The following is a 244,315-nucleotide window of genomic DNA, read 5'->3' on the forward strand; positions in this document are numbered from 1 at the left end:
TTTGGGTCATATGGGCGGAGTTTTCAGGTGTTTGATTCACCCTTTCCTTACCTGCTGGCTGCATGCTGGCCGGAATATTGGATTGAAGTTCATTCTCTGTCCTCCGTAGTACACGCCTGCGCAAAGCAAGATTACCTTGCACAGGCGTGTACTACGGAGGACAGAGAATGAACTTCAATCCAATATTGCGGCCAGCATGCAGCCAGCGGGTAAGGAAAGGGTGAATCAAACACCTGAAAACTCCGCCCATATGACCCAAAACTGGTCCCGCCAAATTCAGGTGACAGGTTCCCTTTAACGAGGACCTTCCTCCAATCTGTTCACTGATTCTGGAACAGCTTTTCTTTTTGTTCCCTATGTCCCTCTGTTCCACAGTTATACCCCCTTGGACTAAAGATGCAAATTCTTCTTTCAACAAACTGGGCATATACTAGAGAATGTTTGTCATAGAAGAGGAAAAGTAAACAATTGCACAGAAGTTCTGTGGTACATGCCCGGTTGGTTAATGGGAAAGTTTGTGTCTTTATTACTGGGAGCCATAACTTTGGATCACGGGAACAGAAGAAATAGAAAAACTGTTCCAGAATCAATGGGACAGCAACATTTGCTGGAGGTGCTAAGTCTAACTTTAAAAATCCAGTGAAAAGTAATCTTTAATACTGCACTGATAATGTATCTGCCTCCAATGCTAGAGGTTCTTACTCAACCTTGTTAGGACCCCATTCCCCAAGGAACCCTATACAGCTGAATCAGCTGGAAATGTGATAGGTCTGCCCATGTATACTAGATTGTCATATATTTATGCTTCATCTGATGAATGTGTTACCTTTAAAGTATGTCACTCTTACATAGCACCTATCATTATATACTATTGCTACAATGGTTATCAATTGCAATAATTTCCATCTAAAATTTCCAAGCTTACAACGTTTTTTCATTGTTGTCCATAATTTATGGGACTCAGTCTCATACCTATACTAAGAGATTGGAATAATAGTGCATATTACATTAAAACCCAACTGCTGCGTTTCCCTAAGTTGACTCCCAGCTCCATCCCAAATTGATGGGGTTAAGTGAAGGTCTGTCGATCGCATGTTTTTAGCTGTGATTCTCCCTTAATATTTTATATCTCTCCCCATAGGCCACGCAACACAGAGACCTCTACAAATGTGACCTTTTCCCACTTTGCTTCTCTATTTCCCTTTTAAATGAAAGGATTTAAATAGGAACTAGTGTTCGTCACACAATGCCTTCCCGACCCCGGTGTGACCTCACCATGAAATCTGGAGTTCATAGCCCCAGCCTTGAACCCTGCTCTGTGTTTTCATTTGGCCCCTGTATTTCCTGGGGTCAGGATGCCACCGTTCCATTAGCAAGAGGCATGCACGGGGATAATTTGCCAGAAATGACATCCTGGGAAAATTGTGATGAATTTATGGATTGGAGAAGTCAAGGGAAGGCACAGTGGTGAGAGTCCTGCCTGAAGTCTTGCGTCCTGCTGATCACGCTCTGCTATAAGCAATGCTATGTAAAATAAAGAAGTTACGCGCGGCCACCATGCACTCACTGTACTGGCCGACATCCAGGAGACCTCGTAAAACATCCAGCAGATGTTGCTTTAAAAACTATTAAAATATCTGGAATTTGTAAACTTACAATTATATTTTGGATTTATAGCTGCAAATTACATATTTTACAACTGTATGTAACACAGGGGACCAAGGACTGAGAATTTTATATGTGCAAGGGCCCAACGTATATCTGGTACTGGACACTGTAAAATCCACCAGGTAATTACCATCAGTAAACTCCAATTATAAATGAAACAGAATTTGGAAATGAAAAATGATACGTAGAACCACTGGACCACCAGGGAAAAATCACTCTCTTGGGCAGTAGGACCTTGGACAGTGTACATACGACAAATACCATTTGGGACCAGGAATTGTGCAATTTATATGTTTCTAGATTCAATGTATTTCTGGAACTAGACACTGTAAAACCCACCAGGACATTAGTGATCAATCTATATCAGCGGGCAAAAGAGATTGTATGCACTGTATATGGCACTGAAATTAGGAACATATGATAATGGATATAACCACTGGATCACCATTCTCCGTATTAATGGCCCTACATGACCCAGGTATTATAGTGTAGATCAGGGGTCCCCAACTCCAGGCCTCGAGGGCCGCCAACAGTGCAGGTTTTCAGGATTTCTTTAGTATTGCATCAGTGGTTATGTGATCATCTGCACAGGTGATGATTCCAACCCCTGTGCAATACTAAGGAAATCCTGAAAACCTGCACTGTTGGCGGCCCTCGAGGCCTGGAGTTGGGGACCACTGGTGTAGATATTATTAAAGCTTATACACTATTGGACTATGCTAAGGGAATGTTTGACTAATGTACCTCTGGATCACCATGGATCAAAAACCCTACAACCATCTACAGGTGCGTCTCACAAAATTAGAATATCATCAAAAAGTTAATTTATTTCAGTTCTTTAATACAAAAAGTGAAACTCCTATTTGGAGTCATTACAAACAGAGTGATCTATTTCCCATGTTTATTTTTGTTAATGTTGATGATTATGGCTTACAGCCAATGAAAACCCAAAACTCATTATCTCAGTAAATTAGAATAGTTAACAAAAACACCTGCAAAGGCTTACTACGTTTTTATGAAGGTCCCTTCGTCTGTTTCAGTAGCTCCACAAACATGGGGAAGACTGCTGATTTGACAGATGTCCAGAAGGCAGTCATTGACACACTCCACAAGGAGGGTAAGCCACAAATGGTCATTGCTAAAGAAGCTGGCTGTTCAGAGAGTGCTGTATCCAATCATATTAACCCCTTTACCCCCAAGGGTGGTTTGCACGGTAATGACCGGGCCAATTTTTACAATTCTGACCACTGTCCCTTTATGAGGTTATAACTCTGGAACGCTTCAAGGGATCCCGGTGATTCTGACACTGTTTTCTCGTGACATATTGTACTTCATGAAAGTGGTAAAATTTCTATGATATTACCTTAGTTTATTTGTGAAAAAACGGAAATTTGGCGAAAGTTTTGAAAATTTCGCAATTTTCCAACTTTGAATTTTTATGCAATTAAATCGCAGAGATATGTCACACAATATACTTAATAAATAACATTTCCCACATGTCTACTTTACATCAGCACAATTTTGGAACCAAAAATTTTTTTTTGTTAGGGAGTTATAAGGGTTAAAATTTGACCAGCAATTTCTCATTTTTACAACACCATTTGAAGTCATTTTGAGGGGTCTATATGATAGAAAATAACCAAGTGTGACACCATTCTAAAAACTGCACCCCTCAAGGTGCTCAAAACCACATTCAAGAAGCTTATTAACCCTTCAGGTGTTTCACAGGAATTTTTGGAATGTTTAAATAAAAATGAACATTTAACTTTTTTTCACACAAAATTTATTTCAGCTCCAATTTGTTTTATTTTATCAAGGTAACAGGAGAAAATGGACCACAAAAGTTGTTGTACAATTTGTCCTGAGTACGCTGATACCCCATATGTGGGGGTAAACCACTGTTTGGGCGCATGGCTGAGCTCGGAAGTGAAGGAGCGCCATTTGACTTTTCAATGCAAAATTGACAGGAATTGAGATGGGACGCCATGTTGCGTTTGGAGAGCCACTGATGTGCCTAAACATTGAAACCCCCCATAAGTGACACCTATTTGGAAAGTAGACCCCCTAAGGAACATTTCTAGATGTGTGGTGAGCATTTTGACCCACCAAGTGCTTCACAGAAGTTTTTAATGCAGAGCCGTAAAAATAAAAAATCATATTTTTTCACAAAAATGAACTTTTCGCCCCCAATTTTTTATTTTCACAAGGGTAAGAGAACAAATTGGACCCCAAAAGTTGCTGTACAATTTGTCCTGAGTACGCTGATACCCCATATGTGGGGGTAAACCTTTGGGCGCATGGCAGAGCTCGGAAGGGAAGGAGCGCCATTTGACTTTCAATGTAAAATTGACTGGAATTAAGATGGGACGCCATGTTTCGTTTGGAGAGCCACTGATGTGCCTAAACATTGAAACAAGAGAAGAAATGATCCAGCTGAAGGCAGAGGCGATTGAAGCTTTGTGAAACTTTATTGGACAACTAAAACAATATACAGGTCCTTCTCAAAAAATTAGCATATAGTGTTAAATTTCATTATTTACCATAATGTAATGATTACAATTAAACTTTCATATATTATAGATTCATTATCCACCAACTGAAATTTGTCAGGTCTTTTATTCTTTTAATACTGATGATTTTGGCATACAACTCCTGATAACCCAAAAAACCTGTCTCAATAAATTAGCATATCAAGAAAAGGTTCTCTAAACGACCTATTACCCTAATCTTCTGAATCAACTAATTAACTCTAAACACATGCAAAAGATACCTGAGGCTTTTATAAACTCCCTGCCTGGTTCATTACTCAAAACCCCCATCATGGGTAAGACTAGCGACCTGACAGATGTCAAGAAGGCCATCATTGACACCCTCAAGCAAGAGGGTAAGACCCAGAAAGAAATTTCTCAACAAATAGGCTGTTCCCAGAGTGCTGTATCAAGGCACCTCAATGGTAAGTCTGTTGGAAGGAAACAATGTGGCAGAAAACGCTGTACAACGAGAAGAGGAGACCGGACCCTGAGGAAGATTGTGGAGAAGGACCGATTCCAGACCTTGGGGAACCTGAGGAAGCAGTGGACTGAGTCTGGTGTGGAAACATCCAGAGCCACCGTGCACAGGCGTGTGCAGGAAATGGGCTACAGGTGCCGCATTCCCCAGGTAAAGCCACTTTTGAACCATAAACAGCGGCAGAGGCGCCTGACCTGGGCTACAGAGAAGCAGCACTGGACTGTTGCTAAGTGGTCCCAAGTACTTTTTTCTGATGAAAGCAAATTTTGCATGTCATTCGGAAATCAAGGTGCCAGAGTCTGGAGGAAGACTGGGGAGAAGGAAATGCCAAAATGCCTGAAGTCCAGTGTCAAGTACCCACAGTCAGTGATGGTGTGGGGTGCCATGTCAGCTGCTGGTGTTGGTCCACTGTGTTTCATCAAGGGCAGGGTCAATGCAGCTAGCTATCAGGAGATTTTGGAGCACTTCATGCTTCCATCGGCTGAAATGCTTTATGGAGATGAAGATTTCATTTTACAGCACGACCTGGCACCTGCTCACAGTGCCAAAACCACTGGTAAATGGTTTACTGACCATGGTATTACTGTGCTCAATTTGCCTGCCAACTCTCCTGACCTGAACCCCATAGAGAATCTGTGGGATATTGTGAAGAGAAAGTTGAGAGACGCAAGACCCAGCACTCTGGATGAGCTTAAGGCCGCTATTGAAGCATCCTGGGCCTCCATAACATCTCAGCAGTGTCACAGGCTGATTGCCTCCATGCCACGCCGCATTGAAGCAGTCATTTCTGCCAAAGGATTCCCGACCAAGTATTGAGTGCATAACTGAACATTATTATTTGATGGTTTTTTTGTTTGTTATTAAAAAACACTTTTATTTGATTGGATGGGTGAAATATGCTAATTTATTGAGACAGGTTTTTTGGGTTATCAGGAGTTGTATGCCAAAATCATCAGTATTAAAAGAATAAAAGACCTGACAAATTTCAGTTGGTGGATAATGAATCTATAATATATGAAAGTTTAATTGTAATCATTACATTATGGTAAATAATGAAATTTAACACTATATGCTAATTTTTTTAGAAGGACCTGTAGCATACTTCAAAAAAATATATACATAACAAACACCTAGGCACACCAGTGTAAACATTGAACCCCCCCACAAGTGACACCATTTTGAAAAGTAGACCCCCTAAGGAACTCATCTAGATGTGTTGTGAGAGCTTTGAACCCCCAAGTGTTTCACTACAGTTTATAACGCAGAGCCGTGAAAATAAAAATTCTTTTTTTTTCCCACAAAATAATTTTTTAGCCCCCAGTTTTGTATTTTTCCAAGGGTAACAGTTGAAATTGGACCCAAAAAGTTGTTGTCCAATTTGCCCGGAGTACGCTGATACCCCATATGTGGGAGGAACCACCATTTTGGCGCATGGGAGAGCTCGGAAGGGAAGGAGCACTGTTTTACTTTCTCAACGCAGAATTGGCTGGAATTGAGATCGGACGCCATGTCGCGTTTGGAGAGCCCCTGATGTGCCTTAACAGTGGAACCCCCCCAATTACAACTGAAATCCTAATCCAAACACACCCCTAACCCTAATCCCAACGGTAACCCTAACCACACCCCTTACCCTGACACACCCCTAACCCTAATCCCAACCCTATTCTCAACCGTAAATGTAATCCAAACCCTAACCCTAACTTTAGCCCCAACCCTAACTGTAGCCCTAACCCTAGCCCCAACCCTAGCCCTAACCCTAATCCTAGCCCTAACCCTAGCCCTAACCCTAGCCCTAACCCTGATGGGAAAATGGAAATAAATACATTTTTTAAATTTTTTTATTTTTCCCTAACTAAGGGGGTGATGAAAGGGGGTTTGATTTACTTTTATAGCGGGTTTTCTAGCGGATTTTTATGATTGGCAGCCGTCACACACTAAAAGACGCTTTTTATTGCAAAGAATATTTTTTGCGTTACCACATTTTGAGAGCTATAATTTTTGCATATTTTGGTCCACAGAGTCATGTGAGGTCTTGTTTTTTGTGGGACGAGTTGACGTTTTTATTGGTAACATTTTCGGGCACGTGACTTTTTTGATCGCTTTTTATTTCCGATTTTTGTGAGGCAGAATGACCAAAAACCAGCTATTCATGAATTTCTTTTGGGGGGGGGGGCAATTATACCGTTCCGCCTTTGGTAAAATGGATATAGCAGTTTTATTCTTTGGGTCAGTACGATTACAGCGATACCTCATTTATATTTTTTTATGTTTTGGCGCTTTTATACGATAAAAACTATTTTATAGAAAAAATAATTATTTTTGCATCCTTTATTCTGAGGACTATAACTTTTTTATTTTTTCGCTGATGATGCTGTATGGTGGCTCATTTTTTGCAGGACAAGATGACGTTTTCAGCGGTACCATGCTTATTTATATCAGTCTTTTTGATCGCGTGTTATTCCGCTTTTTGTTCGCCGGAATGATAATAAAGCCTTGTTTTTTGCCTTTTTTTGTCTTACGGTGTTCACTGAAGGGGTTAACTGGTGGGACAAGGTCTGATTGGTTCGTTCAGTCTGGCCATTTGTCTGAGGATGGAAATCCGAGGAAAAAGACAAATCAATGCCCATCCTAGCACAAAAAGCTCGCCAAAACCTCGAAACAAACTGGGAACCTCTGTCAGAAACGATGTTCTCTGGAATGCCATGTCAACGAACCACATGCTGGAAAAACAACGGCACCAAATCAGAGGAGGAAGGCAATTTAGACAAGGGCACCAAATGGACCATCTTAGAGAAGCGATCACAAACCACCCAAATGACCGACATTCTTTGAGAGACGGGGAGATCCGAAATAAAATCCATAGAGATATGTGTCCAAGGCCTCTTCGGGACCGGCAAGGGCAAAAGCAACCCACTGGCACGAGAATAGCAGGGCTTAGCCCGAGCACAAATCCCACAGGACTGCACAAAAGAACACACATCCCGCGGCAGAGACGGCCACCAAAAGGATCTAGCCACCAAATCTCTGGTACCAAAGATTCCAGGATGACCAGCCAACACCGAACAATGAACCTCAGAGATAACTTTATTCGTCCACCTATCAGGGACAAACAGTTTCTCCGCTGGGCAACGGTCAGGTCTATTAGCCTGACATTTTTGCAGCACCCGCGACAAATCAGGGGAGATGGCAGACAAAATTACCCCCTCTTTGAGAATATCCGCCGGCTCAGACAAACCCGGAGAATCGGGCACAAAACTCCTAGACAGGGCATCCGCTTTCACATTTTTAGAGCCCGGAAGGTACGAAACCACAAAGTCAAAACGGGAGAAAAACAGCGACCAACGAGCCTGTCTAGGATTCAACCGTTTGGCAGACTCGAGATAAGTCAAGTTTTTGTGATCAGTCAAGACCACCACGTGATGCTTAGCTCCTTCAAGCCAATGACGCCACTCCTCGAATGCCCACTTCACGGCTAGCAACTCTCGATTGCCAACATCATAATTTCGCTCAGCAGGCGAAAATTTCCTGGAAAAGAAGGTGCATGGTTTCATCACCGAGCAATCAGAACTTCTCTGCGACAAAACAGCCCCTGCTCCAATTTTCGGAAGCATCAACCTCGACCTGGAACGGAAGCGAAACATCTGGTTGGCACAACACAGGGGCAGAAAAAAAACGACGCTTCAACTCCTGAAAAGCTTCCACAGCAGCAGAAGACCAATTGACCACATCAGCACCCTTCTTGGTTAAATCAGTCAACGGTTTAGCAATGCTAGAAAAATTAGCGATGAAGCGACGATAAAAATTAGCAAAGCCCAGGAACTTCTGCAGACTCTTCAGAGATGTAGGCTGAGTCCAATCATAAATGGCCTGAACTTTAACAGGGTCCATCTCGATAGTAGAAGGAGAAAAAATGAACCCCAAAAATGAAATCTTCTGAACACCAAAGAGACACTTTGACCTCTTCACAAACAAAGAATTAGCACTCAGGACCTGGAACACCATTCTGACCTGCTTCACATGAGACTCCCAATCATCCGAGAAGACCAAAATATAATCCAAGTATACAATCAGGAATTTATCCAGGTACTCTTGGAAGATGTCATGCATAAAGGACTGAAACACTGATGGAGCATTAGAAAGTCCGAATGGCATAACCAGGTACTCAAAATGGCCTTCGGGCGTATTAAATGCTGTTTTCCATTCATCGCCCCGTTTAATACGCACAAGATTATACGCACCACGAAGATCTATCTTGGTGAACCAACTAGCCCCCTTAATCCGAGCAAACAAATCAGACAGCAGCGGCAAGGGGTACTGAAATTTGACCGTAATTTTATTTAGAAGGCGGTAATCAATACAAGGTCTCAGCGAACCATCCTTCTTGGCCACAAAAAAGAACCCCGCTCCCAATGGTGACGATGACGGGCGAATATGACCCTTCTCCAAAGACTCCTTCACGTAACTCCGCATAGCGGCGTGCTCAGGTACAGATAAATTAAACAGTCGACCCTTAGGAAACTTACTACCAGGAATCAAATCGATAGCACAATCACAATCCCTATGCGGAGGTAGGGCATTGGACTTGGGCTCATCGAATACATCCCGGTAATCAGACAAGAACTCTGGGACCTCAGAAGGGGTGGATGATGAGATAGACAGAAATGGAACATCACCATGTACCCCCTGACAACCCCAGCTGGACACAGACATTGATTTCCAATCTAATACTGGGTTATGGACTTGTAGCCATGGCAACCCCAACACGACCACATCATGCAGATTATGCAACACCAGAAAGCGAATATCCTCCTGGTGCGCAGGAGCCATGCACATGGTCAGCTGGGTCCAATACTGAGGCTTATTCTTGGCCAAAGGCGTAGCATCAATTACTCTCAATGGAATAGGACACTGCAAGGGCTCCAAGACAAACCCACAGCGCCTTGCAAACTCCAAGTCCATCAAATTCAGGGCAGCGCCTGAATCCACAAATGCCATGACAGAATAGGAAGACAAAGAGCAGATCAAAGTAACGGACAAAAGAAATTTCGACTGTACCGTACCAATGGTGGCAGACCTAGCGAACCGCTTAGTGCGCTTAGGACGATCGGAGATAGCATGAGTGGAATCACCACAGTAGAAACACAGCCCATTCTGACGTCTGTGTTCTTTCAGCTCTGGTTAAAGTCCTATCACACTGCATAGGCTCAGGTTTATGCTCAGATAATACCGCCAAATGGTGCACAGATTTACGCTCGCGCAAGCGTCGACCGATCTGAATGGCCAAAGACATAGACTCATTCAGACCAGCAGGCATAGGAAATCCCACCATGACATCCTTAAGGGCTTCAGAGAGACCCTTTCTGAAAATAGCTGCCAGCGCACATTCATTCCATTGAGTGAGCACGGACCACTTTCTAAACTTCTGACAATACAGGTCCTTCTCAAAAAATTAGCATATAGTGTTAAATTTCATTATTTACCATAATGTAATGATTACAATTAAACTTTCATATATTATAGATTCATTATCCACCAACTGAAATTTTTCAGGTCTTTTATTGTTTTAATACTGATGATTTTGGCATACAACTCCTGATAACCCAAAAAACCTGTCTCAATAAATTAGCATATTTCACCCATCCAATCAAATAAAAGTGTTTTTTAATAACAAACAAAAAAACCATCAAATAATAATGTTCAGTTATGCACTCAATACTTGGTCGGGAATCCTTTGGCAGAAATGACTGCTTCAATGCGGCGTGGCATGGAGGCAATCAGCCTGTGACACTGCTGAGATGTTATGGAGGCCCAGGATGCTTCAATAGCGGCCTTAAGCTCATCCAGAGTGTTGGGTCTTGCGTCTCTCAACTTTCTCTTCACAATATCCCACAGATTCTCTATGGGGTTCAGGTCAGGAGAGTTGGCAGGCCAATTGAGCACAGTAATACCATGGTCAGTAAACCATTTACCAGTGGTTTTGGCACTGTGAGCAGGTGCCAGGTCGTGCTGAAAAAATGAAATCTTCATCACCATAAAGCATTGACCCTGCCCTTGATGAAACACAGTGGACCAACACCAGCAGCTGACATGGCACCCCACACCATCACTGACTGTGGGTACTTGACACTGGACTTCAGGCATTTTGGCATTTCCTTCTCCCCAGTCTTCCTCCAGACTCTGGCACCTTGATTTCCGAATGACATGCAAAATTTGCTTTCATCAGAAAAAAGTACTTGGGACCACTTAGCAACAGTCCAGTGCTGCTTCTCTGTAGCCCAGGTCAGGCGCTTCTGCCGCTGTTTATGGTTCAAAAGTGGCTTTACCTGGGGAATGCGGCACCTGTAGCCCATTTCCTGCACACGCCTGTGCACGGTGGCTCTGGATGTTTCCACACCAGACTCAGTCCACTGCTTCCTCAGGTTCCCCAAGGTCTGGAATCGGTCCTTCTCCACAATCTTCCTCAGGGTCCGGTCTCCTCTTCTCGTTGTACAGTGTTTTCTGCCACATTGTTTCCTTCCAACAGACTTACCATTGAGGTGCCTTGATACAGCACTCTGGGAACAGCCTATTTGTTGAGAAATTTCTTTCTGGGTCTTACCCTCTTGCTTGAGGGTGTCAATGATGGCCTTCTTGACATCTGTCAGGTCGCTAGTCTTACCCATGATGGGGGTTTTGAGTAATGAACCAGGCAGGGAGTTTATAAAAGCCTCAGGTATCTTTTGCATGTGTTTAGAGTTAATTAGTTGATTCAGAAGATTAGGGTAATAGGTCGTTTAGAGAATCTTTTCTTGATATGCTAATTTATTGAGACAGGATTTTTGGGTTATCAGGAGTTGTATGCCAAAATCATCAGTATTAAAACAATAAAAGACCTGACAAATTTCAGTTGGTGGATAATGAATCTATAATATATGAAAGTTTAATTGTAATCATTACATTATGGTAAATAATGAACTTTAACACTATATGCTAATTTTTTGAGAAGGACCTGTAAATCTCTATCTCATCCTGACCCTGACACAGAGCCAGCAAATTTTTCTCTGCCTGATCCACTGAATTAGGTTCGTCGTACAGCAATCCGTGCGCCAGAAAAAACGCATCAATATTACATAATGCAGGATCTCCTGGCGCAAGGGAAAATGCCCAGTCTTGAGGGTCGCCACGTAATAAAGAAATAATAATTTTAACTTGTTGAACTGGGTCACCAGAGGAGCGGGGTTTCAAAGGCAGAAATAGTTTACAATTATTTTTAAAATTCAAAAACTTAGCTCTATCTCCAAAAAATAACTCAGGAATAGGAATTTTAGGTTCTAACATAGGATTCTGAACCACTAAATCTTGACTGTTCTGTACTCTTATAGTGAGATTATCCATCAAAGAGGACAGACCCTGAATGTCCATGTCCACACCTGTGTTCTGAACCACCCTGATGTATAGGGGAAAAGAAAGACAGAACACAGTGCAAAGAAAAAGAAATGGTCTCAGAACTTCTCTTTTCCCTCTATTGAGAAGCATTAGTACTTTAGGCCTCCAGTACTGTTATGAACAGGTAATTCAGAACCACAATGGACCTTGAAGTTCAGAGCATACAAAGTGACCTGACATTTACCAAAAACACATGACGAGCTCTGAGACGTGGAAACTCTGCTGACCGCAATCCCTAATCCTATCATACCACACTAGAGGTAGCCGTGGATTGCGCCTAACGCTCCCTATGCAACTCGGCACAGCCTGAGAAACTAACTAGCCCTGAAGATAGAAAAATAAGCCTACCTTGCCTCAGAGAAATTCCCCAAAGGAAAAGGCAGCCCCCCACATATAATGACTGTGAGTAAAGATGAAATACAAACACAGAGATGAAATAGATTTAGCAAAGTGAGGCCCGATTTACTGAATAGACCGAGGATAGGAAAGATAGCTTTGCGGTCAACACAAAAACCTACAAACAACCACGCAGAGGGGCAAAAAGACCCTCCGCACCGACTAACGGTACGGAGGTGCTCTCTCTGCGTCCCAGAGCTTCCAGCAAGCAAGAAAAACCAATAAAGCAAGCTGGACAGAAAAAATAGTAAACAAAAATAACATAAGCAGAACTTAGCTTATGCAGGATAGACAGGCCACAGGAACGATCCAGGAGGAAGCAAGACCAATACTAGAACATTGACTGGAGGCCAGGATCAAAGCACCAGGTGGAGTTAAATAGAGCAGCACCTAACGACTTAACCTCATCACCTGAGGAAGGAAACTCAGAAGCCGCAGTACCACTCTCATCCTCCAAAGGAAGCTTATAGACAGAACCAGCCGCAGTACCACTCACGACCACAGGAGGGAGCTTGGCCACAGAATTCACAACACCACACTGCCAAAAGTACCAATACCTAGTTTACAAACAACAGTATCATTGGGCTTGATTGGCAGCAAACTCGCCTGACCTTAACCCCATAGAGAATCTATGGAGTATTGTCAAGAGGAAGATGAAACACCAGACCCAACAATGCAGACGAGCTGAAGGCTGCTATCAAAGCAACTTGGGCTTCCATAACACCTCAGCAGTGCCACAGGCTGATCGCCTCCATGCCACGCCGTATTGATGCAGTAATTGATGCAAAAGGAGCCCCGACTAAGTATTGAGTGCACATACATTTGAACATACATTTCAGTAGGCCAACATTTCGGATTTTACATTTTTCAAGCTGATGTTCTAAAGCAGTGTTTCTCAACTCCAGTCCTCAAGACCCCGCAACAGGTCATGTTTTCAGGATTTCCTTAGTATTGCATAGGCGATGGAATTAATGCTTCAGCAGGTGATGAAATTATCACCTGTGCAATACTAAAGGCCCCTTCACATTAAGCGACGCTGCAGCGATACCGACAACGATCCGGATCGCTGCAGTGTCGCTGTTTGGTCGCTGGAGAGTTGTCACACAGACAGCTCTCCAGCGACCAACGATCCCGAGGTCCCCGGTAACCAGCGTAAACATCGGGTTACTAAGCGCAGGACCGTGCTTAGTAACCCGATGTTTACCCTGGTTACCAGCGTAAAAGTAAAAAAAAACAAACACTACATACTTACCTACCGCTGTCTGTCCCCGGCGCTCAGCTTCTCTGCACTCCTCCTGTACTGGCTGTGAGTACAGCGGCCGGAAAGCAGAGCGGTGACGTCACCACTCTGCTTTCCGGCTGACCGACGCTCACAGCCAGTACAGGAGGAGTGCAGAGCACAGCGCCGGGGACAGACAGCGGTAGGTAAGTATGTAGTGTTTTTTTTTTTTTACTTTTACGCTGGTAACCAGGGTAAACATCGGGTTACTAAGCGCGGCCCTGCGCTTAGTTACCCGATGTTTACCCTGGTTACCAGTGAAGACATCGCTGGATCGGTGTCACACACGCCGATCCAGCGATGTCCACGGGAGATCCAGCGACGAAATAAAGTTCTGGACTTTGTTCAGCGACCAACGATCTCCCAGCAGGGGCCTGATCGGTGGTCGCTGTCACACAGAACGATTTCCTTAACGATATCGTTGCTACTTTACAAAAAACAACGATATCGTTAACGATATCGTTATGTGTGAAGGTACCTTTAGGAAATCCTGAAAACATGACCTGTTGTGGCGTCTTGAGGACTGGAGTTGAGAAACACTGTTCTAAAGTATTCTAATTTACTGAGATAAAGACTTTTTTGTGTTTTCACTGGCTGTAAGTCATAATCATCAACATTAACAGAAATAAACACTTGAAATAGATCACTCTATTTCTGGCAGATGAGGTTTAACAATGATAAATGTAAGGTTATACACATGGGAAGAGGGAATCAATATCACCATTACACACTGAACGGGAAACCACTGGGTAAATCTGACAGGGAGAAGGACTTGGGGATCCTAGTTAATGATAAACTTACCTGGAGCAGCCAGTGCCAGGCAGCAGCTGCCAAGGCAAACAGGATCATGGGGTGCATTAAAAGAGGTCTGGATACACATGATGAGAGCATTATACTGCCTCTGTACAAATCCCTAGTTAGACCGCACATGGAGTACTGTGTCCAGTTTTGGGCACCGGTGCTCAGGAAGGATATAATGGAACTAGAGAGAGTACAAAGGAGGGCAACAAAATTAATAAAGGGGATGGGAGAACTACAATACCCAGATAGATTAGCGAAATTAGGATTATTTAGTCTAGAAAAAAGACGACTGAGGGGCGATCTAATAACCATGTATAAGTATATAAGGGGACAATACAAATATCTCGCTGAGGATCTGTTTATACCAAGGAAGGTGACGGGCACAAGGGGGCATTCTTTGCGTCTGGAGAAGAGAAGGTTTTTCCACCAACATAGAAGAGGATTCTTTACTGTTAGGGCAGTGAGAATTTGGAATTGCTTGCCTGAGGAGGTGGTGATGGCGAACTCAGTCGAGGGGTTCAAGAGAGGCCTGGATGTCTTCCTGGAGCAGAACAATATTGTATCATACAATTATTAGGTTCTGTAGAAGGACGTAGATCTGGGTATTTATTATGATGGAATATAGGCTGAACTGGATGGACAAATGTCTTTTTTCGGCCTTACTAACTATGTTACTATGTTACTCTGTGTGTAATAACTCTGTATAATATATGAGTTCCACTTTTTGTATTGAAGAACTGAAATAAATTAACTTTTTGAAGATATTCTAATTTTGTGAGAAGCACCTGTATATGCCACATCAACAGGACCATTATGCTATACATGCCATTGGTCATTATAGACTAGGCCAGGGGTGTCAAACTGCATTCCTCGATGGCTGCAAACAGGTCATGTTTTCAGGATTTCCTTATACTGCACAGGTGATAATTTAATCACCTACACAGATAATGAGTTGGTGATTAACTTATCACCTGTGCAGTACAAGGAAATCCTGAAAACATGACCTGTTTGGAGCCCTCGAGGAATGCAGTTTGACACCCCTGGACTTGGCACATTATTACCATCATGTCATCAGATATTACATGCTGTTTAGCGAATAATGACTATCCCCTCAGCCCACCAGGGAACAGTTATCATATAGGCCATGACCCTGATCCTGTTTGTACGGTGCATGCAAGAGGGCACAGCATATACAACTAGAACACATCCTTGCTTTGGAAGTGAATAGGGTTATACCCCTTGCATACGATTATAAGATCGCCCCTGGGCCCCACAATGTTCAAAGCCCAGGGGCCCATTCATTACACTGGGCTCACACCTTATAAAACCGGTAAAGTATCCTGCGCTGAAGGCTCCCGCTAATAAGTCACAGACGTTGTTAGTCATGTTAGGAGCATGGCAATCTCTTAATTAAGTGCTCCTGCCATTCTGGACTAATGGGAGTTAATTACTATGGTAATCAGCTAATGTCCTGTTCAACGCCAGGCGCTCTTCGCTCTTTTTCCACTAATTTGCAGAAGAGTTAATAATGCGCCATTAGAGGCTTAAAGAGTTTATTTTGGGCTAATAAAGCCGTGGAAACGTCTGCCGAATGGAAACTTTGAAAGAATTAAATCTTTATGTTCGTCTTAAGTAAAAAAAAAAAAATAAATCTCCCCGACTTTACATGAAATAATGATGAATAAAATTAGGTCATACTCCTCGCAGATGCCAAGAGTCTGATTAAATGAACTGCAGGAAAATCTGTTTACCATACTAAGAAAAAAAAAATTCGGCCCTCCCAAACATTTTCCATGGTTGCTAAGGAACCTCACGGAGAACGCATCGCTCCTAGGAATCTGCTCTGCCAGAACGGCCAGTCCTATACATATTCATACCACATCAGTAAGAGGAACATGGGGATGATTAAAGCTATAGGAACAGGGGAGAGGCCTTAAAGCCCCCAAAACACACAACTTCCCATTATCCCCCGACTATCAGAAGTGACGTTGTAAAGTGATCATTCATATACATTCCCCAAACCCAAAATGTGCCAGACCTGTTCACCCATAAATATCATCTGCAGATGGATCAAATAAACTGAAGAGAAGGTTGACTGTAGTCTATTATGTTCTGTTATCAGCATTTCAGGCCGGAGAGCGGCTGACTGTGGGACAGGTGAATACAATCTATTGTTCCCTGTTATCAGTTAACTAATAACCAATATGGCCACTATTATAGGAGTCACAGGGATTGTCACCCAGCTATCCCAGACTCCTGAATGTTTTGTGACGACACTACAGGAGTTATATTGGCAGCCATAATACTGGAGAATGTGACTGACCACAATCGGTCCTGCAGATCCTGGTGTAATCAGTGGGGTGACAACTACCTGCCCTCATACTGTTCAGGCTTATGACTAAAGGTACCATCACACTCAGCAACTTTGCAACGAGAACGACAACGATCCGTGACGTTGCAGCGTCCTGGATAGCGATCTCGTTGTGTTTGACACGCAGCAGCGATCTGGATCCTGCTGTGCCATCGCTGGTCGGAGCTAGAAGTCTAGAACTTTATTTGGTCGTCAGGTCGGCGTGATTCGTCATGTTTGACATCAAAAGCAACGATGCCAGCAACGTTTTACATGGAGCTAACAACCAGCGAGAACGATAAGTGAGTCGCCGTTACGTCACTGGATCGCTCCTGCATCGTTCTGGAGCTGCTGTGTTTGACGTCTCTACAGCGACCTAAACAGCGACGCTCCAGCGATCGGCTCATTGTCTATATCGCTGCAGCGTCGCTGAGTGTGACGGTACCTTAAGGCTACTTTCCCACAATGAGCTTTTGGTGCGTTTTGACTCTGCATATTTTTGCTGCATCATAAACACAGGATCTTACAGATCCAGCAAAATGGATGGGATTTATAGAGCTCTCCTTCCCACTGTGCTTCTTTTTAGCGCAGCGTAAACTCACTAGCAGTGCATGTTTTAAATCCGCAGCATGTCAATTTCTCTTACAGGTACCCTGAGTTTTCTGTGTGGATTTTCCTTATAGACTTCCATTAGGTTCAGAAATTCTGCAGCTCACAATGCGCATGCATTTTAAGTGCATTTCTGCGGCGGAAATGCATAAAAAAAAGCATGTAATCCATGCTTAAAGTTTTGTCAAAGCTAAATACCAGTAAGTTTAAACATTAAAGCAGCTTTATTTAACGCATGACAAACTAACAAGAGACAAAAACCGCAGTATCAAAAACGCAATAAAAACTCAGGTTCAAAAGCTGCACTCAAAAACACAATAAAAAATCAAGTAACCTAACTTAAATAATAGGTGCCTAAATGGTGCAGAAATTCAGTAACATGATAAACTCACCAAAAGCTCATTGTGGGAACCTACCCTTAGGTCTTGGGTGGAAATGCAATGGGGCGTGTCAATGCACTTGTACTACTTCTAATATTTCCTCAGTGCACTTTCAGCTTGGTTTGAATATGGTCTCTATGTTAGATTTTTTCAGGACTGGCATATCAGATCAAAAAAAGGTTCCCTATTTTGGGGGGATAAGCTCATACACCGCGATGCCATTAATTCCATACTTAAAAAATGTTTTGAATGGTTCCCTTTAACATTACATGGGTTTGGATTTTAGAATGTGTCTCCCTTTAAGAGACTTTGTCATCATCTTCTCAATTAAATGCACAAGATTCGACATGAGAGTTAATCCATCTCCGCTCGACTCTCAGTGATCGATACTGATTCTTCCCAGAGGGGCGAACGCCTTGCGAGCTAGTGAAGAATTCTTGCATTTAAATGAAGGGACTTCAAAGGAAGCTACGTCATATAAGATCCAGCCGTATTTATGTAGGACGGGAGCGAAAAGCCATTGTTATCCAACTGCTGAAGTCTTATGGAAAATAGGCCGGAGAATTCTGCATAGAATATATCTGCTGTTAACCACTTCATTGCGTCCGATATGGGGCTGTTAGGACATAAAACGCCTTCAGCTTCTTATTATTCCTCATGTTAATAGGATTATATTTGGGCTACATTTTGTAAATCCAAAAATCTTCTTTCTTAATGTTCCATAAAATCCCACCGTCTAATTGTTAAGTCGTATTCAAGAAAAAGCTCAAAGTTTTGAGTTTGAAGTGCTTATATATGTACAAGTTGATATAACGTTTTAGTATTTTATAGTTACAGCAACACAGTATTTAAGGAGAGGAGTATGCAAAGCTTGTGAGCGGTGTAAAAAAATTAGTTCCATGTTAAAGGTCACAGACGTAGATTTGTATATTGAAAGGAGCAGGATCCACAGCAGCACATGATATTTAAGGAGAGAAGTGTGCTGAGCGTTTCAGAAGTTACAGACCTATAGTAACATCATGGTGGAAGGAGCTTGGTCATCAGCAGTAGAGTACATCAGGAGAAAAGTGTTATGATCTGGTGAGAGAGGTTAAAGTCTGAGAGTTAAAAAGTTGAAAAAGCAGGGACCCAATTCGCAGAGAGTTCTAGTAGAGTAAGGCTGGCCATACACATTACATGGCTGTTGGGCAAACAGGTCCTCAGCCTCTCGGTCATTCAGCGGCCATCTCAGCCATCTCTCCCATATACAGGTGTGCTCATTCGGTTGAACTTTAATGTGTTCTCTATGAGTAATCTGCCAACAGACATTTTTGCTGGTGGCTTATCTGCTGGAGAGCAAAAGAATTGTCAATATAGGACATGCCCCACTGACGTCTTCTGCGACCATCAGTCATCCTGTGCCCGTTTACACATTACAGTGTCAGCTGAACACTGGTCTAATGTGTATGGGGGCTTTCGTGTTACGCAAAAATATTGCTACATTTGAAGGTGTTTTACACCATAATTCTGACAAAAATACCGTCATGAATCAGGCCCTAAGTGTTACATAGTGGAAGAAATAGGGACACCAGTAGCACAGAGTATTTCAGGAAAAGAGTGTGCAATACATGTTAAACAGCTTATATTAAGGCCATGTTTGAAAGCCAAAACCAGGAGTGGAACAATTAGAGGAAAAGTATAATAGAAACATATGCACCACTTCTGCATTTATCACCCACTCCTGGTTTTGGCTTACAAATACTGATGTAAAATACCGACCAAATACTAAACGTGTGAACATGGCCTAAAGAGTTTCAGAAGAGTCAACAAGTGCAATTTTTTTATTTTATAAAATCTAATTTTATTGGCCCCATTGGGGAGTTTGGGGTGCGAGGAAGATAACATCAAAATATTCTAGGGTAGCTTCAGATTTCCTATTGTGGGTTCAGCATGTATCATCAGCCGGTTTTATAATATAGATTTTGTAATGGCAAGAACCAGAGGTGAGAATTGAAGTCCTTCATTAATCTTATCCTTCCTGATGTCTCACCTAACAATCTTTCTACTGAAAGACAAGATAAGTTATACAACTTCACAAGGAAAAAGAGAAAACCATTAGGCTATGTTCACACAGAGTTTTTTTGAGGTGTTCAAAAGACACCTATTTTTTTGCAAGCGGAAAATTCTCCAGGAAGCGTTCCATTTTGGATTTTTTTCCTTTTCATGAAGTTTTTCCTGAAACTGTTTTTGAGGAGTTTTGGAACAGTTTTTTTCTGCGATTCTTTCTCTTTGCAGCTTTTTGACTGCACAATGGTTAGTTTGGAGAGGTTTACTTCAGGTGCTGCTTCTTATGGTTCACTCCAATGAGCGTATAAATCGGACCAGTGCAATGCAAGAAAAAATCTGATTGCAACTCTAACAAATGTTATTTAATGAGGCAGTGCTGATCTGTTTTTCCTCAGCTGATAGTGGGAAGGAAAAAAACGCAGCATGTTGCATATATTGGTTGAGACTCACCAATGCAAGTCAATGGATGCGAGAGAAAAAAATGGATGGCACAAGGACAATCCATATGTTGTCCAATTTTGTACTCACATATCTCAAAGGAATCTACAAATTGCATAAGCCAAGCACACAAAGTTTACAGCCAGAACCCTCAGAATAAGGCCGGCCTCACACTAGCGTGTTTTACGGACGTAAGAGAGGTGCTGAAAATATGGATTGCATACGGTACAATGCTTCTCTATGCCCCGGCTCCTATCAGCCGTATTTTACTGATCCGTATTATACGGTCTTCTACGGCCGTAGAAAATCGCAGCATGCTGCGTTTGTCACCGTATTGCGCAAAAAATACGCCAATGAAAGTCTATGGGGGCCAGAAAAATATGGATTACACACGGACCACAGTGTGACTTGCGAGAAATACGCAGCGGTGTTCTATAGAAAAGCCAGCAATTTAATGCGGTGTATATATATGTCAGTGAGACACATATATGTATATATATTAATATTTCATACAGCGCTAGATAGCTTAAAAGCCGGTAATTCAATTGCCGGCTTTTGCTATCTCCTTCTCAAACCGGACATGATATGAGACATGGTTTACATACAGTAAACCATCTCATATCCCTTTTTTTTGCATATTCCACACTACTAATGTTAGTAGTGTGTATGTGCAAAATTTGGGCGCTCTAGCTATTAATTTAAAGGGTTAAATCGCGGAAAAAATTGGTGTGGGCTCCCGCGCAATTTTCTCAGCCAGAATGGTAAAGCCAGTGACTGAGGGCAGATATTAATAGCCTGGAGAGGGTCCATGGTTATTGCCCTCCCCCCCCCCCCGGCTAAAAACATCTGCCCCCAGCCACCCCAGAAAAGGCACATCTGGAAGATGCGCTTATTCTGGCACTTGGCCACTCTCTTCCCATTCCTGTGTAGCAGTGGGATATGGGGTAATGATGGGTTAATGTCACCTTGCTATTGTAAGGTGACATTAAACCAGATTAATAATGGAGAGGCGTCAATTATGACACCTATCCATTATTAATCCAATAGTATGAAATGGTTAAAAAACAAACACACAATATTACAAAGTATTTTAATGAAATAAAGGCACAGGTTTTTGTAATATTTTATTATCCTGGTAATCCACCTGAAGACCCTCGTTCTGTAAAAGAGGTAAAATTAAAAAAAAACAATATCCCATACCTTCCGTCGTTCTGTCACATCCAATGATGTAAATCCATCTGAAGGGGTTAACTAATTTTACAAGCAGAAGCTCTGATAATGCAGCTGTGCTCCTGCCAGTAAAACCCCAGCGAATGAATGGAATGTAGGTCAATGACCTGTAGTTACCTTCAGTTGCGGTGATGCGCCCTCTGCTGGATGTCCTCATATGAACTTGAGCGTGGGAAAATATTCTGAAAAGTTCCCAGGCTTGAGTTCATATGAGGACATCCAGCAGAGGGCGCATCACCGCAACTGAAGGTAACTACAGGTCATTGACCTACATTCCATTCATTCGCTGGGGTTTTACTGGCAGGAGCACAGCTGCATTAGCAGGCTCCTGCTTGTAAAATTAATTAACCCCTTCAAATGGATTTACATCGTTGGACATGACAGAACGACAGAAGGTATGGGATATTGTTGTTTTTTTATTTTACCTTTTTTACAGAACGAGGGTCTTCAGGTGGATTACCAGTCTAATAAAATATTACAAAAACCTGTGTATTTATTTCATTAAAATACTTTGTAATAATGTGTGTGTGTTTCATTAACCATTTCATACTATTGGATTAATAATGGATAGGTGTCATAATTGACGCCTCTCCATTATTAATCTGGCTTAATGTCACCTTACAATAGCAAGGTGACATTAACCCTTCATTACCCCATATCCCACTGCTACACGGGAATGGGAAGAGAGTGGCCAAGTGCCAGAATAGGCGCATCTTCCAGATGTGCCTTTTCTGGGGTGGCTGGGGGCAGATGTTTTTAGCCGGGGGGGGGGCAATAACCATGGACCCTCTCCAGGCTATTAATATCTGCCCATAGTCACTGGCTTTTCCATTCTGGCTGAGAAAATTGTGCGGGATCCCACGCCAATTTTTTCCGCGATTTAACCCTTTAAATTAATAGCTAGAGCGTCCAAATTTTGCACATACACACTACTAACATCAGTAGTGTGGAATATGCAAAAAAAAAAAGGGATATGAGATGGTTTACTGTATGTAAACCATGTCTCATATCATATCGGGTTTGAGAAGGAGATAGGAAAAGCCGGCATTTGAATTACCGGTTTTTAAGCTATCTAGCGCTGTATGATATATTAATATATATATATATATATATATATATATATATATATATATATATATATATAGACAGTATATATGTTTTTACGATTTGTTGAGAACATGGATCCATTGCATGTCCGTATGTAGGTTTTGCAAGCCTGCGAGAAAATCGCGCAGTACGGATGCCATACGGATTACATACGGAGGATGCCATGCGCAAAATACGCTGACACACCCTGCCTACGGATGAGATACGGACCACTATTTTGGGGACTTTTCTACGTATTACGGCCGTAAATTACGGACTGTATTTTTATATGCTGAGTGTGAGGCCGGCCTAAGGGTATGTTTCTATGGTCAGGATTGGCTCAGTATTTGCTCAGGATTTGACGCAGGTTAAATCTGCATCTGAGGTCACTGTTAGGTCACCTGCATTTTTGATGCGTTTTTTATATGTGTTTTTGATGCGATTTTTATATGCGTTTTTGATGCATTTTTTCATTACATGTGTTTTTTTTTCTCACTTGAAATAAAGCTTATTGAAAGTTGGCTTCTGGGAATGAAAAAAATGATTTCCTGTTTGCAGATAGGTTATGTGCACACGGTCAGTAAACGCTGGAGGTTGGATGCTGTGTACATCCACAGCGTCCAACTCACAGCGTCCAGATATTACAGCATAGTGGATGAAATTTCAAGAAATCCCATCTCCACTATGTGTTCAGAGATGCAGGCGGCATGAGGAGTGTCTTCCCAGACCACAGCATGTCTATTTATGATGCGGAAACACTCGGTCCCCCCAGCGTAAATTTCCCACAGACTATCATTAGATGTGGTAAAACGCATCTAATTATTAGTCACATAGTCACATGTGTAATAACTGCGGGAACGCAGCTTACTACGCATGTGTACTAATTTACATATGTTGAATGTTGTGTCACATCCGCAAATACGTGACAGGCCGGTGTCACACTTGCAAGTGTGATGTGAGAAACTCATGCGAGTCTCTAGCAACAACACCTGGCAGTGCCTCCGGCACTCGGACCGGCGTGTGCGGCTGCATAGAAATACATGCAGCCGCACACTCTGGTCCCAAGTGCCGGCGGCAGTGCCGGGTGTTGATGTGAGAGACTCGCACGAGTTTCTCACATCACACTCGCAAGTGTGACACTGGCCACACAGGAAGTTCCTGAAAGCAGAGAGAGGAATATGTAATAGTCCTTTCCTTTTTTTTACTAAATAAATAATTTAAAAAAAATGGCGTGGGCTCCCACGCAATTTTCCAAACCAGCAGAGAGAAAGCCAGTGACTGGGGGGCAGATGTTTATAGCCTGGGAAGGGGGTAATTCCCATGGAGCTTCCCAGGTGTCAGATCTTTTGGATCTCCTAAAAGTGAACCCACAGAATCACAACAACGAACCTCCCAAGGGTGACCTGGCCTGGTGGACCACCCCCAATACAGGGAGTGTTAGGGGCAGGCCCAAGGGAGACTATTGCCGTAGAAGCTGATACCGGGAAACAGGAAGTAGGAGAGGAAAGACGCAGAAGTGGCTAAGGCAGAGACACAGGACAGAGTGACAGTGACTGAAACACAGAGTGGACTGGCTATGGTGGACGCCCAGGACAGACAGGGTATGGCGGATACACAGGACGGGCAGGATATGGCGGACAGACTGGATATGGCGGAAACACAGGACAAGCAGGATATGGCGGAGACACTGGACAAGCAGGATATGGCGAATGCCCAGGACATACAAGATATGGTGAAGACACAGGACGGACAGGGTATGGCGGACATAAAGTAAAGACCTTGCACTCGAGACGAGCGGGGGATACCGCGTCTGATCTCGGCACATACCGCTGCGGCAACACTTACCAGTGGTTCTGGTTTGTATCCAAAATAATCACAGACGCTGTCTATTGTGTGCCCAGAGACATAAAAGTCTCTCTTTTTTCCGCAAGTTCATTTACAGTACGTAACTGATGAAGGTCCTGTTTGTTGGACCGAAACGTTTTGAGTACTACATTAAAAATCTCATATGAGCATTAAGTTGAGTGCAAGGTCTTTACTTTACGTACTATATGGTGTGGGAACCTACCTTTGCACCACTACCAGTTGTGCACACGTTCTTATCATTTACAGGGTATGGCGGACAGACTTGATATGGCGGAGACACTGAACAAGCAGGATATGGCGATGCCCAGGACTGACAGGATAAGGCGTAGACACAAGACGGACAGAGTATCGCACTGGAGAGAACAAAGCACAGAGGGACCTGGGTCAAGTGAGGACAAAGGACAATCAGGCAAGGAGCAGAGGAAGGAGATACCGTAAATAGACCGAGTGCTGCAGAACTTCCTGGTCGAGATCCTCCAGAATCATAGAGAGGAGGAATGGAGCGACCTCAGAGCAGAGGAAGGAAGTGTGCGTGCGCAGAAGGAGTTGGAGAGAGGAGTGCGCACGCACATCCGATGGAAGCCAGGGACCGGCGGCGAGACTGGAGGAGTGTTGTGAGTTCTGTTTTTGGGCTCCCTCTGGTGGTTACTGATGGTACTGGGTGATTTGTGTTCTGCTGTCTCTGGTGTCCACCTGTTCTATTAGCATTTGGGAGTTTCCTATTTAACCGGGCTTTCTTGTCATTTCCCCGCCGGCTATCAAGGTTATCAGAGTGTTTTGTTACCTCAGCTTCTGGCTTCAGTAATCTTCAGGACAAGCTAAGTTTTTGATTTTCTTGTTCCACGTTTTGCTTTATTTTTGTCTTGTCCAGCTTGCATATAATTGTTTCTTTGCTGCTGGTTGCTCTAGTGGGCTGTAATTGCTCCTCATGTTCCATGAGTTGGAACATGAGTTCAAGTAATTACAGGATGGTTTTTTGAAGGGTTTTTTGCTGACCGCGCAGTTTACTTTTGTATCCTCTGCTATCTAGTTTTAGCGGGCCTCATTTTGCTGAATCTGTTTTCATACTGTGTATGTGCCTTCCTCTCATTTCACCGTCATTATTATGTGGGGGGCTGCTATTTCTGTGGGGGATTTCTCTGGAGGCAAGAGAGGTCTGTGTTTCTTCTAATAGGGGAAGTTAGATCTTCGGCTGGTGCGAGACGTCTAGGACCAACGTAGGCACGTTCCCCGGCTATTGTTATTTGTGTGTTCAGGTTTAGGGTCGCGGTCAGCTCAGGTTCCATCACCGTAGAGCTCGTTGGTGCTTGTCCTTTTGTGATTCCCTGCCATTGGAATCATGACAGTATAGCTGGCCCAAATGTTTGGGCTGAAGTAGGAGGAAAAGTAGTCTGAGGAAGTTTTTTTTTTCTCTCCTCTGAGGTTGCTGCCTAGCCTTAATTGCAGCCTGGCTGATTTTTTTTTTTTTCCTCCTCTTAATCCTTGAATGGCTCTGACCTTAGCTGTTTATCATGGACGTCCAGAGTTTAGCTTCCAGCTTGAATAATCTTGCTGCTAAGGTTCAAAATATACAAGATTTTGTTGTACATGCTCCTATGTCTGAACCTAGAATTCCTATTCCAGAGTTCTTTGCTGGAGATAGATCTGGTTTTCTGAATTTTAGGAACAATTGCAAGCTGTTCCTTTCTTTGAAATCTCGCTCTTCTGGAGACCCTGCTCAGCAGGTTAAGATTATTATATCTTTCCTGCGGGGTGACCCTCAAAATTGGGCATTTGCATTGGCACCAGGGGATCCTGCGTTGCTTAATGTGGATGCGTTTTTTCTGGCATTGGGTTTGCTCTATGAGGAACCTAACCAGGAGATTCAGGCTGAAAAAGCTTTATTAGCTCTCTCTCAGGGGCAAGATGAAGCAGAAATATATTGTCAAAAATTTCGGAAATGGTCAGTGCTTACTCAGTGGAATGAGTGCGCCCTGGCTGCAAAGTTCAGAGATGGCCTTTCTGAGGCCATTAAAGATGTTATGGTGGGGTTCCCTGCGCCTACGGGTCTGAATGAGTCTATGACTATGGCTATTCAGATTGATCGGCGTTTACGGGAGCGCAAACCTGTGCACCATTTGGCGGTGTCTTCTGAACAGGCACTTGAGACAATGCAATGTGATAGAGTTCAGTCTAGAAGTGAACGGCAAAACTATAGGCGGAAAAATGGGTTGTGCTTTTATTGTGGTGATTCAGCTCATGTTATATCAGCATGCTCTAAACGCACAAAAAAGGTTGATAAGTCTGTTGCCATTAGTACGTTACAGTCTAAGTTCATTCTGTCTGTGACTCTGATTTGCTCATTATCATCCATTTCCGTCGATGCCTATGTAGATTCAGGCGCTGCCCTGAGTCTTATGGATTGGTCATTTGCCAAGCGATGTGGGTTTAGTCTTGAGCCTCTGGAAGTCCCTATTCCTTTGAAGGGAATTGACTCTACACCTTTGGCTATGAATAAACCTCAGTACTGGACACAAGTGACCATGCGTATGACTCCCGTTCATCAGGAGGTGATTCGCTTCCTGGTATTGTATAATTTACATGATGTTCTAGTACTTGGTCTGCCATGGTTACAAACTCATAATCCAGTCCTTGACTGGAAAACAATGTCTGTGTTAAGCTGGGGATGTCAGGGGGTTCATGATGATGCACCTCCGATTTCTATCGCTTCATCTACTCCTTCTGAGGTTCCTGTATTTTTGTCTGATTATCGGGATGTTTTTGAGGAGCCTAAGCTCAGTTCGCTTCCTCCTCACAGGAATTGCGATTGTGCTATAGATTTAATTCCTGGTAGTAAATTTCCTAAAGGTCGTTTGTTCAATCTGTCAGTGCCAGAGCATACTGCTATGCGGGATTATGTTAAGGAGTCCTTGGAAAAGGGACATATCCGTCCATCTTCGTCACCTTTGGGAGCAGGTTTTTTTTTTCGTGGCCAAAAAAGATGGGTCCTTGAGGCCTTGTATAGATTATCGTCTTTTGAATAAGATTACCGTAAAATATCAGTATCCTTTGCCTTTGTTGACTGATTTGTTTGCTCGCATTAAGGGGGCTAAATGGTTCACTAAGATTGATCTTCGGGGTGCGTATAATCTTATACGAATAAAGCAAGGTGATGAGTGAAAAACCGCATTTAATACGCCTGAGGGCCATTTTGAGTATTTGGTAATGCCTTTCGGACTTTCTAATGCTCCTTCAGTCTTTCAGTCCTTTATGCACGATATTTTCCGTGAATATCTGGATAAATTTATGATTGTGTATTTGGATGATATTTTGTTTTTTTCTGATGACTGGGAGTCTCATGTTCAGCAGGTCAGGAAGGTGTTTCAGGTCCTGCGGGCTAATTCCTTGTTTGTAAAGGGCTCAAAGTGTCTCTTTGGAGTCCAGAAGATTTCTTTCTTGGGGTATATTTTTTCCCCTTCTACTATTGAGATGGATCCCGTCAAGGTTCGGGCTATTTGTGACTGGACGCAGCCTGCATCTCTTAAGAGTCTGCAGAAGTTCTTGGGCTTTGCTAATTTCTATCGTCGTTTTATAACTAATTTTTCTAGTGTTGTTAAGCCTTTGATGGATTTGACTAAGAAGGGCGCTGATGTTGCTGATTGGTCTCCTGCGGCTGTGGAGGCCTTTCAGGAACTTAAACGCCGGTTTTCTTCTGCTCCTGTGTTGCGTCAGCCTGATGTTTCGCTTCCTTTCCAGGTTGAGGTTGATGCTTCCGAGATTGGAGCGGGGGCGGTTTTGTCGCAGAGAGGCTCCGATTGCTCGGTGATGAAGCCATGTGCGTTCTTTTCTAGGAAGTTTTCGCCCGCTGAGCGGAATTATGATGTGGGTAATCGGGAACTTTTGGCCATGAAGTGGGCATTTGAGGAGTGGCGTCATTGGCTGGAGGGTGCTAGACATCGTGTGGTGGTCTTGACTGATCACAAAAATCTGATTTACCTTGAGGCTACCAGGCGTCTGAATCCTAGACAGGCTCGTTGGTCACTGTTTTTCTCTCGTATCAATTTTGTGGTTTCATACCTGCCAGGTTCAAAGAATGTGAAGGCGGATGCTCTTTCTAGGAGTTTTGTGCCTGACTCCCCTGGAAATTCTGAGCCCACTGGTATCCTTAGGGATGGGGTGATTTTGTCGGCCGTCTTCCCAGACTTGCGACGTGCTTTGCAGGAGTTTCAGGCGGGTAAACCTGATCGTTGTCCGCCTGAGAGACTGTTTGTTCCGGATAGTTGGACCAGTAGAGTCATCTCCGAGGTCCATTCTTCTGCGTTGGCAGGTCATCCTGGAATATTTGGTACTAGAGACTTGGTGGCCAGGTCTTTTTGGTGGCCTTCCTTGTCGAGGGATGTGCGTTCTTTTGTGCAGTCTTGTGAGGTTTGTGCTCGGGCTAAGCCTTGCTGTTCTCGAGCCAGTGGATTGTTGTCACCTTTGCCTATCCCGAAGAGGCGTTGGATGCACATTTCCATGGACTTTATTTCGGATCTCCCTGTCTCTCAAAAAATGTCCGTCATCTGGGTTGTGTGTGACCGCTTTTCTAAAATGGTTCATCTTGTACCCTTGCCTAAGTTGCCTTCCTCCTCTGAGTTGGTCCCTCTGTTTTTCCAGAACGTGGTTCGTTTGCATGGGATTCCGGAGAACATCGTTTCTGACAGGGGATCCCAGTTTGTGTCTAGATTTTGGCGGACGTTCTGTGCTAAGATGGGCATTGATTTGTCCTTTTCGTCTGCATTCCACCCTCAGACGAATGGCCAGACGGAGTGAACTAATCAGACCTTGGAAACTTATTTGAGGTGTTTTGTTTCTGCTGATCAGGATGACTGGGTTACCTTTTTGCCGCTGGCCGAGTTTGCCCTTAATAATCGGGCTAGTTCTTCTACCTTGGTTTCTCCTTTCTTTTGTAATTCGGGGTTTCATCCTCGTTTTTCCTCTGGTCAGGTGGAGCCTTCTGATTGTCCTGGAGTGGACATGGTGGTGGATGGGTTGCATCGGATTTGGAGTCATGTGGTGGACAATTTGAAGTTGTCCCAGGAGAAGGCTCAGCAGTTTGCTAATCGCCGTCGCCGCGTGGGTCCTCGACTTCGTGTTGGGGACTTGGTGTGGTTGTCTTCTCGTTTTGTTCCTATGAAGGTCTCTTCTCCTAAGTTCAAGCCTCGGTTCATCGGTCCTTATAGGATCTTGGAAATTCTTAACCCTGTGTCGTTTCGTTTGGATCTCCCGGCATCGTTTGCTATTCATAATGTGTTCCATCGGTCGTTGTTGCGGAGGTATGAGGTACCTGTTGTTCCTTCGCTCAGTATTTGCTCAGGATTTGACGCAGGTTAAATCTGCATCTGAGGTCACTGTTAGGTCACCTGCATTTTTGATGCGTTTTTTATATGTGTTTTTGATGCGATTTTTATATGCGTTTTTGATGCATTTTTTCATTACATGTGTTTTTTTTTCTCACTTGAAATAAAGCTTATTGAAAGTTGGCTTCTGGGAATGAAAAAAATGATTTCCTGTTTGCAGATAGGTTATGTGCACACGGTCAGTAAACGCTGGAGGTTGGATGCTGTGTACATCCACAGCGTCCAACTCACAGCGTCCAGATATTACAGCATAGTGGATGAAATTTCAAGAAATCCCATCTCCACTATGTGTTCAGAGATGCAGGCGGCATGAGGAGTGTCTTCCCAGACCACAGCATGTCTATTTATGATGCGGAAACACTCGGTCCCCCCAGCGTAAATTTCCCACAGACTATCATTAGATGTGGTAAAACGCATCTAATTATTAGTCACATAGTCACATGTGTAATAACTGCGGGAACGCAGCTTACTACGCATGTGTACTAATTTACATATGTTGAATGTTGTGTCACATCCGCAAATACGTGACAGGCCGGTGTCACACTTGCAAGTGTGATGTGAGAAACTCATGCGAGTCTCTAGCAACAACACCTGGCAGTGCCTCCGGCACTCGGACCGGCGTGTGCGGCTGCATAGAAATACATGCAGCCGCACACTCTGGTCCCAAGTGCCGGCGGCAGTGCCGGGTGTTGATGTGAGAGACTCGCACGAGTTTCTCACATCACACTCGCAAGTGTGACACTGGCCACACAGGAAGTTCCTGAAAGCAGAGAGAGGAATATGTAATAGTCCTTTCCTTTTTTTTACTAAATAAATAATTTAAAAAAAATGGCGTGGGCTCCCACGCAATTTTCCAAACCAGCAGAGAGAAAGCCAGTGACTGGGGGGCAGATGTTTATAGCCTGGGAAGGGGGTAATTCCCATGGAGCTTCCCAGGTGTCAGATCTTTTGGATCTCCTAAAAGTGAACCCACAGAATCACAACAACGAACCTCCCAAGGGTGACCTGGCCTGGTGGACCACCCCCAATACAGGGAGTGTTAGGGGCAGGCCCAAGGGAGACTATTGCCGTAGAAGCTGATACCGGGAAACAGGAAGTAGGAGAGGAAAGACGCAGAAGTGGCTAAGGCAGAGACACAGGACAGAGTGACAGTGACTGAAACACAGAGTGGACTGGCTATGGTGGACGCCCAGGACAGACAGGGTATGGCGGATACACAGGACGGGCAGGATATGGCGGACAGACTGGATATGGCGGAAACACAGGACAAGCAGGATATGGCGGAGACACTGGACAAGCAGGATATGGCGAATGCCCAGGACATATAAGATATGGTGAAGACACAGGACGGACAGGGTATGGCGGACATAAAGTAAAGACCTTGCACTCGAGACGAGCGGGGGATACCGCGTCTGATCTCGGCACATACCGCTGCGGCAACACTTACCAGTGGTTCTGGTTTGTATCCAAAATAATCACAGACGCTGTCTATTGTGTGCCCAGAGACATAAAAGTCTCTCTTTTTTCCGCAAGTTCATTTACAGTACGTAACTGATGAAGGTCCTGTTTGTTGGACCGAAACGTTTTGAGTACTACATTAAAAATCTCATATGAGCATTAAGTTGAGTGCAAGGTCTTTACTTTACGTACTATATGGTGTGGGAACCTACCTTTGCACCACTACCAGTTGTGCACACGTTCTTATCATTTACAGGGTATGGCGGACAGACTTGATATGGCGGAGACACTGAACAAGCAGGATATGGCGATGCCCAGGACTGACAGGATAAGGCGTAGACACAAGACGGACAGAGTATCGCACTGGAGAGAACAAAGCACAGAGGGACCTGGGTCAAGTGAGGACAAAGGACAATCAGGCAAGGAGCAGAGGAAGGAGATACCGTAAATAGACCGAGTGCTGCAGAACTTCCTGGTCGAGATCCTCCAGAATCATAGAGAGGAGGAATGGAGCGACCTCAGAGCAGAGGAAGGAAGTGTGCGTGCGCAGAAGGAGTTGGAGAGAGGAGTGCGCACGCACATCCGATGGAAGCCAGGGACCGGCGGCGAGACTGGAGGAGTGTTGTGAGTTCTGTTTTTGGGCTCCCTCTGGTGGTTACTGATGGTACTGGGTGATTTGTGTTCTGCTGTCTCTGGTGTCCACCTGTTCTATTAGCATTTGGGAGTTTCCTATTTAACCGGGCTTTCTTGTCATTTCCCCGCCGGCTATCAAGGTTATCAGAGTGTTTTGTTACCTCAGCTTCTGGCTTCAGTAATCTTCAGGACAAGCTAAGTTTTTGATTTTCTTGTTCCACGTTTTGCTTTATTTTTGTCTTGTCCAGCTTGCATATAATTGTTTCTTTGCTGCTGGTTGCTCTAGTGGGCTGTAATTGCTCCTCATGTTCCATGAGTTGGAACATGAGTTCAAGTAATTACAGGATGGTTTTTTGAAGGGTTTTTTGCTGACCGCGCAGTTTACTTTTGTATCCTCTGCTATCTAGTTTTAGCGGGCCTCATTTTGCTGAATCTGTTTTCATACTGTGTATGTGCCTTCCTCTCATTTCACCGTCATTATTATGTGGGGGGCTGCTATTTCTGTGGGGGATTTCTCTGGAGGCAAGAGAGGTCTGTGTTTCTTCTAATAGGGGAAGTTAGATCTTCGGCTGGTGCGAGACGTCTAGGACCAACGTAGGCACGTTCCCCGGCTATTGTTATTTGTGTGTTCAGGTTTAGGGTCGCGGTCAGCTCAGGTTCCATCACCGTAGAGCTCGTTGGTGCTTGTCCTTTTGTGATTCCCTGCCATTGGAATCATGACAGAGGAGGATTTGAGACGGGAAGGCGCACGCACACCGCAGGAGTGCGCCGGGTCGGGTAAGTATTTCGGCAAACAGAAAGGTGAGTGGCAGGCGCGGCAGCAGGAGCGGGGCAGATGCGGCGGCGCGTAGAGGCGCCGTGACACCAGGCTATTAGTATCACAGCTGTATACTTAGCCTTTACTGGCTATTAAAATAGGGGGACCCCCCAAAAAATGACGTGGGGTCCCCCTATAATTAATAACCAGCAAAGGCTATGCAGACAGCTGCGGGTTGACATTAACAGCCTAGGAAGGGACCATGAATAATGCCCCCCTGGCTACAAACACCAGCTCTCAGCCTCCCCAGAAATGGCACATCTCTAAGATGCGCCAATTCCGGCACTTAGCCTTGCTCTTTCCACTTGCCCTGCAGCGGTGGCAAGTGGGGTAATAGTTGTGGGGTTGATGTCTGTTGTGAATTCTGCTCTTGGGCTCCCTCCGGTGGTTATGAGTGGTAGTGCTGCGGTAGTTGGATCACATCATTTATCAGGTGTATCTATTTTTTGCAATTTGCTCTGGGCTATATAGCCTTGCTTGTTCCTTTAGTCAGTGCCAGTTGTCCATTGTTTTTGGAGGATGCACATCCCTTCTGGTCTCTCCTGTTCGCTGTGCTTTTCTTCAAAGATAAGTCCTGGCTTTGTTTTTGCTGTCCACCTGCTGTGGACCTTATAGTTCTGTGCATTTTTCATGTTTTGTCTTGTCCAGCTTTGTTGTGAAGGATTTTTTGCAGCCTAGCTGTGTCTCTGGAGAGGCAGATATACCCTCCATGTCTTTAGTCAGATGTGGTGTTTTGTATTTTCTGTGGTGGATATTTTCTAGTGTTTTATACTGACCGCATAGTTCTCTGTTCTATCCTTTCTTTTTAGCTAGTATGGCCTCCTATGCTAAATCCTGATTTCATGTCTGCGTATGTTATTTCCCTCTCCTCTTACAGTCAATATTTGTGGGGGGCTATGTATCCTTTGGGGATTTTCTCTGAGGCAAGATAGGTTTCCTGTTTCTTTCTTTAGGGGTAGTTAATTCTTAGTCTGTGTCGAGGGGTCTAGGGAGCGTTAGGTACCCCCCACGGCTACTTCTAGTTGCGCTGCTAAGTTCAGGGTTTGCGGTCAGTACAGGTGCCACCTTCTCCAGAGTACGTCTCATGCTGCTCCAAGGCCACCAGATCATAACAGATGTCACCTGTGTAGTGTCCGGTGACATCAATCCCGGCTTAGTAATGGAGTAGCGTCTATAAGACAACTGTTCATTACTAATCCTATAGTTGTTATAGGTTAAATAAAGACACAGCTAGAATAAAGTATTTTAATTAAACGCAACACAGTTTCCCATCTTTATTAGGCCGGGATCACACATGCGAGAAACACATCCGTGTCTCGCATGTGAAATCCAAGCTCTGGTGCCGGCACTCCAGAGCGGAGGGTGTGGCTCCATGTGTTGCTATGCGGCCGCACGCTCCGCTCCACAGTGCCAGTGCCACGGCCTTATACTCCTAATCCATATGACGCCCTCAATCTCCTGTAATAAAAATAAAATAATAAGCCAACACAAATACTCCCTGTTCTGACGTAGTCCTAAATAACGAGTGTCCCATGACAAGTTCAGCTCTGCTACATCTGGATGCCTGACTTAGCCTGACATCCAGATGTAGCAGAGCTTGTAGATGACCACCAGGGATAACTCTCCGGCAGTCACCAGTACTGCAGTTTTCACATCAGCTAATCAGCTGACCGTGTGAACTTACTTGCCTAGTGATTGGAGATAACCCCAGATACTAGTTGAGAAAAACACGCACACTCGCTTAGCACTCGCAGGACAAAGGGTAAACCATACGGATTCCACATGTCCAACTTTCGGGATGAACATCAGAGTGATTTTTAATGCGCTGATACGAGCTAACCTATTAAGTGGCATGCACTTTCAAAACCTCTACAAGAAAAACACCCCAAAAGAACCTCCTTATATGTACAGCAAAGCGGATTTTTTATAGAAATACATAGGAAGAGATTTCCAAGAGTTTTTTTTAAATGGTTTTTGAGGAAGATTTGGGAGGGGAACCACTCCAAAAAATCTGTAAATATAGCCCCATATGATGGTCTCACTGAGCTTTCTTCACATCACCCTCTCTGATAGCGTTTTGTCAGCCCCTAAAATAACATCAGCACAACCTACGCTGCCAACTGGTTGTACTGCACCCATGATCTAGGACAGGGGTGTCAAACTGCATTCCTCGAGGGCTGCAAACAGGTCATGTTTTCAGGATTTCCTTGTACTGCACAGGTGATAATTTAATCACCTACACAAATAATGAGTTGGTGATTAAATTATCACCTGTGCAGTACAAGGAAATCCTGAAAATATGACCTGTTAGCAGCCCTCAAGGAATGCAGTTTGACACCCCTGATTTAGGACATATCTATAGTTATATTTACCCTGATCCTCCTGATTCACAAACAGAATGCCAGATCTACATTGAAGACTGACACTGAACAAGGCTGAGCACAAGGTGCCTAATGTAGCAGATTTATATGTTAACAGGAGTCTATGGAAATTCCAGGTAGAACTTTCATGGGGGCTATTAGTGTCATTTAGAACCTGTGAAAAGCTGGGTAGCAGATATGTGGGCAATGTAATGTCAGCACTTTACATTTTGCAGATACAGTGTATCATGAATGTGTGTCCATTGGATACAGTTTGATACACTTCATTCTCTGTGAATCAGGGCCCAGAAATCTACAAACTTTCCTTTGGCTCAGGGAAGATTCCAGAAAAAGACAATAAAGCTTGAATAAAAAAGGAGGCGGAGGAGCTGGACCTGGGATGGGATCACTTCTGATGAGGCCAAGAGATTAGAAGAGTCTGGGAAAGTAGTCGGGAAGTGGTTGCGGGATTCCTGGGCTATGGGATGGAGACTGGGATTTCCTCCCAATTTGCACAGTAGCCAGTAACATAGGGCAGCTGTACGCAGTATCATCCATGAGGTCTGGGGGCTACAGGGGGTGACATATGAGATGTGGCCCTCTGATAAATTGAATAGTGAGATTAAAGAGCTGTAGCTCTTAAGTGATAAATCTCCTCTAAGGCCAAAGTTTGAGGGCCCTCTACTAATAGCCATGAAGGGAAGCAGCAAAAACGTTTAGTAAAAGACCCCGTAGCAGTAGTGTGGTCTGTTTCTGTGGAAGCCAGGCATTGGGGCAAGTTATTTAGTATAAGAAGAAGGTTGGCATTCTTCAGTGGGCAATATGACTCCTGCAATCACACTACATGAAAGAATTGCTAAATGTGCAATTCCCTAATATAATTATGGCAGAGTGGACACATTACGGCTTACAAACAAAAATAATGCATTTCTGTAGAAACGCCAACATTTTTTGCCCTGGAATTAAATCCTAAACTAGAGAAGGGTGTAACCACATATCATCAAAGATCAGCTCAACACTTCACCCCAAATCTCTGGTCCTCTCATCTCCATATCATTATCAGCAGGACAAAGACTGCGAAGGGTCCATTTACATGGCCGGACCAAAGGCATTAAACGTCCACCAATCAGAAACATTTACTAATCGGCGGTCATTTAATGGCTTGTGAACATGCTGAGCGATCTGTAATAGACCTGTAGTAGATCGCTCGGTGCACACGGGCCGCCATAGTTCTCAGCAGTGTGAGTCCTGATTACACAGGGTGATGCTCTGAGAAGAATAATGATCTTCTGCGCTGTGCAAAAGATCATTTCAGCAGGTGAGCGAGCATTTTTCTTGTTTATCAGGTGATTGGCAGCCTGTTTACACTCAAGATAATCATGAAACAACAATTTTTTTAGTGTAAATGCAGCTTAAATCTTCAGACTGTTAATCAGGGCTGGACTTGGAATGAAATTCAGCCCTAGCATTGGAAAGCACATCGGCCCATGCTGGCCCTCCCCTTACTCAGTCGGGGGGTCTCTATTATTAGTACTATACTGCCTAGAGGAAATCAAAATTTACTACAATACCAATAATAAAGCTATATAAAATGTACTACTAAGAATAATATTGCAATATAACAAATACCACCATGCCATAACCAAATCTTAGCAGAACATACAGTAGTAATAACACGACCATACTGACCATTAATCAAAACCAGTGTACTAGGACTGATATCACCACCATACAGTGACCAAATAATGGTAAGATCAGTTCTACACCAGTGTTATGCAGTCCAACTCTGTATATTATAATGTACATGATCTCACTACTGGTATGCTTGTTGAGCATAGCCTCTCATTTTTATTTATCTATTTCATTTGGTCCAGACCACTATGTCCACTTCTTCCACAGAGACATCTTTGGCTTACTGCTTTTTGAGCCCCCTTCTTACATTTTACCAACTCTACACAAAACCATGTTGTGCTATAACCAGTGTCCCAGACAGTAATATTCCCTCTGTTCTTCCTTGTTGTAATAATGCTCCCATAGGCCCTAGGCCTCCTTTTAGCTATATAGCACCCATAATAATATCCCCCGTGTCTCATTTAATAATAATCCACTTGAGACCCCTTATAATAATAAAGACCCTGTCCCTTATTATAGTAACTCCCTCCCATGCTTTCTTTTAATAATAATGTCTCCTATACTTTGACTATAATGATAATGATCTCCTAGTGTGCCTCCTTATCATAATGACCCATAGTGCCTCTTTATTGTGATAATGCTGCTGAAAAAGGGCATACATTTAAATCTTGGGGCCATAGCCAACGTCCTATCACAGCACATAAGCACACTCACAGAAAGGCATACTGCAGCGCCCCAGGGTCCTGGTCATTGCAGTAATGTCGTTCTTCCACCAGGGGGAGTGATGTTACATCTGAAGGCAATAAAGGAGATCACTTTACCAGGTATCACAAACCACACAACACACTTCACACTACAGTCCACCAGGGGGAGCTATGCTCCTATTTAGTAGGGCACTCTTCCCAATTAGGTAAAACTGGTGGTCTGGATAGGAAGTTAGGCAGAAGCTGACTGGGCTTCACCCAGGCAGCACCTGTCAGACAGACAGGGGAAAGGAGGAACATCTAGCAGCTGCAGACAGGAGGGTCCCTGACAGGGGTGGGATCCTGTCAGAGGCCTAGACAGAAGGCCACGGAGCTGCGCCTGCTTACCAATGCGGCAGCATCCTAAGAAAGAGACATTGAAAGGAATTGCATTGCTGAGAGTGAGAAACAAAGTCATAGCAAAAAGGAGAGGAAACCAGAAGGAGTTCTGCCCTGTAAAAGGCTGCCTACTTTCTGAGGCGCAGAAGCCGGTAGCCGGAACATCGAGGGAGTCACCGTCTTCAAGCCTGGCTCCAGAGACCGGCAAGACAGCTAGTTCCATATTAGTTGCCCGACCATATACCCAGGAGGCACGGTGGCAACTGTGGGGGCCGGGGCGTGATAGTGTCCCTGTAAAATGCCTCAGGCCATCAGTCATACGGGTTTGTCCTATCCTTACCATCAAGGGGACAGAGAGACAAAGAGACATAACATCTAGAAAATCTGCAACAGTTGTGAGGACCTTACCAAGAAGCTCAGCAGGGAGGTACTACAACACTCAGGCGCTAGAGGAAGGCTACTGATTTCCACCTGGATAAGGGGACTCTGGATTTGCCTTCGGACCGGCAGGACTCTGCCTGCCCTGTGATCTGGTGCTCTGGACTGTGGATGCTGAACCTTCAGTAAAAAGGTAAAGAGACTGCTGTTGTGAATTCTGTGGCTGAATTCACTCCTGTGGTCACAAGTGGTACTGCAGCTTCTGAGCTTCCTCCCTCAGGTGTTCTGGTGAGCTCGTTAACTGCTTCATTACTTAACTCCGCCTGATGCTGCTATCCTTGCTCCTTGTCAATGTTTCAGTGTTGGATCTGAGCTTCTCCTGATTGTTCCTGTGACCTGCTGCTCTGTATAGCTAAGTGCTTTTTGCTTTTTTGTTGCTTTTTTTCTGTCCAGCTTGTCTTTTGTTTTGCTGGAAGCTCTGAGACGCAAAGGGTGTACCGCCGTGCCGTTAGTTTGGCACGGTGGTTTTTTTTTTGCCCCCTTTGCGTGGTTTTGCTTTAGGGTTTTTTGTAGACTGCAAAGTTCGCTTTACTGTCCTCGCTCTGTCCTAGAATATCGGGCCCCACTTTGCTGAATCTATTTCATCCCTACGTTTTGTCTTTTCATCTTACTCACAGTCATTATATGTGGGGGGCTGCCTTTTCCTTTGGGGAATTTCTCTGGGGCAAGTCAGGCCTATTTTTCTATCTTCAGGCTAGCTAGTTTCTTAGGCTGTGCCGAGTTGCCTAGGTAGTTGTTAGGCGCAATCCACAGCCGCTTTTAGTTGTGTTTAGGATAGGATCAGGTGTGCAGTCTACAGAGTTTCCACGTCTCAGAGCTCGTTCTTGTATTTTTGGGTATTTGTCAGATCACTGTGTGCGCTCTGATCGCTAAGCACACTGTGTTTCTGGATTGCCTTCATAACACCTGTCATTAGCAAACATAACAGTACAAGGAGCCAAACTAATGATTCTCAATAGAGGGAAAGAAAAAGTTCTGACATCATTTTTTTTTTTTTTTCTGCTCTGTGTTCACTTTTTTTTTTCCCCCTAGACATTTGGGTGATTCTGGACACAGGTGTGGACATGGATATTCAGGGTCTGTGCTCTTCAATGGATAATCTCGTTATAAATGTACAAAAAATTCAAGATACTATTGATCAGAAATCTATGTTAGAACCAAGAATTCCTATTCCTGATTTGTTTTTTGGAGATAGAACTAAGTTTCTAAGTTTCAAAAATAATTGTAAGCTATTTCTGGCCTTGAAACCTCATTCTTCTGGTAATCCTATTCAACAGGTTTTGATTATTATTTCTTTTTTGCGCGGCGACCCTCAAGACTGGGCATTTTCTCTTGCGCCAGGAGACCCTGCATTGAGTAGTGTCGATGCGTTTTTCCTGGCGCTCGGATTGCTGTACGATGAGCCTAATTCAGTGGATCAGGCTGAGAAAAATTTGCTGGCTTTGTGCCAGGGTCAGGATGATATAGAAGTATATTGTCAGAAATTTAGGAAATGGTCAGTACTCACTCAGTGGAATGAATCTGCGCTGGCAGCTTTGTTCAGAAAGGGTCTCTCTGAGGCTCTTAAGGATGTCATGGTGGGATTTCCTATGCCTGCTGGTTTGAATGAGTCTTTGTCTTTGGCCATTCAGATCGGTCGACGCTTGCGCGAGCGTAAATCTGTGCACCATTTGGCGGTACTGCCTGAGGTTAAACCTGAGCCTATGCAGTGCGATAGGACTATGACTAGAGTTGAACGGCAGGAATACAGACGTCTGAATGGTCTGTGTTTCTACTGTGGTGATTCCACTCATGCTATTTCTGATTGTCCTAAGCGCACTAGGCGGTCCGCTAGGTCTGCCGTCATTGGTACTGTACAGTCCAAATTCCTTCTGTCCATTACCTTGATATGCTCTTTGTCGTCGTTTTCTGTCATGGCGTTTGTGGATTCGGGCGCTGCCCTGAATCTGATGGATTTGGATTATGCTAAACGTTGTGGGTTTTTCTTGGAGCCTTTGCGGTGTCCTATTCCATTGAGAGGAATTGATGCTACACCTTTGGCCAAGAATAAACCTCAATACTGGGCCCAGCTGACCATGTGCATGGCTCCTGCACATCAGGAAGTTATTCGCTTTCTGGTGTTGCATAATCTGCATGATGTGGTCGTGTTGGGGTTGCCATGGCTACAAACCCATAATCCAGTATTGGATTGGAATTCCATGTCGGTATCCAGCTGGGGTTGTCAGGGGGTACATGGTGATGTTCCATTTTTGTCGATTTCGTCATCCACCCCTTCTGAGGTCCCAGAGTTCTTGTCTGATTATCAGGATGTATTTGACGAGCCCAAGTCCGATGCTCTACCTCCGCATAGGGATTGTGATTGTGCTATCAATTTGATTCCTGGTAGTAAATTCCCTAAAGGTCGATTATTTAATTTATCCGTGCCCGAACACGCTGCTATGCGCAGTTATGTGAAGGAATCCCTGGAGAAGGGACATATTCGCCCATCGTCATCACCACTGGGAGCAGGGTTCTTCTTTGTAGCCAAGAAGGATGGTTCGCTGAGACCGTGTATTGATTACCGCCTTCTTAATAAGATCACTGTTAAATTTCAGTATCCCTTGCCATTGTTATCTGACTTGTTTGCTCGGATTAAGGGGGCTAGTTGGTTCACTAAGATAGATCTTCGTGGTGCGTATAATCTGGTGAGAATCAGGCAAGGAGATGAATGGAAAACTGCATTCAATACGCCCGAGGGTCATTTTGAGTATCTAGTGATGCCGTTCGGACTTGCCAATGCTCCATCTGTGTTTCAGTCTTTTATGCATGACATCTTCCGTGAGTATCTGGATAAATTCCTGATTGTTTACTTGGATGACATTTTGATCTTCTCAGATGATTGGGAGTCTCATGTGAAGCAGGTCAGAATGGTTTTTCAGGTCCTGCGTGCTAGCTCTTTGTTTGTGAAGGGATCAAAGTGTCTCTTCGGTGTGCAGAAAGTTTCATTTTTGGGGTTCATCTTTACCCCTTCTACTATCGAGATGGATCCAGTTAAGGTCCAAGCCATCCAGGATTGGATTCAGCCGACATCTCTGAAAAGTCTGCAAAAGTTCCTGGGCTTTGCTAATTTTTATCGTCGCTTCATCTGTAATTTTTCTAGCATTGCCAAACCATTGACCGATTTGACCAAGAAGGGTGCTGATTTGGTTAATTGGTCTTCTGCTGCTGTGGAAGCTTTTCAGGAGTTGAAGCGTCGTTTTTGTTCTGCCCCTGTGTTGTGTCAGCCAGATGTTTCTCTTCCGTTCCAGGTCGAGGTTGATGCTTCTGAGATTGGAGCAGGGGCGGTTTTGTCACAGAGAGGTTCTGATTGCTCAGTGATGAAACCATGTGCTTTCTTTTCCAGGAAGTTTTCGCCCGCTGAGCGTAATTATGATGTGGGCAATCGAGAGTTGCTGGCCATGAAGTGGGCATTCGAGGAGTGGCGTCATTGGCTTGAAGGAGCTAAGCATCGCGTGGTGGTATTGACTGATCATAAGAACTTGACTTATCTCGAGTCTGCCAAGCGCTTGAATCCTAGACAGGCCCGTTGGTCGTTATTTTTTGCCCGCTTCGACTTTGTGATTTCGTACCTTCCGGGCTCTAAAAATGTGAAGGCGGATGCTCTGTCTAGGAGTTTTGTGCCCGACTCTCCGGGTTTATCTGAGCCAGCGGGTATCCTCAAGGAAGGAGTCATTGTGTCTGCCATCTCCCCTGATTTGCGGCGGGTGCTGCAAAAATTTCAGGCGAATAAACCTGATCGTTGTCCAGCAGAGAAACTGTTCGTCCCTGATAGGTGGACTAATAAACTTATCTCTGAACTTCATTGTTCGGTGTTGGCTGGTCATCCTGGAATCTTTGGTACCAGAGAGTTAGTGGCTAGATCCTTCTGGTGGCCATCTCTGTCACGGGATGTACGTACTTTTGTGCAGTCCTGTGGGATTTGTGCTAGGGCTAAGCCCTGCTGTTCTCGTGCCAGTGGGTTGCTTTTGCCCTTGCCGGTCCCAAAGAGGCCTTGGACACATATTTCGATGGATTTCATTTCTGACCTTCCCGTTTCTCAAAAGATGTCAGTCATTTGGGTGGTCTGTGATCGCTTTTCTAAAATGGTCCATCTGGTGCCCTTGGCTAAATTGCCTTCCTCCTCTGATTTGGTACCTTTGTTCTTTCAGCATGTGGTTCGGTTGCATGGCATTCCTGAGAATATTGTTTCTGACAGAGGTTCCCAGTTTGTTTCAAGGTTTTGGCGAGCCTTTTGTGGTAGGATGGGCATTGACCTATCCTTTTCCTCGGCTTTCCACCCTCAGACTAATGGCCAGACCGAACGAACCAATCAGACCTTGGAAACATATCTGAGATGTTTTGTTTCTGCAGACCAGGATGATTGGGTGTCCTTTTTGCCGTTGGCTGAGTTCGCCCTTAATAATCGGGCCAGCTCGGCTACCTTGGTTTCTCCATTTTTTTGCAATTCTGGGTTCCATCCTCGTTTCTCTTCAGGACAGGTTGAGTCTTCGGACTGTCCTGGTGTGGATTCTGTGGTGGATAGGTTGCAGCAGATCTGGACTCAGGTAGTGGACAATTTGATCTTGTCCCAGGAGAAAGCTCAACTTTTCGCTAATCGCAGACGCCGTGTGGGTCCCCGACTTCGTGTTGGGGATCTGGTTTGGTTATCTTCTCGTCATATTCCTATTAAGGTTTCCTCTCCTAAATTTAAACCTCGTTTTATTGGTCCGTATAGGATTTCTGAGGTTCTCAATCCTGTGTCTTTTCGTTTGACCCTCCCAGACTCCTTTTCCATACATAATGTATTCCATAGGTCGTTGTTGCGGAGATACGTGGCACCTATGGTTCCATCTGTTGAGCCTCCTGCCCCGGTTTTGGTGGAGGGGGAATTGGAGTATATTGTGGAGAAGATTTTGGATTCTCGTGTTTCTAGACGGAAACTCCAGTATCTGGTTAAATGGAAGGGTTATGCTCAGGAAGATAATTCCTGGGTTTTTGCCTCTGATGTTCATGCTTCCGATCTTGTTCGTGCCTTTCATGCGGCTCATCCTGGTCGGCCTGGGGGCTCTGGTGAGGGTTCGGTGACCCCTCCTCAAGGGGGGGGTACTGTTGTGAATTCTGTGGCTGAATTCACTCCTGTGGTCACAAGTGGTACTGCAGCTTCTGAGCTTCCTCCCTCAGGTGTTCTGGTGAGCTCGTTAACTGCTTCATTACTTAACTCCGCCTGATGCTGCTATCCTTGCTCCTTGTCAATGTTTCAGTGTTGGATCTGAGCTTCTCCTGATTGTTCCTGTGACCTGCTGCTCTGTATAGCTAAGTGCTTTTTGCTTTTTTGTTGCTTTTTTTCTGTCCAGCTTGTCTTTTGTTTTGCTGGAAGCTCTGAGACGCAAAGGGTGTACCGCCGTGCCGTTAGTTCGGCACGGTGGGTTTTTTTTGCCCCCTTTGCGTGGTTTTGCTTTAGGGTTTTTTGTAGACTGCAAAGTTCGCTTTACTGTCCTCGCTCTGTCCTAGAATATCGGGCCCCACTTTGCTGAATCTATTTCATCCCTACGTTTTGTCTTTTCATCTTACTCACAGTCATTATATGTGGGGGGCTGCCTTTTCCTTTGGGGAATTTCTCTGGGGCAAGTCAGGCCTATTTTTCTATCTTCAGGCTAGCTAGTTTCTTAGGCTGTGCCGAGTTGCCTAGGTAGTTGTTAGGCGCAATCCACAGCCGCTTTTAGTTGTGTTTAGGATAGGATCAGGTGTGCAGTCTACAGAGTTTCCACGTCTCAGAGCTCGTTCTTGTATTTTTGGGTATTTGTCAGATCACTGTGTGCGCTCTGATCGCTAAGCACACTGTGTTTCTGGATTGCCTTCATAACACCTGTCATTAGCAAACATAACAGACTGCACCCTTGTGTCCGCGTTCTTCACTGCGTCTCACACCATCCACCCTCTACACTCTAGGAAGCCCTGGGGACATACTTCACCTGTGGGAAGGTATACCATCTAGCTGCCATAACATCACCCCAGCGGACCCCTAAGCAGGTGGCATCACGAACATTATCCCTTTAAAGACTTTTCCCCCATTTACAACGGACACCCCTATATAACAGTGGCCACGCAATATATAACAGTGGCCACGCAGTATATAACACAGCCCACGCAGTATATAGCAGCCACGCAGTATATAACACAGTCGACGTAGTATATAACACAGACCATGCAGTATATAGCAGCCACGTAGTATATAACAGCCCACGCAGTATATAGCAGCCACGTAGTATGTAACACTGCCCACGCAGTATATAGCAGCCACGTAGTATATAACACTACCAACGCAGTATATAACAGTGACCACGTAATATATAGCACAGCCCACGCAGTACATAACACAGCCCACGCAGTATATAACACTGCCTATGTAGTATATAGCAGCTATGCGGTATCTAACACAGCCCACATAGTATACAGCAGTGTGGGCACCATATCCCTGTTAAAAAAATAATTACAATAAAAAAATAGTTATATACTCACCCCTGGGATCCAGCGAAGCTCCGGCGATACGCGCGCGGCTGCCGCCATCTTCCGTTCCCAGGATGCATTGCGAAATTACCCAGATGACTTAGCGGTCTCACGAGACCGCTAAGTCTTCAGGGTAATTTCGCAATGCATCGCCGGGAACGGAAGATGGCGGCAGGCGTGAGCGCATCGTTGGACGACGGAGGGTGAGAACAGCAGGTTTTTTGTTTTTTATTATTTTTAACATTACATATTTTTACTATTGATGCCGCATAGGCAGCGTCAATAGTAAAAAGTTGGGGACACACAGGGTTAATAGCAGCGGTTACTGAGTGCGTTACCCGCGGCATAACGCAGTCCGTTACCGCCGGCATTAACCCTGTGTGAGCGGTGACCAGAGGGGAGTATGCGGGCGCCAGGCACTGACTGCGGGGAGTAAGGAGCGGCCATTTTCTTCCGGACTGTGCCCGTCGCTGATTGGTCATGGCTGTTTGCCGCGACCAATCAGCGACTTGCATTTCCATGACAGACAGAGGCAGCGACCAATGAATATCCGTGACAGACAGACAGAAAGACGGAAGAGACCCTTAGACAATTATATAGTAGGTAATACTGTCCCCTATGTGCAAGATTATAACTACTATAATTCTGCTCCTATGCACAAGAATACAACTACTATAATACTGCCCCCTACGTACAAGAATATAACTACTATAATACTGCCCCCTATTTGCTTTAATACAATAATTATCTTTAATATTGTTACTTATGACTTGTATATGAACTGTTGAATTGTAAAGAGCTGCAGAATATGTTGGCACTATATAAACAAAGATTTATTATTATTATAGCGTATCACATCCTATTGTAGAGCATTCGGTGTTATACATAATTAAAAAGGAAACTATGTAAGTATGGATGTATATATAATTGAGTACACTATATACTAAGGGATATAACCAAAATTATAGACCAATCAATATATAAGGCGTACCTCCGAAAGAACGTATACCCAAGCAAAAGGGGAAGTAACATACCAAGAATAAAATATGTAAATTTTTTATTAACATATGCACAGCGCTAATGTTCTACCTATGACCTCTTTAATATGGCCTTTATATAGACATATCTGAGCGTTTACTCTATCAGTATTATGCACTGACACTTTATTTGTCGGCATAGCCCTATAGCCCTATACCAATTGGCTACTTAGCACCCCTCATAGGTATTAGTACATGGCTTTATATTAAATACACATCAGTAGTCTTTAGTAGGCACACTTACTATTCCCTGACTCTCATATATCTCTTTGAGACTTCTCCACACATATCATTTGCTGAGATATATATAGAAAGAGACTCTTTTTCACTGTCTACAGCTACGCCTTGTTCCTGGTCATCTCTTCTCTGTAATCCAGAGCCTGCTGTTGCATGTGCATCAGGATACCAGTTTATTATTATTATTTTTTTCTATATGCAAATATAGTGTCATACAATATGGATTGCCTTGGGTCCACTCTGCCGTGTTTTCATCCCCCTTGTTTTTTTGTACACTTGAGTATTATTCGTATTTTTGTCTTTTAAAAATTGTTAATACAAATTTTTCATATTTTATTCTTGGTATGTTACTTCCCCTTTTGCTTGGGTATATATACTAAGGGACTGTGCTATACATAATAAGGCTACATTCCTGTATCCATGTGCAGTGTCGGTGTGCTGTGCGCTTTTAAAGACGCATGTAGCATGCCCTATTCTGATCCTCAAAATTGGATCGAAACAAAACATTTTCTGACCCTCATGGATCTCGTACTCAGATCCGTGATTTTCATGTATGTGTCAGTAGACCTATAAGGGCTCATACTCATATATGAGAAAAAAATTTCCGGACCGAAAAAAATGGATGAGTGCTATGCGAGTGTCATGCGAGTACATCAGATTTACATCCGAGTGCTTTGTGATTGCTATCCGCTTGCAATGCGATTTTAACATGAGCTTTTACATACAGCAGTTCTCTGCCATTTACACATCGTTTTAAAACTAAATATTCTTAAAAACACAAAACACACACACAATTATATATATACTAGATGGTGGCTTGATTGTAATGTATCGGGTATTCTAGAATATGTAGGTAGTATACAGCACAGGCTACGTACTATATTGCACAGTGATGTAGTATATAACACAACCGATGTATTATTAAACATAGCTACGTAGTATATAACAGAGCTACGTAGTATGTAACACAGCATACGTAGTATATAGCAGAGCTACGTAGTATATAACACAGCCACATAGTATATAACATAGCCACGTAGTGTTTTCCACAGCTATGTAGTATATTGGTCAGCCTCGTAGTATATAACATAGCCCCGTAGTATATTGTAGAGCCACGTAGTATATTGCACAGGCACATAGTATATTGCACAGCCACGTAGTATATAACACAGTCACATAGTGTATTGCACAGCTATGTAGTATATTGGTCAGTGACGTAGTATATAGCAGAGCCACATAGTATATAACATAGCCACGTAGTATATTGTAGAGGCACGCAGTATATTGCATAGCTACGTAGAATATTGCACAGCCACATAGTATATAACAGAGCCACGTAGTATATTGCACAGTCGACGTAGTAAATAACAGAACCGACACAGCCACATAGTATATTGCACAGCTACGTAGTATATAACATAGCGCACGTAGTATATTGCACAGTTACGTTGTATATTGCCCAGCTACATAGTATATAGCAGAGATGTAGTATATAACAGAGCCCACGCAGTATGTAACACAGCCCACGTAGTATATAGCAATGTGGGCACTACATGCATGGTTAAAAAAGACTTAAGATAAAAAATAAACATATACTCACCCTCCGAAGGCCCCTTGAAGTCCTGGCGCCTGTGCACGTGGCAGCTTCCGGTCCCAGGGTTGGTATGAGCGCAGGACCTGTGATGACGTCACGGTCACATGACTGTGACGCCATGGCAGGTCCTTCTCGCATAGCATCCTTGGCACCGGAACCTGCCACTTGCACTGCCGAGGACAGCACGCATGTCGGAGGGTGAGAATAACCTTATTATTATTATTTGTAACATTAGATCGTTTTACTATTGATGCTGCATACGCAGGATCAATAGTAAAAAGTTGGTCACACAGGGTTTATAGCTGTGTTAACGGAGTGCATTACACCGTGGTCCGTTAACGCTGGCATTAACCCTGTGTGAGAGCTCAGCGCTGACTGCAGGGCAGTAAAGCAGCGGCCATTTCGCTGCCAGACTATGGCCGTCGCTGATTGGTCGTGGCAATGGTCGTGGGCGTTTTGCCACGACCAATCAGCGACTTGGATTTCCATGACAGACAGAGTCCGCGACCAATGAATATCCGTGACAGAAAGACAGAAAGATAGACAGACAGACGGAAGTGACTCTTAGACAATTATATAGTAGATATATATATATATATATATATATATATATATATATATATATATATATATATATAATAGATAGATAGATAGATAGATAGATAGATAGATAGATAGATAGATAGATAGAAAAGCCGGCAATTCCTGTGCGCATACAGTAAAATCACACTGACAGGTTATAATATAAAATATTGAATAGATATATACACATAGAATACATATATATTGTAAGATTGCTCTTACTGAGTGTATTGGGGGACACTTGCTTAGCACGGGATTCAAGCACACAGGCACGGTTTTTCACACAAAACAGTCCACATGGTTTATTATGGCACCATAAACCACAGAAATATGAACAATAAGCAAACAGTCTTTGCATCAATCTTCACATTAACAGTATATGGCTTTGAAAACGCAGTAACTAATCACGCTGAACCTCTGTGTCCAGTTATCGTGGGTGACCGCACGCCCATACAGTTGATTAGTGTCCATGGAGCACAACAGGCACCAACATATCATAATAATAATCTTTATTTTTATATAGTGCTAACATATTCCGCAGCGCTTTTACAGTTTTGCACACATTATCATCGCTGTCCCCGACGGGCTCACAACCTAAATTCCCTATCTGTATGTCTTTGGAATGTGGGAGGAAGCCGGAGTGCCCGGAGGAAACCCACGCAAACACGGAGAGAACATACAAACTCTTTGCAGATGTTGTCCTTGGTGGGGTTTGAACCCAGGACTCCAGTGCTGCAAGGCTGTAGTGCTAACCACTGCGCCACCGTGCTGCCCGCATTACGGTTGCAGCAACTAAACATGCTGGTCCTCTCCTGACCAGTTGCTGTGGGTTACCACACAGTTTATAAATCAACACAAGCACCAGCAGTCTATGGTACCTAACGGGAGCTCCTGCTCCACCTGCTGACTCCTTGTCAGTCCTCTGGGAAAGCAGCCTCACGGGAATCACCAACTTGCCTGTGCGGCATATCTTAGTCAGTCCAGACCCACCGAAGGACAGTAGCTTCCCCCACAGTTTCACTGTGCGCTTTTCAGGGATATGGTCCTACTCCCAGGACCTCCCAAGACACAAGCGTGTGGCCTGTCCAGGTGCTATTCAGGATTCCATCCAACACCCCAGGCATGTGACCTGTCCGGGTGCTATTCAGGACGGTAGTCCAACACCCCAGGCCACCAGGTCTGAAGCCCCACCATGTGCTCTTCAGTAAGTCTCCTCCCAGGTCTTCCAACACAGGCTTCAAACAGGAAACTCACAGCCACCCATGTGACCCACACCCTGGTCACATTATATACCCTTAACCACTCCCCTGGGTGGGAGTGTGGGTGTGTGGGTAGTTTGTCCCGCCCATCTCACATAACTAGCCCTGCCCAACCTCCCATGACTATTATATAACACTATACTTGTAGGACTACAGGTCCCAGAACACTATATCGCTTCAGGCTGGCAGCGAGGGGCTCCTCCTCTACGACACACATATCGGCCATTCACCACCATGCCGGACTTTGTCACATCATCACATCCATGCATGCAACTGCCATGCACTCTCACAGCCTCAATACGCCACGGAGACCATACAGCGCCTCCTACCTGTTACAGGGGTCACTGCATCACAATATATATATACATGTCAGTAACACACACACATATATATATAATGTATGTGTGTATTTATATTACATAGATAGATAGATAGATAGATAGATAGATAGATAGATAGATAGATAGATAGATAGATAGAAGAATAGCCAGTAATTCATTTGCCGGGTTCTGTAAGTTCACTGCAGGAGCCAACAGGATAGAAGAGATGGATTACATGCAGTAAATACATATAGAATAGGTAGATATATAGATGTTAGTGACAAATACAATTAATACAGTGTGTGCAAATTAGGGGACATGTATATAATAAATGATTATTTTAAGGAAAAAATGGCGTGGGCTCCCGTGCAATTTTCAAAACCAGCAGAGGGAAAGCCAGCAACTGGGGGCAGATGTTTATAGCCTGGGAAGGGGGTAATGCCCTTGGAGCTTCCCAGGCTATTAATATCAGCTCACAGCTGAATACTTAGCCTTTACTGGCTATTAAAATAGGGGACCCCCCAAAAAAAAAATTATGTGTGGTTCCCCCACAATTAATAACCAGCAAAGGCTATGCAGACAGCTGTGGGCTGATATTAATAGCCTAGGAAGGGACCATGGATATTGCCCCCTGGCTAAAAACATCAGCACTCAGCCGCCCCATAAAAGGCGCATCTGTAAGATGCTCCAATTCTGGCACTTAGCCTCGCTCTTCCCACTTGCCCTGTAGTGGTGGCAAATGGGGTAATAGTGGTGGGGTTAATGTCACCTTTGTATTGTAAGGTTACATCAAGCCGGCTTAGTAATGGAGAGGTGTCAATAAGACACCTATCCATTACGAATCCTATTGTCATGCTGCTGCAGTGCAGTATAACGCAACCTCCACCAGAGGGAGCTTGAGAGGGAAGTGAGGCTGCGTACACAGAGAAGCACCAGAGCAGCAGCACAGGCGCCACCAAGTGGCGAGAGAGTGATCAGACAAGCCGAGTCAAAATACAATAAGAGGCAGAAGTACCAAAAGGGATAAGCAGTAAACGTGGTCAGGAACAAGCCAGGAGGTTCAGCAGCGGTCAGAAGCAGATAAGACAAAGTCAGAAGGCAGAAGCGAGTCCGAATACCAGCCAAGAAAGGAACCAGAGAATCAAACAGACAAACAGGGAAACGCTGGGAAAAGGGCAGACAGAGGGAGTCAACAGACACGGGAGAAGTCAGGGATCACAGCAGGACAAATCAAGAGATACCAGAGTCAGGTTCACACACCAAAGGCAGAACTATAGCTGACATCGCCATGATTTTTAATCAAAGCTTTCATGCGTCTTGGCATGCTTTCCACCAGTCTTTCACACTGCTTCTGGGGGAGCTTATGCCACTCCTGGTACAAAACTGTAAGCAGTTTTTCTTTGTTTGATGGCTTGTGACTATCCAGCTTCCTCTTGATTACATTCCAGATTTTTTCAATGGGGTTCAGGTCTGGAGACTGGGCTGGCCATGACAGGGATTTGATGTGGTGGTCCTTCATCCAGAACTTGATTGACCTAGTTGTGTGGCATGGCGCATTGTCCTGCTGGGAAAAGAGTCCTGAGACTTGGGGAACATTGCCTGAGCAGAAGAAATCAACTATTTTTCTAGGATAACCTTGTATTCTGCTTGATTCATACGTCTTTCTCAAGGAACCCTGCCCAATTCCAGCCTTGCTCATTTCTCATTTTCAGAAAATAAACGCAAAATGTATTGCACGGAAATTCGGAGACATGTTGTCAGTAGTTTATAGAATAAAAGAACAATTTACATTTTACTCAATAATATACCTATAAAAACCAGACAAACTGAAAATTTTGCAGCGGTCCCTTAATTTTTGCCAGAGCTGTATTTATATATATATATATATATATATATATATATATAGAAAAAAATTGGAACAGCATCCAGTATTACCTCAAAATGTGCAACGCTTTCCTGACCACCGAACCAGTGATCTCCAAACATAAGAACAAAAAAAGGAAAACAGCACAAAAAGTAACTAAAGAAAAAAGTGAACTTTAATGCCTGAACGGCGTGGCGACGTTTCGGATATACTATCCTTTTTCAAGCCAAGGTTTGAAAAAGGATAGTATATCCGAAACGTCGCCACGCCATTCAGGCATTAAAGTTCACTTTTTTCTTTAGTTACTTTTTGTGCTGTTTTCCTTTTTTGTTCATATATATATGAGATGTCACCCATTGAATAACATTGGTCCGTGTGCAGTCCGTTTTATCGGACTGCCTTGTCCGTTTTTCTCGCAAGTGAATATGAGCCCTAATATTTACATCCAGGCACTTACCACTGACTTTTCTTCTGGTTAGAGCCGTTTTCTCCTGTTTCTTCTCCATCTGGTCAGACCTTCATATCGACATCTCCCAGCCACGATTCGTCTTGTCATGATCCCTGAAAATAACAAAGTCAGATACATTGTATACATGCAGCGCCCCAGAGTCCTGGTCATTGCAGTAATGTTGCTCTGCAACTAAGGGGAGTGATGTTATGTCTGATTGCTCTAAAAGAGTTCACCTGACCAGGTATCACAGTCACACATTACACTTCACACTCCAGCCACCAGGGGGAGCAAAAGGCACTATGTATTAGGCCACTCCTCACACTGGTAAAACTGGGGGTTGGATAGGAAGTTAGAACAGAACGCAGTCTGGGAGAGCTCCAGGGAGGACCTGTCAGGGTTGGGTTCCTGGCAGGTACCTAGCAGAAAGGACAAAACGTGATGGAGCCGCGCCTGCACTACCTTGCGGCGGCATCCTAAGGAAGGACACGAAGCGAAGGATATTGTGGAGAAGTGAGAAACGAGATCACAGCACACAGGAGAGCCAGTAGGAGTCGTGCTCCGAGAACGGCAACATCCTACTGAGGCGCGTAGCCGGTGGCCGGAACGCCGAGGAAGTAACTGACTCCAAGCATTACTTCAAACAGCAGCAGCAGGACAGTTGATTATAGGTTGGCTGTCTACCATATATCACCTAAGAAGACATAGGGGGCAAACGTGGACAGGGGCGTCTCTAGGGTCCCAGAATAGCTCCAGGCCTTCCCGTCAAACGGGTGCGTCCTATCCAGATAAACTTGGGGGATGGAGAGAGAGAGAAAGAACGAATACGAAAGTTGTGAGGACTATCCCGAATGCTCAGCAGGGAAGAACTACAACACACAGGCGCTAGTTGGTAGGCAACGATTTCCACCTGCAAAGGGAACTCTGGATGTGCCTTCGGACCGGCCGGTCTCAGACAGCCCTGTTAGCAGTGCTCTGGATTGCAGATCCCAAAGTCTTCAGTAAAAGGTAAAGAGACTGCAACCCTGTGTCTTCGTTATTATCCGCGCCTCACATCATTACCACCTACACTATTGGGAAGCCCTGGGGATATACTTCACCTGTGGGAAGGTATACCATCTAGCTGCCATCACATCACCCCAGTGGACCCCAAGCAGCGTCGGTCACCCTGACCGAATACCACAGGTGGCGTCACGAAACCTTGGCCGACTTTCATCACCCCTTTCATTGGACGCCCCTTAGCAGGGTCACGGACCGGGTCCAGCCACCGTGACTACCCTAGAACCGAGATAGAGAGGACTGGTACCGAGTAACCTGCGGCCCTGCGTCTGGGGGCGCTCCATACATACATGTCTACCCCTGAATACAGATATGTACCCCACCACTAAAAATATAAAGTGATAAGCAGCACTGTTTTCTCCATTAACTATAAACTCTGCATAACATAAATTATTCGGTTCATGACTCTCCCCAATTACCTGTAGGGCTATGTGCCCATGAAATATACGCAAGGTTTTATAGTACAAGCAATCCCTGAAATCTCATGCACACATTGCTTTTTTTTTTTTTTTTTTTTTGTAGATTTGCAGCAGATTAAAATCTGCATGACGTGAATTCTTGCAGCGTATTTCACCCATACTAACGAGTGGGAAAAATAAGCAACAAAAGCATGTAAAAAATATTGCAAAAGAATAAATGTATTTTACGCAGCGCTCTTCCTGCCGACACATTAGGACATGCAGCTGAATTTTCTCCTGGAAATCCTGAACCTGTGCACATAGCCTTAGTCCCTGTCCTGTGTCTTCCCAATTCATTATAAGTCCTTGGTAGCATCACAATGAATTTGGGGGTGGGAGAAGAAGTTATCAGGTACTCCACCACCACCATCATTGCCCTTATCACCACCATTATTGCCATTTCCACCACCACCATCATTGCCCTCTCCACCACCACCACCATTGCCCTCTCCACCATCTCCATCATTACTCTCTCCGTCACCACCTCCATCATTGCCCTTTCCCTACCACCTTCATCATTGCCCTCTCCACCACTTCTATCATTGCCCTCTCCACCACCTCCATCATTGCCCTCTCCACCACCTCCATCATTGTTCTCTCCATCACCTCTATTATTGCCCTCTCCACCACCTCCATCATTGCCCTCTCCCCCTCCACCTTCATCATTGCCTTCTCCATAACTTCTATCATTGCCCTCTTCACCACCACCATTGCCTTCTCCACCACCACCATCATTGCGCCTTTCCACCATCTCCATCATTGCCCTCTCCCCCACACCTCCAACATTGCCCTCTCCCCTACCACCTTCATCATTTCCCTCTCCACCACCACAATCATTGCCCTCTTCACCACCCCCCAATCTATTGTTAAAAATAAACAAAACACACTACTCACCTCTCTGCACATAGCATCATCGTCGCCGGCAGCTCTCTCTGACACAGGCACACTGAATGCTGACGTCATACAGCCGTGAGACAGAAAGCGCGGGCCACGAAGACGGATTCCTACAGCTCCGCTCTGCTGACATCTTCTCCTGTAGGCAGTGGAGCTGTAGGGATCGCTCCCTGCCTGCTGCACATGAGAACAGTCTGGCCACAGGTCTCCCAGACCCTCAGGGCCAGAGAAACAAGCCAGATTGCCCTCATTATTAGCCGCCCTGCAGGGGCCCCCCTGCCCCTCTGGGCCCTGGTGCGGCTGCATCGGCTGCACCAGTGGTATATCCGCCCCTGAGCTACCCCATAGGATAACATTTGGCTGGATTCAGATTGCACTCGTCCAATTACATTGCAAGTGTGAGCGCGCCCTAACACTGCCCTTAGGTGTAAGAATCATCTCTGCCCCATTACACCCACATATGTGAGCAGCAGGGATGAGTAAAGAAACTTGTGATGTTCAGTATATCAGGATGAGCACACAGCAATCATCTCTCTCCAGTATTACAGAATCTTCAAAGCCTTCTCGCTGACATCTATAGCTCAGATTCTCTGGCGTTTGTTTTTTGTCTTGGTAAGTGTTGGGGATTAGGAAGCTTTGAGGAGCTGCAGTCTGTCTGTCTTATCTCATTTCTCTCTATGGAGTGAGGTAATTACAGGCTTGTCACACTAAATCTTCATTCTGGCTGCTGACAGTTCAGCTGTCACACAGTCATCACCAGCTCCAAAACACATCCAGATGTTCTTTAGATCGGGAACCCCAAATCTGGGCCAAAGTACTTCACTTCAGACAAAGAGCAACTTCTCTTTAATTTCAGTGCAGGTGAATGCAACATATTGTCCAATGTTATAAGACTATGGCGTGTCTTAATGGCGATGTCTAATCAGATAATTACAAATGTTTAAATCAGGATTTTGTGTTTAAATGTAATTTTTTTGTCAATTATTCACACCGCCATCACACTCTTTATTATAGGGAATTTGTCACCTTGTACTTTCAGTTCAATGTGTGGACAGCATGGTATAGAGAAGAAGCTGAGCAGAAGGATACTGTATATAGGTTTCTGCAAACATTTCCAGATAACTTGTATGTATTCCTCAGGTGTTTTCTGTATAATGGGTGGCCCAGTTAGGGCAGTCCTGCTAGTGATTGACAGCTATTTATGCAGGCAGTCATACCAAGAAGACTGTCAACTGTCAGCCATCGAATTGGACCGCTCACTGGACTCATATACATACAAACACCAGGGATTTCATTGAATAAAATACAAGTTTTACTGAAACAGATACCATTTGTGCAAAACAGGTGCCCTTTAAAAATACAAATGATAAATCTTGCAATGTTCACACTAGTCACTGCGGCTTTGTTTTAGACTCATGTTCCCTGTTTCAGGAAATCAACATGTACATTAGCCGGAATAAACAGACTCAGAACTCTATATTTTTGTATTAAAGCATCTACTGATTGTGTGCAAAGGTAATAGTGGAGGCAGGGGGAGCCCTGACATTACTTATTGTTAATAGTGGATCTTGTGTTACCAGCTTTATAAAGAGGTGTTATCATTATACAGGAGAAGGGGGAGGTGCGCTGTGATATCACCAACTGTGAATGGTGGATCCTGTGTTATCTACTGAATAAAGAGGCGTAATTATACAGGAGGAGGTGAGCTGTGTCATCACCTACTGTGATTGGTGGATCCAGTTATCTGCTGTATAAAGACGGGTTAGTAGTCATTATACAGGAGGAGGAGGTGAGCTGTGATATCACCAACTATGAATGGTGGATCCTGTGCTATATATAGAGGCATTACCTGTGATTGTAATCCTGTCTCTGATGATAATCAGTCTATAAAAAACTGTTCCTAAAGGACAGGAAAAATTAGTCTAAATTAGCCCTTAATTGATATGAAAACAACAAAAAGATCACACAAAACCTGATTTATCCAATCAGTCATGTAATGATGACACATTATTATTATTATTATTATTATTTATCATAGCGCCATTTATTCCAGGTCGCTTTACATGTGAGGAGGGGTATACATAATAAAAACAGGTACAATAATTTTGAACAATAAAAGTCACAACTGGTACAGGAGGAGAGAGGACCCTGCCCGCGAGGGCTCACAATCTACAAAGGATGGGTGAGGATACAGTAGGTGAGGGTAGAGCTGGCCGTGCAGCAGTTTGGTCGATCGGTGGCTACTGCAGGTTGTAGGCTTGCCGGAAGAGGTGGGTCTTCAGGTTCTTTTTGAAGGTTTCGATGGTAGGCGAGAGTCTGATGTGTTGTGATAGAGGGTTCCAGAGTAGGGGGGATGCGCAAGAGAAATCTTGTATGCGATTGTGGGAAGAGGAGATAAGAGGGGAGTAGAGAAGGAGATCTTGTGAGGATCGGAGGTTGCGTGCAGGAAAGTACCGGGAGACAAGGTCACAGATGTATAGAGGAGACAGGTTGTGGATGGCTTTGTATGTCATGGTTAGGGGTTTGTACTGGAGTCTCTGGGCAATGGGGAGCCAGTGAAGGGATTGACAGAGGGGAGAAGCTGGGGAATAGCGGGGGGACAGGTGGATTAGTCGGGCAGCAGAGTTTAGAATAGATTGGAGGGGTGTGAGAGTGTTAGAGGGGAGGCCACAGAGCAGGAGGTTACAGTAGTCGAGGCGGGAGATTATGAGGGCATCGACTAGGGTTTTTGCAGATTCTTGGTTAAGGAATGTACGGATCCGTGAAATATTTTTGAGTTGAAGGTGGCAGGAAGTGGAAAGGGCTTGGATATGTGGTTTAAAGGAGAGATCAGTGTCAAGGATTACCCCGAGACAGTGAGCTTGTGGGACTGGGGAGAGTGGGCCGCCGTTTACTGTAATGGATAGGTTCATTGGGGTGGTCGTGTGAGATGGGGGAAAGACAATGAATTCTGTTTTCTCCATGTTAAGTTTTAGAAATCTAGCGGAGAAGGATGAAATAGCGGATAGACATTGTGGGATTCTGGTTAGTAGGGTGGTGATATCTGGTCCAGAGATGTAGATCTGTGTGTCGTCAGCATAGAGATGATACTGAAAACCGTGAGATTCTATGAACTGTCCCAGGCCAAAAGTGTAAATGGAGAAGAACAGGGGCCCTAGCACTGAACCTTGCGGGACGCCGACAGATAAGGGGCGAGGTGAGGAGGTGGTGTGTGAATGGGAGACGCTGAATGTTTGGTCAGTTAGGTATGACGAGATCCAGGATAGGGCCAAGTCTGTGATGCCAAGGGATAAGAGGGTCTGTAGTAATAAGGAGAGGTCCACTGTTTCAAAGGCAGAGGACAGGTCCAGGAGGAGGAGGATAGAGTGATGTCGCTTGCTCTTGGCGGTTAATATGTCATTGGTGACCTTAGTTAGGGCAGTTTCAGTGGAGTGGTGTGACCAGAAGCCTGATTGTAAGCGGTCAAAGAGGGAGCAGGAAGATAGATGGGAGGACAGTTCAAGATGGACGTGTTGTTCCAGTAGTTTTGAGGCATAGGGGAGAAGTGATATAGGGCGATAGCTAGATACAGAGGATGGGTCAAGAGAGGGATTTTTGAGGATAGGTGTGATTGAGGCATGTTTAAATCTTGAGGGGAAAACACCAGTTGTTAGTGATAGGTTAAAGAGATGGGTTAGCGTAGGGATGAAGACTGTGGCGAGGTTTGGGATGAGGTGGGATGGGAGCGGGTCAAGTGCACAGGTGGTGAGATGCGATCTTGAAAGTAGAGTGGAGAGTCGATCTTCTGTAATGGTGGAGAAGTTGGTTTTGGAGGTGGAGGGCTGGGTAGTTGGGAGGAAGGGCTCTGGGGGTTGTCCACTAAAACTGTCTCTGATGTTCTCAATCTTCTGCTTGAAAAATGAGGCAAAGTCTTCAGCTGAGATGAGTGGGGAGGGAGGAGGTGCTGGGGGACGGAGGAGAGAGTTGAAGGTGTTGAATAACTGTTTTGGGTTGTGAGACATGGAGGATATGAGAGATGAGAGGTAGGTTTGTTTTGCTGTGGCGTGTGTGGTCTTGAAAGTAGTGAGGGACTGTTTGAACGCGATGAAGTACTCGTTGGAGTGGGATTTTTTCCATCTCCGCTCTGCAGCCCTGGAAGCTCGCCTCAGTTCTTTGGTCAGGCTGGTGTGCCAGAGTTGTCTGTTGATTTTGCTAGCTTTGGTATGTGTGAGAGGGGCAAGAGATTCCAAAGCTGCAGCTATTGTGGTTTTATATAAAGCGGCAGCGTCATCCGCATTGTGTAGGGGACTTATGTCTGTGAGAGGGAGGAGGGATTCAGAGAGTGAATGTAGATCAAGGTGTTTAAGATTTCTGCGAGGGTGTGCAAGTTTGTGGATTGTAGACAAGGAGTGGAGAGGGTAGAGAATGTGAGTAGATTGTGGTCAGAAAGAGGAAGAGGTGAGTTAGAGAGGTTTGATAGGGAGCAGAGGCGGGTGAAGATTAGGTCCAATGTGTGACCATCTTTGTGAGTGGCTGCAGAAGTTCATTAAGTGAGGCCAAAGGAGGAAGTAAGAGATAGAAGTTTAGTGGCAGCTGAGAGGGAAGTGTCAATGGGGATGTTGAAGTCGCCCATGATGATAGTGGGGATGTCCACAGAAAGGAATTGAAGTAGCCAGTTGGTGACGTGGTCAAAGAAGGTGGTGGCTGGCCCTGGGGGGCAGTAAATGACAGCCAGTTGGAGGTTGGTGGGGACATAGATGCGCACAGAGTGCACCTCAAAGGAAGGGAGGGTAACAGAGGGTGGCAGTGGGATCTGGGTGAAGGAGCAGTTATCTGACAGGAGAAAACCAACTCCTCCGCCATGCTTGCTGCTGGGGCAGGGTGTGTGAGAAAGGTGGAAGCCACCATAGGAAAGTGCAGCAGGGGAGGCTGTGTCAGAAGGGGTGAGCCAGGTTTCAGTGATGGCGAGGAAGGAAAGTTTGGTAGCAACAAAAAGATCATGGATGTAGGAAAGCTTGTTGCAGACAGAGCGAGCATTCACATTCCCTTTAAAGCCCCCCATGCACATTACATGTTTGATACAACAGTCGGCCAACAATCCCTTGTGTGGGGGGCTCTTGACTCTTCCTTACAGATAATTTTGGGGGAGAGACACGGCAGGCACATTTAAATACAGAAAACTATCATTTGTTCCAGCAAAAGATGAGCCACATCCTGAGGCATCTGGGGGGACATCTGTGTCTGGATCCCCTCTTCCCATTGATAACACACATTCTCAGCCGGCAAATACTGAAGGTGTATGGGCACAGGGCACTTTGTGACAGGAGGGGTGGATGGTTTTGTCACTTTGAAATGACTTATGTCACATATCTCCAGTGCAGAGTGCCCCAGAGACATACTTCTCCCATCTGTGAATGTGCAGCAATTTGGGGCAATGCAGGAATCTCCCGGCCACATTCCAGCATTGGTGGCATTCCTTCCATCACTGAGGAGCAGCATCTTCTTCCTCTGCTCTCAGTAGAGTTCACCACTGGGAGGATATCTTTAGTAAAGCAGAATATTCCGAAAGTGCAACCAAGCCAGGATCCCAGCCCTCCCAATCCTGCAGTTAAAAGAGCAGCTACAGGGCAAAGGTGAAAAAGTTCAGGGGGCTCCTGAGTCTAGGGATCAGCCTCATAGAGGTGGATGGGGAATGAACGGGAGCTAACACAACACTGACATCTTGTGGTAAAGTACTGGTAAGACAGCAGAACATCACATTCATTGCTTTATGATATTTGTTCTGTGATTAGTATTGCAGTTGCTTACTTACCGTTAATAGCAGATCACTATTCTCTTTCTGATATTGTCATCTTTCAATCTCTACATCAGAGGCTCTTAAGAACTGCACCTGAATTTATTGCATGCTGGGACTTTGGCTTTAAAGGGAATCTGTTATCAAAATCATCCACATTAAACCGTTTATATGGACACATAGGTTATTTATATTACTTATGGAGTGCCCCCAGACACAGGGCCACGAGTTCTCGGTACCGGGCCTCTCTGGTTCGGTTCTGAGGCTGTCACGGTGGCTAGACCCGGTCCGCGACCCTGCTAAGGGGCGTCCAATAAAGGTGGTAAGAGTCTGTAAGGCATTCGTGACGCCACCTGTGGTGTTCGGTCAGGGTGACCGACGCTGCTGTGGGGTTCGCTGGGGTGATGGAATGGCAGCTGGATGGTATACCTTCCCACAGGTGAAGTATGTCCCCAGGGCTTCCCAGTAAGGTGGATGGTGATGGTGTGAGGTGCAGTCAATAACGAGGACACAAGGTTGCAGTCTCTTTACCTCTTTACTGAAGACTTCAGGATCCTCAATCCAGAGCACGCTTAACAGGGCTATCTGAGACCAGCCGGTCCGATGGGCACATCCAGAGTTTCCCTCGCAGATGGAAATCGTTGCCTACCAATAGCGCCTGTGTGTTGTAGTGCTACCCTGCTGAGCATTCGGAATAGTCCTCACAACTTCTGTTCTCGTTCGTTCGTTCTTTATAATTCTCTCTCTCTTGTTCCAGATGTTACTAGTTTCTCGTCCCCCAGGTATTTTATGGCTAGGACGCACCCGTATGACGGGAAGGCTCGGAGCTCTTCCGGGACCCTAGGGACGCCCCTCTCCACGCGTTGCCCCCTATGTCTTCATAGGAAATTTAAGGTAGACAGCCAACCTATAATTAACTGTCCTGCGGAGTTCGAAGTAAGGCCTAGAGTTAGTTACTCCCGCGGTGTTCTGGCCACCGGCTACGCGCCTCAGTAGGATGTTGCCTCGGTCTCACGGCACGACTCCTACTGGCTCTCCTTTGTGCTTGATCTCGTTTCTCACTGTTCCACAATATCCTTCCCTTCGTGTCACTTTCCTAGGATACCGCCGCGGGGTGTGCAGGCGCTGTTCCGTAACGTTCTGCTCTGTCGCTAGGCACCTGCCAGGTTCCCACGCCTCACAGGGACCCCCCTGTGTCTTCTCCCTTCAACACCCCCTGCCACGGGATGTTGCCTGAATCCAACCCAGTCAGCTTCTGACTAACTCCCTATCCAACCCCTAGTTTTACCAGTGTGAGGAGTGGCCCAATAAATAAAGCCTTTTTCTCCCCCTAGTGGCCGGAGTGTGAAGTGTAATGTGTGCTGGTGATACCTGGTCAGTAGAATTCCTTCAGTGCCATCAGACGTACCATCACTCCCCTTAGCGACAGAGTGTCATTCTGCAACGACCAGATCTCTGGGGCGCTGCACTTATATAGCACCATTTATTACACAGCACTTCACAGACATTATCATCACTGTCCTCGAAACTCACAATCTACTGGAGATTGTGGAAACTCATGCAAACGCAGGGAGAACATGCAAACTCCTTCCAGATGTTGCCCTTTGTGGGATTTGAACCCAGGACCCCAGTGGTACAAAGCAACAAAGTCACTATGGAAAGTGTGAGCCTCTATGAAAGTGAAAGACAAATGCATCGGTACCTATATAGTTACCGGAATCCAGAAAAAAAACCCACAAAAAACACAATGTTAGCTTTGTGTAAACGAGGCTTTGAGGCCACTTTTTATTATTATTATTATTATTATTATTTATTTATTTATATAGCACCAATAATTCCATGGTGCTGTACATGAGAAAGGGTTACATACAGGGTTATAGATATCGTGTACAGTAAACAAGTTTACAGTGACAAACTGGTACAGAAGGTATTTCCAGCCATAGCACTTCTTTCTTTATTCTGAGTGACAGCTCAACGTATCTGTGATGTGATCCCCTGGCCATGAAATCTTGTGCCTGCGCAGACCACCGCTCTCCACCCTTCGGCGAAGTAAGGTGCCCTGCTGTGAGGATTTGATAAAGGATGTGAGCCCTACCTCCAGGGCAACAGTGTCACTGATCTGGGGAGTCACTTTTGACAGTATCTCAGCACCCCTTACTAGTTGTGGTATAATTCTGTATGTAGTGAGCTCCTCCTCATTGTGGCGGTATAGATCTGTATGTTGTGAGCTTCCTCTACTGGTCGCTGTATAAATCTTTATGTTGTCAGCTCCCTCTAGTGGTGACTGTATAAATCTATATGTTGTAATTTCCTCCTGTGAGGGGTTATAAGTATCTCTAGGATCATCGAAGGTTAATCAGGGTGAGATTACGGTGGGCCGTGGCGCCACAACTTGTGTGCTTCATTTAGGGTGCCAACCTCCACTGCAAAGAAGGGAAATAAATAAGGGAGATTATTAGGGAAAGGTTTAGGTTCCCTACCTCCCTATCATCCCTGATATGAGACATTTGAATTAAAGGGAACCTGTCACCTGAATTTGGCGGGACCGGTTTTTGGTCATATGGGCGGAGTTTTCAGGTGTGTGATTCACCCTTTCCTTACCCGCTGGCTGCATGCTGGCCGCAATATTGGATTGAAGTTCATTCTCTATCTTCCGTAGTACACGCCTGCGCAAGGCATTTGTTTTTTTCAGTCAAGATGGGGTGCAGACTGAACATTAATGAGAAAAAAATGAACTTTTTTGAATTTACCAAATGGCTGCAATAAAACAGAGAGTGAAAAATTTAAAGGGGTCTAAATACTTTCCGTACCCACTGTATATTTAGTCAGTTCCTTTTTTTATGTGACCTTTATGTCACCATATTTACTGCTCAGGATAACTTTTTCAATGACCATAGGACCCCTTTTACTGTTGCCCCTGTTCTCACCCACCACAGCAGTCTGGGTCTGCCTCTCCGGTATACCAATGGTTGTAGCAGACAATGATTTTTTTTATTTCTGTATTAGGAGGTAGGAAGCAGACCCCCGGACAATGGCCCAGTACTCTCCCCTTCAGAAAGAGCACCGAAACACGCTGCCTCCGCGCCCAGAACACTCCTCGTGCCGATTTCCCCTCTAGTCTCTGTGTGCCGTCCAAGTCTTCTTCTCATGCCCACAACAGCAGCTATTCTACAAGGCAATCATAGTAAGAGGCATCATTATGCTCTGCCATTATAGTAAAAGCAGCAATTACCTGTGCAGGTCACAGACTGCGTGTTCCAGACACGATACAAAAATGCAGCCGCTTTATCAACGAGAATAAGAGATTAAAGAATGTTCTTAGCCCAACCGCAGGAGAAAAGAGCAGCCGCTGCCATGTGCTCAGGGACAAAAATGAACTTTAACTAAGCTCCACAGCGCTTTACATCAGACTTCAGTGCAAACTTTACCAATCGTGTGCTGGATCCGGCATTTTCTACTCCACTCACATTCACAACTAATCAGCTGGTCACCAGTGTTTGTTCCATTATGATAGATGCTTTGGATGTGATTGGACACATAGCCATAAAAGTGACAACTGATACAAGAATGGAAATATAATGGTGGCCAATACTAAAGATGGAACATTAACTTGCAGAAGTGGAAAAGAAAAAAATGCATTTTTCTAGTAATAAGTTAAGAAAATGATTGTAAAATAAAATGAAAATAGATTCACGTAACATATCGTATAAAATACTTTATTGGGACATCAAAAATAAATAAACCATCAGATAATAATTATAAGTATTATACCCAAGCCTCATACCACACATCCTTGAAATCATTATTTAAAAAAAAATTCCCCTCCTGCACCTTGTGCCCTGATTTGAAGTAGTGCCCGGGCCTCGTTCTCATATTCTATAAGAATATATGGGTCCCTTTCTGCACTGGGTCCTGGGGGCACGAAAACAATAGATGCAGCCCATGAGAAGTAGGGGGCAAGAACTGTTTCCTATAAGCCTGCATAGAGACCACCTACATAAAGCTGAGAGCTCCATAAGCAAACACAGGGGTTATGAGATAACGTACAGGGCCAAAATTCTCAGGTCCCCCTTTCCTTTCAGAGCATCTTATTGTGATTTTTTTGGTTCCTGTGTGTACACCCCTGTGGATTACAAGACATAGAAGCCAGTAAAGATCAGACCTCATAAGACTCCCTGAGAGAGGCACAGATGTCAGCACTTTGCAGCATACAGCGCTCCGTGTGTAAACTCCATCGTCACGAAGCTAAACTCACCTATGTACAACCATCCTCCGTCACTGTGTAGTAAGGCTCCGAATGCAGGATTTACTATAGCACCAAATGTCCACCATCACTGGAGGGCAACTTCGTCTGCTGCAGCGAGGTGCATGGCCCCCAGACCTATGACTGGCACATAGTTTCAATGACTGGTAGGAGAGGGCCAGCACCATATAGGTTCCCTTATTACTACTGGCACGGTGTATAACATTAAAAAACAATAGTCCATCTCTAGTCTTTACATGTAGGGAGGTTGCTGTATATGGACAGTGGACTCCACAGTTCAGTAGGTCCTTGATCATGCAAGGTGGTGACCTTGGGATCAGTAAGGGTATGGAGAGACAGAGATGAAGATGATGAAAACACTCTGATACCGTAACCCCTGCTGTTCGCTGTGAGACGCCGCCTGTACTTTTATTCGGTATATCCCTGAAGTGTCCAGAGAGCGTAAGGTGTAGATGACACCATGACCTCTATCATCACGAAGTGCAAAGGGGCTGCCGGAATCTTGCTCCACCGAAGTGAAGGTTGTTTGGTTTTGGTGAACGCCTCTTTCAGAAAAGGCGCTGAGACGAACGACATCTTGATTTGGAGGTATCCCAAAAGGCAGAGTCAGCAGTTTGTACTGCAAAGTATACGGGCCACCCGAACTGCAGTCTGTTAGACACCGGCGATAACACGTCCTAAAGAAGGAGGGAACAATGCATTAATTTGTGCAGTCACTGGGTACATACATTACATTATTTATCCTGTTTTATACTCCAGAGCTGCGCTGACTATTCTGCTGGTGCAGTCACTGTGTACAGTTGTGGCCAAAAGTATTGACACCCCTGCAATTCTGTCAGATAATACTCAGTTTCTTCCTGAAAATGATTGCAATCACAAATTCTTTGGTATTATCATCTTCATTTAATTTGTCTTAAATGAAAAAAACACAAAAAGAATTATCCTAAAGCCAAATTGGATATAATTCCACACCAAACATAAAAAAGGGGGTGGACAAAAGTATTGGCACTGTTCGAAAAATCATGTGATGCTTCTCTAATTTGTGTAATTAACAGCACCTGTAACTTACCTGTGGCACCTAACAGGTGTTGGCAATAACTAAATCACACTTGCAGCCAGTTGGCATGGATTAAAGTTGGCTCAACCTCTGTCCTGTGTCCTTGTGTGTACCACATTGAGCATGGAGAAAAGAAAGAAGACCAAAGAACTGTCTGAGGACTTGAGAAACCAAATTGTGAGGAAGCATGAGCAATCTCAAGGCTACAAGTCCATCTCCAAAGACCTGAATGTTCCTGTGTCTACCGTGCGCAGTGTCATCAAGAAGTTTACAGCCCATGGCACTGTGGCTAACCTCCCTAGATGTGGACGGAAAAGAAAAATTGACAAGAGATTTCAACTCAAGATTGTGCGGATGTTGGATAAAGAACCTGGACTAACATCCAAACAAGTTCAAGCAGCCCTGCAGTCCGAGGGTTCAACAGTGTCAACCCGTACTATCCGTCGGCATCTGAATGAAAAGGGATTGTATGGTAGGAGACCCAGGAAGACCCCACTTCTTACCCCGAGACATAAAAAAGTCAGGCTGGAGTTTGCCAAAACTTACCTGAAAAAGCCTAAAGCGTTTTGGAAGAATGTTCTCTGGTCAGATGAGACAAAAGTAGAGCTTTTTGGGCAAAGGTATCAACATAGAGTTTACAGGAGAAAAAAAAGAGGCATTCAAAGAAAGGAACACGGTCCCTACAGTCAAACATGGCGGAGGTTCCCTGATGTTTTGGGGTTGCTTTGCTGCCTCTGGCACTGGACTGCTTGACCGTGTGCATGGCATTATGAAGTCTGAAGACTACTAACAAATTTTGCAGCATAATGTAGGGCCCAGTGTGAGAAAGCTGGGTCTCCCTCAGAGGTCATGGGTCTTCCAGCAGGACAATGACCCAAAACACACTTCAAAAAGCACTAGAAAATGGTTTGACAGAAAGCACTGGAGACTTCTAAGGTGGCCAGCAATGAGTCCAGACCTGAATCCCATAGAACACCTGTGGAGAGATCTAAAAATGGCAGTTTGGAGAAGGCACCCTTCAAATATCAGGGACCTGGAGCAGTTTGCCAAAGAAGAATGGTCTAAAATTCCAGCAGAGCATTGTAAGAAACTCATTGATGGTTACCGGAAGCGGTTGGGCGCAGTTATTTTGGCTAAAGGTTGTGCAACCAAGTATTAGGCTGAGGGTGCCAATACTATTGTCTGGCCCATTTTTGGAGTTTTGTGTGAAATGGTCAATGTTTTGCTTTTTGCTTCATTCTCTTTTATGTTTTTTCATTTAAGACAAATTAAATGAAGATAATAATACCAAAGAGTATTATGTGACAGAATTGCAGGGGTGTCAATACTTTTGGCCACAATTGTATATATCTAGGTAGCAGAATAGCCGATAATTCATTTGTCGGCTTCTGCATAATCATTACAGTAAACCATTGCATAGATTTTTATATGCCCCTGACTAATAATGTTAGTAGTGTGTGTGTGTAATATTTGGGAGCTGGTGTTAAATTAAAGGATTAATTCACGGAAAAATCTGTCTTGGGCTCCCGCTCAATTTTCTCCGCCAGAGAGGGAATGCCAGTGACTGAGGACAGATATTAATAGCCTAGAGAGGGACCATTGTTATTGCCCCCCCACCCCCGGCTAAAAACATCTGCCCCCAGCCACCCCAGAAAAGGCACATCTGTAAGATGTGCGTATTCTGGCACTTAGCCTCTCTCTTCCCACTGACCTGTAGCATTGACACATGGGGTAATAAGGGGTTAATGTCACCTTGCTACTACATATAACTTCTTTCATCAAGGATACTCCAGATTTTCTGGATGGGTTGATGACAATGGGTCCCCTGCCTAAGGGGTGTTTTCTTGACACCATAGATGTGAACAGCTTATATACCAGTATAGATCATAGTAGAGGCCTTGAGGCTGTTCGTTGGTTTCTGGATACATATACTAACTTCTCATCCATTCAGAAAGATTTTTGTCTGACATTGTTACAACTTATTCTGACCAAGAATTTTTTTCTTTTTGCTGATCAATTTTTTATACAGAGGGTTGGGACCGCTATGGGATCAAATGTAGTGCCGCCATACGCTAATATATTTATGGCTTTTTTTGAGGAAAAATTTGTTTATACCCACGACCTTCTTCTAAAATACTCTTTATACTGGAAAAGATTTATTGATGACGTATTTCTAAAATGGAGGGGTGATGAAGATTCTTTAATCCATTGTTTTCATGATTTGAATGTTCAGGTACCCAACCTGACATTTACCATTTCCAAAAACCAGAATAGTGTGAATTTTTTGGACACGCTAGTAACAATTAAAGAGGATGGCTCTCTCGATCGATTTGTACACTAAGCCAACGGACAGGAATAATTTATTACTTTTCTCTAGTTGTTACCCCACCCACATCAAACAATCATTACCCAAATCTCAGATTCAACGAGTTCAGCGTATTGTTACAGATCTTAATTTAAAACAACAACGTACTACAGAACTTAATAAAAAAAACTTTGATCGCGGTTACCCACCAATGGTTTTGCAGAAAGCTTTACAATATACTTCTCGTCCGAGGGATAACTCTAAGAGGATAGCCTTCGTTACTAGTTATCACCCATACACCAATTTCTTTAAGAATTGTATACTAGAACATTGGCGTTTACTAGGAAAGGCTTATCCCTCTATTCCTGAGTTTTCTATCCCTCCTTTGTTATGTTATAAGAGACCCCAGAACATTAACAATATCTTGGTTAGAGCCGACATAAGTTCAGTTAAAGTGGCACAACGTCAGTCCCTCTTGGCCACGCAAAGACATGGTACATTTTCCTGTTTACATTGTCCATAATGTTCCAACGTTACCAAGGGGGATACTTTTTCTCACCCTAGGTCTGGGAAACTTTTCCAGATCAAAGGTTTTTTCACAAGCGATTCAAGCTTTGTCATTTATTTAATTAAATGTCCCTGCGGTCTCGGGTATGTTGGGGAGACCACCCAGGATATCCGTGACCGCATATGTCAACATAAGTCGACTATTCGGTGCAAACGCATGATGCTACCTGTCCCCTTCCATTTTATTTCAGCGGGCCATTCGGTAGCCCAGCTGAGGTTTCAGGTTCTTGAATGTATTCCCCCCCCCCCCCCCACGACGTGGTGGGAACAGAATTCAAAAGTTGAAAGAAAGAGAGGCATTTTGGATATATATGCTTCAGACACTCCACCCACGAGGGATGAATAGGGAATATGATGCTCTCCAGAGATAAAATTGTTTTAGTATCATATTATGGACTTGTATTATTACAGGATATAAAATTTGTGACTTACACTAATTGTTGTTCTCTGATTCTTTTTCAAGATTCCACTATGATCTCAACACTTCTTTCAGAGTGCGTTCTTCTACTGGGTGACACCCCTTCCCTCTCTATTTCTATTATCCTACCTGTAGATTTATAGGTCATTTGCCATGTAATGGTTGCATTGTTCTTAGTTCTATTTAAGATGTTCTCTTTTTTTGTTCTTTTTTCGTTTTCTCATATTTCACAAGGCCCTCCGCATAGTATTTTTTTTGTTTTTGCCTCTTGTTTTCTTTTCAGTGGCGTTTAAGATATAAGTGTTAAATAGTCCTTTATCCCCCTTTTTTCTTTCGTCATGGGTAAAGCGCATGCGCCCGCTTTTTCTTACCAAGCTGCTGCTATGTAGATACGATCATTCCTGATATTCTTTATTTCGCGCCTTGACGATATACTGCGCATGCGCATGCTTTCGGTTTTACCTCGGGTTTCTTCGGACTATTTACGATCCCTGTACCGGAAGTGACATCGTCGTTTTTGCGGCATTTAATCTCGGTTTACAGCCACAGTGTACACTTTACTTCCTGGGATCACTGGATGCACGCCGGTCTTGCATACCGCTGCAGGTATAGTAGATTACTTACCTTTGTCAGCGATTTGTCTATTTAGGCATTTGATCTTTTATTGTATATATTTACGGTTGTTTACGTTTTGGTTTTGGTTTTCTTGCTTTAGCGCGGTCTCTTCTATCTGCCTGAAGGCATTTGATACATATTTTTTATATACTTGCGATTTCAAACAGGTACTTGTTGTTTATTATATTTTTTTCTTGAGTGGCTCCAACTTATTTTTCCGTTCCCTTCTTTCTGGTTTGTACACGTTAGGGTGGAGATATATATATTCATTGGCACATTCTATAAGGGATCTCTTTTTGGCTTTCTTTTCATTTTCTATCCACTTCCCTATGGTCTATTTGGCTTTTTGGACACTGTTGTCCCTCTTTTCCTTCAGTTGTTTGCCCCTATATGTTACACTGGTTCTCTGGTCTTTTTCACACTAGTCTTAATATTATTTCACTGGTTGTATATTCTTCGCTATTGATTTTCATTCAGCCGTAGGTCCTGGCATGGGCTTTCTGCTTTGTTCACTCATTTCATCTTTTTGATGTTGAGTATTGTTTAATATGATATTGTTCATTTGTCTTTTCTAATGTTGTAGATTTCCTTGAAAAAGGCAGAATTTGCCGAAACGTCGGAATGTATGATGTCTGTTATTCTAATTATACTGGCTGAGTGTTAATAAAATTACCGCTTCAAAGTGAACTTATCGTGAATTAATTGAGTGCTCAAGGTTATCCTCCTCTTTTTGTGACTGCACAGCAGACAGGTATGGGATATTGTTGCTTTTTTATTTTGGAATTTCTCTACAGGAGAATGAGGGCTTTGCTTGGATTGAGAGTGCAATAAAGATGTTAAAACCTGTGTGTTTCGTTATTTCATTAAAATACTTTATTCTTAATGTGTGTGTGTGTATTTAACCCTTTCATACTATTGGATTAATAATGGAGAGGTGTCTTATTGACACCTCTCCATTATTAACCAGGCTTAATGTCACCTTACAATAGCAAGGTGACATTAATCCCTTATTACCCCATATACCAATGCTACAGGGAAGTGGGAAGAAGAGAGGCTAAGTGCCTTTTCCGGGGTGGCTGGGGGCAGATTTTTTTAGCAGGGAGGGCAATAACCATGGTCCCTCTCTAGGTTATTAATATCTGCCCTCAGTCACTGGCTTTCCCTCTCTGGCGGAGAAAATTGTGCGGGAGCCCACGCCAGTTTTTTCCGTGAATTCTTTAATTTAACACCTACAGCTCCCAAAGTTTACACACACACTACTAACATTATTAGTCAGGGACATATAAAAATCTAACGGATGTGAAATGGTTTACTGTATGTAAACCATGTCTCATTGCCTGTCGGCTTCTGCAATGATTATGCAGAAGCCGACAATTGAATTACCGGCTTTTCTGCTACCTAACTCTCGATGAAATATTAAGACATACAACCCCTGGCAAAAATTATTTAATCACCGGCCTTGGAGGATGTTCATTCAATTGTTTAATTTTATAGCAATAAAGCAGATCACAGACATGGCACAAAACTAAAGTCATTTCAAATGGCAACTTTCTGGCTTTAAGAAACAGTAAAAGAAATCAAGAACAAAAAATGTGGGAGTCAGTAATGGTTACTTTTTTAACCAAGCATAGGAGAAAAATTATGGAATCACTCAATTATGAAGGAAAAAATTATGGAATCATGAATAACAAACAAGCAAAAAAACACTCCAAAACATCACTAGTATTTTGTTGCACCACCACTGGCTTTTATAACAGCTTGCAGTCTCTGAGGCATGGACTTAATGAGTGTCAAACAGGACTCTTCATTAATCTGGCTCCAACTTTCTCTGATTGCTGTTGCCAGATCAGCTTTGCAGGTTGGAGCCTTGTCATGGACCATTTTCTTCTACTTCCACCAAAGATTTTCAATTGATTTTCAATTGGATTGAGATTCGGACTATTTGCAGGCCATGACATTGACCTTATGTGTCTTTTTTCAAGGAATGTTTTCACAGTTTTTGCTCTATGGCAGGATGCATTATCATCTGGAAAAATGATTTTATCATCCCCAAACATCCTTTCAATTGATGGGATAAGAAAAGTGTCCAAAATATCAACATAAACTTGTGCATTTATTGAAGATGTAACGACAGCCATCTTCCCAGTGCCTTTACCTGACATGCAGCCCCATATCATCAATGACTGTGGAAATTTGCATGTTCTCTTCAGGCAATCATCTTTATAAATCTCATTGGAACGGCACCAAACAAAAGTTCCAGCATCATCACCTTGCCCAATGCAGATACACGATTCATCACTGAATATGACTTTCATCCAGTCATCCACAGTCCACGATTGCTTTTCCTTAGCCCATTGTAACCTTGTTTTTTTCTGTTTAGGTGTAAATGATGGCTTTCATTTAGCTTTTCTGTATGTAAATCCCATTTCCTTTAGGCAGTTTCTTACAGTTCGGTCACAGACGTTGACTCCAGTTTCCACCCATTCGTTCCTCATTTGTTTTGTTGTGCATTTCCTGTTTTGGAGACATATTGCTTGAAGTTTCCGGTCTTGGCATTTTGATGTCTTCCTTGGTCTACCAGTATGTTTGCCTTTAACAACTTTCCCATGTAGTTTGTATTTCGTCCAGATTTTAGACACAGCTGACTGTGAACAACCAACATCTTTTGCAACATTGGTGATGATTTACCCTCTTTTAAAAGTTTGATAATCCTCTCCTTTGTTTCAATTGACATCTCTCGTGTTGGAGCCATGATTCATGTCAGTCCACTTGGTGTAACAGCTCTCCAAGATGTGATCACTCCTTTTTAGATGCAGACTAACGAGCAGATCTAATTTGATGCAGGTGTTATTTTTGGGTATGAAAATTTACAGGGTGATTCCATAATTCTTTCGCTCATAATTGAGTGACTCCATGATTTTTACCCTATGCTTGGTTAAAAAAGGAACCATTACTGACTCCCACATTTTTTGTTCTTGATTTCTTTTAGTGTTTCTTAAAGCCAGAAAGTTGCCATTTGAAATGACTTTAGTTTTGTGCCATGTCTGTGATCTGCTTTTTTTCTACAAAATTAAACAACTGAATGAACATCCTCCAAGGCCGGTGATTACATAATTTTTGCATGCGGTTGTATATACATGTGTGTCACTAACATATATACTGCTCAAAAAAATAAAGGGAACACTAAAATACCACATCCTAGATATCACCGAATGAAATAATGAAATATTTCAGTTGCAAATCTTTATTCATTACATAGTGGAATGTGTTGAGAACAATAAAAAATAAAAATGATCAATGTAAATCAAGATGAATATCCCATGGAGGCCTGGATTTGGAACAATACTCGAAATCAAAGTGGAAAATCAAATCACAGGCTGATCCAACTTCAGTGGAAATGCCTCAAGACAAGGAAATGATGTTCAGTTGTGTATGTGTTGCCTCCATGTGCCTGTATGGCCTCCCTACAATGCTTGGGCATGCTCCTGATGAGGTGGTGGGTGGTCTCCTGATGGATCTCCTTCCAGGCCTCGACTAAAGCATCCGCCAACTCATGGACAGTCTGTGGTGCAACGTGATGTTGATGGATGGTGTGAGACATGATGTCCCAGATGTGTTAAATTGGATTCAGGTCTGGGGAATGGGCAGGCCAGTCTATAGCTTCAATGCCTTCATCTTGCAGGAACTGCTGACATACTCCAGCCACATGAGGTCTGGCGTTGTCCTGCATTAGGAGGAACCCAGGGCCAACCTCACCAGCATATGGTCTCACAAGGGGTCTGAGGATCTCATTTTGGTACCTAATGGCAGTTAGGCTACCTATGGCGAGCATATGGTGGGCTGTGCGGCCCTCCAAAGAAATGCCATCCCACACCATTACTGACCCACTGCCAAACCGGTCATGCTGAAGGATGTTGCAGGCAGCAGATCGCTCTCCACGGCATCTTCAAACTCTGTCACATCTGCCGCATGTGCTCAGTGTGAACCTGCTTTCATCTGTGAAGAGCACAGGGCGCCAGTGGCGAATTTCCCAATCCTGGTGTTCTGTGGCAAATGCCAAGCGTCCTGCATGGTGTTGGGCTGTGAGCACAACCCACATCTGTGGACGTCGGGCACTCAGACCATCCTCACGGAGTCGGTTTCTAACTGTTTGTGTAGACACATGCACATTTGTGGCCTGCTGCAGGTAATTTTGCAGGGCTCTGGCAGTGCTCCTGCTGTTCCTCTTTGCACAAAGCCTGAGGTAGCGGTCCTGCTGCTGGGTTGTTGCCCTCCTGCAGCCCCCTTCATGTCTCCTGGCGTACTAGCCTGTCTCCTGGTAGCACTTACAGCCTCTGGACACTATGCTGACAGACACAGCAAACCTTCTTGCCACAACTTGCATTGATGTGCCATCCTGGATGAGCTGCACTACCTGAGCCACTTGTGTGGGTTGTAGAGTCCGTCTCATGGTAACACGAGTGTGAAAGCACAACCAACATTCAAAAGTGACCAAAACATCAGCCAGAAAGCATTGGTACAGAGATGTGGTCTGTGGTCCCCACCTGCAGAACCACTCCTTTATTGAGTGTGTCTTGATAATTGCCAATAATTTCCATCTGTTGTCTATTCCATTTGCACAACAGCATGTGATATTGATTGTCAAACAGTGTTGCCTCCTAAGTGGACAGTTTGATTTCACAAAAGTTTGATTTACTTGGAGTGATATTCTGTTGTTTAAGTGTGCCCTTTATTTTTTTGAGCAGTGTGTGTGTATATATATATGTGTGTGTATCTCACTGACATATATATATATATATATATATATATATATACATATATATATATATATATATATATATATATATATATATATATATATATATATGTATATATATATATATATATATATACCTATTCTATGGGTATATATCTATTCTATTCTAACCTGTCTGTGTGATTTTACTGTACACCGCACATGAATTACCGGCTTTTCAAAGGACACCGGTGCATAAAAATTGGACAGCCCTCGCATGGTGCGAGTACTGTGCGATTTTTTTCTCGCACCCATTGACTTATATTGGTGGGTCTCGAACGATTTTGGCTGAGAAAAAAACTCATAAATGAGATGTTACCTATTGAATAACATTGGTCCGAGTGCAATCCGATTTTTTAATTTGTCCGTTTCTCGCACAAATGAGTATGAGCCCTTACCATGATTATTTGACTAGTCATCCCTTGTTAGGACTGTATGTCCAATATTTACTAACAGCTGCATCTTCAATGTTGACACGAGGCATCTTTTAAATTATTTAATCTTTTGATTTTTTGTGGTGTAAAATTAGTTAATAAATTTTGTCCAGTCTACGTTTATATATAGACACTCCTTTTTTTGCAGACTAGATCTGGGCTTGTATTTAGGTATCTATGGTACAGACTGTGACCTGGTCAAGGTCTTATGGACATTATAATATGTATACTTTGGGCTTGGGCTTTGTCTATTATTTCATATAAAAGACAATACATTCCAGGCTCTAAATCATAGATAGGAACAGACGTTGTATCTGCAGGGTTTCGGGGGCAAGAGTCCTTCATGATGTGACTGCAGGATTGCATATGGAGCTTACCCTGGGCTGGGGCCCTTGGAGTAGGATGCAGGGCAGGGGGTATCCAGACACTGGTAGCCTCCTCTGGTGTTGAAGCACATCTGGTTAGCTCCGCAGCTGATTCTCTGCTCCGAACATTCATCTATATCTGGAGGGAGACACAAAGATTATTATTATTTATTATTATAGCGTCATTTATTCCATGGCGCTTTACATGTGAGGAGGGGTATACATAATAAAAAACAGGTACAATAATCTTGAACAATACAAGTCACTGACTGGTACAGGAGGAGAGAGGACCCTGCCCATGAGGGCTCACAATCTACAAGGGATGGGTGAGGATACAGTAGGTGAGGGTAGAGCTGGTTGTGCAGCGGTTTGGTGGATCGGTGGTTAATGCAGGTTGTAGGCTTGTTGGAAAAGGTAGGTCTTCAGGGTCCTTTTGAAGGTTCCCATGGAAGGTGAGAGTCTGATATGTTGTGGTAGAGAGTTCCAGAGTAGGGGTGATACGTGAGAGAAATCTTGTATGCGATTGTGGGAAGAGGACATAAGAGGGGAGTAGAGAAGGAGATCTTGTGAGGATCGGAGGTTGCGTGCAGGTAAGTACTGGGAGACGAGGTCACAGATGTATGGAGGAGACAGGTTGTGGATGGCTTTGTATGCCATGGTTAGGGTTTTGAACTGGAGTCTCTGGGCAATGGGGAGCCAGTGAAGGGATTGACAGAGAGGAGAAGCCGGGGAATAGCGGGGGGACAGGTAGAGTAGTTAGTCAGCGGAGGTTAGAATAGATTGGAGGGGTGTGAGAGTGTTAGAGGGGAGGCCACAGAGAAGGAGGTTGCAGTAGTCAAGGCAGGAGATGAGGAGGGCATGCATCGAGTTGTTGCAGATTCTTGGTTAATGAATTTGTTGATCCGGGTGATATTTTTGACTTGTATATATAAAATGAGATTGTCAGCTCACCTCCTCCTCTGGTTAATATGTCCTCCAGGGTGCACGGACCCACTGGGTGAAGGTTGATATGCATCAAATAGTTGAACTCCGTGATTAAGACCTGTCTGGGTCGAAACATGTTGGTTTCTATGCCATTTTTTAAAATAATGAGTGTATCCAAACTGCCTGACTTTTTTGTTACCTGTTTTTAATATAAAGAAATAAATGGATGTTTTAAGAAACCTTAGATTTCCTGGGATCATTCGTCCAAAGAAGCGCTGGATGTCAACTCTTTGATGCATATTTTTGACTTGGAGTCGGCAGGAAGTGGAAAGGGCTTGGATATGTGGTTTGAAGGAGAGATCAGAGTCAAGGACTACCCCGAGGCAGCGAGCTTGTGGGACTGGGGAGAGTGGGCAGCCATTGACTTTGAAGGATAGGTCTGTTAGGGGGGCTGAGTGAGACGTGGAAAGATGATGAATTCTGTTTTAGTCATGTTAAGTTTTAGAAATCAAACAGAAAAGAAAGATGAAATCGAGGATTGACATTTTGGGATTCTTGTTAGTAAGGTCACAAAATAGGTATATACACGCTGCCTTCAGGAGCTCTTTGTTCTCCTGAAATACTCCAACCATTATGGAATTTGCATTGTATGACCTTTCACGATTACCTCTCCTCTCCTGAAATGCCATGTGTTGCTGGGTATCCTGCTCCCTCATCTCTTAATCTTATGACCCGATATACCGCATATCCTGCAATACTCAGTGCTGCTGTGGACCACTTTCCCTGTCATATGCAGCAATGTTTCTGGGCAAAAACAGGATTTTGGCCTGCAGCAACGGGGGGCATTTACCTTGGCAGTTCCTGTTGTTTGGCAGCAGCCGGTACCCTGACGGACACAGACACAGATAGCTGCCCTCTGTGTTTCTGCATTCATGCTGGCAGGGACTGCGCTGGCGGCATTCATCTACATCTGTAAGAAGGGAACAGAGCATGACCCCTGACCTGTACCCCACGTCAATCATTATTTGCTCACAGCTAGTATATGGCGGTACATTTCCCTGTTTACCTGTACAAGCCCCATTCCTGCGGACATATCCTGGTGGGCACCGGCCTGGGCTGTTTTGGCCGATCAGGTTGCCGTTTTGGCTGTAGGACAGCCAAGTGTACACATTGTTTCCATGAATACGTCCATTGGTGACCGGCCGCTCATATTGGGCTCTCGTGAGACCAATGGCAGAACTATTGCTGAGTCTCTCCAGTCCTGCGCATGAGCGCCCATCCGCCAGAAGCTGTTTGCCAGGTGGGCACAGGCATTTGTAGCTGCCAGCGAGGTTTTGGCACTGGTATGCACAGGGTCTGGGCACCTGTTGGCACTCATTAATATCTGTGTGCAAAGAACAGTGAATATTTCACATTCTCTAAAGCCACAGACCCCCCAAATCCTAAATCCCTCTCAAGTACTAGTCATAACTACACCTACCTAGACAAGGCCTCCCAATACCCTGGGTCCTGTAACCCCGAGGACATGTGCAGCGGTATCCACCCACGGTGTTTTCACACAGCTGGTTGTAACGACACATGTGGGACCCATCGCGACATTCATCTACATCTGAGGAAGTAAAAGAGAAATTAAGATTATTGGTGATGGTAATTGTATCATTGGGTATGTCAAAAGCAAAAGAAAAGTCAAAGATGTTAGAAGATGAAAAGGGTGAAGTGGTCAAAAATGGTATTGTGAAGGCCAAACTTTTAAATTCCTATTTTGCATCTGTGTTCTCTAAGAAAGCAAATGCAACATCAACTGATCTTCACGGTGCCATCGAAGGAATTAAAGAATCCACACTATCTACAGACAGATGGTGAGGGAACACTTAGCTAATTTAAATGAATATAAATCTCCTGGTCCAATTGAATTACATCCTAGGGAACTGAAAAACATAGCAGAGGAAACTGCAGAACCACTAGCAAGAATCTTTGAAAAATCCTGGAGAATGGGAGAAGTCCCAGATGATTGTTGAAGGGCAAATGTTGTCCCTATGTTCAAAAAAGAACGAAGATGGATTCAGGAAATTACAGGCCAGTGAGCCTCACTTCTATACCAGGAAAGATCTTTTAACAAATTACTAAACAGCATGAATGTAGGTACTTGGATAAGAATACAGTAATTAACCAGAGCCAGCATGGGTTTGTCATGCCAGACTAATCTAATTTCTTTCTATGATGTAATCGCTGACTGGGTGGATCAGGGAAATGCGGTAGATATAGTATATCTCGACTTCAGCAAAGCATTTGATAAAGTGTCTCTTGTATCTTGAAAAAAATGACCAAGTATGGGATTGACAAAGCTATGGGTATGTGGATTCATAACTGGCTCAGTGGTCATACTCAGAGAGCGGTAATAAATGGTTGCACATCCAATAGGAAAAGTGTTTCAAGTGGGGTACCACAAGGCTCTGTCCCCAGTGTTGGTCAACAATTTTATAAATACTCTAGATAAGGGAACTGAAGATGATGCAAAGCAAGGAGGGTTAGCTAACACTAGAGAAGACAGAGAAATTATTCAGAAATATCTTGATAAGCTTGAACAATGGGCAGTCACTAATAGAATGGTATCTAACAGGGAAAAATGCAAGATTCTACATCTGGGCAATAAAAACAAAAATTACATCTACAGAATGGGAGGAACACAACTATGCAAAGGCAAACACAGTTCTAGAATGTATAAAGTGAAGCATAGAGTCACGAGAAGAAATCATTCCCCTCTACTCCTCCTTGGTCGAGCCGCATCTGGAATACTGTGTCCAGTTCTGGGCACCACATTTTAAAAAAGACATCGAAAAACTGGAGCAAGTTCAGAGAAGAGCTTTCAGGATGGTGAGCAAACTGCAAAGTATGTCCTACGAGGAACGGTTAAAGGATCTGGGAATGTTTAAATTGCAAAAAAGAAAGCTAAGAGGAGACTTAATAGCTGTCTACAAATATCTCAAGGGATATCACAGTGTAAAGGGACCATCATTAACCTCATTTCCACATGTAAACACGAGAAGCAATGGAATAAAACTGAAAGGGAGAAGACATAGATTAGATATTAGAAAAACCTTTTTTGACAGTGAGGATGAGTGTAACAGGCTGCCATGAGAGGTGGTGAGTTCTTATCCAATTGAAGTCTTCAAACAGAGGCTGGACAGACATCTGTCTGAGATGGTTTAGTGAATCCTGCATTGAGCAGAGGGTTGGACACGATGACCCTGGAGGTCCCTTCCAACTCTAACTTTCTATGATTGTATTGCCAATAGAATAGGTTAGAATAGGATAGAATAGATATATACACAAAGTATGTGCATATTATATATATATATATATATATATATATATATATATATATATATATATATATATATACACACACACACACACACACACTGCTCAAAAAAATAAAGGGAACACTTAATCTCAGTACCAGTGCTTTCTGGCTGATGTTTTGGTCACTTTTGAATGTTGTTGTGCTTTCACACTCGTGGTAGCATGATACGGACTCTACAACACACACAAGTGGCTCAGGTAGTGCAGCTCATCCAGGATGGAACATCAATGCGAGCTGTGGCAAGAAGATTTGCTGTGTCTGTCAGCGTAGTGTCCAGACGCTGGAGGCGCTACCAGGTGACAGGCTAGGACACCAGAATACGTGGAGGGGGCCGTAGGAGGGCAACAACCCGGCAGCAGGACCGCTACCTCAGCCATTGTGCAAGGAGGACCAGGAGGAGCACTGCCAGAGCCCTGCAAAATGACCTCAGCAGGCCACAAATGTGCATGTGTCTGCACAAACGGTTAGAAACCGACTCCATGAGGATGGTCTCAGTGCCCGACGTCTACAGATGGGGGTTGTGCTCACAGCCCAACACCTTGTAGGACACTTGGCATTTGCCACAGAACACCAGGATTGGCAAATTCGCCACTGGCGCCCTGTGCTCTTCACAGATTAAAGCAGGTTCACACTGAGCACATGTGACAGACGAGACAGAGTCTGAAGATGTCGGGGAGAGGTGGAGAGCGATCTGCTGCCTGCAATATCCTTCAGCATGACTGGTTTGGCAGTGGGTCAGTAATGGTGTGGGGTGGCATTTCTTTAGAGGGCTGCACAGCCCTCCATGTGATCACCAGAGGTAGCCTGACTGCCATTAGGTACCGAGATGAGATCCTCAGACCCTTTGTGAGACCATATGCTGGTGCAGTTGGCCTTGGGTTCCTCCTAATGCAGGACAATGCAAGACCTCATGTGGCTGGAGTGTGTCAGCAGTTCCTGCAAGATGAAGGCATTGAAGCTATGGACTGGCCCGCCAGTTCCCCAGACCTGAATCCGATTGACTCATCTGGGACATCATGTCTCGCACCATCCACCAACGTCATGTTGCACTACAGACTGTCCAGGAGTTGGCGGATGCTTTAGTCCAGGTGTGGGAGGAGATCCCTCAGGAGACTATCCACCGCCTCATCAGAAGCATGCCCAGGCGTTGTAGGGAGGTCATACAAGCACATGGAGACCACACACACTACTGAGCATCATTTCCTTGTCTTGAGACATTTCTGGATCGCCCCCAGACACAGGGCCACGAGTTCTCGGTACCGGGCCTCTCTGGTTCAGTTTTGAGGCTGTCACGGTGGCTAGACCCTGCTAAGGGGCGTCCAATGAAGGTGGTGGTACAGTCTGTCAGGGGTTCGTGACGCCACCTGTGGTGTTCGGTCAGGGTGACCGACGCTGCTGTGGGGTCCGCTGGGGTGATGGAATGGCAGCTGGATGGTATAACTTCCCACAGGTGAAGTATGTCCCCAGGGCTTCCCAGTAAGGTGGATGGTGATGGTGTGAGGTGCAGGCAATAACGAGGACACAGGGTTGCAGTCTCTTTACCTCTTTACTGAAGACTTCAGGATCCTCAATCCAGAGCACGTTTAACAGGGCTATCAGAGACCGGCCGGTCCGATGGGCACATCCAGAGTTTCCTTCGCAGATGGAAATTGTTGCCTACCACTAGCGCCTGTGTGTTGTAGTCCTACCCTGCTGAGCACTCGGAATAGTCCTCACAACTGCTGTTCTCGTTCGTTCGTTCTCTACAGCTCTCTCGTTCTTTGGTTCCAGATGTTACTAGTTTCTAACGTCCCCCAGGTATGTTATGGCTAGGACGCCACCCAATTGACGGGAAGGCTCAGAGCTCTTCCGGGACCCTAGAGACGTCCCTCTCCACACGTTGCCCCCTATGTCTTTGTAGGTGTAGTAAGGTATACAGCCAACCTATAATTGACTGTCCGGCGGAGTTTGAAGTAAGGCCTGAAGTCAGTTACTCCTACGGTGTTCCGGCCACCGACTATGCGCGTCAGTAAGATGTTGCCTCTCTCTCTCAGCACGACTCTTACTGGCTCTCCTTTGTGCTTGATCTCATTTACACTGTTCCACAATATCCTTCCATTCGTGTCTGTCTCCTGGATACCGCCACAGGGTGTGCAGGCGCAGTTCCGTTACGTTCTGTTCTGTTCGCTAGGCACCTGCCAGGTTCCCACGCCTGACAGAGACCCCCCTGTGCCTTCTCCCTGCAACACCCCCTGCCACGGGATGTTGCCTGGTTCCAACCCAGTCAGCTTCTGACTAACTTCCTCCCCAGCCCCTAGTTTTACCAATGTGAGGAGTGGCCCAATAAATAAAGCCTTTTTCTCCCCCTAGTGGCCGGAGTGTGAAGTGTAATGTGTTCTGGTGATACCTGGTCAGGAGAACTCCTTAGTGCCATCAGACGTACCATCACTCCCCTTAGCGGCAGAGTGCCATACTGCAACGACCAGGTCTCTGGGGCGCTGCATTTCCACTGAAGTTGGATCAGCCTGTAACTTCATTTTCCACTTTGATTTTGAGCATCATTCTAACTCCAGACCTCCGTGGGATATTAGTTGTGCTTTACGTTGATCATTTTTAGGTTTTATTGTTCTCAATACATTCCACTATGTAATGAATAAAGATTTACAACTGGAATATTTCATTCTGTGATATCTAGGATGCGGGATTTTAGTGTTCCCTTTATTTTTCTGAGCAGTGTATATTCAGCGATGGGGCCCGCTAACAAAACATACTGAGACTAATATATGATAAACCTGTGCTGCCTGTAGCCACCATCAGGGGGAGTTCTCCTAGCACTGGCTGTATATACATATACTCGATGGTGGCCCGATTCTAACGCATCGGGTATTCTAGAATATGCATGTCCACGTAGTATATTGCCCAGCCACGTAGTATATTGCCCAACCACGGAGTATATTGCCCAGCCACGGAGTATATTTCCCAGCCACGGAGTATATTTCCCAGCCACGGAGTATATTGCCCAGCCACGTAGTATATTGCTCAGCCACATAGTATATTGCCCAGCGACGTAGTATATTGCCCAGCCACGTAGTATATTGCTCAGCCACATAGTATATTTCCCAGCTACGTAGTATATTGCCCAGCCACGTAGTATATTGCCCAGCCACGTAGTATATTGCCCAGTGACATAGTATATTGCCCAGCCACGTAGTATATTGCACAGTGATGTAGTATATTGCCCAGCGACGTAGTATACAGCACAGAGCCACGTAGTATATTGCCCAGTGACGTAGTATATTGGCCAGTCACGTAGTATGTAGTATATTGCACAGCGACGTAGTATACAGCACAGAGCCACGTAGTATATTGCCCAGTCACGTAGTATATCGGCCAGTCACGTAGTATATTGCCCAGCTACGTAGTATATTGCCCAGCCACGTATGTAACAGGTTAAAAAATAAAAAATAAACATATACCGCACTCACCTTCCGAGGGGCCCCTTGTAGTCCTGGCGCTAGTGTGTGGTGCACGCTGCAGCTTACGGTCCCAGGGTTGGTATGAGCACAGGACCTGTGATGACGTCGCGATCACATGACCGTGACGTCATGGAAGGTCCTTCTCGCATAGCATCTTTGGAACCGGAACCTGCCGCTTGCACTGCCGAGGACAGCACGCCAAGTCAGAGGGTGAGAATAACCTTTTTTTTTTTTATTATTATTATTTTTAACATTAGATCGTTTTACTATTGATGCTGCATACGCAGCATCAATAGTAAAAAGTTGGTCACACAGGGTTAATAGGTGCGTAACCGGAGTGCGTTACACCGCGCTCCGGTAACGCTGCCATTAACCCTGTGTGCGGACTGACTGGATGACTGGAGGGGAGCATGGAGCCGGTACTGACTGCGGGGAGGAAGGAGCGGCCATGTTGCCGCCAGACTGTGGCCGTCGCTGATTGGTCGTGGCAATGGTCGTGGGCGTTTTGTCACGACCAATCAACGACTTGGATTCCATGACAGACAGAGGCCGCGACCAATGAATATCCGTGACAGACAGACAGACAGAAAGACAGACGGAAGTGACCCTTAGACAATTATATAGTAGATTTGAATGTAGTAAGCTCCCTCTAGTGGTAGCTGCAGGTAGTCTCTATGATTATGTCATGCTATATACTGCGTGGGCTGAGATATATAGTACGTGGGCTGTGTTATATACTGTTTGGGCTGTGTTATATACTACGTGGCCACTGTTATATATTGCGTGGCCTGTATTAACGCATCGGGTATTCTACAATATGTATTTACAGTATGTATATAGCAGTCTCATAGTATATAGCCCAGGCCACGTAGTATTTGTCTGCTATATACTACATGGCTCCTATATACTACATGGCCTGTGCTATATACTGTGTGGCTGCTATATACATACATACTGTACATATTCTAGAATACCCGATGCGTTAGAATCAGGCCACCATCTAGTATATATATAAATGCGGAGTTACTGTTGTACTATAACTGAATATAAAGGAGCGGGATACAATGTCTCTAATAGGAGCTGAATATACAGTGCTTACTGGTATACCACAATGAACACCTGAGAACAGGCAAGAACATGCGGCGGTCCTGGTAGTAATTAGGTTAAGATACTGGGATCCGTGCAGTGAACTGTTGGTGCACTGCGCGAGTCTTATTGGAGGATGAATAAATATAGTTGGATCCGTATGGTGCAATAGAACAATACATGCACTGCCCCAATGATATAGTCAGCCAGTGTCACTGATGTGAAATGGTGAAACCGATGCTGGCCATGGTGGTAGGCAGCATCACCGATCCCCAGATAATAATCGGTCTGTATATCCCAGACTGTATAACCCAGATCATCGGTCTGTATATCAGGATCATAACGGGGGATCGGTGACGCTGTCTACCACCATGGCCAGTGCCGGTTTCACCATTTCACATCAGGGACACTGGCTCACTGGATCCCAGTATTTTAACCTATTTACTAACGGGACCGCAGTTCCCGGGTAACAAGTGGCAGTTGCTAATCACACTAGGCAGCTGGGCGGATACGGAGTGCTAAGCGCCAATCTCCTTTTAGATAATATTACAAGCGGTTTCTCCAAATTCACCAAAAAAAGAAAATCACAATTTTACTGACTACCGCGGTCTCAGGATTATTCTCCCATTCATGACCAACATCTTTAGTTCTTACTGCCCTTTTGGATATATAACCTGATGTCCTCTGGCTGTTATGACCTGCTGCCTCTCTGGCTGTTAGACCCTGCTGCCCCCTCTGGATGTTAGACCCTGCTGCCCCCTCTGGCTGTTATCACATGCTGCCCCCTCTGGCTGTTAGACCCTGCTGCTCCCTCTGGCTGTTAGACCCCGCTGCAGACAGGATACATTTCCAGACAACAGCTTCCAGCAGCTTTCCTGAGGAATCTCAGCCCATTCCTCATGGGTAATGGTAACCAAGTCATTAATATTTCCGGGTCTGCAGCCGCTGCATTCTTCACATCCCACCAAATAATTTCCATGGGGTTCAGGTCGGGTGACTGACAGCCGCTCCAGAATCTGCCAGGACTTCTTCTGACCCCGAGCCTTGGTGGACTGTGAGGTGCTGGGGTCATTATCTTGATGGAAGGTCCTCAAAAAAAGGCAGGAAGCTTTTATTCTATGATTTCTTGATACTTATTTGAATCCATCTTGTCCTGCACACACTGCAAGTTCCCCAGAACATTGCCGAGCCCCATACCCTGCAGGCAAGGTGTTCTTTTAACCTTTATTCTTCCTCCTCCAGACACCACTGATCAATAGGCCTTTAAATTTCCAGTTTTGTTTCCTTGCTGCACAGAACAGAATCCAAAAACCTCTGTGGTTATATATATATACACCACAGGAGTATATATATATATATATATATATATATATATATATATATATATATATATATATATATATATATATATATATATATATATATATATATATATATTGAACACATTTTGTTTTTGGGCATGGAAAACATCAGCATTTAATGATGGCCTCCTCGGGAATCCAGTGGCAGCTGGCAAGAACCTCCTTTTCCTGCCCATCCAAAAGGACAGCTGGTTATAGCAGCCAGAGGGACAGCAGGTCACAGCAGCCAGAGGAGCAGCAAGTTATAACAGCTAGGGGGGCTTTACTACACTGGTCAGGCACGTGTCAGTATAAGTGGCATTTTGTGGTGTATTTGGAGAAATCACTTACTCTGTTAGTTACTCAGATATTTATATTGTTCTTGTCAAACAGCAGCAAGATTGTACATTTTACCAATAAACCAAAATTTACATGGGGGAGAGGGAGATCATTCTTTTTTTTCAGCTGTAGCTGATTTCTGCCCCAGTTGATCTGGTGTCCATGGTCCGCAGAGAGTACATGTATTATTTTCTCCTCTCACCATTGCAGGCTCCAGATTCGGCTCGTGTGGTCCCCGTTGGACAGCTGTCGATACACTGGTAACTGCCCAGGGTGTTCTGACATTGTTGCTGAGATTGGCAGACTCCTCGTAGACACTCATTGATATCTGACAGCAAAGACAACATCACATAAGATCACAGAGGCCATGCCGTCCCATAATAATCATCTTCCATCCATTAGCACCACCCTGCATCAGGTGATTCACAATAAAAATTAAAATGGTGTTATCATTTAATATACAAATAATTAAGCAATGTAAAATGGAACCAGAATCATGGGGCTGGAAACCATTCTGACTTGACTGTACTCACAGCTGAGGGATTGCTACAGTTGCACCCAGTCCAGTCAATCCTCTGTGATCTGACACATTGAAACAAACCCTCAGGACAGGAGAGATTTCTGCTGCTGATGTGTTTGCATCACAGAGGTTTGTAGCAAACCCTCAGCTTTGAGCAGTAAGGGGCCAGGCATCAGTGTGGATAGAAATAAGTGTTAACAGCAAGACATTTTGTTTGCATGAAACCAGAATCCTGGTGTGGGAACCCGTGATCCCCCTCACCTATACAGCGGGAGCCCTTCAGCTCATAGCCGGGGTCACATGAACAGTGGTACGAGCCAATCGTATTCAAGCACCTCTGCTGGCATGGAGATGATTGGCTGCACTCGTCCACATCTAGAAGAGATAATAAAGTACAGACCAATCAGACATGGCGGCCACTCAGCGCCAGGCGCAGCGCCATTGCCATCTTTGCCCCCTCTAACTTAGAAAGTTGCAAAACTTCAATCCATCTCTCATTGAATCTAAGGCATTTTGCATTTAAATCCCTTTGCATGATCAACATTTCTCCTTGCTGTCAGTGAATAGAACCATTCTTCTTTACATCTAAGAAATAAATCTAATCGTCACAAAGCGCAGAGGTCATTACAAGACAGAGCGCTGATACTGCAATGTCCTCCGCGTCTGTGTGAGTAGGATGGGATTTTTCCTAGGCATGTAATCAATGAATAATTCCATTCACTGACAGCAAGTTCCTAACCATTGGAATTTTGACACTTGAAGGTGACGCCTCTGAACTATATGATTTCTTCACTCTCCATACTATTCTCAATTCTCCGACCTCGCCCCGTCCATGGCTGGTTCATACCCTCACAGGACGACCCTTCAGCAGTAGGTTGAAAGCCGGGTCCGCAGCGCAGAATACAGCGGTATGATCCGGGTGTGTTGATACATTCCTGGCCGGAGGGGCATTGGTGACTTCCTAGTCTACACTCATCCAGATCTGTAAGGAGAAAACATCAGATACAAAAAGATCATTGCATAATACCTCCCGCCCAACAGATTTTGCCTCAATTGCTTTCCATACACTAGATCTCTGCTTGCCGTCAGTGAATAACACTCTTGTTTCCATCCTGAAGCCCCATCCTAATGGCGTCCAGCTGAAGTTCAGTGCATATTACAATGTATACAGTGCCTTGTGAAAGTATTCACCCCCCTGGAACTTTTCATCTTTTTCCCACATATCGTGCTTCAAACATAAAGATACCAAATGTAAATTTTTGGTGAAGAATCAACAAGTGGAACACAATTGTGAAGTTGAACAAAATTTATTGGTTATTTTAAATTTTTGTGGAAATTCAAAAACTGAAAAGTGGGGCATGCAATATTATTCGGCCCCCTTTAACTTAATACTTTGTTGCGCCACCTTTTGCTGCGATTACAGCTACAAGTCGCTTGGGGTATGTCTCTATCAGTTTTGTACATTGAGACTGAAATTCTTGCGCATTCTTCCTCGGCAAACAGCTCGAGATCAGTGAGGTTTGATGGAGATCGTTTGTGAACAGCAGTTTGCAGCTCTTTCCACAGATTCTTGATTGGATTGAGGTCTGGACTTTGACTTGGCCATTCTAACACCTGGATACGTTTATTTCTGATCCATTCCATTGTAGATTTTGCTTTATGTTTGGAATCATTGTCTTGTTGGAAGACAAATCTCCGTCCCAGTCTCAGGTCTTTTGCAGACTTCAACAGGTTTTCTTCAAGAATGCTCCTGTATTTGGCTCCATCCATCTTCCCATCAATTTTAACCATCTTCCCTGTCCCTGCTGAAGAAAGGCAGGCATAAACCATGATGCTGCCACCACCATGTTTGACAGTGGGGATGGTGTGTTCAGGGTGATATGAGCTGTGTTGCCTTTACGCCAAACACATTGTTTGGCATTGTTGCCAAAAAGTTTGATTTTGGTTTCATCTGACCAGAGCACCTTCTTCCACATGTTTGGTGTGTCTCCCAGGTGGCTTGTTGCAAACTTTAAACAACACTTTTTATGGATCTCTTTGAGAAATGGCTTTCTTTTTGCCACTCTTCCATAAAGGCCAGATTTGTGCAGTGTACGACTGATTGTTGTCCTATGGACAGACTGTCCCACCTCAGCTGTAGATCTCTGCAGTTCATCCAGAGTGATCATGGGCCTCTTGGCCACATTTCTGATCAGTCTTCTCCTTGTTTGAGATGAAAGTTTAGAGGGATGGCTGAGTCTTGGTAGATTTGCAGTGATATGATACTCCTTCCATTTCAATATGATCGCTTGCACAGTGCTCCTTGGGATGTTTAAAGTTTTGGAAATCATTTTGTATCCAAATCCGGCTTTAAACTTCTCCACAACAGTATCACGGAGCTGCCTGTTGTGTTCCTTGGTCTTCATGATGCTCTCTGTGCTTCAAACAGAACCCAGAGACTATCACAGAGCAGGTGCATTTATACGGAGACTTGATTACACACAGGTGGATTATATTTATCATCATTAGGCATTTAGGACAACATTGGATCATTCAGAGATCCACAATGAACTTCTGGAGTGAGTTTGCTGCACTGAAAGTAAAGGGGCCGAATAATATTGCACGCCCCACTTTTCAGTTTTTAATTTCCACAAAAATGTAAAATAACCAATAACTTTCATTCAACTTCACAATTGTGTTCCACATGTTGTTGATTCTTCACCAAAAATTTACATTTTGTATCTTTATGTTTGAAGCATGATATGTGGGAAAAGGTTGAAAAGTTCCAGGGGCCCGAATACTTTCGCAAGGCACTGTACATGTGCGGACAGGAAGCTTCTATTCGCTGTCAACAAGCAGAGCTTTCTAGGCTCCTAACATGGGCCAGCCATACGTGGTGTCCAGCAGATGTATATCTCCCCACCTCGGCAGTTGCGGGTGTCCGGTGCCAGATTGTAACCCACGGGGCAGGAGCAGGAGAAGCTTCCCAGAGTATTGTGGCAGGTGTGAGAGCATGGCCGGCGGAGGTCGCACTCATCTATGTCTGGGAGAGAGGTCACCGCATTAATATGGCCTGAGATTCGCCCAGATGATGGATGCAGACTGTAGGACAACACCCATCATCTCTGTATATAAAGCTCTTACCAGTACAGTAGGAGTCTCCGGAGAGGACAAAGCCCGCAGGACAAGCTCCCCCATTCAATCCTGGAAGATGAGAACACAAGGTGTGAGCTGCGAATATTAAGTCATAATGACCCCATTTTACTCACATGGATACACATGGCGATGACCAGAATGAAAGCCGCCATTCTTTACACTGCAGGATGCATTTAAATGAAAAATGATGTAGAAGAGAAAAAAAGGTTTGTGACACAAAGTAAAGTCTGTGTCTCATTAACCTCCTTGAAGTGAAGCTGTGAGCTGAAATTGCAGTTCTTCCAGTTCAGGGATATATGAGGATTGGAGGGAGGTAATGTGCAGCCTCTGGACGTTCTTTATCTGGCGGCCCAGGGGTGTGCTGTACTCCACCGTGTGGTTACAGCGCAGGGAGAGGACACTGCCGTCCTTGGTGAAGGTTGGTGAAGCCCAGGCATTGATCTGTCCCGCGCCTGTCTGCACATAGGTCTCCGTGAAGTCCTAAGGGACAGACCGAGATACGGAGGTCAGGAGACCACAATAAATATACAGTACAGGCCCAGATCACGCTGTCTCCCTCCAGCCCACGGTCTTGAGTTTATGGCATCGTCGTTACCTGAAGGACGGTATCAGTGGAGGCGAGAGACTCCGGTATAAATCCATTAATCACTATATCAAACCACAGGGTCCCGTCAGAGTCCAGCCCTCGAGCGATGTGAGTGATCCGGAGCTGTTCGCCTGAAGCACAAGATGAGATTATCAATGATCTTCTTAACTCATGATTGATGCCAGGGGAAGCCTTAAAGAGGTCTTCTGTATGTTAAAGCTCTGCGTAGGGAAAGGACGCCCCTGCACAGACGGGTTCCAATGGAGGCTAAGGACTTACCTGTCCCAAACTCCACCTGAGACTCTTTCCTGAAAACTCCTTTGGTGAGGCTGAAGCCATTAATGGTGCCATCATAGGGGAATGCAGCAGACCAATATAGGGGGGCAATCATGGAAACCAGCACTTTCATCAGGGGTCCTGGACGGTAACATATTGAATATTACTGTCTTTGTGGATATAAGGTAAATGTCTGGAGGAGCAGCATTACATCTGCAGCTCGGTGGGATTGTACATAATGATGGTGGCACTCACCTATGGAAGCAGGGATGTTCTCAATGCTGCTGCTTATTGTGGTGGCTCGGGCATGTGGGTTCTCCGTCATGTTGGCGCTGAGTGACGAGAATCCAAAATCCTGATCGTTAACGATGCCAATTAGACTGGCGCGAACTCGAGAGGCAACAGCTGAGAAAGGGAAGACCAGTCATTGAGTCAAGAAGAGTTCGACAACTTTCTAATTTACTTTGTGTTTCTTTCAATTGTTCATTGCTACAAGAGATTTGCTTGCTGCCAGCGAATGGAAACGCTCTTGCCCACATCCGTAGACATGGTCCACCCCTGCAGGTAAACATGAATGTACACTCAATAGTAAGAGACAGGAGTGTCCATCTCCCCCTCTGCAGCGACACTGACATATTCAGGCGGCTTCTTGGCTTCTAAGAAACTATTTATTGGGAGAGCGATAACAATGGAAAATATGCCTTTTTCATGGTGGTTGGATCAGGTTCTCTCTTACCCATCTCTCCCTAATAATGACTGGGATACCTCGGCATTGTGGCAGCTGACACGTCTCTGTTTCTGTGTCCTTTCCAAAACAGGATTTTCCCCCATTTTGTGGCGGCGGGGAGAAGCAGGATCGGGTGCGCTGTCTGGATCCTTCCCCACAGGACGCCGAACACTGAGACCAACTGCTCCAACCAGTCCACCCTCCGTCCACTGAGAGGCAAGGACAGAAACCCCCACGTTACAGATCAATCAGGTGCAGGTCGGCAATGCGCCTCCCCACTGCAGCATGCGGTACCTGGGCAGAGAGGCAGGCTGCAGGCTCTCACATCCACGTCTCTCCCCATGCAGGGTCTTCCTCCATTGGCTGGAGGGGGGTTATTACACATGCGGACTCTCTCTTGTACGCCCTGGCCACAGCTTCTAGTACAAGGACCCCATTCCTGCCATTCGGAGAAGCCGCCATTAACTGGAAGACGACAAAAAGAGTAAATGCAAATTCTTTTACTGCCAAAACAACGCAAACCATGATGTAACCCCACAAGTCAATCGGGGTCCGCTGGTCACTGGTAGCATCAGTCATGCAATAGGGGATGCATTATGGTTTCCAGTATAACCAGAGACCACAAATGTGGAAAGGGAACAATACTCTAGAGCTGCACTCTCAATTCTGCTGTTTATTGAAAACAGTCAGCAAGTTTGTAAACTACCACCCCAAAATAACGAGTTCCTGTAATGTATAGGGTAGTTTGATTTTCCTACATTACATGACTATTCAGTCCCCATCGATATAGACACTGAACAAACTGGGAGATTTCAGCTCTGAAGCTGCAAAATTCTGAATATGTTGGAGGCAGTAACTCAGGATGAGTAAAAGTAATGGAAGGTAATGATAAAATGATTCTTCTTGTATCTTACAGTTCAGTTCGGCTTCACTATATATTATATTTGTTCTGTTATTACCGTAAACTCGTAGTTCAACGCCGCGGCGAGCTATTCCTGCAGAGTTAGAGACTGTGCAAAGATAATATCCAGAATCCTGCAGAAGAGTCTGTGGGATGCGCAGGGAGCCATCTTTAAGAAACTCGAGTCTGGAACAAGAGGTGAGGTCTTCTTAGTCTGATATGCGATGGTTAATGGAGAACGCTCAGGGATTGCACTATGTTACCTGGACGTCTCCTCGGAGAGCAGGCTGCCGTCCTTTTTCCAGGTTATGGCTGGCGGGGGGAGCCCCTCAGCCCAGCACGGTAATACGGCTGTTTGGTTGACAGACGCACTGACCACGGAAGGTCCCGGTAAGATGGACGGTGCAACTACAATGTAACGTGTCACGTGAACATCTTTACCGTGACCATATAAGACACCATGCCCACGCCCGGCGATATTCACTCACTGTGTATTTCCACGATGAACTTCAGGCTGGTGCTGCCTATTGGGTTGGAGGCGATGCAGGTGTATTCCCCACTGTCAGAAGCCTGCAGGCTGTGAATCTGAATGTAACGGCCCTTAGACAAAATCTGGACACGTCTGTCCATCTGGAACAACAGGAAAAATATGCATCAATGTCATTCTATTATTACATCTAGAAATCTATGGCCCACCGACACCGCAGTCCATAGGATCCCTGTGTAAAACACTCCCCATTTAACTACTGTTATAGGGGAAGCTTCACTGCTGCCCTGCCAAGACTTTACACACACAGTGACAGGTATGTCACATTGCTGAAATCATGGAGACATCAAGGATCCTCATCATACCTGGAGAGGCGCTTCTCCTCTAAACCACTGAATAGACGGGAGCGGGTCTCCTTCTACCCTACACTCCAGAACCAGCTGTCCTCCAATGGACACCGAGAGTGAGCGAGGTTCATCAGGACCAATGACACTGGGAGGTACTGGAAAAAGGTTCAGATTAGAAAAAACAGCACCACGGCTCCACTTTGTCTGACACTGCAGACCCATTGACACGAGCTGTGATACTATGCACACCCCGTGAACGGGGGGGACGGTGCTGTTTTTGGAAAAAAACTTTAAGAAAACAGTTCCAATTTTTGCATTTCACTTGAACAAGATATAAACAAGATATTTCATTAATCTACAAAAAATATTCACCTTTCAGTCGTACCCAGGTTGCCCTGGTGTCTCTTCCGGCCGTGCTGCTTGCCACACAGACATAGATTCCCGCATCTTCAACCTAGAGCAAAAGTTATATACCATTGTAAATCGTACATCCTTATAATCAGGACGTGTAGCCATGAACCATGCAATACGCAACATGGTGCATTATAAAACTACTAACCGCACGCATACGAGTGAGTGCAGATACGGTCATAGAAGAAGCTTCACTACAGCCCCTCCAGGACCTTTCACACTGTGTCATGATAATGCATTGGTTCTAGGGTGTGTCAATACAAAGCAGCTCACACTGTGATTGACAGGGGGGAGAGGGGCCCAGGGACTAAGGAAACAAGCAGCCCATGCATCAAGATATTCAACATGACAAACATTTCTTGTTGCACAGCATGAAGCTGCGTCTTGTAGCCGGCGTACACATAGCTGATATGTCTATGTCTCCCGACTATGGATCCTAAACACAGGGATGATCAGCTTCAGCTGAGCATTCCTCTGTTCTCTGGGAGAGCAGCTGCCAGACTCCTCTGTCCTCCTCCAGCAGGACCATATTTCAAGGAAGAACAAAAGGATCATACTGTGGAATTCAGCAGGCCAGATCCTTCTCTCCCCTGAAATTATCTGGTGGTGGAGATTCGGGAAACCCCATACAGCTTATATGATTTTTATCTAAAGTGTGCGGGAGCCACAGCAGGATTTCCCTCAGTTACTGCACATAAGAACCAAACTGTGCTGCATCAATTGAAAACAATTCCAACATGGGACTCATGGCTTTAATGGCTCTTTTATGAACCCAGGACTACTCACCTTCACTCTCTCGATTCTTAGCACCGTCCCATTTCTTGCAAGCAAATCTGGCCGTGATAAAGGTCGCCCATCTTTTTCCCAAGTCACATCTGGAGATGGAAAGCCGACTGCATGGCACATTAGTTGCAGAGGTTCATTCACGGCAACTGCTACTTCTGTTGGGTGGGGAGGACCCTCGATCCTCGGCGGTTCTGGGACGCAGAACATGAACACCCTGGTTATAGCACTGTAGGATTCTCAGACATAATACAGACAGCGTGCACATCAAAATGATCTCTCCAAGGAGCTGGAGGGTGAAAACGACGTAGTCAGGGGCCGAACAGATCAGATATTGGGAAAGTTTATCCAATATACTTACCAAGCACTACGAGACGGAAGTGTTTGCTGACCTTCCTGGCCGCATTGAGGGCTGTGCAAGAGTACAGCCCCGAATCCCCAGCATAGACGGACTCCAGGTAGAGTCGGGTTCCTAGCCCGTTGGGCAGGAGGTTACTCTGAAGATTCAGCGGCTCGCCATTTTTCTCCCACGACAGTGAAGGTAGTGGAGAACCATGAGCCTCACAAGTGAATGTGACAGAAGATCCCTGGATAGCGGTGACCTCCTCTGTACTCTCCGATTGCTCCACCACTGGCAGGGCTGACCATGACACATACAGTATAGTATTAGGAGACATGCACCATGAATGGGGCTGCACCAGTAAAACATAAAACGGATGGATAAAGTCTGTTCTTCTAGTATCATGGCTGCTTTAGCTCATGCCATAAAGAAAAATTGTGGCCGGTCTCCAAAACCTGAAGACTGACAGTATTGTACTCTGCTCACCTGGCTCCACAGCTCATGAGCACCACTGATTAGTCATTGGAAGATATTCTCGTGATGTTGTTTCCAACAACACTGAGCAGAATTATGACTGCAGCTCTGAAGCATAACCCATAGAACACATCTATTCTACAACACCAGCCTCAGGATTATCACTGTAGGAAGAACGTACAGCTAAATAAACCCTTTCTAGTGCATACACAGCTCAGTACTTACTCTCTACCAGAAGGGTGAAGCTCTTCTCTGCGGTTCCAGCGGGGCTTGATGCTAGACATGTGTACACGCCTGCATCTGACACTTGCACATGAGATATCCTGCCAGAGGAAAGGAACAATATCTATAAGGACTACGCAGCGAGTGATGCCTCCTGGAGAGATTGCATGTTACAATGGGTATGCTGATGCTTTTTCACATTAGTTCTAGTACCCAGAGGGGCTCACGATAGGATGTAAGCATGTCTCCCCTGCTCTGCGCAAACATTGTGCTGAAAACGCAGCTGAATCCGATTCCTTACCGGAGAATTCGCCCTCCTGAAGAGATTCTGAGGAAGCGAGAAGCAGACAGCTGATTTCCATCCTTCACCCAGGTCAGCTGCATGGGCAGGGAGCCGCTGGCATGGCATTCGAGGGTCACCTGCGATCCAGGAGCACTGCTGAGGGTCTCCGAGACGTTGTCACCAGATTCAAACACCGGAGGGGCTTAAAGACCCAAGAAAATATAAAAACACATTTCACACATAAAATAGTTGTTCTGCCCCTGCCGAATGATGGTGGCGACATCTCACAGAATTGTCATCTCACTCACCGAGAATATTCAGGACAAAAACCTTTGTGTCTTCTCCTGCGATGTTACGCGCCAGACACGTATAGCGTCCAGAGTCAGAGGCTTGGACTGAGGTGAGGACCAAGGATCGTCCATCTGGAGAAAGCCTGGGAAAAAAGCACATGGAAAGAAACTTACAGGCAAGGGTGCGCTCAGCTCACTCCTATCGATCACCAATCTATGTGCCTCCATACTCAGCAGTGAAAGTGTTAAGGGGTCGGCCCAGTAAATGAAGTTTAATTATTGTATAATGAAAAGTTGAGCAAGCTTTTATTATTTTATGTTTTAAATGCTTGCGGTCATTGAAAAGATTCTTTGTAACATCCTGTTCACACAGCTCAGGGTTTGTTACAATGTATCAATATAGACGGTCTCTACGTAAAGGATTACAAGCTGATTTATTGATATTCTGAAGGAACTAGATCTGATGGAAACAAAATAGCTCCTGACCACTGACAGCAAGCGGAGATCTGTGAACTAGAAGAAATTTAAAGAAAAAGCAAAGTGACCTAGAACTGAACAACCGTCCACAATGACACCATACAATATACTCACCGGATGTTTGGGAAAGAGAATAAATCTAGGGGTCCCCCATCCTTCAGCCATAATATTTGGGGTGGCGGTGTGCCCTCCGCTGGACACTCCAGTGTTACTTCTCGTGTCACCTGGATAATCCGCTCACTAGGAAGGTCGGACCCGAAGATTCTTGGGGCCACTGCAAAATAGAAATACTTAGTGATGACAGAATATAATGACACACGTTATAGGTTTAGGTGTAAGCACCAGTGTTCATGCCCGACCTTGTATCAGCAGCTGGAAGTCCTTGTGAGCCTCGGACAGGGCGTTCTGTGCCAGGCAGGTGTACTGTCCCGCGTGGGCAGGTTGTGCACGACTGATCTGCAGGCGGCTTCCAGTTACGATCACCCCCGTCTGACCGGCGTGTTCTGCAAACAGCAAGAAAAACACATAATTACAATAATAAAATGCCAATGCCAGGTGTTATACAGCGGCAGACGGGAAACCATACATTACAGCACAGTGCAATTATAACCTGCGGGGTAATTACAGGGCATAAGTATCTGCCACACTCAGAGCTGTTCAGTGGGTGTATCTAATCCTAGCATATGTGATACTGTCTGCTGAGCTGTGCATCTAATCCTATCCTGTGTGATACTGTCTGGTGAGCCGTGTATCTAATCCTATCCTGTGTGATACTGTCTGCTGAGCCGTGTATCTAATCCTCTTCTGTGTGATACTGTCTGCTGAGCCGTGTATCTAATCCTATCCTGTGTGATACTGTCTGCTGAGCCGTGTATCTAACCCCATGTGTGATACTGACTGCTGAGCTGTGTATCTAATCCCACGTGTGATACTGACTGCGGAGCTGCTGTACCTGCACCTTATACAACATCCACTTGGACTATTCTTGTGTCCTTACCTATACGTTCCCCATCCTTGAGCCATGTGATCCTGGGAGGGGGGGAGCCTTCGGCCTCACAGGACAGGACGATGGAGTTCCCAATCATCAGTTGGACGGTTTCGTTCTGTGGATGATTGATGGATGTCGGCACTGCATACGGAGAAGAATCGCAGGTATCAGAGGTGGCGCCATCTCCACAAACCTCCCATGTACGGAGGGACGTCCCGACCAGGACACATGGCACTCACCTTGTATGATCACTGTGTAGCTCAGCTCGGCGTCTCCGGCCACGTTGCTCATCTTACAGGTGTAAACTCCTTTATCTGATGCCTGAGAAGTAACAGGCACTCACACTCAGTAAGGGTACCGTCACACAGTGCAATTTTCATCGCTACAACGGTACGATCCGTGACGCTCCAGCATCGTAACAATATCGCTCCAGCGTCGTAGACTGCTGTCACACTTTGCAATCTACGACGCTGGAGCGATAATTTCATGACGTATGTGCGATGTAGAAGCCGTTGGTTACTATGCGCACATCGTATACGATATATGTTACACCATTCGATCATGTCGCCACAGCGGGACACTAGACGACGAAAGAAAGTTTCAAACGATCTGCTACGACGTACGATTCTCAGCGGGGTCCCTGATCGCAGGAGCGTGTCAGACACTGCGATATCGTAACTATATCGCTCGAACGTCACGAATCGTGCCGTCGTAGCGATCAAAATTGCACTGTGTGACGGTACCCTAAGGTCTATACAAATGTTAAGATCTCTGCTTGCTTTCAATGGATTCTTATTTGTTTATATTCGGAGGCTAAAGACCGGCTCTGGAAATGTGCCGCGCAAAGAGGCGCATGACACGAACTGTCCGCTGTGTGAACAGGACTAGATCACAGCAGGTTTCATGCTGCTAAAGGTAAGAAGACTCTTCCCATTCACTGACAGCAATCAGTGCAAAGTATAATAGGCTCCAGAATGTGCGATTCATTACCTGGCAGCCATTATTCAGAGAAATCTCTCACCGTCACGTCCCGGATCTGCAGCCGCTGACCGCTGCTCTGGATGGAGGCGCCGCTGCCCTCGATGAATGGTTGCCCGTTCTTATACCACACAATGGTGGACTCCAGCATGGTGTCAGGCTCACACACTAATGTTAGGGTGCCTCCAAGATGGAGAGTGGTCTCCTTTGTCCCTGGTGGGGGCTCTTTGATACTTGGTGGAGCTGGATATAATAAGACATGGTAGCAAGAATTAGTCCAACCTCGTTTTTTTTTAATCAGATCCGATTTTTTATTAAGAAAAACAATGATAATATATATGACATCAAGCTATCATTCACATATAATCATATATATTTTTTATAAATGAAACTCTTCCCCTTTCCCCCATCCCCCCCCCTTTGAGAACCCTTCAGTACCTTCCTCTTCCGATAAACTTTCCCCTATCCATATCCAAATGTACAGTTTGAACATCATCTATAGCATTATGCAGCCTCCTCACAATTCTAATTCCATTCCATCCATGGCTGCCATATCTTTTGGAATTCTTCGAGTTTATTTCTCTTAGTGTATATACTTTTTTCCAATAGAATTATATGATCCGCTTGCGTAAGAAAGTCTCGTCTAGTCGGAGGCTCCTCTGATCCAGAACCGAGCTATCAATTTCCTTGCTATGAATAACAATCTAGCAATCGCCAGTTTGACCATAGATACCGCTGCTATTTCGTTCACGTAGCCTAATATACAGACCAAAGGGTCTCTGGGGATTACACACCTATACATCAATTCAATCCGATTCAATCCGATGGCCAGAAGGCAGACAATCTAGGGCAGTGCCACAGCATATGTAACATGTCTGCCCGTTCCTGCGAACATCGTGGGCACTCGGAATCAGACCTCAAACCCATCTTGAACAGTCTATCGGGAGTTCTGTAAGCTCTATGAATTACATATAATTGAGACATCGTCCCAGGTTCGCTCACAGAGATCTTAGTCACATATTCTAAAATAGATTCCCAGCTATCATCATTTATCTCTCCCAATTCAGCTTCCCATTTCACTCTAGACTTGATGGGATGTTTGACTAGAAAGGTGAATCATAAATCTCTATACACTTCTAATATTGCCCCCCCTTGTTCCGCTGTTCTCCAAAATGGAGCCAGCGTGATATCAATCTGGATCTCAATAAGTTTTCTCCGACATTGCGACTGATACGCATGATGAATTCTTTTATAATTATACAAATTTAGATGTGATAACTGGAATTCTGTTTGTAACTCCACAAATCACTTAAGTCTCCCTTGACCCATTAGCTGACCCATCCTTGTAATTCCTGCCTCTCTCCAGGGCCCAAAGCCTTTCATTTGCTTAATTTCTTGGAAATTTATATTATCCCATATAGGAGAACATTTGGTAAGGCCTGTGACACCCCTAATCTGTTTAACTTTTTCCCATACCTTATGAATTAGGAGAAAAGTATGAAATTGAGAACCCAGTTTTAAAAAGCACCCCCTTCCAAACTCTCACCCAGAGGCCATTTTCCAATCAAATATCTCAAACTACTGGGCGATCGCCCCTTTCCCGTCTCCTCCCCCCATCCTCTAATATGTTGGCATTGTGCTGATAAAAAATATACCCAAGGGTTAGGGAGCGCTAAGCCTCCTTCCGCCTTTGGCCTCTACAAAAGTCCAACTTCGTTAATAAATTAGAAGGTATACGGCTCGTTCCGATGAGCGTATCATACGTACATGGTCTGAACAAGTTAATATCAGGCATCACATTCATCAAGGGTATTGATTAGGGCTGTCCATGTGGGAATCTCTTCCCACGGACTGATTGCCACGGTGAAAACTAAAATTGGAGCATGAACTGTGCTCTTCCGGATGAGACTCACACATTCAAGTCTATGGGTGCGCAAAAAAAATGGCTCCCATGTGGATCATCTGTGTTGCATCCATATACATTGCCGTTATTAACACAGGGAACGGTTTTGGCTCTTCTACATTTTTGTAACTGTTGATGTATAAAGTAAGATGTCATACTGATATAAAAATGGACACGTGGATGACACACTAATGGCACATGGATGTAATAGGGATGACGATACCGATGGAAATCTGACAAATTTTCAGACGTTTTTCTGAATCCAACCTTATGGAAGCGAAGGGTGCAATCGCTTGCCTCTAGGCAGCCAGATCTTTAGGGGATTAAAGGGCCCTCTGTCCCATAAAAGATAAGCAGGTCTACCACCTTGTGGGTGGGTATCTGGCTTGCGGTCTATCACTTACCATGGACTGTGAAATATATACTTTTTTCTGCAGATCCTGCTGGATTTTGTGCTTTGCATGTATAGGTTCCCTGGTTTGAGAGCTGGACGCGAGCGATCTGTAAGACCTGTCCCCCTGAAGAATGAACAAAAGGATCAACATAGGACTAGAAAGTCACTCAGATAACCCATGTGTCCCCATAAGGTACTAAGAGCGAGCTGCATTTGTCAGTATGGAGTTGTCTATCGACAGCTGATTTATGCAGGGTGCTACACCAGCTGATCACCCCAATGCTGTGACCCCAAGCAATGAGCCGTTACTGCCCCCTCTGCAGTCCTGCAGAATGAGAGACATTGCATGCGCTCAGTGCCCTGGGTGACATTGAAGGGTTATCCTATATTACCTCTATAGAGCAGAATTTTTTTTAGCAATAATATAAATTGTAAAATTGTATCACATTCGACCAAATTCTTTACAAGCTGCAGCAGTTGGAGGACAACATGACACCTGTGTATGGACGGTTCAGGGGCGCAGAGTGTAATGTGTACCTGGCATAATGAGGAATCCTTTTCCAGGCTGAAGGCTCTGCTCGTCTTTGTACCAGGTCACCTCCGGAGAGGGATGAGACTGCACGTCACACACCAGCGAGATGGAGCTGTGCAGGACGGCGCTGACATTTTCAGTTCTTGCTCCAAGTATTCTGGGAGGAACTAAAAAGAAAAAGGACATAAATAATACAAGACAGCCCGATCCAGCAAGTAGGGTGAGACCAACGACCAAGTAGGGTCAAGACCAACGACCGAGTAGGGTCGAGACCAAAGACCGAGTAGGGCGAGACCAACGACCAAGTAGGGTCGAGACGACCAATGACCGAGTAGGGCGAGACCAAAGACCGAATAGGGAGAAACCAATGACCGAGTGGGGAGAGACCAACGACCGAGTGGGGAGAGACCAACGACCAGGTGGGGAGTGACCAACGACTGAGTGGGTGAGACCAACGAGCGAGTGGGGCGAGACCTACGAGCGAGTGGGGCGAGACCAACGAGCGAGTGGGGCGAGACCAACGGGCGAGTGGGGCGAGACCAACGAGCGAGTGGGGCGAGACCAACGACCGAGTAGGGTGAGACCAACGACCGAGTAGGGTGAGACCAACGACCCAAATGTTCCAGGACAGCAGGAACCATTATTTCTGCAGCCATGTTCTCACCGTGAACCATCAGGGTGAAGAGTCTCTCCGCGAATCCAGCTGGATTCTCCACCACACACACATAGCTGTCTATATCCGTCACCTGCACAGAGTGGATCTGTTAGGAAAGGAAATAAGAAGGCAGTGAGTTCACAGGAACGGCCTGGACATATCGTTCTAATGAGGCTATGGATTACCGAGACTCAACAATCCTTAGATCTGCTAAAATACACACATGCATCAGATGGGGAAGACAGGGCAATTCATCTCTTAGTGCTGACAACCAGCCTGTATATCTTGTGTGAGGTTGTTAACCCCACCTGCGGTTACCGACATCGTGAAGATCCCAATCACCAAGATCCTGTATTATGGTCCCACCTGTAGCCTTCGTCCTTCCTCCAGGACTTCATACTGGTCCGCAGTTGTCAGGGTCAGTCCGTTCCTCAGCCATGTAATGGTCGGTGGGGGGATGCCTGTAGCGTCGCAGTGTAACTCAGCCGTTTGGTTGTATATAACAGAGACCTCCTGTATCAGTCCGTCCACCTCTCCGAGGATTACTGGAGGAGCTAGAAAAGTCATCATGGGACATGGAAAATGAGGATCCATGGACAGGAGAAGAATCACCCATTCATGACACTCAGTAATCAAGCAGAATGGTGACAATGTGATGATACAGTCAGAGAACTGGATATGTCACTCACTCAGAACCGCAAGTTCATAATGCAGTCTGTCATCTCCGGCTTCATTAGTCGCCTCACAGGTGTATTTCCCAGCATGCTCTGCATGAGCGACGGGGATCTGCAGGATGCGCCCATCTGAAAATGACAGAACATTGGAAGCTAGGTCATCCATTCGGGGATTACATACACATCAGGCTCAGGGTCGGGCTGAATAGTTCTTGGAGGCAGACTATTTACTAGGGATGTGCAGTCTTTTCAATGGGACCTACAGCGATCAGTATTAAAGGGCGGAAACCTCCCAGTAAGTGTTCAGTTTCTCTGCAGCACCCCCACAGGGACAGTGAAGCATTGCACAGCGCTTAATAAAATCATTGAGTTATCTGTGTCATGACGGACAGCATGGGTCCCCCATAGAGAGATGATGCAGGTAGGATCATTTTCTCAAGCCTTCCTTCCATTATAGATGTTACTATACTGTTATCCTCTCACCCAGCAGCACCAGGGTCCCATCGGACTCAGACACCGGCTTTCCGTCCTTGTACCAGGTCAGTGTCGGGGGTGGGATGGCGTTAGTATCACAATATAAGGAGATGGGATTGGAGGCGACCACCTCTCTATGTTCTGTGAGTTCTTCATCCTCATCCTCACGGAATGCCAGCTCAAAGGCAGCGCTGGAGCCCCCCGGCCTGTGAAATATTGGGGGAACTAGAGCAGAGACAACATATTATTATGGAGAGTAGTATAAAATAATTAAAACACATACTGTATTGAAGTCAGAGGTAGTTTAATATCCACCTCCTGCCTCATCTGAGACTTATCTGTCCTTTCTCCATACTTTACACTGCAGCCTTGCTTGTTTAGCTAGCTGTTGTGTAGGAGTAGGTCAGCAGGAAGCCAGTGAGGGATAGATTTCATTATGAAGAACGCCCCGGGGCATAGACCGAGGGCGGTGTCCTTAATAAAGAGGAGACTGAAACTCATCAATGCTAATAAAAATTATTGACACCCCTTGTATGTATAAATATGGCCGACACTAACCCTGGACATTCACTTGAAACTCTCTCTCGTCTTCTCCAGCGACATTTGTGGCCACACACGTATAGCGCCCGGAGTCGGTGAGGCGTATAGGTTGGATCTGGAGCACACGTCCGTCACCTAAGATCTGCCTCGCACCGTAGGTTTCCAGCAGCTGAAACGTAAAACCTCATCATGTTCAATATTCAATGTGATGGACAGCAGAGATGGTGGCATATCTAAGACATGTCTGACCTGCCCGTCCTTGTACCAGTGCACGATGGGTTTAGGCACTGCCCGCGACTCACACTGAAGGGTTAAAGTGCTGTTCACCTTGGTCTTCACTTCCTTGGCGCCGTGATTCTCCCCGGCAGCCCTTGTGATTTGTGGGGGAACTAGGGAAAAATATTAGTTGGACATTTTTGTTCAGAATCCCATTTTCAGGGCCCTTAATAATCAGTGTGTTACTGTACATCATCCCGGGATGTTAGCCTCTCTCTGCCTACTGTCAGGGAATGGAAATATTCATTCTTTTTACTTCCAGTAGCCGAAAAGTTGCACAGACCTCATTTTATAAAAGGTGGGAAATATTAAAGGCAATTTTTCTTGTGGCTGCGGTGGCAAGTGCACCCATTCACCGGTCTTTACCTAACACGCAGAGCATACGGCCCCGGAACTATGCACATCTTTGGACTGTAACATGAATGGTCCTCTCGGACCCATAGAGATTAATAGGACTGCACACATGATTATGCACGTTCGGTATATTCTTGTCTGATGAAGGTCAATGTTATGACCGAAACGTTACAACGAATTTCTGGAACATGTATCTTCAATAAAAATTTCTTTTGATCAAGCATATACATTTCGAGTGCCGGAACATTTTTTCTGATCCTATGTTAACATGTAACTTGGCCTGTTAGGATGTTTTGGAGTTAAATAGCTTTTTTTGTTCAGTGACTGTGACCTCCTAATGCTGCAAATTCCACAAATGAGCATTTTCAGTTCTTTAAAACATATCAAATGTTTAGAAATTCTACTGTGCCTAATAATTTGGAACAGTGCATTTTGAGTTTTTATTAATTTTGTAAATTATACTGTTATCATTGGGAGGTTTCTTCAATAAAATTTGATGTATACTCTAATGGGTGATGACTTTTATTAGACTGACTGTCATTTGCACCGACTTTTAGAAAAATCCGAGAAAAAAGTAATTTGCATAATAATGTAGAACATGGTGTAGAAACTGTAAAGCGCTTTAATACACTCAAAACAACTTACTGAAAACTTTAACTTCATAATTCCGGATGGCTTCTCCGATCTCGTTAGTTACCAGGCATCTGTACTGACCGGCATCTTCTTCCTGAGCATTCACAATTTGCAGACCATGACCTCCTGGGAGAACACAAAAAATCTAATTAGAAAAAAAAAACATTTTATTTTATAGATATTGTCTGACTGCTGTTTTTTTGTTGTTGTTTTTTTCTTAACATGGATACAGAACTGAAGCATTGTTACCAGGCATCATCTTTACGTTGTCCGACTCTCGGAATGGTTGGCCATTTTTCAGCCATGTAACAGTCGGTACTGGAAATCCCAGAGCTTCACAGATGAGTGACAGTGGGTTGTTGACAATGACGATTACATCCTCGTCGGCCCCATCGTCCAGGTTTCCAGAAATGGTGGGACTCACTGGTCATGTGAGGGAACGACAAAGTTATGTAAAAGACGCTTGTACCAGACTTCAGTCACAGTCATTAACATTATGGCACCCGCATAATATGTAAACTTACCCAAAACTGTTAACACAAAATACTTGCTGGTCTCAGCAACGGGATTGATGGCCAGACAGGTGTAATGTCCCGCAGTGAAGACACTGGCCGCTTCGATGAGCAGCTCGGACCCATCTGCCGAGATATGGATGCCGTCTCCACTTAGAACTGGCTGGGAATCTCTGAACCAGGATATACTGGGCGCTGGATGTCCTGATGGGGCAGAAAACACTCCAGTGACTACCCCTAGTGTCCGCACTGCCCTTCTACTATCAGACAAAGTAATGAGCATAAAAACTGGTGCAAGAGATGAGTGCCAACATTTCTAAACCCATGGTGCACTATACGGTTGTGCCGAAAAAGTTGAGCCAATTTTTTTGTGCAAAATGTTGGTGCCATAAGGCTAAAATGTGCCAAGTTACAGAAAATCTTAAATGCCGTGTGGATGAATTTTGTATCAATTGCACCATTCTTTACTTACTGGAAAATCTTGCCTCTCAGTTTAAAAAAAAAAATCTTATTACCTGAAGCTCGGCAGCGGAGATGAATGGGCTGACCTTCCGCTACTCGGAAATGTTTGTCGTCTTCCTCATCTTCAATGGTAGGTGGGACTGCAACAGAGAAGGTACATCACTGGAAAGCAATTCTTGTAAGGAGCATTTCTTCATAACTTGTCTTGCACCATCACTGTGTGCCGATTTCTTGCTCTCTCCGCCAGTTCTGCTCTGCAGCCATTTTTAGCCGTCACCACCAGTCAGTCACCCAGGATGCACAGCAATGCACAGTCTCTGCACTCGGCAGCACAATCTAATCATCTATTCTCTCCAAAAAATGGTTACACAAGTCAGAATAACCTCGCTAGATATGGTGGTGGGAGAATATGAGGTGTGTCTCCTGGGGGTCATCCTCTTTAGGAGATAGAAGATATTACATGAGATCTACACACACCGGACACATAGATGTCACACCTAAGATATCGACCATGAATTTCTTCCTGGCTTCTCCGGCTGCGTTAGACACCACACAAGTGTAGACTCCGCCATCTTCTCTTTGTGCATGTAACACCTTGAGGACCCGACCTCCTGGTTAAACAAGGGAAATCAATCATCATCACTCTAATCAGGGGTTATCACAAGTGTGAATACGGGTATCCGTGCAATCACAGAGAAGAGAAAGCTCCTTACATGACGGGGCTTCTGCTAACATAGCCATAGATTTGGCATCACGTACCATTGCTGGATTGGACAGTGGGACCCTTGTCCTATGAAAGAAGGGTCATAGCCAAGCTTTCCATCACTTGTGCCAATATTTAGTCTACTACATTAGCCCTTTATCTAAGCATCCTGACCATAGCAGAATGGGTTGCTGGCACCCGCCCATGCCACCCAGCAAATGCGCCCCAGGAGGAGCCCCATGGACGTTCCTGCACAAGAAGCCTTATAAGCCATCTCTATGAACCGTACTGTGGGTACAATAAATCAATGACATCTTCTGAATTCACACTGCAGACCCCAGATCATAGACAAGGACTTACCTGACTGCACGTGAGTATTCGCCTGTGGGGTTAGCGGGACCTTATTTCTGTACCACATGATGGATGGCGGAGGGACCCCATTGGCTTCACAGATGAGCGTGAAGGGGCCGTGCAGAACGACAGACATGTTTTGGGACTCTGATGGGACATTTGCAATTTCAGGTGGAACTGGAAGTAGATGGAATATAAAAATGGACGTCAGCAGGAGGAAATGGATGGAGGATACCAAATGTTAATCCATTTCGTCAGTTCACCTTGCACTGTGAGGTCGTACTTAATATCCGTCTGTCCAGCCGCATTCACAGCCACACAGACATAGCGTCCCGATTGTGATGGATCAGCGCGGGTTATGGTCAGCTGTTGACCCTTGTTCTTCAAGATCAAGTCTGGTCCACTGCCTACTGGGAAGCCATCTTTGAGCCATGTCACCGAAGGTGGTGGCTTCCCACTGACGACACATTCGAGGGTGATCGGGCTGCCCCTTGTGGCTGATATCTGTCTGGGGACCTGGCTGCTCCCGGTTATTATTGGCAAAGCTGGGGACCAAAGTGAGAGATTTCAATAAATCGCATAATTTATAAAGCGGTTCTTTATCCATAGGCAGCACGGTGGTGCAATGGTTAGCACAGCAGCCTTGCAGCGCTGGCGTCCTGGGTTCAAGACCCACTAAGGACAACATCTGCAAAGAGTTTGTATGTTCTCTCCGTGTTTGCGTGGGTTTCCTCCGGGTTCTCCGGTTTCCTCCCACATTCCAAAGACATACTGATAGGGAATTAAGATTGTGAGCCCCAACGGGGACAGCGACGATAATGTGTGCAAGCTGTAAAGCGCTGCGGAATATGTTAGCGCTATATAAAAAAAATAAAAAAATAAAGATAGGCAACAGGGAGGCAGCGGTGAATGATACCATGGTGATCTATGGTATCAGTGCACTGAGCTGAAGGGGGTAGATTATGAGAACACAAGAAGAGAAAATGTCAAATGTCCCCTGATGCTTACCGTAGACCTCCAGAACGTAATCCCGCTGACTGCTCCCGGCCTCATTGCTGCACACACAGCTGTAGACTCCTTCATTGGATACTTGGATCCTGCTGATCTGAAGCATTCGACCTCCTGCGGCAACCTGGGCACGTTCCTCATCAATTAAGGGTGACCCTGGATAATGAGATTTGCAGCATTTTGGCCAGTGCATGGATCATTTTAGTACCAGGGACATAATATAAGAATCATGGCTTGTGCGATTACCGTTCTTCATCCAGGTGAGCACAGGAGGTGGAGACCCCTGACATTCACAGGTAAAGCTGATCGGCTGACCCTCAATGACTGACATAGGAGACTCCGGTGCCAGAGGGAAATTAGGAGGAACTAGAAAAGAGTAAGATATCACTGCGAGTGATAAATGTTCCAGATGACATGTATTAATATTTCACCTATTCGGTATTTACCCCAGATGACAACATTATAATGCTTCTCAGAGCGGCCGGCTTCATTGGAGGCCTCACACGTGTATCTCCCCGCATCCCGCAGCTGGGACTGGTCGATCTACAAGGAGAAGACTCACATTGTAACCCAAGTCATATAGTGACCGGAATAATGTATGTACCAAACATAGCACTAGGCGGACACTGCATAGACATACACTTGACAGTGAGATGCTGAGGTGTGTATCTACGCCTGAGGCCATGTTCACACGTTCAGTATTTGGTCAGTTTTTACATCAGTATTTGTAAACCAAAACCAGAAGTGGAAGAATCAGGTAAGTATAATAGAAACACGTCACCACTTCTGTATTATCACCCACTCCTGGCTTTGGCTTACAAATACTGATGTAAAATACTGACCAAATACTGAACGTGTGACCGTGACCTCAAGTGTACTATCATGTGGGATACTGTCTGCTGAGCTGTGTATCTAATCTTATCATGTGTGATACAGTCTCTCAATCCTTACCTGTAGGAAGCGCCCGTTCTGTATAACCCGGATTCCTGCTCTTTTAGGAAGTGGCCGCCCATCCTTCAGCCAGGTGATGGTCGGGGGTGGGATGGCGCTGCTTTCACACTCAAGAGTCATGGGATCATTAATGGTGGCAGAAGTATTGAACTCTTCTCCTAGGATGTTCGGGGGCACTGTACAAAATAATGAAGGGGAAAATGGTCATTATGACATGACCCCAGGAGTCTGACAACTCAACAATGTACCTATAATGTGGAAGCTGTGTGGCCTCCAAACCGGTGTGGATCCGTCTGCACATCATGCAGAGCTACATCTATTATATTGTGTTAATACCTTATTTTTACCCTTGTATAATGTATGTACATATTATGGCCCCAATTACTTACCGTACACCTGCAGGTCTATGGTCCGACCGTCCTCGCCTGCAGAATTCACAGCTACACAGGTGTATATCCCAGAGTCGGAGACGTGGACTGCGGATATGGACAGGATCCTTCCCTGCTCCAAAATCTGACGATAGACAGACATAATGATTTGGACAATGCGGCCCTATTAACTAATAAAGCCAAGGCTATTATAACTATAGGTGGGAGAGGCAGATACACTGGATATTATTCACCAAGTGGCGATAATAAGCCCTGACTAATGTACGGGGCGATGACTTTGGGCGGATACCAGTACGGACCTGCAGCCCAGCGCTCGCTATGGAGACGGGGATTTTATCTTTCAGCCACATGAGATTGGGTTCTGGGAATCCCGTAGCATTACATTCCAGCCAGACGTGGTCATTCACCAGGAAGGTGGCCAACTCGGTCATGGACACAATCCTGGGAGGCACTGCAGGAGGTAAATGATGGAGGAAATTATGAGATCCTTTGTCCAAGGAACCTCAAATATAAATGTTATAAATAAAAAGTTAGACCCTCACCGTGGACCTCCAGCGAGTAGATCACTTCAGTGCTGCCGGCAGAGTTAGATGCCACACAGACGTATTCTCCAGCCTCCGTGGTGCCCACTCTCTCAATCTGTAGGATCCTGCCCTCGTTTAGCAGGGTGATACCAGGCATGGCAGAGAGCAGCTCGCCCCCTCTGTACCAGGACACCACTGTAAGGACAAAACACTGATATCCTCAATTCTGCAGACGCGGAATTATAGAATATTCCAGGACGTGGCGGTAACAGCACAAAGTCTGGAGACTGGAGACCACCCATATACATCGTCCTGTCACTTACCAGGTAAAGGGCTTCCTGATGCCAGACACTCCAACGTGGCCGAGAGGGTCTCCACCACAGTAAGGTTCACATCGGAGGGCTCGATATTAGGGGGCACTGGAATAACAGTGATAGATATAGTGCAAAAAGAATACTGCTGAGCTGTGTATCTAATCCTATAATGTGTGATGCTGCCTACTGAGCCATGTATCTAATCCTATCCTATGTGATACTGCCTGCTGAGCTGTGTATCTAATCCTATCATGTGTGATACTGTCTGTTGAGCCATGTATCTAATCCTATAATGTGTGATGCTGTCTGCTGAGCCATGTATCTAATCCTATCCTATGTGATACTGCCTGCTGAGCTGTGTATCTAATCCTATCCTATGTGATACTGCCTGCTGAGCTGTGTATCTAATCCTATCATGTGTGATACTGTCTGCTGAGCCGTGTATCTAATCCTATAATGTGTGATGCTGCCTGCTGAGCCATGTATCTAATCCTATCCTATGTGATACTGCCTGCTGAGCCGTGTATCTAATCCTATCATGTGTGATACTGCCTGCTGAGCTGCGTATTTAATCCGATCCAGTGTGTTACTGTCTGCTGACCGGTGTATCTAATCCTATCCTGTGTGATACTGTGTGCTGAACTCAGCGGCTCATCCGATCCCAGCTAAACTGTATCTAATCCTCTCGTGAGATACTGTATCACTCACCCAGCACGTTCAGCAGTACGTCCTGCCTCCCTTCTCCGGCCTGGTTTGCAGCCACACACGTGTAGACGCCCTCGTCATCGATGCTGAGCTCCTGGATCTGACAGAAGATTATAAATCACAGATGATATTCATGATGACTATTCTCCAGGGAGTAATGGGAGTAGTGGTACCGGCTCCCAGAGGGGAGGTTGTCATCGGACTGGGGGACACGTATAATATTCATCGTGATCCTTAGGCTACGTTCACATTTGCGTTGTGCGGTGCAGCGTCGGCGACGCAACGCACAGCGCAAATGTAAACGCATGCACAACGCAGCGTTTTGTGATGCATGCGTCCACTTTTGCATGGTTCTTGGCGCAGAAAAATCTGCATCATGCAGCGTCCTCTGCGCCCTGACGCATGTGTCACAAAACGCAAGTGCAACGCATGTCCATGCGCCCCCCATGTTAAATATAGGGGCACATGACGCATGCGTCGCCGCGGCTGCACCTGACGCAATGCTAATGTGAACGTAGCCTTACTTTTACTTTTAACCCTATATTGGGCCAACAACAGCAGTACATATTATTTATGGGAGTAAATCTATATAGGGCTAAAGTTAGCAGTATACACACACATCTACATAGATACAATAAGTGTACTCGTCACCATTGGCCACTCTCGTGTCATCACCATAGTCTTTGATGCTTTTCATAATAATTCAATAACATTTGTTTTTATTATTTTGACATTCGTGGTTCTTTGGTGCAATTTCTTTTTATGTTCCTCATCTTACATTTAATGAAGAATTTTTATCTTCGGTTCGGCCGAGCAAACTGCAAATGTTTCATGAGAGAAATCCGCTGTCACACTGCACGGCGGCCATTCCCAGGGGGGACTTACCTGCAGTCGGGATCCTTGTGCTCCCACCTGCCGCCCCTCCTTCCACCAGGTCACGGTCGGGGGTGGGGTGCCGGACACATCGCACTCTAGGGTCACAGGCTCCCGGAGTTTTGCAGACACGCTGCTGCCCCCAGTGATGGTCACCAGTGGGAGCGCTGGCATAAAGGATGATATTTACTACAGATGGATATACTAGAGGTCTCGTTACATGACATCATCTCAGTAATTAGTGGGTCTGCAGCGCCCTAGGGTCCTGGTCGTTGCAGTAATATCATTCTCCTCTAGGGGGGAGTGATGTTACGTCTGATGGCAATAAAGGAGATCACTTTACCAGGTATCACAAACCATACACCACACTTCACACTCCAGTCCGCCAGGGGGAGCTATGCTCCTATTTAGTAGGGCACTCTTCACAATTAGGTAAAACTGGTGGGCTGGATAGGAAGTTAGGCAGAAGCTGACTGGGCTTCACCCAGGCAGCACCTGTCAGGCAGACAGGGGGAAAGGAGGAACATCTAAGAGCTGCAGACAGAGTGGTCCCTGACAGGGGTGGGATCCTGTCAGAGGCCTAGATAGAAGGCCACGGAGCTGCGCCTGCCCGACGTGTGGCAGCATCCTAAGAAAGGACTCGAAGAGAATTGTGTTGTAGCGGCTGAGAAACGAAGTCATAGCACAGGAGAGGAACCCAGAAGGAGTTCTGCCCTGCAATAGACTGCCTCCTTTCTGAGGCGCAGAAGCCGGTAGCCAGAACACCGAGGGAGTAAGGATCTCTACCCTTTACTTCAGAGACTGGCAGGACAGTTAATTCCACGTTGGCTGCCCAACCTTATACCCAGGAGGCACGGTGGCAACTTGTGGGGGCTGGGGCATGATAGGGTCCCTGTAAAAAGCCTCAGGCCATCAGTCATACGGGTTCTTCCTATCCATCTGGGGGACAGAGAGAAAGACTTAACATCTAGAACACCAATAACAGTTGTGGGGACCTCACCGAGAAGCTCAGCAGGGAGGGGCTACAACACTCAGGCGCTAGAGGAAAGCTACTGATTTCCTCCTGGATAAGGGGACTCTGGAATTGCCTTCAGACCGGCCGAACTCTGCCTGCCCTGTGATCTGGTGCTCTGGACTGTGGATGTTGAAGCCTTCAGTAAAAAGGTAAAGAGACTGCAACCCTGTGTCCTCGTTCTTCACTGCGCCTCACACCATCCACCATCTACACTCTGGGAAGCCCTGGGGATATACTTCCCCTGTGGGAAGGTATACCATCTAGCTGCCATCACATCACCCCAGCGGACCCCTAAGCAGCGTCAGTCACCCTGACCGAATACCACAGGTGGCGTCACGAACATTATCCCTTTAAAGACCTTTCCCCAATTTATCAACGGACGTCCCCTAGGGCCACGGACCGGGTCAGCCACCGTGACATCCCCCTTGAGAACCGAAGGGCCCGGCTCCGAGTACCCCACTGCCCAACTGGGGGGCGCTCCAGGTCCATGACCTGAGGCCACCAGTAAGAAGGGGCTACAGACCCTTGATTTGGGTGCATTATTAAATGCTGGGATTCCAGGCTGTGATATATTCTGGGGGTGCAGGATCACGGGATTGTGAGAGGTCTTACCTTGTACCAGCACATCCACGGCCGCCTCGGCCGTCCCAGCTTCACCTTCCGCTTTGCACAAGTATTTGCTGCCATGTCCTGTCTGCACGAGACGGATAGCCAAGGTTCTCCCGCCATCTAACACTTCCAGCCCGTCCTGATCGGTGAGCGGGTAGCCATTCCTCAGCCACCTGCAGCACAGAAAAATCCCATAATAAGAAAAGATTATTCTGCTTTTTTGGTTCTACTGAAATCATCCACAACAGCTGATAACAGGGAGCAATAGACTGTAACCAGCTGCACAGAAAACAGGATACCTTTGGCAATCAGGTTACACCAAGCCCTTACCAGACTCTGGGTGTGGGGTGTCCGCTCACAAGACAGGAGAGGTCCAGGGCCTCATTTACGGTCACAGTCACCTGTCCTGAACCGTCGCCGATCTGAACACTGGGAGGAACTGAAAACAAACAGTCATTTTTAGAAGTTTCCAGAACTGAGGCTTACCCCATTACAGAGACTATTAGACTTACTGAGAACGTCCACAGAGTAGCGCAGGGTGGTCTCTCCCGCCAGGCTGATGGCTACGCAAGTGTAATCCCCCTCTGCACTTTCTGTCACTGAGGGAAAATGTAGAGTCCGACCGCCATCTTTAATCTGCAGACCGTCTCTATCAGACACCAGGAGTCCGTCTTTGAGCCAGGACAGGACTGGAGGGGGATGACCGGTGGCAGAGCACTCCAAGTCCAAGGGTCGCCCCAATGTGGCCTTAATGGTCGGTGGTTTCTCTCCGGCTCCTTCTATATGAGGAGAGACTGGACCCAAAAGGAAAAAAAACTGGAAGTAAATTTCTGTAAGCACAATGAAAAAGCTCAGATTCTCATACACTTTATGCTTCACTTCTTCATCTGCGAGATCCGCGAAAAGTAGGAAAGTCCGGATCAAAAACTGCTCACGGCCGAGGGTTTGTTACAATATATTATTGGGGGAGAATCATGTCTCTTTGATACAATGAATCAATGGAGGTGATAAGTAACAAGCAGGAAAGAGATTTGTGCTGCTGATGTGCTCCGCTCATAGAAGATCACAAGGACTGGATGCAATTGTTACAAACCCTCAGCTGTGAGCGGTATTGGGTCAGGGTGGGTTTACTGACTGCCAGCTGAGATCCTGGTACGAGTTAGCAAGTAAAACACAAAGGCCATGTTCACACAGAGTGTTTTTCTGTGGCAAGTGGAAACCGCTTCAGTGAATGCTCTTCTATGGGAGTTTGCAGGAGTTTTCTTTTTCTGAAGCTTTTTTTTTTGCAGCCCTCTGATTGGACAGTGCCTAGTTTGGAGAGGTTTCAGGATCAGTTTTAATGAGATGACATCTTTTCCTCCATGGGTTTTTAACAGGAAACTGGATTTTCCATACAAATAAAGAGGAGTTTTTGGAGCATTTTTAAAGCTGTTTTTGAGGCGGACTATGGCTTCTGACTATCAGATTCGGAGGTCAGTGACTACTCACTGAGCTGCTGATGTAGAAACGTTCCCGCCGGCCCCGGGGACACACGTACCATAAACCTCCAGCAGATAGGATTTCTCTACAGTGCCGGCATGGTTATTGGCTCTGCAGGAGTATGAGCCGGCGTCGGAGAGCTGGACCCGGCTCAGCTGCAGGCTTCTCCCCCCGTCCTTGTACATGGATTTGGGGCTGGACACAATGGGACGCTTGTCCTTATACCAGGTGATGCTTGGAGGGGGAGATCCTTTCGCTTCACACTTTAACTCCACAGACCCGTGGAGGAGAGAGGCCACGGATGTTGTTTCATTGGATGACCAGACTGTGGGGGGCGCTATGGAAAGATCAAGAGATACAGATTTTAGCACAGTTTTATAAAAGGGGACATTTCGTAGACTTGTATATATTTCTATGCGGATTAAAATAATCTGATAATCTGGCATATATCAGGTTCCATTGATGTTGGACTAAAAATAGCTTTACTGTATTTTACCTTATGTTGCTTTTCTGCAGAAAATTGCACCATGTAATTCACCACATAGCCAGCAGATGGCAGACTGACACTGAGCGTCTGATGGAAGCACTTACTGAGGATCTTCAGGCTGAAGTCTTTCACTTGTTGGCCTGCGTGATTAAATGCCAGACACTGGTATCGGCCCTGGTGCCAGAGGCGCGAGCTGTTCACCCTCAGCACCTGTCCGCCTTCGAGGAGCTGAATCTGAGGGTCCCCCAGTGACAGCGGCCTGCAGCGGAGAGATCACAGTGACATCTACAGATCAGTAGTGAATGGCTGCAGCGCTGCACCATGCAAACATATGGAAGAGATCACAATGATAAAAAACAACAGCAAACTTTTACTTTTGGACTTTGCAAAGGTGTTGGACACCATCTCACACAGGCACCTAATGAGTAAATTGAGGTCTACAGGATTAGACTTGTAGATCACAGACTCAAATACTGAATGTGTCAGTGTGACCTAAGGAGAGACGGATTAACTTGTAGAAGTACATAAATGGTCCATACAAAAAGTACGGTCAAAATCGTTCATATAAAACCTGTAGATGGAAAGGTTGAATCTCTAGAGGAGACGAGGCTTCTTTATCATTAGTGATGAGCACGAGTGCTCCTTACTGGAGTTGCCTGGGGTGCTTGGATATCGCGGGTGCTCGAGTGACATGCTCCTGGCCCCTCGGCTGCATGTTTCGCACATGGTAGACAGCCACAAAACATAGAGGGATTGCCCGTGTTTGTCAGGCGATCCCCGCATGTCTTGTGGCTGTCTAACATCTGCGAAACATGCAGCCGAGGGGCCAGGAGCATGTCACTCGAGCACCCGCGATATCCGAGCACCCCAGGCGAGTAACAAGCACTTGAGATCATCACTATTTACCATGAGAACGACTAATCTGAGGAATAGTCGAGCTCAGGAGCTGGTTCTCTACTGTAAGAGCGGTGATCACATGAAAAGTCGGCCACAGGACCCGTTACAGCAGGAACTGTCGATGGTTTCAGAGAAGGCAGAGATGCTTTTTTTTTAGATGAAAATAACATAAATAATTATGTAAATGTGTAAAGTTCTTTTTTACTTGGATCAGGGGGGCAGGCTGAGCTCTCCTGCGGACCACCGGACTATGCTTTGTGGTTGTTCCCCTTCCCGTTGTCTATTCCTCCATCTCTCTGTTGATTTAGATGGACATTTCTTTTTTAACCTGCTGTGCTGGTATATCTGGGTGCCAGTCTCTGCGGTCAGCGAAGCGTGCCAGTTTGGCCACCATTACACTGGTCTTGTTTTCGCGGATCTGGGGGGATGATTACTGCAGGAGAATATGATGATTTATCTTGGTGGCAGATGCTTCCCGCACTGTACAGCCGCCCCCTCCCTCCTCCGTACAGGGACCACGCGGATACATGGCTGCCAGGAGAGCCCCTAGAGCCGCTCTGTTTTGATGCAGTTTCTAAGGAGGGTCGGATCCCGGACGTCAGCAGCTGCCGGACTTCACAGGTGCGGGGACCCTATAGAATCAGTCCCATCCTTCTCTGCTGCCCTGTCCTATATCACCCCATTACATCGTGGCAATGCAGCTAGACGGTCCACTCCGACTCTTTGTGCATTCTCGACAGTCGCCCCAAGAAATCTGCAAGTTGCTTTTTCTCCAGAGGAATGGTGGCTCAGCACATGCTTATGGCATTGGTCCATACACCAGTGGAGTACATAGGAGCCCCAATGCAGAAATGGGGGCTCTACTGGTTATTGTATCCATAAAGGGGCAGAATGGCCAGTAGCCACTAGGGTGTCAATGGATGTCATTAGGGATAGATTCTAATATAATGGGACATGCTAGAAAAAGAAAATGCAAGTGTTAAAACTTGGGAGTTTGTGCACTGCAAGAGGAAGTGAAAGAAAGAAGCCAGAGGAGCAGAGATGAGAAGGAAAAGTGGGGAAAGCAGGTCCCGAGCTGACCGCCTGATAGTGAGCTCATTGCTTCCTATGGCATTAGTCATGAGCACATGTGCAGCCCGACACACATCGCGGATAATGCGGATCCGGCCGTCTCTCTCACCTCCTTAACGACACCTTGATGAGTGAGAACAGGTTTCCATGAAAGAAAGCGCAGTCCTGCACGAGGATGAGATGACGAATGCACCCAGATGTGGATGCTACGGAACATGTGTGCGAGGGCTGACCCTTCACAAGCACAAAATAGAGATAAAAAATATAGAACTTGCACGCCTGAATATGCACTAGCGTAACACTCAGTGGCCCTGTGCTTTTACGTGGCCCTTTAATTAGTGGTCACTTACTGCTCGTCCTTTGTCCATTCCACGTGGGGGATTGGTAGCCCCGATGTCCGACAGTGCAGCTCAACCTCTGCTCCTTCCTTTACAGTCAGTTCTTGGAGAGATCCTGCTCCGAGAATCGTTGGAGGCACTGAAAATAATAAGAATAAAATGAAAAAAAAAGATCATAAATAGCAAAAGTCAGTGCAGAAATCAGCTTTATTATGAACCCCGAAAGTTACACCTCCACCTGCAGCTCATAGGGTAACCTTCCTATAATTTAAGGTCAGAAGACAACCAAAGCAACAAAGAGCATGGAAGACAATAAAGCATACAGGCTGGAAATAGATTATAAAATGCCTTTATTTATTAAAAAAAAGTGGCAAATAATTAAAATATAAAAATTATGTGTGCAAAACAGGACAAAAAAAGAAGTTTTCCGAAACGCGCGTTGGGGTGCGCAGTTACGGGACCCGGCGACCCTTAAAGGTATATCACTAATATTCTGTTGTGCCTTCCCTTGTCACTCAGCACTTTATTGTAGTTGTGGATTTGGAGGTGGCGACCATTGTAAGGTCTTTTTCTGCATTTGTCTTGCACATAGCACTTTTTTAGCACTTCTATGGGAGTTCATCTGATTTATACACTTAATGAAATATTTATATTATATGCACGTCATATTTTGAGCTTTTATCACTATGAATTGATTTTACATTTTGGAGTGCACAACTGAGTAGTATATTTATAAATAAGATTTTTAGGTCTGCTGCTACCAATTGCTATATTTTACATATTATATATATTTTTTATGGTCTTTTTTTGTCCTGTTTTTGCACACATCATTTTTATATTTGAATTATTTGCCACTTTTTTTTATAAATAAAGGCATTTTATAATCTATTTCCAGTCTGTATGCTTTTTGGTCTTCCATGCTCTTTGTTGCTTTGGTTGTCTTCTCACTTTAGTGGTATCCACTACCTTTCACAGAACACCGTGACTTTTTCATTAGTATATGTACAAAAATTTCTTAAGTTATATTGATTATTTTATATTGAATATAGCCCTTGGTGAGCGGTTTTTAATATCTATAATTTAAGGTCGCATCGTTGTCTATTTCGTGCATTTCTTTGAGATACTCACCAAATACCATAACATTGTAGGTGCGCTGGGCCTTCCCGGCACGGTTTACTGCCCTGCAAGTGTAGGACCCTGAATCATCCTTACGTGTGCGGTGAAATCGAAGAGACTGGCCGGAGGACTGGAAGCTGATCCCTGGACCTTCCGTGAGCTGGCAAAATAGAAAAATGTTAGATACCTTGTAGTAAAAATGCCGGGTTATAGAAAGCTGCAGTCACAGGAGCTGATTACTCGGGTCATCAGACATAGCACTTGAATTTGTCCCAAACCTTAAGACATTAGCACAGAAACCAAATCATTTCCTTTTCTAGATTGTGTCTCACTACAACGTTCCACAGAGCCGTGGCAAGAAGGCTGTCTTTACATTGAGATCATTGAGGAGTTTTTGGAGCAGATCTTCTTCAAAATCCTCCTCCAAAAACCCCTGAGAACTCTTCACATTCATTTCTATGCAAAATCCACTTTGATGTTCACATGAGAAGATTTTTGAGTATTATTTTTCCTACAGTTTTTAAGAACATCCAGTAGTAAAACAAAGTGCATGATATTTCTTGGAAGCAGATCCCAATGGACTCGGCTACAAAGAAAGCACTGAGCAAACAGAAGTCTCCAAAAACATTCCAGAACAAATAAATTCTTCAGAATCATCCCTCCCACCCCCAAAAATAAAAATAAAAATAAAAAAGAGAAAAAAAGAAGTGTTTCCTGAAGCGGTTTCCAAATGAGAAACTTATCAGTTTTAAATGCTCAGGCTATGTTCACACAGAATTGAATTTTTGTGAGTAGATCTGCTCCAAAATCCCCAACAAAAAAGAAAAAAAGCTTGGAAAACACTTCCTATTCATATCTAGGGGAAATAAATGTTGCTGTTCACGTGAGAATTTTTTTGAGAACTTGCTTTGATTCCGATTCTGATAGATTCTGCTCCAAATTAGGCACTGTCCAATCAAAAATGCAGGAAAAAAACACTTCTAGAAAAAAAAAACACTTAAAAAGCTCATCAGGAAAAGATAAACTCCTCAAAAGTTGTTTCCACTGAAAAAAAATCATCATTTTAGAAAGCCTGAAAAAAACATAAACTTTGTCCGCCAACTAACAAAACAGTTCTGCAGTGTGACCACCAGGTGGAGACATTCCCTTCTCCTATGTTGGGCCAGTTTGCTCCGGGGCCTCTGCCTCCCGCTAATTATCACCACTGTGGTGTTATTACATTGTGTTGGAGTGTTTGGTCCCACTTACAATCCTGTCCTCTTTGTTCCAGGTCACAGTAGGAAAAGGAACCCCGCTGACTTCACAGCCCAATATCAAGGGCTGGTTGGCCATTAGGGAGATGTTTTGGGCTTGTCCATTCTCCAGGATCCTGGGTGGGGCTGAAATGTAAATGATAGGATTATTAGGGGACTGTAGAGCAGGGATGATACAGATATGGCCACCGTAGAGATGAGTCCTCACCGTACACCACCAGCTTCGTCTTCCTCCTCGCCGAGCCGGCTTCATTAGTCGCCAGGCAGATGTATTCGCCGCTGTTACTTGGGACAGGCGACTCGACCAGTAAGGAGCCATTGACCAGCTGAGTGATCCCTGGCAGGTTACTGCTGAGGACTACTCCATTTTTTAACCAGCGGACCATTGGAGTTGGAATCCCTGGAAGGTAGAATAGTTAATATACACGATGGAAGCAAAACGAGAAGCACTGGGTGAATCTGATGTAGGAACGTGACCCTCACCTTGTACCGGACACGTCACGGTCACCGGGTCATATGTGCTATGTTCCAACAGGATGTCGGAGTTCTCCTTAAAATTTGGTGGCTCTAAACAGAAAACACTGTCATGTCGCCGGGTTCTCCACATTGTGTGGGGTCCATATTGTGGGATAACACTTACCTAAAACTGCCAGACGGAAATCCAGGGAATCTTGTCCGGCGCTGCTGAAAGCCACACAGCGGTACAGACCAGAGTCCAACAGCTGCACCTCCTGAACACTGATGGTGCCATCGGGGCCGGGCAGGGAGTCCTGGCCTCCTACCCTTAAGGCTACACCATCCTTATACCAACTGAGCCTGGGCATGGGGTCTCCATGTGCCACACAGGGGAGGGCCAGGGAGCGTCCCAGGAGAGTCTTCAGCAGCTTCGGCCCAGGGTGGACACGTGGGGGAACTGTAAGCGAAATGGCCCCGCGTATCAGTGAAATGTGAAGGGTGGTGGGACGTCGGCACAAGGCTAGCTGCCTCCGCATCACCTGATCACACTGTCTGACCTGTGAGACGATGGACGGGAATCCCCCAGGAGATCCCGTCTCAGGCCCTCGGGCCGACATTAATACATTGACCTCTGTATTATGGGAAGGGTCGGGCTACAATCTGTACCACACTTACTAATGTAGCAGAGTTACATCAGCGCAGGCCGGGGGAGCTTGCATGTTCTTTTAGGGTTCTACTATGTCATATCTGGTGTCTGGAAAAGCTGAGTGACAACTAACATGTCTGTGCCGCCATGACGGCTCCCACAGGGGTTATCACCCAGACCCAGCTTTCCCAGAAATTGTAAAAAAAGGGATGACTGAGCAAGAGAAAATCTTCTGGGGATTTATTTTTCAAGGGGTATTATGGTCCTATAAATGTTCCCGCTCCATAGTGATAGGAGGGAGCTGCGCAGATGACTCCGGTAGGTCCAGGGTGAGCATTTTCAGCCGCTTGTCTGGCTCAGTTCCCCACTTTGTGCACGAGTCGATCTGGAGTGTGTCTGGCCGTGTGTCAAACCCTCCGACGACGTGAGGTCCAACCACCGGACGGTCTACAATAACACCGATATCAGTGAAGGCGACATCTGTAACCCTCGCATGTCCGGCACGGTGCCCAGCCAGGAAGTGAAAGGGGTTAATGTGGGATGACCGCATCTGTAGGAAGTGGAGCAGATCGCTGATACTTGTGAGGAGGAAGAGGCCAGATGTTTCAGACGTCTGCTTGGCACTTTCATCCTTTGTGAAAACTTCCTATATCCCCCGCAGTAATGTGATAATTGCATGGTTGGATCTGCAGCTCCGGGGGCTTCTGTGTGACCCCCTGAGGAATAATAGCAGCTTCCTTCGGGGTCCTGTTAACCCCTCCGCACTCAGCAGGGCTCCAGCATACTAAAAGGGATCTGAACTGCTACCCACAAATAGGCACTTTGTTATAAAATGCACCTTTTTTTTGCACAGTTCTCACGTTCTCTGAATGCAGCCTGCAGTGTAAAGAATGGAGGCTTTCAGTCTGGCTGCTCCTGGCATCCTTGGCCCGGCATCTTCATAAAATCCTTGGTCGCTCCATAGACCCCGCAATGCCATGACGTCACATGAGGCCTAGGGAGCTACTGGTATGTCCTGGAGATGCCAGGCCGAAGATGCCGGCCGCAAGAGTGAAGTCCAGAGCTGAGGTCAGACATGGGCACTGCAAATATATCTGTTAAGCGGTGTCCATGATTTTGAGGAATTGCTATACAATTGCTTTTCGTACCTTGCACTTCCAGACTGTAGGTGACTGATGCATTTCCTGCGAGGTTGGACGCCAGACAGGTGTAATACCCACTATCCATCACCCGCAGCTCGGACAGGCGGAGCGTCCAGGACGGAAGCAAGTGATGTCTGTAACGAGAGGGAGCGGGGACATGACATGTGATTATTCGCCTGCAGAGCTGACGCTCTAATATCCCTCCCGCAGGCACATACACCTGCCCAGGGCGGCACGGGAAGTGTCTTAGCACAAGATGTACACTGCAATTACAGGGGTTGTCTACTTTGGAGTTATCTACTCATCTGGCAAAGAAAGACCCTCTTAAAAATGTTTTCGATAAACATTGGGATGTACACCAGCATTCTACTTGGATACAGCCTGCAGGGTAAAGAATGGAGGTTTTATCATGGCTGCCATGGTGACTTCATTCAAGGTGTTACCGCATTGATCTAATTTGTCATTGTGCTTCTTAGAAAATGTATCATAATGTATGTAAAATAGAGGACGTGTCCAGTATGGTGTGTATGGATGTAGCCATGGCAACAAGAAAGAAAGCCTCCATACTTTACACTGCAGCTAGAAAAAAGAGTCAAATAAGTTTATGTAACACAGAGACTTCTCTTCTGATTGTGTCACTAGATAACTAGATATGTGGCACCCCAGGAGTTCAGGTACCACAGTGGTACTGCCTTCCTCTCGGGGAGGGTGATGCCATGCCTGGAAACAAGGAGGATCCCTATGACAGGTAACCTGTACATGCAACAGGTTCTGACTCCAGGCCAGAAGGGGAAGCTTTAGACCCGGTTTCAGGGAAGCTTCTCTAGATATATATATATTCTGGCTTGGAGGAGGAGTTAGTTAGTTCAGTCTGGAGTTTGTGTCAGACAGAGAAGGAGGAAGGAGCAGGGGAGAAGTAAGAAGCTGGAGGAGAGCTGCGATTGGGCTCCCTCCACGCTGAAGCGCAGGAACCAGACACCGGGAGTCCGAGGCTGTGTGGGACTGTATGCCCCACAGCAGAAACCGGAGGACAGGAGACTGAAAGTAACTTGCCCACACCTACACCCTGAGGTACAGCAACATACAGAGCCCGAAGGCACAGTGAATAGAGACCCCTATAAAATGGCTCGCATTGTTTACCATGCAGGTACTGTCCCAGGACAGAGAGTGAGAGAAGACCTTGAAAGAAGCCATAGGCAGCAAGGGACTTTTATACAGCGTGTAGAGGAAGGCTCCCAATCTGACCCTGAAAAGGGAATTCAACTCGATTCCAGGCTGCCTGGACTTCACTGTCACCCGTTGCTGGTACCCTGGACTGTGGCCGTAAAACACCAGTAAAACAGGTAAAGAGACTGCAACCCTGTGTCCTCTGATTATTTCTGGCACCACGCTATCTTTGCCAAATACACTTGGAGCCCTGGGGACGATCCTTGCTGCAGTGCCATCACTCCCCAGAGGACCCCTTTAAGCATCGTCGGTAACCCCTGACCGAACACCACAGGTGGCATCACGAACATTCTTATTTCTAACAACCCCTTTAAAGACCTTCCCTTTAATTTGGACTCCCAGGGCCACGGACCGGGTCACTGCCACGTGACTTCCCCTTTAATGACCACCGGACCAGGTACCGAGTTCCCCTAGGCCCTGGCGGGCGCTCCAGACATATAGAAAGTTAAAGCCCCTCTAACTCCATATAATCTTATGCAGGGCCAGGAGTGGGGGATTTAAAGGGGACAACACAAATCATAGTATTTCTAGGACCCTGTGGGGGTGACCCACCCATGAGCTTTATTCCCTGGACACTGAGATTAGGAATATCTGTGAAGGCATTTCTCAAGCAGATGTGGCAGACGCCGGAGATCAGTGTCCTGTGTGATGGCTGCCGTGTATACACTATATACTACATGGTATGTAGGGCTGAGATGCTCTGGGGCCGGAGTGTTATCCACCTATTAGAGATGTAGCAGAACAGAGTTTCTCCATAAAACTGCTTGTAACCCTCATAAATGATCACAGAGCACAATCCGGGCTCTGCTACATCTGGACATTGGATGTGGGACATTGTCAGCCCAGACTATTAGGAGTAGACCACATCTAGGCCATTAGATTTCCCTTGCTGGAATGGAAGAACAGATATTCTGAATCATCCAAAATCTCACAGTAATCCGTTTCCATGCCAGAATGTCAGACTTTTGAGATGATGCCGCAGTGATGCAATGTTCCTATTTGTTGCGCTCCATCCTTTCCTTTATACCTGAGCATGAACAGGTTAAGCCCGCCAATGATCTGCCAGTATAAATAAATAATTATTGCCAGATCAAAGCATCCGTCGGGATCCAGATGTCAGACTGAACGTCGTGACCGCTGCCGGCACCTGGAAATGAGGCGAATCTGCAGAAGATGTTCTATCTGGGGCAGTCACAGTATATGGCGGTAAGTCTGGGAACTAGCGCGGCTCACGGTGGGGCAAGGGGTGACCGGCAGGAGCCCAATGACACTGAGGGGCCACCGGAGCGACCCCCACTCTCATCTGTATCAGCTTGCAGAGGGAGACAATGCAGTTAAACCCTGAGCACCCTACCCCACTCTTGCGCCCTGCCCCCCACTCTCGCGCCCTGCCCCCCACTCTCACGCCCTGCCCCCCACTCTCACGCCCTGCCCCCCACTCTCACGTCCTGCCCCCCACTCTCGCACCCTGCCTCCCCACTCTCGTGCCCTGCCCCCCACTCTCGCGCCCTGCCCCCCACTCTCGCGCCCTGCCCCCCACTCTCGCGCCCTGCCTCCCCACTCTCGCGCCCTGCCCCCCACTCTCGCGCCCTGCCCCCCACTCTCACGCCCTGCCTCCCCACTCTCACACCCTGCCCACCACTCTCGCGCCCTGCCCCCCACTCTCACACCCTGCCCACCACTCTCGCGCCCTGCCCCCCACTCTCCGCTCTAAATGATGCCGGTCACATTAGGCCTATGGGCACGCACACGCCATCAGTGCACCAGCACAAGTGTCAACGTTACCACACCGATCCGCCGACACTCTTTTCTTTATTTTCTGGGACACTATTGCTTTTTTGTCGGGTGGAATAACGGAGCATTATTACTTTTGGTGGGGCACTATTGGGAGCATTATTACTCTTTTGGGCATTAATAATAGTTTAGGTACACAGAGGGGGCATTACTGTTTATGGGCACTCTGGTGCCACTATTAACTATTTAAGGGTCAATATTACTCTATGGCCGGGGTCACACTAGACCGTAATACGGCCGAGTGCAATGCGATAAAAAATCGCATTGCACTCGGACCAATGTTACCATATGGTGCCGCTCCCAGCAGCCGACTTTTTGTCGGCCATTTTCCTCGGTCCAAGACACTCGCAGCATGCTGCGATTGTCACGGACCGAGGAAATCTCTCAGCTCACTTGCACCCATATAAGCCTATGGGTGCGAGTGAGACAATGCACATCACTTGGATATCATCCGAGTGATGTGTGCTGTAAGCGGACCCCAGCAATGGAGGAGATGGAGAAATTCATTTCTCCGCCTCCTCCGCAGCTGTGCTCCGATCCTCCCTGTGCGAGAGAATCGGAGCACAGACGCATGACACTCGGCTCCTGCTCTGCTGCGAGCAGGAGTCGAGTGTCATTAGCATATCACATCCGATGATCTCGCATCGGATGCGATATGCCAGTGTGACCCCGGCCTATAGGGGGCACTCAAGGTATTCTAACCGTCCAAGGGGCGCACAGGGGCATTATAACTTTATAGGGGGTCTAACAGCTGGCACTATTACTTTCTAGTGAACACGAAAAAAAAAACTAACGCCCTCAGCATTAATATTTTTTAGGGGGAAATTTTACTGTGTACAGAGCACAAAGGGGTATTATTAGAATGTGGGGCTCACTGAGGGCATTATTACTATGTGGTGCACAGTGGGGGCATTATTATGTGAGGTACAGTAGGGGCAATATTAGTATGTGGGGTACAGTGGGGGCACTATTAGTATGTGGGGCACAGTAGTCAGCATTATTAGTATGTGGGGCACAGTAGGTTGAATTAGCAGTATTTGGGTCACCATGGGGGCATTAGTAGTATGTGGGGCACAGTGGGGGCAATATTACTATGTGGGCCAGATTGGGGGGCATTAGCAGTATGCAGGGCACAGTCGGGGCGTTAGTAGTATGTGGGCCAGAGTGGGGGGCATTAGCAGTATGTGGGGCACAGTGGGGGGCATTAGCAGTATGCGGGCACAGTTGGGGCGTTAGTAGTATGTGAGGCACAGTGGGGGGATTAGTAGTATGTGGGGCATAGTAGGAGTGCTAGTAGTATGTGGGGCACAGTGGGGGTGCTAGTAGTATGTGGAGCACAGTGGGGGCTTTAGTAGTATGCGGGACACAGTGGGGGTGTTAGTAGTACGTGGGGCAGAGAGGGGTCTTAAGTAATATGTGGAGCACAGTGGGGGACATTAGCAGTATGTGGGGCACAGTGGGGGGTTTAGTAGTATGTGGGGCACAGTGGGGGCTTTAGTAGTATGCGGGGTACAGAGGGGGTGTTAGTAGTACATGGAGCACAGTGGGGGACATTAGCAGTATGCGGGCACAGTGGGGGCTTTAGTAGTATGTGGAGCACAGTGGGGGCTTTAGTAGTATGCAGGGCACAGTGGGAGCTTTAGTAGTATGCGGGGTACAGTGGGGTTGTTAGTAGTACATGGGGCACAGTGGGGGACATTAGTAGTATGCAGGGCACAGTAGGGGCTTTAGTAGTATGTGGGGTACAGTGGGGTTGTTAGTAGTACGGGGAGCACAGTGGGGGACATTATCAGTATGCGGGGCACAGTGGGAGCTTTAGTAGTATGCAGGGCACAGTGGGGGCTTTAGTAGTATGCGGGGTACAGTGGGGGTGTTAGTAGTACGTGGGGCACAGTGGGGGACATTAGCAGTATGTGGGGCACAGCGGGGGCTTTAGTAGTATTTGGGGCACAGCGGGCAGCACGGTGGCGCAGTGGTTAGCCCAGCAGCCTTGCAGCGCTGGAGTCCTGGGTTCAAACCCCACCAAGGACAACATCTGCAAAGAGTTTGTATGTTCTCTCCGTGTTTGCGTGGGTTTCCTCCAGGTTCTCCGGTTTCCTCCCACATTCCAAAGACATACAGATAGGGAATTTAGATTGTGAGCCTTGTCGGGGACAGCGATGATAATGTGTGCAAACTGTAAAGCGCTGCGGAATATGTTAGCGCTATATAAAAATAAAGATTATTATTATTATTAGCAATATGCGGGGCACAGTGTGGGTATTAGTATGCAGGGCACAGTGGGGGCGCTAGTAGTATGTGGGGTAGTACAGTAATAGGTAATAGTCATGTAATCACCTATATGTTCTGCTGAACTACCATCTACCACTATCCAGTTGCTGTATGGCGGTGGTTGGTGATTTTTATTCTGATTTTCAGGATTGAGGTTAGATGTAAAACTGTATTCTGGAGTAAAAGATGCAGCAGTGGAAGTCAGTGAGAAATGTTTTTTCGTTTCTAACCTGTAGAGTTATTGGACTGAACTGTTGTGTGGTGCAGTCTTATGTTTCTCCACTAGGTGGCAGACGTGTAAATGAGTGGGAAGTCATGGTGATCTTGTCAGGTCTGGACCGGAGGTCAGAGCATTTTTTATTTGCAGAATTTCGGGAATCGATATCTTGACTTTAGTGATGGCTAGTGAATAAAGATGTGAGGGTGAAGAAATAATGAGGGGGCTGGGTAACTCTGATGCCTCCTACAGAATGATGGTAAAAAAAGCACAAATGTGATGTAAGCAGAATATACATATATGACTGAATGTAGCCAAATCTTACCTGGCAGAGACTATGGGCAGGGGCAGTGAGTCCTTCCTCCAGGAGACAGTGGGAAGAGGTGACCCCTGCACGTCACATAGTAAAGTAATCTCTGCTCCCAGGGCGGCGACCACAGGGATCGGTGTGCTGGGGTCATGTGATCCGTTCAGGTTTATTCTGGGCTTTTCTGAATAAGACATTTACAATGATGAGAAAATAGGAAACTGTACACTTCACAAGGAAAATCTAATGTCTGGTGCCTGCAGTACCTCTCCTCACCACTGCTAACATTGCATAGATATCAATGCAACAGTGCCCCAGCACAATGAGAAGTTAAAGGGCACCTGTCACCCCGAAAATCGCGGGTGAGGTAAGCCCATCGGCATCAGGGGCTTATCTACAGCATTCTGTAATGCTGTAGATAAGCCCCCGATGTTACCTGAAAAAGGAGAAAAAGACGTTAGATTATACTTACCCAGGGGCGGTCCCGCTGCTGGTCAGGTCAGATGGGCGTCTCCGGTCCGCTGCGGCGCCTCCTATCTTCTTTCCATGACGTCCTCTTCTGATCTTCAGCCACGGCTCCGGCGCAGGCGTACTTTGCTCTGCCCTGTTGAGGGCAGACAAAGTACTGCAGTGCGCAGGCGCCGAGCCTCTGACCTTTCCGGCGCCTGCGCACTGCAGTACTTTGTCTGCCCTCAACAGGGCAGAGCAAAGTACGCCTGCGCCGGAGCCGTGGCTGAAGATCAGAAGAGGACGTCATGGAAAGAAGATAGGAGGCGCCGCAGCGGACCGGAGACGCCCATCTGACCTGACCAGCAGCGGGACCGCCCCTGGGTAAGTATAATCTAACGTCTTTTTCTCCTTTTTCAGGTAACATCGGGGGCTTATCTACAGCATTACAGAATGCTGTAGATAAGCCCCTGATGCCGGTGGGCTTACCTCACCTGCGGATTTCGGGGTGACAAATCTAAAGAAGCACTCCTCCTCCTATCAAAATTTTTATCCTACTAATATATTGCAATCATCATATTACATAGCATTGCGTACTTACAATTGCTAACTTTTCCCTTCTGACTATCTAATTCTTCTCCTTTCCATTAAGTCTATGACATTCTGTGATTAAAAACTGACTAGCTGAATCTTTCTAAGCTCTATGTAGAAACAGGAGGTCAATTTTCCCTGTATGAATCATAAGTCACTGCAAGAGTGCCTGCCCTGCGGGAGGAGCAGAGCAGCTGAATCAGAAGTTGAAGAGGGGATTTTTGCAGGGACAAAATGCTTCCTGTTTCTACATAGAGCAGAGAAAAGAGAAGAATTAACTGGGTAGAAAGGCAAAATGAGCAATTGTAAGTGCACAGTGCTATGTAATATGATGATTGCAATATACTAAGAAGATAAAAACTGATGGGAGGAGGGCTTTTTTAACAATTATATAACTTTTGGATCAAGTTTATCACAAATTATTTATGTCTCATTATCATCAACGTACGCTGCTCAATGAAACTAAATAATTAAAGGGAACCTGTCACCCCCAAAATCAAAGGTGAGCTAAGCCCACCGGCATCAGGGGCTTATCTACAGCATTCTGTAATGCTGTAAATAAGCCCCCGATGTATCCTGAAAGATGAGAAAAAGAGGTTAGATTATACTCACCTGGGCAAAGTACTGCAGCGTGCAGGCGCCGGGCCTCTCTGACCTTTCCCAGCGCCTGCGCACTGCAGTACTTTGCTCTGCCCTCAACAGGGCAGCCAAAGTACACCTGCGCCAGAGCCGCAGCGTGAAGACAAGAAGAGGACGTTATCCTATGAAGATGGGAGGCCCCAGACCGGACCGCGACGCCCATCGGACCGGACCGCAGCGGGACCGCCCCTGGGTGAGTATAATCTGACCTCTTTTTCTCATCTTTCAGGATACATCGGGGGCTTATCTACAGCATTACAGAATACTGTAGATAAGCCCCAGATGCCGGTGGGCTTAGCTCTCCTTCGATTTTGGGGGTGACAGGTTCCCTTTAAGGATCTTTCTGACACTGTCACTTTAAATGCAATGAAAATCCTAATAATAAATGGGGTCACTTACTGTGCACTATAAGCCGGGACAGTCTGCTGGTGGCCCCCACCTGATTTGTGGCCGTGCAGGTGTAATCCCCGGAGTCATCAGCAGAGGGCAGTGTGATGGAGAGGCTCCCGTCCCCGCCGATCTGGTAAGAGCCATTCTCTGGGGACAGGACATCTTCCCCCTGGCGGTGCAGACAACACATGGAGGATCAGACGTGGGACATAGGACATTGCAGGTGGTGTAGATTTGGGCTGGGTGCATCCAGCAGTTTTGCCATTTTCTCATCATGGCTGACGTTAGTACATTGATCGTTTGGTTTATCTGGCTGCACACGATATGTCCTGACGTCAGCTAATGCCAAGCATTCAGTAAAGAAGGGAAACATGGCGAGGAAGACGTAACTGATTGTGGTAAGCGATGTGCCAATTTGTGACTGGCGACGTTGGCGGCTCTGATTACCTTTGTCCAGGTCACCACAGGCTGTGGGTGTCCTATGGCGTTACACGGTAATGTGACGGCCCTCCCCTCATGGGCGATATGTTCCGTAGGTCCGGGCGTGATGGCTGGGGCCACTGGGGATATGGAAATAACAAAAACGTGACAATGAGGTTGTGCGAATGCCGGGAACAAGCCTCTCGCCCAGAGACAGGCGTCTTGGCTAATAATGGAGCATTCCTGGTCACCCGTCGGCTGTGCAGACCCCTGTGAAGGCCGTGCCCACGTAACGCTGCACATTGTCCTCCTTCTTTACCAATCTGCCGGTGGATTACCATCTCCTACTTTGTGACAAGCTCTCCCCACAAACAAGCAGAACAGTTTGCTCCTCACCTTGGACCTGCAGACGGACGCTGTGATTGGTGGATCCTGCGGCATTGGAGAGTTCGCACACGTAGCTACCAGAATCCTCTCTCAGGGCCGGTTCCATGCGCAGCCCGCCGGCATCATCGATGGAGTGACGCCAAGAGAACTGCAGCTGGAGGGGAGAGCGGAGAACAGATGGACATGCTGCGGCCGACGCCTGTTTGTGTCTATCCGTCAAAGACGGTGAGAGAGAAGACGACAGCAGATACCTGGAGTAGGTGAGCAACATGGAGACAGGCCGAAGACATCACTGGGACAGGGACACGGTGGGTATCCAACACTGCTGGACGGGCACATTGTAGAGGGGCAAGGATGGGGTAACGGGGCCAGAAAGGGGCCAAAGTGCTTGGCTTTCCAAAATGTGTCACTGCTGCTCTGTTCTGTGCCCCCATGATGACACTGCCTGGCCTGTGCATCGCTAGTGAGGATTATCACAGGGACATCACATGGATCTCCAGCCATATCAAGGCCTACATGTGTTCTAGGTTAACCCCTTCCTGGCTGGGCCATTTTACAGTTTTCATTTTTTCTCTTCCATAACTCAATTTTTTTCTATCCGTGTAAGGTTTGTGTTTTTTTTTCAATAATTACTTTATTTTTCAGTCCCCCTGGCGGCTCTGAGCACTTGTACTTAATAATACCTAAAAATATGATGCACAACTACAACATATGTAATAAGTCATAATTTATTAAATCATAAAAATATAACAAAATACATAATACAGGGGAAAACAGAGAAGATGGAAATAAATTACGGGAGGTCACGGGGTATATAGAAAGTTACCACATTACTAGCAATAATTCAGCAAAAAAAAAATCAAACCATCTAGGTATCAAATTACAGAGAATTATGTGGACAATAGGGCATATTCAATATTCCTCACGTTAAGTACCCACATTACATGATCCCCAAAACCTAAAGTAAGGTTATGGCATATAGAGTGATTAAGAAATATTAAGAAATAATAAATACGTACAATGATATAAGCATATACTAAAGAGGTTATTTTATGATCCAATAAAGTGTCATTAAAATGCAGTCAAAGTAAAATTTCTAAATCAATAATATCACCCCAATATAAACATCTGCTATGAATATGAAGGAGTAATCCTATAACGACACAGTGTCATAGTGCCATAAAGTGCAAAAGAGGAGATCAAGTGGAATACTAACCAGTGGAAGAGCCCCGTGGCAGCCCGCACCTGCCCGACGCGCGTTTCGCCACGGGGCTCTTCCACTGGTTAGTATTCCACTTGATCTCCTCTTTTGCACTTTATGGCACTATGACACTGTGTCGTTATAGGATTACTCCTTCATATTCATAGCAGATGTTTACATTGGGGTGATATTATTGATTTTGAAATTTTACTTTGACTGCATTTTACTTGACACTTTATTGGATCATAAAATAACCTTTTTAGTATATGCTTATATCATTGTACGTATTTATTATTTCTTAATGATAATCACTCTATATGCCATAACCTTACGTTAGGTTTTGGGGATCATGTAATGTGGGTACTTAACATGAGGAATATTGAATATGCTCTATTGTCCACATAACACAGGTCTGCGACTAAACAGCTGTTTGATTATTTTCATCTAATTTCCATGTATTTTGGTGTGCTGAAAACGAAAAAAATATTGAAAAAAATCCTGGACGTCAGGATTTGCCACAAAATGCAAAATTCTCTTCAAATTTAGTATATTTTTCTAAATTTTTGGTATATTTTTTATCTTAGGGTTTTGAAAGTCAAAATTACTATTAATTAATTCAGATCAATGCATTGAAGATATACAATGCCATAAAAATATAACTTCCAAAGAAAATAACTTTCAGATTGAGCTAATGAAACCAGCATCAACACATTGCAAGCTGAACAAGCAGGCTTGGGATTGATGAAGCAATTCGTAAAATCACTTCCAAAAGATGGAGAATGCTTCATAGTAACATAGTAACATAGTTAGTAAGGCCGAAAAAAGACATTTGTCCATCCAGTTCAGCCTATATTCCATCATAATAAATACCCAGATCTACGTCCTTCTACAGAACCTAATAATTGTATGATACAATATTGTTCTGCTCCAGGAAGACATCCAGGCCTCTCTTGAACCCCTCGACTGAGTTCGCCATCACCACCTCCTCAGGCAAGCAATTCCAGATTCTCACTGCCCTAACAGTAAAGAATCCTCTTCTATGTTGGTGGAAAAACCTTCTCTCCTCCAGACGCAAAGAATGCCCCCTTGTGCCCGTCACCTTCCTTGGTATAAACAGATCCTCAGCGAGATATTTGTATTGTCCCCTTATATACTTATACATGGTTATTAGATCGCCCCTCAGTCGTCTTTTTTCTAGACTAAATAATCCTAATTTCGCTAATCTATCTGGGTATTGTAGTTCTCCCATCCCCTTTATTAATTTTGTTGCCCTCCTTTGTACTCTCTCTAGTTCCATTATATCCTTCCTGAGCACCGGTGCCCAAAACTGGACACAGTACTCCATGTGCGGTCTAACTAGGGATTTGTACAGAGGCAGTATAATGCTCTCATCATGTGTATCCAGACCTCTTTTAATGCACCCCATGATCCTGTTTGCCTTGGCAGCTGCTGCCTGGCACTGGCTGCTCCAGGTAAGTTTATCATTAACTAGGATCCCCAAGTCCTTCTCCCTGTCAGATTTACCCAGTGGTTTCCCGTTCAGTGTGTAATGGTGATATTGATTCCCTCTTCCCATGTGTATAACCTTACATTTATCATTGTTAAACCTCATCTGCCACCTTTCAGCTCAAGTTTCCAACTTATCCAGATCCATCTGTAGCAGAATACTATCTTCTCTTGTATTAACTGCTTTACATAGTTTTGTATCATCTGCAAATATCGATATTTTACTGTGTAAACCTTCTACTTGGTCACCAAGTTTCCAGGCCTCTCGGAGGCAAAATTGAAGGAAGGTGTGTTCGTCGGACCAGACATTAGAAGGCTTATAGCTGATCAAGAGTTTATCAATACCATGACACATCCTCAAAAAGAAGGGTGGTTCGCATTTAAAGAGGTCGTAGAGAATTTTTTAGGAAATAACAAAGACTCTGACTACAAAAAAAGTGCATTTCCTCCATTCCCACCTTGACAACTTTCCTGAAAATTTTGGAGCTGTGAGTGAAGAGCAAGGTGAACGATTCCACCAGGACATTAAAAAGATGGAAAGAAGATACCAGGGAAGATGGAGCATTACAATGATGGCAGACTACTGTTGGACGCTTCAGAGAGACATTCCAGATGCTACTCACAAGCGTAAATGTACCAAGAGAAGCCTCACAGGGAAGAAGAATCGATTTTAGTGTGTGTTAGTGAGCTCATTGCAGTTAAAAAATGATTTTCATGAGACATTTGTAATAAAAAATTAATTTTATGAGTCTATTTTCATTTATTTTGAGGTACTGTCTTATTTAACATAGTTACCGTATATACTCGAGTATAAGCCGAGATTTTCAGCCCAAAATTTTGGGCTGAAAGTGCCCCTCTCGGCTTATACTCGAGTCAAGGTGGGTGGCAGGGTCGGCGGGTGAGGGGGAGAGGGCGCTGAGGTATACTTACCTAGTCCCAGCGATCCTCGCGCTGTCCCTGCCGTCCCACGGTCTTCTGTGCTGCAGCTTCTTCCCCTCTTCAGCAGTCACGTGGGACCGCTCATTACAGAAATGAATAAGCGGCTCCACCTCCCATAGGGGCGGAGCCGCCTATTCATTCCTCTAATCAGCGGTGCCGGTGACCGCTGATAGAGAAAGAAGCTGCGGCACCGAAGACCAGGCAGAGGGACAGCGCGAGGATCGCCAGGACTAGGTAAGTATAGCATATTCACCTGTCCTCGTTCCAGCCGCCGAGCGTCGCTCCATCTTCCCGGCCGGCGCCTCCATCTTCCCGGCGTCTGCGCTCTGACTGTTCAGGCAGAGGGCGCGATGACGCATATAGTGTGCGCGGCGCCCTCTGCCTGATCAGTCAGAGCAGAGACGCCGGGAAGATGGAGGCGCCGGAACGAGACGCCGGGAGCTGCAATCAAGGGAGGTGAGTATGTGTTTTGTTTTTTTTTATTGCAGCAGCAGCAGCGGCGGCGGCAGAGATTTATGTGGAGCATCTATGGGGCACAGTGAACGGTGCAGAGCACCGTATATGGCACATCTATGGGGCACAGTGAACGGTGCAGAGCACCGTATATGGCACATCTATGGGGCACAGTGAACGGTGCAGGGCACCGTATATGGCACATCTATGGGGCACAGTGAACGGTGCAGAGCACCGTATATGGCACATCTATGGGGCACAGTGAACGGTGCAGGGCACCGTATATGGCACATCTATGGGGCACAGTGAACGGTGCGGAGCACCGTATATGGCACATCTATGGGGCACAATGAACGGTGCAGAGCACCGTATATGGCACAGCTATGGGGCACAGTGAACGGTGCGGAGCACCGTATATGGCACATCTATGGGGCACAGTGAACGGTGCGGAGCACCGTATATGGCACATCTATGGGGCACAGTGAACGGTGCGGAGCACCGTATATGGCACATCTATGGGGCACAATGAACGGTGCAGAGCACCGTATATGGCACATCTATGGGGCACAGTGAACGGTGCGGAGCACCGTATATGGCACATCTATGGGGCACAATGAACGGTGCAGAGCACCGTATGTGGCACAGCTATGGGGCACAGTGAACGGTGCGGAGCACCGTATATGGCACATCTATGGGGCACAATGAACGGTGCAGAGCACCGTATATGGCACATCTATGGGGCACAGTGAACGGTGCGGAGCACCGTATATGGCACATCTATGGGGCACAGTGAACGGTGCAGAGCACCGTATATGGCACATCTATGGGGCACAGTGAACGGTTCAGAGCACCGTATATGGCACATCTATGGGGCACAATGAACGGTGCAGAGCACCGTATATGGCACAGCTATGGGGAAATATGAACGGTGCAGAGCACTGTATGGCACAGCTATGGGGAAATAATGATCTATTTTTATTTTTGAAATTCACCGGTAAATGCTGCATTTCCACCCTAGGCTTATACTCGAGTCAATAAGTTTTCCCAGTTTTTTGTGGCAAAATTAGGGGGGTCGGCTTATACTCGGGTCGGCTTATACTCGAGTATATACGGTACTTAAATTGTCAGAAAACGTGATGTCCGACAAAACGGAGGTCATTTTCGGATTCAGCGCACTTAAAAACATAAAGATTGTGTGGAATAACCAAAACAGCTCTTGAAAAAAATTTTTTGCAGACCTGTGTAATTTTCTGTAATTTGATACCTACATGGTTTGATTTTTTTTGCTGAATTATTGCTAGTAATGTGGTAACTTTCTATATACACCGTGACATCCCGTATTTTATTACCATCTTCTCTGTTTTCCCCTGTATTATGTATTTTGTTATATTTTTATGATTTAATAAATTATGACTTATTACATATGTTGTAGTTGTGCATCATATTTTTAGGTATTATATAATTGAGTGGATGCACCTCATATACTCTTTTTTGTTTTATATGTGTTTTCACTTGTACTTTATGCTACAAAGTTATTATATTGCAATGTATACTAAAACTGCAGATTTCCTAAGAAGCCCCTGCCACGTATGGAAACCAATATGGGAGTGATGGCTGCCATGGCAAACTGTTGGCTCCCTGCGATAGTGTTACGCAGGAGGGAGCTGATGGGATGGGTGCCAGAACGATTGCTGCAGGCCAGCACGCCACTTAAATGGTTAAACACCTGAGGGTTTCGGCTGTACAACACAGCCAACGCCGGCCCAGATTGAGGCGGGCTCAGCTCCTAAGCCTGCATCCCACCGGGGATGGACCATACCCGCTCCAGGCAGGATGTGGACATGGATGTAGATGTTGGATTTGATCTGTTTGCCAAAAAATGACCCTGTGACAAAGCCGTACTTGGCAGCCAGGAGCAGAATTGTAAAGTCAGCCCTCCAGTTATACAGTTAGGTCCATATATATTTGGACAGAGACAACATTTTTCTAATTTTAGTTATAGACATTACCACAATGAATTTTAAACAAAACAATTCAGATGCAGTTGAAGTTCAGACTTTCAGCTTTCATTTGAGGGTATCCACATTAAAATTGGATGAAGGGTTTAGGAGTTTCAGCTCCTTAACATGTGCCACCCTGTTTTTAAAGGGACCAAAAGAAATTGGACAGATACAATAATTTTAAATAAAATGTTCATTTTTAGTACTTGGTTGAAAACCCTTTGTTGGCAATGACTGCCTGAAGTCTTGAACTCATGGACATCACCAGACGCTGTGTTTCCTCCTTTTTGATGCTCTGCCAGGCCTTCACTGCGGTGGTTTTCAGTTGCTGTTTGTTTGTCGGCCTTTCTGTCTGAAGTTTAGTCTTTAACAAGTGAAATGCATGCTCAATTGGGTTGAGATCAGGTGACTGACTTGGCCATTCAAGAATATTACACTTCTTTGCTTTAATAAACTCCTGGGTTGCTTTGGCTTTATGTTTTAGGTCATTGTCCATCTGTAGTATGAAACGATGACCAATCAGTTTGGCTGCATTTGGCTGGATCTGAGCACACAGTATGGCTCTGAAGACCTCAGAATTCATTCGGCTGCTCCTGTCCTGTGTCACATCATCAATAAACACTAGTGACCCAGTGCCACCGGCAGCCATGCATGACCAAGCCATCACACTGCCTCCGCCGTGTTTTACAGATGATGTGGTATGCTTTGGATCATGAGCTGTACCACGCCTTCGCCATACTTTTCTCTTTCCATCATTCTGGTAGAGGTTGATCTTGGTTTCATCTGTCCAAAGAATGTTCTTCCAGAACTGTGCTGGCTTTTTTAGATGTTTTTAGCAAAGTCCAGTCTAGCCATTGTATTCTTGATGCTTGAGTGGCTTGCTCCGTGCAGTGAACCCTCTGTATTTACTTTCATGCAGTCTTCTCTTTATGGTAGATTTGGATATTGATACGCCGACCTCCTGGAGAGTGTTGGTCACTTGGTTGGCTGTTGTGAAGGGGTTTCTCTTCACCATGGAGATTATTCTGTGATCATCCGCCACTGTTGTCTTCCGTGGGCGCCCAGGTCTTTTTGCATTGATGAGTTCACCAGTGCTTTCTTTCTTTCTCAGGATGTACCAAACTGTAGATTTTGCGACTCCTAATATTGTAGCAATTTCTCGGATGGGTTTTTTTTGTTTTCGCAGCTTAAGGATGGCTTGTTTCACCTGAATGGAGAGCTCCTTTGACCACATGTTTACTTCACAGCAAAACCTTCCAAATGCAAGCACCACACCTCAAATCAACTCCAGGCCTTTTATCTGCTTAATTGAGAATGACATAACGAAGGGATTGCCCACACCGGTCCATGAAATAGCCCTTGGAGTCAATTGTCCAATTACGTTTAGTCCCTTTAAAAACAGGGTGACACATGTTAAGGAGCTGAAACTCCTAAACCCTTCATCCAATTTTAATGTGGATACCCTCAAATGAAAGCTGAAAGTCTGAACTTCAACTGCATCTGAATTGTTTTGTTTAAAATTCATTGTGGTAATGTCTATAACCAAAATTAGAAAAATGTTGTCTCTGTCCAAATATATATGGACCTAACTGTATATGGGTTAATACAAGGGCGTGCAGCTCCGGGGCTGTTACCGATGGGCTGTGTCCTCTGTTACTAAGCAGCGGAGTCTCACTTTACTTCTGAGACCTGTGGCACTCCAGGCCTGGTACTTACAGGTTTCGAGTCCTTCAGCCATCGCTGCACAGGTAGAGGGTTACCAGCAGTGACAGTGCAGGGCAGGGATACCAGATCACCTTCAAGGACAGTTATTTCCGCTGGGGCCACAGCGACCGCTGGGGCCACTGGTGAATACAAAGGGTGCAGCAGTTATTCAAAAAATCTACATTTAATAAACATCTGATGAAATCGCACAGATCGGGTGATACGTGGATCCACCTACCGAGTCCAGTGACCGTGAGCAGGATCTCCGCCTGGATCCATCCAAAGGGGTTCCTGGCCTCACACACGTACACGCCGGTGTCCTCAGGTCGGGCAACTTAAAAACAAAATTGAGCAGAGTTGCTCAGTGACTGGTGATGGTGGGGACACGCAGTCTGCACTATATTCCGGTCAGCTGCGATCATACCAGCAGCAGCCATTGTGACTGGTGCACAGACAGTAATGCAGCCACCGGGACAGTGATGGCATCACCGGATTCTCGGCACATTAGCTATAGAGACGGCAGTGTCCAGGCAAAAAGATTACAATTTGTGGCTGATTTACATTTCTCATTTCCAAATTGTTTTGTTTTTCGCCATCCATTAGAATGTGCCCGATAGCTGAAGTTTAAAGGGTTAAAGGAGCAACTATAGCTGCTTTCTTCCTAAAACAGCAGCTCCACTATCCATGGGAATGTCTGACACTGCAATACCGCACAAACCCTGTGGATCGCTGCGGCGCTGTTGAAAGACAGGAGCCATGTTTTCCTCTAAGAAGTGATCGTACTTTTCATGTGCACGGTGTTTGAGCCAAGGCCGTTGATGATTTCTGTGGATCCGGTAGGTAACACCGGGCCTTCATCTTGCTGAAACCAAGAGACGGTGGGAATGGGGCTCCCCTCGGCGCTGCATATGAGCCGCACACTCTCCCCGACATCCACTTCCACATCCAGAGGGAAATCCACAAACTGCGGTGACGCTGCAAGACACAAAGGACGCACTCCATAAGTGACTAACCTCTGACAACCAATGGTATCTACCAAACCTCTATATGCGCATTGTCAGAAAAAAGATGGCATCAGCTCTGCTGTATGATGCCTCAAGCGGCAGCACTCCCGTTCTGCCAGTAGGGGGCAGCACAAATAACTGTGACCACTCGTATTGCAGTCTTTTGCCAAAATCCACACAGAGATCGGCTTACTCCTTTATAGACCCTTTGGGCTCATTAAATGTGGCTGCTCACATGGAGCCTCAGTGACCAATCAGAGCGCAGCGTTCACTCGTCTTAATGATAAACCCTGAGCTCTGATTGGTTCCTGCACACGTAAGTGTTTTATGAAATATTCTATTAGGTAAATCAGCTGCTGAAATCCTTTTTTCTGACATCACATTCTAGGATCTGGCTGCCAGACGCTACATTATGGGCCATATAGGTCACCCCGGACTCACCTCCACCCTATAAACCCCACTCCCTGGGGGGGATGGGAAAACTACCCCAAACCATCATGTAACAGCTCCTATGTCACACGTGAACTCACTGCTTTATGAAGAATAAAGGTCTGAAGTGAGTGTCCCCATGACAACACTGCCTGTCCTGAGCTCAGCACCAGCACATGGACCTTGTGTGGCTTCATCCTCATCAGGACCACCGGTAACATTGATGTCCCCATGACGATGCTGATCCACCAGGAGATCAGGACAGGAAATGTTGTCATGTGCAGAGATGCAATTTATTTTTATTCAATTTTAGGGGGAAAAGTAAAAAAATAAAACTTCAATGTTAAATCAAATTTATTAATGAAGCTTCCTAAAATGAGCTGGTGAATATGGCAGGAGGCGACCAGGAGGGCACAGGGGCAGACGCCTCTGCTCCATCATAGTCCTGTGTTACCTGCGGCTAAATGACAGAATCATCTATAAATCAGTCCTCCTCTGTTCTGTGTGCTGCTCTAAAGGGGTCTCAGGCTGCTGACATTCTCCTTAGTGTGGGGGACCCGGCGTCCATCAGACGGTGACTCATCCGCCCCCACCACCGCCGCTCTCCTGTATTGGTGGGGGCGACATTGTGATGCTGTGATGTCACTTCTCAACGGTTATTAGGCTGATGTCATCGTGTCATGTGTCTGAGTATGTGATGATGAGCGGGAATGGCCGCAGGTGTTACCAGTGGTTTCATTATTAACCATTTCTAGACCAATTATCAGTAAACACCGACACCTGCCCTATACAGCACTGAAATCTGGAGACAGGACTGTATGATGGGCGTCAGAGAGAGCCGGAGAAACCGCAGGGGATAGAAATACAATTTATTAGCCCCTGTTATCAGCCATTACTGGGGAGGTGAATGTACGACAAGTGACTACAATCTATTACTTCCTGCTATCAGCCATTACTGGGGAGAGGAGACTGTAGGACAGGTGCCCAGAATCAGTCACCCTGCTAGGAGCAGCACCTGCCTTGTGAGCTCCAGCACTTCCAGCAGGAGGCCCAGAGTCGGCCTCTCTTCTCCCCAGGGAGAGGCAGGCTTCCTGGGAGGTCGGCATGGCTTTCCAGGCATCTGTTCACCGATCTGTGCCGGCGGGGGACAGAGAGCAGCAGCAGCAACCGGCCCAAGAGGGACTGAGGAGGTCGGGACGGGTGAGAAAAACCATACCCACCTACACCAACCCTGAGACGGCTCATCGTCCGCCTAGAGAGGGAGACAGGGGCACCCCAGGAAGAAGAGCCCAGGAACATCCTGGGGGGAAAAGAGGTCCGGCGTGTCCACGAGTACCTCTTCCTCCCGAGTGGTCGCCATCCTACGAGAGTATGAGGACGCCAGCAAAGCACTGACCAGGCTGAAGGAGGAGCTGCAGGTGGCTCGGATCCTGAACACCCGAGCCTCTAACAAGGAGAGACCCGCGACCTCCCAGAGGTTCAGAGCCCTCAGAGATTAGGTGGTCTGGTTAGTGCTCCTCCGGGAGGGGATTGAGAAAAGCGCAGGTCCCTTCCTGGAGAGGTTTAAGAACCAGCGGCGGTTCTCTAAAATGAAGGGGTTAAATACCTCAGGAGAGCCGCCAGCCGGGGTCCTAAGCGATGATGATGAGGAGGAGGACGACGAGGTGGCTGTGACTGGAGTCCTACAAGCTGGAACAAGCCGGGAGAGTGAGTCGCAGAGCGGACAACAGGGAAGTGGCCTCCCAACACGGCAGAGGACTCTGACAGCACAGGCTGAAATGTCAGCAGAGGAAGAGGAGGAGGGCGGTCTGCAAAAGGAGATCCAAGAGCTGGAGTCTCCAGTGAACCTGGAGAGCATTACTGGTGTTGGTGGAGGGGAACTAGGTGGTGGTCCCACTGCAGCCCCCCCCCCCCCCCGGCAGTGACGGGGGATTCAGCCCCAAGCTATTCAGGAGCTGTGACTGCTGGGGGTAGTGGTGCGCCCTTGTCTGGTGACCCTGAGGATGGTGACTTGCAACAGCGCTTCCTGGACGCCCTGAGGAAAGGGGAAAGTTCCATCAATGTAGAGGGGAGGGAGGTTGATCTGTCTTTCTGGATAGAGAGACACGGTCTTTCCGCCTTCCGAGATAGAGGGGAAGAGACTGTCTGGTCTCTGCCGACATCGGGGCAGAGGAGTAACCGTAGGAACGTGGCCCGTCTCCAGTGGGTAAGCAAGGATGCCTGTTCTGATCGGTCAAAGGTTGCTGAGCTCCTGCTGGGGATGGGCTTCACGGCATATGACATCTTTGCCTTGATCCATCCCTATGGGACCTCCTACTTTGATGTCAGCTTCGTGAGATCGGAGGGCCTTGAGCTTTTCTGGTCTCGCCATGAGCTGGCTTGGGATCGCCCCAAATGGCAGGGTTTCCTCCCTGTAGCAATATCCCTCCAGAACTCAGTCAGGAAGGTGACCATTTTGACCAGTAATGAGTCACTTTCCTGTGTCGACATCTCCACCTGGGTTGGACGAGACGGTGACATCGTCGGTATTCCCGACCATGGTATCTGGTCAGGAGCCTGGACTTTCATGGTGAAAGTGAAGGTTTCAGGAAACACCGTTACCCATATCCCTTCCTCAACATTTTTGGGGAGGGACAGGAATTTGATTTTCTACCGGGGGCAGCCTAAGGTATGTCACAGGTGCGGCAGCCCCACACACTTCAGTGCGCAGTGTACCACCCAGAAATGCGCACTGTGTGGGGACCTCGGCCATCTCGCTGCTACCTGTGGCAGGATTAGGCGTAACTTGTGTGGTGATCTCGGTCACCCGTTCAGTCGCTGTCCATGTTCCTTTTCCAATGCGGTCCTGAAAGCGGCGAGAGCAGAACAGGCGAAAGCCGGGACTAATCTCGCCGGTGAAGGGACCAGTAGGGGCGGAGGAGGCAGGGAACCGGTGAGGAGCTTGCTGCCGCCATCCAATATCAGGCGGCAGGAGCAGCGCCATGGGAACAGGGGGCAGGGAGTAGTGACCCTAAACTCTGACCCGGGTGCTTCATTTGCAGCTGAGGATCCTAAAGACAGCGAATTGAGCGAGAAAGTCAAGAGACTTGAAAGGGAGGAGCAAAAGGACACCATGTCTGCCCAGGAACCTTCATCCGGTGACAGTCTGGATGAGTGAGAGAGGGGAGTGGTCACAGCAAAACAAAAAGGGTAACAGGAAAACAACTAAGGATAAGAGGGGGTCCGGGCCTCGAGCCTCCTCCTTGGAGTGCAACCCCTCTGACTCTCTAGCCCTAAACCAGGTGCCATTGGAAGGGCCAGCCGCCCCCCCCCTGGTGGATCTCTCTAACCGTTTCCGGGCCCTCCAGGACTCCCCTCCAGAGGGGGGTGATGGGGACTCGGAGCCAGAAGTTGCGGACAAGGTTGTTGGGCTCAAGAGGTCGCTGGGTCTTCTTCTCAGGGGGCAAATACAAAGCCTTCTGGGGGGGACCTCAGGACCACCAGACAAGGGCCAAAGTGTATGTAAGGAGAGAATGGATGAGTCTCTTTCTCTTAAGCGCACTAAAAGCTCATCATTGTCAGAGGAAGAGAGTGAAACTGTTGGGGGTGGGAAGAAAAAGGCTATCTAATTCAATCAATCATGAGGGCGGCACCCACCCTGTTGACGCTGGCAACCATTAATGTTGCCAGCATAAAGTCAGAAGCCGCAAGGTACACGGCCTTTTATTTTCTCGGTCAACTTGACGCCGACATTTTGTTTTTGAAAGAGACCAGGTTGACCTATCAACCATGCATAAAGCAAGGTGGGAGTGGAGGCATGGGCCCTCCTACTGGTCTCTTGCGGCCGAGCCGTATAGCGGGGTGGCGGTCCTTTTTAAGACCGCAGCGGTTGAATGCAGATGATTAATCAAGTTAGAAATGGGGAGATGGACAAAAGGCAGGGAGCCAGCACACCGAGGAAATGCAGGAAGCACGGATCTCCGTCCTGACGTGACGTGAAGAATATCCAAGAAAACGAAAAGATGATCCAGCTTCCAAATAAAATATAAAAGTTTAATCCAACATATTAAAATAAGGAGACAACTCCTGGGACGGCATCATACACATAGTAAGGCGAACGACGCGTTTCGACCAAGCGGTCTTTATCACAGCTTGGTCGAAACGCGTCGCTCGCCTTACTATGTGTATGATGCCGTCCCAGGAGTTGTCTCCTTATTTTAATATGTTGGATTAAACTTTTATATTTTATTTGGAAGCTGGATCATCTTTTCGTTTTCTTAGAAATGGGGAGATGCTTGATCCTAGATGTCTCCATGGGGGGACAGGAGCTTCGGCTTATTAACATCTACGGTCCCCAGTCCAAGTGGGACCACAAGTGTCTCTTCATGAAGATCAATCCTTTCTTATTTTCAAGTCGGCAGGTGGTCTTTGGAGGGGATTTCAACAACGTCACGAGGCCCTGAGATAGAGAAGGTTCCGGAGACCGGCTGGCTTACGATTGCGTCGCACTAAATAGGATAGTAAGTGAGGCACGCCTGGTGGATGTCCACATCCGGCACAACACAGGCCACGCGGGGTTCACCTTTTTTAGAGGTAGTCAGTGCAGGTCTAGGTTAGACAGGTTTTATTTGAAGGAGGAGGCCATCTCCTCGCCGTTGTCGGTTGTGGAGTTGGAGTTCTCTGATCACTGTTTGATTATGTTTTCTCTGAGCGTTACAGAGACTCCTCGGATGGGAAGAGGTTATTGGAAGCTGAATTCATCACTCCTTGAGGAAGGAGCTGTAAGTCGGTCCTTTGAGGAATTTATTCAGAGCCAGGTACCGCTGCTGGGCCTAACTAACACTAAGTCAGAGTAGTGGGAGATGTTCAAACATCAGGTGGTGAGATTCTTCCAGAAACTATCGAACCTCAGAAGCCTGAACAGGGTATCAGAGCCTGAGGAGAAAATTCGAGCATCTTGTCTCGACTGAATGTAGTCACGAAGAGATCTCCAGTGTGAAATTCTTGCTGAAGAGGTGTCAGTACGATAGGCAGGCATCTTTGGTTTTAGAGAGGGACTACGGGAAGTACTACTCACCAGACTCTTACAGAAGCTGTAAGATGTCAGTGAATAGTAAGATAGTGACGGGGCTGATAGACAGTACGGGATCCCTGAGAAGGTCCAGATCAGGGATCTTGGAGGTCATCAGGGCATACTACTCGCACCTCTTGGGAAGGAGGGAACTGGATCTTGATAGGATGTCGGCTTTCCTGGCTGAAGCTGTTCCTAAGCTGACCTCTCGCAGGGCCGTTTGGCAGAAGCGATCAAAGAAGAGAAAGTGAGACTGGCAATCGATGGGCTCAGGCCCCAAAAAGTTGCCAGGTCCAGATGGCTTAACATTCTTTAGGACCTTTACGGACTCCTTGGTCCCTCCTCTTAACTCAGGTGTTTAATGAGTGTTGTTATGGCTGGCAATCAGGCAACACAGCGTGCAGTAATCAGCGCACATACAGAGATCTGGCAATAACCAAAAACAATAGGACGAGCTCTGAGACGTGGAATCTCTGTAGACTGCAGTACCTGATCTATCCTCACACAACTATAAGCAGCAGTGGATTGCGCCTAACAACTACCTATGCAACTCGGCACTGCCTGAGGAGCTGACTAGCCTGAAGATAGAAATACAAGCCTGACTTACCTCAGAGAAATACCCCAAAGGAATAGGCAGCCCCCCACATATAATGACTGTTAGCAAGATGAAAAGACAAACGTAGGAATGAAATAGATTCAGCAAAGTGAGGCCCGATATTCTAGACAGAGCGAGGATAGCAAAGAGAACTATGCAGTCTACAAAAAACCCTAAAACGAAAACCACGCAAAGGGGCAAAAAGACCCACCGTGCCGAACTAACAGCACGGCGGTGCACCCCTCTGCTTCTCAGAGCTTCCAGCAAAAGACAATAGCAAGCTGGACAGAAAAAAACAGAAAACAAACTAGAAGCACTTATCTAGCAGAGCAGCAGGCCCAAGGAAAGATGCAGTAGCTCAGATCCAACACTGGAACATTGACAAGGAGCAAGGAAGACAGACTCAGGTGGAGCTAAATAGCAAGGCAGCCAACGAGCTCACCAAAACACCTGAGGGAGGAAGCCCAGAGACTGCAATACCACTTGTGACCACAGAAGTGAACTCAGCCACAGAATTCACAACAGAGTGTATTGCCGAGATCATTAAGGAGGTGAGCTTTGACAGTTTTGTCAAAGGGTAAAGATCCGTCACGCATTGAGAATTGGCATCCCATAGCACTTCTCAATGTGGACAGGAAGGTTTTAGCCAAGATACTTTTCAACAAGCTGGTGAAGTTTGCACCGCGGTTCCTTTCAGAGGCTCAGCACTGTTGCGTTCCTGGCCGTAGCACTTTCAGTGCTGTTCTAGGTGTTTGAGAGGCCGTAAAGCAAGGCAGGGTGGGCCTTTCGAAGGAGCTCATGCTGACCCTGGATCAGGCAAAAGCCTTTGATCGGGTCGACCAGGAGTACCTCTGATCCACTCTTTTGAGGTATGGTCGGCCTTGAAAGTTTGTGGACTGGCTTAAGACCTTGTATGCAGGGGCTGAGACTTTCCCTCTGGTAAACGGGTGGATTGGACAACCTTTCAGGGTAAGATTTGGTGTCCACCAGGGCTGCCCTCTTAGCCCTTTATGTGTTTGTGATTGATCCGTTCCTCAGAAGGGTCGATTGTGGACTGTTGGCGGGGGTGAGGATGGGCAGAGTGGTGTCATAGGCTATCCTTTGTTTCTTTGCAAGAGGAGGTGATGATGGTGATGTCAGAAGTGGAGAGCTAATTGGAGGCATCCGGGTCCAAGGTCAACCAGGACAAGTATGAGAGTCTCTGGCTGGGAGGCAGGGATGTCGGGTTGATCTTCCAGACACCCTCCCTGAACCACAAGAACATGCCAAAGTCCTGGGCATCGAATTTGACCACGGTGATTACCCCACAAAAAACTGGGAAGGCAGAATCAAAGGTGTTGCCCAAAGAGTGGACCAATGGAAGGGTCAGTCTTTGACCATGAGGGAAAGGGTTGGCCTGTGCAAAGCTTAACTGCTCCCCTTGCTAATCTACCTGGGCAGCGTGAGTCTTGCCACAGCCTCTCTGGACACGGGTCTAGAGTCTGTTCTTCCAGATGTTATGGGGGAATAGACTGAATCTAGTCAAGCAGGAGGACACTTACCGTACGAGGAGATAACGAGGGTTGAATATGGTGAGTGAACACCTTTTTGAAAGTTAACGTGGCAAACCTACAGAAAGAGAGGGCTCTTCCGTGGGTATTCTTCTGCAAGGGATGGTTTCAGCCTTTTTTTCCAGGAATGGGAGACAGGAAGAAGATTGAAGGATCTTCGCACACCGTATGGGCATCTCTCGGCTTATGTTACCCCGCTTTTGAAAATGATGCTCTGATGGAGTCTGGGAATGTGGGAGGTGAAGTCCCTCCTGAGGAAACTCCTTGGATCTTCGCACACCGTATGGGTATCTCCCGGCTTATGCTACCCCGTTTCTGAAAATGATGCTCTCATGGAGTCTGGGAATGTGGGAGGTGAGGTCCTTCCTGAGGAAACTTCTTGACATGTGGGTCTTGCTTTCACACTTTCAGGGACATTGGTCCTCAAGGACTACCCAATTCAGGATCTAGAGGTTAGGCTGAGTTTGTTAAATTCTAGCAGGATCCCCAAAAAGTACTGGGACTTGACTTGGCTTCCAAGGTCAGTTGGATGTGAGGGACAATTTGAAGTACAGGAGCTCCGAGGACAGAAATTGCCTCCATGAGGCTTGTACTAACATGCTGGAAGGCATGGAGCACTTCCTGCTTCATTGTCCCTTTAATATAGAGGTGTACAACAGGGTGGAAGCTTCCACTGGTTGGCCATGGCTGGCTACTCGGTCTTACGTCGAGTGGGCCTATGGAGCATTCAGAGACCTTGAAAGAAGGGAGTGAGCCACTTTATTCATAGTCAGTGCAGTGGTCAGGTACTTCACGTGGAACTCACGAGTTTTAGTTTCAATGCAGAGTAAAATCCTCCGTGTAGGCGAAGTTTGTAGCAGGATCCTGGGTGCCTTGGTGAAGGTACGTTCTTTGGAGTGCGAAATACTGGGTGACCGTAGGGCGGCCCATCTTTGGAGGGGTTTCTCCTTTGGGGTGCCTTAGTCCGTTAGTACTCAATTAGGAGGTTTGCAGGCATCGACCTTGAGCCGTGGGTGGCGAGTATGTAGGTTGTGTTCTGTTATGCTGGTTTTCTGAATATGTAGATAGTGTGTATTGTATATAATGTATAATAGAGGGTTTTAGTTTTGGGTGGAGAAATTTGGGGGGAGGATGAATAGCGGTTATAAGAGACTGATCTGGCCTGGCCCAGGTCCCACCTGGGGAAAAATTGTGGGGCCTGATCCTAGCTAGGAGAATTCGTGAACTTTGTGGCCAGAGCTGGATCAAGGATGGCGGGATAGCGGGAATAGTTAGTATAGGTGTGTGTTTATATATAGGGAAAAAGGAAAAAAAAAATCTGTTTAATCTTGTATATACTGTTGTATTTAAGTTTGTTGTGGTGTCAGTGAAGTAATGTAAGGGGGTGACTGCAAGGGAAGGCAGTGGGTCCAGTAGGTAAGTATTTGTTCTGTTTGCGGTTGTAGATACATTATATGTGTTCCATTGTATAATATACTGTATTTAGGTTTAGTGTAATGTGTTTATTGTGGGGTTTTTTATTGGATATAGGAAGGGTGAAAGTATTTTGGGTTTGTATATAGTAGTATGAATGAAGCTGGACCAGGAGTTTTACAAGATTTTATTCTATTTAATATTTTAGGGAGTTGGTGATACTCATGCAGTTATGAATATTATGGTTCTTCACTTTTAGTTTAATTTTCATTATTATTTTGTTTCTTTAATGTTATTCAAACTTTTATTTCCCTTTTTAGTAGGGCGAGAACTTTCCTCCATTTTGTTTCCATTTCTGGTTTATTTGTTTGTGATTTGTGTCTGATTTTATTTTGTCTTGTTGTCTGATTGAAGCTTTGTTCTTATGTTTTGTTCTGTTGTGTCTGATCCTGTAATGTATTGTAGTTGTGTATTGTGTTATGTGATGTACTTATATACAATAAAAAAGACCTACAATCTATTTCTCCCTGCTATCAGCCTTGTAATGTCATCCTTTTACAATGATGTAGGTCCGTGTCAGTATCTTGCCCCCCTTCAATGCTCTATGAGAATGTGAAGCAGATGGGCGCTGATGCTGTATGGTCCTCATACAATCTATGACGTACATACAGGCATCTGCCCTACAGTGAGGGGTCTAAGAAACTGGATTCAGATGCTGGGAAGTAAACGATATGGCACCACTGCCCATCATACAGTAACACTGAGCAGATAGATACATATATACAGTATACTCTGCAAATAGCAAACAGACGGACGGGACAGGGAAGACGTCAGCGCCAAACTGGGAGAAAACACATCTCATGAGAAATACAACCCCCCCCAGCAAAATGGGGCTAATAGCAGATTCATTCAGGGACACCCCCCATCCCAGACATCCACAACAGAGGGAAAGTTAATTCACTAAAAATGAAAAATTTCACCATTTCTTATACAGTACTTTGTTATAATTTTTCACCAGTGAAGATATTGAGAACTTGTGTGTTCAGAGGCTGCACTCAGCAGAGGTTTGTTACAGTTGTATCCAGTGTGGACAATCCCCTGCGAGTGAATGCAGCTCTCCCTGCTGCTTTGTTACAATGTCTCAGTGCAGGCTGTGGAGCACAGAGTATTGTCTTTGCTGGATACAATTTTATCACTTCCCACAGTTCTTCCTATTTGCTAATTTTGGGGGGAGTACCGTAGTAACTGCAGTTGCGACCGGGAGGGGGGGGCTGCCACTGCCTGTACCAGGGGGGGTGCTAAGCAGGTTGAGTTGTGCGAATATTTCGCCAGCAGCGCTCAGCTCTAAGTGTGGACACAAAGGTTAAGGAGTTAAGGGTTAATAATAATAATAAGAGGATCCCTGTACATTGATCTTTTGGGCAAAATTATCTAGACTTGCCTTCTGATGTGTTATCGCAGTGTGGGAAAAATAAGTGCATCCCCCGGGGGACACCAAATCTCCCACTTTACTGAACTTAATTATGTTGTTAAAGTAGTTTTGTGTGGGCCGCGGGCAATGACTCTGAGTGGTCTTTTCCTCCCTTCTGGCTTCAAAGCATCCCCACCCTATTAACTGCTTGTGAAATTGGCATTGGAGTGTTATGTAGTGATCCCGTGCTCCCATCATAGAGGTTTTGCTGACAACCAGGCCATGGGGGGCTAAAGTGCTATCTCATCCTCCACTAATTATTTTCAGAGCAATATGGCATAAAGAAGAAGACCCCAGAGCTGAGGATTACCAGTCACCAGGATAGACGCTGCTAAATGTGCTACAGCCGAAGGCAGTACTATGTACAACTGAGGCATGGAAATTACCCCTCACCTCTGAGCCAAGGGGGAATGGTTATTTGTTTGGACATTCTCATTGGACTTTTGTGGGCCTGGCAAAGTCTCATTACCAGTCTTAAAGGGACTCTGTCACCTGAATTTGGCGGGACTGGTTTTGGGTCATATGGGCGGAGTTTTCAGGTGTTTGATTCACCCTTTCCTTACCCGCTGGCTGCATGCTGGCTGCAATATTGGATTGAAGTTCATTCTCTGTCCTCCATAGTACACGCCTGCGCAAAGCAATCTTGCCTTGGGCAGGCGTGTACTATGGAGGACAGAGAATGAACTTCAATCCAATATTGCAGCCAGCATGCAGCCAGCGGGTAAGGAAAGGGTGAATCAAACACCCAAAAACTCCGCCCATATGACCCAAAACCAGTCCCGCCAAATTCAGGTGACAGGTTCCCTTTAAGACTTGGGCCCTGATCTTGTCATCTCCTTGTGATATCATCAAAAAGTTAATGTATTTCAGTTCTTCAATACAAAAAAATAACACACCACCATGAAAAATGATTTTAAAATCTGAAATGTTGGCCTACTGAAATGTATGCTCAGTAAATGCACTCAATACTTGGTTGGGGCTCCTTTTGCATCAATTACTGCATCAATGCGGCGTGGCATGGAGGCGATCAGCCTGTGGCACTGCTGAGGTGTTATGGAAGCCCAGGTTGCTTTGGTAGCAGCCCTCAGCTTGTCTGCATTGCTGGGTCTGGTGTCTCATCTTCCTCTTGACAGTATCCCATAGATTCTCTATCGGGTTAAGGTCAGGCGAGTTTGCTGACCAATCAAGCACAGTGATACTGTTGTTTGCAAACCAGGTATTGGTACTTTTGGCAGTGTGGACAGGTGCCAAGTCCTGCTGGAGAAAGACATTTCCATCTCCAAAAAGCTTGTCGGCAGAGGGAAGCATGAAGTGCTCTAAAATTTCCTGGTAGACGGCTGCGCTGACTTTGGGCTTGATAAAACACAGTGGACCTACATATAAGCCACGTATAGGGTGTATAAAAATATATGATACCCCTAGAGGTCCTCAGACAACAACAGGCACAAAAGCTAAGAGAACAACTCATATATATAAATATCTAAAATATAACTTTTATTAGACCATACTAAAATATCAAATGGATAATGACGTCGCTTGTGAACAGTGCAAAAAAGTGCTCATAATACCAGTGCTCTATTAAAAAATGGTTTTGTCTCACCACATAATCCTTTTTCCGGGAGTATCCACTGCAATACCTGATGGGGGAGGGGAGGAAAAAATCTCTATACTACCCCACAGGATAATTGTTCAATCACATACATACCGCGCTCTGCAGAGCGCGGTATGTATGTGATTGGCATGCAGAGCGCGGTATGTATGTGATTGAACACACATGCAGAGCGCGGTATGTATGTGATTGGTGGATCACATGGCCATTACTGCGGAGATGAACAATTATCCTGTGGAAGCACGTGCAGGAGCGGAAATGAGGTAGGACGCTGAGATTTCCTGATAAGTTATTTAAGTGGGAGTATTCAGTCCCGTGTCTCACCCTACCAGAAGTCTGTGCCCATACTGGGAGCATTTGACACGGGTGTTACCTGCCGACGCAGGGACTCCCTTATCTCAAAGAGAAAAATTCCCCACACATACATTTCAGCTAGTTCCCCTGAGGATTCTCCCCTATGGGAGAAGAAACGCGTAGGGAAGGTTACTTTATCGTGGTGGGTACAACATATTAGACTGACTTGGGAACTGCCCTTGTCAGGGCGGGAGCCACGCAGGGGCACAACTGGGGTAGTATAGAGATTTTTTCCTCCCCTCTCCCATCAGGTATTGCAGTGGATACTCCCGGAAAAAGGATTATGTGGTGAGACAAAACCATTTTTTAATAGAGCACTGGTATTATGAGCACTTTTTTGCACTGTTCACAAGCGACGTCATTATCCATTTGATATTTTAGTATGGTCTAATAAAAGTTATATTTTAGATATTTATATATATGAGTTGTTCTCTTAGCTTTTGTGACAGTGGACCTACACCAGCAGATGACATGGCTCCCAAACCATCACTGATTATGGATACTTCACACTAGACCTCAAGCAGCTTGGATTGTGGCCTCTCCACTCTTCCTCCAGACTCTGGGACGCTGGTTTCCAAATGAAATGCAACATTTTCTTTCATCTGAAAACAACACCTTGGACCACTGAGCAACAGTCCAGTTGTTTGTCTCCTTGGTCCAGGTAAGACGCTTCTGGTGTTGTCTATTGGTAATGAGTGGCCTGACACAAGGAATGTGACACTTGTAGCCCATGTCCTGATTATGTCTGTGTGTGGTGGCTCTTGAAGCAATGACTCCAGCAGCAGTCCACTCCTTGTGAATCTCCCCCACATTTTTGAATGGCCTTTTCTTAACAATCCTTTCAAAGCTGCAGTTATCTCAGTTGCTTGTGCACCTTTTTCTACCACACTTTTTCCTTCCACTCAACTTTCCATTATTATGCTTGGATACAGCACTCTGTGAACAGCCAGCTCCTTTATAGCAATGCTCTTTTGTGGCTTACTCTCCTTGTGGAGTGTGTCAACGACTGACTTCTGGACATCTGTCAAGTCAGAAGTCTTCCCCATGATTGTGGAGCCTACTGAACCAGACTAAGGGACCTTTTTAAATGCTTAGGAAGCCTTTGCAGGTGTTTTTTTGTTAATTATTCTAATTTACAGAGATAATGACTTTTGGGTTTTCATTGGCTGTAAGCCATAGTTATCAATATTGTGTGTCAAACAGAAATCAGTCCCAGGAGCGCTGAAGGAAACTCAGACAACATATGTAGTTTACCACAACGCGTTTCGACGGTAAACACCGTCTTCAAAACTCCCACCTGAAGAAGACGGTGTTTACCGTCGAAACGCGTTGTGGTAAACTACATATGTTGTCTGAGTTTCCTTCAGCGCTCCTGGGACTGATTTCTGTTTGACACACGCTCTTATCCTCCTTTGGAGGTATTCAGCTGGAGCTGACAACTCCCTTTTATCTCCCCTTCCCTGGGTCGATTCCTCTGCGCTCCCCTCTGACTGCATTCACTTATCTTGATAATTATCAACATTAACAGAAATAAACACATGAAATATAGATCACTCTGTGTATAATGACTATATAATATGAGTTTCACTTTCTGTTTTGAAGAACTGAAATAAATTAACTTTTTGATGATATTCTAATTTAGTAAGAAGCACCTGTATGTGTTCAATTCAATCTGTCCGATATGATCTGTACAATGTATCTTTTGCCATACAACCTGTGCAAGGTAATCTGTCCAATATGATCTTTCCAATCCGATCTGCACAGTGCAATGTCTACAATGTAATCTGCTTACTTTTTATTATTATTATTATTATTATTATTATTATTATTATTATACATTTTTATAGCGCCATTTATTTCATTATGCTTACTACAGTCATATTTGTAGATCCCCAGTTCCTCCTGTCACCCAGGTGCCGGCAGCCGACCACCTGGATGAAGCTGTCAGCGCAGAAGCCATTTCTCTGTGCTGCGATCTTCTTTCTTTTGGAGCGCTGTCACCTGGATGAACGCATTTGTCTTTACAATTGGCAGCGGATGCGGTCGCGCTCATCAGTCATTACCAGAACACAACACGCATTCCTCAGAGACAAGCGCATTTATCACAGGAGGGAGAACCTATTACCGTACACGAGGCTGCAAATCTGGACATCTGCACAACTAAATGACTTTTTCTCCTTTTTTTTGCAGATCACAAATATTAAAGGCGCTCTGCACCAGAGTGTACACAATATACACCTCCATGCTTTACACTGCAGGCTGCATGGAGAAACCTGGAGAACAGTGCATAATAAAAACTAGGAATTGTGATGTAATATTATATTTTCTCACTAAAAAGCTTTAAACAAAAGTGTCTGGTCCCTTTAGAAATTGCTAAAATTATATTTTCAGAAAAGGACATGAGAATTAGAATAAAAGATCCAAAAGTGCAAAGATTTTGTTAGTAAACACCCATAAATGCATAGAGCCACAAGGGGCCGCATGAGAGGGCCACTGTTACAAATGGCCTGTGGTAGTTGGGGGCACTGGAGCCCCCGGAAACAACTGTGGCCCACGCATTTCTCTCCCAGGTAGGCGATTCTGCCTTCCGTTCCCCGAACAGGAGCAGAGGCTGAGCAGCGGGGAAAGTGACGTTGTCCAGCTCCATCTGAGAACATAACAGAGCGGCAGCTGGATCATGACAAAGCAGGCGAGGAATTTCTGGAAGAAAGAACAGGAGGAGGAAGAAGAGGAAACAGGAAAGTGCAAGGATGAAGTGTGGGGAAGAGATTAGCGAGAACAAGACATGGAGGACGACCACAATGAAAAGCTTCTGCGCCGAGAACAAGAACAAATGCCCCCCGCCCCAAGAGGTGGGAAATAAAAATCACAAAGAGATGGCAGCGGCGAGAGCGGCTGGGAAGGAGCCGTCATCAGTCACCAAATAATCAGAGACTTCATAACAAATGTAAAGAAACAAAGTAACACTGAGCAGAGTTTATCTTATGTCGTCCGTATCCAAGGAAATGTATCCTAAACACAGGGAAGCGAGCCAACATGGCCAGCGGAAATCATCCCCAACCTGTGTCACCGTTCCATATGTTTGTAATCTACAAAAAGAGCAGAGTCATTGGCTACAAGATCCCAAGATAAATCCTGTATGATACTCCAGAGCTGCATTTACTATTCTGCTGGTGCAGTTACTGTGTACATACATTACATTACTTATCCTGTACTGCAGAGTGCAACGCATAAGTGCAGCATATAAGTGTGTGGAGTTATGGAAGAATTAATCCAGAATTGAACCAGAAGGGAACTGAAGATAACTGAATACTTAATCACTGTAAACAATGTTTCTGTTTGTCTTCACTCTGACCCCTATAATCCTTCACTTTCTACTAACCTCCCTAATCCCTACACCTAGTAAGGAACTGGTCATTTCATCCTCCCCACCCATCTCACCTCCTCCTCAGAATTGTTCTCAACAGACAATCCTCTGTCTCCAAACACAAACAGCCACCTCATGTTCTCTCCTGCTCCCACCTGCTAACACTCTCTCTGCTCCTCCTCACTGCCAGCGATATCTCTCCAAATCCTAGTCCTCCCCACCACATCCCCACAGTCATTTTTACCTCCCATCCATGCTCTATCACAAATTTCCATAATCTCTCTAACCTTATACCCATTCACCCAGCCCTCGCTTCCCCAGTCCCACTAACAGGAGTTCTGTGCAACGCTCGCTGTCTGCAACAAACTTTCCTACATCCATGATCTTTTCATTACTCACAAACTTTCCTTCCTCGCTATCACCAAAACCTGGCTCAACCCCTCTGACACAGCCACTCCAGCTATACTTTCATATGGTGGATTCCACCTTTCACACACACCTCGCCTCAGCAGCAAGCATGGCGGAGGAGTTGGTTTTCTCCTGTCGGATAACTGCTCCTTCACCCAGATCCCACTGCCACCCTGTTACCATCCCTTCCTTTGAGGTGCACTCTGTGCGTATCCACTCCCCCACCAACCTCCAACTGGCTGTCATTTACTGCCCCCAGCCACCACCTTCTTTGATCACTTCACCACCTGGCTACTTCATTTCCTGTCCGCTGACATCCCCACTATCATGATGGGTGACTTCAACATCCCCATTGACACTTCCCTCTCAGCTGCCACTAAACTTCTATCTCTCACTTCCTCCTTCGGCCTCGCTCAATGGTCTTCTGCAGCCACTCACAAAGATGGCCACACACTGGACCTCATCTTCACCCGCCTCTGCTCCTTATCTAACCTCTCTAACTCACCTCTACCTATTTCTGACCACAACCTGCTTACATTCTCTTCCCTCTCCTCTCCAAGTCCACAATCCCCACCCCATAAACTTGCACACCCTCGCAGAAATCTCAAACACCTCGATCTACTCACTGAATCTCTTCTCCCTCTTACAGACATAAATTCCTTACACAATGCGGATGCCACTGCTGGTTTGTATAACACCACAATGGCTGCAGCTCTTGAATCAGTTGCCCCTCTCGCACATACCAAAGCTCCCAAAATCAACAGACAACCATGGCACACCAGCCTGATGAAAGAACTAAGGCGGGCTTCCAGGGTTGCTGAGCGGAGATGGAAAAGATCACACTCCAATTAGAACTTCACTGCATTCAAACAGTCCCTCACTAATTTCAAGGGCACAGTCACTGCAGCAAAACAAACCTACTTCTCATCTGTCATATCCTCCCTGTCTCACAACCCTAAACAGCTATTCAACACCTTCAATTCTCTCCTCCGTCCCCCAGCACCTCCTCCATCTCCACTCATCTCAGCTGAAGACTTTGCTTCATTCTTCAAACAGAAGATTGATAACATCAGAGAAAGCTTTGGCCTACAACCCCCACAACCCCTATTCCTAACTACTCAGCCCTCCTCTTTCCACTCTACTCTCAAGATCACATCTCACCACCTGTGCACTTGACCCGATCCCATCTCACTTCATCCCAAACCTCACCACAGTCTTCATGCCAACTCTAACCCATCTCTTCAACCTATCAATCACAACTGGTGTTTTCCCCTCATACCTCAAACATGTCTCAATCACACCTACCTCAAAAAGTCCTCTCTTGACCCACCCTCTGTATCTAGCTATCGCCCAATGTCACTTCTCCCCTTTTCCTCAAAACTACTGGAACAACATGTCCATTTCGAACTGTACTCCACCTCTCTTCCTGCTCCCTCTCGACTGCTTACAATCTGGCTTTTGGCTCCATCACTCTACTGAAACTTCCCTAACTAAAGTAAAAAATGATCTGCTGACTGCCAAAGCCAAACGACACTACTCTGTCCTCCTTCTCCTGGACCTGTCCTCTGCCTTTGACACAGTGGACTACTCCCTATTACTACAGACCCTCTCATCTCCTGGCATCACAGACTTGGCCCTATCTTGGATCGCATCATACCTAAAAGACCAAACATTCTGTGTCTCCCAGCCACACACCACCTCCTCACCTAGCCCCCTAAATGTCAGAGTCCCGCAAGGTTCAGTCCTAGGGCCCCTGCTCTTCTCTATTTATACCTTCGGACTGGGACAGCTCATAGAGTCCCATGTCTTGTAGTATCACCTCTATGCTGATGACACACAGATCTACATCTCTGGACCAGATATCACCTCCCTACTAACCAAAATCCCACAATGTCTGTCCAATATTTCATCCTTCTTCTCTGCTAGATTTCTAAAGCCTAACATGGATGGGCAAAACAGAATTCATCATCTTTCCCCATCTCACGTGACTCCCCCAACAAACCTATCCATTAATCCATTAATGTAAATGGCTGCCTACTCTCCCCAGTCCCACAAACGCGCTGCCTCGGGGTAATCCTTGACTCTGGTCTCTCCTTCAAACCACATATCCAGACCCTTTCCACTGTTACGGATCTGCAACACACGACTAAGGTAGAAGGGGGAAACTGACCCTGCACTATGACTAGGCTGAAACCCTACGATGGAGTGGGCGACCCATTCCTTGCGAATAGACGATACTAGGTTAATCTCAAGCGAAGACCTATAGATAAGGGGAAGGGGTCCCCTAAAAGAACTAAGGACTGGGTACAAAAAGGGGTCACCTCCTAGTAGAAAACAGAGAGAAGGCTGCAGAAACCAATAGAAAACAGAAAATAAGGCTAGCTGAACCAGAGGTACCAGCAGTGCACAAATAACACACACAGAACACAAAGCAAAGCACCAAGCTAGAGCTCAAGCAGATTAACCCCTTTCTGACATTGGACGTACTATCCCGTCGAGGTGGGGTGGGCCCGTATGACCACCGACGGGATAGTACGTCCAGCGCGATCGGCGGCGCTCACGGGAGGAGTGCGGCCGGATGTCAGCTGCCTATCGCAGCTGACATCCGGCACTATGTGCCAGGAGCGGTCACGGACCGCTCCCGGCACATTAACCCCCGGCACACCGCGATCAAACATGATCGCGATGTGCCGGCGGTGCAGGGAAGCATCGCGCAGGGAGGGGGCTCCCTGCGGGCTTCCCTGAGCCCCCCGCAGCAACGCGATCACATACCTCCCTCCCTGCTCCAGGCCCGGATCCAAGATGGCCGCGGAATCCAGGTCCTGCAGGGAGGGAGGTGGCTTCACGCGGAACGGTATAAACGCCTCCCCCAAAAGAAATTCATGAATAGCTTGTTTTTAATCATTCTGCCTCACAAAAATCAGAATAAAAAGCGATCAAAAAATGTCACGTGCCCGAAAATGTTACCAATAAAAACGTCAACTCGTCCCGCAAAAAACAAGACCTCACATGACTCTGTGCACCAAAATATGGAAAAATTATAGCTCTCAAAATGTGGTAACGCAAAAAATATTTTTTTGCAATAAAAAGCGTCTTTCAGTGTGTGACGGCTGCCAATCATAAAAATCCGCTAAAAAACACACTATAAAAGTAAATCAAACCCCCCTTCATCACCCCCTTAGTTAGGGAAAAATTAAAAAAAATGTATTTATTTCCATTTTCCCATTAGGGCTAGGGTTAGGGCTAGGGTTAGGGCTAAGGTTAGGGCTAGGGTTAGGGCTAGGGTTAGGGCTAGGGTTAGGGCTAGGGTTAGGGCTAAGGTTAGGGTTAGGGCTAGGGTTAGGGCTAGCGTTAGGGCTAGGGCTACAGTTTGGGTTGGGGCTAAAGTTAGGGTTAGGGTTGGGGCTAAAGTTACAGTTAGGGTTTAGATTACATTTACAGTTGGGAATAGGGTTGGGATTAGGGTTAGGGGTGTGTCAGGGTTAGAGGTGTGGTTAGGGTTACTGTTCGGATTAGGGTTAGGGGTGTGTTTGGATTAGGGTTTCAGTTATAATTGGGGGGTTTCCACTGTTTAGGCACATCAGGGGCTCTCCAAACGCGACATGGCGTCCGATCTCAATTCCAGTCAATTCTGCGTTGAAAAAGTAAAACAGTGCTTCTTCCCTTCCGAACTCTCCCGTATGCCCAAACAGGGGTTTAACCCAACATATGGGGTATCAGCGTACTCAGGACAAATAGGACAACAACTTTTGGGGTCCAATTTCTCCTGTTACCCTTGGGAAAATACAAAACTGGGGACTAAAAAATTATTTTTGTGGTGAAAAAAAAGATTTTTTATTTTCACGGCTCTGCATTATAAACTGTTGTGAAACACTTGGGGGTTCAAAGTTCTCACAACACACCTAGATAAGTTCCCTGGGGGGTCTAGTTTCCAATATGGGGTCACTTGTGGGGGGTTTCTACTGTTTAGGTACATTAGGGGCTCTGCAAATGCAATGTGACACCTGCAGACCATTCCATCTAAGTCTGCATTCAAATGGCACTCCTTCCCTTCCGAGCCCTCCCATGCGCCCAAACAGTGGTTCCCCCCGCATATGGTGTATCATCGCACTCAGCACAAATTGGACAACAAATTTTGGGGTCCAATTTCTCCTGTTACCCTCGGGAAAATACAAAACTGGGGGCTAAAAAAATAATTTTTGTGGGAAAAAATTTTTGTTTTATTTTTACGGCTCTGCATTATAAACTTCTGTGAAGCACTTAGTGGGTCAAAGTGCTCACCACACCTCTAGATAAGTTCCTTAGGGGGTCTACTTTCCAAAATGGTGTCACTTGTGGGGGGTTTCAATGTTTAGGCACATCAGTGGCTCTCCAAACGCAACATGGCGTCCCTTCTCAATTCCTGTCAATTTTGCATTGAAAAGTCAAACGGCGCTCCTTCCCTTCCGAGCTCTCCCATCCGCCCAAACAGTTGTTTACCCCCACATATGGGGTATCAGCGTACTCAGGACAAATTGTACAACAACTTTTGGGGTCCAATTTCTTCTCTTACCCTTGGGAAAATAAAAAATTGGGGGCGAAAAGATAATTTTTGTGAAAAAATATGATTTTTTATTTTTACGGTTCTGCATTATAAACTTCTGTGAAGCACTTGGTGGGTCAAAGTGCTCACCACACCTCTAGATAAGTTCCTTAGGGGGTCTACTTTCCAAAATGGTGTCACTTGTGGGGGGTTTCAATGTTTAGGCACATCAGTGGCTCTCCAAACGCAACATGGCGTCCCTTCTCAATTCCTGCCAATTTTGCATTGAAAAGTCAAACGGCGCTCCTTCCCTTCCGAGCTCTCCCATCCGCCCAAACAGTGGTTTACCCCCACATATGGGGTATCGGCGTACTCAGGACAAATTGTACAACAATGTTTGGGGTCCATTTTCTCCTGTTACCCTTGGTAAAATAAAACAAATTGGAGCTGAATTAAATTTTTTGTGAAAAAAAGTTAAATGTTCATTTTTATTTAAACATTCAAAAAATTCCTGTGAAGCACCAGAAGGGTTAATAAACTTCTTGAATATGGTTTTGAGCACCTTGAGGGGTGTAGTTTTTAGAATGGTGTCACACTTGGGTATTTTCTATCATATAGACCCCTCAAAATGACTTCAAATGAGATGTGGTCCCTAAAAAAAAATGGTGTTGTAAAAATGAGAAATTGCTGGTCAACTTTTAACCCTTATAACTCCCTAACAAAAAAAAAATTTGGTTCCAAAATTGTGCTGATGTAAAGTACACATGTGGGAAATGTTACTTATTAAGTATTTTGTGTGACATATCTCTGTGATTTTATTGCATAAAAATTCAAAGTTGGAAAATTGCGAAATTTTCATAATTTTCGCCAAATTTCTGTTTTTTTTTCACAAATAAACGCAGGTACTATCAAAGAATTTTTACCATTGTCATGAAGTACAATATGTCACGAGAAAACAATGTCAGAATTACTGGGATCCGTTGAAGCGTTCCAGAGTTATAACCTCATAAAGGGACAGTGGTCAGAATTGTAAAAATTGGCCCGGTCATTAACGTGCAAACCACCCTTGGGGGTAAAGGGGTTAACACTGTTGTCCAGCAAGGAATGGGAGACAGGTGTTGGTTAATAAAGAGTGATACAAACACCTGACCCAAGACAAACCCAGCACCAGAGGAAAAAGACCAACAGCTAGTACTCCACAAGAAAATGGCGGATAGTAAGAAACTAAACAGATTCTCACAGTACCTCCCCAGGCTGGGCCTTATTTGGAAATCTCCTGTGAAAAGCCTTAATTAACCTTGAGGCAGAGACGTCCACAGCTTTCACCCAGAAATTGTCCTTGGGACCGAAACCCTTCCAGGACACAAGATTCTATAACCCCCTCTATGTCACCTGGAATCAAGAATGCGTGAAATCTCAAACTCGCAGTCCTCATCAATTGGAGGAACAGAAGGCATAGCCACCTTATCTGGCGTGTCAACCTTCTTCAGCAAACATACATGAAAAACTGATTTAATTTTCCAGGACTAAGGAATGTCTAATCTCACCGCTGCCGAGTTGACAATGTGAACCACTTTGAAAGGTCCTACAAATTTCGGCCCCAACTTTTTAGAAGGGATCTTCAAACGCAGATTCCTAGAGGACAACCAAACCATGTCCCCAGCAAACCTCGCCTGCCTTCTTCTCTTGTCAAAATATTTCTTAGATCTCCTATTATCCTGTTTAAAATTATGGCGCACACTGGTCCAAACCCTTTCCAAATTTCCAGAAAAACTCTCCTCCTCAGGCACCGCTGCCCCAATCCTAGAAAAAGGTCTGAAAGATGGATTCTTCCCAGTACAACAAAAGAAAGGAGAACACCCAGCTGAAGAAGACATATGATTATTGAGAGCAAACTCAGCTAATGGTAGATATTCTGACCACATCTCTTGATTGTCCGCTACAAAACATCTCAAAAACTGCTCAATGTCCTGGTTCTTCCTCCTGGTCTGTCCACTGGAGTGCAGATGATAGCCTGACGAAAATGACAAATTAACCTTAAGTCTGTCACAAAAGGCACGCCAAAAGTGAGCCACAAACCATACCTCCCAACTTTTGAGGAAGGGAAAGAGGGACAAAGTTAGCGGCGCATGCAGCACGGCGTGGTGAATTTTAGGCCACGCCTCTGACCACACCCAATACACAACTAGTCACGCCCCAACCACACCCATTTAGCACTGCTGATCACAATGTTTCATAAACAATAATTATAAACAAAAAAAAATATGGCCACACAGTGTTCCATACTGTATAATGGCCCCACATGATGATCCATTCTGTATAATGGCCCCACCTGATGCTCCATACTGTATAATGGCCACACATGATGCTCCATACTGAATAATGGCCACACATGATGCTCCATACTGTAAATTGCCACACATGATGCTCCATACTGAATAATGGCCACACATTATGCTCCATACTGTATAATGGCCCCACATGATGCTGCGTACAGTATACTTGCCCCACGTGATGGTCCATACAGTATAATGGGCTCACATGATGCTTTGTACAGTATAATGGCCCCACACAATGCTAGGTACAGTATAATGGCCACACATGGTTACCCCACCCCCATCATTGCCTTCTCCATCACTACACACACACACCTTTCACCGCGTTCCCTCGCAGCAGCCGACAGTTTCCACTCCCGCGGCGCTGAATGATGTCATCCAGCTGCGCCGCTGACTGCTCACTTCGCTGCAGCTGTGATACGCCACTGATAAAGACCTTTCACACGCTGCTCCGATCTGTACACCTCTTACACACACGGCTCCGCTCCGTACACCTCTTACACACACGACTCCACTCCATACACCTTTCACACGCTGCTCCGATCCGTAAACCTCGTACACACGCGGCTGCGCTCCATACACCTCATACACACGGCTCCGTATATGTCTTACACACACGACTCCGCTCCATACACCTTTCACACGCTGCTCCGATCCATACACCTCGTACACACACGGCTCTGCAACATCCACACTGTAAACACCTCCTGACCTCACACATATGCTTACCCTCATCCAGCGCCATGACAACCAGCAGAGTCCTGTACACGGAGGTCCTCCCGATCATGTGACCCCTGACTCCTCCCATCCTGTGACCTCATCACAGGTCCTGTGCACACAGAGCAGCCAATATCTGGTGTGCTGCTCTGCGGGTGCAGGGACTCAGGGAGCTGACTGGGTGATATTACACACCTCCCAACCAGTGCAGGACAACTAATGTCCCACCCGTAATCATGGATCCGCTGGATCCGGGACGGTTGGGAGGTGTGCACAAACTGTGGTCCCCTATCGGACAAAATGTCCGTGGGAACACCATGGAGTCTGACAATCTCTTTCACAAATGCCCTAACCAGGGTAACCCTAGGACAACTGGAAAAGGTAATTTATCAAGTACAAGCAAATCTAAAGATTCCTGGTGTTCCATATTCACAGTGAGTGGAAACCCGGTGACCTTTCGAGAAACACACCCATGCTCTAGAGGAGTGTTATCAATCACCACTACAGGAAAAGGGCATGATAATGGTACAGAATCAATTTTATACTTGTCTCACAAGACCGCTAAGTCATCTGGGTAATTTTGCAATGCATCACTGGGAACGGAAGCTGGCGGCAGAATTGCGCGCATCGGCACAGCACAGCTTTGCTGGACTCCGGAGTGTGAGTATATAACTATTTTTTATTTAATTTTTTCTTTTAACAGGGATATGGTGCCCACACTGCTATATACTACGTGGGCTGTGTTATATACTGTGTGGGCTGTGTTATATACTACATGACCTGTGTTATATACTGCGTGGGCTGTGCTATATATTACGTGGGCTGTGCTATATACTACGTGGCTGCTATATACAACGTGGCTGTGCTATATACTACGTGGCTGTCTGTGTTACGTGGGCTGTGCTATATACTATGTGGCTGCTATATACTACGTGGCTGTGCTATATACTACATGGCTGTGCTATATACTATGTGGCTGTGCTATATACTACGTGGCTGTGCTATATACTACATAGCTTTGCTAAGCGTGACGTACATACATATTCTAGAATACCCGATGCGTTAGAATCGGGCCACCATCTAGTCCTGTAACGATCCTGAGTTACATCCTGTATTATACCCCAGAGCTGCACTCACTATTCTGCTGGAGCAGTCACTGTGTACATACATTACATTACTGATCCTGTACTGATCCTGGGGTATAATACAGGATGTAACTCAGGATCAGTACAGGCTCAGTAATGTAATGTATGTTCACAGTGACTGCACCAGCAGAATAGTGAGTACAGCTTTGAGGTATAATAAAGGATGTAACAGGTTATGTAATCAGTGAGGGTTTAGGCCGTGCCAGTCCTCCGCTGATAAGTAAATATAATATTTACCATATGTGGAATTGAAAGGATTTTATATTTAGACATTGAGGAAACACAAGTGCAAATAAGTGAAAATGGTGAACCAGAAGATGATTTCCTATCAGACGTGCAGCTCAGCCACAACCACAATTCACCTATAGATTCTTTCTAGGCTCCGAGTTGGCAGAATCCTGATTCACCCTATTACTTAGAAGCCCGTCCGCCGCCCTTCTCTGCAGTCTCCGTCCCCCGGGGTGCTATCCTTCCTCTTTCATCGTGTCATTACAAGTCGACCATTACAGGCTCTAAGCCATTCTCCAGCTGTTTGTCATGGACCAGACTCCGTAACCAGACGAGAGGCCGCGAGTATTGTCAGGAGGGTCATAGGATGTTACACATGGAAGATGGAAGGCGCGGTGACATCACTGCCCCGGCATCCTCATAACTCTGTTACTGGGAAATAATGCCGCCTGACAGCCCACCAGCAGGAAGGGGCTATAAAATAATACCGCCACATATCAAATATAAGGGTTGGGGGTCACTTGGGGAATAGTGATCACAAAATAATAAGTTTTCATGTATCATTCAATAAGATGTATTGTAGAGGGGTTACAAGGACACTAAACTTCAGGAGGGCAAATTTCCAACGGATGAGAGATGATCTTGGTGCATTTAACTGGGACGATATCCTGAGACATAAACATACACAAAGAAAATGGGAGACGTTTATTAGCATCCTGGATAGGACCTGTGCACAGTATATACCGTATGGGAATAAACATACTAGAAATAGGAGGAAACCAACATGGCTAAATAGAGCTGTAAGGGGCGCAATAAGTGACAAAAAGAAAGCATTTAGAGAATTAAAGGAAGTAGGTAGTGAGGAGGCATAAATAAATTCTGTAAGAAGCAAATCAAGGCAGCAAAGATTGAGACAGAGAGACTCATTGCCAGAGAGAGTATAAATAATCCCAAAATATTCTTTAACTACGTAAATAGTAAGAAACTAAAAAATGATAGTGTTGGCCCCCTTAAAAATAGTCTGGGTGAAATGGTGGATGAGGATGAGGAAAAAGCCAATATGCTAATGACCTTTTTTCATCAGTATTTACACAAGAAAATGGCATGGCAGACAATATGATCAGTGATAACAAAAATTCCCCTTTAAATATCACCTGCTTAACCCAGCAGGAAGTACGGCGGCGCCTAAAAATCACTAAAATTGACAAATCTCCGGGCCCGGATGGGATACACCCCGGAGTACTGCATGAATTAAGTACAGTCATTGATTGACCATTATTTTTAATCTTTAAAGACTCCATAATAACAGGGTCTGTACCACAGGACTGGCATATAGCAAATGTGGTGCCAATATTCAAAAAGGGGACAAAAACTGGACTCGGAAATTATAGGCCGGTAAGCTTAACCTCTACTGTGGGTAAAATCCTGGAGGGCATTCTAAGGGATGCTATGCTGGAGTATCTGAAGAGGAATAACCTCATGACCCAGTATCAGCACGGGTTTACTAGGGACCGTTCCTGTCAGATTAATCTGATCAGCTTCTATGAAGAGGTAAGTTCCGGACTGGACCAAGGGAACCCAGTGGATGTAGTGTATATGGACTTTTCAAAAGCTTTTGATACGGTGCCACACAAAAGGTTGATACATAAAATAAAAATAATGGGGATAGGGGAAAATATGTGTAAGTGGGTTAAGAGCTGGCTCAAGGATAGGAAACAAAGGGTGGTTATTAGTGGAGCACACTTGGACTGGGTCGCGGTTAGCAGTGGGGTACCACAGGGGTCAGTATTGGGCCCTCTTCTTTTTAACATATTTATTAATGACCTTGTAGGGGGCATTCATAGCAGAATTTCAATATTTGCAGATGACACTAAACTCTGCAGGGTAATCAATACAGAGGAGGACAATTTTATATTACAGGATGATTTATTTAAACTAGAAGCTTGGGCTGATAAATGGCAAATGAACTTTAATGGGGATAAATGTAAGGTCATGCACTTGGGTAGAAGTAATAAGATGTGTTACTATGTGCTTAATTCTAAAACTCTGGGTAAAACCGTCAATGAAAAAGACCTGGGTGTATGGGTGGATGACAAACTCACATTTAGTCTCCAGTGTCAGGCAGCTGCTACAAAGGCAAATAAAATAATGGGATGCATTAAAAGAGGCATAGATGCTCATGAGGAGAACATAATTTTACCTCTATACAAGTCACTAGTTCGACCACACTTAGAATACTGTGTACAGTTCTGGTCTCCGGTGTATAAGAAAGACATAGCTGAACTGGAGCGGGTGCAGAGAAGAGCGACCAAGGTTATTAGAGGACTGGGGGGTCTGGAATACCAAGATAGGTTATTACACTTGGGGCTATTTAGTTTGGAAAAACGAAGGCTAAGGGGTGATCTTATGTTAATGTATAAATATATGAGGGGACAGTACAAAGACCTTTCTGATGATCTTTTTAATCATAGACCTGAGACAGGGACAAAGGGGCATCCTCTACGTCTGGAGGAAAGAAGGTTTAAGCATAATAACAGACGCGGATTCTTTACGGTAAGAGCAGTGAGACTATGGAACTCTCTGCCGTATGATGTTGTAATGAGTGATTCATTACATAAATTTAAGAGGGGACTGGATGCCTTTCTTGAAAAGTATAATGTTACATGTTATATATATTAGATTCCTTGATAGGGCGTTGATCCAGGGAACTAGTCTGATTGTCGTACGTGGAGTCGGGAAGGAATTTTTTTCCCCAATGTGGAGCTTACTCTTTGCCACATGTTTTTTTTTTACTTCCTCTGGATCAACATGTTAGGACATGTTAGGTTAGGCTATGGGTTGAACTAGATGGACTTAAAGTCTTCCTTCAACCTTAATAACTATGTTACTATGTTACATGGTAAAAAGCAAAGCCAGTGAACTAAAAAAGTCCAACTGTCAAAGGCAGAAAAAATATGAAAAAAAAAGTATTAATCACAGAAAATGTTCTGAAATGTGCAAGGATTTGTAAGAACGGATTCCAGAGCGGAAAATCCTCTGTCTGGTCTACACGAGCGGCACAACCTTCTCTCCCATGCATGTGATATTTCTCTGTCCTGGCAGGCCACGGGATTTCACTGCTGGTGCTCTCACCTATGCCAGTGACAGAGTCCTGTCTACCAGGGTGGTCAGTGGAGAAATGTCTACACATCCAAGCTTCTTACCATTCATTTCTATGGAAGTTCTGGAAATAGCTGGGTGCACATGTTTGCCAGTTGTCCGTTACTTCCATAGACAGGGAAGGAGCACTGTATGGTGGGACACCTCTCCAGGACAGCACCTCTGGATGGGCCTGAGATAAATGAAACCAGTACGCATTGGATATTGCAGGGGTTGTCCAGACTTACGAGATCGATGACCTTTCCTTTGCTTCAACACCCATAGCCCTCATGGATGAGACGTTTTCAGCAGGGCGAGTGTGAACAGTGTAACCCAAACCCTACACCATGTACAGAGCCATAATGTTCTAGCTCCATACACTGTTTCCATGCATCGGAGCTGAAAACAGCCGATGGGTGGAGGTGCAGGGAGTCAAACCCCCAAAGATCTTATATGGCACATCCTGCAAACGTCCGATACCCCTGTACGGTCTGAACGAGTGGTTAGAACAACTTCCACTGAGGATGATGCGCGTCACGTGTGGATTTACTGCAGATTCTGTGATTTGCCCCTATACATCAAGGAAAATCAGCAGGAATACGCCACGTCTGTACGGCCCCCCGAGGGGTTAGAAATGGTCATGTCATGCCCTAATTACTGGAATGAATGGAAACCACAGGTTGCAGCAATGGAGAAATCTGAGCGCCTCGGGTCAGTATTAAGTAAAGAAATGTGCAGGGCTTTTGTTTCAGTTACCGCCTGCGACATTTGAGTTAAAGGGTCACGAACAGAACATTGTAATTATCTTCAGACCAAACCTGTGAAGTGTCAGTGTATAGGATCTGCCTAACTGCAGTGCAGGGTCCTGGACGCTCTGGATTCCCCCTGGAGGAGGCGGAAATCTGCCGCCAGATCAGAGCGAGTAGCACAGCCAGGAAATGCTACAGAATAATCCCACATCAGTCTCCATTCCGGGACGCAGGCGCTTTCCACTTCAGCAGAAGGATCTTAGTCCCCAAACCCACAGAAGAATAATAGGAGCCCTTCCTACTCCGGGGATTTACAAGGGAGCGCAGGACGTCTATTAGAAAGTTGCAGAACGTTTCGTTCTGTGATTCATTTGATCAACTTTCTAATAGTTAGCGTTTCACTTCCTCACCATTTGTAAGGGCTGTCCAGGTGCCTTGGAACGAAAAATCCCAAAAATCCCAGGCAGCTGAGGGGTTGTCACAATGTATCAGCATAACTGCTATGAGCCTGTATATGATGCATTAGCATTGGACTGATTATACAGATACATTGCCCCAAACCCTCTGCAGTGTCAGGACAGGATTTTAGCCTTTGAACTGGAGAAGTCTGTCACATATTGTGAAGAATATTGGGTTTCGGTGAGTTACAAAAGCTTTTAGGGTGAAGGATTAAGAATCATGGCTCTCACTTACTTCCCACTTCCACTAGAATGACGTCCGATGATGACCCTGCCTCATTAGAGGCCACACAGGTGTAGTCCCCGGCATCCTCCGCAGTCACTTCCTGAAGGGTCAGCATCCCACCATATGAGCCACTGAAGGGGCCTTTAACCTCCTTGTCACCTGAAGATGCAGAATAATCCCCCATTATTAAAGATGCAGCAGCTGTCAGCATGGTGAAATGCCGTCAGGGACATGGAGCGCTCACCCTTGTACCACGCCACCAGTGGGGTAGGCAGACCTTCAGACCTACACTCCAGCACAACGTCATCCCCAATGGCTACTTGTGTTGTAGATTTTACAGCAGTTGCTTTAGGGCGCTCTGGAATCAGGCAGAGAAGGGTTAATCACGTCCGTCTAGCGGTGTCCGATCATTGCAGTTGACAAGGCAGTGGACACTCACCGGTGTATGTCAGGGTCAGTGCCCGCTCCTCTGTGCCTAAGCCGTTAGAGGCCACGCAGCTGTAATTCCCAGCGTCCTCCGGGCTCGGGTCCTTGATCAGAAGGATGTTGCCGGTAATGATCCTATATCTGTTTTCAGAGTGAACATTTTCAGATGGGAGCAAAGATGCTGCCGAATTTTGGGATCAGAAAACGCTGTGCAAAAAAGTACATTAAGAGGCAAACACTTTACACTTTACATAACCTTTCCTGCAGAATTTCACCATAGGGTTTAACGCTTTGTGACATTTTGCAGGATAATTTTCACCATTAGTATGGCATCCTTGTTTCTTGTATGCAAAAAATAAATTTCCGATCTTATCCTACCCAATTAGTCAGTAAACACCGGACAGTACTCTGATTACTCAAGAGTGGTGTTCGGGTGCCATGTTTTTTATTTACCTATTCATTTCAATGGCTGCATTTTATCTGCAAATCAGATCAATATCAGAAATGCCTACATTTTATTTCTCTGAACAATTAGTACAGAATAAAAAATGGAAATGTGAACAGCCCATAGGGTATAATGGGTCCATGAAAAACACAGACAGATCATGTACGTGTGAATGAGGTCTATATTCTCTAGGTGGAGATAACTGCCACATGAAGCTTGGTCTTGGTCTGGTTGTCTTAGGAAACATCCCAGAAAAAAAACCTACAGTGCCCAACCTTTTTCCAAGACACGCACTTGCCATCATTGTTCAGGAAGGTGTCGCCATGTTTCCAATATATCTGCGGTTCTGGATACCCATAAACATCACAGAGGATCTTCACTTCTTCTCCATGAGACAACTGAGCAGAACTTGATTCAATCTGGATGCGTGGAGGCTCTAGGGGACACGGGAGACAAAATAAGCAAATTTAGAATTTACTTTGCTATTTTTTTGTAGTGATTCTACCCTCATATTCATTATAGAGTGATCCCCATAAATGTAATTGTATAGTGAATAACTTGCTGGTCTCTGGGAGTTGGGTCATATGGTGCCCCAAATAATCCCAAGAACGTGATTGTGGAAAACTGAGAATGGAGATTTGCAGCACCATTCTGTATGAAGTGCAGGTGCACATGCGCGGCCTCCTTTCCATTCACTGTCTATGGTGTGCGAAAGCGCAGCCTCTGCTTCATTCATTATATGTGGGGTGCACATACGCAGCCTCCTTCCCATTCACTGTCTATAGGGTGCGAATTCACAGCCTCCGCTCCATTCATTATACGTGGGGTGCACATGCGCAGCCTCCTTCCCATTCTCTGTCTATGGTGTGCACATGCACAGTCTCTGCTCTATTCATTATCTGTGGGGTGCATATGCGCGGCCTTCTTTCCAGCCACTGTCTAATGGTGTGCGCATGCGCAGTCTCTGCTCCATTCATTATCTGTGGGGTACACATGAGAAGTCTCCTTTCCATATACAGTCTATGTTGTTCGCATGTGCAGCCTCTGCTCCATTCATTATCTGTAGGATGCAGATGTGCGACCTCCTTTCCATTCACTGTCTATAGGGTGCGCATGCGTGACCACTGCACCATTCATTATCTATTGGATGCACATGCGCACCATCCTTTCCACTCACTGTCTATGGGGTGCTCATGTGCGACCTCCACTACATATTTTGGCTATAGGTTGCACATGCATGTCCTCCTCTGGCAAAAAAAATGTCTAGACGGCAGATCAGTCATACACAAGTGGCAATGACATGTGATTTGCATTGTTAAAGTCTATGGCAACGGAGTCGTGTGAAACTCGCGACCAGTAACTGAAAATCCTACACATTTACATCTCTGTGTTTCGGTGTAACACCAAAGGAAATCATTGCATATGATCCCACAATGCGATCAGAGCGTCACAAGATACATTTTGTCGTGTAGCACAAGTCTCATATTTACTTTGCAAATACCAACCTTGTACAGCAAGCCAGACGCTGGCGGTGGTGGAGCCGTGGTTGTTCCTGGCAGTGCACTGGTAATGTCCTGCATCACTAGACTGCACATTCTGAATTTGTAAGGATGAGTTTGCCAGGATCCATAACCGCCCGTCCTTCAGTGCTTTTCCATCATGCTCCCAGGTGAGGTTGTAGCGGACATCTCCAAAAACGTGACAAGAGAGGACTGCCAGGTCACCAAGTGACGCTGTGACATTAGGGTGAAGCGAGATCGTGGGCGGAGGATCTGCAGCCAAACACAAGACGAGTAATGTCATCTGCCACGTAGTCACAGATACGTGTCTGATAATGTAATGTCATCCAAACCTTCAGCTAAAGCAAATACAGATCTGCAGATGGCGGCTCCCAGGTTCCGCTCTTGTGCACAGGCTTCATATTCTATTCTGTAGGCAGCAGATACTGGGTGACAACCGATAATGGCTGACATGACCGAGCCAGTAGGGGTTGTCACCTACATAGCTACAGTACATAGTTATACTAATGCTCCTTCTCTGACTATAGGGGCTCGATCACAGCGGCGTATAAGTAACCGCTCCCGTTCTCGTCCAGGTCAGTGGGACGATATTTTCTCACTTGTGATCCGTGTGCTTTCTGTATACAATCCATGATTTTACTCCACAGCTAATAATCCTTTACAGCACCATTACAGTTTCCTATGGGGCAGAACGGTAATGTGTTCGTTAAGATCTGATGCCGCTCTGATGGTCCGCATGGCATCTGATTTTTTTCCCACACCCATCAGATTCTGGAGTGAAATCTCAACCTGCTGTGATTTTTTTCTCATGCAAAATACAGCGGAGAAGAAATCCGCAAATCTGCCCGGCCTCACTGAATAACATTGGTCCGAGTACAATAACGTTTTCTTCTCTCATTGCCCTCATCTGAATTGTATGGTAGTGTGAGTAAACCCTAAGTGACACTGTGTTTCTGGGATTATATTAATACACAGGGAAGATGAAAGTAACTCTGCTATCCTGCAGTGAAAATCTGAAAAACCAAAGTAAAGAAGAAGCGATTACACATCTAAGATGTCCTTCTCCACTTACCCGTGATAGATACTTGGGTTTGAGCAAATCTGGCACCTGCGTTACTGATGGCCGTACACTGATAAACGCCTTCATGGCGAGCGGAGGCAGATGGGATCTCGTAGGAAGCATTGCTGAACTCCCTGGTGGTTATAAAACTCGTCACATCACACTATATACAGCGTTACTATCCAACTGCACCAGACACAGGGGGTCACGTGTCAGTCTTACATTAATGATGGGTCTATTCCTCTGACAATGGCATCAGCCGGGTCCATGAGGTGCAACACAGAAGCCCACCGTCCCCACAGATAAGTACGTGCACTTACGTGAATAGCAGCTCCTCCCCGATCCTCACCCCGTCCCTGGAGAACCGCACTCTGAAAGGGATATCACTAAGGACCAAGCAGGTTATGGTGAGCGCCCGCTGGTGGTATCCCTGGATGAGAGGTGCCATGGTCACAACAGGAACATCTACGAGAAAGAAATTCCAAGTCACAATAAAAACAAAAATTAATGACTCATGCAACAATATGACCCCTGACAATCATGTGCCACGAAATGCACACGGCCAATATCAACAGATTCATATTGATGGATCCTGCCATTGTGATCCATGAATAAATTCTGTGAGAAAGGTCGGGCAGTCCCCAAATATCTCCAGCGGCATAGAACCAGTACGGCTAACTCTATCCACGTCCACGGCTGCCCCCGAGATAAGCGGCACTAGCAGTCTCAGCGGCCGAGGAATAATGGTATTGTAATTGTGTGACGTAAAGGAGCATGTAAATTCTCGTGGTCTGGGCACCCACCTGGTACGATGCTGGTATAAGCCACATTGGAGAGCCTCTGGAACTTATACCCATTCTGGTCTGTTCCATTAATTTTCATGAAGAAACTTCCAGGGGGCGCCTGGAACAGAGGCACCGTCCACAGCTGCTTACTGCGCTTGTACGGTAAGCGTGCCACCGGCAGAGAGAAGAAGGATTCTCCAGACACCCGCAGCAGGTCCAGATGGTTCACCTGTCCTGGAGGAGTGAGACCCGTGCAGTTTATCAGCGCCGAGATGGGAATTTCTGAAAAAGAGGAATACATTGTTTAATATATCTCAAGTAACAACATCCTGCAGAGGAACAAGTCTATACCGAGGACCTAAATGTAGACACCTCTTACCAGATGATGGTGGGAGTTGTGTATTTGTGTATGAAAACAATGTTCCCTTTCATACAAGTACAGACATCTGTATTATACTCCAGAGCTGCACTCACTATTCTGCTGGTGCAGTCACTGTGTACATGCATTACATTATTGATCCTGTACTGATCCTGAGTTACCTCCTGTATTATACTCCAGAGCTGCACTCACTATTCTGCTGGTGCAGTCACAGTGTACATACATTACTGATCCTGAGTTACATCCTGTATTATACTCCAGAGCTGCACTCACTATTCTGCTGGTGCAGTCACTGTGTACATACATTACGTTACTGATCCTGTACTGATCCTGAGTTACATCCTTTATTATACTCCAGAGCTGCAGTCACTATTCTGCTGGTGCAGTCACTGTGTACATACATTACATTATTGATCCTGTACTGATCCTGAGTTACATCCTGTAATATACCCCAGAGCTGCACTCACTATTCTGCTGGTGCAGTCACTGTGTACATACATTACATTACTGATCCTGAGTTACATCCTGTATTATACTCCAGAGCTGCACTCACTATTCTGCTGGTACAGTCACTCTGTACATACATTACATTACTGATCCTGTACTGATCCTGACTTACATCCTGTATTATACTCCAGAGCTGCACTCACTATTCTGCTGGTGCAGTCACTGTGTACATACATTACATTACTGATCCTGAGTTACATCCTGTATTATACTCCAGAGCTGCACTCACTATTCTGTTGGTGCAGTTACTGTGTACATGCATTACATTATTGATCCTGTACTGATCCTGAGTTACCTCCTGTATTATACTCCAGAGCTGCACTCACTATTCTGCTGGTGCAGTCACAGTGTACATACATTACTGATCCTGAGTTACATCCTGTATTATACTCCAGAGCTGCACTCACTATTCTGCTGGTGCAGTCACTGTGTACATACATTACGTTACTGATCCTGTACTGATCCTGAGTTACATCCTTTATTATACTCCAGAGCTGCAGTCACTATTCTGCTGGTGCAGTCACTGTGTACATACATTACATTATTGATCCTGTACTGATCCTGAGTTACATCCTGTAATATACCCCAGAGCTGCACTCACTATTCTGCTGGTGCAGTCACTGTGTACATACATTACATTAGTGATCCTGAGTTACATCCTGTATTATACTCCAGAGCTGCACTCACTATTCTGCTGGTGCAGTCACTGTGTACATACATTACATTACTGATCCTGTACTGATCCTGAGTTACATCCTGTATTATACTCCAGAGCTGAGCTCACTATTCTGCTGGTGCAGTCACTGTGTACATACATTACATTACTGATCCTGTACTGATCCTGAGTTACATCCTGTATTATACTCCAGAGCTGCACTCACTATTCTGCCTGTTATTATTGTAAATTTGATTTATAGACCCAGCCCCAGTAATGAATATATACAGTGGGGCAAAAAAGTATTTAGTCAGTCAGCAATAGTGCAAGTTCCACCACTTAAAAAGATGAGAGGCGTCTGTAATTTACATCATAGGTAGACCTCAACTATGGGAGACAAACTGAGAAAAAAAAATCCAGAAAATCACATTGTCTGTTTTTTTATCATTTTTTTTGCATATTATGGTGGAAAATAAGTATTTGGTCAGAAACAAACAATCAAGATTTCTGGCTCTCACAGACCTGTAACTTCTTCTTTAAGAGTCTCCTCTTTCCTCCACTCATTACCTGTAGTAATGGCACCTGTTTAAACTTGTTATCAGCATAAAAAGACACCTGTGCACACCCTCAAACAGTCTGTCTCCAAACTCCACTATGGTGAAGACCAAAGAGCTGTCAAAGGACACCAGAAACAAAATTGTAGCCCTGCACCAGGCTGGGAAGACTGAATCTGCAATAGCCAACCAGCTTGGAGTGAAGAAATCAACAGTGGGAGCAATAATTAGAAAATGGAAGACATACAAGACCACTGATAATCTCCCTCGATCTGGGGCTCCACGCAAAATCCCACCCCGTGGGGTCAGAATGATCACAAGAACGGTGAGCAAAAATCCCAGAACCACGCGGGGGGACCTAGTGAATGAACTGCAGAGAGCTGGGACCAATGTAACAAGGCCTACCATAAGTAACACACTACGCCACCATGGACTCAGATCCTGCAGTGCCAGACGTGTCCCACTGCTTAAGCCAGTACATGTCCGGGCCCGTCTGAAGTTTGCTAGAGAGCATTTGGATGATCCAGAGGAGTTTTGGGAGAATGTCCTATGGTCTGATGAAACCAAACTGGAACAGTTTGGTAGAAACACAACTTGTCGTGTTTGGAGGAAAAAGAATACTGAGTTGCATCCATCAAACACCATACCTACTGTAAAGCATGGTGGTGGAAACATCATGCTTTGGGGCTGTTTCTTTGCAAAGGGGCCAGGACGACTGATCCGGGTACATGAAAGAATGAATGGGGCCATGTACTGTGAGATTTTGAGTGCAAACCTCCTTCCATCAGCAAGGGCATTGAAGATGAAACGTGGCTGGGTCTTTCAACATGACAATGATCCAAAGCACACCGCCAGGGCAACAAAGGAGTGGCTTCGTAAGAAGCATTTCAAGGTCCTGGAGTGGCCTAGCCAGTCTCCAGATCTCAACCCTATAGAAAACCTTTGGAGGGAGTTGAAAGTCCGTGTTGCCAAGCGGAAAGCCAAAAACATCACTGCTCTATAGGAGATCTGCATGGAGGAATAGGCCAACATACCAACAACAGTGTGTGGCAACCTTGTGAAGACTTACAGAAAACGTTTGACCTCTGTCATTGCCAACAAAGGATATATTACAAAGTATTGAGATGAAATTTTGTTTCTGACCAAATACTTATTTTCCACCATAATATGCAAAAAAATGATAAAAAAAACAGACAATGTGATTTTCTGGATTTTTTTTTCTCAGTTTGTCTCCCATAGTTGAGGTCTACCTATGATGTAAATTACAGACGCCTCTCATCTTTTTAAGTGGTGGAACTTGCACTATTGCTGACTGACTAAATACTTTTTTGCCCCACTGTACATGCTTAATCCAAAAGTGTCATGTATATAGCTTCCTCCCTGCTCCTGATTGTGTACAGTAGGTTCAAGTTCGTTATTGAGTGAACCAAAACCCATCCTTCACCGTGGAAGGGCCTGGAGTTGTAATATGGCTCCTTGGATATTGGGTGACCTCTCTCAGAGATCCTTGAGGTGTGTGACTGATGTATGACTGTCACGGATCTCACCATGCTGCTACCAATTTGTCACGTACCCACTCTCAGCACGTGACTTGGGGTTGCGCCTGCAAGGGTTAATCTATCTCCCCTCTCTGGGTCCAGCATCCAACCTCTGTCGTATGCTGTAATGGGAGCATAAATCACACACCGACCCAGGCCACACACCCGCTCATACACGCTGCCACCACTCACTGAACACACGGGCAATGAGTCCCGGAAATATTACTACTACTGTCTGCCAATCATACTGTACAGATCACACAGTTTAAGGCTATGGATTCGTTAGAACATACAAGGTTCAACTTGTTAAAGTTTTATGCTTTAATACAAAAAATACAGCGCTTACAATGAAGAAGAAGAAGGTATAAAAATATGGTAATAAAAAGACACACAAATATCCAAAACAGTTATAAAAATAAACAGGAGAAAACTTACAGAAATAGCTAACTTTGTAGTCTGCTTTCTGCTCCCTGAGGCAGGGAGAAATATGGAATGGAACACATCAGCTTCCCAGGCTGCCCCCACATGTGAACAACTTTATATACGTACAAGCCTAATTTATAGAGTTACTCTGGAGGTCAAATTTCTAGACCAGCCTCTCATGTTAATTATTATAATAGATGTGTGCGCCCGTCCCTGTAGATATGTCACCACGGTGCACATATTTCTCATTACCTTTTATCGGCCGCTCGATGACTTTCAGGGGATCTACAATGGCTGTAGTGGAGAATGCGGCACGGAAATCCAAGGTGCTGACGCCGGTGACTCTGACGGTGTGACGACCACTGCTGCCGATCTGCAACACACGGAGAGATAACGGTTACGTGACCGGCAGATGAACACGGATGAGGATGTTACTTTATCATTACACATAGTTGTTGTGACATCTTCATACTCAGAGCTGCTTTGTTTGTGTGTGCGTGGGTTTTTTTTTTCCAAAAAATAAAAGTTACAAGCTCTGAATGTGGCATTTTCTGGCATTATTTCCCCTTTGACCCATTTTAGAAAAATCTTATAGTTGCAATTGGCGATCCAACCATGGATCTAAGCACCGTAGCAGTCAGCCTCAGCTGGGCTGGTGCACAAATGGCATGGCTTCTGGTGAAAGGGTGTGTGGCTTAAATGGAATGTGGGTGTGGCTTGTTGTACAGAGGGTGTGGTTTAAATTGAATTTGGGTGTGGTTTGTTGCTTAAATGGACTTTGGGTGTGGCTTGTTGCATAGTGGGGTGTGGCTTAAATGGAATTTGGGTGTGGCTTGCTGCAAGGGGGTGTGGCTTAAATAGGCCACCGTGCACAAAATGTTGGTGCAAAGTAAGAGGGGGAGTAAAGTAAGAGAAACGTTTCCAAATAAGCACCAAGTTTATCATCCTGTACAAAACTTTAATAAATTTGGCGCCTTTTACAACTGTCCAGTAAATCCGCCCTGTTGTATGTATCTGTGCAGCTCTGAGCCCAGAATATTGTACATTCATGGCAGAGTAGTATGAAACACAGTGGGCATGATCTGAATAACTTTATTAGTTCATTGTTTCTTATTCCATGAACAAAGCTTCTCTTGGAGCCTCCAAATCGGTCCCAGCTGTCGCGTTCTCACCGGAAGAAACAAAGCAACATGGCGGATCGATGGGAACGATTAGAGAGACGAAATTCAAAGTCTACAGCAGCAGAAGGACCTGACATACGAGTAAGGGGTAAATGAGGGGACGACTCGCCACGTCTGTGTGAGGCAATTAGGATGACGTGAGGCTGTCTGATGAGCGGCTTCATTAGGGTAACGAGCTGCTTCTCGCAATGTTTGGGAGGACCTGACAGAGAGAAATGGAATGAAATCAAGTAACAATAAACAAAGTCACAAGCGGAACCGATTCCAGACATCAAAGGAGCGGCCCGGGCGGGGGTCAGGGCTGTGGGGGCGCAATATTTTACCATCTCGCAAAAGGAAAACTGCACTATATAATGAATTGGACAACATACAAGATCCTACTTCCTCCGCATGATATCATTCTGTTAGCTTTCCAAGCTGCAGACTGACATTGAGCGTCAGAAAGTGGTCATATACGGGTATATAAGCCCTTCCTGGTGGCTTTTCCAGTTTAATGCTCCCCTACTCCTTTTTGCATCTAAGGGCCATATATATAAGGTAAATACTATTTTTCCCACTAATATCGCCGCATGAGAACTTGTATCTTGTAGAATGAGTTGTAGTTTTGAATCACTCCATCCATTTTACTATACAATGTACTGAAAAAAATGGGAAAAAAACCCCAAAACAAAACAAAACACAATATGACCATTGCTTGTTTTGTTTTCACAGCAATCACTGTGCAGCAAAAATAACGTGAAAATATGATTCTCCCAGCCTGCTCCATATCCCCGAGCCTACTCTATATCCCCCTGAGCCTGCTCCATATCACCCTGAGCCCATGTCATACCACCCCGAGCTCGCTCCATACCACCCTGAACCTGCTTCATATCCCCCCAGCCTGCTCCATATCCCCGAGCCTACTCTATATCCCCGAGCCTGCTCCATATCACCCTGAACCTGCTTGATATCCCCCCAGCATGCACCATATCCCCGAGCCTACTCTATATCCCCCTGAGCCTGCTCCATATCACCCTGATCCCATGTCATACCACCCTGAGCTCGTTCCATACCACCCTGAACCTGCTTCATATCCCCACAGCCTGCTCCATATCCCCCAGCCTGCTCTATATCCCGCTGAGCCTGCTCCATATCCCCCTGAGCCTACTCTATATCCCCCTGAGCCTGCTCCATATCCCCCTGAGCCTGCTCTATATCCCGCTGAGCCTGCTCCATATCCCCCTGAGCCTGCTCCATATCCCCCTGAGCCTACTCTATATCCCCGAGCCTGCTCCATATCCCCCTGAGCTTACTCTATATCCGCTTGAGCCTGCTCCATATCCCCCTGAGCCTGCTCTATATCCCGCTGAGCCTGCTCCATATCCCCCTGAGCCTGCTCTATATCCCCCTGAGCCTACTCTATATCCCCCTGAGCCTGCTCCATATCCCCCTGAGCCTGCTCTATTTCCCCTGAGCTCGCTCCATATCCTGCTGAGCCCACAACATACCTCCCTGACCACACTCCATATCACCCCGAGCCCACAACATACCTCTCAAGTCTGCTCCACAACACCTTGAGCCTGCTCCACACCCCCTGATCCTGCTCCATACCGCCCTGAGTCCATGCCATACCTCCCTGAGCAACTCCATACCCCACTGAGTCTCAGCCACATCCCTTGATCCCGCTCCACATCCCCTGATCCCGCTCCATACCACCCTGAGCCTGCTCCATACCCCCCCTGGAGCCCACGCTATACCCCTTGAGCCTGCTCCATACCACCCTGAGCCCACTACATAACCCACAACGACATAGGACATACCAGTAAGTCCTATGTTCGGGGAGGGATTAAACAACGATTTTTATCTACAGGATTTCACAGTAAACCATTACCAAATGCTCCACCTATGAAACAACTGTTTGTATCTGGAGAAAAATAAATTAGAAAGAAGTTGTAAAGTACCCTGAGGCCATCACCTTCCATACCTTGATGCTAATTTAATTGATCTGTTGTCATAAAGGCAGCAATAAAACTGCCTGCAGACATATGACTGTCACTGGCAGGGTCAGGTCAGCTGAACATGCTGTAAATCTCTGTGCTGACCTAGTCCTGCTCACATGGGGGCAATTTCATGGTCTAGATAATCCTCTCCAGACTGATATGCTTTACCTGAACTGGCACACTGTAACAAACAGACAGAAGTGAGATGTGAGCGGCCAGCGTGCTGACTGCATGGAGAATTGTGAAAAGTGGCAATCGTTTGGCTGTGTCACCAGGACGACTCCTGGATGCAAGCAAGAATGTTTTCATCGACTGACAGGAAGCAGAGGTCTTGAAAATGATGCTTAGAAAATGTGAAATCCGCAGCTTACCAATGCTTTCTCCAGATTATCACCACAGAATTCACTATGAGGGTGAAATCAGCAACAGAATCTGTGTGTATTGCATGGAAATATTGCTGCAGATCCGAGGCTATATGTGCAAGTGATTTCATTTTGTCACATTTAGACTTCCCCTGCAGTTCTAACAATAATCTTCTAAGTCCGGTTTCACACGTCAGTGGCTCCGGTACGTGAGGTGACAGTTTCCTCACGTACCGGAGACACTGACTCACGTAGACACATTGAAATCAAGGTGTCTCTGCACATGTCAGTGTGTTTTCACGGACCGTGTGTCCGTGTGCAAAACATGGAGACATGTCAGTGTTCGTGGGAGCGCACGGATTACACGGACCCATTAAAGTCAATGGGTCCGTGTAAAACACGTACCGCACACTGACACTGTCCGTGTGCGGTCCGTGTGCCGTGCAGGAGACAGCGCTACAGTAAGCGCTGTCCCCCCATGTGGTGCTGAAGCCGCCATTCATATCTTCTGTCCAGCAGCGTTTGCTGGCGAGAAGATATGAAAAATTCTTTTTTTTTTTTTTTTTTTTCTTGTTTAAAATAAAGATCCCTGTTCCCGACCCCCCTCCCACCCCCTGTGCGCCCACCCGCTGTTAATAAAATACTCACCCGGCTACCTCGCAGCGTCCTGTCCTCGCCGCACCTTCTCCTGTATGAGCGGTCACATGGGGCCACCAATTACAGTCATGAATATGCGGCTCCACCTCCCATAGGGGTGGAGCTGCATATTCATCACTGTAATGGGCGGCACCACGTGACCGCTCATACAGGAGAAGCTGTGGCGAGGACAGGAAGCAGCGCCAGCAAGGGAGGCGGGAGAGTATTTTATTAACAGCGGGGGGGCGCACAGGGGGTGGGAGGGGGGTGGCGACAGGGATCTTTATTTTAAACACGAAAAAAACAACAACAAAAAAGGATTTTTCATATCTTCTCTCCAGCAAACGCTGCTGGACAGAAGATATGAATGGCGGCTTCAGCACCAGATGCAGGGGACAGCGCTTATCTCTAGCGCTATCTCCTGCACGCTCCGTGTGGTACCCAGTCGGCACACGGGCGGCACACGTGTGCCACACGTGTGCCACACAGATGGCCTACGTGAGCTCACGGACACGGATAATTCCAGTAGCGATTTTTCCGGTACCGGAATTATTTGGACGTGTGAGACGAGCCTAAGGGAATGTTCAGACACAATGTTTATGTGGATTTTTCTGGCTAAAAAAAACTATATTCAAAAATCTAAAAAACTATAAGATTTGTGCACCTTTTTGTACAATTTTTTTACATGGCATTTGCATATGTAGCTTTTTTCCGATTTAGTGTTCAATTTTAAAACATTTTTCCAAGTAGATAAGACTCAAGAATGGACGGACGTTCCTTCTTTTTACACGCTGAAGAAAAATGGGGAAAAAACATCACCATGTGCACATTAGGTATGATTAATGGGAGCTCATTCAAGGAGCATTTGAAATGTGCATTTTGGAGCAGAACTTGCCCCAACATCTACATAACAAGCCTCGGTGTGAACATACCTTTTTACCTTTTACTTATTGATTTTTTTTTCCTGACGGTTTAAACTTTTTGGAAGAAAATGCATATATTATTATCAGCAATTTATTATTGGTAACATTAATATTTTATGTTTTTTTTTTATTTTGTCACATTTCCCATGTGTGTTTTTCCTGTTACTATAAAGGAGGTCTATGGGGAAAAACTCCCGAGAAATAAAAGCACATTTTGTAAAAGAAATAGAAAATAATAATAATGACGCTTTGTATGTGTGATGTTATATTTTACTGTAGACTTTAATGTCACATCTGGCCACAAAAAAATCCTGAAAAACACCATAAAAAATGTGGTGTTTTTCTGCAAAGTGCAGTGTGTGTGCACAGCCTGATGGTGCACAGCCGTGCACACAGTGGGACGCACCTCGCCAGGGAGCACAATGCACAGGACGTTACCTTAATGACCCATATTCCAGACACTGTGGGCTTCAGTCCCAACACCAGAGCTGAATTAGGGATACGGAGCAGCTCCTCCAGGCCCTGGCTAGCGGAGAGCACTTTCCCTGCCAGGAGAGAAAGAAGGGGTCAGCTCTGTCTCCGTGCGGTGATAGCCGCCAAGTACACAATGAAGATTACAGCAGAACAGGCCGGACGGGAACACGGAGCCCGGGGGGAGAGAACATGTCTCCAATCAGCGCATATTACTGTGAAATTTCACTGTTACGTTTCCAAAGAGAAGTACAGGCAATCAAGGAAATGAGAAAAATTAGGCACATAGATTTTTGTAATCTGGCATCTGATAATCCAGAAACTCTTTGAATCTGTCTCCTATGTCAGAAGATCGAGCAGTAAAATAATCTGTGACATCCCAAGATAATATCTGGATATGTGATACTATGTGTCTTCTTTCATTCTTCTATGAATGTCCATTAATCCAGAGATTTTGATTGTCTGGCACAGATCAGAACCTGGATCGTCTCCAGGCCTAAACCCATCTTCCACCTCACAGCAAAATTCCAGTACATTGCGGTACAATTTAAAGCGCATATTCACCCCGGGAGAAAGACGAGTGAACCGCCGAAGAGAACTCATGATCAAAGATAAGGTGGGATAAGGAATTGTCAGCGCTCACCGGTGGGGTCTGTGATCTGGATATGAGGATCGGGACCACTCAGGGAGATGGTCACTTCTTTAAGGCTTGGGTCAAATGGTATCTCCCACTGTCTATTCCCTGCCAACTCGTGGTCTGTGGACATCAGGTGAACCTTGGAGGCCTGGATCGCTTCCTCCACCCACTTCAGCACCTAGGAAAGCACAAACAGCCATAACAAAAAAGAAACATATGTATACAGTCACAGTGACAAGAAAGAGATAAGCAGCCACATGTAAGAGAAGCTTCCTGACTACACCATGTTCCAAATTATTATGCAAATTACATTTTTCTTGGAATTTCCTAAATGGTCGGTGCGAATGACAGTCAGTCTAATAAAAGACATCACCCGCTAGATTATACATTGAATTTTATTGAAGAAACCTCCCAATGATAACAGTAGAATCTCCAAAATGAATAAAAACTCAAAATGCACTGTTCCAAATTATTAGGCACAGTAGAATTTCTAAACATTTGATATGTTTTAAAGAACTGAAAATGCTCATTTGTGGAATTTGTAGCATTAGGAGGTCACAATCACTGAACAAAAAAAGCTATTTAACTCCAAGACCTCCTAACAGGCCAGGCTACATGTTAACATAGGAGCCCTTCTTTGATATCAGTCTGTGATTGCTAGTTTGTTTACTGTAAGCGTTATCTGTAATTTGTATCTAACCCCTTCTCATGTACAGCACCATGAAATCAATGGTGCTATAGAAATAAATAATAATAATAATATCACGTTCACAATTCTTGCATCCATTGAACTTGTGAGTTGTTGGAGAGTTTCTGCTTGTATTTCTTTGTATGAAGTCAGAATAGCCTCCCAGAGCCGCTGTTTTGATGTGAACTGCCTCCCACCCTCATAGATCTTTTGCTGGATGATACTCCAAAGGTTCTCTATAGGGTTGAGGTCAGGGGAAGATGGTGGCCACACCATGGGTTTATCTCCTTTTATGCCCATAGCAGCCAGTGACTCAGAAGTATACTTTGCAGCATGAGATGGTGCATTGTCATGCATGAAGATGATTTTGCTCCTGAAGGCACGTTTCTGCTTGTGAACACTGTTTTGTGGTGGCCGAATAGTAGGAGCAAGCCTTTGAAGGATCCTACACCTTGAGGTTCGAGGGACTCCAGAGGCACCAGTAGCTTCAAATATCTGTTTGCTGGTTTGTAATGGCTTTTTATCATCTGCTCTCTTAATCCGATGAACTTGCCTGGCAGAAACCTTCCTCATTATGCCTTTATCTGTATGAACTCTGTGCTCAGATTCAGCAACAAATCTCTTAACAGTAATCTCTTAAGTTTTCGGAAAATATCTAATGTTTTCATCCTTTGACCAAAGTATTGCACTATTTGATGCTTTTCGGCAGCAGAGAGATCCTTTTTCTTTCCCATGTTACTTGAAAACTGTGGCCTGCTTAATAATGCGGAACATCATTTTTAAGTAGTTTTCCTTTAATTAGAATCACCTGGAAAACGAATTATCACGTGTTTAAGATTAATTTCAGTGATCCATTGAGCCCTGAGACACAATACCATCCATGAGTTTATTTGAAAAACAAAACAATTAAATCTTTATGACACTTAAATCCAATTTGCATAATAATTTGGAACACGGAGTATATAACTGCACTGTGGTCATCAGAGAGACCACTAACATCAGGTTATAGACCACAGCCATCTAAGAGAGACCACAGATATCAGGAGAGACCACTAACATCAGGTTATAGACCACAGCCATCTAAGAGAGACCACAGATATCAGGAGAGAGACCACAGCCATCATCAGAGATCACATACATCAGGAGGAATCATCAGAGAGCACAGCCGTCATCAGAAAGACCACAGCCTTCATCGATACCACAGTGGTCAGCAGACAGACCACAGATATCATTAGAGACCACAGATATCATGAGAGACCACAACCATTATCAGAGAGACCACAGATATCAGGAGAGACCACAGCCATCATCAGAGACCACAAACATCAGGAGAGAGAGACCACAGCCATCATCAGAGAGACCACAGCCATCATCAGAGATAACAGCCATCATCAAAAACACCACAGCCGTCATCGAGACTACAGTGGTCATCAGAGAGACCACAGATATCAGAAGAGACCACAGCCATCAGAGAGACCACAGTTATCAGAAGAGACCACAGCCGTCAGAGAGACCACAAACATCAGGAGGGAAATCACAAACATCAAGAGAGAGACCACAAATATCAGGAGAGACCACAGCCATCATTAGAGACCACAACCATCATCAAAGAGACCACAGATATCAGGAGAGACCACAGCCATCATCAGAGACCACAAACATCAGGAGAGAGAGACCACAGCCATCATCAGAGAGACCACAGCCATCATCAGAGATAACAGCCATCATCAGAGAGACCACAGCCATCATCAGAGATAACAGCCATCATCAGAGAGACCACAGCCATCATCAGAGATAACAGCCATCATCAAAAACACCACAGCCGTCATCGAGACTACAGCGGTCATCAGAGAGACCACAAACATCAGGAGGGAGATCACAAACATCATGAGAGAGACCATAAATATCAGGAGAGATACCACAGCCATCATCAGAGACCACAGCCATCATCAGAGACCACAGCTATGTTAACACTAGAGATGACCTTGCAGCAATGACTAACACTCAGACTCTCATCAGTTTCTTTCCCGGATGTTCCGGTTATACGGCTACAGATAAATGTATCATCTCTGTGTCGTATTCATAAGGAGAATGAGTTGTCCATCGTCCTCTCATTGCTATGTAACATATGTCATCTGTGAGCAGGCTCGGTGGCAGTAGCTGGCAACACAGATGGGCAAATTAAAGCACCAGCACTCACGGGTACCATTACTTGTGCAATGACTGGGTGTTTTGCATTTCTATACATAAAGATTGCAGGAAGTCACAAAGTCCGGGGGCAGCGCAGCGGCGGAGGGTGCAGATGTGACCGTGTGATGGGATTAGGGCACAGTCTATAATCATAGCCATATGGGGCATACTCCGCCAGCGGCCTGCAGACACTCAGGCTTAAGCTTCCTCTCTGTCATAAAAAGCAAACAGATGTGCGGCTGAGGGGGGCCAGGGGTGTCCAGGGGGGGGGGGGCACAAAGCACCTCTGTTTGTAGCATTCGGCCACAGTAGATGTGGCGTATAATAGACAGTGTGTCCTGGGACTTCAAGGGGACGTAGTGACATTACCCAACCTACAATGAGGCCATTCAGAAGCGCAGCTTTGCTCCTTCCTGTATACGAACAGTCTTTACAGGGGAACTCTACCCAGATGCACTCCTTATCATTTTTTTTCTAATGTGAGCAAAACTATCCTTGTTACCTTTCCCACAGAAATTAGTTTGGTGATGTCAAGAGGTTTGTAGATGATCGACCAATGGAAATGTTGTGACAAACAGAAAAGTAATCAGTCTTATGGCTGAGATTCTCCTTTGGTCCATGACGCATTGGTCGGTGGGTAACCCGGCATTACATCTGCTCCATTAGCGTGTACAGGGGTAATACAGGGGGTCTCCTGATGTAAGAGTGGCCAGACTGGAGTCAGCTGACTACACTATTACTTTTGACCCCTCATCTCTCAGAGGAAAGTGCACAAGACTCAGTCACTCTCCTGACTCTTCCGTCTCCCTCCAGAACCCGCTGTTACCTCCACACTCCTCTGTGGAACCCCAGGAGTTTGGGTACCACAGTAGTGCTGCCTTCCTCTCGGGTTGGGTAGTGTCATGCCTGGAGACAAGTGGGATGCCTTTGGTAGGTAAATCTTACACACAACATATTCTAACTCCAGGCCAGAAGGGGGAGCTCAAAACCCTGTTTTAGGGGAACTTCCCTTATATCCATCCTGGTCTGGAGGAGGAGTTAGTTCCGTCTGGAGCAGACAGTGAAGGGAGAGGAGTGATTAGGAGCTCAGGGAGGCTGCAATTGGGCCTCCTGTGAGCCAGAGCGCAGAAACCGGGCAACGGGAGCCCGAGATCGTGGATAACTGCAAGGTCCACAGTAGAACCGGAGGGCATAGGGACTATATGTTAATTGCCCATACCATACCTGACGGACAGCAGCAGATAGAGCCTGGAGTCACCGTGTCAGAGACCCCCCCAAGAGTACAGCTCAAGCTGCCTGCCGTGCAGATACCGTCCCAGGACAGGAGAGAGAAAGGGGTACCTTGCCAGCGAACTACAGGTAGAAAGGGACCAGAAAATCAGCGCATAGAGGAAGGCTCCCAACCTGACCTGCCAAGGGAAATTACTAGTTTTTTTCAGGCTGCCTGGACTCTTTCTGCACCTGTTGCCGGTAGCCTGGACTGAGGCCTGTTACCATCAGTAAACCAGGTAAAGACTGCAACTGTGTGTCATCCATTATTTACCGGCAACTCACCATCCTTGCCATACACCTTGGCCTGGGGACCCCGCTTCACCTGTGGGAAGCATGACCATCTAGCTGCAAAAACATCACCTCAGAGGACCCTTTTAAGCAGCGTCAGCCCCTCTGACTGAGAGCCACAGGTGGTGCCATGAATAGACTTAATTACCAAATTTCCTTTAAAGACTTTTCCACGGACCGGGTCACAGCAACCATGACATTCCCTTTAAGAGCGACCGGACCCAGTACCGAGTATCCCCATTGCCCTGGTGGGCGACTCACCTCTGTTGCCCCCCACTCTCCTCTGTCCCCCTCCACACTCCTTTGTCCCCTTCCACACTCCTCTGTCCCATTCCACACTCCTCTGTCCACATCCACACGCCCCTGTCCCCATCCACACTCCTCTGTCCCCATCCACACTCCTCTGTCCCCATCCACACTCCTCTGTCCCCATCCACACTCCTATGTCCCCATCCACACTCCTCTGTCCCCTTCCACACTCCTCTGTCCCCATCCACAATCCTATGTCCCCATCCACACTCCTCTGTACCCATCCACACTCCTCTAGCCACCTCCACACTCCACTAGCCACCTCCACATTCCTGTCCTCCTTTACATTCATCTATCCCACTCCACACTCCTCTTTCTCCCTCCACACGCCTCTGTCCTCCTCCATACTCCTCGGCACCCCTCTATCCACCTCCACATGCTTCTGACTCCCTCCACACACCTTTGCCCTTGATACAAGCCTCCATCTTCCTCCACACACCTCTGCTCCCTCCACACTCCTCTATCCCCCTCCACACTCCTCTGTCTTCATCCACATGCCTCTTCCTCTTCCAAAAGCATCTGTCTCCCTCCACATGCTTCTGGCACACACCACTGTGTCTTCCTCCGCAGACCTCTATCCCCATCCAGACTCCTCTAGCCCCCTCCACACTTCTCTGTTCCCCTCCACACTACTCTGAATCCCTGCATTTGCATCTTTCTCCTTCCATACTCCTCTATCTTTCTCCACACTCCTCCATCGGCCACTACACGCCTTTATCTCTCTCCATATTCCTCTGTCCTCCTCTATAAGACTCTGTCCCCTCCACACGCCTTTTTCCTCCTCCAGACCCCTCTGTTACCTCCACACTCCTCTATGCCCCTCCACATTCCTCTATTACCCTCCACACACCTCTGGCCCCTCCACACTTGTCTTTCCTTCTCCATGCTCCTGTGTCCTCCTCCACAATACTCTGTCCCACTCCACACTCTTCTGTCACTCTCAACACTCCCATGTCACCCTCCACACTCCTCTGCCCCACTCCACACTCCTCTGCCCCACTCCACTCCTCTGCCCCACTCCACACTCCTCTGCCCCACTCCACACTCCTCTGCCCCACTCCACACTCCTCTGCCCTATTCCACACTCCTCTGCCCCACTCCACACTGCTCTGCCCCACTCCACACTCATCTGCCCCCCTCCACACTCCTCTGTGACGCTCAACACTCCTCTGCCCCACTCCACACTCCTCTAATCCCCTCCCCACTCCTCTATTCCCCTCCAGGAAACAATTCTAACCCCTCTCCATTTCTAAATCCCAGTAAAACGTCTTACAGAGAAAGCATTCATACGGAGCTGGTAATCCAATATCCTGAGGTCTCCGACACCCAAGACCCGGGTGACTGTCTTGAGGAAGCCAATTATCCTACAAGTCAGCTTTTGGACTGTGAAGGAGATTAATGTGATGACTTAACACACTGAAAACCAAACTGGATGAATGTGTCTAATGTGAGGCTGTTCATTGGGTCCCTCTGGTGAGGGGGCTCTCCTGCAGTGACAATGGCACTGGCACCATGTCACTATTCTTTTAAGACTAAGGAGCTCCTGAAGATGAGGTTCCAAGGTGAAGTGGAGCCTGCTACCCAACATGCCAAAGTATAATCAGCATTTTCTGGACCCTCAGGTGTCGGATAAATAGACTTTATCCTCAGCTCTGTATAGTCTTGGACTCACCTCATTAACCTGCTGCTTATCCAAATGGAAAATTTGCCCAGAGCTAGTGGCGGCAATCTCCTCATATACGAGATATCCGGGGTGACTCCGATCCCCACAGTCTCCAGTCAAGACAAACACCACCTGCAAGACAACATAGAGCGCATGAATATTTTTATGGAAGTCAATGAATGACCCTGGATGGACCAGCTTCTTGGCATATCCAGATTAGAAGATGTGACCGGAGGTTTCCTGGTCAGATGTATGGGGCTTTTAGCACATTTCTTCTGGTGGGGTGTGCTACAGATCCCACTGCGACTATATACCCCACAGGATATGGACCGACCTGAGACTGTTTGAGCTGAAGCAGCTGTAGGACCTCCTGCTTCTTCCTGAAATCTTTGGCCCGCGCGTCGGTGAAAACGTAGATGAAGGAACCCGGCTGAGAGACGTCCACGGCTGTTTTTATTGCCCCGACGCTCATCTCGGGGCAGTCCCCTCCACCCTGCACAGTGGTAGGATTACAGAAGAAGATGAGGATTTGTCTGTACCCGTTACCTGCCGCCGAGTCACTCAGTGGGAACATCATCGCTGTACCTGAACGTACAACTCCTCCAATTCCAGCTTGAACTTTTCCGGGTCTGTTGTAATGGTGACAGGTCCAATCTCTGCAGAGAGCAAAAAAAATAAATCAGTGTTAAAGCCAACCACACTCACACAACTGCAAATACAGTGGGGCAAAAAAGTATTTAGTCAGTCAGCAATAGTGCAAGTTCCACCACTTAAAAAGATGAGAGGCGTCTGTAATTTACATCATAGGTAGACCTCAACTATGGGAGACAAACTGAGAAAAAAAAAATCCAGAAAATCACATTGTCTGTTTTTTAACATTTTATTTGCATATTATGGTGGAAAATAAGTATTTGGTCAGAATCAAAATTTCATCTCAATACTTTGTAATATATCCTTTGTTGGCAATGACAGAGGTCAAACGTTTTCTGTAAGTCTTCACAAGGTTGCCACACACTGTTGTTGGTATGTTGGCCCATTCCTCCATGCAGATCTCCTCTAGAGCAGTGATGTTTTTGGCTTTTCGCTTGGCAACACGGACTTTCAACTCCCTCCAAAGGTTTTCTATAGGGTTGAGATCTGGAGACTGGATAGGCCACTCCAGGACCTTGAAATGCTTCTTACGAAGCCACTCCTTCGTTGCCCTGGCGGTGTGCTTTGGATCATTGTCATGTTGAAAGACCCAGCCACGTTTCATCTTCAATGCCCTTGCTGATGGAAGGAGGTTTGCACTCAAAATCTCACGATACATGGCCCCACTCATTCTTTCATGTACCCGGATCAGTCGTCCTGGCCCCTTTGCAGAGAAACAGCCCCAAAGCATGATGTTTCCACCACCATGCTTTACAGTAGGTATGGTGTTTGATGGATGCAACTCAGTATTCTTTTTCCTCCAAACACGACAAGTTGTGTTTCTACCAAACAGTTCCAGTTTGGTTTCATCAGACCATAGGACATTCTCCCAAAACTCCTCTGGATCATCCAAATGCTCTCTAGCAAACTTCAGACGGGCCCGGACATGTACTGGCTTAAGCAGTGGGACACGTCTGGCACTGCAGGATCTGAGTCCATGGTGGCGTAGTGTGTTACTTATGGTAGGCCTTGTTACATTGGTCCCAGCTCTCTGCAGTTCATTCACTAGGTCCCCCCGCGTGGTTCTGGGATTTTTGCTCACCGTTCTTGTGATCATTCTGACCCCACGGGGTGGGATTTTGCGTGGAGCCCCAGATCGAGGGAGATTATCAGTGGTCTTGTATGTCTTCCATTTTCTAATTATTGCTCCCACTGTTGATTTCTTCACTCCAAGCTGGTTGGCTATTGCAGATTCAGTCTTCCCAGCCTGGTGCAGGGCTACAATTTTGTTTCTGGTGTCCTTTGACAGCTCTTTGGTCTTCACAATAGTGGAGTTTGGAGTCAGACTGTTTGAGGGTGTGCACAGGTGTCTTTTTATACTGATAACAAGTTTAAACAGGTGCCATTACTACAGGTAATGAGTGGAGGAAAGAGGAGACTCTTAAAGAAGAAGTTACAGGTCTGTGAGAGCCAGATATCTTGATTGTTTGTTTCTGACCAAATACTTATTTTCCACCATAATATGCAAAAAAAATGATAAAAAAAACAGACAATGTGATTTTCTGGATTTTTTTTTCTCAGTTTGTCTCCCATAGTTGAGGTCTACCTATGATGTAAATTACAGACGCCTCTCATCTTTTTAAGTGGTGGAACTTGCACTATTGCTGACTGACTAAATACTTTTTTGCCCCACTGTATAAGCCCCCTGCCGGACCTGTCTCTGTATCCTTCACCCCTCTTTCTACAGTTTGGACCCCCTCTCTAGTTAGCACTGAGATGTAATATAGAGGGGAGGATATCCTCAATGCCCATCAGAAAAGGGACGTAACCGACCTCCATAAGGTCCATCGCTCCACTGGACCCGAATATGCAGAACTCTCTGCAGTGAGAAGGCAAAGGTAGTGCCCAAAACCCTCACATTAATGCAACACTTCTGTGCACCAGCCATGCACAGCATCTCATATTACCCAACTGTAATACAAATGACCTCAATATTAGTGAAAATTACCCCAATAATAATACAGGTTACCCAATTATGGCAGACATAAAATCTATCAGAATGATAAATCTTATAAATGTGGCACCAAATACAGAAAGAGCAAAAAATAGGGTGAAGTTGATCAGAGTGGGTGCAAAAGCCCGCAAGGGTCGCCCTATGGATGGTATGCACATTTATTATGGAGGTTTGGTATAAGACAAGGTCTGGACACTGCTGTTCTTGCACAGCTGTAACGCTTTCTTTATTTTATGAACACAGGCCCCACAGGGCGTCTTTCCCCAGTAAATATCCGGCAGAGATGATTTTCTTTGAAGAGACCAGACATACCAGTGCTAGGTATGTGCATATCATGTAAAAACCCTGACACAATAAAATATATATACATACACAGTTTTTCCTTGAAGCCAGAGCCTCCAGGCTTCTTTCTAGGAACACAAAGCACAACAGATTTGACCTAGATTCCCCCTGGGTCACCTCTGGCCTCTGCAAACATCTTAAAAACATGGTTCCTTCATCCAAATGTCCATAGAGGAGTAAAATAAAAAACTACATTAGCTGCAAGTTTGAACTGCTCAGCATCGCTTCCAGCCAAAAAATACACTTTTTCCATTATTTATTTATTTTTGTGCTCCCCTTGGCACCATCTCTGCTATTATTGGTGGGCAGCTGGGCAGTGGCACATGACCCATTCTCTGCTTTTTAGCCTACGACTTGCAAAACTCCTTGCACACACTTTATATTCTTTCAAATATTCTCACTGAAATAAAAAATAACCTAGACATGTCTGGTATCTACAAACTCGGAATGACCTGGAGAATCATAATGGAAGGTCAGTTTTAGCATTTAGTGAACATGGTAAAAAAAACAAATACAACTGTAGAATTGCACGTTTTTTGCAATTTCACCGCACTTTGAATTTTTTCCCACTGTCCAGTGCACCTCCACTTAGCTCATTAGGTGGAGGTGACTAAGCATGTGTGTGTCCTCCAGCACTCGGGTCATTACGTGGAGGTAATTGAGCATGTGTGTCCTTCAGCACTCGACTCATTGGGTGCAGGCGGTTGCGCATGTGTTCTCCAGCATTTGGATCATTGAGTGACGGTGACTGAGCATGTGTGTTCTCCAGCACTTGGAACATTGGGTGGAGGTGAATGAGCATGTGTGTCCTTTAGCACTCAGCTCATTAAGTGGAGGTGTCTGAGAGTGAGTGTGGCGCCCCAGGGTCCTGGTCGTCACAGTAACATTGCTTTCCTTATGGGGAGAGTAATGTTATGCTGGAGGCAAGGAAGGATAACGGTCACCAGGTAAACGCAAGCATGCAACATGTTCACACTCCAGGCCACCAGGGGGAGCTTTTGATCCTATTTACTAGGTAACTCCCCATATATATGGTAGTTTTGGTGAGTTAGTGCCAGAAGGCAGACTGGAGCAGTCTGAGGCAGGATGAACGCATGAGGGGCCGTGCAGCTACGACCGAGTGCTGCAGCTCCAGGACAGAGACAACATCCTAAGCCGAATATATTGCTGTGAGCGTGTAGGAGAGAGGAGCACAGGCGAGGACACCAGGGGAAGGACAGCGGCGAGCAGACTGTCTCCCTGGCAAAGCGCAGATACCGGTAGCCGGCACACCGAGGTTGTAAGGGACTCTAAGACTTACATCAGAGACAGGCAGGACAGCTGAACTGCAAGTTACCTGTCCGCCACACACACCTGAGACACAGTAACACATAGAGCCCGGAGCATGCTAGAGTCCCTGTAAAAAGGCTTGAGTTATCTATCATGCAGGTATTGTCCTATCCTATAAGGGGGACAGAGAGAAGAACTGTGAGGACCTTATCTGAAGCCATAGGCAGTAAGGGACTACAATACCACCGCGCTAGAGGGAAGGCTCTTAACCTCCACCTGGAAAAGGGGACTCCCAACTTGCCTCCAAGCCGGCCGGACTCTGCCTATTCTGTGATCTGGTGCCCTGGACTGTGGCTGCCTGAAGACTTCAGTAAACAAGGTAAAGAGACTGCAAACCTGTGTCCTCGTTCTTTACTGCACCATTCACCATCTTTCATCTACACACCGGGAGCCCTGGGGATATACTTCACCTGTGAGAAGGTATACCATCTAGCTGTCATAACATCACCCCAGAGGACCCCTTAAAGAAGTGTCGGTCCCTACTGACCAAACACCACAGGTGGCGTCACGAACATAGACTCTATTCACCAAATCCCTTTAAAGACTTTCCCCTTTTACATGGGCGCCCAGGGCCATGGACCTGGTCGCCACCTTGACATCTCCCTGTGAACACCGGACCCGGTACCGAGTACCCCACGGCCCTGGCGGGCGACTCATGAGTGCCCTTCAGCTCTCGGCTCATTGGGTGGAGGTGATTGAGCATGTGTGGTTTGCAGCATTTGGATCATTGGGTGGAGGTGACTGAGCGTGTGTGTTCTCCAGCAATTAGATCATTGGGTGGAGGTGACTGAGCATGTGTGTTCTCCAGCACTTGGATCATTGGGTGCAGGTGGTTGTGCGTGTGTTCTCTAGCACTTGGATCATTGGGTTGAGGTGACTGAGCATGTGTGTTCTCCAGCACTTGGATCATTGGGTGCAGGCGGTTGCGCGTGTGTTCTCCAGCACTTGGATCATTGGGTTGAGGTGACTGAGCATGTGTGTTCTCCAGCACTTGGATCATTGGGTTGAGATGACTGAGCGTGCGTGTTCTCCAGCACTTGGATCATTGGGAAGAGGTGACTGAGCGTGCGTGTTCTCCAGCACTTGGATCATTGGGAAGAGGTGACTGAGCGTGCGTGTTCTCCAGCACTTGGACCATTGGGAAGAGGTGACTGAGCATGTGTGTTCTCCAGCACTTGGATCATTGGGTGGAGGTGACTGAGCATGTGTGTTCTCCAGCACTTGGATCATAGGGTGGAGGTGATTGTGCGTGTGTGTTCTCCAGCACTTGGATGATTGGGTGGAAGTGATTGCGGGTGTGTGTTCTCCAGCACTTGGATAATTAGGTGGAGGTGATTGCGCATGTGTGTTCTCCAGCACTTGGATCATTGGGTTGAGGTGACTGATCATGTGTGTTCTCCAGCACTTGGATCTTTGGGTGGAGGTGATTGCCCGTGTTTTCTCCAGCACTTGGATCATTGAGTGGAGGTGATTGCGCGTGTGTGTTCTCCAAGTGCTTGGCTCATTAGGTGTAGGTGACTGAGTGTGTGAGATCCTGAGAGCAGAGCTCTGCAACCCCATCCAGAATGGAGCAGAGGTGAGGACATGTGGTTTCTGCTCTAATGACTGTCTATGTAATTGATGGATATAGACGAGTGCGGCACTTGGCAGTCTCATAGAGAATGAAAGGGGAGGAGGTTGCACATGCACAGATCAGCAGAGCCCTGGGATCTCTTAGGGTATGTGTCCACGTTCAGGATTGCATCAGGATTTGGTCAGGATTTTTCATCAGTATTTGTAAGCCAAAACCAGGAGTGGAACAATTAGCGGAAAAGTATAATAGAAAGATATGCACCACTTCTGTATTTATCACCCACTCCTGGTTTTGGCTTACAAAAACTGATGGAAAATCCTGACCAAATCCTGATGCAATCCTGAACGTGGACACATATCCTTAGGGTATGTGTCCACGTTCAGGATTGCATCAGGATTTGGTCAGGATTTTATGCAGGTAAAATCCTGACCAAATCTGCACCTGAGGTCACTGGCAGGTCACCTGCGCTGTCCTTGCGTTGTTTCTGCAATGTAAGGACATGCTGCGTTCTTAAAGACGCGCCGCATGTGCGTTTTTGCGGGTATGCCGCATGCGTCTTTTAATGCATAGTGGAGACAGGATTTCATGAAATCCCCTCCACTATGCTGTAACATCTGGATGCTGCGTTTTTGACGCTGCGGTTCAACGCAGCGTCAAAAACGCAGCGTTTCCTGAACGTGGAAACATACCCCAAGGCTTCCAGTAGTCAGACCACCTGCAATCAACAACTTATCACCTATCCTATTAATAGGGGATAACTTAATTTTTTGTTAAAAACATTTTAAATCCTTTAATTTCTGGAAATTGCTACAATATGCACATAATTAGGGCATATGGGCACAGTGGCATTTTTCCTTGCTTGGTGAATTTGCAGATACTGAGCTTTCTCTGCCTATTATACGTTAATATCATTTATTAATGTACTGCAAGGATTGTCACACTGTCTTTTCCTGCGCTGAACACGTCATCTGTCATTCATGTCAACTGAGTCATCCCCGCACTAAGATGCCACTGCATTACCCAGCTCCGCAGCATCCAGGCACACAGCTGTGCCAGCCGATGCCACCCTGCACAATGTACACACGTCGCAATGAAATCAGAATAATCTGCGCTTAGCGGGCGCCGTCTTATGTTTGTTCCCTAATGGTTTTTCAGCAGCTCTGTACATGTCAGTGTAGATATGAGTCATGTGTAAGCGGTTCTTTATGGAGGATAAAATGAGGCGTTATTTATAGGGAAATATCGGCCATACAGGTATATACGCCCCATCATCAGCGTCACACTCCTCGATGACATCACAAAGTAATCCGCTTTTCTAAGGATGCCGATCCCCTTGCTGTAGAGCTGCACCTCGTTACATTGTATCAGTGGCTTGCATGCAGACAGTGTCTCTGCATGTGTCTCAGCAGTTGTGCTGACCGTAAGGCTATGTTCACAAGTTGCATTTTTGCTGCATTTTTTCTGCAGGCAAAACCTCTCTCTTGGCAGTAAAGAAGATGCTCACAAATATCAGGATTTGCTGCTTTTTTTGCTGCGTTTTTCAGGATCCTAAAGTTCAGCTTTGCTTCCACCACAAAAGCATGAACAATGCAAGGTGTTGGGTCACCAAAGACAGATGTGATACCATAAAACCATTTTTATGTCTGAAGAAATAGTGACATTCTGTACAAAATGTTCATGAGTTTACGAAAAAATACACAGTTACAAATGTAACAGCAGGGGGAGGTGAATTGGTCAGGCATAGGATACCGAAGACATTGGCAGAGCATTGAGTTTGTAAGACGCTGTTTACTTTTACTCTTTAGTTGCACCTTGAGTTGCTCAGGCATAATTCAATTTCGCACCTTGGTCAGCCAAAGTTTACTTTACACATATTAATTTAATTAAACTGTACTAATCCTAATTGCCATTCTCAGGTGAAGAGGCCAAGACATTATGGTTTAAACTTGGGAAAAGCACAAAAATAAATGGGTTTCCCATACTGCTGTACATGCTTTTTTCACTAAAAAAGCAGAAAAACCTGATGCCTGCATTTTTTGTGTGTTTTTCCACTTACTCATTGCTTTCTCTGGGTGAAAAATGGCTGCAAAAACTCTGAAAGAAGTGTTTAAAATACGCAGCAGTTTTCCAATGCCGTCACAAAAAAACCCCAATGTGTGTGAATGAGATTTCTGAAATCCCATAGCTTTTGCTGCTACTGTAAAACGGAGCTTTTAATTTGCATGAAAAAACAGCAGTAAAAATGCAACCCAAAGACTTCACCAGCGACCATCAAACAAAGCAGCCAGATCAAAAAATCGGATAATTGCTCTGTATTTATGGAAGATAAAGAGAAACTTCAGTGAAAAATAGAATAATTCATGAGGGACTGTAACAGAGTCCACACACCCCACATCGCTGCCGCCCGAAGGGGATGTTGATCCCACCAGTCAGGTACCCTTAGCTTGGCTAAGTATACATGAGTTTTTAACGCCTTTACGACTTTGGGATTTTCCACTTTTGAGCGTCCGTTTTTCGCTCCCCTTCTTCCAAGAGCCATAACTTTTTTTATTTTTCCGTCAATATGGCCGTGTGAGTTCTTGTCTTTTTTTTTGCGGGACAAGTTGTACTTTTGAATGACACCATTGTTTTTTCCATACAGTGTACTGTAAAATGGGAAAAAATTCCAAGTGCAGTGTAATTGCAAAAAGAGTGCAATCCCACAATTGTTTTTATTTATTTTTACCTTGTTCACTACAAGCTAAAACTGACCTGCAATTATGATTCTCCAGGTCATTATGAGTTCATAGACATCAAACAAGCCTAGGTTATTTTTTATTTATATGGTGGAAAAAAAGGTCCAAAATTTGCGGCGACCCCCCCCCCCAAAAAAAAAAAAAAAAAAAAAGTTGGGTTCTGATTTTTTTCTTTCATTACGCCATTTCCCGATCGGATTAATTCTTTTTATATCTTGATAGATCGGACAAAATTCAAATATGTGTATTTTTTATTTATTGTATTATCTTGAATGGGGCAAAAGGGGGGTGATTTGAACCTTTATATTTTATATATAGTTTTAAAAACAATTTTTTTTACATTTCACTGGTTTCAATAGTCTCATTGGAAGACTTGAAGCTGTGATCATCTCATAGCTTGAGCTATACATAGCACAAATCATGATTTGCTATGAACGCCGGCCAAAGACTGGAGTCCATAGCAGACCAGCAATGACAAGCACAGGAGTCTTCTACAGACTGCCAGTTGTCATGCCAACCCATCAGTGCTCCGCCAAGAAGGGCGGCGATATGGGCAGGACTAGTGACACGCCTATGGTCAGCGCAAGATAAATGCCGCTGTCAGACATTGACAGTGGCATTTAACTAGTTAACAGCCGTGGGTGGATCACGATTCCACCCACAGCTGCTAGGACCACATGACAGATGATCAAATCATCTGCATAGAAGGGAACACACGAGCTATGATGCATATATATGTCATAGCTTGTGAAGGAGTTAATAGGGAAAGGAGAGGAAGCTTCTGTTAGAATACTCCATCTTCCTCCTGACTTCTCTGTTCTCCTCCAGACTCCTCTGTCCTTCTCACTCCAGATCCCTCTGTCCTCCTTCCTCAGACCCCTCTGTGCTCCTCACTTCAAATCCCTTTGCCCTCCTCCTCCAGACCCCTATGTCCTCCTTTTCCTTCAGACCCCTCTGTCCTTCTCATCCTCCTAACCCATATAACTACCTCCTCCAGACTCCTCCTCATTCCAGACTCCTCTGTCCTCCTCTTCCAGCAGAACCATATGTCCTCCTCCACACTCCTCTGTCTTCCTCCTCACTTCAAAACTCTCTGTCCTCCTCCTTCAGACTCCTCTGTTCTTCATCTCATTCCAGACCCTTTGGTCCTCCTGCAGACTTCTTTGTCTGTTGACAGTTCTTCATCCTTCAGACTTCTTTGTCTTCCTGCTCCTTCAGATTCCTCTTTTTTTTCCACCTTACTCCAGACCTTCACTACTCCTCCTTCAAACTTCTTTGTCCTCCTTTTTACTAAAGACTCTCTGTCCTCCTACTGCAGACTCCTTTTTTCGCCCTCCTTCAGACTCCTAAATCCCCTTCCTTCAGACTTCTCTGTCCCCATCCTGTAGATTCCTCTGTCCTCCTCTCCAGACTTCTCTGTCTCCTTTCTCCAGATTCCCCTCCTTCAGACTTACCTGTCCACCTCCTACAGACTCCTCTTTCCACCTCCTTGAGACTCCTCTGTCCTCCTTCTACAGACTTCTCTGTCCTCCTATTACAGACTTCTCTGACTCCCTCCTCGAGACTCCACTGTCCTCCTCCAGACCCCTCTGACCCTCTCCTCCTCCAGACCCCTCTATCCTACTCCTCACCCCCTGTCCTTTTCCTTACTTCTGACCCCTGTCCTCCTTCTACAGATCCCTCTGTCCTCCTTACTCCAAACTCCTCTGTCAGCGGCTTATATCCTGATAGGGCATTGAATCAAACCATGCTGGATTGTTTTTTCCCCCGGATACAGAGGAGAGTATGTCGGATCAAATACAACTAATCCACTTTTTTCTAAACATTTCCTCCTTTTTTTATGTTTTAAACATATGGTTCAATTACAACCAAAGTAATGATATTCCCATCTGCACATGGAGCGGACAGTACGTAGTGGCAGAGAATCCCAGCCGGCGGCAGACCAGGAGAGCTGAGTGAACACCAGGACCCATCAGTATAATTGTGCGCACGGATCATTATGGGGGTAACATAGTAAGTAACATAGTAACATAGTTAGTAAGGCCGAAAAAAGACATTTGTCCATCCAGTTCAGCCTATATTCCATCATAATAAATCCCCAGATCTACGTCCTTCTACAGAACCTAATAATTGTATGATACAATATTGTTCTGCTCCAGGAAGACATCCAGGCCTCTCTTGAACCCCTCGACTGAGTTCGCCATCACCACCTCCTCAGGCAAGCAATTCCAGATTCTCACTGCCCTAACAGTAAAGAATCCTCTTCTATGTTGGTGGAAAAACCTTCTCTCCTCCAGACGCAAAGAATGCCCCCTTGTGCCCGTCACCTTCCTTGGTATAAACAGATCCTCAGCGAGATATTTGTATTGTCCCCTTATATACTTATACATGGTTATTAGATCGCCCCTCAGTCGTCTTTTTTCTAGACTAAATAATCCTAATTTCGCTAATCTATCTGGGTATTGTAGTTCTCCCATCCCCTTTATTAATTTTGTTGCCCTCCTTTGTACTCTCTCTAGCACCGGTGCCCAAAACTGGACACAGTACTCCATGTGCGGTCTAACTAGGGATTTGTACAGAGGCAGTATAATGCTCTCATCATGTGTATCCAGACCTCTTTTAATGCACCCCATGATCCTGTTTGCCTTGGCAGCTGCTGCCTGGCACTGGCTGCTCCAGGTAAGTTTATCATTAACTAGGATCCCCAAGTCCTTCTCCCTGTCAGATTTACCCAGTGGTTTCCCGTTCAGTGTGTAATGGTGATATTGATTCCCTCTTCCCATGTGTATAACCTTACATTTATCATTGTTAAACCTCATCTGCCACCTTTCAGCCCAAGTTTCCAACTTATCCAGATCCATCTGTAGCAGAATACTATCTTCTCTTGTATTAACTGCTTTACATAGTTTTGTATCATCTGCAAATATCGATATTTTACTGTGTAAACCTTCTACCAGATCATTAATGAATATGTTGAAGAGAACAGGTCCCAATACTGACCCCTGCGGTACCCCACTGGTCACAGCGACCCAGTTAGAGACTATACCATTTATAACCACCCTCTGCTTTCTATCACTAAGCCAGTTACTAACCCATTTACACACATTTTCCCCCAGACCAAGCATTCTCATTTTGTGTACCAACCTCTTGTGCGGCACGGTATCAAACGCTTTGGAAAAATCGAGATATACCACGTCCAATGACTCACCGTGGTCCAGTCTATAGCTTACCTCTTCATAAAAACTGATTAGATTGGTTTGACAGGAGCGATTTCTCATAAACCCATGCTGATGTGGAGTTAAACAGTTATTCTCATTGAGATAATCCAGAATAACATCCCTCAGAAACCCTTCAAATATTTTACCAACAATAGAGGTTAGACTTACTGGCCTATAATTTCCAGGTTCACTTTTAGAGCCCTTTTTGAATATTGGCACCACATTTGCTATGCGCCAGTCCTGCGGAACAGACCCTGTCGCTATAGAGTCACTAAAAATAAGAAATAATGGTTTATCTATTACATTACTTAGTTCACTTAGTACTCGTGGGTGTATGCCATCCGGACCCGGAGATTTATCTATTTTAATCTTATTTAGCCGGTTTCGCACCTCTTCTTGGGTTAGATTGGTGACTCTTAATATAGGGTTTTCATTGTTTCTTGGGATTTCACCTAGCATTTCATTTTCCACCGTGAATACCGTGGAGAAGAAGGTGTTTAATATGTTAGCTTTTTCCTCGTCATCTACAACCATTCTTTCCTCAATATTTTTTAAGGGGCCTACATTTTCAGTTTTTATTCTTTTACTATTGATATAGTTGAAGAACAGTTTGGGATTAGTTTTACTCTCCTTAGCAATGTGCTTCTCTGTTTCCTTTTTGGCAGCTTTAATTAGTTTTTTAGATAAAGTATTTTTCTCCCTATAGTTTTTTAGAGCTTCAATGGTGCCATCCTGCTTTAGTAGTGCAAATGCTTTCTTTTTACTGTTAATTGCCTGTCTTACTTCTTTGTTTAGCCACATTGGGTTTTTCCTAATTCTAGTCCTTTTATTCCCACAAGGTATAAACCGCTTACACTGCCTATTTTGGATGTTCTTAAACATTTCCCATTTATTATCTGTATTCTCATTTCTGAGGATATTGTCCCAGTCTACCAGATTAAGGGCATCTCTAAGCTGTTCAAACTTTGCCTTCCTAAAGTTCAATGTTTTTGTGACTCCCTGACAAGTCCCCCTAGTGAAAGACAGGTGAAACTGCACAATATTGTGGTCGCTATTTCCTAAATGCCCAACCACCTGCAGATTTGTTATTCTGTCAGGTCTATTAGATAGTATTAGGTCTAAAAGTGCTGCTCCTCTGGTTGGATTCTGCACCAATTGTGAAAGATAATTTTTCTTGGTTATTAGTAGTATGTGCACACGTTGTGGATTTTGCTGCGGATCCGCAACGGATTGGCCGCTGTGGATTCGCAGCAGTTTTCCCTGAGTTTACACTACCAGGTAAACCTATGGAAAACAAAATCCGCAGTGTACATGCTGCAGAAAAAAACATGCGGAAACGTAGCTTTGTTTAATCTGCAGCATGTCAATTCTTTGTGCGGTTTACACCTGCTCCTCAATAGGAATCCGCAAGTGTAAAAGCGCAGGTGGAATCCGCAAAAAAATCACGATAAATCTGCGGTAATTTTGCAGGTAATCCGCAGTGCGATTTACCTGCGGATTTACCAAAATCAGTCCAGAAAAATCCACACCACTTTCCGCAATGTGTGCCTCATGTTAGGTTCACATTAGGCGTTTTTTCAGCTTTTTTTTTTTTTTCGCAACAAAACCTGATCTTATGGCAGGAAAGAAGCTGCAGAACATAGTCGGTTTTCCTTGCGGCATTTTGGCATGCTAGATTTGTCTCTTGGGCATGCTGATAAAGTTTAGTGTTGAAAAAAAAGTCCTATTAAGTAGAAATGCAGCAAAACCTGATACCTGCGTATTTGGTGCATTTTTTTTCACCATCCATTCAAGTCAATGGGTGATAACGCTGAAAAGTGACATGCTCTTTGTCCAAAAAACCATGCAAAGCACAAAATACTGATGACAAAAAACAACGTGTGTACATGGGATTTCTGAAACCTCATACGCTTTGCTGGTACTTAAAAACGCAACTGAAAATTAGCATCAAAAAATGCAGCAAAAACACCTAGTATGAACTTATCCTACTGCGGAGGAAAGGACGGAGGTGAAGAGTTGTGCAGAGGAGGGCGATTTAGCGAGCGGACTCTCAGTGTGGGCGGTGGGGGACGAATGTGGCAATCAGACCACTCCTGGGTGATCATTATCTTGTGGAAAGAGGCGCTGCCATCAGATGATCCCACTGCCATGTGGTGGGACTGTATACTGTATAGGTCGCTGGTACGTGTCACATCCACCTGCTGCCAGCAGAGCATCACCCCATGACCCAGCAGAACATCGCCCCATGACCCAGCAGAACATCCCCGGTCACCCAGCAGAACATCGCCCCATGACCCAGCAGAACATCCCCGGTCACCCAGTAGAACATCCCCGGTCACCCAGCAGAACATCGCCCCATGACCCAGCAGAACATCCCCAGTCACCCAGCAGAACATCGCCCCATGACCCAGCAGAACATCGCCCCATGACCCAGCAGAACATCGCCCTATGACCCAGAACATCCCCGGTTACCCAGTAGAACATCGCCCCATGACCCAGCAGAACATCGCCCCATGACCCAGCAGAACATCGCCCCATGACCCAGCAGAACATCGCCCCATGACCCAGCAGAACATCGCCCCATGACCCAGCAGAACATCCCCGGTCACCCAGTAGAACATCCCCGGTCACCCAGCAGAACATCGCCCCATGACCCAGCAGAACATCCCCAGTCACCCAGCAGAACATCGCCCCATGACCCAGCAGAACATTGCCCCATGACCCAGCAGAACATCGCCCCATGACCCAGCAGAACATCGCCCTATGACCCAGCAGAACATCCCCAGTCACCCAGCAGAACATCGCCCCATGACCCAGCAGAACATCGCCCCATGACCCAGCAGAACATCCCCGGTCACCCAGTAGAACATCCCCGGTCACCCAGCAGAACATCGCCCCATGACCCAGCAGAACATCGCCCCATGACCCAGCAGAACATCGCCCCATGAACCAGCAGAACATCACCCCATGACCCAGCAGAACATCACCCCATGACCCAGCAGAACATCCCCGGTCACCCAGTAGAACATCCCCGGTCACCCAGCAGAACATCGCCCCATGACCCAGCAGAACATCCCCAGTCACCCAGCAGAACATCGCCCCATGACCCAGCAGAGCATCGCCCCATGACCCAGCAGAACATCGCCGGTCACCCAGTAGAACATCCCCGGTCACCCAGCAGAACATCGCCCCATGACCCAGCAGAACATCCCCAGTCACCCAGCAGAACATCGCCCCATGACCCAGCAGAACATCGCCCCATGACCCAGCAGAACATCGCCCTATGACCCAGAACATCCCCAGTCACCCAGCAGAACATCGCCCCATGACCCAGCAGAACATCGCCCCATGACCCAGCAGAACATCGCCCCATGACCCAGCAGAACATCGCCCCATGACCCAGCAGAACATCGCCCCATGACCCAGCAGAACATCCCCAGTCACCCAGTAGAACATCCCCGGTCACCCAGCAGAACATCGCCCCATGACCCAGCAGAACATCCCCAGTCACCCAGCAGAACATCGCCCCATGACCCAGCAGAACATTGCCCCATGACCCAGCAGAACATCGCCCCATGACCCAGCAGAACATCGCCCTATGACCCAGCAGTACATCCCCAGTCACCCAGCAGAACATCGCCCCATGACCCAGCAGAACATCGCCCCATGACCCAGCAGAACATCGCCCCATGACCCAGCAGAACATCCCCGGTCACCCAGTAGAACATCCCCGGTCACCCAGCAGAACATCGCCCCATGACCCAGCAGAACATCGCCCCATGACCCAGCAGAACATCGCCCCATGAACCAGCAGAACATCGCCCCATGACCCAGCAGAACATCACCCCATGACCCAGCAGAAAATCCCCGGTCACCCAGTAGAACATCCCCGGTCACCCAGCAGAACATCACCCCATGACCCAGCAGAACATCCCCGGTCACCCAGTAGAACATCCCCGGTCACCCAGCAGAACATCGCCCCATGACCCAGCAGAGCATCGCCCCATGACCCAGCAGAACATCCCCGGTCACCCAGTAGAACATCCCCGGTCACCCAGCAGAACATCGCCCCATGACCCAGCAGAACATCCCTAGTCACCCAGCAGAACATCTCCCCATGACCCAGCAGAACATCGCCCCATGACCCAGCAGAACATCGCCCCATGACCCAGCAGAACATCGCCCCATGACCCAGCAGAACATCCCCGGTCACCCAGTAGAACATCCCCGGTCACCCAGCAGAACATCGCCCCATGACCCAGCAGAACATCCCCAGTCACCCAGCAGAACATCGCCCCATAACCCAGCAGAACATCGCCCCATGACCCAGCAGAACATCGCCCCATGACCCAGCAGAACATCGCCCTATGACCCAGAACATCCCCAGTCACCTAGCAGAACATCGCCCCATGACCCAGCAGAACATCGCCCCATGACCCAGCAGAACATTGCCCCATGACCCAGCAGAACATCCCCGGTCACCTAGTAGAACATCCCCGGTCACCCAGCAGAACATCGCCCCATGACCCAGCAGAACATCCCCAGTCACCCAGCAGAACATCGCCCCATGACCCAGCAGAACATCGCCCCATGACCCAGCAGAACATCGCCCCATGACCCAGCAGAACATCCCCGGTCACCCAGCAGAACATCGCCCCATGACCCAGCAGAACATCGCCCCATGACCCAGCAGAACATTGCCCCATGAACCAGCAGAACATCGCCCCATGACCCAGCAGAACATCACCCCATGACCCAGCAGAACATCACCAGTCACCCAGCAGAACATCGCCCCGTGACCCAGCAGAACATCGCCCCATGACCCAGCAGAACATCGCCCCATGACCCAGCAGAACATCACCCCATGACCCAGCAGAACATCCCCGGTCACCCAGTAGAACATCCCCGGTCACCCAGCAGAACATCGCCCCATGACCCAGCAGAACATCCCCAGTCACCCAGCAGAACATCGCCCCATGACCCAGCAGAACATCGCCCCATGACCCAGCAGAACATCGCCCTATGACCCAGCAGAACATCGCCCCATGACCCAGCAGAACATCGTTCCATGACCCAGGAGACCATCGCCCCATGACCCAGCAGAACATCGCCCCATTACCCAGCAGAACATCGCCCCATTACCCAGAACATCGTCCCCTGACCCAGCTGAACATCGTCCCATGACCCAGCAGAACATTGCCCCATGACCCAGCAGAACATCGCCCTATGACCCAGCAGAACATCGCCCCATTACCCAGAACATCGTCCCATGACCCAGCAGAACATCGCCCCATTACCCAGAACATCGTCCCATGACCTAGCAGAACATTGCCCCATGACCCAGCAGAACATCGTCCCATGACCCAGGAGACCATCGCCCCATGACCCAGAAGAACATCGCCCCATTACCCAGCAGAACATCGCCCCATTACCCAGAACATCGCCCCATTACCCAGAACATCGTCCCATGACCCAGCAAAACATTGCCCCATGACCCAGTAGAACATCGCCCTATGACCCAGCAGAACATTACCCCATGACAGAGGAGACCATCGCCCCATGACCCAGCAGAACATCGCCCCATTACCCAGCAGAACATCACCCCATGACCCAGCAGAACATCGCCCCATTACCCAGAACATCGTCCCATGACCCAGCAGAACATCGCCCCATTACCCAGAACATCGTCCCATGACCTCGCAGAACATCGCCCCATGACTCAGCAGAACATCGCCCCATGACCCAGCAGAACATCGCCCCATGACCCAGCAGAACATAGTCCCATGACCCAGCAGAACATCGTCCCATGACCCAGCAGAACATCGCCCCATGACCCAGCAGAACATCGTCCCATGACCCAGCAGAACATCGCCCCATGACCCAGCAGAACATCGCCCCATGACCCAGCAGAACATCGTCCCATGACCCAGCAGAACATCGCCCCATGACCCAGCAGAACATCGTCCCATGACCCAGCAGAACATCGTCCCATGACCCAGCAGAACATTGCCCCAGCAGAACATCGCCCTGTGACCCAGCAGAGCATCGTCCCATGACCCAGCAGAGCATCGTCCCATGACCCAGCAGAGCATCGTCCCATGACCCAGCAGAACATCGTCCCATGACCCAGCAGAGCATCGTCCCATGACCCAGCAGAACATCGCCCCATGACCCAGCAGAACATCGCCCCATGACCCAGCAGAACATCGTCCCATGACCCAGCAGAACATCGCCACATGACCCAGCAGAACATCGCCCCATGACCCAGCAGAACATCGTCCCATGACCCAGCAGAACATCGCCCCATGACCCAGCAGAACATCGTCCCATGACCCAGCAGAACATCGTCCCATGACCCAGCAGAACATCGTCCCATGACCCAGCAGAACATCGTTCCATGACCCAGCAGAACATCGTCCCATGACCCAGCAGAACATTGCCCCAGCAGAACATCGCCCTGTGACCCAGCAGAACATCGTCCCATGACCCAGCAGAGCATCTTCCCACGACCCAGCAGAACATCACCCCATGACCCAGCAGAACATCCCCGGTCACCCAGCAGAACATCGCCCCATGACCCAGCAGAACATCGCCCCATGACCCAGCAGAACATTGCCCCATGAACCAGCAGAACATCACCCCATGACCCAGCAGAACATCACCCCATGACCCAGCAGAACATCACCAGTCACCCAGCAGAACATCGCCCCGTGACCCAGCAGAACATCGCCCCATGACCCAGCAGAACATCGCCCCATGACCCAGCAGAACATCACCCCATGACCCAGCAGAACATCCCCGGTCACCCAGTAGAACATCCCCGGTCACCCAGCAGAACATCGCCCCATGACCCAGCAGAACATCCCCAGTCACCCAGCAGAACATCGCCCCATGACCCAGCAGAACATCGCCCCATGACCCAGCAGAACATCGCCCTATGACCCAGCAGAACATCGCCCCATGACCCAGCAGAACATCGTTCCATGACCCAGGAGACCATCGCCCCATGACCCAGCAGAACATCGCCCCATTACCCAGCAGAACATCGCCCCATTACCCAGAACATCGTCCCCTGACCCAGCTGAACATCGTCCCATGACCCAGCAGAACATTGCCCCATGACCCAGCAGAACATCGCCCTATGACCCAGCAGAACATCGCCCCATTACCCAGAACATCGTCCCATGACCCAGCAGAACATCGCCCCATTACCCAGAACATCGTCCCATGACCTAGCAGAACATTGCCCCATGACCCAGCAGAACATCGTCCCATGACCCAGGAGACCATCGCCCCATGACCCAGAAGAACATCGCCCCATTACCCAGCAGAACATCGCCCCATTACCAAGCAGAACATCGCCCCATTACCCAGAACATCGTCCCATGACCCAGCAAAACATTGCCCCATGACCCAGTAGAACATCGCCCTATGACCCAGCAGAACATTACCCCATGACACAGGAGACCATCGCCCCATGACCCAGCAGAACATCGCCCCATTACCCAGCAGAACATCACCCCATGACCCAGCAGAACATCGCCCCATTACCCAGAACATCGTCCCATGACCCAGCAGAACATCGCCCCATTACCCAGAACATCGTCCCATGACCTCGCAGAACATCGCCCCATGACTCAGCAGAACATCGCCCCATGACCCAGCAGAACATCGCCCCATGACCCAGCAGAACATAGTCCCATGACCCAGCAGAACATCGTCCCATGACCCAGCAGAACATCGCCCCATGACCCAGCAGAACATCGTCCCATGACCCAGCAGAACATCGCCCCATGACCCAGCAGAACATCGCCCCATGACCCAGCAGAACATCGTCCCATGACCCAGCAGAACATCACCCCATGACCCAGCAGAACATCGTCCCATGACCCAGCAGAACATCGTCCCATGACCCAGCAGAACATCGTCCCATGACCCAGCAGAACATTGCCCCAGCAGAACATCGCCCTGTGACCCAGCAGAGCATCGTCCCATGACCCAGCAGAGCATCGTCCCATGACCCAGCAGAGCATCGTCCCATGACCCAGCAGAACATCGTCCCATGACCCAGCAGAGCATCGTCCCATGACCCAGCAGAACATCGCCCCATGACCCAGCAGAACATCGCCCCATGACCCAGCAGAACATCGTCCCATGACCCAGCAGAACATCGCCCCATGACCCAGCAGAACATCGCCCCATGACCCAGCAGAACATCGTCCCATGACCCAGCAGAACATCGCCCCATGACCCAGCAGAACATCGTCCCATGACCCAGCAGAACATCGTCCGATGACCCAGCAGAACATCGTCCCATGACCCAGCAGAACATCGTTCCATGACCCAGCAGAACATCGTCCCATGACCCAGCAGAACATTGCCCCAGCAGAACATCGCCCTGTGACCCAGCAGAACATCGTCCCATGACCCAGCAGAGCATCTTCCCACGACCCAGCAGAACATCGTCCCATGACCCAGCAGAGCATCGTCCCATGACCCAGCAGAACATCGTTCCATGACCCAGAACATTGCCCCATGACCCAGCAGAACATCGTCCCATGACCCAGCAGAATATTGCCCCATGACCCAGCAGAACATTTCCCCATGACCCAGCAGAACATCGCCCCATTACCCAGAACATCGTCCCATGACCCAGCAGAACATTGCCCCATGACCCAGTAGAACATCGCCCTATGACCCAGCAGAACATTACCCCATGACCCAGGAGACCATCGCCCCATGTCCCAGCAGAACATTGCTCCATTACCCAGCAGAACATCACCCCATGACCCAGCAGAACATCGCCCCATTACCCAGAACATCGTCCCATGACCCAGCAGAACATCGTCCCATGACCCAGCAGAACATCGTCCCATTACCCAGCAGAACATCGTCCCATGACCCAGCAGAACATCGTCCCATGACCCAGCAGAACATTGCCCCAGCAGAACATCGCCCTGTGACCCAGCAGAACATCGTCCCATGACCCAGCAGAGCATCGTCCCACGACCCAGCACAACATCGTCCCATGACCCAGCAGAGCATCGTCCCATGACCCAGCAGAACATCGTCCCATGACCCAGCAGAACATTGCCCCATGACCCAGCAGAACATCGTCCCATGACCCAGCAGAACATTGCCCCATGACCCAGCAGAACATTGCCCCATGACCCAGCAGAACATCGCCCCATTACCCAGAACATCGTCCCATGACCCAGCAGAACATTGCCCCATGACCCAGTAGAACATCGCCCTATGACCCAGCAGAACATTACCCCATGACCCAGGAGACCATCGCCCCATGACCCAGCAGAACATTGCCCCATTACCTAGCAGAACATCACCCCATGACCCAGCAGAACATCGCCCCATTACCCAGAACATCGTCCCATGACCCAGCAGAACATCGTCCCATGACCCAGCAGAACATCGTCCCATGACCCAGAACATCGTCCCATGACCCAGCAGAACATCGCCCTATGACCCAGCAGAACATCGTCCCATGACCCAGCAGAACATCGTCCCATGACCCAGCAGAACATTGCCCCAGCAGAACATCGCCCTGTGACCCAGCAGAACATCGTCCCATGACCCAGCAGAACATCGTCCCATGACCCAGTAGAACATCGTCCCATGACCCAGCAGAACATCGTCCCATGACCCAGCAGAACATTGCCCCAGCAGAACATCGCCCTGTGACCCAGCAGAGCATCGTCCCATGACCCAGCAGAGAATCGTCCCATGACCCAGCAGAGCATCGTCCCATGACCCAGCAGAACATCGTCCCATGACCCAGCAGAGCATCGTCCCATGACCCAGCAGAACATCGCCCCATGACCCAGCAGAACATCGCCCCATGACCCAGCAGAACATCGTCCCATGACCCAGCAGAACATTGCCCCATGACCCAGCAGAACATTGCCCCATGACCCAGCAGAACATCGTCCCATGACCCAGCAGAACATCGCCCCATGACCCAGCAGAACATCGTCCCATGACCCAGCAGAACATCGTCCCATGACCCAGCAGAACATCGTCCCATGACCCAGCAGAACATCGTCCCATGACCCAGCAGAACATCGTCCCATGACCCAGCAGAACATCGTCCCATGACCCAGCAGAACATTGCCCCAGCAGAACATCGCCCTGTGACCCAGCAGAACATCGTCCCATGACCCAGCAGAGCATCTTCCCACGACCCAGCAGAACATCGTCCCATGACCCAGCAGAGCATCGTCCCATGACCCAGCAGAACATCGTCCCATGACCCAGAACATTGCCCCATGACCCAGCAGAACATCGTCCCATGACCCAGCAGAACATTGCCCCATGACCCAGCAGAACATTTCCCCATGACCCAGCAGAACATCGCCCCATTACCCAGAACATCGTCCCATGACCCAGCAGAACATTGCCCCATGACCCAGTAGAACATCGCCCTATGACCCAGCAGAACATTACCCCATGACCCAGGAGACCATCGCCCCATGACCCAGCAGAACATTGCCCCATTACCCAGCAGAACATCACCCCATGACCCAGCAGAACATCGCCCCATTACCCAGAACATCGTCCCATGACCCAGCAGAACATCGTCCCATGACCCAGCAGAACATCGTCCCATGACCCAGCAGAACATCGTCCCATGACCCAGCAGAACATCGTCCCATGACCCAGCAGAACATTGTCCCAGCAGAACATCGCCCTGTGACCCAGCAGAACATCGTCCCATGACCCAGCAGAGCATCGTCCCACGACCCAGCAGAACATCGTCCCATGACCCAGCAGAGCATCGTCCCATGACCCAGCAGAACATCGTCCCATGACCCAGCAGAACATTGCCCCATGACCCAGCAGAACATCGTCCCATGACCCAGCAGAACATTGCCCCATGACCCAGCAGAACATTGCCCCATGACCCAGCAGAACATCGCCCCATTACCCAGAACATCGTCCCATGACCCAGCAGAACATTGCCCCATGACCCAGTAGAACATCGCCCTATGACCCAGCAGAACATTACCCCATGACCCAAGAGACCATCGCCCCATGACCCAGCAGAACATTGCCCCATTACCCAGCAGAACATCACCCCATGACCCTGCAGAACATCGCCCCATTACCCAGAACATCGTCCCATGACCCAGCAGAACATCGTCCCATGACCCAGCAGAACATCGTCCCATGACCCAGCAGAACATCGTCCCATGACCCAGCAGAACATCGCCCTATGACCCAGCAGAACATCGTCCCATGACCCAGCAGAACATCGCCTCATGACCCAGCAGAACATCGTCCCATGACCCAGCAGAACATCGTCCCATGACCCAGCAGAACATCGTCCCATGACCCAGCAGAACATCGTCCCATGACCCAGCAGAACATTGCCCCAGCAGAACATCGCCCTGTGACCCAGCAGAACATCGTCCCATGACCCAGCAGAGCATCGTCCCACGACCCAGCACAACATCGTCCCATGACCCAGCAGAGCATCGTCCCATGACCCAGCAGAACATCGTCCCATGACCCAGCAGAACATTGCCCCATGACCCAGCAGAACATCGTCCCATGACCCAGCAGAACATTGCCCCATGACCCAGCAGAACATTGCCCCATGACCCAGCAGAACATCGCCCCATTACCCAGAACATCGTCCCATGACCCAGCAGAACATTGCCCCATGACCCAGTAGAACATCGCCCTATGACCCAGCAGAACATTACCCCATGACCCAGGAGACCATCGCCCCATGACCCAGCAGAACATTGCCCCATTACCTAGCAGAACATCACCCCATGACCCAGCAGAACATCGCCCCATTACCCAGAACATCGTCCCATGACCCAGCAGAACATCGTCCCATGACCCAGCAGAACATCGTCCCATGACCCAGAACATCGTCCCATGACCCAGCAGAACATCGCCCTATGACCCAGCAGAACATCGTCCCATGACCCAGCAGAACATCGTCCCATGACCCAGCAGAACATTGCCCCAGCAGAACATCGCCCTGTGACCCAGCAGAACATCGTCCCATGACCCAGCAGAACATCGTCCCATGACCCAGTAGAACATCGTCCCATGACCCAGCAGAACATCGTCCCATGACCCAGCAGAACATTGCCCCAGCAGAACATCGCCCTGTGACCCAGCAGAGCATCGTCCCATGACCCAGCAGAGAATCGTCCCATGACCCAGCAGAGCATCGTCCCATGACCCAGCAGAACATCGTCCCATGACCCAGCAGAGCATCGTCCCATGACCCAGCAGAACATCGCCCCATGACCCAGCAGAACATCGCCCCATGACCCAGCAGAACATCGTCCCATGACCCAGCAGAACATTGCCCCATGACCCAGCAGAACATTGCCCCATGACCCAGCAGAACATCGTCCCATGACCCAGCAGAACATCGCCCCATGACCCAGCAGAACATCGTCCCATGACCCAGCAGAACATCGTCCCATGACCCAGCAGAACATCGTCCCATGACCCAGCAGAACATCGTCCCATGACCCAGCAGAACATCGTCCCATGACCCAGCAGAACATCGTCCCATGACCCAGCAGAACATTGCCCCAGCAGAACATCGCCCTGTGACCCAGCAGAACATCGTCCCATGACCCAGCAGAGCATCTTCCCACGACCCAGCAGAACATCGTCCCATGACCCAGCAGAGCATCGTCCCATGACCCAGCAGAACATCGTCCCATGACCCAGAACATTGCCCCATGACCCAGCAGAACATCGTCCCATGACCCAGCAGAACATTGCCCCATGACCCAGCAGAACATTTCCCCATGACCCAGCAGAACATCGCCCCATTACCCAGAACATCGTCCCATGACCCAGCAGAACATTGCCCCATGACCCAGTAGAACATCGCCCTATGACCCAGCAGAACATTACCCCATGACCCAGGAGACCATCGCCCCATGACCCAGCAGAACATTGCCCCATTACCCAGCAGAACATCACCCCATGACCCAGCAGAACATCGCCCCATTACCCAGAACATCGTCCCATGACCCAGCAGAACATCGTCCCATGACCCAGCAGAACATCGTCCCATGACCCAGCAGAACATCGTCCCATGACCCAGCAGAACATCGTCCCATGACCCAGCAGAACATTGTCCCAGCAGAACATCGCCCTGTGACCCAGCAGAACATCGTCCCATGACCCAGCAGAGCATCGTCCCACGACCCAGCAGAACATCGTCCCATGACCCAGCAGAGCATCGTCCCATGACCCAGCAGAACATCGTCCCATGACCCAGCAGAACATTGCCCCATGACCCAGCAGAACATCGTCCCATGACCCAGCAGAACATTGCCCCATGACCCAGCAGAACATTGCCCCATGACCCAGCAGAACATCGCCCCATTACCCAGAACATCGTCCCATGACCCAGCAGAACATTGCCCCATGACCCAGTAGAACATCGCCCTATGACCCAGCAGAACATTACCCCATGACCCAAGAGACCATCGCCCCATGACCCAGCAGAACATTGCCCCATTACCCAGCAGAACATCACCCCATGACCCTGCAGAACATCGCCCCATTACCCAGAACATCGTCCCATGACCCAGCAGAACATCGTCCCATGACCCAGCAGAACATCGTCCCATGACCCAGCAGAACATCGTCCCATGACCCAGCAGAACATCGCCCTATGACCCAGCAGAACATCGTCCCATGACCCAGCAGAACATCGCCTCATGACCCAGCAGAACATCGTCCCATGACCCAGCAGAACATCGTCCCATGACCCAGCAGAACATCGTCCCATGACCCAGCAGAACATCGTCCCATGACCCAGCAGAACATTGCCCCAGCAGAACATCGCCCTGTGACCCAGCAGAACATCGTCCCATGACCCAGCAGAACATCGTCTCATGACCCAGCAGAACATCGTCCCATGACCCAGCAGAACATCGTCCCATGACCCAGCAGAACATTGCCCCAGCAGAACATCGCCCTGTGACCCAGCAGAGCATCGTCCCATGACCCAGCAGAGCATCGTCCCATGACCCAGCAGAGCATCGTCCCATGACCCAGCAGAACATCGTCCCATGACCCAGCAGAACATCGTCCCATGACCCAGCAGAGCATCGTCCCATGACCCAGCAGAACATCGTCCCATGACCCAGCAGAACATCGCCCCATGACCCAGCAGAACATCGTCCCATGACCCAGCAGAACATCGTCCCATGACCCAGCAGAACATCGTCCCATGACCCAGCAGAGCATCGTCCCATGACCCAGCAGAACATCGTCCCATGACCCAGCAGAACATCGTCCCATGACCCAGCAGAACATCGTCCCATGACCCAGCAGAGCATGGTCCCATGACCCAGCAGAACATCGTCCCATGACCCAGCAGAACATCGCCCCATGACTCAGCAGAACATCGCCCCATGACCCAGCAGAACATCGCCCCATGACCCAGCAGAACATCGTCCCATGACCCAGCAGAACATCGTCCCATGACCCAGCAGAACATCGCCCCATGACCCAGCAGAACATCGCCCCATGACCCAGCAGAGCATCGTCCCATGACCCAGCAGAACATCGTCCCATGACCCAGCAGAACATCGCCCCATGACCCAGCAGAACATCGTCCCATGACCCAGCAGAACATCGCCCCATGACCCAGCAGAACATCGCCCCATGACCCAGCAGAACATCGCCCCATGACCCAGCAGAACATCGTCCCATGACCCAGCAGAACATCGTCCCATGACCCAGCAGAACATCGTCCCATGACCCAGCAGAACGTCGTCCCATGACCCAGCAGAACATTGCCCCATGACCCAGCAGAACATTGCCCCATGACCCAGGAGAACATCCCCCGTCACCCAGTAGAACATCTCTATCATCCAGCAGGAAATCCCCCATCACTCCGTATCATTCCCTCAAGCCCCTCCATATACTGGGGACACCCCACAAGACCCGCTGTATACTATTTACTATGTTGTTCACATCACCTATGGGTGGCTTTAATGTTCTGGTTGGCAGCTGTCTACAGACACCACAGCGCCTATTTATGACTGATAATGCTGGCAGTGCCAGCCTGGCACCGCTCCCTACACTCCTGATGGCCAATAGCTCTCACCTCTGTAGCCATGGTAACTGCAGGACTGACCACAAGAGCATACCATGCGATCAGCTGACCAATCAGGAGGCCACACACAGGTGAGGAGTGAGGGGCGGGGCTTGTCTGTGAGAAGGCGGGAAAGACTGAGAGACCAGAAATCGCGCACACTACAGATACAGGGGTGGCCCCGGACAGGAGGGCCCTCAGCTCCTGGGCCCCTGCAGCTGCACAGGTTGCTCCATAGGTCTGCCTGCCCCTGGATATAATCTATGTGTACACTGTATACAGATACCAGTCATATATCATCGCCCATACACTATATACAGGCAGACATGGCAGCAGGGTATTTATAGCTTCCTCTTAGTGTTTAGTTTTTTTTTTTTAGGACTTTAAAAGATAGAACATCAGTCTATCCTGCCTTATACTCTGCACTGACAACTGTGAGTAATTTATCATTTCTAGGGTAACTTTCTAAGTGTGAGACTGCAACTGCCATTTACTTATACTGTATAAACGGGTACATTACTTATCAAAAATGGGTATTAGGCTACTTTCACACTGGCGTTTTTTGCCAGACGTCGCAATGCGTCGTTTATGGCAAAAAACGCATCCTGCAAAGTTGTTTGCAGGATGCGTTTTTGCCCTATAGATTATAACATTAGCGACGCATTGTGACGCTTTGCCACACGTAACCGTCGTGCGACGGTTGCGCCGTGTTGTGGCGGACCGCCGGGAGCAAAAAACGTTACATGTAACGTTTTTTGCTCCTGACGGACCGCTTCTTCCGACCGCGTATGCGCGGCCGGAACTCCGCCCCCACCTCCCCGCACCTCACAATGGGGCAGCGGATGCGCCGGAGAAATGCATCCGCTGCACCCGTTGTGCAGTGCATCAAACGCTAGCATCGGAATCTCTGCCCGACGCATTGCGACGGGGAGATTCCGACGCTAGTGTGAAAGTAGCCTAATACTCCAGAGCTGCGCTCACTATGGCTGGTTTCACAGTAGCGTTCGGCAGGGCTGCGGATGAAAGCCTTCTTCCTCCGTTAAGCCCCGCCCACATGTTAGGGCATGTTAGGTTAGGCTATGGGTTGAACTAGATGGACTTAGACTTCCTTCAACATTAATAACTATGTTACTATGTTGCGTTCGATGCAGTTCAGCACAGCGTCAAAATGACGCCTCCGGAGGCATCCCCATACATCCGCAGGCATCCCCGTACATCCGCAGGCATCCCCGTACATCCGCAGGCATCCCCGTACATCCGCAGGCATCCCCGTACATCCGCAGGCATCCCCCTACATCCGCAGGCATCCCCCTACATCCGCAGGCTTCCCCGTACATCCGCAGGCATCCCCGTACATCCGCAGGCATCCCCCTACATCCGCAGGCATCCCCCTACATCCGCAGGCATCCCCCTACATCCGCAGGCATCCCCCTACATCCGCAGGCATCCCCGTACATCCGCAGGCTTCCCCATACATCCGCAGGCATCCCCGTACATCCGCAGGCATCCCCCTACATCCGCAGGCATCCCCCTACATCCGCAGGCATCCCCCTACATCCGCAGGCTTCCCCGTACATCCGCAGGCATCCCCGTACATCCGCAGGCATCCCCATACATCCGCAAGGCATCCCCATGCCCTGCGTACCCAATGTTAAAGGGAACCTGTCACCCCCTCAGGCGTTTATAACTAAAAGAGCCATCTTGTGCTGCACTAATGCTGCATTCTGACAAGGTGGATCTTTTAGTTCCGCAGAAATAATCTTTTTTTTAAATTTGTCCCTCATACCTTGAAATCGTCCTGGGGGCAGGTCTTTCCCCCCCTAATCCAGACACACCACCGCCGTCACTCATGGCCTCTTGGTGCCAGGCACTTCCTCCTCAGCATTATTCACTTGTCCCGCGGCCTGCGCAGTCATCTTATGCCTTGGGCATGCGCAGTTAGCGCTGCCCGTCCACTGACATCACTTGATGTCTTGCTGTCTGCACCTCCGTGGACGTGCGGCCCGAGATCCCGCCCTGCAGTCTCTCCTGATTTATTCACACTGCGGGGCTGGGATTCTTGGGCATGCGCAGTAGTTCTCTGCGGCTCTCTCTCCGCCTTCCTCATACTGTGCAGCATCAGATATCGTCAGAATCCTCTGATGCTGCACAGTATGAGGAAGGCGGAGGGAGAGCCGAAGATAAATACTGTGCATGCCCAAGAATCCCAGCCCCGCAGTGTGAATAAATCAGGAGAGACTGCGGGGCGGGATCTCGGGCCGTGCGTGCACGCAGGTGCAGTCAGCAAGACATCAAGTGATGTCAGTGGACGGGCAACGCTAACTGCGCATGTCCAAGGCATAAGATGACTGCGCAGGCGCCGGGACAAGTGAATAATGCTGAGGAGGAGGTGCCCGGCGCTAAGAGGCCATGATTGACGGCTCTGGTGCGTCTGGATTAGGGGGGGAAAGACCTGTCCCCAGGACGATTTCAAGGTATGAGGGACAAATTTCAAAAAAGATTATTTCTGCGGTTACAGCACCCAGAACTAAAAGCCACCTTGTCAGAATGCAGCATTAGTGCTGCACAAGGTGGCTCTTTTAGTTACAAACGCCAGGGGGGGGGGGGGTGACGGGTTCCCTTTAACATTGGGTACACAGGGCATGTGTATGTGGCCTCCACGTGCCTGTATGACCTCCCTACAATGCCTGGGCATGCTCCTGATGAGGCTACGGATGGTCTCCTGAGGGATCTCCTCCCAGACCTGGACTAAAGCATCTGCCAACTCATGGACAGTCTGTGGTGCAAAGTGACGTTGGTGGATGGTGCAAGACATGATGTCCCAGATGTGTTCAATCGGATTCAGGTCTGGGGAACGGGTGGCCAGTTCATAGCTTCAATGCCTTCATCTTGCAGGAACTGCTGACACACCAGCCACATGAGGTCTGGCATTGTCCTGTATTAGGAGGAACCCAGGGGCAACCACACCAGCATATGGTCTCACAAGGGGTCTGAGGATCTCATCTCGGTACCTAATGGCAGTCAGGCTACGTGTGGACGTTTTTGCACTCAGACCATCCTCATGGAGTCGGTTTCTAACAGTTTGTGCAGGCACATGCACATTTGTGGCCTGCTGAAGGTCATTTTGCAGGGCTCTGGCAGTGCTCCTCCTGTTCCTCCTTGCACCAAGGCAGAGGTAGCAGTCCTGCTGCTGGGTTGTTGTCCTCCTACGGCCCCCTCCAAGTCTCCTGGTGTACTGGCCTGTCTCCTGGTAGCACATCCAGCCTCTGGACACTACGCTGACAGACACAGCAAACCTTGCCACAACTCGCATTGATGTGCCACCCTGGATGAGCTGCACGATCTGAGCCACTTGTGTGGGTTGTAGAGTCCGTCTCATACTACCACAAGTGTGAAATCACAACCAACATTCAAAAGTGACCAAAACATCAGCCAGAAAGCATTGGTACAGAGATGTGGTCTGTGGTCCCCACCTGCAGAACCACTCCTTTATTGAGTGTGCCTTGATAATTGCCAATAATTTCCATCTGTTGTCTATTTCATTTGCACAACAGCATGTGAAATTGTCAAGCAGTGTTGCTTCCTAAGTGGACAGTGTGATTTCACAGAAGTTTAATTTACTTGGAGTTATGTTCTGTTGTTTGTGTTCCCTTTATTTTTAGAGCAGTGTACATTGGATTACTTATCCTGACATTCTGTAATTACATTGCTGCTTGTTTTTACTGGAAACAGTCAGCAGGCTGGTGAGCAGACACTTCAGTAATTGTTCTCTTGCGCTCCTATAATGTAGCAGAAAGTTGTAAGACTTTTCCTTATCCAGTTATTACGTAAGATTGGAAAACCCATTTAAAACCACCTTCCAGAAGAAGATGCTTCAAGGATTCACATTCTCGGTACAGTGCGCCCTCAGTGCCCGTCCAGGGCTGTTCTGCATAGCGGAGCGTGAGCTCTTGGGACCAGTCGTATTGCTATAACAGATCAATAGTGACCAGGGACCAGCCATATAGTGGATGTGATGAATGAATGGGTGTAAATATTGCCACTACTCAGAGGCAGCCTACAGCTCCATTTAAAGGGGCTGAGCTGCAGCTCAATCAAAGCCCCCCCAAGTGTCAAAGGAACACACAGCGAGTGACAAAACACACAGTGAGCCGTGTTTGATCTGTACAGGTATCCCACTGAGATGATAGGGACACATGATGGGGCACAAGTGTGAGAATGGAGGCTTGTGTGTGCCACATTTGCTGTTTGTGTGCTCCTCTTAGATGGCTGATTATTTATGGAGATTCTGCAATTACTAAAGGACCTACCTGAAATTAAAATCCCCTAACATGTTGCTGCAGGGACCTCTGACCCTCTCTTCACATGTCCAGTTGTCATTCGCTTGGAACAGATTTGGGTACAAACGGAACAAAGACGGCTGTACATTAGGGTTTCTGTTTTTCATCTGTTCTTGTCCCATTCACAATGGATCCGTTTTTACTGCAGGAGTCTATGGACACCTCTAGTACCCTGGGCACGCCAACACTTACCGAACTGACCTGTTAGCGGTGTCATCACGAATTACTGTCCATTATTACGGTATCTATCTTTTCTACACTTCTTATATTGAAGAGCATGGATCCAGTTGGTATCCAGTTTTTTGGGAAGGCTGGACAAAAGTTTTGTAGACAGTATTTTTTTGTGATCTAACTTAAAAATAATGATTGCAGAAAGAAAGGAGTAGAAGGAGTAGCTTTTTACTATGTCCTTCACATGTCACCATGTCCAAGCATGCTCCGATTAGCTGACCACACTCATCTGTTCAAGAGTTGCCGCCGTATGGTGACGACTTTTCACTAAGGCCAAGTTCACACGTCGCAGATTCTACAGTAATTTACTGTACAATACAAGTAAATGGGTTTTTCAAAATCTCAGGACTAAAATCCACACGAAAATGAATGCATGGAGCCTTTATTAAATCTGCAGCCTGCTCACGATTATGCATATTTTCATTGTGGTCTTCTCATATTCAATAATTTAGTAAGTGGGGTGAAATCCACAAGTGACACGTGGAGTTTGCGGATTTGTAACCAAATTTGCAGGGGTAATATATTGCAATGCGTGAATAGAACCTATGGATGTTTCCTTAAAAACATATTGACCACATGACCACCTCAACGCCATCGGAGCTCCTGCAACCCCCAACCTACTGTCTCCTTCCCCATAATCCTGTAGAATGTAAGCAAGGGCAGGGTCCTCGCCCCTCTGTACCAGTCTGTCATTGTTAGTTTGTTTACTGTAAGTGATATTTGTATTTTGCTGTAACCCCTTCTCATGTACAGCACCATGGAATTAATGGTGCTATATTAATAAATAATAATAATATTGTCAGTCCTAGTGCACAGCGGACCACAGAACACATGGACCGGTCACGTCTGCAGAATTCAGAGATTGAGCTTGGCTTTATGCAGAGGTTACACGAGTGCATTAAAAATCCTTGTTTTTGTTCATCCAGACATCTGTTCTTAAAAATGCTAAATAATGAAAGGGACAATTCATTTTTTTTTCTCTGAAATCTTTGCAATAGATCCGTTAAGAGCAGATACAATACAGCCAGAGCCTGCAGTGCATCTAATCTTTGGCACAACCATTGAAATGTATGGGCCATATACATATAACGTGTTACTGGCAATGACTTGTCACAATATAACAACTTCTTTACATTTATCCACACACAATATTTTGGAACCCGTTCCTATAGTTGCAGCAAAGCGTGGTCGGAGGGGTTGGCAAGATTTGATGCGGCATGCCTAATAACGCTGTAGGAATGTACTTCTTTGTGATCCGCAGGTTTATGTGGATTTCCCCACCACACAGGACATCGCTGATGGTATTTTAATTGGCTTTCTATGAAACGGGCCCTAGTCTGTGTCAGCATTGGGAGGATAGATTGCAGCTTATTACACATGATCATACGTTATCGGCATTAAATCATAGAAGTCTACGATAATATGTAGGATTAGATGGGAGCCCACCAGTAAGATGAGACAACTCTTCCAATTCAGTTATAAGCTGATCGTGGTGACGTATGTTTTGTCGATGTCGGACACTTTTTTTTTTTTAGGATCTTTAAAGTAAGATATGAAGTGATATCGGAGTCCATAAGTGCAAGGTCTAAGGCCTGTAGGGTTTGTTTGGGGTTATAGGCTGTGACGGTGTCACATATAGTGATGGTATATAGACAGCCATTCTGTCTGATATCTATCACTCCAGAAATATCCAACTTGCTGAAGTGCTGGTTATTAGCGACGCTTATTGTGGTGAGAATTCCGTGGATATTTCCTAGTGGTTAATTTGAAGCAATATTTGAGGACGCAGTGAGGCGTGCAAACATGGACGGACAGGTAAATCTTATATGTTCTATCTTATAGGGGCCAACATGTAACTACAGATGCCAGCCCTCTAGGAGACCGCAGCGGTGGATGGTTTCCTGCGACACACTTTCTAAAAACCGTAAGTCTACTCCCCATAAAACTACATACAAGAAGTAGAGGTGAAGAATAGGATAAGTCAGGACTTACCTGGGTCGTGAAATGGGACCAGTACGTAGGTGCTGATGGCTTTGGTCCTGCGATTCAGAGTGCGCTCCAGGATCCGGTTGGCTCCTTCAATCACTTGTCTCAGGTCATCATACATGGAGCCGGTCACATCAAACACGAAGGCTAAAGAAGGGGCAGCGCTGTCACCGGGGTCCCCAACGCTCACCTGAGCCAAGGCAAAGGTGAGCAGTACAAGGTACAGACCTGAAGCCATTACCCCAAATGTGTTCAGATGCTGCCGGGCTGAGATGGCCCCTGTAGTGTCCTTGTATATGGCCAGCCTGCTGTATAGCCTCTGCTTACATGACCCGGTCTATTGCTCCTGCAGCCTCAGTGCAGCTTTATAGGAGAAACCTGCCCCCACTGCTTCTTACAAACTTTTGGAAAAAGAAGCTCAGCCCCTTACAGCAAACAAAGAGACCCCTCCCTGCCTCCTGCATGGAGCTGGCCCAGAAAAAGCCAAAAAGTCTCCGGATACCTGAGAGGGGGTGAATGAGGAACATACCCCCGGCCTGATAGGGCACCCCCCACAGCTTCTCCTCACAGCACCCCGAGTCCTATTCTTCTTATTTTCCATTCTTCCAGCTTTCCAAGTACAAAACCTGCCATCATACAAAGTCTCTGTGAGGAACCAACTCCAAAACCCGCAGAAAGAGCCAGGGATAAAACGATTAATCAAAATAAATCGGATAAAGATGCAAATATTATAAGAAAATTAATATAAGTTACAGGACATGTCCCAGTGGCTCCAAAATTGTATCTTATAAACATTGGGGGAAAAAAACACAAAATTGGGAATAACTTTTCTTTTTTCACAGACTGACATAATAAAGTGTCGATCACAAAGATGTGTGGATTAGTCTGTGACGCTGGAGGTTTAGTGTGATCGTGCTTGATGTGCGTGTGTCCGACTTTAATCCAGGAGATGGAAGTCACTAATGGACGAAAGGAGCTTTGTAGGAAATGTCGCGCATCGTGCCCCAATTCAGATAATGTTCAGTTGGGGTAATTTAGAGGGGCTCACCATTAACCTCAGCTTGGACGCTCCTAAAATTAACCCCCAAAATTCTGCAACTTTTTCCTCAGTAGGGAAACACAGAACTTGGGGTAACCCCTGATGTCATCAATGCCACGGTGCGATAAAAGATACATGGTAGGGGCTTCTTTTATTTTAGGATAATGCCCGACAACTTGCCTTACTGTAGAGGTTTTCCAATGTCCCCACTGTGGTGGAGAACCTTGAACATAGGATTTCCTCTATAATCATATGTCCCCCTGTATAATCCAACCCCGGTTCAGATTATACTACATTAGTAAAATACATTTACGGTAGTACAATGTAAACTACAACCAATGAATAGAATAAAAGATTGAGTTTGGGAAGAGATTCATTTAAAATTTCATTTTATTGATACAAAATTTAACAAAACATGATCTCCATTCCCTTGTTAAATTACAATTCCATCAGACCAGGACATACATAATATTCACTGTAATAGCCGTAAGAGAGAAGACAAGATGCCTATGAATCCTCAGTGTATGGATACATTGGGTCAGATAAACAATGAAGGACGGGAGACACATAAACCCAAATTATGACTGGAGTTATGCTATATACTGCAATTGCAGAGTGATCCTATGAATGTGCATCAATGTGCTACCCCTCAATCCTCGCAGACGGCGAGGAATGCATGAGGTAATAAATCGGTAACTGATGGCTCCATCAGTATTAATAAAGTGTTCAGTGTCTATGTTATCTTACGGAAGAGAGGTCAATGATTTCCAAGTGGAGAGTACTCGCCACATCGTCCCCTGACCCCGACGCACGTTTCGCCACCAGCTGCTTCCTCTTTTAAATTTTGTATCAAAATGAGATTTTAAATGTCTCTTTCCAAACTCGACCCTTTATTCTATTCAGTGGTTGCAGTTTACATTGTATTATATATATCTTTTTGAAGTGCCATACTGACTTTTGAACAGATATATTGTGGTTAATTAGTAAAATACAGCTGCCTTCTTCCAAACTTCTGCGGCAGACTTGTCCCTAGGTGTGTGTTATTGGAATTCAGCCCTCTAGACTTCATCGGAGTGGAGCTGCAATACCAAACATAACCTGTAGAAAAGCGTGACACTGTGGTGTCTTCTCTTTTTTGGGAGAAGGCAATTAAGTTTTTCTAATCCCCGTACAATCCCTTTAATTGGGTTTTTGTAATGAAAGCAGACCTTTGGCAATTTACTAGTTCATAAAAAATCTTCTCCATTCTTTAAAAAGAGAGGTGATTTTCTGATTTCATTGCTTGTTTACTGTGTGTTGCCTATGTTACCAGCCAACTCTGAGGGCGATCAGCGATGCCTGTCCTCCTAAGCATGGAGAGCAGCGCTTGCAAGCTGTTTGTTATCAAGCTTGTAAACGCTGCTCTGAAGCTGGATCTGACCCGTCTGATGCTACAGAGGTAAAACGGCACACACCTTGGCCAACTAGCAAGGACAATGCCATTTCTAAATCCAACGGGATTGCACTGCTCCCTGGCAAGTAGGAAGCCTGGATGTGGAGGAGTAGTGTGTCCTACAACATGAGGCCCGGAAGCCTGGATGTGGAGGAGTGGTGCGTCCTACAACATGAAGCCCGGAAGCCTGGATGCGGAGGAGTGCTGCATCCTACAACATGAGGTCCGGAAGCCTGGATGTGGAGGAGTGGTGCGTCCTACAACATGAGGCCCGGAAGCCTGGATGTGGAGGAGTGGTGCGTCCTACAACATGAGGCCCGGAAGCCTGGATGTGGAGGAGTGGTGCGTCCTACAACATGAAGCCCGGAAGCCTGGATGTGGAGGAGTGCTGCATCCTACAACATGAGGTCCGGAAGCCTGGATGTGGAGGAGTGGTGCGTCCTACAACATGAGGCCCGGAAGCCTGGATGTGGAGGAGTGGTGCGTCCTACAACATGAGGCCCGGAAGCCTGGATGTGGAGGAGTGGTGCGTCCTACAACATGAAGCCCGGAAGCCTGGATGCGGAGGAGTGGTGCGTCCTACAACATGAGGCCCGGAAGCCTGGATGCGGAGGAGTGGTGCATCCTACAACATGAGGCCCAGAAGCCTGGATGTGGACCTTTAATCTTATTCCCAGCAGATTATTTCCTTCCCGAGAGCTGCTCTGACGCGCCTTGTAGGAATGAAGCTGGTACTATGCGACAGCTGTAGAGAGCCCCATCACAGACATGGGCACCACCGCTCCATCCCTGCCGGACACTTCGTAGCCTTGTTCTCGGGATCAGTGGTCACCCCCCAGCAATCGTCAGTTTATCACCCACCCTGCGGAGAGGTGATGACCTCCATGATGGAAATAACCCTTCTATATTTATCCTACAGACCTTCTTGTGTAAAACAATTGTCTTGATTATTGGTTCTGCCAATCGCAGCACTAAAAGTCCCTCTAAATCAGATTATCCCGGAGGCATTGTGTTCTCATCGCCCCTTCACCCGTGCAATGACAGGGCGGCATACACTCACACTACGGCGGCTTTTGCGACGACTCGCATCTATTACACATTGGAGATGTGTAGGCACCGCACTAATTAATCATATTGAGGATAATCGGCTCTTCATTAGCAGTCGCAGGTTAACGCTTTCTGTGCAGTGTCTGTAGATTAAAGTATTGATGACACCTCAGATCTGGGGGCTGCGCACATTACTGATAATGGGGAATCTGCTCCGGAGGACGTATGTTCTTCCACAAGGCCGCTGCTCTCCATATGTACTTAGTCACTGGCCGGCCATGTGCAATGTGATTTGTGTCTGCGCTCAATGTGGAAATGGTCAGAGGGTTTGTTACCTGCATGTGGGTTACAGGGGTCACGTTCCAGGAACCGCAGGGCCCTGAGCCTAACTTATGCCAGACAAGAGCTGACATATGGCAGCCTGACACTGAAGCATTTATGGGGGCACAGAGCTGAAGAAACCACAGCAAAATCCGGACGCACTCATTCACTGTTTCTCTGCGGTGTGCCCGCTACTCGGACAGATTACAATGAAGTACTGCCATGGCTATCAGTATACACAATGCTGAATAATGCAAGCGTGACATGAGCACAGTGTGAGTGCCCCCTATAATGTGTGACACCCGGGGTCCACATACCACAGGCTGAGAGCCTACGACCTGGGAACACCCACCGGGAATCCCTCTGTTCCCTTAGTGGAGGAAGGACTTGACTGTGCTTACCAGCTACAGAAAGAAGCAAGGAATCGCTGGCATCTTCACAAGCATTACAGGCACGTGCTGCCGCGTATCGTCCTGCGCAGACGGGCACAAGCTGCCGCGTATCGTCCTGCACAGATGGGCACGAGCTGCCGCGTATCGTCCTGTGCAGACGGGAACTTGACACCACATATCGTCCTGTGCAGACCGGTACAATATACGCACGTGGTCAAAATCGTTGGTACTCCTTGCTTAATAACAGAAAAACCCACAATTGTCACAGAAATAACTTGAATCAGACAAAAGTAATAAATAAAAGATCTATGAAAATGAACAAATAAAAGTCAGACATTGCTTTTCAACCATGCTTCCACATAATTAAAAATAAAACTCATGAAATAGGCCTGGACAGAAATGATGGTACCCTTAACTTAATATCTTGTTGCACAACCTTTAGAGGCAATCACTTTCCAAAAATGCTCAATAGGCACAAAAAGTCCCACATAACAAGTTGGGCACTTCAAATCATGATATAACCCAATTTTCCATACTATTCCATAGAAAGTGGAAATATGAAGAGATCCCACAAAGAAAATAAAAATTAACTTTTATTACAATATTATATAAAAACAAAAATAAAAAAGCAAATTAACTGTTCGGTGTCCATTAACAGTATATCACATACACCAATAAATACAAGTAATTAGATAGCCCCAGCTATCAATATTAATTTTACATCTGACATAGCGTAAGAAAACAGAGTATACTAAGGAGAATACCTCAAGACTCATATGAATATCACTATATACTGCCCAAAATTCAGCCTTATAAGGTTAATAACATTTTTTGTTCCATACCCACAACGGGTAAAAAAAAAACCGTACCTAGATTACCATCAATGGTCGGCAAATAAATTAGGAGTCCCCACATGTGTCAAAAAATGATCACAAGGCACATAGGATAATATGCATATATGTTACTAATGTCAGAAAAGTACTATGTGCTTACCAAATTCAGCGCACGTGCACCTGTTCGGCGTCCACTCACCCCGACGTACGTTTCGCCGCCAGCTTCTTCCGGGGGTATATTGACAATATGGGAACTGCGGCTGTCTATCCGGCAGTAATGATTTTACTGCCAATCAGAAGTAGAGTTTGCAGCGCTATCATGCACCTGACAGCACGGCAAACACCCGGTGTTCAGGGTACCGAACCCGAACAGTAGCAAGGATTTCCTGGTGAAATCCATGTTTGGTGTCCGTGCCTGAACAGTAGGTGTACAGTACAAACGCCGAACTTTACTATTCGGGTTCGCCCATCTCTAGTCACAAGGTATGTGTATGGGGGAGCCAGGGCAACTAACAAGCTCAATTGTGTGTATTACTAGCCTAGGAGGTGTGATACTGTCTGCTGAGCCGTGTACCTAATCCGATCCCATGTGATCCTATGATGTATGCTTATATGACACTGTCTCACTACTTTCCCCGTTTTTTTTTTAAATTTTTTTATTGTGTCCTTAAATTTCCTAAAATCCCATCTGCAGGGAAATCTAACACCCGGTCCTGTGCGCCGGCTAGGGACATGTGTTCTGCATTACACTATAATAGAAAATCAGCCACAGATGATCACGGCCAATGGACGTCTCCAGATCTGCGCAACCGAGCCCTGAGGAAGGAGCTGCTCTGAGGACACAAGGTAAATCTCCTGATTTATTATTCAATTTTTTTCCCTCCAACCATGGCTGCAGATTCCCATAATATTGCTGGTGGAATTACATACAGTATATGGAGACAAGTATATACACCTTCAGGAGCTTTTCTGTCCTCCCATTATACATCTATAACATTAACATGTCCCAGACGTCAGATAGAGAAGTGTGATCCGTTACTGCACAGAACACGTTTCCTCCAGAGTCCAGTGGTGGCGGCTTTACACCACTACATCCAACGCTCGGCATTGTGCTTGGTGATGTACGGCTGCATGCAGCTGCTTGGCCATAAAGCTCCCAGCGGGGGCGCAGTGTTTGTGCTGTTATACCAGAGGAGGTCTGTGATCTGTAGTTATGGGGTCAGCAGAGCGGTGGTGACTCTTCTGCCCTTTGCACCTCCGCACTCGGCCCCTGCTCTGTAATGTTACGGGGTCAGCACTTTGTGGCTGAGCTGCTGCGGTTTCCTTCCACTTCTTATTAATATCACTCACAGGTGATGGGGAACATTCAGGAGGAAGAAATGTCATGAAATGACTTGTTACCCTAATGTGTTCCTATTACAGGACTGCGCGGGGGTCCATGAGCTCTGCAACATCGGCTGTTCTGTCACATGGGAATAAATGCAGATGACATTGGGGGGGTGCTGGTGGCTATACACTGGGGGGCGATGGGGCCAGATGTTATAGACCAGGGGTACTGGGATTGAAGGTGAAACTGGAATTCAATAATTAGGCCGCGGGGCACTACTTGTCTACGTGTAGTATATATGCACTAAGACCCCTGATTCCTGCCGCGTTGCTGGCACGCTCCCGGCTGCTGCTTGCACTGAGGCCCAGGCTGCTCTATTCCTGATTTGCTTCTGTATATGAAAGACATTTCCTAAATACTCTGCATATTTCCTCCATATATTGCAACTCTGGGGCAGTGCCATGTTGGCGAAGATTTCTCCTCCTCGATATATATCTGCCAAAACTCTATCTTCTTTATGGCTCTAATTACAGACATAACCTCCACATGTACAGAGCCCCGCCACCTCTCTTTTACAGCTCCCCTCTGGCTGCTTTCTTTCTCTTGTCTCCATGTAGTCCTCTGCCTCCATCCATCAAATTGCAGCCTCTCCCATCATGTCTCTATGATAAGAGCGCTGGAAAACCAGATGGAAATGCAACAATATATTAAGGGGAGTCCCAGAATTATACGCAAACGATCACTAATAGGATCTGTCAACGCAGGTCCCCATCTTCAGTGATGCCCCCTGGTCCCGAGCTCGGCAGCTCCGCTTTGGGTCCTCTGCTCTGGCCTTTCCTGTGCAGACATGTGTCCAGTGCTCTGTGAGAAGAAGGCTGGCTGACCGCGCAGTAGTTAAGCCAGACTCCTTCTTATATTCATGCATTGTCCTTAGCAGAGAAGGGGGCTGGCTGACCATTCATGTCAATCACTAAGCCAGACCCCTTCTTATGTCTATGCATTGTCCTTTGTAGAGAAGGGGGCTTGCTGAATTATCAGTTGAGTGGCTGAGCCAGCCTCCTTTTTTATATCTATGTATATTGGGGTAAGCCCCCTGACTATGTAATATGGACCCCCTGAGCCCTGATGATCATGTGATTATAGCGGACAGCGGTTCCCACCCAGAGGACTGTGATTTAATTTTACAGCTCGTATGTCCCTATAAATTTGGCCGGTCTTTACTGCCTTGTGCTTTGGTCTGTACATGAAGTTGCGGTTCGGCCCTTCATCTTGTCAGCGCACATCTGTTTGTGTAATGACTGTTACTCCCATGGCCTGGACTCTGACACCAGCAATGGCTGACTATCAGCAGAGCAGCTGCCGCTGAACTACCCCCCCCTGTAATGCTCACATAGCGGGCACAGCCAGATGGGAGTTGTAGTCACATTACATAAATCTATTCCACAGATTACATAATACATTCCCGCCGGGGCTGCCTCTGAGCCTGTGCACATTCTGGGTCTTCCCAATCCATCCCTGCAGCCCCACAGCCTCTTCAGTCACAGCTGCCCCTCCATGCCCACATTGTAACATTGCACCATAGAATCCATCTATGAGGGTCCAGATTCTGCACGTGATTAGGGGCTCTTACATCTCTGTTCACACGAATTGGACAATTACATGTGGATTTTTTGGGCATGTAGGGACCATAAGCTGCATGGAAGCTAGGATGCAGACTGTAACAATAATTTGTAAATTTGGTAACTATGTAGTGTGATCAAAAGCAACCTTTGTGGGACCCCTAGGCTGCAGGGTGCCCTTGTGGACATGGGCAAACTTGTCAGCTAAAAATGTCATGGTACTACAGGCTCCAGCATGCATTGCCAGGCAAGAAAAATCCTACCTCAACTTATGCCTAGCAATCTGCATCCCTGAAAAAGTTAGTACTACAAGTCTGAGCATGCTTTGCCCTAAACTATTTCATGTGAACCTCCAGTGTCAAATGTGTCAAGGTCTCGGATTGTCTGCAGCCTCTGCGCCCCCAACTCTGCTTTTCTCTATGTATGGCTGCTGCTCTATGACAAGTATATCTGTGGAGTATAGAGGTTCCTCTTGTTTTTTAGGATCCCCCTTGTTTCACCAATGCATTCAGTCCACCTTCTGTGTGACAGATACACCAGCACTCTTAATGGAGGCTAAGTCTGGTCCCCTGTGGGGTGAGAGGGACCTCCAGTGGGGTGAGAGCGACCTCCAGTGGGGTGAGAGCGACCTCCAGTGGGGTGAGAGCGTCCTCCAGTGTTCACTTCCCAATCTTACAGATGTATGAAGTGATGGCCTGATCTTAGCACCAGTCTGAGCATCTCCTGTCTTCAGGGGATCATCAGTTCTTTGACACAAACTAATTGCAAAAAAAAATGTTTTTTTTTTTTTTTTGCCCAGCCCCCCAGCTTTCCTTATACAAAACTCACTATTAACCCCTTTACCCCTGAGGGTGGTTTGCACGTTAATGACCGGGCCAATTTTTACAATTCTGACCACTGTCCCTTTATGAGGTTATAACTCCGGAATGCTTCAACGGATCTTGGTGATTCTGAGACTGTTTTCTCGTGACATATTGTACTTCACGTTAGTGGTAACATTTCTTCGATATACTGTAACTTGCGTTTATTTGTGTAAAAAAAAAACGGAAATCGGGCAAAATTTTGCAATTTTCAAACTTTTATAATTTTTATGCCCTTAAAACAGAGAAATACGTCACACAAAATAATAAATAACATTTCCCACTTGTCTACTTTACATCAACACAATTCTGGAACCAAATATTTTTTTCGTTAGGAAGTAATGAGGGTTAAAAGTTAACCAGCGATTTCTCATTTTTAAAGCAAAATTTACAAAACCATTTTTTTAGAGACCACCTCACATTTGAAGTCACTTTGAGGGGTCTATATGGCAGAAAATACCCAAAAGTGACACCATTCTAAAAACTGCACCCCTCAAGGTACTCAAAATCACATTCAAGAAGTTTATTAACCCTTAAGGTGTTTCACAGGAGCAGTAGCAACGTAGAATAAAAAAATGAACATTTAACTTTTTAGTCACAAAAATTATCTTTCAGCGACATTTTTATCTTATTTTCCCAAGGGTAAAAGGAGAAAATTGACTCCAAAAGTTGTTGTCCAGTTTGTCCTGAGTACGCTGATACCCCATATGTGGGGAGAAACCACTGTTTGGGCGCACGGCTGGGCTCGGAAGGGAAGGAGCGCCGTTTGACTTTTTCAAGCTAAAATTGGCTGGAATTGACATCGGACGCCATGTCGTGTTTGGCGAACCCATGATGTGCCTAAACAGTAGAAACCCCCCACAAGTGACCCCATTTTGGAAACTAGACTTCCCCTAAGGAACTTATCTAGATGTGTGGAGAGAGCTTTGAACTAAAGATTATAATGTCCGGACGTGAAAAAAAAATCCTATTTTTTTTCCCACAAAAATGATCTTTTAGTCCCCAATTTTTAATTTTCCCAAGGGTAACAGGAGAAATTGGACCCCAAATGTTGTTGTCCAGTTTGTCCTAAGTATGCTGGTACCCAGAAGGGAAGTAGTGAAGTTTTGGAATGCAGACACTGATGGAATGGTCTGCGGGCATCATGTTCCGTTTGCAGAGCTCCTGATGTGCGTAAACAGTAAAAAAAACATAAGTGACATCATTTTGGAAACTACAACCACCAAGCAACTTATCTAGATATGCCCCCTTTTTGAAACTAATCTACTGTTTCCTGTTAAGTAAATTAGTAGTGCATGGATGTGTGGTACAATTTGAAGCAATCCTTCATACACAGGCCAGGTTTTAGGGGGCAGGTGTCGCATTGATAAATGGTGTCCTTGCGTATTCCCTTTTGTAACACACTCGGCACCTTTTTTGCGACCTGCCTCTTTTTGCTGGAAATGCTGACCTGGTATGATACGAGCACCTTCGGTTCTGGAAGTACTGAGACCCTCTCCTTCCCTCGTGCCAAGCATCAGGGTTTTAATCACTACCTCCTGGAACTGAAGGTATGACATATCGGTTTGGCGTGCACATCGTGACAGCAGGAAAGCGTTGAGCATTGCCATTTGTACGATGTACACGGACAGCTTTTTGTACCACACCCTGGCCTTTCTCAAAGCACTGTACGGTTGGATGACAGTATACAGTCCGGTTTCCTGACCTGTGTAGAGGTACCTCGTACAGTGCTGAGGGTGCTTCCATCACCATGTATGGTGGTCAAGAGAAGGACATTCCTCTTGTACTTGACCACGAGCGGGTGGTCGCTCTGCTGTCACCCCTTCTGACCAGCTGCCCAAGTAGCGTTTTTGGGAGGCCTCTCAGATTTTTGTGGACAGTACCGCAAGTTGCGGTACTTCGCACAGAGAGGAATCTGAAGAGTGGGATGCTGGAATAAAAGTTATTGGTGTAGAGGTGATAACCTTCATCCAGCAGTGGGTGCACCAAATCCCACACAATTTTCCCACTCACTCCCAGGACAGGGGGACACTAGGGGTTCAATCCTGGTGTCCTTCCCTTCGTAGACTCTAAAGCTGTAGGTGTACCCTGAAGTACTCTCACACAGCTTATAGAGTTTGAATCCGTACCTGGCCCTCTTGTTGGGCAGGTACTGATGGAATCTGAGCCTTCCCTTATAATGAACCAAGGACTCATCCACGCAGATGTCCCTTTGGGGCACGTACACTTCAGTAAACTTTTTGCTGAAGTGTTCGATGACCGGCCGAACTTTGAACAGACGGTCAAAGTTGGGGTCATCTTGTGCGGGACACCACTGTGCATTATTGGTATAATGCAGGAATTTGTGGATGGCCTCAAAATGCGTCTGGGCCTTGACCATTCGGAACACTGGAGTGTTGTATAAAATATCAACACTCCAATATTGCCGAATTTGTGGCTTCTTCAGGATCTCCCCATATGAAGGACCAGGCCCCAAAACGGCATCAATTCAACTGCGTCTACAGGAGACCAGTTAGAAAATGATGAACCGGGGTTTTGCGCTTAAAATTGCCGAGCGTACAAATTAGTTTGCTCCAACATGAGGTTAACCAAATCCTCAGAGAAAAAGACTTTGAAAAAGTCTAGTTCTGTGAGGCCGGTGGTGTCAAACTTGATTCCTGATTTTGCCACAAAATCAGCAATCAGTAGCTCGTAATTTTTTGGGGGGCGAGGTCCATACGGGGTCTGAAGAGGGGTGCGCTGGTTCATCTTCAGGCGTGGGTGCTGCCTCATCTTCTGTCCTGGGACGTTTACGTGGTGGTTCTGCAGGACTCGAGGAGGAAGATGAGGAGGATGAAGAATCCGAAAAGTATAGAAATGTGGTCTCCTCTCCCTCACTATCAGTGTCGGAGGCAAGGAAAGAATATGGCTCCTCCAATGAATAGCGTTGTTGGGACGAACGTGATGGGTTGGACTTTTTTTTGTGAATATGGTGCTTTGTGTGTACTTTATTTATAACTGTATGTGTGTGTGGGGGGGGATAGTGATTGGTGCAAACTATTATCTGAAAAGAAAAAGCTAAAAGTATAAAAGCAAATAGGGAGAAAAAAATGCCTGCGAAAAGTCTAAAACAGCAGGCCCTATCTCTTATAAGTGAACTGCGTCACTTATCAAAGTTCGGCACAAAGGTGGGTGGAGGGGGTTAAAAAAAGGGGGGATGAAGAGAGATCGGGCGGGGATCAGGGATCAACACTTGTGGTTGTAGTCAGGTGGCGCAAAGAAGGGTGAAAAAAAGGAAAACAGCAGGCACAAGCTCTAAGTGAACTGCGTCACATATCAAAGTTCGTTGGGATGTGCATATGGAGTTGGTGCAAAGGGGGCTGAGAAAAAAAAGCGAGCACAAGTGCTGATAGATGAACTGTGTCACCAATCAACGCTCGGCGGCTGCTAAAGGTGCGCATGGAGGTGGCGCAATGGGGGGTGGAGGGGGGATTGGGGTGTATGAAGAGAGATCGGGCAGGGATGGGGGATCAACACATACGGCTGTAGTCTCTCTTCTTTCTTTCTTCAGCAGGAATTGTGGTGTCACAGGCTACTATGGCACCACACGTCCCAGCACAGGAGGAGATCTAGCTGTGTGACCGCTCTGCAGGAATCCTCAGCTAGTCAGACAGGTCATCCACAGGTGACAGGTCACAGAGTGGTCATTCCGCTGCTGTGACATGTCATTGGTGGGATGGATGAACACATCGATCCCACTAATCAGAGGTGGCCCTGGTGACACCGGTGTTCCTAGGCACTTGCCCAGGATTGGAGCTCACAGCTCCGATCCTAGGCAGGTCACTGGCAGGGCACAACGCGGTCGCACTGCAGCTGTGCCCTGTGATTGGCGCCATCATCGATTTACATCGATCGCACCAATCAGCAGCTGAAGGCCATACTAGGCCTGTCCTAGACACCGATCCAGGCCGGTACTGGCAGGGCACAGCGCGGTAACACCGCTGCTTTCCCCTGTGATTGGCGCAATCGATGTGATCGTCGATAGCGCCAACCTAAGCAGTTTTGGCCGATGCCTGGCGTTTCCAGGCACCAGCCTAAGATCCAGTACATCTGTACTTGATCCTAGCCTGGGACCTCACTGTTTCAGCCAATTGATCAGAATTGATCTGCCAATCACAGCGATCGGGAGGCCGGATGGGGGAGGACGCAGCCCGGGATGCTGACACCATCTTCCCTGAGGTAGGATTTTTAAGGCGATCACCGCTACTTAAGTCTGGATTATAAGATGAAAGTTAAATACCAAAAAAGCAGCCATAAGATGTCATAGGAGGAAACCACAAGCTTGTGGCGACACACATTGGGCAGTTTCTACCCTGTCATGGACTTATTGCTGACCCAGGTTATTATGCTCTCTTATCAGTACACACCATTGGCATCATTACTTGATTGATGCGGGTATTCCTTACCCTTTGGATCCCTGCTCTTTCCAGCAGCACTTTTCATATTACATCGTTTTCATCATGCTTTACGGCTAATTTTTGGTATTTAAATTTCATCTTTATAGCAGTTGTTATAGCCTTATTAATATTTTGATGATTTTATTGCGCTACAGGGGATCCATAGAGCATATTTATTGTGATTTTTTTTTTTTTTAATTCTTTTTATTAACTTTAAGATAACAGGGCATATATGCAATACATTTAGACTGATCACATAGCAAAATCAAAACCCAAGAACCCTAACCCTCCCCAATCCCTCCCGAGCTCTTCTCTGCGTGCACTGAATGTTTGGGTTGTGTTATGGAATTGGTGTGTGACCACCTATTCGCTGCATTAGATACCATAGAGTATTTTCAAAATGAGCTCGCAATTTTTCTTTAACCTCCAAGGGAAGAGACGGAATAAAGAGAGACCATGTGTTTAGAAATTTACCGACATCCTTTCTTTACTGGTCAACGCATCCAACCACTCCATTTTGAAAAGGAACATAATCTTGGCATGTATAAGGGATTGTGGTCGGATAGTCGGACTCAGCCAGTGCTGTAATATGCTTTTCCTGGTTGCCGAGGCCCAAATCGTGAGAGTAGCTTTAATATGTTTAGGTAGGTTGTGTTGGGTTCCTTCTAAAATGTTAAAAATAGCCCACTGTGGTGTGAGTGAGAAGCTAACCCCACACAACCTCTGTAGCTTGTCATGTGAGATGCTCCACACCTCCTGAATCTTTGAACAGCTCCATAGATGATGATATATATAAAATATATATATTGTGTAGTTGTTACTTAATAACAGATTTTCTATTTTATCATGTCTGGTGATCCCCATTTATATAGCTTGTCTTTGTCTTGTTTTTTGCACTAGTATATATTACTTGCTATAGCTCATACCAGAATTATCTACAGTGGTGGCCTACGTCTTTTCTATTTAAAAATAGATTGTACTCGCATAAAAAACGCATGACACTTGTAATACACTTGTCCAACTCTCCTGCATCAAAATTGGACCGATTTTTAAAATCGCTAGTGTGACTCCAGCCTTAGTCACCCTCCCTGTATCCAAAACTAAGACCCTGCTGCTGCTTGTGCTAGCAGTGGGTGTGGACCCTCTGCGCCACGGGCAAGGCTTACCTTGGAGGGGCGTAACTAAGTGGCTACTTGGTCTTCACTAGGAGCTTGTGATGGTGAGGATAGGCTTGGGCCATTACGGTAGTTACCAGGTTACTACAGGGCAGTCCCTGGACCTGCAGCAGCTGACCGAAGAGTCAGAGGCTCAGATGGCGTAAGCAGAGATGCGGTTAGAAGGTCCGAGTTTGGGGCAGGCAGCACAGATTCAAAATACAAAGCCAGGTTCAGAAGCGGAGAGGTAAGACAAAACAAGGAAACAAGCCGAGTCAATAAAAGGAGAGACAAAATTATATTGCACGTTGACAGGTTCCTAGATGGAGTGTGTCTATAGTATCCTAAGTTCATTCAAGGTGTGAAGAGAAGAGCTGCCTAATATATCCCCTGCTGGCAGGAAATAGGCAAGGGAAGCAAAACTCTGCAGGGCACAGTGGGTTAAATTCGTGCATAGTGTTGCTACGCCTCCCTATAGCCAGGAGGAGACTCTCCAGCCACATGAAGATGCAGCAATGCTGGGAGTGCTGCAAGAGGAGGCAGTTGAGCATGATGGTCTGACACAGGAAGGAGCAGAGCGGTGAACGTAGCGAGTAGGACTGAAATGAGAAGGCGTGCGAGTTACCAGCGTGACACTGCCCTATTTGGCTGGAATGGTGATATCACATCGACAGTCATGCAGTGATTGGCTGCAGCGCTGTTGACAAGACATCACAGGTGCAGGACAGTGGCAAAGATACATCTTTGGACTCGGGGAGGGTGAGTAAATATCAGTTAGTTGTTTTTTTTTTTTGCTCACGTAACGGACATGGACTAAATTCAGATGTTACTCAGCCTCCAAGTCCACACTGCCTCTCTGCTGCTGCTATCGTATTTGTTGACATGGTACAGTAGTGACATCGCAGCTAAAGAGCTCGTAATCGCTGCAGAAAATTAGTGGGCTCAGAGGCTCATGCCATCTTCATCATTAGGGCCTACTGTCTGGCTGCAGTGGTCATTCAAGTGCACTCTATTCATGATGTCATCTCAGCAACATGTCAACCAGGACCAGAGCAGTAGCAGAGAGGCAGCCCTGGACACTGGGAGAGTAACACCTGAGTTTATCTTAATGCAATGGTAGTTTATACTCAGAAAATGTATTGGAAACTGCCAGCAACAGCTGGGATTGAGCTTCAACAAAACAGGTTAGATCAGCTGGTTATAGTGCTTTCCCCTGTGAAGCCAGAGCAAACTGGGAAATTTAACAAAATAGTGAGTGCAGCTCTAGAGTGTAATACAGAATGTAACTCAGGATCAGTAATGTAATGTACCATATATACTCGAGTATAAGCCGCCCCCCCCCCCTAATTTTGCCACAAAAAACTGGGAAAACATAATGACTCGAGTATAAGCCTAGAGTGGGAAATGCAGCAGCTACTGCTTACAGCAGCCCATATAATGCTCCATACAGTTCATTATGGCCCCATAGATGCTCCATATACAAATATGCCCCATATAATGGTCCATACAGTTCATTATGGCCCCCATAGATGCTCCATATACAAATATGCCCCATATAATGCTCCATACAGTTCAGTATGGCCCCATAGACGCTCCATATAACAATGTGCCACATATATTGCTGCTGCCGCTGCAATAAAAAAAAAAATGACATACTCTCCTCTCGTCGCTGCTCCTCAGTGCACACTAATACGTCATCGCGCCCTCTGACCTGAATAGTCAGTGCAGACGACGCGGAAGACGGAGCAGCGCCGACGCTGGAACGAGGGACAGGTGAATATGAAATACTCACCTGCTCCCGGTGCGGTCACTGGCAGCTTCTCTCGGACAGATGGTCTCCGGCGCCCGCAGCTTCTTCCTGTATTGAGTGGTCACTGGTACCACTCATTACAGTAATGAATATGTGGCTTCACCCCTATGGGATAATGAATGGTACCACGTGACCGCTGAGCAAAGGAAGAAGATGCCGGAGATCATGGGACATGCAGGGACCGCGCCAGGAGCAGGTGAGTATGTGACCATCGTCGCTCCCCCTCAGACGCCAACCCCCCCGCCTTCCATGACTCGATTATAAGCCGAGAGGGGCACTTTCAGCCCATTTTTTTGGGCTGAAAATCTCGGCTTATGCTCAAGTATATACGGTACACTCCCTGACAGAAGTTATGTCGCTTATCCATGTTATGTAAATAAAAGCTTATAACCTGTTGTTAAATTCATCCATTTGTTTGGATAATTTATTCTTTTGAAAGCTGAAACCCTCCGAAATGTGGTTTAGGTTAAGAAAATAAATTGGCATCAATGCAGAAATATTGATCAGTTAATGGACACAGAATGGTCAGATTTTGGCAAGACAAAGTTTTGTCGCCCACAGAAAGTAATGTGATATTCAAACAAATAATCAACTTGAAATACAAATATATGTTGCATAACAATGGTGAATGAAGTTGTGGTGCTATTAGTCATATTTAATATTTTGTATGAATTCCATGAGCTTGAAGGACTGCATCCATGCGGTTCAACAATGATTCATACAATTAATGAAGTCATCAGGAATATCAAAGAATGCAGTCTTACATGCCTCCTAGAGTTCATCTAGATTCTTTGGTTTTGTCTTCCAAGCTTCCTCTTTCATCCTACCCCAAACATGCTCAATGATGTTCATGTCTGGTGATTGGGCCGGCTAGTCCTTGAGCACCTTCATCTTTTTTGCCTGGAGGAACTTTGTTGTAGATATGGATGTATGAGATGGAACACCATCTTGCTGCAGAATTTGACCCCTTTTATGATTTGGAATATAAGAGGTAGCTAATACTTCTTGATATTTTAGGCTATTGATATTGCCTTCCACTTTGCAAATGTTTCGCACACCCCCAAACTGAATGTAACCCCAGACCATGATCTTTCCACCACCAAATGTAACTGTTTTCTGGGTGTATTTTGGATCCATTCAGGCTCCAGTACGTCTCTTGCAGTATTGGCGGTGACTGTGGTGTAATTCTACTGAAGATTCATCAGAGAAATCCACCTTCTGCTACTTTTACAGCATCCATCTGTTTAGCAGGCTGTGGGACTTCGGAAATGTCACACGGTTTTTTATTTGCCTTTTGTTTAGTGCTGGCTTCTGGGCACTGATTCAACCATGGAGACCATTTCGAGACAGAATCCTACAAACTGTTCTAGGTGACACAGGGACTTGAGGTGACCTGGCCTGTTGGAGCTCTGCTGCAGTGGAAGAGGGGCTTGCCTTGGATATTCTATCCAACAAACGTTCCTCCTGAGCAGTTGTCTTGCGGGGTCTGCCGGACCTGGGCTTGTCAAACACATCTCCAGTATCTTCAAATCTTTTTTTAATTCTTTGTACTTGACGCTGAGACACATTGAAGGTGCCAGCCACCTCTGCAGTGGATCTGGTCTTCAGCCTCTTGATAATCCAGGCTTTAGTCGCACGGTGGATTTTTGGCATGTGGTCAGAGCTGAAGTTGCTGTTCAAGTGAAGGTCTAGGGTGCTGGGTTTCTTTTTATACACACACTAATTAACCGTTCATTTACTGAGCACAGTTGAGGATGTAAACTAGGACTGGGTGCATTATATGACCAGGCGACAAATCTTTTGTCTTGCAAAAATCTGACCATTCTGTGTCCATTAACTGATCAATATTTCTGCATTGATGCCAATTTATTTTCTTAACCTAAACCACATTTTGCAGGGTTTCGGCTTTCAAAAGAATAATTTATACAACCAATGGATGAATTTAACGTCGCGTTATAAGCTTTTATTTACATAACATGGATAAGCGACACAACTTCTGTCAGGGAGTGTATGTACACAGTGATTGCACCAGCAGAATAGTGAGTGCAGCTCTGGAGTATAAGGCTATGTGCACACATTGCGGATTTTGCTGCGGATTCGCAGCGGATCTGCAGCTGCGGATCCGCAGCAGCTTTCCATGTGTTTACAGTACAATGTAAACCTATGGAAAACGCAATCCCCATTGCCCATGCTGCGGAAAAAAAACGTGCGGAAACTCTGCGGGTTACATTCCGCAGCATGTAATTTCTTTGTGCGGATTCCGCTGCGGTTTACACCTGCTCCATAATAGGAATCCGCAGGTGTAAAACTGCAGGTGGAATCCGCACACAATCCGCGGTAAATCCGCAGGTAAAACGCAGTGCCTTCTATCTGCGGATTTGTGAAATCCCCTGCGGAAAAATCCGCAGCCCTCCAAAATACGTGTGCACATACCCTAATACAGGATGTAACTCATGATAAGTACAGGATCAGTATGTATGTACACCGTGACTGCACTAGTAGTATAGTGAGTGTAATACTGGTTATAATTCAGGATAAGTCATGAAACATACTGAATTGTAATCTATATTATTCAAATTCATTTTCTTTTCCAATCTGTGGGTCAAGTATCTGCTAAGTAATATTCTTCTTTCATACACGGGTGGTTGACCGTTTCTGGGTCACTATGGGTAGTGATTGGCTGCTTAGATTCCTATGATAGTTTTTTGTTTCAGCCCTTATCTGAGTTATTGTTAAATTTAATGTACTTTTTTCTGCATTCACATTGTACACTAAGGATATACCATCAATGTGTGTTCCGAAAACCCCTCCAAATCAAATGTAATTTGCTGTTTGTTAAAGTGTAAAAAAAACAATAATATCTAAAAATTCTTCTACAAGTGCTAAATGGCATCGTTCATACATTTCATGGTTTGACTCAGTAGAAATCATCAGTAATGGTAAACAAAATGTACAGTGAAAAAACCCTCAGTAATATGTGATAATCCCACATATGGGAAATCGTCACTACAGCAGATCTATACAGTTACATGCTAAGGAGCAACCAAGAGAATGTATATTCCCAGTGATGTAAGTAGCGCCTCATGGGCCCTGATACAAAATTTGGACCTGGGCCCCCACCTGCATGTTTGCCAGATGTATGAGCCCTTGTAGCGTTCCAGATCCTGTGAAGACATACATGGTTGACCACTCATTTAACAATATATCCTATCCTGTAATAATGTCCTCTATCCTGCCCCCCTTCCTGTAATAATATCCCCCATCCTGGCCCCTTTCTGTGGATAATGTGCCCCATTCTGTGCCTCTTTCCGGTAATGCTATCCCCCCATGCTGGGCACCTTCCAGGTATATCTTCATCTTGGGCACCTTCCTGGTATAATGTCCTTGATCCTCCAGAGATATATGATAAGATTCTGTCTACAGCCACCACTAGGGGGAGCTCCCTGTATACAGAGATACATGATAATATTGGTGGCTGCAAACAGAATCTCATCATGTATCTCTGTATACAGGGAGCTCCCCCTAGTGGTGGCTGCAGACAGAATCTTATCATGTATCTCTGTATACAGGGAGCTCCCCCTAGTGGTGGCTGCAGACAGAATCTCATCATTCATCTCTGTATACGGGGAACTCCCCCAAGTGGTGTCTGAGGGCAGACAAAATTATATGATATAACTGCTGTCCTTACCAACCATGACATCGGTCTCTCCTCTGTACACCAGTTTTACCCAAAGCTTTTGTACATGCCATAAAATCAGTAAAGAAAACCAGAACGATCTAATGTAAAGTGCGGAATGATGAATGTGTTTTATTGAACATTTATAAAAAAATGAAATAAAATCCAAATGAAATAAAAATACAATTTATAAATATTCTACCTTTTTTTTTGTTCCCTTTGATACCAAACCCTGATGTGAGTGCCGCACAGAGCAGTTTCTCCTCTTATCTTCCTTTTGGTAAAAAATAATTTGTATCTTTAGATATTTGTAGCGTTTCCCACATGCGGATTGTAACACTGACGAACGAGCGTTTGAGTCATTTATCGGGATCACGCAGTCATTTAGTTTCCATAAAGCTGTAGACAAGGCAACAAGACATGCAGAAGAAGAGGAGAGCGCATGGATGGATGTAGCACAAGCAGGTTTTGCAAAATTGTATTTACCTCCTGTAAAAATAAAGCCATTGTGACCATAAACCACACCCACATTAGTATGGCCACGCCTTCTTCACTCCCATATATGTGTACGCGTGTCCACCTCTGAACATCCCATTTTTATCTAAGGATCTAGTGGTAGATGCTGGATTTACAGGGAGTTAGGAATTGCAGGCTAAAAAATAAAATAATAATTCCACTTATTTTAAGGATATGTTATACTTTGGCAGGGCTGCCGACAGGTATTTCTGGGTCTCATACAAGCTAATTGTCCGTTAATAAAATATAAAATTGTATTTCTATAGCTTAACTGGGACATCCAAATCTGCTGTATGCATAAGTCTAGTCAACAGTAAATAAACTGCACCCATGAATGTATACCAGCATATATTAGTATATACCAGCAGTGAATAAGTTTGCATATATTAATAGGTATCAGCAGTGAATAAACTGCATACATCGAAATATACCAGCAGTGAATGAACTGCATATACTAATATACATCAGTAGTG

General features: G+C 46.2%; 1 protein-coding gene and 1 long non-coding RNA gene across 2 annotated transcripts; one reads left to right on the top strand and one right to left on the bottom strand.

Moving 5' to 3' along the window:
* Nucleotides 1–64,131: 64,131 nt before the first annotated feature.
* HMCN2 (hemicentin 2) lies at nt 64,132–223,726 on the bottom strand. Its single transcript, XM_069747494.1, has 90 exons — nt 223,387–223,726; nt 190,459–190,529; nt 190,208–190,366; nt 189,883–190,005; nt 183,470–183,641; nt 182,794–182,900; nt 177,527–177,647; nt 173,237–173,500; nt 172,754–172,898; nt 172,446–172,567; nt 171,359–171,625; nt 170,148–170,289; nt 169,422–169,549; nt 169,227–169,340; nt 168,992–169,141; nt 138,997–139,188; nt 138,452–138,547; nt 138,226–138,353; nt 130,420–130,564; nt 130,051–130,163; nt 129,613–129,772; nt 127,555–127,720; nt 121,727–121,854; nt 120,117–120,389; nt 119,960–120,043; nt 119,685–119,876; nt 119,472–119,602; nt 118,236–118,383; nt 117,120–117,246; nt 114,906–115,060; nt 114,373–114,651; nt 113,348–113,629; nt 113,166–113,274; nt 112,839–113,008; nt 111,224–111,378; nt 110,342–110,438; nt 109,643–109,738; nt 109,338–109,514; nt 109,095–109,246; nt 108,796–108,919; nt 108,407–108,582; nt 107,902–107,998; nt 107,702–107,821; nt 107,456–107,611; nt 106,711–106,992; nt 106,457–106,624; nt 105,891–106,004; nt 105,447–105,533; nt 104,944–105,135; nt 104,669–104,842; nt 104,432–104,545; nt 103,406–103,545; nt 103,175–103,325; nt 102,626–102,841; nt 102,158–102,271; nt 101,835–102,022; nt 101,478–101,574; nt 100,819–100,980; nt 100,292–100,405; nt 98,028–98,227; nt 97,246–97,327; nt 97,016–97,147; nt 96,378–96,521; nt 96,133–96,292; nt 95,560–95,684; nt 95,270–95,453; nt 94,972–95,069; nt 94,294–94,572; nt 93,936–94,126; nt 93,111–93,192; nt 92,757–92,893; nt 92,393–92,534; nt 92,168–92,312; nt 91,963–92,090; nt 91,298–91,468; nt 91,042–91,212; nt 90,532–90,681; nt 90,280–90,417; nt 90,010–90,131; nt 89,657–89,894; nt 89,403–89,462; nt 89,182–89,301; nt 87,127–87,261; nt 86,541–86,654; nt 85,962–86,087; nt 77,656–77,784; nt 77,242–77,559; nt 77,026–77,145; nt 75,264–75,390; nt 64,132–65,372 (listed from the first exon to the last, which is right to left on the bottom strand). The coding sequence occupies exons 1-90, from the start codon at nt 223,616–223,618 to the stop codon at nt 65,012–65,014; spliced, it is 13,887 nt and encodes a 4,628-aa protein (XP_069603595.1). The 5' UTR covers nt 223,619–223,726; the 3' UTR covers nt 64,132–65,011.
* On the top strand, nt 130,655–154,036 carry LOC138662199 (uncharacterized). The gene is made up of 2 exons (XR_011318015.1): nt 130,655–130,718; nt 153,879–154,036. It is a non-coding gene; the product is annotated as an uncharacterized lncRNA (long non-coding RNA).
* Nucleotides 223,727–244,315: the final 20,589 nt, after the last annotated feature.

The sequence above is a fragment of the Ranitomeya imitator genome, chromosome 2 (genome assembly GCF_032444005.1).
Source record: "Ranitomeya imitator isolate aRanImi1 chromosome 2, aRanImi1.pri, whole genome shotgun sequence".
Taxonomy (NCBI): domain Eukaryota; kingdom Metazoa; phylum Chordata; class Amphibia; order Anura; family Dendrobatidae; genus Ranitomeya; species Ranitomeya imitator.

Bases quoted from the DNA above. Each gene is read 5' to 3' on its own strand.
- HMCN2 (XM_069747494.1), bottom strand. From the start codon at position 223,618: ATGGCTTCAGGTCTGTACCTTGTACTGCTCACCTTTGCCTTGGCTCAG. The intron at 109,247-109,337 runs GTGAGGGTCTAA...TACCTCCTGCAG, and splicing joins CTACTCGCTGGAGGTCCACG to TGCCTCCCAGGATTGTGTCC. The intron at 106,993-107,455 runs GTAAGCATCAGG...TTTGGTCCCCAG, and splicing joins TTACGTTCTGGAGGTCTACG to CTTTGCCAATAATAACCGGG.